General features: G+C 39.6%; 3 protein-coding genes, 1 long non-coding RNA gene and 1 pseudogene across 15 annotated transcripts; 2 read left to right on the top strand and 3 right to left on the bottom strand.

Moving 5' to 3' along the window:
• The first annotated feature begins 1,284 nt into the window (after positions 1 to 1,284).
• APC (APC regulator of WNT signaling pathway) lies at positions 1,285 to 130,551 on the top strand. Of its 12 annotated transcripts, none has more exons than XM_043470609.1 (17): positions 1,532 to 1,664; positions 55,563 to 55,715; positions 63,592 to 63,676; positions 64,839 to 65,040; positions 70,186 to 70,294; positions 72,865 to 72,978; positions 88,522 to 88,605; positions 94,597 to 94,701; positions 103,593 to 103,691; positions 105,645 to 106,023; positions 107,738 to 107,833; positions 109,134 to 109,187; positions 112,680 to 112,819; positions 113,586 to 113,663; positions 114,184 to 114,300; positions 120,518 to 120,732; positions 122,282 to 130,551. In XM_043470609.1, the coding sequence occupies exons 2-17, from the start codon at positions 55,581 to 55,583 to the stop codon at positions 128,874 to 128,876; spliced, it is 8,607 nt and encodes a 2,868-aa protein (XP_043326544.1). In that variant the 5' UTR covers positions 1,532 to 1,664; positions 55,563 to 55,580; the 3' UTR covers positions 128,877 to 130,551. The 12 variants fall into 12 exon arrangements, with proteins under 12 accessions (XP_043326549.1, XP_043326545.1, XP_043326548.1 ...); XM_043470607.1 differs by lacking the exon at positions 1,532 to 1,664 and adding an exon at positions 2,019 to 2,202; XM_043470608.1 differs by lacking the exon at positions 1,532 to 1,664 and adding an exon at positions 32,983 to 33,106.
• Positions 50,647 to 51,662, bottom strand: LOC122442944 (annotated as a pseudogene).
• Positions 130,552 to 136,699: 6,148 nt separating the features above from the next.
• Positions 136,700 to 144,418, top strand: SRP19 (signal recognition particle 19). Its single transcript, XM_043470618.1, has 5 exons — positions 136,700 to 136,864; positions 137,538 to 137,613; positions 139,563 to 139,634; positions 139,722 to 139,833; positions 143,927 to 144,418. Exons 1-5 carry the CDS (start codon positions 136,824 to 136,826, stop codon positions 144,058 to 144,060), a joined length of 435 nt encoding a protein of 144 aa, XP_043326553.1. The 5' UTR covers positions 136,700 to 136,823; the 3' UTR covers positions 144,061 to 144,418.
• A 5,179-nt stretch (positions 144,419 to 149,597) lies between these two features.
• Positions 149,598 to 151,145, bottom strand: LOC122442940. Its single transcript, XR_006269838.1, has 2 exons — positions 150,026 to 151,145; positions 149,598 to 149,965 (listed from the first exon to the last, which is right to left on the bottom strand). It is a non-coding gene; the product is annotated as an uncharacterized LOC122442940 (long non-coding RNA).
• Positions 151,146 to 152,710: 1,565 nt separating this feature from the next.
• On the bottom strand, positions 152,711 to 196,464 carry REEP5 (receptor accessory protein 5). Its single transcript, XM_043470604.1, has 5 exons — positions 196,248 to 196,464; positions 195,511 to 195,604; positions 172,292 to 172,430; positions 157,467 to 157,635; positions 152,711 to 155,100 (listed from the first exon to the last, which is right to left on the bottom strand). The coding sequence occupies exons 1-5, from the start codon at positions 196,363 to 196,365 to the stop codon at positions 155,051 to 155,053; spliced, it is 570 nt and encodes a 189-aa protein (XP_043326539.1). The 5' UTR covers positions 196,366 to 196,464; the 3' UTR covers positions 152,711 to 155,050.
• Between the last annotated feature and the right edge of the window lie 47,329 nt (positions 196,465 to 243,793).

The raw sequence follows: 243,793 nt of genomic DNA, 5'->3' as shown, positions 1-243,793 counted from the left end.
TCAGGAGCTAGAAGTGTTTGAGGAGTAGTTCTGGCAGTGTCAACAAGATAGAGGGGCTACCATGAAGTAAAAATCCAATTCTTACCATGGCCTCAATGTCCTACCTAAACTGCCCCTGTCCCACCCCCCGCCCCCCCTCATATCCTCCCCAGGTGTCCACATCACCTATTCTTTCTGTCCTTTATGTGCTGGTCTCACTCCCACCTCAAGAATGAGAGGTTTGCCGCGTTTGCTGTTCTTCCGTCTAGAACGCTCTGCCTGGATGATTCTCATAACTTCTGGCCCCAGTGGTCAGTCAGGCCTCAGATCAAGTGTCATCTCTGGAGAGAGATCGCTAATTACCACCCCTCACCCAACATTAACTTTTGGTGGTGTTTTTCTCTTCCCATCCCTCATCACTATCAAACGTTATTTCGTTGATTTTTTGAAGTTTGTTTTTTTTTGTTTTATACTCTCCGCTAAAATATAAGTCCCATGAGTTTATTCTCCTAAATGAAACTCAAATATTACTTGTTGAATTTACAATGAATGAAATAAAGCTTAAAGAGGTAAGGCGAGGTATTAGAGAAGAACTGACCAAATTGTGTGAGAGGAAGGACTTCTTGGAAGAGGTATGTTTTCAGTTATTAAAATCGAAGGGGCAAGAGAGCGAAGGTGGCGTGCAGGTGAAAAACAAGAATCGTGGAAATCACTCGTTCATCCCCGTCCTTTTTCACTAGATTAGGAACACCTTTAGCGCTGGACGGAGAAGGCAATGGCACCCCACCCCAGTCCTCTCGTCTGGAAAATCCCATTGACGGAGGAACCTGGTGGGCTGCAGTCCATGGGGTCGCTAAGAGTCGGACACGACTGAGCGACTTCACTTTCACTTTTCACTTTCATGCATCGGAGAAGGAAATGGCAACCCACTCCAGTGTTCTTGCCTGGAGAATCCCAGGGACGGGGGAGCCTGGTGAGCTGCCGTCTATGGGGTGGCACAGAGTCGGACACAACTGAAGCGACTTAGCAGCAGCAGTAGCAGTTAGCGCTGGAGCCGCGTTTTACTAATCTTTCACCAGCGCCTGTCCCGGGACCTGGCACATAGATAGGGTTTTACACAATGAGTGAGGTGCGCAGAAGGGTCTATTAACTCGGCTGCGGTACGGTTTGAGACTGGCCACTAAGCCTGGCAGCACCCGTGCGAGGGAGCAGACGGCTTTGCCTAAGCCGGCCTCGGCGGGTGGGGGTGGGGTGAGCAGCGGCCCCCGCGCCTGCGCGTTACGGCTCCCCGCGGCGCGCGCCTGCGCAGTGCGGTCTTCCCGCCTCCGACAAGATGGCGGCGGCCGAGTAGCGCGGGGGCGGGGTGTGGCCGCCGGAAGCCCGGCCGCTGCCGGGGGGAGCCGCGGGCGCAGGCCCGGGCGCAGCGGGCCGAGGCGGGATGCTGTTCCCAGGGAGCGCCGTTGGCCACCGGTGAGGAAGGTCAAGCACAGAGCTGCCTTCCCGAGCCCCCGGCGCCCCCTATGTACACCCCCGTCTGCTCGAGTGCGGTCGCCGCTTTGCCTACTTCGGTACCGCCCTGTGCTGTCGGGTCCCGGAGCTCCGGCGGCGGCAGGGGCTGTGTCCGGCAGGAGAGGAAGCGCCCGGGCTGCGTCCGTGCTTCTGTCCGCGGGGCGAGCGTCTGGCAGGTGGGTGAAGCTGCAAGCTTCGGTGTCTCCTCTGTGGGCAAAGCTTTCTCGGCTTTGCCCCGCCGTGGCTCAGACCCTGGTGGTGCTCAGCCGGACTCCGCGGCTCCCTTGTCTCCACGTCCCGCCCCCTCTCCGCGCCCCGCTCCAGGCCTCCGGCTGGCCCCTGACTTTGAGTGCCCTCCATTCCCACCCAGGGGCCGGGGGTCGCAGCGCCGGCCGCCCTCCGCAACCTTTCCTGCCTCCTGCTGAAGCGTCAGCCCTTGCAAGCGGTCCCTCCTTCGCGTTAGGTGGGTGGGTCGTCTGCCTGTTTTAGTCACCTCCCCATCTTCCTGGTTTCGACCTTCTTGCTTCCTTGAGAAGTCTTTTAACTGTCTGGAAAGCTTTCCCAGGCTCATAGACTTACAAAGAAAAGCTTGCTATCCAGACGCCAGTGGATTTTGTTCATCTTGTCGGGGGGATCCAGCCCCCAGGAGACTTCGATGGTTTTGGGAATTTGACCATCGAACTCCTGCAAAGTTGAGGAATGGTACCAATGACGGCAAGTGGTTCTTCATCTAAATTAATCCTTTTCTGACTACAGCACGTCTTTGGTCTCTAAACTTTTGGGGGAGGGGGGACGGGGGGACGTATGTATAGTAGATCCAGGGAAAGAATTGAGAAGTGGTCCTGGTTTTAAAAGAAGGCTTTATGAAGGTAAGAAATTTAATAGCCCAAGAAAGGATAAGCGATTTTAGTGATTCTTTTATTCACTGTTAGCCTAAATCGTCCATTGAAGCTTCACAATCTTGTGTTGTCCAAGCCCTTTGTTTTATTTGGAAAGGACTAAAATGGAGAAAGCGCTTTTTAATACTTGAAACTTCTCAAATTTCTTGGGTTCTCAATTGTTATTAGTACTACTTGACAATCCTTCTTGTACTTGATATTTTCTGCAAAATTTAGGTTGTGCCAGTGTCATTTCTTCTTTATTTATTACTAGGGCAAGAGTAGTCAGAATTAATGGTGTAAAAAGTGCAAACTGAAGGAGGGATGTGGTAGTGGAGGTTGCCATGTCTGATTTTTCCCATTTTTTCCCTGTAATTGGATAAAGTGTCAAGAGCAGCAGAATGGTAAAAAATGAAGTTATGAGTATAAATGGTAGCGTGTCCACTGAGATTGCAATGGGTGGACCTTTTAAAATTAAACTGAGTGATATCCTTTTTTTGAAGCCATGCTGGGTGCTCTCCAGAGTTTCTAAAGCACAAACTGTTGTTGCCTTATTGGAATTTTATGCTAAAAATCTTTTAACAGGTGGGTTACAATTGGCCTGACAGATTTAACTTTTCGTTCTCCCTCCTGACACACATCTGCCTTAACCTTTATTGTAGACTTTTATCCTCTTGATGAATTTCTTAAGTTTGGAGATAGAATTGTTCGTTTTAAAAGGAGAGGAGATGCTTTAAATGTTTGATTCCTGTACGGGCAGATTCATTCACTTGTTTGTTGCTGTGCCCTGCCAAGTCGCTTCAGTCACATCCATCTCTTTGCAGTCCTGTGGGCAGCCAGACTCCTCTGTCCATGGGATTCTCCAGGCACAAATACTGGAGTGGGTTGCCATTTCCTCCTCCACAGGACCTTCCCGACCTAGGGATCAGACCCACATCTCATGTCTCCTGCATTGGCAGGTGGGTTCTTTACCACTAGCGCCAGCAGGTAAGCCTGTTTGTTTCCTACACCCGAGGACTGCGTGTTTTTACAGGCAGCTGTCTCTCAATTCTGTGCTTTTAGCTGACGGGGTAGTGCTGAGCCCTAGGCAGTAGCTCATTGCCTGAGGCATTGTGTCAAGACCTGTCTGACCACAAACAAGCACTCTTCCACACTTATGGAACCCGTTTTCTCTCTCTCTCTCTTCCCCTCTTCCTGTCTTTAGGAACCCTCCCGTCTTTGTGTCTCTCTATTCATTCAATTCATTAGCCTACTGCTCTTTTCATTTGCCTCCCCTAGTCACCAGGATCCCATGGTCATCAGTTTTTACCAGCCCGTCATTGATACCTTAGAATGCTTAACTTTATGTCAATTTATCTTTCTAGTGCCCAGTTCTGAACAGGCCTAATCACTATCTTGATCCCTGAAGGATACAAGAGCCAGTTGTGTGAGGATTTTGGATTGTTTTCATACCAGTTAGTGTTCTGTTATCTTCCAGATCGATAATGTCGATTGTGGGTTTTTTTGTCTTACTTCATGAAAGTGTTTATAGCAAATAACTTGATCTTTTCCTTTCCTGAGAAAAATCTCAAACATCTGAGGTATAATCTTTTCTATCCTGATATCATTTCTTTATTTACTCTTACCTGAAAAGAAGGAATTGTCCTTCCTTTTCTTCAGGAGCAACCTTCTCCAGATGTGTCCATGATCATCCCTCTTTATCTTTCTTTCTCAGTAATTATCCATTATCACTCCTTTTTCAGTCTTGCCTTCTTTAGCCTACATGCATGCTTAAATATACCGTTGCCAGGGCTGCGAAACACAGTGCTGTGTGCCGTGCAGCTCACAGAAGCCAGTCTGAATTTTGAGCCTGCTGTGCCACTGTATTTTTATTCTTTAACCCTAGGAGGCTGGTGTAGTTGTTGTTCAGTCGCTCAGTTGTGTCCAACTCTTTGCAACACCATGAACTGCAGCATGGCAGGCTCCTCTGTCCTCGATTACCTCCTGGGGTTTGCTCAAATTTGTGTTCATTGAGTCGGTGACACTACCTAGCCATCTCATCCTCTACCACCTCCTTCTCCTTTTCCCTTCAGTCTTTCCTAGCATCAGGGTCTTTTCCAGCGAGTTGGCTTTTCGCATCCAGTGGCCAAAGTATGGGAGCTTCAGCTTCAGTATCAGTCCTTCCAGTGAATATTCAGGGTTGATTTCCTTTAGGATTGGTTGATCTTCTTGCAGTCCCAGGACTCTTAAGAGCCTTCTCCAGCACCACAACTCTCAATTGTTTGACACTCAGTCTTTATGGTCCAACTCTCACATCCATACGTGACTACTGGAAAGACCATAGCTTTGACTATATGTACGTTTGTCAGCAAAGTGATGTCTCTCCTTTTTAGTATGCTGTTGATGTTTGTCATAGCATTTCTTCCAAGGAGCAAGTATCTTTTAATTCCATAGCTGCAGTCACCATCCACAGTGATTTTGGAGCCCAAAAAAATAAAGTCTGACACTGTTTCCACTGTTTCCCCATCTATTTCCCATGAAGTGAATGGGACCAGATGCCATGATCTTAGTTTTCTGAATGTTGAGTTTCAAGCCAACTTTGTCATGCTCTTCTTTAACCCTTATCAAGAGGCTCGTTAGTTTCTCTTCATTTTCTGCCCTTAGAGTGATATCATCTCTGTATGTGAGGTTATTAATATTTCTCCCAACAGTCTTGATTCCACCTTGTGCTTCATCCAACCCAGCATTTCTCATGATGTACTCTGCATAGAACTTAAATAAGCAGGGTGACAAAATACAGCTTTATTATACTCTTTCCCAGTCAGTTGTTCAATGTCCGATTCTAACTTGCTTCTTGACCTGCATACAGGTTTCTCAGGAGGCAGGTAAGGTGGTCTGGTACTGCTGTTTCTTTAAGAATTTTCCACAGTTTGTTATGATCCACACATTCAAAGGCTTTAGCGCAGTCAATGAAGCAGAAGCAGACGTTTTTTCTGGAATTCTGTTGCTTTCTCTATAATCTAACAAATGTTGGCAGTTTGCTCCCTGGTTCCTCTGCCTTTTCAAAACCTAGCTTGTACATCTGAAAGTTCTAGGTTCACATTCTTTTGAAGCCTAGCTTGAAGGATTTTGAGCGTAACCTTGTTAGCATGTGAAATGAGTGCAGTTGTATGGTAGTTTGAACATTCTTTGACATTACCTTTCTTTGGGATTGGAATGAAAACTGTGACCTTTTCCAGTCTTGTAGCCACCACTGAGTTTTCCAAATTTGTTGACATATTGAGTGCAACACTTTAACAGCATCATCCTTTAGAATTTTAAATAGCTCAACTGGAATTCCGTCACCTCCATTAGCTTTGTTGGTATGTTTCCTAAGGCCCCCTTGACTTCGCACTCCAGGATGTCTGGCTCTGGGTGAGTGACCACAGTGACTGGTGTACTGTTCTCTGTGGATTCCTGCCACCTCTCCTTCTATTAGGTGCTTACCATTTCTGTCCTTTATGGTGTCCATCCTTGCATGAAATGTTCCCTTGATGCCTCCAGTTTTCTTGAAGAGATCTCTAGTCTTTCCCATTGTGTTGTTTTCTTCTTTTTCTTTGCATTGTTCACTTAAGAAGGGTTTCTTATCTCTTCTTGGTATTCTCTGGATCTCTGCACTCAGGTGAGTATATCTTTCCCTTTCTCCCTTGCCTTTCACTTCTCTCCTTTCCTCAGCTCTTTGTAAAGTCTCCTCAGACAATCACTTAACCTTCTTGCATTTCTTTTTCTTGGAGTAGTTTGGTCACTGCTTCCTATACAATGTTATGAACCGCTTTCCAGTGATGAACCTCGTATATAAACTCATATAAAACATATGAATCTTTTTCAATAAACTCATATATGAACCTCTTTCAGTTTTATGAATCTGGTAGACACTTTCTCTACCAGATCTCATCTCTTGAATCCTTTTGTCACCTCCACTGTGTAATCACAAGGGATTTAATTTAGGTCGTATCTAAATGACCTAGTCGTTTTCCCTACGTTCTTCACTTTAAACCTGAATTTTGCTATTAGGAGCTCACGACCTGAGCCACAGTCAGCTCCAGGTCTTGTTTTTGCTATCTGTATAGAGCTTTTCCATCTTCAGCTGCAAAGAACATAATCTGATTTTGGTATTTACCATCTGGTGATGTCCATGTGTATAGTTGTCTCTTGGTTGTTGGAAAAGGGTGTTTGCTATGACCAGCGTGTTCTTTTGACAAAACTCCGTTAGCCTTTGCCCTGCTTTTGCACTCCAAGGCAAAACTTGCCTATTATTCTGGGTGTCTCTTGGCTTCCTATTTTGTATTCCAATCCCCTGTGATGAAAAGGACATCTTTTTTTGGTGTTTGTTCTAGAAGGTGTAGTTCGAGAACTACAGCAGTTCTGCTTCATAGAACTGTTCAACTTCAGCTTCTTTGACATTAGTGGTTGGGGCATAGACTTAAGATAACACTGATATTGAACAGTTTGCCTTGGAAATGAACTGAGATTATTTTGTTGTTGTTTTTTTTTCTGAGGTTGCACCCAAGTACTGCATTTAGAACTCTTGTTGGCTATTATGGGCTACTCCCTTTCTCCTAAGGGATTCTAGCCCACAGTAGTAGATATAACAGTCATCTGAATTAAATTCGCCCATTCCCATCCATATTAGTTCAGTGATTCCTAAGATGTTCATTCTTGCCATCTCCTGCTTCACCACATCCGATTTGCCTTGATTCATGGACCTGACATTCCCAGTTCCCATGCAATATTGCTCTTTACAGCGTCAGACTTGACTTTAACCATCAGACACAGCCACACAACTGAGCGTCATATCCACTTTGGTCCAGCCACTTCATTCTTTCTGGAACTAATGACTGCCCTCCACTCTTCCCCAGGAGCATATTGGACACCTTTTGATTGTGGTGCTCATCTTTGGTGTCTTATTTTTCTGCCTCATGCTGTTGGTGGGGTTCTCGCGGCAGGACTACTGGAGTGGTTTGCCGTTCCCTCCTGCAGTGGACCACGCTTTGTTGGAACTTTTCACCATGACCCGTCTGTCTTGGCTGGCCCTGCACAGCATGGCCCGTGGCTTCACTGAGTTACACAAGCCCCTTCACCACGACGAGTCTGTGATCCATGAAGGGGTATAGTAGGAAGAACATTTACTTTTAAGCTTCAAAGATGTGATTTTGAAGTCTACTGAAACCAGTTACTGTCTGTGTGGCTGTGGGCAACTTACTACTCAGGCTGTATTCTTTGTCTGTAAAGTAGAATGTTGTACGAGGAGGACATGGCAACCCAATGCAGAATTCTTGTTGGAGAATCAGCATGGACAGAGGAGCTTGGTGGGCTATAGTCCATGGGGTCGCAAAGAGTCGGACAAGACTGAGCGACTAAGGACACCACAGAATGTTATACTTACCTCACAGAGTTGTAATAGACGGAGTTTAACACACATTACATGTCTTTCCAAGGGTTTGGTGCATTATGGAGTTCTTAAAAGTGTAAAGTATTCTTTCCTTTGCACTCTGACTTCCCTTACCATTGCAGCACCGAAATTGCTTTTTAAAAAGTCATCTTGATGATCTGATTACCAAAGCTAACGGCCTTATCTCAATTATCCATGGTTTTCTTAGACTGCTTCTGAAATATACTCCGTAGGAATGAAATGATCTGATTTCTTGTTTCTTGGCTTTATAGTTCCGGATTCTCTCATGTCTCTGAAAGTTTCTTTACATTCCCTGCAGTGTCTCGATTTTGCTCTTCCCCTAAACATAGCTGTTTCCTGTATCAGTTAGGATGCAAATAGGATTTAAAAACAGAAGAAGCGTGTTAGCTCAGGTAATTGGCAAGGGCATAGGTAGGATTAGTTTAAAGGGCAGTTTGTGCATAAGCTTGGCTTTGCTTAGTCCTCAGTCAGCACAGAGGTTCTGTGTTTCCGTTTCCTCTAAACTCTGCCCTCCCATTTGCGTTCATGCTCAGACTGGCTTCCCCTCTAGATTGAATCCAAGTGCTTTCCATCTTTATCTGTAGTGTGGCGACCTTTGTGCTCAGGTTTATCCTTTCATAGCTGCATGTTTCTCTTTCTGCTCCAGGCATCACATTCTGACAACCACCAAAGATGGAGGAAGTTTGCCCTCTTATCTCTTGATGAAGCAAGTAAACCTTTCACAGAAAGCCTGTATCAGATTTCATTTTGGCCTTATTACTTATGCCCTAGTTGCAAGGGGACTAGAAAAACCAATATCTAGCATTTCAATCTAGGAAGAAATTAGATGAATGGCTACAGGGAAGATAACCAACATTGTCAGTGACATATATTGATAATACTGTATGGAGAAGTAAGCGTAAATGAATGAGAATTTTCAGATAGTAGTAGCATTCTTAAAGCACTGCTTATCTCGAGAGCGGATATAAGCTGTGCTTAGGACTGAATCAGTCATTTAGATAGTCATGAATGACTAATTAAAATTGATTATAAAATTAGTATATTTGAGTGGTATATCCCAATTCTTTTAAGGTTGTTGTTAAGAACATTTACGCATGCACTGTGAGAAATGGATACAGGTAGCAACTAACAGGGAATAGATCTGTGGTTCTTCTTGAAGATGAGTGGTGTTTGGAAATCTGTGGGTCTGGTAGAGATGAGAATTGTCCCTTCCAGAATACCAATAGTGCCCCTGTACACTGAAAAAACAAATGCTTTGGTTTTTCAAAGAATTCACTGAGATTCATCTGTATACTTATATTGCAAGTGACAGAAAACCAAATTCAGACTGGCTACACAGTAAAGGGCATGATTAGATCTTGTCCTTGAACTTCAGCTGGGGCTTCATCCAGTCTGAAATCATCAAGGACTTGGCTCAGTTTCTCTGCTTCTGCTCTGGCATTCCTCTTGTTTTGGTTTCGCCCTCAAGCGAGCTTATCTCATGGTAGCAAATTACTGTAGCAGTTTCAGACTTAATACTCTCATTTCGTATGTAAAGTAAAATGAAGTATATCTTTTGTTATTTGATTTTGCAAGTATTTGTTGAATGTCATCACTGTTGAAACTTCCCTGAATACCTGCCCCTAAAAGTGGATTACTTCCTCTGTTATGTTACAACTTCACAGAACTCTGTTACATGCCATATTCTATGGTTATTATGTTTATATGTCTCATGCATTAACTTGTCTTAATTGTCTGTGTGTTCTTAATGTGTAGAATACTCTCTGACTTAGTGGTACACACTAACCATTTATGGATGAATGAGAGGAAGGAAGGCTATGGGAAGGGGCAGAGAAACATAAGAAGTCCCCATTCCTTCCTGTTACTGAACCCTGAACTATGAACGTTGGACTCCAACCACCAAAGTATGCGTGTAATGCTCTTGTGATTGAGAATGAATTCATTTGAAAGCTTTACTGAATTCTAGTAGTGTTCCATCATTATTTTCTCAGCAAAACTAAAACCAGTTACCATCTTTTGTTCTTTCAACAAGTATTTTTGAAAGCCTGCTATTGGCAGGTACTGTGACACAATGGTAAACAAAATAGAGCTGTGCTTTCTGAGCTTAAATATCAGCGAGGGGCATAGACATTATTCATGTGTGCACACTCAGTCTCACACACACACATCAGGTAGCTAACAGGTTTTGAAGCAGAGTAAGATAGATTCAGGGGATTAAAAAGTAACAGGATACTGTAATACTTAAGGTAGTTTGGTGAGAAAAGGCTTTTTGAGAAGCCCTTTTCTGAGTGAAGTGGATTAAGCCATGGAACTATCTGGAAGAAAATGTTCGGGTAGAGCAAGCAGCAGTTTCTAACGTGGAAATGTCCTTGGCATGTTGGAAGAGCAGCATGTGGGAGGCCGTGGCTGAAGCGGGGGTGGGGGGTGTGTGTGGCAGGGCAGGTCAGAGGGTAGGTGTGGGCAGGGTAGACCAAGGGGAGTTCTGAAGGTCATTTAAAGACTTGATTTTATTAGCTAGAAAGTCTGGAGAAGGCAATGGCACCCCACTCCAGTACTCTTGCCTGGAAAATCCCATGGACGGAGGAGCTTGGTGGGCTGCAGTCCATGGGGTCGTGAAGAGTAGAACACGACTGAGCGACTTCTCTTTCACTTTTCACTTTTGTGCATTGGAGAAGGAAATGGCAACCCACTCCAGTGTTCTTGCCTGGAGAATCCCAGGGATGGGGGAGCCTGGTGGGCTGCCGTCTAAGGGGTTGCACAGAGCTGGACATGACTGAAGTGACTTAGCAGCAGCAGCAGCTAGCTAGAAAGTCACTCAGTCATTTCTGACCTTTGTGACCCTGTGGACTGTACAGTCCATGGAATTCTCTAGGTCAGAATACTGGAGTAGGTAGCAGCCTTTCTCCAGGGCATCTTCCCCATAAAGGGATTGAACCCAGGTCTCCCACATTGCAGGCGGATTCTTTACCAGCTGAGCCACAAGGGAAGCCTCAAGGGAACTTCCCTGGTGGCTCAGATGGTAAAAGCGTCTTCTTGCAATGCAGGAGACCCGGCTTTGATCCCTGGGGGGGGAAGATCCTCTGGAGAAGGAAACAGCAACTCTCTCCAGTACTCGTGCCTGGAAAATTCCGTGGATGGAGGAGCCTCGTAGGCTACAGTCCATGGGGTCGCAAAGAGCTGGACACAACTGAGTGACTTCACTTTCACTTTTCACTTTCTAGCTAGAAAATTGGAGATGATATATCTTTGGAAATCTAATTATTATTTTTAAGTTATATTATTTTAAATACTAATTATGATTAGAAGTTCTCTCTATGCTAAGTAACTAGCATATGATAGACTTAACACAATTTAAATGTTAAATAATAATTTATCTGAATAAAATGGTACTGAGATAAAAGTTGAAATTTTAAAGTTACCCTTTGAAGGAACTTTTTAAAATATTTAGGATACTTTATTTAAGTTTGTGATTATTTTCTTCAGTTCTTATGTACCCCATTACTAAAGTTTTCTGTAGTCATGAAAGAAAATTCAGGTGACAGGTGACATTCGTAAACTCAACATATGAAGAAAACCAGTTTAGTTTTCGTCTCTCCCAACCCTTCCCTCCCACTTTCATTACCCTCTATCCCTCTCTTCTTCCCTCTGTCTTTCAGTTTCTTCTTTGTGCCTACGACTTTTTTCCCCTGTTACAGTGTAAACATGTGTATATATCTAATTTTTTTTTAATTAGGTTATATTCACTTCTTGGAGTATTTGATAAATCTTATTTTTATTGACTATATAATCCCATTGTAAAAATTATTTTTCTTAATTGTTTCCTGGAGTTGGTTATTTAGTTTAGGTTTTCTATTTTATTATCATGTGGGCAGTGAATGTCTTAACACATGGATTTTTTTCTCTTTGTCTTTTTCCTTAGAATGGAATGATTGGCACTGGAGTTATAAATAAGGTTTCATCTTAGACATTTTTAAGGTTCATGTTACATGTTGCCACACTGTACCATGTCTTGTAAGCCCAATAAATGTTAATTGGTTTGAAAGTAATGGTAACTGGGTGGTGGTGGGGAGGTGAGGACCTACGGAGTTGCCAAGCTTGAGTGATAGGCTAGGTTAGCCTTTTATTGCCAAATATTTCTTTCTTTTTTATCTTTAATATATATTTCAAGGTGTATGTAAAAATACATGTTACTGCAAACACACATGAAGTTACTCCTCAGGTCCAGACGCACACGCTGCGGTCACCCCGGAGCCCCTGCCCTGCTGGCTCCTGGTCTTCAAGAGAAAGCTTTCAGCGCTTCACTCCAAGTCTGTTTGCTGAAAGTTCGTGTCGTTTTGTTTTTGTGAAAACCTTTATCATATTTAAAGAAGTTCCCTTCTGTACCCAGTTTACTAAGAATTTTGTGTTTTGTTCTGTTTGTTTGAATTTAATGCTTTTTTTGTTGTTGTTGCAGCTTTTCATTACCGTATGACTTTTCTCCTTCACTGTGTTAATATATTGAATTATATATTATTTAAAATCTTAAACCTAACCTGATTTCTGAGATAAACCTAATTTGGTTTTACAGTATTACTCTTTTTATGTATTTCTGGATTCAGTTTGATATTCTGTTAATAGTTTTGTATCAGTGAGGTGGCCTATATTGTCCTTGTCAGGATTTGAAATCAGCGGTTATCTTATACTAGCCTTATAAAATGAGTTGACCCTCATTTTCTTTTTTTTTTCTTTTTTTTTTTTGACCCTCATTTTCTATTCTGAAAAAGTTTAAGTAGGACTGAATTGTTCCATTAAATTTCTGTGAGAATCTGGCCGAGAAGCCATCTGGGCTGGTAATTTTCTTTGTAGAAAGATTTTTAATTACTACTTTGATTTTTAATTTTTAAACTTCTTAGATTTTCTGTTGATTATTTTGGTAGTTTTCCCCTTAAGAAGTTGTCTTTTTCATCTAAACTTTTTAATTTACTAGCATAAAATTATTTATAATAAATATTAGTATCCATTTAATGGTTGCAGTAAAGAATTATCTTCTTGTATCTGTTATAGGCTAAAACTACCTTTGTTTTTCCTCATTCAGTCTCCCTGGGAATGTAGTAGTTACTCAAAGGAACCAAATTTTGAATCTTGCTGATTCCTTTTTTTTTATTATATATTTGTCCTCTATTGCATTGATTTCCGCTCTTTATTTCCTTCCTTCTACTTTTTGGGACTTACTTTTTTGTTCTTTTGCTAACTTCTTGTAGATCACTACTTTTCAGCATTTCTCCCTTTTAAATATATGCATTTAAGGCTAAGCATTTCCCTCTAAGTACTGTTTTAGCTAGCTACATTACTCAAATTTTAGTATGTAGTACTTTTATAATTCACTTTAAAATGGTTTCTAATTTTCACTGGTATCTACTTTAACACTTGGATAAGTTGAATGTATTATATTTCTCAATTTCTGAACACATGGAGATTTTCTAGTTGTTTTTGAATGTTTTTTATTTCTAACAACATAAGATATGTCATCAGAGGACTCTAACTATGTAACAATGTCATCAGAGAACAATCTTAGTGTTTCAAAGGTCTGTGATTTCAGACCTTTAAAATTTGAGATCTACACTGTGGCCCCAGTATATTATTTTTTCTCTGTAGCTATTGAATATGGTGTTCTATATATTTACACTGGATTCTGCTTGTTAATCCCGTATTTCAAATCTTCAGGATCATAAGTGACCTTTTGTTTGCTTGTATCAATTACACAAACAAGGGTGTATTAAAATATCCCATTTACCACTGTAGATATTTCCCCTTGTATTCTCTCAGCTTTTGCTTTATTTATTTGAGACAGTGCTAGTAGATGAATATATATATACACTGTGCCTAGTTGCCCAGTCATGTCTGACGCTTTGCAACCCTTTAGACTGTAGCCCTCCGAACTTCCCTGTCCATGGGATTTTTTAGGCAAGAATACTGGAGTGGGTTGCCATTTCCTTCTCCAGGGGATCTTCTCGACCCAGGGACTGAACCCACATCTCCTGTGTCTCATGTGTTGCCAGCAGATTCTTCCCCTGCTGAGCCATCAGGGAAGCCTAGTAGATGGATAGAAATGTGTGATAGTTATATCTGCTTAGTGACTTACTGTTATGAAGTATTCCACTTTTATTCTGAAAGTGCTTTTTGCATGAAGGTCTAGTTTGTCTGGGATTGATATAACAACACCAGTTTTCTTTTTATTGTTTTCTAAGGCTGATCTACATACATGGTTTAAAAAAATCATATTCTGCTTTTATGTTATCAAAGCCAGATTGTTTCTTGTCATATCTTGGCTGTTTTTAGCATTGTAACATGTAACTTGCTTCAGATGTAGGCACTAATAAGATACTGAGATAATGTCTTACTTGGTTGAATTTAAAAAGTAATGAGCATGATTTTGAATAAGTACTGAAGTTGTTTTAGGTTTCTCTTATTTTAAACATTAAAAAATGTAGTTTTGTCAGGAAAAGAGACTTAAAGATTTATATTCTTGAGCAGATATTACTGGCGTGCAGTATATATATCAAAAACTGCAAGAGAAAACGAAATGAAAATAAATATGCTACCCCTGTCTCTTCCCTGGTGGCTTAGACGGAAAAGAACCTGCCTGCAATGCAGGAGACCCTGCTTCAGTCCCTGGGTTGGGAAGACACCCTGGAAGAGGAATGGCAACCCACTCCAGTATTCTTGTCTGGAGAATTTCCTGCACAGAGGAGTCTGGTGGGCTACAGTCCATGGGGTCACAAAGAATCGGACACAACTGAGCGACTCACACCTTGACTTTTCATCCCTGTCTCTTAGTTACACATGTCCCCTCCACAGAGGCGATCACTGTGTGATTAACACAGGTTAACAGTGTAATCACTGTGACCAGTTTCTTGTTTAGCTTTTCAAACTGTAGTCCACAGAAACCCAAATTTCGCAAATACAGCTTGTTAGATGGGCAAATATATATACTACTGTGGTAAACTAATTTGTGTCTTCATCAAAAGGTAGCATTCTAGAACATGCATTTTAAATCGTAATTATAACTCTCATTCAGGCTCCAGAACAGTTTTTTTACTTCAAAAGTTACAAAGCAGATACTGGAAGAGGATAAACAGCTTTCTGCTTCAGTCTGATTAGCCAGTCCTTCAGTTTGGAAATCCTACTGGTTTGGGCTTTAACAGAAGTGGTCCCATGGTTAAGATAATTGGGAAAAATCTGACAAGGATGGCTCATTTGCTAGTTATTCAAGGGGGTGGTTAGGAGGAATTTCTGTTGTGGATTACAGTAAGGTGAAAGAATCTGTGTATTTTGCTTATTCTCTGTCTACATGAGCAACAAATGCCGAGTAGGGCTAGAGGATCTGCTTCCGGGGTCATTCAGTCACTCATCTGGCTGGCAAGTTGGTAATCATTGTCAGGACACTCAGGTAACCTTATGGAAAGGCCATCCTGGGACCCAAATGTGGACCTTTCCATAAGGTTACCTGAGTGGCCTGAGTGTCCTTATAGCCCAGAGGTTGGCTCCACAGTAAGCAATCCAAGAGACCAGGGTAGAAGCCGCAGTGTCTTACAGTGGCGTAGCCGCAGAGGTCACACGCTTCTGCAGTGTGTTATTGGTCACTCGTGTGTGCTTAGTCATGTTCAGTTCTTTGTGACCCTGTGAACAGTAGCCTAGCAGGCTCCTCTGTTCATGGGATTCTCCGGGCAAGAATACTGGAGTGGGTTGCCATGTCCTCTTCCAGGGGATCTTCTGACCCAGGGATCAAATTCGAGTCTCCTGCATCTCCTGCATTGGCAGGTGGATTCGTTACTGCTGAGCCACCTGGGAAGCCATTGGTCACTCAGGTCAGCTGTATTCAGCATAGGAGAACGCTGTGCTAAAGCTTGAATGTCAGAATTTAAAGATTATTAAGGATAGTCTTTGAAAGTGGCTCTCGTACCACTCCCCATTTAAATAAGCATTGGACCAGCAAGCTTATAATTGGTGTTTTTGGTAATCTCAAGGTGAATTTATTCAAAAAGGTAATGCTTTTAGGGTGCTGCATACTTTTCTATTATTTATGCATTGCTCAGGAAAATGCCTGTTTGATTGCCAACATTTTCACAGTGATTTATTTTTTGTTGTATTTGATGCCTGATAAGAACAAAATTCACGTAATCTGGGAATATCTAAAGAATTAGTATTCTGGCTTCCTCTTAGAAATTGTAGAATACATCCTCGAGCTTAATAAGGTGCTGAGATCTTGCCTGCCTTATCTGTTGATGTTACTGCTGTAATCTAGCCATTGGATCCAGGTGTCATTCAGAACCCTCACTGTATATAGGGCGTTTTTATTCAGAAAATAATGAATTCCGACTATACTCTTCACAAACTAAGGTGGTGCGAGTGGTAAAGAACCCACCTGCCAGGGTAGGATATGTAAGATACGTAGGTTCAATCCCTGGGTTGGGAAGGTCCCCTGGAGGAGGACATGGCAACCCACTCCAGTATTCTTGCCTGGAGAATCCAATGGACAGAGAGCCTGGTGGGTTACTGTCCATAGGGTCGAAAGAGTCAGACACGACTGAAGTGACTTAGCACATACATCCTTAGGCTGCTGTAATAGAATGGAAGAGCAAGGCTGCCCCTGTAGGAGAAGAAAAAAAAATTGTCCATGTATTCTTTGTGACAGAAATCTTCAGAGGAGTACGAATTTGAAGATTTAAGTCTCATAGGGAGAGGGCCAGGAAATTTGTGAATCAGGTATCTGTTTAATTTAAATGTATCAGACATCCAAGTGAAAGATAGTTGGATATTCACAGAAGAGGGTTAGGATTTAAATTTGAGATTTAACATCATTCAGTTCAGTTCAGTCACTCAGTCGTGTCCGACTCTTTGTGACCCCATGAACTGCAGCACGCCAGGCCTCCCTGTCCATCGCCAACTCCCGGAGTCCACCCAAACCCATGTCCATCGAGTCGGTGATGCCATCCAACCATCCCATCCTCTGTCGTCCCCTTCTCCTCCTGCCCCCAATCCCTCCCAGTATCAGGGTCTTTTCCAGTGAGTCAGCTCTTCGCATGAGGTGGCCTAAGTATTGGAGTTTCAGCTTCAGCATCAGTCCTTCCAATGAACACCCAGGACTGCTCTCCTTTAAAATGGACTTGTTGGATCTCCTTGCAGTCCAAGGGACTCTCAGGAGTCTTCTCCAACACCACAGTTCAGAAGCATCAATTTTTCGGCACTCAGCTTGCTTTATAGTCCAACTCTCACATCCATACATGACCACTGGAAAAATCGTAGCCTTGACTAGATGGACCTTTGTTGGCAAAATAATGTCTCTTTTTAATAGGCTGTCTAGGTTGGTCATAACTTTCCTTCCAAGGAGTAAGCGTCTTTTAATTTCATGGCTGCAATCACCATCTGCACTGATTTTGGAGCCCCCAAAAATAAAATCAGCCACTGTTTCTACTGTTTCCCCATCAATTTGCCATGAAGTGATGGGACCAGATGCCATGATCTTAGTTTTCTGAATGTTGAGCTTTAAGCCAACTTTTTCACTTTAATCAAGAGGCTCTTTAGTTCTTCCTCACTTTCTGCCATAAGGGTGGTGTCATCTGCATATCTGAGGTTATTGACGTTAAAGCCTTGGGAGTAGGTGAGAAAACAGTGAGGAGAGAAAGCAGTCCTGGTACAAGTCCTCAGGCGCTCATGTTTTAGAAGACACATGAAGAGATAAAACAAATCAATAGAGGAAATCAGAGGGAGGAGGAAAACCAGGAGAACAAGTAGAGGACAAGAGAAGACATCTACTTCAAGTAGAAGAGAGTGGTCTGCTTGGTCTAATGTTCCTAAAGAGGTTACTGTACTAAGATGAGGGCAATGGAATTAGGCCGCTGGGTAGTCATTAGTGACCTTGACAATTGAGTTTCAGGAGATTGTTTAGGATTAGGGTGGGTTAAAGAGTAAATTAAAGGTGAGAAAATAGAGGAAATGAAGGCCACTAGATGAAGAAGTTTTGCTGTGAGTAGAACAAAGAAATGGTCATATCTAATTGGTGGGGCGGGGGAGGTGAAGGGGAGCTGAGGTCAGGAGAGGGATTTCCTGACCCAGGGATCGAACCCAGGTCTCCTGCACTGCAGTCAGATTCTTTACCATCTGAGCTATAGGGAAGTCCTGAGGAATTTCTTAAGATGTGTAATAATAGAGCACATTTGTTCATGATAGTGGTTCAGTAGAAGGGGAGAAACTGACTATACGGGAGAGAGAGAAGTTAGTCAGTGGTTTTCTTGCAAAGACAGGAGTAGTTGGACTCCATGTCCACGTTAGGGTATTGATCTTTGATAGAAGCAGTGCTGCTTTTTCTATTTTAATAGAAGAGAAGCAGTGTAGAAGCACTACAATTCTACCGATCTTACAGGACTTGGCAAAGAAAGTTTTTTTAAAGATTTATGAAGTAAATATAAAGTTTTAGTTTTAAAAACATTTATCTATATTGAAAGAAGGAATTGAATTTGTTAGTTTGCCTTGATTTTCCTTTCTCTCTTTCACTTTCAGACTATAATGTTAAGTGTTCATGTTGAACTCTTACTGTGATTCATTCTCTCAATCTCCAAAATGAATCTGTGTATTGGATCTACTCAGAGTAGTCCAAGTGACCCAGAGGTTTCTGATTTGACTGACACAATCAGTAATGCCAGGTAGATTTTGTTTTGTCATTTTACTTAAGAATAAATTTGGATTGTTTACCCTGTAATAGAAAACATTTATCTTCAGATATTCAGAAATGAAATAATTTTATAGTCTATACATTGCCTTACATGCTAAAATTCAGCATAAAGCAGGAGGGAGGGACGACATTAAAAAAGCAGGAAATGGTAGTATAGAATTAGGCAGTGCTATCTGCAGTCAGTATATCGGGTATTGAAAAAGTCATTGTTTTCTCATCCAGGGTAAGAACTTGAGGATACCGTGTAAGAATAAAAGTCTTGACCCAAGTATTTGGTTTGAGGTTCTAATAAATAAACATCATTATTAGGCCATAAATTTATTCTTGCATATACAGTAGATTTTATTTTTAATGTCAATTTAAAAATTGGACTTTTTCTTATCAAATCAAATGTATTTCGAGGGCTCGTTTGTGTGTTATAAATTGATAAATGATTGGCCAAGTGATCTAAGTATTTTAAATGTTAAGGTGATGGTAGTTTTAATTATGTTTTGGAAAAAAGGCTATTTTTAAAAAACTCATGCCGTGTGCTCCTTTTTCTTGAATTCACAGTGATACCATAGTCATTTGGTGCTGTTTTGGTAATTTAAGTCCCTGAACTCTTTAGTGCTGAAAATCATCTTTATGGAGGAGGGTTTCTAAGTTTGTATTGTAAATTGTACCTTTGGGAGCAGTGTTATAGCTGTTTTAGGTTTTTAGTAAAGATCAAAGCTGAAAACATTAAACAAGACATAATTTTAAAAAGACACATGGGCAGACATAAAATTCTGCTTTAAACATTTAGTTTTTAAAAAATTAATCAGAATTTGATTTTTTTCCCCAGAGGAAAGATAGCTTAAAACATTGGATGACCAGAAAGTGGAATTTTATCAGATTAGAGCACATTAAGAATTTAGAAAAAAAGTTTCCTTGACTAACGAGGAGATGTTTGAATATTTGTTAATTGGATAAAATGATTGTCAAAGGTGATTGTTTAGTTCTTTGTCTTATTAAAAACATAAATTAGTAAGTATGCTGTCAAAATTGTCAAAATAAGACTAATTAAAACAATTAAATTTATTATAGAGTGTAAAATTTTGTGTTTTTTTCCTGTTATTATGTTTTTCAATTGAAAAAGTCTTTGGTCATTAGTTTTAACTATAAATTAGTAGTATATGCATATAATGCCTGGTTATTTCTTCTCTAGAGTAAGAAATATCAACTGGTTCTGTTAATATTTGTAAATCTTGCCATAATCATGTATCCTTCCTTATTTGAAATGTCTGTGTTTTTCATTGCCTATAAGAAGATGTCTAAAATTTTTAACCTACCAGACAAAATGTAAAACTGCCCTAAAATTCCTAAATATCTTTAAAGGCTAGTTCTCTTGCTACTTTCTCTCTGAACTCGTTCTTGATTTCCTAGCCAGAAATTATCAAATTTCTCATCCTTGATACAGATGTTACCTTGTATGAAAACTTTTCTTGTGCACATTTGTAAGTTGCTGTCTTCCTCCTCTTTGTATCATCTACATTCATACATTCAGCAGTGTTACTGGATGTCTGCTGTACACCAAACACTGTTCTAGGTGTGAAGGCAACAGCAGGGCATGAGAATCCAGGTCCCTGTCCTCATGAAATTTATATTCTAGCTTGGAAATGATAATGAGGGAGACAAAAAGTAAATAAGCAGATAGGTGCCTAGAGCCTTTTAGATCTTAAATGTTTTGAGGAGAAAACGGTATATATGATAGAAAGTTTAAGGACAGTACCAGTGTTGATTTGATGGTGATGGAAGATCTCTTTGAAGAGGTGACATTTATGCCAAAGCTGAACGATAACAGTGGAGCAGTCATTTGAAGATTTGGGAGCAGAGTTCTCAAACTGAAAGACAGACAATGCAAAGGCATTAGAGAGAGGAAAGAACGGGGGAGGTGGGGGAAGAGGGTGGGAATGGAAGCAGGAGGTAGGTTATACAGTCTTGTAAGCTGAGGTAAGGGATTTGAAATTTATTCTAATTTAATTTCGAAGCCTGAGAATTGTTTAGTCGATAAGTTGTGTCTGACTTTGCAACCCCATAGACTGTAGCCCAGCAGGCTCCTCTGTCTGTGGTATTTCCCAGGCAAGACTACTAAAGTGGCTTGCCATTTCCTTCTCCAGGGCATCTTCCCCACACAGGGATCAAACCTGCATCTCCTACACTAGCAGGCGAATTCTTTACTACTGAGCCACCAGGGAAGCCCAGCATTTACGGGTTCATGTGATTACACTGGGCCCACCCAGGGTCACCCTCCCCCTCCTTTATTGAGAGTGTACTATACAACCAGCACAGTATTAGGCACTGATGTGTATTGCTGAGCAAGCAAAGATTTTAATCCAAATGCCACATAAAAACAAGATGGAAGTGACCTACATTCTCAAGGAAAGTCCATGTCAAAAGGTCCAGGACCATAGTGCTCTGGAATTGGCCTACTTGAATCACAGGAGTTTGACCGTGATTCTAAGAGTTATTCCATACAAGTTACAAGGTAACTTTCTCATGTCACTCAGTTCAGCTCAGTTCAGTCACTCCGTCGTGTCCGACTCTGTGCGACCCCATGAACTGCAGCACACCAGGCCTCCCTGTCCATCCCCAAATCCCAGAGTCCATTCAAACCCATGTCCATCAAGTTGGTGATGCCATCCAACCATCTCATCCTCCATCGTCCCCTTCTCCTCCTGCCCCCACTCTTTCCCAGCATCAGGGTATTTTCAAATGAGTCAGCTCTTTGCATCAGGTGGCCAAAGTATTGGAGTTTCAGCTTCAACATCAGTCCTTCCAATGAACACCCAGGACTGATCTCCTTTAGGATGGACTGGTTGGATCTCCTTGCAGCCCAAGGGACTCTCAAGAGTCTTCTCCAACACCACAGTTCAAAAGCATCAATTCTTCGGTGCCCAGCTTGCTTTATAGTCCAACTCTCACATCCTTACATGACCACTGGAAAAACCATAGCCTTGACTAGACGGACCTTTGTTGACAAAGTGATGTCTCTGCTTTTTAACATGCTGTCTAGGTTGGTCATAACTTTCCTCCCAAGGAGTGAGCGTCTTTTAATTTCATGGCTGCAATCACCATCTGCAGTGATTTTGGAGCCCCCAAAAATAAAGTCAGCCACTGTTTCCCCATCTGTTTGTCATGAAGTGATGGGACCAGATGCCATGATCTTCGTTTTCTGAATGTTGAGCTTTAAGCCAGCTTTTTCACTCTCCTCTTTCACTTTCATCAAGAGGCTCTTTAGTTCTTCTTCACTTTCTGCCATAAGGGTGGTATCATCTGCATATCTGAGGTTATTGATGTTTCTCCTGGCAATCTTGATTCCAGCTTGTGCTTCATCCAGCCCAGCGTTTCTCATGATGTACTCTGCATATAAGTTAAATAAGCAGGGTGACAATATACAGCCTTGACGTACTCATTTTCCTATTTGGAACCAGTCTGTTGTTCCATGTCCAGTTCTAACTGTTGCTTCCTGACCTGCATACAGGTTTCTCAGGAGGCAGGTGAGGTGGTCTGGTATTCCCGTCTCTTTCAGAATTTTCCTCAGTTTGTTGTGATCCACACAATCAAAGGCTTTGGCAAGTCAATAAAGCAGAAATAGATGTTTTTCTGGAACTCTCTTGCTTTTTCGATGATCCAGCAGATGTTGGCAATTTGATCTCTGGTTCCTCTGTCTTTTCTAAAACCAGCTTGAACATCTGGAAGTTCACGGTTCACGTATTGTTGAAGCCTGGCTTGGAGAATTTGAGCATTACTTCACTAGCGTGTGAGATGAGTGCAGTTGTGCGGTAGTTTGAGCATTCTTTGGCATTGCCTTTCTTAGGGATTGGAATGAAAACTGACCTTTTCCAGTCCTGCAGCCACTGCTGAGTTTTCCAAATTTGCTGGCATACTGAGTGCAGCACTTTGACAGCATCATCTCTTAGGATTTGAAATAGCTCAACTGGAATTCCATCACCTCCACTAGCTTTGTTCATAGTGAGGCTTCCTCAGGCCCATTTGACTTCGGACTCCAGGATGTCTGGCTCTAGGTGAGTGATCACACCATCATGATTATGTGGGTCATGAAGATCTTTTTTCTCATGTCACTACATGGTTCTTTATTGCATCCATACTGGTCTTAACTAAAGCAGATATTTTCAATACCATCATTGGATAAATGTCAGCCAAACAGAGCCAAAACAAATTTTGCCATTGTTCTGAGCTTTAGGGCAAGGGTCACAGTGCTCTGGGGCTCATCTTCCCCATATAAGCTCATTCTTTAGAGTGTGTTCCTTCTTTAGGGTTGCAGGCTACCATATGGCATGTAGAGAAAGTGCCAAACGAGTGACAAGTGAATCTTGTCTCCTTTTTTTAAAGTCTGCTAATTGATAACTTTAGTTACATCTGCCAAGTCCTTCTTACCATGTAATATAGCATATTCACTACCGTAACACCAGGGCATTCGTAGCCTAATACATGTTTAACGTATTTAAAATCATATAAGGGCAGTGAAGCAGAATTAACTCTGACAGAGTTAATTTTTGAGTCATTCCATTTTTTAAATTTCTTTTACCTTTACTTATAGGCCTACCTTCAAGGATTACCTTGATAGTGATGCCTGATAGATTAGCCATACTCCATAAGACAACCCGAAACTGTTTATCTTTAGTTTTAGTTATTTAACTAAATGAACATAAAAATGTGGAAATGCCTCTTGCATTTGGAGAGATTTTGTTCTAGATATCTTCCAGAGAAAGCTGTGGTTACTCATTGATAAAAAGTTGTGGGTCAAGAGAATTTTTTATGGATTCCAAATTGATATTGTCCAAGCTGTTGGAGATTTTTTTATTTTCACTTATTCTGATTATTTAAAAAATGTATTCACTCAATAAATGTTTATTGAGCAGAGCTAGGTGTTAGGATGATAATAACTGAACATGTAACATTTTTTGGTAATTAATTTATTTTAATTGGAAGCTAATTACTTTACACTGTTGTAGTGGGTTTTGCAGTACATTGACATGAATCAGCCACGGGTGTACGTGTGTCCCCCATCCTGAACCCCCCTCGCACCTCCCTCCCCATCCCATCCCTCAGGGTCAGCCCAGGGCACCAGCCCTGAGCACCCTGCCTCATGCATCGAACCTGGACTGGTGATCTGTTTCACATATGATAATATACATGTTTCAATGCTATTCTCTCAAATCATCCCACCCTCGCCTTCTCCCCCAGAGTCCAAAAGTCTGTTCTTCACATATGTGTCTCTTTTGCTGTCTCGCATATAGGGTCATCGTTACCATCTTTCTAAATTCCATGTATATGCATTAGTACACTGTATTGGTGTTTTTCTATCTTCACTCTATAAATAGGCTCCAGTTTCATCCACCTCATTAGAACTGATTCAAATACATTCTTTTTAATGGCTGAGTAATATTCCATGGTGTATATGTACCACAGCTTTCTTATCCATTCGTCTGCAGATGGACATCTAGGTTGCTTCCATGTCCTGGCTGTTGTAAACAGTGCTGCAATGAACATTGGGGTACATGTGTCTCTTTCAATTCTGGTTTCCTTGGTGTGTATGCCTAGCAGTGGGATTGCTGGGGTGTATGGCAGTTCTATTTCCAGTTTTTTAAGGAATCTCCACACTGTTCTCCACGGTGGCTGTACTAGTTTGCATTCCTACCAACAGTGAAAAGACAGCCTTCAGAATGAGAGAAAATAATAGCAAACAAAGCAACTCACAAAGAATTAATCTCAAAAACATACAAGGAACTCCTGCAGCTCAGTTCCAGAAAAATAAATGACCCAATCAAAAAATGGGCCAAAGAACTAAACAGACAGTTCTCCAAAGAAGACATACAGATGGCTAACAAACACATGAAAAGATGCTCAACATCACTCATTATCAGAGAAATGCAAATCAAAACCACAATGAGGTACCATCTCACGCTAGTCAGAATGGCTGCTATCCAAAAGTCTACAGGCAATAAGTGCTGGAGAGAGTGTGGAGAAAAGGGAACCCTCTTACACTGTTGGTGGGAATGCAAACTGAACACGTAACTTTTTAGGAATCATGAGACACTGAAGGAGAAACAAGCTGCTCTGGGAGATAACACAGTCATCGTTTAGTAACTGTGAATGGTTAGTTCTGGGACTTTGGAGGATATCAAAACCCAGAGATGCTCAAGTCCCTTTTATTAATATAAAACAGTATAGTATTTACATATAATCTACATATATCCCTCCCATTATACTTTAAATCGTCTCTAGGTTTGTTATAATACCTTGTAAGTGCTATGTAAGTAGTTGCCAGGCTTCTTGGCAAATGCAAGTTTTGTCTTTTGGAACTTTCCCCAGATCTTTTCTATATATTTTTGATCCGTGGCTGGTTGAATCCACAGTGGTTGAATGTAGAACCCAAGAATATAGAGCACCTACTGTACTTATATCTAGGTAGATGGTCTAACATGAACTGCTCATGAGGAAGAAATAGTTTGACCAACACTGGCTTGCCACTTCACTGTGGGTGGACCTGAATTAATCTTGAAATTTCTTTGAGCCTCAGTTTTCTATGTATGTGAATAGTAATCTTTAATTGGAGTTCCTATGCCCTTTTGCAGTAGCACTAGCAATTTTGAATTAATTTGTGTTTTCCTTAAGAAAGGCTCCCCCACAATTTATATATGTACCTGAATCTGCCTTTGGCTACCTTAATTTTTTTCTCCTTCAAATGTGATGATTTCAAATTGTGTCCAACCTAGAGGTACTTAACTTTTGGAGGAAAAAATACAGAAATAATGTGTGTTAGTTGGTAGAAATTTTATAAAATTAAGAAAAATTAACGATTTTTATAATTTCTACACCCAGGGAAGACCCTTGACATTTTAGTGATCTTTGAGTCTTCTCTGTGCACATACATAGTTCATTAAAAAAAAGACAAGGCTAGTTGACTAGATAGTATCATATTACAAATACAGTATGAATTTAACTTTAATACATAATTATTATAATTTAATAAATTTATATAATTAAATTATATAACTATCATAATTTATATAATTTAATAAAATATTTATAATATATAATATCTAGTTATAAATATTTATGTATTAAAATTTGATAATTCTGCATGAATTATATAGTACAATTGTATCTAATTATCTTCTATGACATAATTTAATTTTTTTCTATGAGATTGACTTTTTATTTAGATTCCTCAGATAAGTGATCCCATGCAGTATTTGTCTTTTCTGCCTGGCATATTTCACTTAGCATAATGCCTTCAAGGTCCATCCGTGTTGTCCCAAATAAGTAGGGTTTCCTTCGTTCTCATGACTGAATAATGTTCCATTGTGTGTGTGTCATCGTTTTTATTTATTCACCCACTGATAGGCACTTTTTTCCATATCTTGGTTATTAACAATATGCTGCAATAAACACGGGAGTGCAGAACTCTCTTCTGCAGCCTGGTTTCATTTTTTGGGGATACATACCCAGAAGTGGGGTTGCAGAATCATATGGTAGTTGAATTTTAATTTCTTGAAGAACCTCCATGCTGTTTTCCATAGTGGCTGCACCAGTTTACATCCCCAGTAACAGTCCACTCGGATTTCCTTTCCTCCACACCCTCCTCAGTATTTGTTATTTCAGACTTTTGGTGATAGCCATTCGAACAGATGTGAGGTGGTACCATTCTGGTTTTGATTTTCAGTTCCCTGATAATGAGTGATGTTGAACATCTTTTTATGTATTTGCTGGCCTTTTGGATGTCTTCTTTGGGAAAATGTTTATTCAGTTCCTCTGCCCACTTTTTAATCCAGTTGTTTGGTTTTTTGGCTATTTAGTTGTGTTTTTTTTAATGTAATCAATATTTTGGAATATTAGTCCATTAGATACATGAGTTAGAAATGTTTTCTTTAATTTGATAGGTTGCTTTTTCACTTCATTGATGGTTTCTGCCTCTTTGTAGAAGCTTTTTAGTTTGATGGTGTTCTATTTGTTTGTTTCTGCTTTTATTGCCTTTGTTTTTTTGGTGTCAAATACAGAAAAATCATTGCTGAGACTGATGTCAAGGAGCTTACACACTATGTTTTAGGAATTTTACAGTTTCAGGTATTAAAGATAAGTTTCTAATCCATTTTTTGTTGATTTTTATGCATGTTGTAAAATAGGGGTCCAGTTCATTCTTTTACATGTGGCTGTCTAGTTTTCCCAATACCATTTATTGAAGAGACTGTCTTGTCACAATTGTATATACTTAGATCCTTTGTTATCAATTAATTTACCATATTTACAGAGGCTTATTTCTGAGCATTATTGTCTTCCTTGATCTGATGTCTGTTTTTATATTAGTGTCTTTTTTGGGGTTGTTTTTTTTTTTTTTTTTTGGAGCATAATTGATTTGAAACTACTATACTGTTTTGATCACTATAGTTTTATAATATAGTTGGAAATCAAGACATGTGATGCCTCCAACTTTTTTTTTCCCCAAGATTCCTTTGGCTATCTTGGGTCTTTTGTGGTTCCATAGACATTTTAGGATTGTTTGTTCTGTTTCTGTAAAAAATGCTGTTGGAGGTTTGAAAGGGACAACATTGACTCTGTAGATCACTTTGGGTAGTATGGACATTTTAACAATGTTTATTTTTCCAGTCAGTGAGCTTGGAATATCTTTCCCTTTATTTATGCCTTCAGTTTCTCTCATCACTGACTTACAATTTTCACTGTACAGATCTTTCACTTCCTTGGTTTAAGTGTGTTCCTATGTATTTTATCCTTTTACATTTGGCATAATTTTAACCATCTTTAACTGTGCCAAAAGGATAATCAATCAAGCTGTTGTTATCAGTCATTAAGTTTGTTTCTGAAATTTCCTTTGTGGAAACGATATTGAGTATCTTTGCATGTTAATATTTGTATCTGATTGTACGATGTTAATATTTGTATCTGATTGTACGTAAGATCATTTCTTCTAACTGGACTTGCTTCAGTATAACCATTTTATTTTTATGTACTCCCTTATGCATTTTTGGTTGTGCTGGGTCTTCAGTGCGGCATTAGACTTTCTCTAGTTGCAGCCCGTTGGGGCTGCTCTTGGTTGTGGTGTGGGCGCTCCTCATCGTGGCCGCTCTTCTTGGGCTCGAGGCACACAGGCTTCAGCAGCTCTGGCTCGTGGACTCTGGGACGTGGGCTCAGTAGTTGTGGCGAACAGGTTTCCTTGCTACGCAGCTTGTGGAATCTTCCCAGACCAGGGATCAAGCCATGTCCCCTGCACTGGCAGGCAGAGTCTTATTCACTCTACCACCAGGAAAGTCCAGTATAAGCATTTTAAGGACTTTCAGAAGCTACTGCTTATTTTTTTTTTAATGTATCCTCATTGACCTGCAATATTATTTTAAAATATCATTGTCTACTTAATAGGTGAAAATTATATTCTTTTGTTTTTATTTCTTTGAATCCTTACTGCAGTGGAACAGTTTCTATATATTAGTCCCTATTGTTTTTCTCATGTTAATTGCTAGTACATGACTAGGAAGCTTTTTGACAGGAAAAAAGAAGCTTGTTTTTTTCCTCTGTAAGCAAATGCATTAGACTGTATAGCACTCTGAATTTAAAAACATTTCAAAATGATTTCTCTACTGTAGTGCAGTAGGAGCTTTGATAGCAGAAGCTAGGGTGATGCATGGTGCTTTGCAGTTCTGATAGTAAACACCTATGCCTGGACCTCATCCTCAGAGATTCTGACTTAATGATGTTTTTAAAACTTCTCAGGCTCCTAAAGTGATTCTGTTGTGCAACTACCTAACCTCAGAAACTTAACCCCAAGGCTGCATCACAGTTTTTTGACCTAGAGGGCCCAGGGTTTTTATTTAAAGTATTCCATTTCATATGTAGATGGTTATATTTTACAGTAATATTCATTATTCAGCATTTGCGCTACTATTATTGCTTGTGGGATCTGCATTGCATGCCCTTTGGAGATTAATTTCAAATCATTCCTTATACTAATAGGACTTAATAAACAGCATATTATGGCATACACCATGAGACGTTCAAGGTACAATCGGGTGTGGCTCTCCCCTAGAATTCCTACAGTCAGGACTAGGAAAGGAGATGTACACAGAGGTACCAATATGTTTGTTCCATAAAAGAGGTAGGAACGATGGAGGGAAGACGAGGGTGGATTGAGTCTAGGTGGAATGGTTGATTATTTCATGGAAATCTATGTTTAAGCTGAACCTTGATTCAGACCAATAGAGCAATTAATAGTCCTTTACTTGTAAAAAGTGTTTCATAGTCTATAAAGTTTGTCCATACTTACTCATTTGATCCTTATAACAGCTCTATGAAATAAGCCAAACAGTTGTTCTCATTTTACAGATGAAAGAGTAGTCAAGTAGAATCAAGTAGCATAGTTGTGACATCTGGAGTCCATAGAGCTATGAAATGAAAGATTCAGAACTTTAAACCTGATTCTTCAGTCTTTGTACTCTGGAGCCTTCTACTGTACCACATTATAGTAAAGGCAGAAAGTTCTGTGTTTAAGGTGAGTTTTAGAATTGGCTAAGTGATTAGTTTGGTGGCTCAGATGATAAAGCATCTGCCCTACAATGTGGGAGACCCGGGTTCAATCCCTGGGTCGGGAAGATCTCCTGGAGAAGGAAATGGCAACCTTGCCTGAAAAATCCCATGGATGGAGGAACCTGGTAGGGCCATAGGGTCACAGAGAGTCGGACACTACTGGGTGACTTCACTTTCACTTTGAAGTGATTAGTTTGATTGGACTGGTATTAGGATGCAAATTTTAGAATAGTTGAAGATAAAACTTTAGTGCAGTTTAGGCAGAATAATGGCTGCCTAAAGATGTCCACTTCCTAATCCCCAGAACCTGTGAATATGTTGGATTATGTTGCAAAAGGGAATTAAGGTTGAAGATAGAATAAAGTTGCTAAGGAGATACCCTGAATTGTCAGATTGTGGAGGTGGGCCAATGTAAGAACAGTCTTTAAAGTAAGTCCTTGAGAATGGAAGCAGGAAGAGAAGAGCGAGAGTCAGAGAAAGAGCTAATGACGGTGGAAGCAAAGTGACGGTGTTTCGAGCTGAGAGGAGCGCCGTCCACACTGCTGGTTTTGAAGGTGGAGGAGAGCGCCCTGGACCGAGACTGGAGTCGGTCTAGAACCAGGAACGGGCAAGAAAACAGATTCTCTCTAGAGCCTCCTGGAAGAAGTAAAGCCCTGCAGACACCTTGATTTTAGCTGTGAGGCCAATTTTGGAACTTGCTTTTTGAAGTAACACAGAACACATATATATTATATGAAGACTGTGTATGTATCTCCCACTTAGTCTATACATCACTAAAAATCCCATTGCCTTTACAACATTTCAGGTCCTTCTCGAGTCCTATAAAAACTAGAAAAGAGAGGAGAATTGGTCTTCAGAACCAGTTGGTCTATGAAATGTGACTGACTTTATTTTCTTCTTATGCTTTTTTGTCATACCTGACCCAGTACAAAGCTAAAGACTGGAAGGTTGTTAAATGAATTTGAGGTTTATTTGATTGCTTAGCCCCTGGAGAACCTACACTAGCACATGCCTTTTCAATACATAATTATTATTTTTAAGGAAAAAAACTTTCACTGATCTCTTTGTAGGCATTAATCTACTCTATTCTATTTGAGGTCTCCAGTAAAGAAAGAGTTGAGTATTAACAAAGTGCAGGAGTCGAAATAGCTGAATTCGGAGCACTGATTTTAACTCATTTTATACTAGCTGATGTTGTTGCCCATATTCTTGTCAGTTTTTGAAATCACAAGTGTTAAAGTGGGCCTAACATGTTCATGTCAAAATGGAATGCAAAGTTTAACATATTACGAATCCTATTATTTCTATTCAGAATAGAATCCTGTTCTTTCTATTCTATTTTTTTTTTAAGTTACAGAAGGTTCAGAGGGGTTTTTTTAATGTGAACTATGTATTTGTATTTATAAAATTTATTTGAAAAGTGAAAGTGTTGGTCACTCAGTTGTATCCAACCCTTTGCAACCCCCTGGCAGATTCTTTACTGTCTGAGCCGCCAGGGAAGCCCTCAACATTTACTTATGAATATTTATTAAAAACAGACAAGCTAATCCTAATGAGCACAGATCATTTGAAGTCAGCAACATGTTTGTCGGTATAGTCTCATGATAGCCTTAATATACAACTTATTTCTGTAGTAAATTTTGATCAGAAAATATTTTTAATGCATACAGATATATGTAGCCTGAATGATGACATTAATATATAAATAGGGACGGCAGGAGCTTTATTCTGAGATACATATAAACCTAGTAGCACAAATTAATGTTTCAGTGACCTCCATTGTTTCCAAATTTGTGCCAATACATTTTGATTGTATATGTTTTTAATTGTAGTTTTAAAAATAACAAAGTATACGGAAACACATACATTACCATATGTAAAATAGATAGCCAGTAGGAATTTGCTGCATGATTCAGGGAGCTGGAGATGGGATGGGATGGGAGGTGGGAGGGAGACTCAAGAGGGAGTATACCTATGTACATATAGGTATACAGATGTATACCTATGGCTGATTCATGTTGATGTGTGGCAGAAACCAACACAATATTGTAAAGCAATTATCCTTCAATTAAAAAAATAAATAAAAATTTAAAATAGCTAAATATATTGTTATACAAAATTTAAATCAAACTTTTGTGGAATTGCTGAGAAAACTGGTTTGTTTACTGAAACTCAGTTGAAAACATATGTAAAGTTTTTAGATTGGCTTGTTTTTTGATTTGAATTATATTGATTGGTGAATGTATAATGGCCATAGCTTTCTGTAAAATTCTGTCATTTGAATCACTAACTTTTATAACACGTGTAATAAAAATTTAGACAAATATTTTGGCTACAAACTGGTGTACTAAATAATAGTTTGAATCATAGTCAGAGTCAGGATTTGTTTCTTAGGGTACTAAGAAGTTATTTTAGAAGCTTTTAAAATGTATTATGTGTTTAGAAGGGTACTTTTTCTTTCCAGAAGCTTTAGGCTTTATGAGGAATTATCTGTCCTGAATTTGTCACAAATAGTTGATGACTAAATAAGTCCTAGTTAATGAATCATGCACTTTCAGTAAGAGAGTCTTGAAAGCCTTTTGTAAAACTTAAGTCATCTTGACAAAAGAGATATTTAGGACAGAACCAAACTGATTAATGTTTCTTTTACTTCAAATATCAAGGGAAAGTGTTTCTAAATATATTTAAACTTTTCATTTATTACATATATTTTTCCTAATTGCTAATAATATGTGATTCATTTGTTCTGACAAATATTTAGGGAGTATTTGCCATATAAGCATTATAATACAGAGACAAAGAAAAGGAAAAAAGTATCCAAAAGCAGAAAGGAAAAGCAGAAATTACTCCATAATCCACCTTCCATGAATAACTGCTGTGAATATCCACTCTGTGTACATCTGTTGGCATTTTGCTATTTGTCCATTACTTTTCTAATTTATACCATTTTTATTAAAATGAAATTGCTCCAAATACGCTGTTTGATAGCTTGCTCGGTGCTTTTCTTGCTATTAATTTGAAAAATTAAGATTATAATAAATATATTTCATTTAAAAACCTAAAGTTAAGTATCCTTTTAAATTTGAACTAGATCGTGAAAACTGATTCTCCCCACCCCCCACATTTTAAACCAGATTTTAAATCCTTGGCAATTTGGATTTTGTCCTTCTAACTAATAAGAAATAATTCAAGCTTTACTTGGTTAAATTTAAGTGAAATGTGGAATTTGCATTGAAATATTTGAGTCACAGATTAGTAGTGACTCATAGCATTTACTGTGTCAGGATGTGTTCTGAATACTGCTTCATATATATTAACTCCACTATTCAACATTTCTATTCCCATTTTGTGGGGGAGATTAAGCACTGAGCCTTTAAGTGACTAAAGTCACACAGCTGGTAAATCACAGGAGCAGAAGATTCAATCCAGACTGTGTGACTCCATGATTTTGGTCTCAACTACTCTTCTGTACTGCCATCATAGCTTTTCTGGAAACTTGTGTTTTTTATTCATAGTTCCAGTGATTTACCTAGCAAATCGGTGATTTGCAATGTAACATTATTTGTTTTGATACATTTAGTAGAATTCTTTTTCTCTGTGCTGCAAGCCGGGAAATCTTAGCAAGTAACGAATGAGATGTGATTTGTTACTCGCTCACCCACCTCTAGTATCTTTCTGCCCCGTGGGCCTCCCCCACCCCCCCGTTTCTGTTGTCAGCTTCCGTGGGCTGCAGTGGGTGGCCCGGAGGCGGCGGCGGTGCGCTAGGTGCCGGCCTGGGCTCGGAGCTTGCGGCGGGGCGGGGCCCTCGCGCTGCTCCTCTCGGTGCAGAGTGCGAGTCGGCGAGAGGCGCGCGGAGCGCTGTGTAATCGCTGGATGCGGACCAGGGCGCTCCCGGTCCGCCGGGGCCCTGCCGATTGGCTGCGCGCGGGCACATGTGACCGACATGTGGCTGTATTGGCGCAGCCCGCCTGGTGTCACTGGAGACGGGATGGAGGTGCCGCTGGGCTCGGAAATGGGGTAGGTGCTGGAGCTGCGCTGGCCGGCTTGCTGCCTGGGCCGAGAGCGGCCGGGGGCGAGGGGGGACAATTTTCTCTTGCACTGTCTAAAGCCGATGGCCTTGCCTTGGCACAGGGTCTGCAGCCACATGCCAAGCGAAAAGGCAGGGGCGTCTCCCCCCACCTCCCCCTACTGCAGCACCCGAGATGGATTTCCTGTGCTTCTGATCCTGGGTTTTTGACAGAAGAGGGAGAAGGGGGAGGGGTACGAGTGTTAAGGGGAGACTGGTGAGAGAGAGCTGTTTTTGAAGCTAGAAAGAGGTTTTGTTTTTATAATGCCTGTTGACAGAGTAGAGTGGAATAACAGTATCTAAGGAAACGGTAGAGGACAACAAAGAATGGAGCATATTCATGGCAGGAGCGAAAGCTCTAGCCCATTGAAAGGCTTCTTTTCCTCCCTGGCCACGGGGACACATGGAGAGGTAGCCAAGAGAGGGGATACAAAGCTGCCGCTGATGGCTGATGTGAACCCGGTGGAAAGGGCAGCCTGGGAGAGGAGGAAGAGGCGGAGGCAGGTACCGCAGAGCTTGAGTGGTGGCTTTGGTTGACTGGTGAAATTTTGGTTACCAAAGAGCCTGCTTTTGCAAACGGTGTGAGTGAACTGCCTGTGAATAGGGTGGCAAACAGATCCCAGTGCCTTTGTTACTTTGAAGTCACAACCCTAGGGCCTTTTTGCAGCTGACTGCAGCAAAGCTTTCTCCCACCCAGGCTGAAATTATAACTGCAGAGGAGTAAGAACCCTTGCAGCAATGCTGTTGGTAGAAGTCTTTTTATAAAAAGCCATAGTTTATAATTACAACCTGTATAGAAGAAATTACTTAGATTTTTAAAACTAGGAAGAATATCTGACTGTGAATGTTTTGACAGTGGAATATATCAGACGCTTTGATTCTGTATCACAGAAGAGATGTTCAAGTTCTTTGCTTCAAATAAATCCTGTAGGAAATCTTAATAAATTATGTATGAAGCAGTGGATCTTTTCCTTTGTTAGCATAGCTTTCTGCCATTAATTAGGTTATTCAAGAGTAAATCACTTTATAATGTAAATTACTTTGGGAAAAATTGTGATAATTTTTTTATAGGCTTAATATTTAAGATCTGTATTAAGTATTTATATTACTCTTTGGTCACTTTTAGATATCTTTGAATAAAGTCTATAGGAAAATATTTCAAATTAAAGCACCATGATTTTTCTTTTAGAAATATTTCTGTCTAATGAATACTCACAAGATATACTCTTGATATCGAGTATTTTCATTGCACTGTTTTTTGTTCCTTTCATTAAATGTCTAAAAACATGTTTTCAGATTGAGTATAGTTTTAAATGCTGCCTTATCTTTATGCATATTTATGGTAGCCAGCTTGTCACACCTCCCTACCCTCTGATCAGGATGGCAGTGGCTTTGTAAAGCACTCCAGGGTCAGTGTATCTTAAGTAGTGTTTATGTGTTAGAAAGTCTTGAAAGAACCTTTAATTTTTGTTTTAGAAATTTTTTTTCAAGATAAGGAATTGAACTTGAATAAAACTAGCAGCCTGGTTTTCACTGATAAATAAGCAATTTTATTCTTTATTTTTAAAACTATTTTTGCTCTAAAAATTATTAATCATGTATATCAGGGTTAATAGTCCTTAGAATCTCTTTTTAAAATCTGATGAAAATCGTACCTAGAATTAAAGATGTTATATTAAATTTTTAAACGAAATTTGTTTGTTTTTTGTAGTATATCTAAATTTTCTAGAAGATCCTTTGAGATATTTTTCCAATAAGTTAAAGAAAATTTTAAGTGAAATTTAATAGCTAATGCCGTTCATATCTTTGAACTCATAGTTTTTGACAGTTTATGATTCTTATTTTTAATAAATTATCTTGTTTTACTATTTATTTATTTTATTTATTTATTTTTTTTATCTTCTTCTTCCCCCAACTCTCCTTGTTTTACTATTTAAACAGCTTGGTGTAGCATTATTTTCATTTTAACTGATAGATTATTGCTACTTACATTAATTACGTATATTGTGACTTTATACAAGGTCATGTGTTGTATATAAGGACATAAAGAATGTAAGTCTTCTGTTTTGTTCTAACTCTAAAACTATAATCTCGCTTGTTGCATAACATATGAAATAGTAGATAACAGAAATTATTTGAAAAGCAATATAAAGCAACAAATCATTCATTGAATGAAAAAGAAATCTCGGTTTTGAGTTTTTAGCTATGGTCTAAGAATGCTTTGTAAAATACGTGGTAGCTAAGCAAGTGGAGATGCAGCAGTTTTCATAATGACATTCATAACATACTTTTTAAAGATCATTTTTTTAATCAAGTTAACATTTGTGCTAAACAGAACAGTATTAGATTGAGATTTTAGAGGGATTAAATAAGAAAGAGCTAAAGTACGAAAAGTTGATTTTTTTTTTCCCTTTATATTTATTATGAAATACCTAATATAAGACTATACTATTGGCTTTAGTGGTCTTTGAAATTATTCATTGTTAATTTATCTGGGTGGCTCAGATGGTAAGGAATCTGCCTGCAATGCAGGAGACCTGGGTTTGATCCCTGGGTTGGAAAAATCCCCTGGAGAAAGAAATGGCTACCCATTCTAGTATTCTTGCCTGAAGAATTCCATGGACAGAGGAGCCTGGCAGGCTACAGTCCATGGGGTTGCAAAGTGTTGGACACAATTGAGCATCTAACACTTTTACAATTGATATGGTCAGAATTGAGCTATTGAGGACTTCAGAAGTTAAATATTCCTAAGTATGTCTGTGAAGTGAATCAAAACTGTTAATTGCAGTCTTTCATGCCTTGCTCTTTAGATTTTTGCCATTTTCTCTACTTTTAAAAGTAATTTCACATAATTTAGCAGTCTTCTTATATTAAATGTTTTCTTTAATTTTGACCTCCCCTGCTTTGTTTTTTTTACTAATCTCTAAGGGTAAGGAAAGTTATGACCAACCTAGATAGCATATTAAAAAGCAGAGACATTACTTTGCCAATAAAGGTCCGTCTAGTCAAGGCTATGGTTTTTCCAGTGGTCATGTATGGATGTGAGAGTTGGACTGTGAAGAAAGCTGAGCGCCAAAGAAGTGATGCTTTTTGAACTGTGGTGTTGGAGAAGACTCTTGAGAGTCCCTTGGACTGCAAGAAGATCCAACCAGTCCATCCTAAAGGAGATCAGTCCTGGGTGTTCATTGGAAGGACTGATGTTGAAGCTGAAACTCCTCCAGTACTGTGGCCACCTCATGCAAAGAGTTGACTCATTGGAAAAGACCCTGATGCTGGGAGGGATTGGGGGCAGGAGGAGAAGGGGATGACAGAGGATGAGATGGCTGGATGGCATCACCGACTCAATAGACATGTATTTGAGTAAACTCCAGGAGTTTTTGATGGACAGGGAGGCCTGGCGTGCTGCGATTCATGGGGTCGTAAAGAGTCGGACACGACTGAGGGACTGAACTGAACTGAAGTGTAATTTCACCTAGTACACAGGATAGGATAGGGTAATATGATGTAGAGAAGATGACTTGAGGAAATACATTCACTACGTAGTTGAGTACCTACTAAATGCCAGACAATATAAAGGTACAAGAGAGTCAAATAAGACATGGAAACTAACCTCCAAGAAACTTACAATAGAACTATGTGAAATATTATTGCTACTGCATTGAAAACACTGCTTTGGCTACTCTGCAATCTTTAAAGATTTATATTATCTAAAATGTCTTCTGACTTCAAGGAATGTAGTAGTTTGCTGTTTGAAACACAATGCCTTGTAAAATCTGCTTGGAATAGCAGATAATCAGAAATTAAATTTCTCTGGACATATTAAGTGCCTTGAATGTAAAAGATGAAGTGATTTCTAGATCTTCTAGCTGTAGTAGTCAATAATTTGTGGTTTTTGGTTTCTGTAAGGTTAGAAGGAAAGTACATAGATCGTTTCTCATTTTGGTATAGGTTGTTAAGTATCACTCACTTGTTAAGTACCAGGTATGTTCTTGAAAATTATTTTTGTAAATCAAATCATGACATCATCAGTCCCACAAGTCAAGCTTTACCCCTTTATTCCCACTCCCCTTATAGGCACTCATTTACAAGTGTTCTTAAATATACATTAATTCTTGTGAAATGTTCAGCATTTTGTGTCTTTTTTTGTAGTTAATGAGGGTTTTTTTTTTTAATTGTGGTAAAGTATACATATAAAATTTACCAGCTCAGCCATTTTTAGGTGTATATATAGTTCTGTGGCATTAACTATTGTTGTGAATGTATCACACAGTTCATCTCTAGTTCTTTTTCATGTTCCCAAGCTGAACCTCCACTGAGTAAGCGCTGATTCTCCATTTCCCCCTCCCCAGTTCCTGGCCACCGCCATCCCATTCTCTTTCCCTATGAATTTGACTTCCCTCAGAACCTCAAATAAGGTAAGTCTTCAGGGTTCATCCATGTTGTTGCGTCTGTCAGAATTTCCACCTTTTTTGAGGCTGAATAATATTCCAGTGTGTGTATACCACATTTGTTTATCCATTCATTTTTTGATGGACACTTGGGTTGTTTTCATCTTTTGGCTTTTATGAATAATGCTGTTCTGAACATGGATATGGAAATACCTATTTGGGTTCCTACTTTTGCTTCTTTGGGGTATTGTACCAAATTTATGTTTTTAATTTGTATAACTTTTTAACACTTTTAACTCAATACTATTTTTTATTTTCTTAATACTATTTTAAAAAATTTGGGGAGGGGAGGCTACCACACGTAACATGGGGCTTCCCCTGGTGGCTCATTGGTAAAGAATCTGCCTGCAATGCAGGAGACGTGGGTTCCATCCCTGAGTTGGGAAGATTCCCTGGAAGAGAGCATGGCAACCCACTCCACTATTCTTGCCTGGGAAATCCCATGGACAGAGGAGCCTGGTGGGCTACAGTCCATAGAATCGCAGAGTCGAACACGACTGAAGTGACTTAGCATACACGCACGCACACAGCATGTGTAGTCTTAGTTTCTCTGCCAGGGAGTGAACATATGCCCCCTGCATTAGAAGTGTGGAGTCTTAACCACTGGACTGCCAGCGAAGTCCCTCCATGCTGTTTTTTGTGTTTTTTTTTCATACTGTTTTTAAGATCTGTTTTACTTTCTGTCCATCTAGTTTGTGGTACTAAGTCTGCTATATAATGTTCTGTAATATCTATCAGATGGGAAGGTCCCTAAGGTTTTTTTTTCCAAATCTCTTTTACCAGAAACTTTGCTGTGGTGTGCACCCTTGTATGGGACTTCTTATCGACTATTTTAGTAACGTATCAGTATATAAGCCGAATCTTAGTGGCTTAATCAAAAAATACTTAATACTTTAGGGTTTCTCTGGGGTAGAAATTCAGGAGTGTCATAATTGGGTATATGGCTCACAGTCTCTCATAAAGTTAGTTAAGATGTTAGTCAGGCCTGCAGTCGTCTGAAGGTTTGACTAGACTGGAGGATTAACTTCCTAGATGGCTCACTCATGCTGTTTCTCCTGAGTGTTGGCAGAAGGCCTCACTTCTTTGCCATGATGAGCTGCTATGAGGGCCGGCTTGAGAGTTTCCATGACACTGCGACTGGCTTCCCCCAGTGATCCCGGAGAGAAAGAGCAGGAAGGAAGCCTTTCATGACATAGTCTTGAAAGTCATACTCCATCACTTCTGCCATAGTCTCTTCATTAGCAGTGAGTCACTTAGTCTAAACAAGGAGATGGATTAAGCTACAGTTTTTGAAGGTATAAGACCAAAGAAATTGTGGATGTATTTCAAGATCACTTCATGTCTGGTGAGATTTCACTGGAATTTATCCTTGGAAGAGGGATCACTGGATTATAGGATGTTTTTCATATTGTTGTTGTAACAAATTAGCACAAACTTAGTGTTTAAAACAGCCCAAATTTATTATCTTACAACCTTGGAGATCAGAAGTCTGAAATGGTTTTCATTGGATGAACATCATGATAGCAGCAGTACTAGGCTTTCTCCAGAGACTGTTTGGTGAATCCATTTACCTGCTTTTTTCAGCTTCTAGAGTCCAGCTGCATTCCTTGGTTCATGGCCTCTTCTCCAGTTTTATGCAAGCAACACAGGAAATCTCTGTCTCTGACCCTGTTTCTGTCTTCGTATCTCCTCTGACTCGGACTTTTCTGTTTGCTTCTTATAAGAACCCTTGTGATTACAGCAGGTCTACCCACATAATTCAGGAAATTTTCCCAATATTAAGAAACTTGACTTGTTCACATCCAGAGAGTCCCCTTAGCCATGCAAGGTAACACATTCACTGCTTTCCAGGATTAGTATGTGCCTACTGTACTATAGGCATACACATCCAGTTCTTTTTCTTTTTTTTTTCAGATGTACACATGCAGTTCTGAAGTGGTTTTTTGTTTTTTTTTTTTAAGTTTTATTTTTGTGAATGAATGTTACTTTTTTGAGTAAATTCACATTTCATTTACCAAATTTGTTTATAGTATGGTATATAATAATGACTAAGATGGTAACCAGATATCCATTGAAGAATATCGAAATACATGTTCCACTAGCTGTGTTTAGAGTCTTGGTTTTGTTATCATTTAATTTATGTCGGTGTATTAGCTACTTGGGAATAGAAGCTGAGAAACGTTAAAGCAGTGTGGCTGTGACTTGTAGTCTTGCTAGACCGTTTCTGTGGGTGCTCTGTCCAAACCTCATCTTCCTCACACTGTGACGTTACCTAGCCACATTATGGTTCCAGTCCACGTTTATGCACTTACCTCCGATTGTTTCAGCAAGGCGTGACTCTCATAAACTCTGTCAGTCTCTTGAACCCAAACTTGCCTTTGAATTGTAGGTAATTTGTATCTTGGGACTTCCCAGGTGGCTCAGTGGTAAAGAATCCACCTGCTAAGCAGGAGACAGATTCGATCCTTGGGTTGGGAAGATCTCCTGGAGAAGGAAATGGCAACCCACTCTAGTATTCTTGCCTGGAAACCCCAGGGACAGAGGAGCCTGGCAGGCTACAGTTCATGGGGTTGCAAAAGAGTTGGACACGACTGAATGACTAAACAACAACAACAACAATTTGTGTGCCGGAGTGTCCTGTAAGTTGGAATCTTAAGACAAGACTTGTGTGAAATACTTGCTTTGGGAAATGATCCAGGAACAAGAGTAGTGGCTTAGGAAATGTTAAATAGTGAAGAGGTACAGCCAGTGTGTGTTCTCAAGTTGGGCACCGCTTCAGACAATTTGGAAAGCCGGGACTTTCAGAGGAGCGGTGTAAAATTGTTTACCTAAGGAAAAGAATTATACATACTAGCTCCCATTCCCCTTTAGTCCCAACCCGTGTGCACTCTCACATAGGTGCACGTGCCCGCGTGTCGGGACCCACAGTGGAGTGGCACAGAGGGGCAGAAAGCGAGGGTGCCTGGCGCACTCAGGGCGCTGTCCGCCTGCATCTTGCCGCGAGCCGTGTGACGCGGCAGTGACTGCGGTCAGAATGAGCCAAGGGAACGGAAGACGGGACAAGAATGTCTGATTCATGTGTATACAGAGCCTGTTTCCCTTTCTACTGGCATGTTATCCATTTGCTAGGTCATAGATATTGAGAATAAGGAACATGTCAGTTATATTTTCAGTATTACAGAGCTGCTGTGACCGAGTTCCACATACTCGTGGATTAGAACCATAGAAACGTATTCTCTCACAGTACTGGGGCTGGAAGTACAAAATCAGTGTCGGCCAAGTTGAAACCTTCTAGAGACTCTGAGACTCCATTCCCTGCCTTTCTCCCTGGCTCGTGGTGGTCACTGGCGTTCTCCGGTGTTCCTTGGGTTGCAGCTGCCTCACTCCAGTCTCTGCCTCCCTTGTCACTTGGCATTTTCCCCGTGTCTCTGGTCATTTCTTCACATGGCCTCCGTTTAAGGATTCCAGTCATTGGGTTTAGGGCCAGTCCTAATCCCATAGGACCTTATCTTTATTCAATTACATCTGCAAAGATCCTGTTTCCAAGTGGGGCCATTTTTCACAACCTCCAGGGATTAGCTACTTGTGACTCAGCATATGTTGGGAAACCTGATTCACCCCATAAAACCTCCCTATAATATTTGCATGGTGTCTTGGGAATAATTAGTTTTCACATGTTTCTTGATTTGAATTGTACAGAAAGAAATCCATCATCTGACTTGTTTAATGGGAAAGTCATCTTGGACAGTCTCTGAATTTGTGCTCTCTTTTTACTCTTCTTTGCTCTCCGTGGCTGTTAATTCTTACACGTATTTATCTTTTTGTGACTTGCACTGAGTATTTCGGGAATCACGAAACTATTAGATACAAACTTTGTCTTAAAGGTGGGAAACAAAACTTGCCAAAGTAAAATGGAATAAAATAATTAGAAAACAGTTAAACCAAGTAGTGTAGTATTTACTGAACAATTAGCAGGAAGACTCATTGGCTTGTGGGAGACAGATTTTTTTCTTGTTGTTGTTTAAAAAAAAACATAGCAATTTAAAGTGACATTTAAACATTAGTAGCTGATGTCATAGTCATAGCCAATATGATTCTTTAAGCATACAATAATTACTGAGTACATTCATTTTTGCCTTTTTTTTTTTTTGCTAGTTTTAAGTAAGATTGTTTTCCCCTATGACTTATGGTACAAATTTAGGAAGGTTTTTGTGTGAGGAAACAGAATTGGGCTTTAAAGTGTACCAAAGCAGAGGGGGAAAAGGCTGGAGCATTCACAAAGGAGATGAATTCTGAGCAGAAGTACAAAATAGTTTGTATGGAAGAATGAAGAGGGAATTAGTTAAACAGAAGGGTTATTTTGGAACTTAATAGAAAATAAGTTTGGAACGAAGACTGGTATTAAGTACACTAGATCATGAAAGCTACATAGAGGCAGGAGCATGGCCTTAGGAGCATGAGCATTGAGAACAAATATGACTTTAAGTTCTGGCTCAGCCACTTGATCTGTGTTTTTAGGAAAGTTACTTGCCATTTTTGAAGTCCCATCTTCCTTAACTCTAAAATAGGAAGTGATACCTACGTCACAATTGGTGAAGATTAACTGCATACACACACACAAATGCACACAGATATGTATATGGCACTTATATGACCTATTGTAAATACACAATAAATGGTAGACTTTCTACATTTCGTCAAGTAGAAAGATTGGCAGATATACAGAGGATTTAAATAATGTGCTACAGGTATTAGCATATTATATACCTGTTTTAGAACTTTGTACACTTTTTCCCTTTTTTTTAATTTCAGTCAAATATTTATGAAAATTAGTCATGTTCTTGATTACAAGGCAAACTTTTAAAAATTCAAAATAATAGCATTTATAGGCAACAGTCTCCAGTCAGACTAATAAACAATAAATGAGTGGCAAGAAAAAGATGACTCACAAGTCATTTTATATAGCTAATAATTGAGAAAAATCTTAAGTACCCCTGAGTCAAAGAAGAAGTCAAGATTGAAATTATAAATTATCAAGAAATAAAGAGGGAAACACTTCATACTAAAAACCTGTGAAATATGGCTAAAGCTATACTGAGAAGAAGCTTAGTATTATACCTTAAATTATTATTATTAAAGAAGAAACTGACAAACAAATGTGGAAATAAAGGCAGTACATGAATTACTGTTCAATTTAAATAACTAAAGAACAAAATAAGCCAATGGAAAATAAGAGGATATAATTAGTAAAGGTAAATTCAGAAATGAATAAAATAGAATACAAAATAGTGGAAAGGATATATAACACTAAAAGTGGATTTGGGGAGGAGTTAAAGATGAGTAAAATAGATGAAACCCTGTAAAGCCAGGTTAAAGGAACAAAAGATAAAAAGAGCATGAATGGGAAAGGAGACAAATTTTTAAAGAGCAGTATACAACGCTTTGCTTATACTTGAAAAGCTAGAGGAAATGGATAATTTATGGGTGAACCGTTAATGAATCAAACTGATACAGCAAGATGAAGAAAGAATGAAAAGGCTTAACAACAGAAGAAAATTTAAAATACTCAAAAATCTTTCTTCTAAACAAGCACCTTGTCATCTGAATTCTAGCTGACTTTGAAAGACTAGATAAGTTAGTTGTTTTTCAGACTATTTATACCATATAAAATTAGCATAAAGTTATTTTAAACCTGTAATTTAAAATACTGTAAAAATTTCAGTCATAATTTATTTCATAAAAATTCCACATGAAATACTGAGCAATGAACAACGTAGTAAAATTAATAAAATATGAACAGATAGGGTTTATTGCAGGAGTGGAGGATGGATCAAAATGAGGAAATATGATAAGTAACAGCATCAGGAAATTAAAAGAAAAACTGTATGGTTATGTTTTATCATAAATAAAGGAAAGCAATAGAATGGGAAAAACTAGATATCTCTTCAAGAAAATCAGAGATACCAAGGGAACATTTCATGCAAAGATGGGCACAATAAAGGACAGAAACAGCATGGAACTAACAGAAGCAGAAGATCTTAAGAAAAGCTGGCAAGAATACACAGAAGAACTATAGAAAAAAGATCTTCATTACCCAGATAACCATGATGGTGTGATTACTCACCGAGAGCCAGACATCCTGGAGTCCGAAGTCAAATGGGCCTGACGGAGCGTCACTACGAACAAAGCTAGTGGAGGTGATGGAATTCCAGTTGAGCTATTTCATATCCTAAAAGATGATGCTGTGAAAGTGCTACAGTCAATATGCCAGCAAATTTGGAAAACTCAGCAATGGCGGCAGGACTAGAAAAGGTCCGTTTTCATTCCAATCCCAAAGAAAGGCAATGCCAAAGAATGCTCAGACTACCACACAATTGCACTCATCTCACATGCCAGCAAAGTAATGCTCAAAATTCTCCAAGCCAGGATTCAACAGTACGTGAACCAAGAACTTCCAGATGTTCAGGCTAGATTTAGAAAAGGCAGAGGAACCAGAGATCAAATTGTCAACATCCTCTGGCTCATTGAAAAAGCTAGAGAGTTCCAGAAAAACATCTGTTTTATTGACTATGCCAAAGCCTTTGACTGTGTGGATCACAACAAACTGGAATATTCTTCAAGAGATGAGAATACCAGACCACCTTATCAGCCTCTTGAGAAACCTGTATGCAGGTCAAGAAGTAACAGAACCGGACATGAAACAACGGACTGATTCCAAATAGGAAAAGGAGTACATCAAGGCTGTATATTGTCACCCTGCTTATTTAACTTATATGCAGAGTGCATCATGTGAAATGCCAGGCTGGATGAAGCACAAGCTGGAATCAAGATTGCCAGGAGAAATATCAATAACCTCAGATAGGCAGATGACACCACCCTTATGGCAGAAAGTGAAGAAGAACTAAAGAACCTCTTGATGAAAGTGAAAGAGGAGAGTGAAAAGTTGGCTTAAAGCTCAATATTCAGAAAATGAAGATCATGGCATCCGGTCCCATCACTTCATGGCAAATAGATGGGGAAACAATGGAAAGAGTGAGAGACTCTATTTTCTTGGGCTCCAGAATCACTGCAAATGGTGATTGCAGCCATGAAATTAAAAGACACTTGCTCTTTGGAAGAAAAGCTATGACCAACCTAGATAGCATATTAAAAAGCAGAGATGTTACTTTGCCAACAAAGGTCCGTCTAGTCAAAGCTGTGGTTTTTCCAGGAGTCATGTATGGATGTGAGAGTTGGACTATAAAGAAAGCTGAGCATCGAAGAATTGATACTTTTGAACTGTGGTGTTGGAGAAGACTTGAGAGTCCCTTGGACTGCAAGGAGATCCAAGGATGCAAGGAGACATCCTAAAGGAAATCGTTCCTGAATATTCATTGGAAGGACTGATGCTGAAGCTGAAGCTTTGGCCACCTGATGTGAAAAACTGACTACTTGGAAAAGACCCTGATTCTGGGAAAGATTGAGGGCAGGAGGAGAAGGATGTGATGGTTGGATATCATCACCGATTCATTGGACATGAGTTTGAGTAAGCTCTGGGAGTTGGTAATGGACAGGGAAGCCTGGCATGCTGCAGTCCGTGGGGTCGCAAAGAGTCAGACACAACTGAGCGACTGAACTGACTGATGTGTTATCAAAACATGCTATAAAATCATTTAGAAGCCACTCCTAAAAATTTTTTTAAATAAAAGGAAAATACCTGAATGTTAAAAATATTTACTGAAATCTAAGAGTAATAGTTTTAAATGGTGAATTATGAAATCATTCCTATTAAAATCAGGAATAAGATCACTGTTGTTAAAATACTATTTTGAAGTTGATTCAAGCTAACAATAAGATAAAAGAAATGAGGTCTAATTATTAGGAAAGAAAAGGCAGAATTATCACACTTATAGATCATATGATTACATACCCGGAAAATCTATAGGAAAAGACTGTTAGAATTCATAGGAAAATTGGTTAAGGTGGTTCCATAAGGGGTATGTATTTTGCAATATTTGGTGTTTCACTCATGGCAAATCAAATAACAAAAAAAGCTGGGAATCAATTTGATACAAAATGCACAGGGCCTTTTCTTGAAAAAAGAAATTGAAAATTTGATCCAATTATTCCTGACTGAGGTAAGATTTTTAATCTATTTCAAATTAATATAAATGTAATACAGTTACACTTCTATGTATATATGAGACTTTAACATAGTTCAGTGAAAAGAAATGTTTTAATTAATCATTCTGTAATTGGTTATTCGTATGAGAGTCAATTCAGTAAACCACTCATAGTATAAAATAAAAATTCTAAATGAATTAAAAATCTTAATGTAAAAAATAATTTCTGATACAAGCTAGTGAGTTAAAAATCACTTGCATTTATCACCTCTTTCTCTTAAGACCTCATTGTGACGTGATACTAACCAAAAACAGTTAAAAGAATATGTGCTGACAGTGTCACACACAGAATGAAAGGGAGCCAGATCAAGATTGTAGCAAATTTATGGAAGAGGAAGAAATCATGGAAATTAAAAATTACTGAAATATAAGGTCCTTAAGACGTCCTAGGTCTCTTTTCAGGTTACTTCTTATTTAAGAAAAAAATATTAGGGAATTTTCTACTAGTGCAGTGATGAGCACTTGGTGCTTTCCCTGCCATGGGCCCATGTTCAATCCCTGGTTTGGGAATTAAGATTCTGCAGACTGCATGGTGCAGACAACAAGTAAATAGTAAAATACTAATTTTGAAATTTCTCAATAGCCTTTGAAATTATGTGGGCTACCTTAAGGGGCTTGCAAACCAGAATTGTGAATTCATGCTCTGGGCCAGGGGTTAGCAAATTGCTCCTGTTTTTGCAAACAATATTGTTGGAACACAGTCATGTGCATTTATTTATGTATTGTCTGTGGCTGCTTTTGTGCTGCAGCAACAAAGTCAAGTAGTTGCGACAGAAATCGTGTAGTTTACAAAGACTTCTTATCCAGCCCTTGTAGAAAATTTTCCAACCTCTGTTCCAGGTAATTTTGGTGGCCATCTTGGAAATTGCCCTCACTTGAAATGGACTTCCACAGAGTCCAGCCAATGAATGTAGCCGTTTACAGAAGGTAAAGGAAAGGAAGGGATGGGGAAAGAATAGAGCAGATAGGAGACTGATTATCGCTGCCTACCTGGCTTTAGTAGGAAAGAGGGAGAGAAGTAGAATGGAGAGTAAGTACCTCCATTGGGTGTTAAATAAAGAGAAAAGAGTTAAAAATAGGTGAGGTACAGAATTACTTTTTATAATCTGACTTGTTAAAGTTTCGTATTTTTTGAGATTTTTGTTTTATTTCTTCATTTTCAATTATTATTTCCTTTTTAAAAATTTCCTGTCCTAATTAGAACTTTCAGGATTATGATGTAATGATAGAGAATCCTTATCATGCTTTTGATTTTAAAAAGAATGCCTCTAGTATTTCAGTATTAAGAATGACATTTAATGTTTTTGGCAACTTCTGTCTGTTTCCAGTTCATTGAGTTTTTATCTTGAGTAGATAATGACTTTTTCCAAATGTTTGTTCTTTATTGAGATGATCATATGGTTTTTCTTCTTTAATGTTTTAATGAAGTAAATGACACATATAAATCATCCATTACTAAACCCTCTTTGCATTCTTAGAGTAAACTCAGCTTGATTCTGCTGTAGTTTCTTTATACTTTTGTGTTCTATTTCCTGATACTTTGTTTAGAATATTTGTGTCAGTATTCATAAGTGATATTAGCCTATGATTATCTTTTCACAGGACCTTTGACTTTTACATCATGACTATATTAGACTCATAGAATGGGTTGGGGAGTATTTCTTTTATTTTTATTCTTGGAAAAGTTTGCATAAGGTTGGAATGATGCATTTCTCAAATGTTTGGTAGAAGGTGTTTATAAAACCATTTGAATCTGGTATTTTTTTTGTGTTGGACAGAGGAAAGGGGAAACATTTAACTCCTCCAGCTTTCAGTAGTTGTAGAACTATTAAGATTATCTATTTCTTTCTTGAGTCAATTCCCCCCACCTTTGAATTTTGTTCACTTTATACATTTGGGATCTTGTCTGTCTCTAATATTCAATCTTTTCAAAAAACTAACCTTTTGCTCTGATCTTCAAACTTTACAGAAACGTATACAATGGAAAGGAAGGCATCTTCTCAGCAGAGTTGAGACCTTTCCAGAGGCAGGCAGTGTACTTTTTTTCAATGACATTTTATCTTTTTACAACCCTTTTATTTTTTACTAAAACAGGATGAACAGTATGAGACATAGTGATCTATACGCTCTTGTTTTCTCTCTTCTTTTTGTTTGTTTTTACATCAACCTCATTTTTATTTATTTATTTATTTATTTTTTGTTGTTTTGTGATTAGATTGAATTTAGATTTTATTTTATTTATTTTTTTTTTGGCAGGATGATTTTTTTTTTTTATTAGTTGGAGGCTAATTACTTCACAATATTTCAGTGGGTTTTGTCATACATTGATATGAATCAGCCGTAGATTTACACGTGTTCCCCATCCCGATCCCCCCTCCCACCTCCCTCTCCACCCGATTCCTCTGGGTCTTCCCAGTGCACCAGGCCCGAGCACTTGTCTCATGCATCCCACCTGGGCTGGTGATCTGTTTCACCATAGATAATATACATGCTGTTCTTTCGAAACATCCCACCCTCACCTTCTCCCACAGAGTTCAAAAGTCTGTTTTGTATTTCTGTGTCTCTTTTTCTGTTTTGCATATAGGGTTATCGTTACCATCTTTCTAAATTCCATATATATGTGTTAGTATGCTGTAATGTTCTTTATTTTTCTGGCTTACTTCACTCTGTATAAGGGGCTCCAGTTTCATCCATCTCATTAGGACTGGTTCAAATGAATTCTTTTTAATGGCTGAGTAATATTCCATGGTGTATATGTACCACAGCTTCCTTATCCATTCATCTGCTGATGGGCATCTAGGTTGCTTCCATGTCCTGGCTATTATAAACAGTGCTGCGATGAACATTGGGGTGCACGTGTCTCTTTCAGATCTGGTTTCCTCAGTGTGTATGCCCAGAAGTGGGATTGCTGGGTCATATGGCAGTTCTATTTCCAGTTTTTTAAGAAATCTCCACACTGTTCTCCATAGTGGCTGTACTAGTTGCATTCCCACCAACAGTGTAAGAGGGCACCAACAGTGTAAGAGGGTTCCCTTTTCTCACAACCTACTCCCAGCATTTATTGCTTGTAGAACTTTTGATAGCAGCCACCTGACTTGGCGTGTAATGGTCCGTGCATTGATGGTTTTGGTTTGCATTTCTCTAAATAATGAGTGATGTTGAGCATCTTTTCTGTGTTTGTTAGCCATCTGTATGTCTTTCCCCTTGGGAAATTGTCTGTTTTGAGAATCTTTGGGCCACATTTTTTGATTGGGGTCCATTTATTATTTACTGGAATTGAGCTGCAAGGAGTTGCTTGTATATTTTTAGAGATTAACCTTTGTCCTGTTTTCTTTCATTGCTAATTATTTTCTCCCAAATCTGAGGGCTGTTCTTTTCCACCTTGCCTTATAGTTTCCTTTGTAGTGCAAAAGCTTTTAAGTTTCATTAGATCCCATTTGTTTAGTTTTGCTTTTTATTTCCAATATTCTGGGAGGTGAGTCATAGAGGATCTTGCTGTGATTTATGTCAGAGAGTGTTTTGCCTATGTTCTCCTCTAGGAGTTTTATAGTTTCTGGTCTTCCATTTAGATCTTTAATCCATTTTGAGTTTATTTTTGTGTATGGTGTTAGAAAGTGTTCTAGTTTCATTCTTTTACAAGTGGTTGACCAGTTTTCCCAGCACCACTTGTTAAAGAGGTTGTCTTTTTTCCATTGTATATCCTTGCCTCCTTTGTCGAAGATAAGGTGTCCATAGATTCGTGGATTTATCTCTGGGCTTTCTATTCTGTTCCATTGATCTATATTTCTGTCTTTGTGCCAGTACCATACTGTCTTGATGACTGTGGCTTTGTAGTAGAGTCTGAAGTCAGGCATCAACCTCATTTTTAATGCCAGTGTAATATTCCACTTCATGGATGTATCCTGTTTAATTAAAAGTAGTTATGCTTTTTTTCCCAGTAAAAACCTGTCCCATTTGTTTGATGTAACCTAAGAACTTGATTTATTAACCCTTTTGTAGTAATAGACATAATCATTTCAGAGGTCCAACAAGCCTTCCAAGTGCCTTACCCTTTCACAGATAAGTTGAAATTAAAATGTCCGTTGCTCTGTAATAGCCTCCTTGGAAGAGGGTATGTTCCATTTAAGTATTTTTAATTACAAACACAGCTCTCTTCTGTAATTTAAATGCCATGTGATGTTGTTAGCACTTGAACCCGTTTCTTCTGTAACTTACCCTAATGTGCAGTTTGAGAGAGAGGTGCCGTCTTAATGCTTCCTCGCGGCTGCCCTGCTGCCCTTGCTGCTTATTTAAAGTTCATCTTCTTACATGTCTTTGAGATGCTACCTTTACTATGACTAACTTTTCATATACTTCTGGAATTTAAAAAAATGTGTTCTCTTGGTTGATCTGCCAGTATCATAGCTTTTTAAAGTCTTTTTATTTTTAAATGACTTTGTACTTATAAAAGAGTTAGAAAAATAAGAGAGTTCCTATGTACCCTTCAGTTAGTTTCTCCTAATGTTAACATCTTATATATCCATAGTATAATGATAAGAGCTAAGAAATTAGCTTACTGATACAGTACAGTTAACTTTGTACTGTTTTACTTATAATGGCTTTGCAGCAATAATTTAATATGTCATAGGAATGCTCTTGCTCTTCCCTTCATATTTTCCCTTTTTTTGCTTGTTTTTTTTTTTTCAGTTGTCTAGCTGTAGCAAACAAAATAAAAAAAAATTTTATATAGTATTTATATTGGGACCATGTAAAATTAACTCAGGGAGAAATGACATCATTATGCTACTGAATCTTTTTTTTTTTTTAAGCACTGAGGAATTCTTTATTTAATACCACCATAACATAAAAGTTCACATAACTGCTTCTTCAAACCATGATACAGAGCTTTATGACAACCTAGAAGTGGGAACCCAAAGAAGGCAAACACGATGCCTCAGAGATCAGGAAACATTTACAAAGTTCAGCTGTTAAAAACAGTTCATTCCAGCAGTGAATCCAGTTTGGATGTTAGTATACACAGTATACACGTTCTTCAGGGAGGTGAGAAGCCTTTCGATTTTTCCAGGTGCCTCCAAATGCTGGGCCTGTGGAACTTCTTTCAGAGGTGGGTTCTCCTCCAACGCAGTTTGGTATTTGACACCCATGGGTTCAGATTGGAAAAGTTTGCATAAGGTTGAAATGATGCATTTCTCAAATGTTTGGTAGAAGGTGTTTATAAAACCATTTGAATCTGGTATTTTTTTGTGTTGGACAGAGGAAAGGGGAAACATTTAACTCCTCCAGCTTTCAGTAGTTGTAGAACTATTAAGATTATCTATTTCTTTCTTGAGTCAATTCCCCCTACCTTTGAATTTTGTTCACTTTATACATTTGGGATCTTGTCTGTCTCTATATTCAATCTTTTCAAAAAACTAACCTTTTGCTCTGATCTTCAAACTTTACAGAAACGTATACAGAAACTTGACTACCTTCCTGTTGAGTCCTTGCTTTTTCTACTCGTCTTAAAATGACACCTTCTGCCAACAAAGCCTTCCCTGCTTCTACAAATAACTTCTCTTCATCTGTTTCTCCAAGTTTCTGTAGCTCAATGTACTTCTCCACGAACCGTTGACAGGTAGACTTGAAGTTTGGGTTGAACAGATCAAAAGCTTTTGGACCAGATCCATAGGCTGAATAAAATTTCGCTCTAATCTGATCCTCGTGGTAAAAGATGTCCTGGGTGGGAGATTTAGCTTTGCCATATCGCAAGTGAGGCCTTCGGAAGACCGGGTCCCGCAGCGGAGGGAAGGCTTATATATGTCAAACCAAAGGGGTTTCTCCTTCAACACCCCAGCCCGAATCAGGTCTCGCGTCCGCGTGAAAACGCTCCCCACGGTTTCCAGCCGACTGCCCGCCATGCCCGGGGCCTTGGATCCCACTCTGTGCCTGTCACTACTGAATCTTTAGTACACAAACAAGATACCTCTTTCCATTTGTTGAAATCTACCTTTGTGTCTCTCAGAAGTGTTCCATAGTTTTCCTCATACATGTTTTGAACTCTTTATTCAGTTTATGCCTGTTTTTTTTAATTATAGATAAGCTCTTTTCTTTCATTTTATCATTTATCTGGTTTCTCTTTGTACATATAAAGGAAAGATTTCTTTATGTTTTGTACTTCACTAAATTACTAGATTATCTTGTAGTAAAATTTAGTTGGTTCTTTTGGATATTCTAGTTATTTAATTGTACCCCTACCAGTAGTATTCCTTTCTAATTTCATTCTCTGTGTTGACTGATAAAATGAGTAAGAGTGGTAAAAATGGGGCTTTCCCTGACTTTAGTAATATAGTGTATCTAGTATTTCCTCATTGGGTGGTGCTGGCTTATTGTGGGTCTGAAATATATTATGTTTAAAAAGTGTGCTTTTATATCCAGTATTTTCAACAAGAATGGGCATTGAATTTTTAAAGTGTCTTTTCATCACCTTCAGCATGATAATATTTTTCTTCTGTGTAGCTCTATTAATGTGTTGGGTGATATCAATTTTACAACAGTGACTTTTGTTGTAAATTTTAGATTTTCCATCTCTTGTGGTTAGTTTTGATAACATACACTTTCTAGTAAATTATCTATTTCATTTAGTTTTCAAGTTTGTTTACATAGACTTGAGCAAAGTAGTCTTCTATGATTCTTTTGGTTTCTTTTTGTATTGATATTTTTTTTTTCATTACCATCTGACAGTACTGACAGATACATCTTTTTTAAAATTCATTAAACCAAAAGAATAAAAGCAGTTTAATTTTTTTAAATCCCAAATTCTTAATTTATAATAAAGAATCTTTCAGATTTAGTTCTAATTGTGTATCCCTTACCTACCTAAACTTTTCTGCCTCCTTGCATTAGTTTCTTAGGCTCCTTGTAGATTTGTTTCTAGTGAACATTTGGATAAAAGTCTAAATAGCAATCCTTTTATAAAACTTTCTTCTCCCCTACCCTACTCTTAAGGGATGAGAATCTCGTTAGTGCACACCCTGTCTCCCTGGTGACTCAGAAAGAATCCACCTGCAGTGCTGGAGACCTGAGTTCCGTCCCTGGATCAGGAATATCCCCTGAAAAAGCGAATGACTCCCTTCTCCAGTATGCTTGCCTAGAGAATTCTGTCGACAGAGGAGCCTGGCGTGCTACAATCCATGGGCTCTCAAAGAGTGGACAGGACTGAGCAGCTAACCCTTTCGCTTACTGAGAAGCATGTTTAGATCTTTGTATGTTCTCAATGATGTGAGATTCAGAGATTTTCCCATTTCATCAGATAAATTTTGAGGTTTGTTTTTTTTTTAATGATGCTGGGTGAGTTGCATTTACGATATATTTGGTATGAAATTCTTGTGATTGTTTTCTAAAACAGATTTATGATTTTTTAAATTTTGCATTAAGCAATTTTGACTTAGGTATGGCGGCAACATATTAAAAGGACATAAGGCAAGGTATTACCTCGAAACATCTTATTTTCTCATAAAATTATATGGAAACATCCTGTTTTCTGAAGCAGAAATGACTTAAATGTTTTGATTCTGGAGGGAGAGAAAAAAAAATAATGGTATGTTTTAATTGTCCACCTAAAGGGTTGAATTCTTTTTTGTTCCAGTAGAGAGCACTTTTAGTAGTCTCTTGCTCATTTTGTCCATCTGGCTCTTTTTGTGATTGTATGTGGTTATAACCTCTGTGTCTAAACATAATTCCAGTAATTTTCTCTTTCCCTGTATTGTTACTTTTTCTCTTATTTATACTATTTTAGTGGAAAATTGCCTGTTAGGATTTTATTTGGAATGAGGAATTTTTAGGGCTTACGTTACTAAATACTGTCAGATTCCCACCTTTGTCACATGATTTTTAATGTGCTGCCTCTTTGTAGGTAGAGCTGCTTCTTAGTGGTACGACGGTATAAAATAGATAGGGCTTCCCAGGTGGCTCAGTAATAGAGAAACCGCTTGCCAGCGTGGGAGACTGGGGTTCAATCCCTGGGTCAGGAAGATACCCTGGAGGAGGAAATGACAACCCACACCAGTATTTTTGCCTGGATCATCCCATGGACAGAGGAGCCTGGTGGGCTTAAGTCCATGGAGTTGCAAAGAGTCAGACCCTACTGAGCATGCATGCACACAAAACAGATAAGTGATCCCACCTATGAATTTCTCCTTTGTTTCTGATACACCTTCTCAGTCCTTTTTCAAAAGAGTGAATTACTTTTTCACCTCTTGTCGATTGGTCAGAGGACTAAGGCTTATAATAGTAGGTTAACTTTAGGTCTTACTAAAGAAGTTACATAGTAAGTGTATTTTCATGATATAACTTACACAGGACTTTTATTTTTAGACCATCCTTTTGGTTCTCAATTCTAACAATATCCCTGTGAATTATATTAGAAAAGGTAGTAAATGTCCATTTTACGAATGGTGAAATGAGTTAAAATTCAGGGGCAAAGGTGAAGGCACGACCAAGACTGAAACTGAGACCCGCATCCCCAAATACAAGTCTAGCGCTCACTCTTTTCAGTCATGAAGGTTTTTGAGGGTGATCCCCACCACCCAGGACTCTGTTTCCTTCCAGATTTATTGTCCCTAGCTGTTGGAGAACAGACGAGACCTGTGTCACTTGATTTCCCTTGTTAGGGTATCCCTTCCAGTTGCTGAACTACAATATTGTCATGACTAGCCAGTGTTGTAATTTGTCTGCCTTATTTCGTATAGTGGATTTTTACTGCAGAAACATTTTTTTATGTCCAGATCTATTTAGTATTGCTTGAGTACAAACTCTGTTATACTTTTTAACTCTTAAGAGATAGGTAGAATTTTATTTATTCCACAGAAATTAAACTACAAAGAGGATCTGGGTCTTTGGAACTTCGATAGTCTGAATATAACTTCTAGCATTCTCTAATTCTTCAGGCCAAGGACCTCTTATTACCTGACTATCATCTATATCTTTCTTTTCTCCCCTCTTCTTTCATGGTAATGTAATTAATAGCAAGGCTCTGCTTCACTTCTCTTTGACAGTCTCTGCTCCTAAAATCATCTGTTTTCTTCAAGTGTCTTTCAGCCTCAATGTGAGCACAGTGGGTCCCGTGATACATGTGCCATAGCATGGCCTATTGTATTCATCCTTTTCGATAAATGTAATAGAATTTATATTAGCAGTTATTATCATCTTTCTTTCCAAAAGAGTTGAAGTCTCAATCCAGTCCTCTCCCTTGCGTCTGTTTTGTTTAATGACCGCCTTTTTAATGAGGCCTTCTTGGAACTTTGTATTTCCCCATGGATAATGTTTAAGACTAGCCTTTTATCAAATGAAAAGTGGTAGACTGCAGTACCTAATCTCATTAATCCATTTGGGCTATAAAATTATGTAACTGTTGGGCAAAATCCAGAAATAAATTAATATGACCAATATAAATATATTTCTTATCAATAACTGCATTTCCCAAATCTTGTCTGTAAGACCATTTAAAATATCTCTGAAACCTCAAAAAAATTCTAACCTGATAGAAATCTTACCCACCTGTGAAAAGGCAGGTGTTTTTCAAACACTACTGACGTTCTCTTCTATTTTAAATCTTATTTGTCTTTAATTAAACCCCGGTATTTCAGCTTCTCAGAAAGGCCCTGCCACTCACATAGTGTTGTTTTGATACTGAAACTGCTACATTAACACAGTTCTTGTTAAATGTCTCTGAGGTTTTATTTCTTTATCCCTTTCTTTGTAACAAGCAGCCACTCTTATTTTTTCAGTAGTGAATTTCAAAATCCTTTTTAACCTTATAGGTCCAGGGGTAGCCAAGGATGGCTGCAGCTTCCTATGATCAGTTGTTAAAGCAAGTTGAGGCCCTGAAGATGGAGAACTCAAATCTTCGACAAGAGCTAGAAGATAATTCCAATCATCTTACAAAACTGGAAACTGAGGCATCTAATATGAAGGTATCAAGACTGTGACTTTAAATTGTAGTTTATCCGTTTTTATTCCGTGTTTCTTCCTGTAAACTTTGGGTTAGACACTTCACTTACTTAGAAGTGTATTTTTATTTAAGTTAAGCAGTAATCTGTAAACTCTTTCTTGCAAAAGTTAACATTGATATTTTCAGTCCAAATGTTTTTAATTCATCCAGCAAATCATATAAAGAAAATGATTATAAAACCACAGTGACTAAGTAGTTAGTCCTTAGTTATTTTTAAGCTTAAAAATGAGAGACCAACTTCACCATCACTATAGTGAGGCTGGGTGTTCTATGTAATTCACAGAAACTAGCCTCACAACTGCCAAATTTATCTTAAGGATTAAAACAAATCATAGTCATCATCCCCAACCCCCTCAGATCTTGTCATCACTTAAGTGCTGCAGTGATAGATCGTCAAGAAATTTGGGGTGACCTAATGAGAAGAGTCCCGAAGTGAAGATTAGTACCTGATTCTATTTCTGGTTTTGCCATAAGCTGAGTTACAGACTGTCAGGTGCCCTTCTGGAATTAAATTGCTTTATTTGAAAAAGTAGTCATTGCACTAACAGATGATGTCCACGACACCGTCAAGCCTTGAAATTGGTTTGCTGTATAGCATTGCAAAGCTGTGATAACCTCCGTGAAAAGTTATAAAATATTCAATGTGCACTGGGAAAATATGTTCTTATTTTAAAATAATTGCAGTCAAAACTTTAACTGTTTTAATTTCCAGTTAGGCAGATTTTCCTCTCACTGAATTTAATAGAACTGGAGGTCATCAACAAAACTGTTACCTCCTTCTCTTTTTAAAAAATCCTTCTTGCTACGTGTTTTTTCTGCGCCTTGGCCATTTTACCATCTGGGTTTCTGACCCTCTTCTTCCTGTCTGCTTACTACTCTTGTTCCTTATTCATTTATTATTCTCTTCTATTTCTTTTTCCATGCATTTTGAGGTCTCTTATTCTTCAAGCTTCTGTGTATTACTGAACTATTGAGCTGCTCCTCTTTTACCTTTTTATTCAATATCATAACAGTTTAGCCTTTTACTCATTTGAACCTTTCTTTCTTTTTCTCTATTTCTCTCTTTCTCTTCTATGCATAAATCTTTTCTACTGTGTTGCCTATTTCTGTGGCAGTAGCAATGACAGATCTCCAAGATACCTATCTCAGATCCTTCATAAAGAAATATTTTTTTCTATAGACTATAAAGAAACATTTTTTTTTCTCACCACAAACCATGAAAACAGCTGAATCAATTACCTACTAGGTTAAAAAAGAGTAGTTTGGTATTTTAACACTGATTAACATAATATATCTAAAATTATTGTACATGACATGTGGTTTTAAAAGTTTAAAGATACAAAATTTAAATTCCCCAGCAGGACTAATGGTTTATCTGCTTCAGAAGTATATTTTGTAGAGAATTCTTCCTAGCACACCTATCTGAATGTCTCTTGTGCAGAATTCTGAGTCCCCTTTTAAAGTTTTTTCTTTTTTTAAACTACTTGAGCAAATTGAAACTTCATTTTGGTGAAACATTTTAACATACCTTTAGATCTATCTCCATGGATGGAAATGCTGAAGTGTGGAATGTCTCTCAGAGTAACAGTATAAGTCAGATCCTTAAATTTCTGCAATAGAATACCAGGTTGACCTCTTAGGAATGAGGTATAATATACATCATGAATATTAGTATTTAAGATATGTCTGAATTCAACCATAAATTGATTACTGCTCAGTGAGTGTTTTTACAGACATCCTTGCAAAGTTATCCACATATTTCTTCAGGATTTAGTGTATGGTATCATAGCAGTTATGCCCTTATACTGAAGTTATTTATGTATCTACTTGCAAGAAGCTTTTTGGAAAAAAAGAAGCAGCAGCAGCTTTATAGTACTAACAGGAAACCATGCTCTGTTTATTTTGTCTTAAAATACCGATGTGTGAATGAAGACACTTGGAAACATTGGAACTTACTACATTGGATTAAAGTTAATCTGAAACAATGGTTATTTCTCAAAAAACTCACTTTTTAGACTTTGTAATACATCATGTGATCTTGTATTATGTTTACTGATCATTCGTATGTAATGTGTCCACCCTGTGGATGGCAAGGTGTGTCTCTTTCAACTACATTATTTTAGGATTTCTGAAATTTATACAGTAGTACCATCTAGTGGCAAAAGAGAATACTGCTTTGTTATTGATTACATGTCATTGATAGTGTAAAAATATTCTGTGTGTGTGTGACAGTCAGGGAAATATGTGTACAGCAATTAAGGAAATTGGAGCATTGACTGTATTTGAGAATATTAAGAAAATGTTTATTTTGTAGGTCTAATGATGGCATTGTGGTTGTGTTTAGAAAGAATCCCTTTTTAAATATATATGTAGAATTATTTTTGGAGAAGAAACAGTATGATGACTGAGATTTGTTTTTCAAATAAATTTGGGTTGAGGGGGAATGGAGGAAGTGGTTATAAGCATAGATGAAAGAAGCCCATGAGTTGATAATTTTTGAACTAACGTGAGGATACATAGGAGTTCGTTACATTATTCTCTACATTTATGTATATACTTGATGCTTCTGTAATTAAAATAAACTACAGATTTTGTGGGATTTAGAATAAGAATGCAGCAATTATAGCTAAACTTAAGGGAAATTATATACTATACTTTTTACTCCAGGGCAGGAAGTCAATGTGATTTACTTTAAAATGCTGAGCATCGCAGCATGATAAATGTGGTGAAAAATTAAGTTAGTTGCATAGTCGTATCCGACCCTCTGCGACTCCATGGACTGCAGCCTGTCCCGCTCCTCTGTCCATGGAATTCTTCAGGCAGGAGGACTGGATTGGTTGCCATTTTCTTCTCCAAAATATGGTGAAGTATGAAGCATTTAAATTGAAAGATGGCATGGTGTAGAAAAATATATCTAGGTGAAATATTAACCAACCGTTTATATCGCTTGTATTTTAGTAAAATGAAGTATTTATAAATTGTTTTAACTATAAAACCATGTATATGGAGAGTATCTTGTATTTTCAGAGTGTAAGAAAAAAATGAGAAGATTCAAATTGGCACAGTTCATAATTTATTTTGAAGATTTAATTACCAAGTATACTTTTATCTAGTAATAAAAAATATCAGTAACTGTGACACAGCGAGAAAAACAGAAGTGGATCAAGTTGAAAACTCCCTTGAAATGACATAGTTACTCATTCATATTTTCTATTCACTTATATGACCACAGTATATTTGTCTGTAATAATTAATTCTCTCATGTTTCTAAAATCTTAACTTTTTTAAAATAATGTTTGATTATATGATTAATTTTTTAAAACCAAACTTCCAGAATTTATAAATACAAATGAATATTCTCTCCTTTAAAATTACATATTAATTCTAAAAGCTGTCATTTCTCAAAACGTTTTTTGAAATATTTTGTTTGGAATTGCTTTGTAGTTGTGCTGCATCTTCTTTTAAAAACCTCTTTGAAATTAAGGACTTCTTTTTAGGCTGTATTCAGTATGCAATCCCAAGCAAGTAATCAGCCCTACCGCAGCAACTAGAAAACACTGGATAAAAACAAAAACCATTCTTTTAAAGACATTGGAGAACTGTGAAATCATCAAGAATTATATTAACTAAAATTCCTAAGAGGAAAGAGCCCTTTCTAGATGAGCTGAGATCACCAGTAATTTTATTCCCCAGGGGTATTTACTGATTCTGGGGACACACTGATAATTAATCATTGGCACAGTCATCAAGACTCCACTGGAGGAAAGAAACTGTTGGGCAAAGACGCAGACATGTGCGAAGCATTGACGTTTAGCAGGGCTCCAAGGGTATGACTAGTGTCTCACATTCTCTCCAAATGCATGGGGTGTTAGCTGAGTCTTGTTGAGGGGAAGATGCTTGGGAGGACTAGGAAGCGGATGGTTAGGAGGCAGTGTCCTGCTAAAGCAGGTCTCAGCCTCAGTGTAAGAGAAGAGATACATTCAGAGAACTCAGCAAACCAAACCAGATGTGAAAATGAAAGTTGTTCAGTCATGTCCAACCCTTTGCAAGCCCATGGACTATACAGTGCATGGAATTCTCCAGGCCAGAATACTGGAGTGGATAGCCTTTCCCTTCTCCAGGGGATCTTCCCAACCCAGGGATCGAATCCAGGTCTCCCACATTGCAGGCAGATTCTTCACCAACTGAGCTATTAGGGAATCCCATATGAATTTCACTTAAACTGCATCTGCAACCCATTTTCAGTTATTGGTTGAAGGAAATCAGACCCCACTGGTGGAAAGGGCAAACTCTGTAAGGGAAACTTTAATCTCAAATCTTTCTTGTTCTTGTATGTATAATGACTGGCATATGGTTAAAAGTTACAAGAAATACAAAGAAATAGAAAAATGACTGATAACCAACAGAGCAAATATGTAATAGAAGCAAATCCCAAGATGATCCACATGTTGTAAGTAAGTAACAGTCAAGGATTTTAACATAATTATTTTAAATGTTTTGAAAAAAAAGATGGATTAAGTGGATAAAGAGTCGGAAAATCTCAACAGAGAATTGGAATCTATAATTAAGAAGACTCAAACTTAAACCTTGCTGGTAGGAGTATAAAATGGCACAAACACTTTGAAAAAACCATTCAGCAGTTTCTTTTAATCACTGTGACTCAGCGTTTAAACCTCCAGATATATACTCAAGAGAAGTGAGTACGTGTGTCCACCTGGAGATAAGTGCAAGAATGTACATAGTAGCATTCTTCATAATAGCCTCCAAACTGGCAACAACCCAAATGCCCATCGAAAGGATAAGGGATGTATCAGTGGAGATCTATTCATACAGTGGACAACTACACAGTATTAAATAACTGATACATGCAATAGCATGGATGAGTGTCATAGAGATTTTGGTGAGCAAAAAACACGAGACACAAAAGACTGTATACTGTATGATTTCATTTATATGCAATTCACCAGCATGCCAACTAACTGATAACAAAAATCAGAGTACTGATTACTTCTGGAGAATGAATATTGATTGGTAAGGGGCAAAAGGGAACCTTCTGAGATACTGGAAATGTTTTCTGTCTTCCCTGGGGGGCAATTACATGAATACTTGGATTATATAAGAAATTTAAGATTGGTGTGCTTTTCATATGTATGTTCCATCTCAGTAAAGCAGAAAAGAAATGAGCCTAATTTTTATTATGGAATAGACACAGACTGTTCACAAGAAAGTAGTAATGTAGTCTTGCTGGTGGTGTCATCTTGAGACAAAGTAACTGGGTCTATAAATTAACTGCATATTTTTGAGATTCATAACTCAGAATTTACAAGAATAATTTAAGAGAACACACTGGAATAAGTAGCTTTTCAAGATAGATGCTTTGAAAATTTAATTTTTTTAACTTTAAATTTCCGTAATTTTATTTACTTTATGGTTATTGCTTTTATCAATAGACTTCTAGCCATATGCACAGAAACTTAAAACCTACAAGTTATGTATATTCACTATTTTTAAAATTTAGGAAATACAGACAAAAAGAGATCAAACTCACCCATTTAAAAAAATTTTTTTAATGTTGGTAACCTTTGATAATGTGTATATTTTTCTCTCTGCATTTTATGCAAGCATGCATTCAATGGGATCATATTTTGCAGCATGCTTTTTAATTTAATATAGCTATCATTTTATGTCATTAAGTATTTTATAGTATTTTCACAGATGTATAATATTCCGTTGTTTGGCTAATGCCATAAATTTATTTAATCCTTTATTGTTGAACATGCAGATTTACATGGCCTTTTCATTTCTGTTGGTGTTATTTTAATTTTTCCTTATTATTTTTAATATGTTTTTTAAAAGCCAATAATGTGCCATTAATTTTCAAAAAAAGTTAAGTATAATGTCCTATGACATATACTATGACATAAATTTTCAAAAATTAAGTATATGTCCTATGACATATTCTTTTAATTGTTGCTTTTGAATTCTTAAATGCTTGTACTTTTTCTGAAAACAGTATTTGTTTTGATAATATCTGTTGTTTTAAAAGGAGGAAACCAAAAACAAAAATTGCTTGTAATCCCAACTTCTATAGAATACTCACTGTTAACACCTTGATGATAGGCTATAGAGAAGGATCATGTATAAAGAAAGACCTGATCAGAGCTGTGCTTTAAAAGCCTTATTAATCTGTTAGTTCTGTGCAAGGTAGGACCATTTAGGAGATTATTTTAGTAGTTTTGGTGGGGTCAATAGGATAATGACAAGAATAGAGAAGAGATGGCTAATAAGAGATATTAAGCCTAGAATACAGAGTTGATAACTGATCAGGGAGATGAAAGAGGCGAGGCTGAAGATTTGAGCCTAAAGGGAGAAGGCTGCTGCCGTTTAGCTGAAAGGATATAAGGCAAGGAACAGGATCTGAGGGCACAGGGCGACAGCTTGAATGTTTACATGCGCCGTGCACGTCATCCAGACGCTGACTGTAAAGCATCTGTCGGTCATACTGGGGAACGAGTCTGAAGTTGTGAGGTTAGGATTAGAGACGTACCACTGGTGGTTCCTTGAGACAGGTAGCTGTTGAATTGTGAGCCTGCGAATTCTAAGAAATAGGATAAGATTAAAAGATCATTGAATTACACGCAGCAGTGGATGGAAGGAGACCCAGGATCCTGAAAACTGCAGGTAGCTTCCGGTGGTAATTCTCAAACTTTGTGGAAGAGACTTGTGTCCTGATGTTTATAGTAATCTACATTCATTCAAGAAAGACATCCCTGTGCAAATTTATTTCCTATCCCACAGTTGTGGTACACTGACACAATTTCTGACTATAAATAACAGTTACCTCCACGATCCCACATCTACTTATCTAAGCCTTTTAATTTCCAACATGGTCTTTATTTGAAGGTCAGATCATTAAGGTCACAGGCTATTTCTTATTGTTAACAAACAAATTCTTTTCTTAATGCTTCTAATGTCACTATCAAGGTAAACCACTGACATAGTCTTTACTATATTTACTCTTTTTGACAGACTTTCTTTTCAATCTATTTATGGATCCTTTTTCACATAGAGGAACACTGCCCATAGCTATAGGATTGTAACTGTTCAAATACATTGTTTTGCATTTGGAATCCTACTTGGCCAGCAAAGATTTTGCTATGAACTAGAATGGGATGCCTCAGAGTATGTAAAATGTAAAAATATGTATAAATTATTGTTAAGGAATATACAGAAAAACTAGTAGAAAGTGAAAGTTTTTGACCTTCTCTGACAAAAATTTGTTAAGAGAAGGCTTTAGATGGGAAAGGAAGCAATGGACCAAAAGTCAGGAGACAGCATACAGTCACTTAACTGCTGAGTATAAATCAATGTAGTAGTAGAATGTATATAAATTTAGTATATAACTGCTTGGTATTTATCGGGGTGTTAAATGTGTTAATTTGCTGTCTTTCATGGCCATGTTGGTACAAGCTTAGTTTTTCTGTCTTCAGCAAATCTTTTGAGTCTCAGTTGGTCTGTCTGAAAAATGAGAGTAATCCACCTTGTTATATGTTATTTCAGAAGCTACAAATAAGATACCTTAACTATTCCGTGTATACTGTATGGAGACTTCTTGTAATCACCATCATCACAAAGTGTCACTGTTGTTGGGCTGTAATTTATTATTTATAATTAGTAATAGGTAATATAGGTAAAGTACTTTGCATTTTATATGTTTTCAGATAGATCTGAAATAACTTTTTCCCCCAGCAGACCTAAATGCCAAGAAAGTTAAAATCATATCTTCAAAAAGTTATTTAGAATTTTGTCATGTTGAGATACTGTGTTCTTTTTTACAGGAAGTACTTAAACAACTACAAGGAAGTATTGAAGATGAAGCTATGGCTTCTTCTGGACAGATTGATTTATTAGAGCGTCTTAAAGGTAAATTTTTAAAAAGTGTTTTAAAGTAATTTTTTTAAGCTCAAGTTGTCAGGTGTATATGTCCAAATACAGCTTCTCTTGATTAGAATGTTGGTGTTGGATTTTCTTAGCCTCATGCATTAGGATGTAGTTTTTAAAGTACAAATACATAAAAAGTCTATTTGCTTGTCATTTTTTCAGTTAAAACATTTAACTGCCTTTAAATAAACTATTTTAGATACCTTTCTTGACAATTTTCAGCTCTTTCTAAAACGCATTGCTCTTCTGCCAGTCATTAAGTAGGCCTTTATTAAGCTTTATGCTATAGACTGGACCCATTGCTTCATTTGAAGGAGTCAGTGCCCTTCTTTGTTCCATTCAGAATAGAAGTGCTTTATCTTTGCACATATATACACACACATATATACACACACACACTGATTTTAAGCCATTTTTAATAGAATTTTAAAAGAATGTCTTTCTTGTTTTATCACTTAAAAATTCAAATGTTAAATCAGTAAGTTTTAATTGTTACTGAAGATGGGCAGAGAAATTACTTTCGGATCCCCAAATATTTTATTACTTAGTAGGAATCTAAGAAAGGACATTCTGTCTAATTTTTCTTTAACATACTTTTTCCCCACCAGACCAACTCAAGCTATCTTGGAGGGAAAGTTTAACTATTCTGTTCATAAATAATTGTTCATTCACTCATATACATTTGTGGCTTTCTCTGATAGAAATCTGTAGCTGCAGGCCTCTAAACCAAAAGGTGAACACTTTTTTTTTTTTTAAATGACCCAGTATTTGTGTATATTGCAAGATGGTCACCACCACAAATGTACCCTTTTATAAGTGCTTTGGCCTGGTGTTTTTTTTTTTTTTTTTCAGGACGTTTCTGTTTTAGAACCAGTAGTCAGTGAATTTCTCTGGGCATCAGCATTTGAGATAAGGATTTCCTCTGTCCCTATATAGATCTGCTGCTCAGTAACTGCAATAATTTAGTACTCCTGCATACTTTATGTGATATATATATAATGTATTTCAATTATAAAATGGTTTAAAATTTGAGGGCTAAATGTGAACCTAAGGTTTCATTATTAAAAGATAATATAATACATTAGCAATATTTTAGATCACTTAAAGCAGTTGTTTTATAAAAACTTGTCTGTATTTTATTTAGAACTTAACTTAGATAGCAGTAATTTCCCTGGAGTGAAACTACGGTCCAAAATGTCCCTCCGTTCTTACGGAAGCCGAGAAGGATCTGTATCTAGTCGCTCAGGAGAGTGCAGTCCTGTTCCTATGGGTTCATTTCCACGAAGAGGGTTTGTAAATGGAAGCAGAGAAAATACCGGTTATTTAGAAGAACTTGAAAAAGAGAGGTAACATTTCTTCATTAAGTAGTAAACTTTTATGCTCCAATTTTTGCTAGATTTTGTCATTTTGTGGCAATACAGAATAGGTGTGGTGGGTGATCACAAGCAGCACTTAGAGAGCATTTTCCATTTATTTTCTCAGAGTGATGAATTACTGAGCGTCCTTACCTTACACTTGAAAACGTGAAGGACGCAGCTTCTTGGGACTCCGATGCTCAAATGCTCTGTACAGTGAATAATGTACGAATAGTATGCATAATCACAGTGGCTAAAATATGTAATGCGTTTTGATTGACTTTTTGGTTATCTTTTCAAATGAATTAAATGACTACCAGGTTCAGTATAAGGTGACTGGTTTCCATTATTAAAGATCTGTTTCAAGGGGTCACAAATGAAACAATTTATCAGTTTCGGTTTCTTAAAAAAATGTTGCCTGATACAGAATCAGTTCTCCTTTCTAAGAGCTAGTGTGTTCATTCTTTTCTTCTTGAAGTTAAAATCATCACACTACAAGTATCAGAATATATAGTTACCAAGCACTTTGTCAAGTATTTTTGTACGTCCTATAAGATTGTAAATTCCTTTTGCATGATTAATACCATATTATATTTATATTCCTAGAAGTTCTATTAGACTTTCAAGAAATACTCAAATGTATAAATGTTAATTTGCATAAATGTACAAATGTATAAATTCTCTGGGACCTTGGTCAAGTCTTTAAATTTTTGTGTCATTTCCTTCTGTAAAATAGGAATATGGTTCTACCTTGTGGAGTTATGAACAATGGATATTAACATATGGAAAATACCCAGCATATCTCATTTAGAGGCAAAAGACCTTTTACTACTTTCTCTCTGGTTTTAGATATGTACATCTCTAAAAATAACAATAATCATGGGCCAGAAATAGTGTTAAGCTTTCTTTAATCTCTTGAGTTTCAGTGAATCTCTGTTTCATATCTTGAACCAGGACTCTTTCTGAGAGTCTAGGAAACAGTGTCCTGAAGAATCAGAAGCTAACTGGAGTGTGCATTCTTCCATCGCTTTGTCCCCTTTGAACTCTGTCAAGAGGCATGTGAGCATGCCAGTTTTCCTAAGAACCTACTTTGCTTTATGTGATAAAGGCCTAATTTTATTCACAAAGAGTGTGTGTGTGTATGTAGCTGTCAGGATCCTGTGTCCTCCTGGCTCCCACCGTTGTTTGAAGGTAGATTTAGCCCTTGTTTATGGGACAGAATCTGTGTTTTGCTCTCGTACTTGAGTGATAGTTTGACTAGGTCTCGGCTCAAACTCATTTTCCTTCTTTATAATCAGCGTTGCTGATGAGAAATTCCGTATCAGTCTAATTCACGTTCCTTTGCAGGAAGCTGTTTTTCTGAAGTTTCTAGACTACCTTGATGTGTGTTTTCTTGGTTCGTCGTACCGAATACCACTCACTGTGCCCTTTTGATCTGGAGATTTCTTTTCTTCAACTTTTGAAAATTCTGTCATTTCTTTGATGATTTTACCCCCTCTGTTTTTCTGTTCTTTCTTTCTAGACATCCCTTAAGTCAGAGAACTATCTCTGTATCTTTTTTTTCTTGTTCTCTGTATTACCTATAGATACAGTAAGTTTAAGTGAGGTAAGTGTTAGAAAACACTCAAGCCAGAACTCAAGCCCAGATGCATACCCTTTTTTTTTCTTAATTTATTTTTGTTTTTTACTTTGTTGGGTATTCCTTTCTGCACAGGCGCTTTCTCTAATTGCAGAGAATGGGGTCTTGTTCTGCCCCACGGGCTGTAGGGAGCACAGGCTTCAGTGGTTGTGACGCGTGGGCTTAGTTACCTTCTGGGCATGTGGGATCTTCCAGCACCAGGGGTCAAATCCGAGTCTCTGCACTGGCAGGAGGATTCTTAACCGCTCTGCCGCCAGGGAAGCTCCATGACCTTTTTGAACCTCAGTTTTCCAGTTAAAGATGTTGTGAGGATGAAATTAGATATTTTTTAAAAACTCCTTAGTCTGATACACCCAAATAGTTATTGTCACATTAGCCAGTAATACTTTTTAACAAATATTTAAATGCCTGATACATGTGTCATGTTCTTCTAGATGATCCTGAGTTAGCTAGAGGACTAAGAAGACATGAAATTTATGTCAGATCAGTTTATTTATCTTCCTTGGTTCTTGTCTCATCGCAGCAAAAATTTGGAGCAGTGGACCAAAAGGTATAGAACATCAGGCAAGCTACAGCTCAGTTCAGCTCAAGCAGACACATCTTTTGTTAGTAAGATGCTCCCACAGGAGCCCTCCTCATCCTTCCTGTGGCTCCCTCTTGGCTCCCCTTTTATATGTCCAGTCCCCTCCTCTTGGATGTGCCTGGTGCAGAGTGGGGCTTGTACCCACCACCAGTCAATGACAGGAATGCAAATGGTCATTCACTCAAGGCCGATTGGCAATTTCAAGTTATATAACACAGGCTGTGTTGTTTATGCCTTCCCATGTGTCTTCCCCTAATTCCATCTTATAATTAGATGTAGAATATTCATGAGCTCTTAATGGTCCTCTAACTGCCTAAAGTTACTTGGGGAAGCCCCTATGGTGGTTTTCTATCCACTGTGTGCCCAGGGCCCCTGTGTTGAAAAGTCTGTGTGGTTATTTTGTAGCATCTGTGAGCTCTCATGGGTGTGTCTGGGATGGAGTTCAGAGATCAGCTTGCATCCCTTTCGGCCAGGCCTCCCCTTGTTTACATCTAACTTCCTAGCTAACATTTACATTTTAAAGAAGACTGTTGACAGTCACTAAATAAGCCTTCACTATGCTAAACAACAAAGACCCACCAGCTTCTGAGTCTATGCCTTTGCAGTTTTGAGCCTTAAATACAGTGATGTGAGTTATAAGATCAACTCCTATCAGTTAACCACTTGTTACCATGTTGGCTCTTGACTTTGGCTTCCCAAGAGCATTTTGCCAGAGTCCAGTCTTAAAACTTGATAGCAACAACTTGGCCCTATTCTCCTTAACATTTTTCTCCCTCCAATACCATCACTAAAATTAGCTTATTCATTTGAGCACTTTTAGCACCCAGATCTTGATTAAATAGGCCAATTTGTTGAAGATTAATCAGAAGAAATAGCATCTCCCTCTGTCCCTTGTTCCCTTGCCTTGGTCCTGGTGGGTCCTGCAGGTGCTCACCAGGGATCATTAAAAAATAGGATCAGATCTCATGTTTTTGCTAGTGGTAATACCCCGCCTGTGGAAGGGGTTCAGGATTTCTGCACTGCTTTCTCCTGCTCCTCTTGTCAAAAATGGAAGGGAGAGGGCGGCTTCTCATTGGTCGGCACCTCTGCCCCAGGTTGGCACATCGTAACCAGGAGCTGGCTTCTTCCCATGAATTCCCCCACTACTGAGGTTGCCACAGCAAAAAGTCAAGGCTTATTCTTATTTTTTAAGCTGCTTCTCAGTAAAGAATGGAAAGTTTAGCAAGAGTAGAACCTTCCACATACATGCATACTTATTCATCAAGAAAATACAATCAAATAGAATTCTAAAGTATTAATAACAGAGTCAGAGTGGGGAATGACTCGGTAAGAGCGAAGCCCAGAAGCTGTAATAAAAAATATCCTCATATTCAAGTGATTCACTGAGAAAATATATTTATAACTGACAGAGTCCTGTCATTCTTAATACAGAAGAGGTCCTGTAAATAAGAAAGAGTCACAGAAAAGGAAGTAAAAATGAGTTTTAAACTTGGAAAAATGCTTACCCTTACCTATACTAAAAGAAGTCAAATTAAAACCATAGTGATAGGGGATTCCCTTTTGGTCCGGTGGTTAGGACTCCGCACTTCTAATGCCATGAGCTGGGGTTCCATCCATGGTCTGGAAACTAAGATCCCACAAGCTGTGCAGTGTGGCCGAAAACAAGGAAGTCCATAATGATATACCATTTTTTAAACCCTAGAAATGTAAAAGAATCTTAAAAGTTTGATGAAGCATTTATATTGTCAAAGGTAGCAAAAGCATAAATTGGTACAATATCTAGTAAGGACAGTAAGTTAAAAATTTACATATCCTAGGAATTTGTCATCTACACATGCTTGCATATTTGTACAATGAAGTTATATATAAGTATATTCAATGAAGCACTGTTTATAATAGCAAAAGATTAGAAAGACCCTAAATGGGAAAAAAAAAAGACCCTAAATGCCATCTAACATAGAACCAGTTATTATTTATTCTTTTATGGATTCATAAATATCTTTGCAGCTAGCAAAAAACCACATAGGACCTTTTTATATTCTGATACAAGAATGATCTCCAAGATAGACTTTTAAGTGGTAAAAAGTTATAAGACAACACAGATAATAATATGCTATTATTTATGTTTTAAAATGTACATGTACATATGCACACATATATTCTTTCATTTTTATAGAATGTCTCTGGAAATATATAAGAATAATAGTGGTCGCTTAGGGAAGGAGTCACAAAAAAGGACATAGATCATATACTTCTTGTACCTACTGATTTTTTCCTCTTAACCCTTTATTTTGCACTTATGTTTATATTGATCAGATACGGAGTATTGATATAGAATATTGATATAGGTTGTTATTGAGGACATCATCAATTGGGTTGTCAGAAATTATGTAACAAGTTCATCTTCAGATTCCAAGCCTAAGAAAATGTTTCTCTCCCTCAGAACAACCTCCTGTTATTACACAGTGATAATATATTTTGACTAATAAGAAGCTGAAAGCTACGTGCAATAGTTCCCTATACTCTAAATTTATTTTTTGTGTAATTACTGCTTTTCTTTGCTCCTTTATTATACTTTTTATTCTTACATCTGAGTTTTATTAAATCTGTACTTTTTACTGTATACCAACATCAAATTCTTAGACTCTAAATGTGAAGAAAACATTTGGTTGAAATGTAAATGTTCTAGTAAGAATGGTTGCCATCTTATTTAGCTGAAAAAGTTTAAAACTTTTAATATTCAAATTTTAATGACTGTAATCTAAGTCCCACCTTCAGAAATCTAAAATTAGTAAAATTCTCACTTATTCATTATATTACTTTAAATAGAAAACATTACAGTTATAGCTTATGAGAGTTGCTGTTATGTGCTCCATATTAGCATTGTGTAAACTTAACTTTTTTTGAAAAACAGATCATTGCTTCTTGCTGACCTTGACAAAGAAGAAAAGGAAAAAGACTGGTATTATGCTCAACTTCAGAATCTCACTAAAAGAATAGATAGCCTTCCTTTAACTGAAAATGTAAGTGACTTGACAAAATAACTTATTTTTATATCTGAAAGTGTATCTAAGTTTATAGCTATATAGTTATCTGTAAAGTGTAATATGTTTTATCCAACTTCAACATAAATATATAGTCAATGAATTTTATATATAAAGATGATAAAACTAAAAGATTCAGAATTCAGCTAGGTGTTTTATTATTAGACGTGTTGAATTACCAAAGATACTCTGTGGAGATGTTTATTACCATCTGTCTGTTTTTTGACCTATATCACAGGACTTGTGCCACATGGGTTTGCAGTGAAAGTATCTTTGAGATAACCTGAGTCCTGTTCTAGTCATTGTAAATGACAGTAGCTGTTGGCACAGATGTTAGGGCTTTTTGCAAGCACTAAAAGTTGTTTGTTTTGCTAATATAACTATGTAAAAAATAACTTAATTCTGTCAGCCTCTCCCTCCCCACCCAAGCTCTCCAAGTCAGCTGTTCTATTCATGGGGTGACACGTATAAGAACATTTCTGAAATACATTAATAATTTTAAATAAGACTGTATTTTAACTGTTACCCATAAATTTTAAAACAATTTTTTAGAAATAGGCCAATTAAAATGAATCTTCCACTCTTAGCTTAGATTTTTCATTTTCTAATAAAGTTTTGAGAGGACATTATAAAAGAAAAAGTAACAACGAAGGAAAAACCTTTTCCAGAACACACAGTTAATCACATTCCTGCGTGGGTGGGCATTGTCTGGCGGGAGCTAGAACTAGAAACTTCAGTGCTCAGCCTCCTGAGCACAAACTTATCCAGGTTTGTGAGAGGGAAAGAATCTCCCTTCCTGACAATGTCGTTAACATCCTTTTGGGAGCTAAGGAGACACCACAAATGAAAGAACAGTTCATAGAGAGTGTTGACGCATGAGGATTAGGAACTCAGGAGGGTTTGGAGGGATCGTTGCTCTTAATATTAAAGCACTGTTTTGCTTAACATTCACTTTGGTAATTAAAATGTACAGTATTTAGAGTCTGGCTGTCTGCATGCAGTTGTGTATGAAACAGTTCACGAGCAATTGGTTAATACCTGAAACAAAGATCAGTTGTCAGCTCATTCCCGTATTAATTTACCATATAGTCAGTCACATTTATTTAAGAGGATATGTAAGACATTATAGACCATTAGGCAACATTAGCAAATGTAAATTGCTTATATTTTATAAATATTTTTAAATTCACAAAATTTTTATTTTATATTGGGAAGGCAGGTTAAGAATGCTTTCATATGGAAATACTTATCAGGTTACTAGGCATTGCTTAAAACATCAGATATAAACCACGTTATTGTAATATAATATGTCATCTTCAGCCTTTTGTGCAAAGGATTTTTGGAAGTGGAGGACAAATAAGTGTAGTTAAAACATGACTCACAGCATGCAGACTATTTCAGCTGTGTTGCAACACATAATGTGGATATGCCTATAGGAACGCATTCTGCATATGTCGTCTGTATATTGCAAGGGAAAAGGGTGAAAGCTCCTCTAACTTACCTGACAACACAGTTTGGGATTCTTAGGCCTACAGAATGCTATTCTGAGTCAGACACATACACATGCAGCTTTTGTCTGTGTGTGTGTGTGTGTGTGTGTGTGTGTGTATGTGTATGTAGGATCTTAGTTTCTGATCAGGGATCAGACCTTCACCCTTGACAGTGAGTGCGTGGAGTCCTAACCCCTGGACCTCCAGGGAATTGTCCACATGCAGCTTTTTATTGGACTTACAGAGCATGAAAAATCTACAGCACTTCCTTATTCCCTTCATGGTCTGTTATAACTGTCACCGATTATTTTGTCCAGCTGTTCTTTTAGCCTTGGAGCATGTCTTTGTAAGTTTCTTTGCCTTCTCCTTTTCTTCATTTTTTATACCTAGCAGTTACCACAGCATCTGGAATTGTAGTTAGAGGGCTAATAAAGTTTTGAATGTACTAACACCCACTCCATGAAGAAGTACTTTTTTTGGTTTGTTTCAGCTTTGGTTCATATTTATATTTTTACCAAAAAGTTTGTGTTATCTTGCAATTTATTATTATATAAAAGCTTTTCTTTATTCTATCTTCTTTATTTTACATGTGGGAAAGTTCTCTCCATTTAGTCTACATGTACATAAGAATCCTGAAGTGAGGTATAAACTTAAGGATGATGGACCTGATTCTTGATTTTTCTGTTTTGTCCACATTAATATTCTAATTTTTAACAATTCAAAGTAGTGCTTCTTCAGGGCAGAAGAATTGTAAGGTAACTGAAAATAGGCTTACCCTAACTAGATAAATATATATATTTTAAAGAGCTAGTACAATTTAATTAAAACTATTTGTGACTGTGGGGCAATAAAAGTGTTTCAACTCTTCGCTTCACATCAGAAAGCCAGGCTGAGCCTAGCACTGATCATCAAGTTTTAGGACTTCTTAGAGTAAAAAATAATTTTCTTATGATAACTTACGTATTTGTTTATTCATTTTCTTTATGGATACTTATATGCTTTTTTATTTTTACTGATAAATACAAGATATTAACATTTCCATCTTATTCGTGGTTTTAGTTTTCCTTACAAACAGATATGACCAGAAGGCAGTTGGAATATGAGGCAAGGCAAATCAGAGTCGCAATGGAAGAACAACTAGGTACTTGCCAGGATATGGAAAAACGAGCACAGGTAACATATTTATTATTAAACTATGAAACAGTAGTAGCTAGATTTCTATGAAGAATCTAATGAATTACAGCTCTGTTAACTTTGGTTAAGTTTTATTCTTAAAGATATTTTAAAGTCTGTCCTTACTTTGGCACTAGTTCAAAACAAGAATAGTTTACTATGGCTGCTGGGAAGCATAACCAGTATTCACATAATTCTGCCTTCATATTTCAATTCTCTGATACTGTTCTGCTATGCCTTGGAATTATAAGAGGGAAGAAGAATTCAATTCTGGTCATCTTATTAGTTGCTAGCTAACTTCAGTTATCCTTTGAGATTTTTACTTCTGTGTTTGTGTAATGAAAAAAGGAAAGTCTCACTCAAGGAGAGAAACATATAAAAAGAACCTTGGGAAGAGAAACAAATTGGATGGAGAACATTCCCATGTTTCTACCCTCAACTATGTAAAGAAAGAATATTGGCATAAGAAAGGATTTCTTAAGACATTAGACTAACTATAAAGACTGGTAAAATTCTACTATTTTAAAATTAAGAATTTATCTTTATTAGGTACCTTAAAGAAAATGAAAAGGGGAAAAAGCATGTTTGGGAATTCCCTGTCTGTCCATTGGTTTGGACTCAGTGCTGTTACTGCCAGGCCCTGAGTTCAGTCTGTGGTCAGAGAACTGAGATCCCACAAGCCAAATGGCACGGCCAAAAGGGGGAAAAAAAGGTGAAAAGATAAGTTACGTGTTGGGAGAAGGTATTTATCACCATATAAGTGTTATGGAATCAAGAATATACAATGAATTTCCAAAGATACTTTAAATTATATGATACAATTAATACAGATTTAGTGTTCGTAACAGTTGGTGTTTAATGAAATTATTTTAAACTACCAGGCAGATTTTCTTTGTTTGTTGATAGAAAAACTATGAGAAATTTTACTCTGGTTTATATGAATTTACGTTTTTAGAATGTGAATATATGGAATACTGTATACATGTTTTTCTATATCTGTTAATGTGTTTGTTTTTAGAGGTTCTTAAGAAATGAGATGTTGATATGAAAATTTCTGTATTAATATATAAATATAAATAAGTATATTCCAGACAGCTTACTGTAGAATAGATTAACTTGAGTTCTTTCTTGGCCATTTTGTCCAGATATGTGCAGATGTATTCATTTTAATTTTGTTTTGGAATACAGTGTTCTTTTGCTAGTTAATATTCTAAGGAATTTTTAGTCCATATTTTATAAATACAGCAAACATTCATTTATTCTGGAAATATATTAAGGTTAGGGCTAAAGAAATATTGTACAGAAAGCAAAAAGGGAAGTATTTGTAGTACATATGAGGAGTTAATATCCCTAATATACAGGGAGCACCTACAAATCAATTGAAAACAAGACAACCAAAGAGGAAAATAATCAGAAGGTATGAGTAGTCCCATCATAAAAGTACAACTGGTTAATCAATCATTGTGAAAATATACTTAAACATCACTAGTCATCAAGGAAAAGTAACATACAATAATGTTGTTTTTTGTTAGTGGTGGTGGTTTCTTGTTTGGTTAGTTAATTTTCTGCCTATCAGACTGGCAAAAGCTTTAAAGTTTAGTGTCATGTAATACTGGTGAGATTTTGAGAGATTGTAATACGAAGTGTTGTCGTCTGCCTGTTGTAAGAATAAACTGGTACAATCCTGAAGGACTCTGTAGCACTACCTGTCAAAGTTAAAATGTTTGTACCCTCTGACATAGCAATTCTGTAAGACTTTCAGAATATGTCCTCCAGGAATGTCGAGTTAAAGCAGGAAGAATATAAGTATAGATTTTATGCTATTCGTCACAACACTGTAAGACACAGAGAGAGACGATTTCAGTGTCCATCATTTGGGTAGTTATTGAATTATTAGTAGTATGCAGCTGTTATGAACATTAATAATTAGATAATGGGAATAATGAAAATAATTGTCCATAGTAATTCTTTCCCTTGTAACTCTGCTTGAGTGACTCAACATGCAAGACTAGAATGGTCAGCTAATGAACATGAGAGTGAATTCCAAGAAGGCCTGAGGCCATGAGAAAAAAGTGTGCTACCTCCTTTGCAAGGAAAAAAGATGGATAAAAATTCCAAGTAAAATAAAAATAGAGTAAAAGTTTTTTTAAAAACAATTATGTACCAGAAACAGAAGCCAACATTATATTAGATTGAGAAAATAGAGAAATAATTAGATTATTACCATTGCAGTCATTAACATGGTTTGCCGCTTGCTCTCATCACTATTACTTAACTTTGTTTGGAGGTTCCACTAATTCAGGTAGAAAGAAAACAAATTGTTTAACTACTGCACTATTTTCCAACTAGAAGGGAAGAGAGCAAATAATTGTCATTTGTAAATTACATTGTTGTCTACCTAGAAAAACCATGGTGAAGAGCCAAAAAGTATTTCAGCTAATGAGAGAACTCAGTAGGGTGGCTGGAGTTAAGATACATTAGGGTTTCTCTATTAGCAATGGCTACCATTTGGAAATGGAAATTGGGTAGAAGGATCTCTTCATAATGACAGGAAACTTTAAAATACCAAAAACAGACCACATGAAGAAAAATATAAAATTGCTAAAGGACACACTATGGGGCCCTAAAAGTAGAAAAGCCTGTGTGGCTGTCTGCATTGTATTTGTGTTATCTGGCTGCAGCGACGCCAGGGATATCGCAGAAGAGGGGCCAACTAGATTGTCAGGGTCCTGCAGGGTATGGAGGAGGGAAGTGAGTAGTCAGACCACTCTTGCTGTCTGTACGTCCTGTGAATGCCTGCTTCCCCTGCACCCTGCATACAAGCCCGACCTTCCCACACACTTGCCCCTGGCCCCAGCTGTTGTCTGCTGATCACTGGGGCAGTGAAGGGCATTCCCCCTCTGCTGCTTTCCCTGCTAACTGATGAGCCAGCCTGACATCACTCTGTAACTGGCACACTCCGCTTCCACCCAAGAGGGAAGCCTGCTGCGAGTCCTGCCTGCCATCGTCACAAGTGGTAGGGTATCACTCCAGGACTTTGTTTCAGGTGTGTAAGATCCCCCTTCCTTTAAACCACTGATGTCTCTGTTGCTAAAAATATAAGATCCCTGGGTGAGAAGATTTTAATATCCTAATAATGTGTCTTTCTTTAAAAAGTTGATATAGAAATATAATATGATTCCAGTCATAATCTTAATTTTTTTAGAGCCCGGAGAAATGATTTTTAAGTTTGTAAAGTAAGAATTTCCAAAAGTATTTAAGAAAATTATAATGAGTGAGGATTTACCTTACCATTTGGTAAAATTTACTGTAAAGGTGTTGGCAGTAATCACAGTATGATATTAATAGCACAGGAATAGACGTAGGCAAATAGAACAGAATAGAGACTAGAAAAAGATATAAGAAAATCTGGACTCTTTTAATGACAGAAGTTGCAAGTTTGGGGCTGGGGGAAATGGTAAATAACTCAGTGAGAACATAGATGATAACTGGGAACCTTTCTGGTGGTGATTGTTTTTTAGTCACTAAGTCATGTCCGATTCTTTCGTGACCCTGTGAACTGTAGGCCGTCAGGCTTCTCTGTCCATGGGATTTCTCAGGCAAGAATACTGGAATGGGTCACCATTTCCTTCTCCAGGGGATCTTCCTGACCCAGGGATTGAACCCACATCTCCTGCATTGACAGGCAGATTCTTTACCACTGAGCCACCAGGGAAGCCCTATCTAGTAGTAGAGAAATTAAATTAGATCCCTACCTCACATCTTGTACATGAACAGTTACAGGTGAGTTAAATATCTAAATGTAAAAAATAAAATTAATAGAAGAAAATATAGGACAAGAGAGATCTTAATTAAGAATGGAAACTCAAAAGCAATAGGAGGGGACAGGATTTATTTTGTAAAATTTTAAAGCATTCATCCTGCAGGGAAAAAAAATACAGGAAACTATTTGTGACACATCAAGGGGGAAAGGTTTAATATCCCTGTATGTAAGAATTCTACAAACTAAGAAGAAAAAGACAACTCTTTTTATATGGGCAGAGGAGGTAATCATTCAGTTTATTGAAAAGAAAATGCAGATGACCAATAAAACACATGCAAATGACTGTTGAACAGTTTTGGGGAAATTGAAACAAAATCCACTCTTGCCCATGCCTATTTGAATTAGCCTCTGCCTGTCTCCATTAACAGTTTGGTTATTTATTTATTTGTTTCTTTATTTGTTCAACACAAATTTGGGCTCATAGTATGGTGCTCCCTACTCTCCTCTATGCATGTAAGAAAAGGTTGGATAAAAGTACATCAGCTTGTTCATAAGAGCTTTTTCTGGGAATTGGGGATTGGTAGGGCAAAAGTTACTTATACTTCTGTGCTCCTGTAATGTTTTATAAATACATGGATGACATAGTTGTGTGTAGCTTTACCTGTTTTCTGCTTGACATATATTTAGGTTGTTTATAATTTCTCCCTGTTAAAACAACTCTGATAAACATACTTATCCATATCCTATAAACGTGCACAAAAGTTTTTCTAGGTCAAGAGTCTTTTTCTTAGAGGGCTGTATGGTAAGTAGTTTAGACTTTGTGAGCCATGTGGTCTGTTGCAACTACTCAACTCTGCCTTTGTAGCAAGAAAGCAACCATAGACACCAGTATATGAGCAAATGAGCTGACTGTGTTTCAGTAAAACGTAATTCATAAACAGATGACTGGCAAGCCTTAACTTGCTGACCTCTGCTCTAGTACACATACCTGAAAGCATAACTGTTGGTCCTAAGGTAGCAGTGTTCTGAATAGTGTTTGCCAGATTGCCCTCAAAATGATTTTATCAGTTTACATTCCTCCCGGTAGTATGTGAGAATTCTGTTTCCTTTGACTGTTGTTTTCTTTTTTTCCTTCAGAAATTGTGAGTCAAACTTTATAATTAACAATCAATGAGCATATGAAACATTATCTTGTCATTTAGTTTATACTTTCATGAGTACTACTGAAGTTGAATATCTTTTCATATATGTGTTAGACTTTTAATATTTTCTTTTTGCTGTTTTTTTCATATTGTTAGATGTCTTATTCATTTATATTTGAGAGATATTTTAATATACTCTTAATACCCATCTGTTATACATGATGTATTTCATAACTGTTCCCTGCCAAATCTGTTACCTACTTTAGCTTAATGATAACAAAAAATTAGTTTTTATTGTAATGCTAAATTAGTTATATTGTTGTATTTGTGCTTTCTTCGACCTATTTTTACATCTTTTCCTATCTTTAAATACAACCTCATTTTTTTTCTAGTAAGTCTAATGTTTTACTTTTCAATTAGATCTTTAATCCATCTCAAATTTGCTATTATATATGTTTTAGAGGTCAGTAAGTCAGTTCAGTTGCTCAGTGATGTCCGACTCTTTGCGACCCCATGAACCGCAGCATGCCAGGCCTCCCTGTCCATCACCAACTCCCGGAGTCCACCCAAACCCATGTCCATTGAGTCAGTGATGCCATCCAGCCATCTCATCCTCTGTCATCCCCTTCTCCTCCCACCCTCAATCTTTCCCAGCATCAGGGTCATTTCAAATGACTCATTTCTTCACATCAGGTGGCCAAAGTATTGGAGTTTCAGCTTCAACATCAGTCCTTCCAATGAATACACAGGACTGATCTCCTTCAGGATGGACTGGTTGGATCTCCTTGCAGTCCAAGGGACTCTCAAGAGTCTTCTCCAACACCACAGTTCAAAAGCATCAATTCTTCAGCACTCAACTTTCTTTATAATCCAACAATCCATACATGACCATTGGAAAAACCATAGCCTTGACTAGACGGATGTTTGTTGGCAAACTAGTATCTCTACGTTTTAATATGCTGTCTAGGTTGGTCATAACTTTCCTTCTAAGGAGTAAGTGTCTTTTAATTTCATGGCTGCAATCACCATCTGCAGTGATTTTGGAGCCCCAAAAAATAAACTCAGCCACTGTTTCCCCAGCTATTTTCCATGAAGTGATGGGACCAGATGCCATGATCTTAGTTTTCTGAATGTTGAGCTTTAAGCCAACTTTTTCACTCCCCTCTTTCACTTTCATCAAGAGGCTCTTTAGTTCTTCACTTTCTGCCATAAGGGTGGTGTCATCTGCATATCTGAGGTTATTGATATTTCTCCCGGCAGTCTTGATTCCAGCTTGTGCTTCATCCAGCCCAGCGTTTCTCATGATGTACTCTGCACATTAGTTAAATAAGCAGGGTGACAATATACAGCCTTGATGTACTCCTTTTCCTATTTGGAACCAGTCTGTTGTTCCATGTTCAGTTCTAACTGTTGTTTACTGACCTGCATATAGGTTTCTCAAGAGGCAGGTCAGGTGGTCTGGTATTCCCATCTCAGAATTTCCACAGTTTGTGGTGATCTACACAGTCAGAGGCTTTGGCATAGTCAATAAAGCAAAAATAAATGTTTTTCTGGAACTCTCTTGCTTTTTCAATGATCCAGCAGATGTTGGCAATTTGATCTCTGGTTCCTCTGCCTTTTCTAAAACCAGCTTGAACATCTGGAAGTTCACAGTTTACTTATTGTTGAAGCCTGGCTTGGAGAATTTTGAGCATTACTTTACCAGCGTGTGAGATGAGTGCAATTGTGCGGTAGTTTGAGCATTCTTTGGCGTTGCCTTTCTTTGGGATTGGAATGAAAACTGACCTTTTCCAGTCCGGTGGCCACTGCTGAGTTTTCCAGATTTGCTGACATATTGAGTGCAGCACTTTCATAGCATCATCTTTTAGTTTTAGAGGTAGGAATCTAATTATATATATATATATATATAAACACTCATGCATATGATTTTTAAATGTGTGTATATATTTAGTATATGTTATATGCAGTACAGTTTCTACTCAATAATTATATAATCAGTGACATACACACACATACAAATACACACAGATAGACATATATTTATGTTGTTAGCTGAATTTCCCACTAACATTTATTGGACGCATCTCTGTTTCCCCATGGATTAGTGATGCTGTTTGTGGCACATGAGAAGTTGTATTTGCTGAATATTTGTGAACTCTGCTCCATTAGTCTGTTTTAGCTTCTCTGGATACCACACTTGTTTTATTTGCTATAATTTTATTAATCTTAAGTCTTGTAGTATGAGTCCTACTTATTTACATTTGTAAAAATGTGTTTATATTCTGTTTCATTACTCTTTTATTTGAAATTTAGTATCAGCTTATTTTATTCAAGGAAAAACCTTATTGACTTTTGATTAGATATACATTGAATTTATAAATTAATTTCAGGAGAATTTATATCTTTACAGTATGAAGATTGGATCTTGGTTGAAAGGTTGGTCTCTGGATTCTAATTCCCTGGCACTTATCAGCACGGTGATCTTGTTTAAACTCTGCCTCAGTTTTCTCATTGGTAAAATGTAGAAAATGATTCCCTGTAAAAAATATAAGGATTAAATGAGTTAATATGCATAAAACCCTTGGAGTTTAGCAAATTCCAAGTAAATATTAGGTATTGTTACTCGTTTTGTATCTCTCCATTCATTTGGGTCTTATTTTATGCCCTTCAGAAAAGTTTTACAACATTCTTCATAAAACTCTTGTTGTTCAATTGTTAAGTCATGTCCAACTCTTTGCAACCTCATGGTCTACAGCATACCAGGCTTCCCTGTCCTTCACTTTCTCCCACAGTTTGCTCAAATTCATGTCCAGTGAGTCTGTGATGCTATCCAAAGGTCTCATCCTCTGTTGCCCATATTCTTCATGAAACTTTTTTTTTTTTCATATTCTTCATGATACTCTTATGCATCTTTTTTTTTTCATTTATTCCTAAATATCTTAGTTTTTGTTGCTACTGTGAATGGGATTTTCTCTAGTTACATTACTAAATTTGATGTGTCCAGGAGTCTTCCTGAACTCTTTTGTTAGATTGTCTCAGTAGTTTAAGATTTCCTTGGATTTTCCATTTCGATGTTAAATTGTCTCCAAGTAATGACAGTTTTGTCTTTTCCAGTCCTTTTTTCCCTCTTTGTATTATATAAGAAATGTAATACATCTTTGAATAAAGCAATGATAATTGGTCTTCTTCATCTTGCCTTGGCTTTAAAGAGAATTCTGAAATTTCACGATTAAGTATGTTGTTTACTTAAGGTTTTTGATACCATTTATCACGTTAAGGAATTTACCTTCTATTCCTAATTTCTTGAGAGCTGTCCTGAATTCATTCTGAACTATTCAGTTCACTTCTGTTCAGTCGCTCAGTTTTGTCGGACTCTGCAACCCCATGGACTGCAGCACACCAGGCCTCCCTGTCCATCACCAGCTCCTGGAGTTTACTCAAGCTCATGTCCATTAAGTCAGTGTTGCCATCCAACCATCTCATCCTCTGTTGTCCCCTTCTCTTCCCGCCTTCAGTCTTTCCAGCATCAGGGTCTTTAAATGAGTCAGTTCTTCACATCAGGTGGCCAAAGTATTGGAGTTGAATCTTCAGTGTCAGTCCTTCCAATGAATATTCAGGACTGATTTCCTTTAGGATGGACTGGTTGGATCTCCTTGCAGTCCAAGGGACTCTCAAGAGTCTTCTCCAACACCACAGTTCAAAAGCATCTATGCTTCGGCACTCAGCTTTCTTTAAGTCCTACTCTCATATCCATGCATGACTACTGGAAAAGCCATAGCTTTGACTAGCCGGGCCTTTGTTGGAAAAGTGATGTTTCTGCTTTTTAATGTGCTGTCTAGGTGGGTCATAAATTTTCTTCCAAGGAGCAACCGTCTTTCCTTTCACGGCTGCAGTCACCATCTGCAGTGATTTTGGAGCCCAAAAAAATAAAGTCTGTCACTGTTTCCATTGTTTCCCCCATCTATTTGCCATGAAGTGATGGGACCAGATGCCATGATCTTAATTTTGATGTTGAGTTTAAAGCCAACTTTCTCACTCTCCTCGTTCACTTTTATTAACAGGCTCTTTAGTTCTTCTTCACTTTGTGCCATAAGGGTGGTGTCATCTGCATATCTGAGGTTATTGATATTTCTCCCAGCAATCTTGATTCCAGTTTGTGCTTCTTCCAGCACAGCGTTTCCCATGATGTACTCTGCATAGAAGTTAAATAAGCAGAGTGACATTATACAGCCTTGATGTACTCATTTTCCTATTTGGAACCAGTCTGTTGTTCCATGTACAGTTTTAACTGTTGCCTCCTGACCTGTATACAGATTTCTCAAGAGGCAGGTCAGGTGGTCTGGTATTCCCATCTCTTTCAGAATTTGCCAGTTTGTTGTGATCCACACAGTCAAAGGCTTTGGCATAGTCAATAAAGCAGAAATAAATGTTTTTTCTGGAACTCTCTTGCTTTCTCGATGAGTCAGCAGGTGTTGGCAATTTGATCTCTGGTTCCTCTGCCTTTTCTAAATCCAGTTTGAACATCTGGAAGTTCATGGTTCACATACTGTTGAAGTCTGGTTTGGAGAATTTTGAGCATTACCTTGCTAGCATGTGAGATGAGTGCAATTGTGTGGTAGTTTGAGCATTCTTCAGCATTGCCTTTCTTTGGGATTGGAATGAAAACTGACCTTTTCCAGTCCTGCAGCCACTGTTGAGTTTTCCAAATTTGCTATCATATTGAGTGCAACACTTGCATAGCATCGTCTTTGAGGATTTGAAATAGCTCAACTGGAATTCCATCACCTCCACTAGCTTTGTTCATAATGATGCTTCCTAGGGCCCACCTGACTTCACATTCCAGGATGTCTGCTCTAGGTGAGTGATCATATCATTTTGATCATCTGGGTTGTGAAGATCTTTTTGTACAGTTCTTCTGTGTATTCTTGCCACCTCTTCTTAAAATATTCTGCTTCTGTTAGGTCCATACCATTTCTGTCCTTTATTGTGCCCATCTTTGCATGAAATATTCCCTTGGTATCTCTAATTTTCTTGACGAAATCTCAAGTCTTTCCCTTTCTGTTGTTTTCCTCTATTTCTTTGCATTGATCACTGAGGAAGGCTTTCTTGTCTCTCCTTGCTATTCATTGGAACTCTGCATTCAAATGAGTGTATCTTTCCTTTTCTCCTTTGCCTTTCACTTCTCTTCACAGCTATTTGTAAGCCCTCCTCAGACAACCATTTTGCCTTTTTGCATTTCTTTTTCTTGGGGATGGTCTTGCTCCCTGTCTCCTGTACAATGTCACAAACCTCCGTCCATAGTTCCTCAGGCTCTCTGTCTATCAGATCTAATCTCTTGAATCTGTTTCTCACTTCCACTGCATAGTCGTAAGGGATTTGATTTAGGTCATATCTGATTGGTCTGGTAGTTCTTCCCTACTTTCTTCAGTTTAAGTCTGAATTTGGCAATAAGGAGTTCATGATCTGAGCCACAGTCAGCTCCCGGTCTTGTTTTAGCAGACTGTATAGAGCTTCTCCATCTTTGGATACAAAGAATATAATCAGTCTGATTTCAGTGTGGACCATCTGGTGAAAACCATGTGTAGAGTCTTCTCTTGTGTTACTGGAAGAGAGAGTTTGCTATGATCAGTGCGTTCTCTTGGCAAAACTCTATTAGCCTTTGTCCTGCTTCATTCTGTACTCCAAGGCCAAGTTTGCCTGTTACTCCAGGTGTTTCTTGACTTCCTACTTTGCATTCCAGTCCCATGTAATGAAAAGAACATCTTTTTTTGGGTGTTAGTTCTAGAAGGTCTTGTAGGTCTTCATAGAACTGTTCAACTTCAGCTTCTTCAGCATTACTGGTCGGGGCATAGACTTGGATTACCATGATACTGAATGGTTTGCCTTGGAAACGAACAGAGATCATTCTGTCGTTTTTGAGACTGCACCCAAGCATTTCAGGTGCTTTTGTTGACTATGACATTTCTTCTAAGGGATTCTTTCACACAGTAGTAGATATAATGGTCATCTGAATTAAATTCACCCATTCCAATCCATTTTAGTTCGCTGATTCCTAAATTGTTGACGTTCACTCTTGCCATCTCCTGTTTGACCACTTCCAGTTTGCCTTGATTCATGGACCTAGCATTCCTATGCAGTATTGCTCTATCAGCATTGGACTTTGCTTCCATCACCATCACATCCACAATGAATGTTGTTTTTGCTTGGCTCCATCTTGTCAGTCTTTGTGGAGTTATTTCCAGGAGCATAGTGGGCACCTACCAACCCAGGGAGTGCATCTTTCAGTGTCCTATCTTTTTGCGTTTTCATGTTGTTATTGGGGTTCTCAAGGCAAGGATAGTGAAGTGGTTTGCCATTCCCTTCTCCAGTGGGCCATGTTTTGTCAGAACTGTCCACCATGACCCATCCGTCTTGGTTGGCCCTACAAGGCATGCTCATAGTTACATTGAGTTAGACAAGGCTGTGGTCCTGTGATCAGTTTGGTTAGTTTTCTGTGATTGTGGTTTTGAGTCTGTTTGCCCTCTGATGGATTAGGATAAGAGGCTTATGAAGCTTCCTGATGGGAGAGACTGACTGAGGGGGAAACTGGGTCTTGTTCTTTTTGGCGGGGGGCCATGCTCTGTGAATCTTTAATCCAGTCCTCTGTTGAAGGGCAGGGCTGTGTTCTCTCCCTGTTACATATCTGAGGCCAAACTATGGTGGAGGAAGTGAAGATAATGGCGACCTCCCTCAAAAGGTCGCATGCATGCACTGCTACACCCAGTGCCCCTGACCCTGCAGCAGGCCACTGCCGACCCCTGCTTCTGCCAGAGACTCCTGGACACTCCCGGGCAAGTCTGGGTCAGTCTCTAGTGGGGTCACTGCTCCTTTCTCCTGGGTCCTGGTGTGCACACGAGGTTCTCTTTGTGCCCTCCCAGAGTCTGTTTCCCCGGTCCTGTGTGAGTTCTGGCAGCTCTATGTTGGGTTAACGGCGACCTCCTCCAAGACGGCTTATGCCGTGCTCAGGTCTGCTGCCCTCAGAGCCCCTGCCCCTGCAGCAGTCCACTGCTGACCCGTAGTTCACAGGAGACACCCAGACACAGTTCTGTCTCCGTCTCTGTGGGGTCTCTGGGTCCTGGTGCACATAAAGTTTGTCTGAGCCCTCTGAGTGTCTCTGGCGAGTATGGGGTTTCATTCTACATGGTATTTCAATATATATATCAAACTATATTACTAAATAATTTTTATATCAGTTTTTCAAAAGTCACACTATGTCTATATGCCTGAAAAATTAAGCATGTTGCACTTTATTTAATTTCATAAATATTCAAGATTGTCATACAGAGAATGGAAAGAAATGCTACTGGCTTCTTCCATTTTATGTTGAGTAACGAAAGCACAAAGGTTATTGTGGAAGCAATCATCAAGGTGTAGACTTGATTACAGGGTCTAGTGACCTAATAGCAATACAGAAATATAGTTCTGTGAAGAGGAATGTTAGATATATTTTCCTGTTTTCATCCTCTAAATATTAAAGTTTTTGACTTGGGACTTTATTGGTGAGGGGGAGCTGGTTATATATAGAGAGGAAACAATGAAATATTATGAAACTAATAAGTGTAGATAGTTTTGTTGTTTCTGTAATGCCAGGATGTATTTAGTGTCTGATGTAGAAGTAATCACTCATCTCTGCAAAATCTTTAGAGAGCTACTAAAAGTATTTCTTCTTCAGCATGTTTTCATGGTGAAAATTGGACATGGTAAAATGTCTTAATTAGAGAATATTATTTACCTTCAGTTCAGTTCAGTCGCTCAGTCGTGTCAGACTCTTTGTGACCCCATGAATCGCAGCACACCAGGCCTCCCTGTCCATCACCAACTCCCGGAGTTCACCCACATTCATGTCCATTGAGTCGGTGATGCCATCCAGCCATCTCATCCTCTGTCGTCCCCTTCTCCTCCTGCCCCCAGTTCCTCCCAGCATCAGGGTCTTTTCCAATGAATCAACTCTTCGCATGAGGCGGCCAAAATATTGGAGTTTCAGCTTCAGCATCAGTCCTTCAATAAATATTCAGGACTGATGTCCTTTAGGACAGACTGGTTGGATCTCCTTGCAGTCCAAGGGACTCTCAAGAGTCTTCTCCAACACCACAGTTCAAAAGCATCAATTCTTCAGTGCTCAGCTTTCTTCACAGTTCAACTCTCACATCCATACACGACCACTGGAAAAACCATAACCTTGACTAGATGGACCTTTGTTGACAAAGTAATGTCTCTGCTTTTTAATATGCTATCTAGGTTGGTCATAACTTTCCTTCCAAGGAGTGAGCATCTTTTAATTTCATGGCTGCAATCACCAACTGCAGTGATTTTGGAGCCCAGAAAAATAAAGTCTGACACTGTTTTCACTGTTTCCCCATCTATTTGCCATGAAGTAATGGGACCAGATGGCATGATCTTAGTTTTCTGAATGTTGAGCTTTAAGCCAACTTTTTCACTCTCCTCTTTCACTTTCATCAAGAGGCTCTTTAGTTCTTCACTTTCTGCCATAAGAGTGGTGTCATCTGCATATCTGAGGTTATTGATATTTTTCCCCGCAATCTGGATTCCAGCTTGTGCTTCATCCAGCCCAGCGTTTCTCATGATGTACTCTTCATATAAGTTAAATAAGCAGAGTAACAATATACAGCCTTGATGTACTCCTTTTCCTATTTGGAACCAATCTGTTGTTCCATGTCCAGTTCTAACTGTTGCTTCCTGACCTGCATATAGGTTTCTCAAGAAGTGGATCAGGTGGTCTGGTGTTCCCATCTCTTTCAGAATTTTCCACAGTTTTTTGTGATCCACACAGTCAAAGGCTTTGGCATAGTCAATAAAGCAGAAATAGATGTTTTTCTGGAACTCTCTTGCTTTTTCGATGTTCCAGCAGATGTTGGCAATTTGATCTCTGGTTCCTCTGCCTTTTCTAAAACCAGCTTGAACGTCTGGAAGTTCACAGTTTACATATTGCTGAAGCCTGGCTTGGAGAATTTTGAGCATTACTTTACTAGCATGTGAGATGAGTGCGATTATTTACCATAAGTTCACTATTTTCAGAATCGTGATAGAGAATTAGCATAGTTGTAGTGTTACAACAGAGGGACTGAGGGAGGAAGTTTTCTTTTTTGGTTAGCACAACTGTTTTGAGCTTTTCCAAAAAACAGCAATAATAATGATTCCTACTATGGCAATAAAATCATAAGGACATTGTATTTAAACAAAACTGTGTATGATCCAAGGGTAAGTTTTGTATGTAAGTTTTTTAGCTGTATATACTTAAAGCTATTTGTTATAATACTTTAATTATCTATTGAAGTATACATGCTCAAAAATCTTTCATTGATGGGTACATAATCATAAAAAGTTTGCAAATCACTCCATCTATTTTCTGACACTTTTTCCTCATTGAAACAATTACTCTTACAATACAGTTTTTTATACCAATGTTATAATGTCAATTATGGAATTCTGGCAGATGATGATATAATATTGGCAGTACTTATTTTTAAAACATATGTACTTGAAAACATTTCCCACATTTTTCATTCCACATTGTTTGATCTGTAGTTACTGCTTTGTGTTCACTTGAAGATCTCAGTATATGGGGGAAGCAATAACTCCTACCATCATTGTGATCTTTAGTGTTGGGAGTAATGTTTAGCTGAAGTATTTGGGAAAGCTAACTCTGAAAGGTACTGCTGACCTGTAATAGGAATAACTTTAGGGAAGATTATTCTTATTGTTTACATATTGGTGCTTCTTAAAAAAAAATCAGATGCTCTTTCTCTTTACAGGATGCCATACTTTATATAAACCCATTATACTGTACTGACATTTGAATTAATATAAAAGTTTAAATTCAGATGTAATTTTCTTTTTGAAAGTTTTTGAGAACAGCTTTTATATACCAATTTCACACTGTTATGTGTCATTTGTTGTTCAGTTGCTCAGTCATGTCCAGGTCTTTGCTGCTCTGTGAACTGCAGCACGCCAGGCCTTCCTGTCCTTCACTGTCTCCCTGAGTTTGCTCAAACTCATGTCCGTTGAAATCCATGATGCCATCCAACCATCTTATCCTCTGTCGTCCCCTTCTCCTTCTGCCTTCAATCTTTCCCAGCATCAGGGTCTTTTCCAGTGAGTTGGCTCTTCGCATCAGGTGGCCAAAGTATTGGAGCTTCAGTTTCAGCATTAGTCCTTCCAGTGAATATCCAGGACTGATCTCCTTCAGGATGGACTGGTTGGATCTCCTTGCAGTCCACGGGACTCTGAAGAGTCTTCTCCAACACCACAGTTCAGAAGCATCAGTTCTTTGGCGCTCACCTTTCTTTATGGTCCAAGTAGATACATAACTTGCATTTGTACAGTTTTCCTAAATTTAGGGATCTGTTTTATAAAGTTAGATATGTTAAAAAGTTGAACTGATGCACTGATGTCCTCAGTATATGAATATGTATATGTATCTAATTCTCACATAAGAATGACTTGGCATAGAAAAAAAGAATGATTTGATATAATCCTACTTTTAAATGGTAACCATAGAATGGTTAATGTTAAATTAATATTAAAAACTAATGTTTTTAAATAAAAATAGATCTAATTTGGTTACTTATTTTATTTTAGCGAAGAATAACCAGAATTCAACAAATAGAAAAGGACATACTTCGTATACGACAGCTTTTACAGTCCCAAGCAACAGAAGCAGAGGTTAGTGAATTGTCTCTTTTGTTTGCAGATATAATGATAGATGGTTGTTCTAAGGAAAGAAAATATGTATAATTAGCATGGTGTCATTGAAATAGATGCTCTAGAGAATTGAGACACTTGATAAGCTTTTTCATTAAATTAAGTATAGATTTAAAAAACCTATACTAGTATGATTTCTTCATAACTTTTATGCAATTAAAGCTTATAGAGCCATAAATAGATACCTTACTTCAGTTATCTGTTTACATATAATTTGGCTACTAACAGTTTGTCAATAAGCTATCTCCTTATGTAATCCATAGTAAAAATTGATCATATACATTTATCTATGCTTACTTTACAAACTTCATTAAAATGACGGTAAAAGGGTAAAATGAAAAAGCACAAATACCAGGGAAGGTGACAACTAATAAAATTTGGAGAACTGCAGAGCAGATAAACAAATCATTTTTCTAGATTATGGTAGAGAGCTGACCCCAGAGTGAGCAGTAGGAGGTCACAAAGCAGCTCATTTTACACTGTGGAGCCCTGAAAGTTTCCAGAATTGGTTACACTAGGTACTTCTGGATATGAGGATTAAAAAGGGGGTTAAAACCGTATTTGTCAGCTCTTCAGCTGAAATTTGGTTTTGATCACTACACAGAAGGATGGGGTATAAAAAACTATCCCTTCAGCTATCTGTTTATAGCCACTGAATTTGGGCACTTGTCACTTTGTTTATGGGTAAGTAAAAAGAAAACCTACATGGAACTTAAATGAACTATTGCTGAATAAGGAAAAGTAGCATGTGGGAGGCTCAGAGAAAATAAAGTATTTCTTCTTAAGTCAACTACAGGATGACTTGTCTCTCTGCAATAAGAGCAAAAAGTGTTGAATAAAAGTCCACATTGAACAATACAGAATTGTTGCTAGGAAAAATTGGCTCAGTATTTGGGGATACATCAATGCAGTTTCTAATGTGCAGCCAGATTGAGACTCACATTCCAGATCATGCAGGGAAAAAAGAAGAGAATGCAAAGAATGAAATATCAACCTAGTGCTTTATTCTAACTATAATTACTAAAAACATGATGAAGTGCTTGTTGATATTTTTAAATGTTTATGAGATACAAAATAGTATGTACACTTTGATCCCATTTTTTAATATGCACAAACAGTCTATCAGAAATAATATGAAAAGGCAGGTAACCATTGTTAATACCTCCTTGTTTTTTTAGTTTGGCCAGTTTTGTAATGTTGTAATAGTAACTGTACAGCTTTTACAGTGAGAGAAAACTTTAGTATGGGAAACAAATCTGACGTGTCCTTTCATCACCAGCATGCTTCCCAGGTAGCTCGATGGTAAAGAATCCGCCTGCCAGCCCAGGAGACGCCAGGTTCTATCACTGGGGCGGGAGATTCCCTGGAGAAGGAAATGGCAACCCACTCCAGTACCCTTCCCTAGGAAATCCAGTAGAAAGAGACACCTGGTGGCCTACCGTCCATGGGGTTGCCAAGGAGCCGGACATGACTGGCAGCTAAACCTTAGCAAACAGCACTTAGGCCAGCCCTGGGAGTCTGACCGGATAATGAACAGTTCTGTTAGGAGGCAGAACTTAGTGCAGGCCCGTTTACACGCAGAGAAGACAGCTAATTCTAGTGTCAAAAAGCATAATTTTGAAAGCAGTGTCTTTTAAGACTCTGGTCATGCATGCCTTGCTTTTTAAATATCTTAGAAGCTTTGGCTTCAGTACATTTGAATCTGAAATATGTAGAGACATGTACTTGCTAAGTAGTCAAGTTCAGTGTGATAGTCATATTGCTAAAAGTAGTTTAACTTGGATGTTTTAAGTCAGTATGAACCAAATATTTGTAATATACAGACTGTGTCCTTTTTGCAATATTAACTCTTCAGTACTGTTTTTTTCCTTCCAAAATAAAACAAAACTATCTCTCTACTCCTTTTTCAGTGTCATTGGCATTGCTGTATGTGGCATTCTGGTTATTATGGCCCCTTTGGGTTTCCAGGGTAGTTTATCTGTGGTGTTTTTTTTTTTCCCCTTGATCAAAATTACTATACTCTATTTTTAAAACTGTTTTTAGAGAGGCAACTTTTGTTTTTTATTGAGCAGCACTGCATTTATATTTTCTTTTTATATATATTTTTTCTGCTTTGAGTGTTTGCTGTTGTTTTTCTAGCTTCTTTAGTTATAGTTAGCTTTTATTCACCATCTTTCTTGTATTATGATTTTTACTGTTTGGCTGCATCAACAGGGTTGTTTTTTTTTTTTTCTAAATCAATATTTACATTTATTTTTTCTACTTGATTGACTCTTTCATGTGTGTTAAATAGCCTTCCTTGCTGTTAGTATTACTGCACGGGGCTTCTTTTGGTCTTCATTTGCCTGGTATAATATACCCACTGTCAGTACATTTCCAAACTTTACCAACATTCTGGCCTCTAGAAATTCCTAAGAAAAATTGTCATTTGTTAATAATAGTTCTCATTGTCAGCACAATTATAAGTTTATTGCAGGTTGGGGGCTTGTTTGTGTTTTTTTATCTGTTCAAGATTTCATTTATATCATTGGATTTGGGACCAACTGTCTACCACCGTAACCTAGTCTGTTCTTGTTTCTTTTTGTTATAAAAATGGCCATATTTTTCATAGCCTTAACTCGTTACATTTATTCAGTGAATATAAACTAAAAGAAGGTATCATGTCTTATTTAAGAAAGAAAGGTTTTTAACTTTGCTGTTTGCTATTTCTTTATTACTATCAGAAGGAGAAGCTAGAAAATGGAGAAAACTGGGGATCAGATACTCATAAGTTAGTTTACATACAGTATTGAGAAGAAAAGATGTCTGCCAAATAATTTCTCCACCATGAAGCATCTTATAACACTATCTTTGCCCTACCTGCTAACAATTCTGGTTTAAGATCTAGATGCAGAATATAACTCAGATGATATAACTATTGCACTGGATTCAAATCTCAGAAGTTCCAAGAGGGTACATGAGGCAACCAGTCCTACCACTTTCTTTTGTATTCTATAGGTTATTTACTGACAAATGTATACATTTGGGGGGGAGGGGCCCCAAAAGATGGGAGCTATAAGGAAAATTGTGGCATGATTTAATAATCTCTAGAAAATAGCCAATGAGAAATAGTTTTTAAAATCCCAAGCAGAGTACTCTTATAACTCATTAATAAAGAGACAACCCAACTTACAAATGGGCTAAAGATTTGAATACACATTTCACCAGAAAAATACATAGGAATGGCTAATAAGCACATGAAAATAGGCTCAACGTCATTGGATGTTAAGGAAGTCAAGTTAAAACCACAATGCTATATCACTATACTCACTAGGATGGCTGTAATCATGAGGAAAACAATAAGCATTGGCAAGGATGTGGATAAATAGAAGCTGTCATATGTTGCTGATGGGAATGTAAAATGGTTCAGCCACTTGGAAAAGTTTGGCAGTTATCTAAAGTATTAAAGGTACAGTTACCATATGACCCAGCAATTCCACTTCTAGCTATCTAAGAGAAATGAGCACATATGTCCACACAGAGAGTTTAATTTGAATATTCATGGAAGTATTATTCACAGTAGCCCAAAAGTAGAAAAATGCAAAAGTGTATCAACTGGTAAATCAATAAATAAAATGTATACTGTTACAATGTAATACTACTTGGCAATTAAAAGGAACAAATTGTTGACACCCACTATAACTGAAGTGAACCTCAAAAACATTATACTGAGTAAAAGTAGCTAGACATGTAAGTCCGTATATTCCATTTACAATAAACGTACAGAAAAGACGAGTTTACAGGGCAGAGTCATAGTTACTTGGAGCTGTGAGTGGGAATGGGGATTACCTATAAATGAGCATGAAGGATCTTTTTAGAATGATGAAAATGGTCTAAAACTGAAATATGGTGATTCTTGGTAAGTTTATTCAAAGCCATTGAGTTGTACACTTAAAGTGGGTGAATTGCTTAAAGGCATTTTAAATCCAACATACCCAAAGCATAATTAATGATGGTCTCCTCCTAAGTCCTCCTTGTGACCCCCACATCCTCCAAATCCTCATTCTCCTTTAGTATTATCTGTCTCCATGAATGGTAGGTACCACCATTATCCAGCTGTGTGAGCTAAGAAACAGAAGAGTAGTTTGTGACCCCAGATCTCTTCTTCCGCTCACTATCCAGTCTGTCGTGCAGTCCTTCAGATTGACCTCTGTCTCCACGGCTCTTATCTGCATCAGTGCTTCCCTGGGTGTAAAGGACTGTCATCTCCCACTTACTTTAATATTTAGTCTGCAAGTTGATCTCTTGTGTTTCCCATCTACTTAGACCATTCAAAATTTGAATTTAAATGATCAGAATACATGCACCTTTTTCCTTTAGAGTATTGGTCATGTGGGGGCATGAGTGCCATATGAGAATCACACTAAAATTCAACAAAATCATTAAGTTCCTTTTTTTAACCATCTCTCTGTTCTACTCTTCACACTGTAATTCTTTGATATCCTAGAGCAAACCATGTTCCTCCCGTCACAGCTCCTTTGCATATGGTCTCTATTTCCCTAAATCTTTGCATGTGGTCTCTGTTTCCTTCATCCTCTGCTGTATCCCGTTTCCTAGAACTCCTGTTTATATTTTAGATCTCAGTCCAAACAGCACTTCCTAAGAGAGCGCTTCCCCGGACTCCCACAATGTCTGATGTCCCTCTGTTATGTATCCTTACAGGCACCTCCTGCTCTTTTTTCAGTGCTTGTCCAAGTGTTAACTTTACTGTCGTTTCTTTCATTGTTTGATAGCACCCCTGACTAGACTAAATCTGGAAGAGTGCGTTGAACGATGTCTGGTTTGTCAGTGCTGTGTTCTCCAGCCCTATTGCAAGTAACTGACATAGCACATACTCAATAATTACTTTTATATTGACATCTTCAGTGATGTCAGTGTCAAATCTTTGTAGATTTAGTGCTCGTTGATTCATTTTTTCTCTTCACTGACTTTGTATTCTCTGCTTTAGATGATTTTGTTGAATTTTATGGTGTCACTTTCCCAAGGTACTGTTTTTTCTTTGTTTCTGAATTATTGGGACTACCTCTCTTTTGCCTATGTATAACTTACACTTGTTTATTGATGAAAATAGTATATGTAAATTATTTTTAAGTCACATTTTAAATGGTCTAGGAAAGCTTTATGTTTAAATAAATTCCAGTGGACGCCATTTTGTAACATAGTTTTCCATTATTATGTCACACTTTTTAATGTGTAATTTTTAATTTTGCCTATAATTTTCCTAGAGGAGGCACACTGGTAATTGTTTCTATAAAAGATACTTGATAGATTATTTTCTTTTTTGATTCTGTGGTGATATTTTTCAAAGTGACTGCTTTGTACTAGATATAATCTGTCTTGAAATTACTGCTTTTACTGGATATAATCTTGCCCTTTCACTTTCCCTAACAGATGGTGGTTACATTAGAAAAGGTTTTGGTTCTATTCATATTAGTATCTAAGAGCTTATCTGTTGGTTTCATATGACTTTTATTAGCAGATGTGTATAAAAATATATGTGTGTGTATAAATATACTTACATAGAAAGTATTTATAAGCTTAGGTAGTAACTGCTATATTTGCAGTTCTGTTAAATACCAGAACCATGTGACCTTGCGGAAAAGACAGTTACTTGCTCAGTTGGGTTGTGTCCCCGATAGTGGTGTGAGCACAGCTGGTGGAGGATGGTGTTTCTGTGGGTCTCAGAAAACCCTTTGTCTTGTGCGGCCCTAGTGCTCGAGGGACGCACTTCACTTTGCTGTGACCGAGACAGGCAGCTGACAGCCTGCTGGAGGCCATGGAGTGCAGCTCCGTGCTTTTGTGAGCCTGTGTCGTTGAGGCCTTCAGAGCTTTAGAGCAAGAAAGAAGGAAAGCTGTGGGCTGAGAGAGCATGCACCGTTTTTGCATGTACTGATGTTAACTCCGTATTAACAGAGGTCATCTCAGAGCAAGCATGAACCTGGCTCACATGAAGCTGAACGGCAGAATGAAGGTCAAGGAGTGGCAGAGATCAACATGGCAACTTCGGGTAGCGGTCAGGTAAATAGATTACTTTATTAATTTTTTCTCCAGTTAACTATTTAAATATTTTAAAAGAAATACTGAGTGAGATGATTCTCACACGACCTATAAATCTTAACTGTTTCCTTAGTCCTAAATGGATACCTCCAGAAGAATTCAGTACTAAAATGCTATGTCATTTTTCTTTATTATATTTAACTATGAAGCTTTCAAATTTCCAAGTATATTTTATAGCTCTAAAGTATGTGTCTCTGTTTTAGCCTAAAATGATTAATGTGAGTAGAGTTTCTTTGAAAAATAAATACTAAGCTGCATTTTGGTCATATGTGATTTGACCTAGTTATTACTGCTTGCATTGAATAGATTTGCTCTTTCTCTGTGGCATTCTTTCTAAGATATTTTTATGTTTTTTAAAAAAAATCATAAGAGTTAATATTTTCATCTTCAGTTGTATTCCAAGATTATAGAAACCTAGCATTTAAATAAACAATTCTAATGCCCATTAAAATAAAAGTAAATAAAGACCCTAGTCATATTTACTATTATCATCTTTAGCAAAATTATGGAAAACAATTTTTTTAAATGTAGAACATTATCTTGTTGTGCTGCCATCAGTTTTCTATTAGAGTTTGATTGGAATGTATCCTAATGAGTATTTTTCTTTGGAGTGTTCTGTATTCTCCACATTTTTTCAAGCAATATTTTATGTTTTAAATGAATGATTTTTTAAAATACAGTTTCAACTAAGTTGATTTTAAGGAAATTTTCTTACTGTTGATATAAAATATTCCTTTAGTGTCTATAGATTACTTTTAATGATACTATTTATTTAGAAAGAACATGGTTCTATTAGTTCATTAAAATTTAAAGCTTAAAATGTCTCATACTTAATTTTTTTTTCATACTTAATTTAAATATTTAAATTTACCACATTTAAACAAAAATATACTTCATTTTAATATTACTGGTCCACATTGTACTGGGTAATACTCTACAGATGGTAAATTAGGGCAAAAGAAGTTATATTCCAATAGTACATTCGGGTTCTTTGTCTACTACTTAGGGAGTTCTCTGGGAATATCATGTGTTCCTACACATATGTAGAAAGAAGTTCTGTCTTCTTGACAAAAACCTTTTTGTTTTTTGCTTTAGGATTAAGACCCACTATTAATACTTTGGGGTCATATTTCAATTATTATATCCTTTAAAGCCTCACCTAGCCAATAAGCTCAATATTTATTTTTTTAATTGAATTCCTATCTCATTTCTTATATCAGAATTTAACTCTGAATATATTAGATTTAATGTCAAAAATGAAAACTTTAAGAAACAGTTTACTTATTTGCCTATGTTGTGTCTTAGTCGTGGCGTGTGAGATCTTCCCTGCGGCATGCGGGATCTTCTGTTGCGCCGTGCAGGCCCAGAAGTCGGGGCCCTCGGGCTTAAGTTGCCTTGCAGCGTGTGGAATCTTAGTTCCCAGACCAGGGGGTCAAACTCGCATCCCCTGCATTAGAAGGCAGATTCTTAATCACTGAATCACCAGGGAAGTCCCCCAAATGAAAACTAATAGAAAGATTAAAAGGTAAGAAAATGAGGATAGAATTTTTATAATCATGAAGTGAGTAGGAAACCATAAAAGAACCATAGGTTTCATCTAAAAATGTAAGACTTTAGTGAGCCATAAAATCATAACAAACTTACGAGACAAAAACCAAGATCACATTAATGACGCTACAGCGACTTCCAGATTTTAATGTAGATAAGTGGTGTGTCTGTGAGACTGTGATCCAGTTATGCCAAAATCCCTTTACCTGTCAGACTCTTGGGGTTTGTTCTTTTGTTATTTGCTCCTGAGACAAAACAGTTGACACTAACAAAACTGAAAATAATCTCTTTGCCTTTCTCAGGATCACGGTAATATGATCCATCAAGCTCCTACCCTAGTGCCCCTATCTCTACCACTGTGAGGAAGGAAGTTCATTGTACCTCACCTGGTTTCCTGCCCACAGCCACTCTGCCAGAATGATCTTGCACGAGTAAATCACCCTCTTGGTAAAATCCTTTGTTGGCGTCCATTGGTTCTCAGAAAAAGACAAGCCTTATTACGACCTGTATAGTCTGGCTCCTGCCTGAACTTGCCAGCTCTCTGTCACCCTTTGCTCTCAGCACTTCTGCCGCGCTGGCCCTTCAGGACTTCCCCTTGACGGCTTCCTCTGCTGCGGCATGCACACCGTCTGCACCCGCTCCCTCTGGCGCCTTCTCATCCCACTTCACTCGGTTAACAGCAGTTTGTGTGTGTCCGAACTTTAGCGTGATTTCTCTCAAGAGGCTTGAACTGTTCACATCCCATTACAGACTGTCCTCGCTTGTTCTTCTCACTTTGAAGACCACATTTGCAGTTTTATATTTATTTATGTGGTTATTTCTCTTCTCCCTACTAAATTGTAAGCTCCAGAAAGACAAAGATTCTTTCTAATTTTATTCATTTTTATATCCCCACAGTCCCTGATGAATAGTAGATAATAGCAAGGAATATATGTAGGTTGGAAAGGATAACTAAAATCCCTTCTAGAAAGAGGGATTTTTGATCTGTGATTAATCTCCCTTGAACGTTAAATGAAAAGAGAAAGCTAGAAATAAATTATATGGGCTAGATCCCTACTTGCTTAGTATATAACTTTGTGTGTAATTCATTTATGAATCGATCTCAGCTTTTCCATTTAATGTTTAGAACCAGATCTCTAGTGAGACAACCAGTAAGTAGTGATGAAGTTCAAACAAGACTGGGAAAGAGATGAAATGGTAGGAGAACCTTTTCCACTGCCAATAATATGTTTTTAAACCTGTTATTATGGAAAATTTCAAATATATACAGAGGCAAACAGAGTAATAGAGTAATCTGCAGGTACCCTATATACTTTGTCCTCTGATTTTATTTTTGAAAAAGATCCCAGACATCATCATTTTTTGCTTACATATTAAATACTTCACTGTGTATTTCCAGAATATAACATTTTTTAAATTGAAATGTAGTTGATTCCTAATATTGTTAGTTTCAGGTATACAGCAGAGTGATTCAGTTATGTTGTATTTTTCCAATTCTTTTCCATTTTAGGTTATTACAAGATATTGAATATAATTCCCTAGGGCTTCCCAGGTGGTGCTAGTGGTAAAGAACTTGCCTGCCAGTGCAGGAGACAAAAGAGATGCGGGTTTGATCCCTGGGTTGGGTAGATCTCCTGGAGGAGGGCGTGGCAACCCACTTCAGTGTTGTTGCCTGGAGAATCCCGCGGACAGAGGAGCCTGGCAGGCTATGGTCCGTAGGGTCACAAAGGGTTGGACGTGACTGAGGCGACTTAGCATGCACACATGCACATACTATAAAGTAAATCCTTGTTTATTTTATATATATCAAAGTGTATATATCTGTTAATCCCATACTCCTAATTTATCCCTCCTCCCATTTCCCCTTTGATAACCATAAGTTTGTTTTCTGTGTCTAAGAATACTTTCTTTTAAATTGAAAATACAATTGATTTACATTATTGTGTTAGTTTTAGGCTCTACAGCAAAGTGATTCAGTAACATATACATATTTTTTGGATTATTTGTATCTGCTGATCCCATACCTTTAATTTGTCCTTCTCTGTCGCCTGTGGTAACCGTAAGTTTGTTTTCTGTGTCTGTGAGTCTATTTCTGTTTTGTATGTAGATATATTTGTATTATTTTTTAGACTCTACGTAAAAGTGATCTCATATAATGTCTGTCTTTGTCTGACTCCCCTCACTTAGTATGGCATTCTCTAGCTCCATCCATGGTGCTGCAAGTGGCAGTATTTCATTCTTTTTTGTGACTTCTTAAACCATTGTATCTTCTTAAAACCATCATCTGTTGATGGGTACTTGGGTTCTTTCCATGTCTTGGTTATTATAAATAGTGTTGCTGTGAACATTTGGGTGCATTTATCTTTTCAGATTAGAGTTTTCATCTTTTTTGGATTTATGCCCAGGAGTGAGATTGCTGGATCATGTGGTAACTCTATTTTTAGTTTTTTAAGAAACCTCCAAACCGTTTTTCATTGTGGCTGTACCAATTTATATTCCCACTAACAGTGTAGGAGGATTTCCTTTTCTCCACATTCTCTCCAGACTTTTTGCTTTGATGGTGGCCATTTTTAATTTGAATTTCTCAGTAATCAGTGATGTTGAGCGTTTCATGATTTGTTGGCTTTTTTGAAGGAATATCTGTTTAGGTCTTCTGTCCGTCCTTTGATTTTGTTGCTTTTATTTTTTATTTTTATTTTTTTGATACTGAGTTGTATGAGCTGTTTGTACATTTTGGATATTGACTGTCAATCACATCACTTGCAAATATTTTCTCCCAGTCTGTAGGCTATGTTTCTGTTTTGTTGATAGTTTTCTTTACCGGGAAAAATCTTTTAAGTTTGACTAGGTCCCATTTGTTTATTTTTGCTTTTATTTGTTTTCCGTTGGGAGACTGATCTAAGAAAATATTGCTATAATTTGAGACTATGAGACTGTTTTGCCTATGTTTTCTTCCAGAAGTTTTATGGTATCATGTCTTATATATATGTCTTTAAAACAATTTGAGGGTTTTTTGGCTTGTTTGTTTATGGTGTGAGGGTGTGTGCTGACTTCACTGACTTGCATGTAGCTGTCCAGCTTTCCTAGTGTCACTGGCTGAAAAGACCGTCTTTTCTCTGTTGTGTGTTCCTACCTCCTTTGCCAAGGATTAATTGACTGTAGGTATGTGGGTTACTTCTGGGCTCTCTATTCTGTTCTTTTGGTCTGTGTGTCTATCTGTCATGTTTTTGTACAAATACCATGCTGTTTTGATTCCTGTGGCTTAGTAGTATTGTCTGAAGTCCCAAAGCACTCTGCAGATTTAATGAAATTCCTGTCAAGATGCCTATGACATTTTTCACAGAACTAGAACAAATAATACTAAAATTTATATGGAACCACAAAAGGCCCAGAATTGCTAAAGCAATCCTGCAGACAGAGGACACCTAGAATACATAACTATTGTGCCATTATTACACTCCCAAAGAAACTAACAGTAGTTCCTCAGTAGCATCAGATAACTAGTCAATATTCAAATTTGCAGTTGTTTCATAAATGTCATAATTTTTAAATTTATTTGACGCAAGGGCCGGATAAAGTTCATGCACAGAGATTGGTTAATGTGTCTTTGAAGTTTCTTTTAATCTATAGATTTCTTCTTTGTCTCTTAGATTTTTGCTGTATATTTATTGAATAACCAAAGTTATTTGTCTTCTCAAGTTTTCCATAGTCTGAATTTTGCTAGGAACATCTGCATGGTGAAGTTTGACCTATCTCTCTGTCTTCTGTATTCCCTGTAAATTGGTATTTGGGCCTAGAAATGTGATCAGATTTGGTCTCAGGCCCTCATTCTATGGCTGAGACTTTCATAGGTAGCATAGTGGTCTTCCACCAGGAAGCACATAACACCTGGTGGGCTCTATTTTTGTGATATTAACAGCATTTATACTTAATGTCTAGCTTTATTAATTCACTGAGGGTTGTAGAATTAGCTGTAGTACTTTAATAAAGAGAAACTTCTCATCTACCGTTGGACCACTTCCATCTACCATCTGTATGAAAAAAGGCAAGGTGAGGAGGGTGCTTGCTTCTTTTGCTTCTTCTCCCTCTTACACAGTTTCACAGAGAGTTGGAGACTGTTGCTACCTTTATGGTGAACTTTTTAGAGTCACTTTGTTTTGTTTTTGAGTCCTTTCCTAAAGTGAGCAAGCAGATAATAGAAGAGGGATTTGTACCCAGCAGGTGTGGTTGAAATTGACTGTGTCCCAGCTGTACTGATTGAACTGCCAGGCACAGTCCTTCTTGGGCCCCTCGGCACACATTTGAGCGCCTCTGATGGCAGTGGATATTGAACGGTGGATAAAGGAGGACCAGAACATAGAGAGGTGCTTGATTCTAATGTGTGTTGAAAAGGAGATGCAGGTCAGAAGCAACAGTTAGAACCAGACATGAAACAACAGACTGGTTCAAAATCTGGAAAGGAGTACATCAAGGCTGTATATTGTCACCCTGCTTATTTAGCTTATATGCAGAGTACATCATGCGAAATGCCAGGCTAGAAGACTCACAAGCTGGAATCAGGATTGTTGGAAGGAATATCAGCAACCTCAGATATGCAGATGATACCACTCTGATGGCAGAAAGTGAAGAGGAACTAAAGAACCGCTTGATGAGGGTGAAAGAGGAGAGTGAAAAAGCTGGCTTAAAATTCAACATTCAAAAAATGAAGATCATGGCATCCTGTCTTATCATTTCATGGCAAATAGATGGGGAAAAGTGGGAACAGTGGCAGATGTTATTTTCTTGGGCTCCAAAATCACTGCGAATGGTGACTGCAGCCATGAAATTAAAAGACACTTGCTCCTTGGGAGAAAAGCTATGACCAACCTAGACAGCATATTAAAAAGCAGAGGCGTCACTTTGCCAACAAAGGTTCATATAGTCAAAGCTATGGTTTTTCTAGTAGTCATATACGGATGAGAGAGTTGGACTGTAAAGAAGGCTGAGCAGTGAAGAATTGATGCTTTTGAACTGTGGTGTTGGAGAGGACTCTTGAGAGTCCCGTGGACTACAGGGAGATCAAACCAGTCAATAGTAAATGAAATCAACCCTGAATATTCATTGGAAGAACTGATCCGGAAGCTCCAATACTTTGGTCACCTGATGCAAAGAGGCAAGTTATTGAAAAAGACCCTGATGCTGGGAAAGATTGAGGGCAAGAGGAGAAGGGGGTGAAGGAGGATGAGATGGTTGGATGGTATCACCAACTCAAAGGACATGAGTTTGAGTAAACTCCAGGAGATAGTGAAGGACAGCTTGGCATGCTGCAGTCCATGGGGTCACAGAGAGTCAGACATGCCTTAGCGACTGAACAACAATAACCATTTCTTACAGGTTACTGCTTCTCTGGTCCCTCTGAAGGATGTTGGTGCAGACTTAATCATAATAAAAAGGCCCAGGAAAGATTCTCAAGACTCAAGTTCTGGCTTGTAGGTAGTATGGGTATGGGAATGTTCTCTTGGAATCTCCTTATAATAAATCCATCTAGGTTTCTAGCTAGAGAGTTTGGGAGAGCAGAGTGGAGAGTGTCCCAAAATCAAGAATCTGTATAGAAAGATACTAAGTCTGAAGCTTAAAGGTGATTTGATGTCTACACTGAAATGAATGTCAGAACATGTTTCATGGTAGACATGGGTTTTTCCTTGCTTTGTAATGTAACCTCTTGTTTCTCTTCTGTTTCAAACAATATGTTAGTTATCTATTGCTGCCTGACAAGTGTAGCAGCTTAAATCAGCAACCATTTATTGTCTCTGTAGGTCAGGAATCCTAGTGCAGCTTAGCTGAGTGCCTCTGGTTCAGGGTCTCTCCTAGGCTGCGGTCGCCATGTTGGCTGGGGCCACAGTCATTTCAAGATTTGATGAGGGGAGGATCTGCTTCTAAACTCACCATGTGACTGTTAGCAGGCCTCAGGTATCCAGGCTGTCGGCCAGTGGTATCATTTCTTGCCACCAAGGCCTCTACAAAGAGCAGTTCATAGTGTAGTATCTGGCATCCCTCAGAGAAGAACAAGAGAGGGTGTCCAGGATGGAAGCCACAGTCTTTGTAAACTTATCTTGAAAGTGACTTCTCATCATATCTACAGCAGTCTGTTTGCTAAAAGCCTTTCACAAAATCTGGCCCACACTTAAACACGGGAGTAGTTCATAAGGTGGTGAATTCTAGAAGACAAGGCTCCTTACGGGTTGTGTTACATCCTCACTACCAGAAACAGTCAAAGTAGTTAGATATCCTTAAAGACAGTATGCTTGCTTCAGCATAAGGAGTCATTCATTTCCTCCTGTAGATCAAAAGCAGTCCTTTGCCAAAATTTCCTTAAAAGTCTCCCACCTGCTCTCTTTATCTTGAGTCTTGTTCCCTCAACTCCATCCTCCTTATTGCAATCAGAAGAAGCTCTTAATCTCCAAGTCAGTCAGTCAGTTTCTCTCTCTCTCTCTCTCTCTCTCTCTCTCATGCACACACACACATACACATTCTTTGTGACCTGCGCTTAGGGCCTCTGCCTCATATGAGTTGCCATGTGGCTAACCCTCCTCTTTTTTAAGGAGACACCTCTTTGTCGTTCAAAATCAGACAGCCCTTTACTCTATAATCCTGAACTGAGTGCCCGCCATTCCTGTCTGTACACCTGGGTTTGTCAAAGCACTGTATGTTTACATGTTGAGCAACCTGTCTAGACTCCACATGCAGTGAGGGTGGGGATGTCTTATTCACTTATGTTCCTACAGACTAGCATTGCACCAAGAAAGGACAGAAATGGTATGGACGTAACAAGCAGAAGATACTAAGAAGGGGTGGCAAGAATACACAGAAGTGCACAAAAAAGACCTTCATGACCCAGATAACCACGATGGTGTGATCACTCACCTAGAGCCAGACATCCTGGAGTGTGAAGTCAAGCGGGCCTTGGGAAGCATTTCATCACTCAGTGGGGCTTGCTTCCAGCCAGTGTATATTTAACTGAATATGGTTTCATGCCTTTTGATTTGGGAAAGAATATTACTCTTAGAATGTCTTCAGTGTTTGGTTTCTTCTAGATTGTACTTTGTCTTTTACAACAGTTTTTTTTTTTTCCTTCAGTGTTTCTCTAAATTCTACTCAAGTTTATAGATAAAAATACTCATTTTGAGCAGTTATAAATGTTCACCCTTTAATGGTATATTTAGCTATTTACTCTGAAGACAGTTCATTTGGAGTATCTTAACATGAAGCTAGCTATGTTTATCTATAATCTAAATTATACTGTCTATAATTTGCTTAATTTCTAGGGTTCAACTACACGAATAGATCATGAAACAGCCAGTGTTTTGAGCTCTAGTAGCACACATTCTGCTCCTCGAAGGCTGACAAGTCATCTGGGAACCAAGGTAACAGATTATAAAGCCTTGTTGCTAGAACTCTGAGTACTCTGTTAGAACATTCTTCATTCTTCTTTTAAATTTAGCTTAAGAATTCTTTTGTTTCCATCATCACAGTCTCTTAAAGAAATGACAGCCAGTTCTCTGCAAGCATCCTGAGGTGCAGCCCACAGCTGGCTCGCTCCCCCAAGCCCTCCCCTCCCTGTGACTTTTTGCCTGGTTGCCCTGTCTGCAGTGGTGCAGCCCTCCACTTCCCACCCCGCTGCACAGTGACCGTCAGGGTCCTCGCAGCCTTCAGAGCTCTTCTTGGGCTTCCCTTCTTTACAGAGCGTTTTCTGACCCAGGGCCCTCTCGCTGCCCATGCAGTCTGTCTGCCTCCTTTGAATCACTACATTTGGAGCACGGGGACTGTTTTTTAAACAGTATATTTTCCGTTACATCTAAATACTTCCTTGTTTTCATAGCATATTCTACATACTCTTTCTTTACTTTAGTAATATAATGGCTCTGAGGAAAGCATTACATAACTAATGTCGATATAAGAAATGAATTTTAGAGTAGCAGTGATATTATTAATATAAAGCTTAATCCTTTTAGTAACTCAACAGTTACTACTTGGGATCACTAAAATGCCAGTAACTGCTAAGAGTTGTACGTAAACTATCTCTGATCTTTTCCAAAACCCTTTGAATGTATTATTCTTGCCCCTCTTTTAAGTGAGAATACTGAAGCCAAAAAGATGGTAATTAAATTAGAATTCCACCCCAGTCCGTCCAACATGAGTAGTTTTTACTATAAAGAAAACCTTTCATATTTAAGAGTACTATTACTTGAAAACTGGCAGCTTGAATACCATTTCCTTTTGGAGTGATTTTCGCATGATAATATTAAGACCTTACTACATTTTTGAATGCCAGTTACTGTCCTGTATACATGTGTGACTTTATTTAATCTTCACAAAGAAAACCCTACTAGGTAAATTACTCGGTTTTGCAGCTGAGACAGCTGGACCTCAGAGAACTCCGGTAACTTGGTTGTGTCACACAGCCCACTTGCAAATAGTGGGGTCACCAAGACATTGCCGGAAGTCTCACGGTGGCTAAAGTTGCCCCTGGTTTGGAACCACTGATTTATAGATACGATGCATTTAGATAATAGCCTCAACTCTCACGCAGTAGCTCTTGCTTTTAAAAAATGCAGTTGATCAAAGGACAGGATGACTGCGTGCTATTTCCTGTTTCTGATCTGCTTCTGAGTAAATTCTTGGAATTTACAGTAAGGGAGTAATGATGCTTACCAGCTGCTTAAAAAAAAAAATTAAGAATATTGACTTTGTATCTCTATATGATCAGGGATCATCCCTATATGATCCCTTTATGACAAAATACTTTTACATGTATAAGGGAGACATCATAATTTTAACAATATTATAATCTGGTGACAGTTAGCAATTGCTTAGAACCAGTACTTAGTCAACAGTAATTGTTAAAAAACATTTTCTCTTTACTGATTATGGTTGTAGATTTTAAAAAGTAAAATTTTTAATTGTGTAAAGAATTTTAGATAAACCACATTTCTTGTTCTGTATGTGTTGGTAGGTGTGTGTGTGTGTGGTGGGTGGGGGAGATGTGAGAAAGAGAAAAATCAGTTGATTGTCTTTCATTATGATAACAGATTATCACCCACCGATCCAGACAATAGCAGTTTAGATATGCAAGAACCTACTGTCTCCTTATGACTATATACTACCACTACTAATATTTACTCATAAAGAAGATGGTGATAATGATTATAGCAATATGGATTTTGAAATAATGCTCATTACTTCATCCTGGAAAGAGATTTTTGTTTTTGTTTCTGTTTTTGTTTGAGTTACAACTAACATCCCATTCATCACTTCATTGGAGTTGGCTTTTGGCTATTAAAGTCATAATTTTGTTTCTAAACTCATTTGGCCCACAGGTGGAAATGGTGTATTCATTGTTGTCAATGCTTGGTACTCATGATAAGGATGATATGTCGCGAACTTTGCTAGCTATGTCTAGCTCCCAAGACAGCTGTATATCCATGCGACAGTCTGGATGTCTTCCTCTCCTCATCCAGCTTTTACATGGCAATGACAAAGACTCTGTGTTGTTGGGAAATTCCCGGGGCAGTAAAGAGGCTCGGGCCAGGGCCAGTGCAGCACTCCACAACATCATTCACTCACAGCCTGATGACAAGAGAGGCAGGCGTGAAATCCGAGTCCTTCATCTTTTGGAACAGATACGAGCTTACTGTGAAACCTGTTGGGAGTGGCAGGAAGCCCATGAACAAGGCATGGACCAGGACAAAAATCCAAGTATGTTCCATATGGTGCATGTGATAAAGCAAATGTAAAAGTTTTTGAAATGAAAAGTTTTTTAATTAGGACGGTGTCTTTATGAATCAGAGTGGGAAATTCATATTAGCCACCTGCACTGCTCACATAGTTTAAAGCTTAATTTCTCTATTTCCCTAGAAAAAAAGTTAGCAAAGGAAAATGTTGTGTGCACTACAGTGCAACCAGAAAATAACAGAAAATCAAAGTAGACTTAAACAGTCATAGCATAGTTGATCTAGAAAGAACTTGAGTGATTATGTTCTCCTTCTCTTGAGATTAAGCTCAGGCAAGTGACTTTACGTAAGTTCCTTCAGCTGTGAGTGACCAAGCCGTTCTCTTATATTTGCACATCGCGTTACTCAGTGGGTGCAGAGCTGTGTTATATCTGTTATTTGATCCTTACAACAACCTTGTGAAGTAGGAAGGGAAGATGTTATCATCTTCACTTTACAGATGAAGAGACTGAGGTTCAGAGAGGCCAAAAGACTTGCCTGTGGCTTCACAGGTCGTGGGTGGGGGATCCAGGACCAGAGGCCAGACCCCCGACCCTCAGCCCAGTGTCCTTCCCACTGCACCGTCTGTCTCCAGGCCTTGGGCCCCAGCTGCTGGGGTGATCAGCCACCCAGCTCTTTTCTCAGGGAGAAACCCTCTCCCCCAGGAGCAGGGATCATGGGAGTTGGGACCCTTGGGGAGATAACTTTACTTCATTCCTATAGCAAGAACCAAAAGCAGTAAGTATATAAGGTAAGACCTCCTTTCACCTGATAAGAACCCACACATAGACATACACACAACAGAGGACTGTCGAGTCAGTATCTTGATTGGGGGAGCAGGAGAAAGACTGATGATGAGAACTTGATCTATAAAGATTTAGTAGATTTCTCTTAGGATTAGGTATAAAGGTGAATTTATTTAAAACTAAAAATTTTTCAACAGTAAGAATAGAGCAGAAATGTCCTTTCTGTTTGTCCTAGGGCTAGGGAGAATTAATAAGTTGCTATACTGGGAGAACATTATCTTTCTGGATTGTTTTCTTTGGCTGTCCACAATTATGTAATGACTTGTATTGTGTGCTCTTAATACCTGTTCTCAGAAAAGTTAAATAGAATAAATACTATTACTTCTGAAAAATAGACTTGGTTTTTAAATTTTTATTTCAAGTAACAGTTTTGAAACTTTATGCATAACACTAAGTGTGCAAGTACATTTTCTTAGACACTTTTCCTTTAAATTTTTATTTACTATTTGGTGTCTATATAATAAACTTTCTCTGCTAGAGTTGCACTAGGTTTCTCTATACATTTCTATACAGCCATGTGCCTTTCAGCTTTGAAAATAGAAATTATAAATAAATAGTTTTATACCAGAATGTTTTTATTATTTCAAATAACCAATATAATTTTTTTAAGTTATTAGTTGAATTATAGCATAAACCTACATGGGAGTTAGTCCAACAGACTTGGTGAAAGGCTGATGAGGGGTAAACATTTTTATAGAACCAAGAAAAGCCCTTTACCTATATTTTCCTTTCCATGTGTATAGTAGTTATTCATCTCTTCAGCAAATACTTGTTGATTCACTAAGCTACCATGCATGAGAAGTATATCTGCAAACTCAGTATTTTTTAGGTATAATAAACATCACTACTTTGAGAAAACAAAGCATTATGGTTTATGTCAATTTTATTTTTCAGTGCCAGCTCCTGTTGAACATCAGATCTGTCCTGCTGTGTGTGTTCTAATGAAACTTTCATTTGATGAAGAGCATAGACATGCAATGAATGAACTTGGTAAGATAAAAATGTTTCTTAATGCCATAGAAGAATCCTGAAGATTTTTCGTCATTGTTGAATTAGGATATAAGGCCACTAATTTCTATTACCATCTGTTTCTTCCTTGTAGCAAGTGACTGGTTTCCAGAGAAGACAATGTCCTAAGTGACAGAAACTGCTCCCGTTTTATAGCCTAACTTGGGTTTTTAAAATCTTAGCCAGAGATGGGCAAAAATAAATAAATAAATGGGCCACTCTTGCCAATATTGTCAAGGTAGACTCTGGGTGACAGTTGGTGGGAGGGTAATTTGAATCGTTTTGAGATGTGATGATGTGGAGCTTTGTAATTATTCTTGAACTCAGTCACTTCTGATGGACACAGGAAGGAATTATTATTAAGATTCTCATTTATCTTCATGGTTATCCGTACTTTACTGGATTTTCATGATAAGCAGTGTGGTTGGTATCTCTGAAACTCGTTAATAATGGAAAAGCATTATTCTCTAATTTATGTTAGAAAACATTCCATTAATTTTGGAAGGATTACTCTTGGTATGTGTTCTCACATACTCTGAACCTTACAGAACCTGCCTCTGTGGCCGCCATTTTTCATGTGATGGTTTCTCTTTGGTTTCTAGGTTCATTTTGCACATGTGGTATTTGTAAGTTGCGTCATGCTGAGCCATCTCATGTGAACCTGGATCGCTGTAGTCGTGCCACAAGCAAGAAGCACGCACTGAGTCTCCATCTTGGTGTAGCCGTGCCCTTGCTTTTTGTGCTGTTTACGTTACCTTTCATTCCAGGCCCCGCTTTGCATCCCTGCCACCCTTAACCATTTTCATCCATCATTTATCTTAAAAGTGACAAAGTTGTGAGTCTCTTAAGACACAGAGAACCTGAACGGCTGAGAATGAGTGCTGTCCCCTCGAGACCGTCATTTTGGGAGGCTGTGTGTACTTGGTCTCCGCCTGCCCCCAGCTGTACGTTTCTCCCCACAGGCCCTAGCCCACTTGATTCTCTTCCCTTATTCCCCAGGTTCCTGTGAAATTGAGTATGCACTTGTGAGTTCTCCCCTCCTCAATACAATCCAGCATTGGTGAAATTTCAAGTTTGGGTGGTTTTTTGTGTTTTTTAACACTCATAATAATGAGAAAAATAATGAACAAACAGGAAAACTAATCCAGTTTTAAGCTCCCACAAATGTTTTCTCTAAATGGCCCTGTGTTCCAATGAACTGTAGACTAGGACTGACCCACATTAATCATCTGAATTTCCAAGTGAAATCTAGACTCAGTATTTGTTCCTCTTCCTTCTTCAGGTAGGAAGGCTACCCGGGGCATTTCATCCCAGGAGCTAGGGCAGGGGCTTTCAGGTGAGGAGCAGGATGGGGCCTCTGGGGGTGTGACTGTGGGGATGTAGCCACAGGGGATTACCTTCTCACTCCTAGCCTCTGACTTTGCGTTGGAGCCAAAGAAGAAACAAGGTGTGTAGACTGTGGATAGATACAGTCAGGTAGCACAAGGGATCTGACAGTGAGGGATAGGAGGAAAGAAGTCCCAAGTAGATGAAGAAAAATTCCTAAGCCCGTCAGCTAGGACTGTCTTTTGTAGATGCAAGAAAATTCTACAACCATTAGGGTCATTTAAGTTTGCAACTATTAGTGTTGCAAGTTTTAGACTATAATACCAGGAATGTACACATTTATTAATTTCCAACTCCGTCCTAGAAACTGTGCTAGGCACTAGGTAACAAAAATGAAATCCAGTAAGTGGCCCAGGTGATTCTTATGATCAGGAAAGTTTGTGAAACTACCAATATATAGAATATTGTTGCTGAACCCTACTTATTTTAGAATGAGGTATTTCATGCTAATGGTGACTGTCTAAACCAAGTAAAAGAAAAGTAATATACTTTTAAAAAATTCTGTCATCTTTCTATTATCTTGTTTTGATAAGTTTAAGAATTTTGGTAAATGTCACCTGAAGACATTGATCATCTACTATCTATAAGGTTATGAGATGCCATACAAGATAATATTTGGTTCATCTGGACCACTATTCTCTAACACATACACGAAGAAAATGTGGAAAGATGTGCTCATGACCTTTACATTACCTTGAAACATTCTAGTATTTCTTAGGGCAACCAATTTTTTTCCTATCTGTCATGAATTCACATCATATTTTTGTGAATCCATTTTTAAAGTGTATAGATCCTTTGCCTTAAAGTTCACTGGAAGTTTTTTTTTGTTAACTCCTGGAAATCATAAAGGGTCTCTCTCTTTTATCTAATACACTAAGTTTTATTGAATGTTCTTTTTTCATTAGCACGTTCTTCATCATTTTATTGGCATTAATCATGTTGTTCCCTAATCATTGTTTTCAGAATCAAGTCCTAATATTTTTGGTTTTTCCGTACAAAAGTAGTCAAGGGCCTTCTTGGGAGGTTCTTGAGATTATTTCACATGTTACTTTCTTAGAACAGTGTCACATATGCTGCTGCGCCAGGCAGGATTTTATGTAGGCATGAAGCAGAGTGTGCTCTGTATGGCTTTGATGGTCCGCTTTGTAATTCTCAACATTTGGTGATCTGATCAGTACACAGGGCCACTGTCTTTGAGTCAACAGTGACTCCCAGGTCTGTTTCCTAGTCAAGACGATAGTTCCTCCTTTACTGAAGGATTAAATAGTGGAATTTTCTGAAGCTCTGTACTAGGCTTTCTTCCACTCTCCCTAGGCTATATACTCTACTACATGGCTTCCCTGACCATGTTTTTCAAATTCACATCTTAATCCACGTTCTCTCTCCTGAGATTTACACACATTTTCTTACTGCTCCTCCAGGATTTTCACCGAGATGATTTTTCAGACATTTCTGACTCAACTGACGGAAACTGAGTCTTGTCTCCTCCATCCCCAAAACTGTCTCTTGACCAGGGTTCCTTTTCTCAGACGGTAGCCTTTCCGTCACCCCACTTGCTGAAGCCAGTCTTAGACTCTTGGACTCTATTCCTGTTTCTTGGACTCTATTCCTGTCCCCTATGTCTGCTAACTGCTTTAATTCTGGCTCTTAAATACATCTTACACCACTGCTATTCTTTTATCCCTGGCACAAGCAAAGCCTCTTTCTTCACTCCTAGTCTCCCATAGTTTGTCTTACCTGGCTCCCCACTTCCAATCGTAATCATTTCTATAGCCTTAATCTGTTTAGAACATACATCTGATTATTCTTTTCTCCTACATTAAATCCTTGGTGAGGTACATTAAGTCTCGTATTACCTGGCATTTTTGTAGCCTCTCCTCGTTGCTGTATGTTAATGTTTCAGGCCCAGCAGCCCTTACACATGCTATTTTATCTGCCTGAAATGCTTCCTTACTGTTTCTCCTCTACCCTTTGTAGATAGTCATTCATCCTTTAAGTCTCAAGTTAAACCTTAGTTCCTCAGCCACTTTCTTGATCCTTCCAGTCTACTTTAGGTTTGCCTGTTATCATGCCCTGTACTTCTTCACAATCATGACATTTAAATTAGTTGTTCGATGGCTGTCTGTGCTAATCTGTAAGCTCCATAGAGACATTGGTTGTTTTGTTCATGGGCTATTTATCTTTCCCATCATCATGGGTGGATGGAGGAAAATCTTCCTATTTGGTTTCGGATTTTCCTTAACCAAAATAATGTTTATTTACCTACATTCAGACTTATCTGTCACTGGTGCCAGTTATAAAGATTTACACAACTGTTCCAAGAGTTAAATCCCTGGCTTGGCATTCTTGACCAAAAATTGAACTTGGTCTGTTTTGCAAACTTGCTGATTGCTCTGCATACTGATCCTTCTAGATCATTTACAAAAATAATGAATGTACAGATCCTCTTTCAGATTAATGACCTGACAGTCTAGACTTATAGTATCCAAGAATTACCTGTTTATATTCATCATCTCTTTTTCTTCCTTAGCTACTTCTCTGACAAAACAATATCTCTGGTTTCATAATGATTAATACTGATGATGAATAATATTTTGAATAACCTTCATATGCATTTTTATTTTTCTTTTTATTCACTCCCTCACCATTTTGCTTCACCTTTTGTCCTGCTGTTTTGTGTTGTCTTTCTACTGCCCCTTCCTTTATGTCTTTTCCTTTCCTTTCCCTTCATTTTTCTCCTTGCCTTCCTACTGTTGACCACTGTGGACATTGTTAAGTATACCCAGTGGTGGGAATCAAGGGGAAAGAAAATACTAAATCCTAGTATTGGTATTTGACACTTTGTGTGTATCAAAGAAAAGTAAGAACTTAAAAAGAAAAAACATAAAAATGGTTCTATACAGCTTAGTAATAAGTTGAACAGGTAATTCTGTTTCATAGAAAAAATATAAGCTTTGCTTCATGCACTATTTCACTTAGAAGTTTTAGGATTCCTAATGATACTAAAAATTATTTTGGAGATAAAAATATATTAAAGTAATTAGGCCACAGTGTGTGTGACAGTGAAGAATGTTTATAAAGTCCTAGTAATAAAGTTATCTTTTTCTGCTTACATTCAAGAGGACCTAATCGTAGAAAATAGTCTTCTTATTCCTTGACAGGATACAGTGTATTGCAGCAAACAGAGTATAATATTCATCTTATTCAGTAAGACAGGGGGCTGGAGGGTGGAGAAACTGGCAGAAAATGAAATAGTTGTCACTTGTACTTGATAAGTATATTACACAAGAGTGCTTCATAATATTTTTTGTAGCTTGTAATTCTGAAGACAGAAACCATATATTCTCATTCTTTGAGATTTTTCTCTAGTAATTTATAAACTTGGTAACCATTTGTGTTATTTTAGATTATTGTCTTTTTCCTCTTGCCCTTTTTAAATTAGGGGGACTACAGGCCATTGCAGAATTATTGCAAGTGGACTGTGAAATGTATGGGCTTACTAATGACCACTACAGTATTACTTTAAGACGATATGCAGGAATGGCTTTGACAAACTTGACTTTCGGAGATGTAGCCAACAAGGTATGTTTTATAAGATCCATTTCTTAAGATAGCAAGATAGCTCTTTTTTTCCATACAGACTACTTTTCACTTTCTTTTTTGTCACTGTCCTCATTAAACACTGACTAATAAAAACCTGTACTTTATATTCCACTGCAATATCCTTACTCATTTGATGTGTAATGCCTAAACAAAGGCAAAAGATGGAACACAGAAGTGAATTTATGTAATCACACTTAAAATTCTGTTCCTGGGCAGACTTCCCTGGTGGTCCTGCAGTTAAGACTCCACTTTTCCACTATAGGGAGCACAGGTTCAATCCCTGATTGGGGAACTAGGATCCCATGTACCGCCTAGTGAGGCCAAAAAGTAATTAAAAAAAAAAAAATACTGTTCGTGGGAATGATAGTAAAAGTCTGGAAATCTTGATGATTGGTGCAAGTGTCAGACACATATTAGTTCCATCCAAATAAAAGACTTTACATTCAAACCCTTTTCTTATCGTTTCTTATCATTTATTCACTTTATTTTTCCAGTTTGCCAAGAAAGGAATGAATATTGCAAAGGATTAGGAGGGTATTTGTCTTTCATTTATGTAATTTATGGTTCTGGTTCTTTTATGGCATTAGGATTAAAATGAGACAGTTGAAACTTGATTTGACGCTTACTGGTCACAAACAGAGCACAGCCCAGGTTGCCTTGTTACTAACCCTATGTAATTCTTGACGTTGCAGGCTACCCTCTGCTCTATGATGTCACTAACCCTGTGTAATCCTTGACGTTGCAGGCTACCCTCTGCTCTATGAAAGGCTGCATGAGAGCACTCGTGGCTCAGCTAAAGTCTGAAAGTGAGGACTTACAGCAGGTACTTCTAAGAATTCCACATGTTCTTCTTGGATGTTAGTGGCTTAATACCCTGATTTAGATTAACTTAAGCTGTGACTCAGTATTTAGCATCTCATGTTTAAATTGTGGCTACATTAACACCGGAATAGAGGAGAAGAATTTTATTGTAGACTTCCTTTTGGCTCTATAGTAGCTTTAAGAAGAAATTTATTTATTAATAGATTTCTACTCTTACTTTTGGGCTTCCCAGGTGGTGCCTGTGGTAAAGAACCCACCTGCCAGTGCAGGAGACATAAGAGACACGGGCTTGATCTCTGGGTCGGGAAGATCCCCGGAGGAGGGCATGGCAGCCCATTCCAGTATTCTTGCCTGGACAGTCCCGTGGACAGAGGAGCCTGCTGGGCCACAGTCCATAGGGTTGCAAAGAGTCAGACACAACTGAAACAACTTAGCACTCTTACTTTTAACATTAAGAGCAAGAAAGCAACCAGTATAAATAATTTTATAAACAAACTCTTCTAAAATTGATCCATTTGCAGGTTATTGCAAGTGTTTTGAGGAACCTGTCTTGGAGAGCAGATGTAAATAGTAAAAAGACTTTGCGTGAAGTTGGAAGTGTGAAAGCACTGATGGAATGTGCTTTGGAAGTGAAAAAGGTACCTTTGAGAACATTTGGTGTTACCATATGCATTTCATCTTTGGATACTTTCTCGCTGCCCTCTCCCACCTCTGAAACTCACTCATTTCTGACCCTCTTAAGAGCTTACCAATCCCTAGACTTAGACTGCTCCAAACTTTGCAAGTATTAAGGCAGACAAGACTGTACAAGGTGACCTAGTGTAAATCAGGGTTTTTCAGACTCAGCTCTGTTGACACCTTGGACAGGTAAGTCTTTGTCTGGGGGTACTGATGTGTGTCTTGTAGGATGCTCAGCAGCATTCCTGGCCTTTGCCCACTAAACGCTGACATGCCCCCCCTCAGTCATAATCATCAGAAGTGTCTCCATTTATTACCAGACGGCCGCGTAAGGGAAACGGGACAGAACCACCCCTAGATGATTCCTTGCTGCCCAAATCCTAATCTCCCAGAGTCCCCAGATTTTGATAGTCACCTTATAGAGGTAATCAGACCCAAAGATGAAAAATCCATCAAATAATAATTTTTTTACAAAAGGAAGTAATATCCAGGTGGGATATCTACTTTAGAAACTAAGCTGATTTTTTTTTTTAATTGAAATTTGCGAAGAACTAAGCTAAGCCAGTCTCTTTAGCTAGGAAGGAATCTGAGCTTCCTTTCACCCAACCAGCCCTCCTTGACCCAGAGCCTACATTTTTTTCTTCAGAATTTCCTTTTCAGTCTGGGGCTTTTTTTTTAATTTATGTATTTTTTTCTAAATTACATCATTTTATACCTGGAAACTCCCAAGAAAATCAACTGGAAAATTATTAGAAGAAAAATATTGTTAAGTAACTGGCTATAAAGATAATGTTCAAAGGTGGTCAGGAGGTACAAACTTCCAGTTATAAGATAAATGCATACTAGAATGTAATATACAATATGATTAATGTTATTAACACTACCATATCATTATATATGAAAATTTTTAAGAGAGTAAGTCCTGAGTGCTCATCACAAGGAAAAAGTTTTCTATTTCTTTCATTGTGTATGTATATATACATATATATATATATGAGATAACAGATGTTCACTGAACTCACTGTGGTAATCATTTCATGATGTATGTAAGTTAAATCATTATGCTGTACCCCTTAAATAGTGTTACATGTCAATTATGTCTCAAAACGGGGAGAGAACAATACTGTTCAGATGTACTCAGGATTTGCACAAAGGTACCGTTAGAACACTGCTGAGTCAGCAGAACACTTGTACTTACACTGTAGGAAAAAAGATGATGAATGGCCAGTAAGCACTTGAAAATATACTCAACATCATTAGTCATCAGGGAAATACAAATTACAACTATGAGATACCATTACACATATTATATTGGTTAAAATTTTTTAAATTGACCATGTGTTGTCAAAGATGTTAAACAGCTGAAATTCTTATGCACTGCTGGCAGCAAAGTTAAATGGTATATACAAGCATACCTCACTTTATTGCAGTTTGCAGATATTGCATTTTTGGTAAATTGAAAGTCTGTGGCAACCCTGCACTAAGCAAGTCTTTTAGTGCCATTTTCCCAACAGCATTATTTTTCAGTTAAGGTATGTACATCTTTATACATAATGCTGTTGGACAGTTAATGCAGTATAATGTAAATGTAACTTTATATGCACTGAGAAACCAAAAAAATGGTATGACTTGCTTTATTGCAATATTTGCTTTATTGGAGTGGTCTGGAACCATGCAATATCTCTGAGGTCTGTCTGTCCCACTTGAGAGCATTTTTGGCAGTGTTTTAAAATTAACATTTACCTGCCATACAGCCTGGCCACCCATGAGGAACAAAAACTTAAATTTACACAAAGACACACAGATATTCACATAAAGATTATTTGTGATGGCCAAAACCTAGGGAAAAAAATCTAATGTCCATTAGTAGGTAAATGGATACATAAATTGTGGAATACTATTTGGCTATATAAAAAAAAGAATGAACTATTGATACCTGCAATAATCTGTTATGTCAGAAATCAGAACAGTAGTTGCCTGGGGTTGGGGGTGGATTACAAGGGGTATGAGGAAATTGGAGGAGGATCAAAGTACAGTTTATTGGTCGCTTTAATACCTTACTAAAATTATACAAAAAATTAGTGCCATGTACACTTTAAGACTCCTTTCTAGTCAACCTTGTGTATTTTCAGAAAGATGTTTTTGTATACATTATTTGTATACATTATTGGAACTTGTATTGCAGCTGAAGAGCTCACATTATCACTCAGGGACCTCAAAGATCTACATACAAACCAATTGCTACATACCAAGAAAGTTAGATTAACAGACAGCCTACTGAAAAGTGTAAAAGATTTTAATAAATGTCGACATAGCCTGTTTTGTAAAGGAAGAGTAGATCATTTCTCTCTCATAGATGAGAGAGAATCATTAAAGATCATTTCTCCCTAAATTCATCTATAAATTTTTTTTTTCTTTTTATTAGTTGGAGGCTAATTACTTCACAACATTGCAGTGGGTTTTGTCATACATTGACATGAATCAGCCATGGAGTTACATGTATTCCCCATCCCGATCCCCCCTCCCACCTCCCTCTCCACCCGATTCCTCTGGGTCTTCCCAGTGCACCAGGCCCGAGCACTTGTCTCATGCATCCAACCTGGGCTGGTGATCTGTTTCACCATAGATAGTATACACGCTGTTCTCTCGAAACATCCCACCCTCGCCTTCTCCCACAGAGTCCAAAAGTCTGTTCTATACATCTGTGTCTCTTTTTCTGTTTTTGCATATAGGGTTATCATTACCATCTTTCTAAATTCCATATATATGTGTTAGTATGCTGTAATGTTCTTTATCTTTCTGGCTTACTTCATTTCTGTATAATGGGCTCCAGTTTCATCCATCTCATTAGAACTGATTCAAATGAATTCTTTTTAACGGCTGAGTAATATTCCATGGTGTATGTACCACAGCTTCCTTATCCATTTGTCTGCTGATGGGCATCTAGGTTGCTTCCATGTCCTGGCTATTATAAACAGTGCTGCAATGAACATTGGGGTGCATGTGTCTCTTTCAGATCTGGTTTCCTCAGTGTGTATGCCCAGAAGTGGTATTGCTGGGTCATATGGCAGTTCTATTTCCAGTTTTTTAAGAAAAATTCATCTATAAATTTTTAATGTAAGCCCACACCGGGGAAACCAGAATTGAAAGAGACACTTGTACCCCAATGTTCATCACAGCACTGTTTATAATAACCAGGACATGGAAGCAACCTAGATGTCCATTGGGAGACGAATGGATAAGAAAGCTGTGGTACATACACACAGTGGAATATTACTCAGCTATTAAAAAGAATGCATTTGAATCAGTTCTAATGAGGTGGATGAAACTGGAGCCTATTATACAGAGTGAAGTAAGTCAGAAAGAAAAACACCAATACAGTATGTTAACTCATATATATGGAATTTAGAAAGATGGTAACGATGACCCTATATGCGAGACAGCCAAAGAGACACATGTGAAGAACAGACTTTTGGAATCTGTGGGAGAAGGCGAGGGTGGGATGATTTGAGAGAATAGCATTGAAACATGTATATTATCATCTGTGAAACAGATTGCCAGTCCAGGCTCGATGCATGAGACAGGGTGCTCAGGGCTGGTGCACTGGGGTGACCCTGAGGGATGGGATGGGGAGGGAGGTCTGAGGGGGGTTCAGGATGGGGAACGCATGTACACCCATGGCTGATTCATGTCAATGTATGGCAGAAACCACTACAATAGTGTAAAGTAATTAGCCTCCAATTAAAATAAATTAATTTAAAAAATTAAATTTGGACTTCCCTAGTGGCTCAGACAGTAAAGTGTCTGTCTACGATGTGGGAGACCCGGGTTCGATCCCTGGGTCAGGAAGATCCTCTGGAGAAGGAAATGGCAACCCACTCCAGTACTCTTGCCTGGAAAATCCTGTGGATGGAGGAGCCTGATAGTGTACAATCCATGGGATTGCAAAGAGTCGGACACGACTGAGCAACTAAACAAAACTAATTTTAAAAAAAAATTTTTTTTTTTTAATGTAAGCCCAATCTTGGAAAAACTAGCCCATCAGAAAGTTATAATATCCAGTTCTGACTTGGTCTTGCTCTGGTTAATGGTATTAGATTTTATTTTTTCCATCTTTTTCTACATTCAGTGCAACAGCCAATATGAACATTCTTTCTCTTTTTAACTTGTCATCTCTTCATTCTCAACTTTATTTACTCCTCACAGCCACAAGAACCAAAGCTACCTTCCATATTCCCCAGGTCCTGCGTCCTTTTCACCCCATGCACTGGCGCTTCCTCTTCCTCCACCTGCGCCCTGTGCTCTGGGCATTGCTGTTTACTCAGAACTGCTCGTCCGTTACTCTGGCCCTACATACTTTCTCTACTGCTTGTAGAGAAGGAGGCTTTTTTAATGTGTCACTTATCTGTAAGAAGCCCGATGTTTTGAAAATAAAAACAAAAATGTTCATTTTCATTGCTACTTCCAACTTCTTCAGAGAGTCTCCTGTAACAACCAAAGCCCTGAACAAGCAGTCTAGTAGTCATTTCCTTCATTTCTTAACTGGCCACATCTTCCTCAGTCCTTTGTAAATTTGCTGCCAACAAAAATCTAGATTTATAGCTTAACTAGGGCATCACTTTTCTACCTGTACCTGTATTTGATACCTTTTGATCGCATACCTTACTGAATCTCCTCCCTTTGTTTTTACCACCTATACTTCCAACATCTAATTGTTTCATCTTGTCTCCTCTAACTATAAAGCTCCTTTGAAACAAAACCCTTGGCCCCTACATGTAGTCCCAAAGAGAGCAACTTCTGTTTTCCTACCTTAAACTCTCATCTCTAGGTCAGTTGTAAGTTTAGCTCACTCCTCTAAACTGTTGCCATTTTTTCTGATCTCAAGATACTTTGTCCCATTTCCTCAATCACATTATAATTAACATTGAGCTATTGTCCTTTTCACATCTTCAGTGGTGAATGCATTTCTTCTCTGCCTCATGGTAAATAGTATCTATTTTATTCATTTAATATCCTGAAGAAGAGAATACAATGGTTCTTGATTGGGCTGAGCCCAAAATGTTTGCCATGACATTCAGGGCCGTCTTTTCCCTGTCTGACCTTACTTCCCATACTGTCCCAACGTGGATTTGACTTCTTCTGTGTCTTCTTTCTGTTATTTACTCTTCCCTTGCTTATTCCCACTTCCATGCCTTTACTCATTCTACTTCCCCTGCCTCCTCTGAAGGTACATGTCTTTTTATCTGCAGAGCTGCTCTCCCCCAAAAATTATTTCATTTATTTGACTTAAGTTTCCATGGCAGTAATCTTTTCATTAGAGCCCTTGATTTTAAGTATAGTGTTACTTTTTTCCCCCAAAGTAAACAGTACCTTCAAAGCAAGTGTCAGTTGCTCTGTTTGTATCATCTAGAGTACCTGTAACTGTGATAGGCACAGAGTAGGTTTCTAATGAATGTTCGTCTGTTCCCTGATTGATTTTTAGTAAGAAGAGTGATGTCAGGAGCATGGCAAGTTTTAACCAAACATCCTTAATTGTATACTCAAAGTGTCTTCTCTGGCAGTTATAAATTGACAGTTTACTGTGATACTGTACATCAGGGAGTTCTCCTTTTTATAATGACTTTGTTTCTTTGAGGATTTTAAGAAATTGGAGTATTTCCAGTATTCTTCCATTTTAATAAATTGTTACTTTTGCATCAACCACACATAAATATGGATGTGTGTTTTTATACAAACAATATTGTACATACATCTCTGCAACGTGCTCTTTTCATTTAATGATAGGTCTGAATATCTTTTCAAATCAGCATAGAGAGGGTTTTTTCTAGTTTATAGTATCCTGAAAATGTTATCTTTTCAGAATGCAGATCAGTTGTTTCATTTTCTAATATGAACTTCCTTGAGATAAGTGTGTACCATCTAAACATTTCACGTTCATTGTTTAGATGAATGTGATGGTCATTGTTTTAATATTGTGTTCTGCTTGTTTCATGGGGATATCACTGTCTTAAGTTCTGTTTGGTATTTTATGAAAGTTTTTTTAAGTGAGGCGTTCCTAGTGCTTTACCAGGGGATGTTTAAAAAAAAGAGAGCTTTCTCTATAGAAGTAAGCATAGAAGTTCTAAGAGTTATAGTTACAGCTCTTAACTAGATGACATATATTCTGTTTCTTGATAGGAATCAACCCTCAAAAGCGTACTGAGTGCCTTATGGAATCTGTCAGCACACTGCACTGAGAATAAAGCTGACATATGTGCTGTAGGTGGTGCGCTTGCCTTTCTGGTTGGCACTCTCACTTATCGCAGCCAGACAAATACTTTAGCCATTATTGAAAGTGGAGGTGGGATATTACGGAATGTATCCAGCTTGATAGCTACAAATGAGGACCACAGGTAAATACAGTTTTATGTTACTTTTAAATGAATTTGTAAGATTCATCTTCAGAAAGACTTAACTGAGCAGTGTTTTGTGTAATTATGCAAGTTCTGAGCCAAATTACATTTATGACAATGAAACTATAACTATTAATACCTGATTTATTCATTAACATTTATGCTAATAAAAGTTCATAGTATCACAAAGATGTCTAAAAATAAACCAGTGATACTTGAGAGATATAACCCATGTGTAGAATAAAAAATGAAAGCCATAAATATTACAGAGAACAAAATCCTTTCCTATATGTAGTGTGGATTAAGGAAATATGAGGTTATAAAAAAAACTTATGGTCATGATCCAGAAAGTACAATGATTCACATTTTTCTTGTGGAGCCATAATATCAGTAATCAAAATGTTTTTCAGCCAGCAGCCGTTCGTCCAATTTATTGTAACTGTGAAACCTAACAGAGCACCTCACATGCAAGGCATACATTTTCAGAACTTGAGCTTTGCCTTATCTCAGCAAAAATATAGTATCTTTCACAGTGTATTTATTTATTTTATCCTGTATTGTTCTTCTCTCATTAAAAAAAAAAAAAAGACTATGGGGTACTTGTAGTAAAAGGGCTTTGTAAACAGTGTAAACATCTTTTCTGTAAGTTTTTGATGCACAAACTACAAGCCTTACAGCCCTATCCTCTTCTCATGGAAGAACTCTTAAACTTAGTAAGCACTCAGGTGTCTGCTGGACTGCAGAGAGAGCGCTGCCATGCTAAAGCTTATTGTACCTTTTTGCCTATCAGTTTTAAAGCCCACTAGAGCTGACTATGCTCTCATTAAACTTCATTCTACCATGCATTAAATAAGCCATAGCTCTTCAGATCCTAATATTCATTATGCTGACTCTCAACTCTTGTTTTTAAATGTTTTTAAAACTTTCACTTTATTTTTAGAAAAACTACACACACCATTTGCCCAAAACCACTTACAAGGGGGAATATCAGTATTACAAATTCAAACCAGAGAGAGATTATCTAAAAGTCATTTTGCTGACCTGAGCTTACAGTGTGCTCCCTGACTTTGTAAAGATCTATCAGTTAATTCTTCTCTCTACCTCTTCTGAGATGTCTCTGTTGTCAACATTGTGGAACCCACCCAGATGTTAAATTACCAGACTCCCTGTTCAGCTAAGATTCCATAATATATTTATACTCAGTAAACTGAGAAACTCTGTCACTATGTAAAGTAGATATATATTTGCTTCAAAAAGTTTTAAAGCTGTTAGGTCAGAATAGGAAATGCAGAATTGATGAAACTGAACATTTTTATCTTTTAGTCTGACAGATGAGTACTATAAAACAATAAACATTAAATGAACTAAGGTAGAACAAAAGGAGATGGGCAGTGCTTGAAATTTATAATATAATTTGGTGTAGTTTTATTATGCCTGTTGTTACAAGTTTTAGCAGTTATCTTTAGACTTAAATTTGTTCTCTTTCCTTTTATTTGTCACTGCAAACAGATTTTTACCTTACTTTTGTAATATCTTATTTTTATTTCAGGCAAATCCTAAGAGAGAATAATTGCTTACAGACCTTATTACAACACTTGAAATCTCACAGTTTGACAATAGTTAGTAATGCGTGCGGAACCTTGTGGAATCTCTCAGCAAGAAACCCTAAAGACCAGGAAGCATTGTGGGACATGGGAGCAGTCAGCATGCTCAAGAACCTCATTCATTCAAAGCACAAGATGATTGCTATGGGAAGTGCTGCAGCTTTAAGGAATCTCATGGCAAATAGACCTGCAAAGTATAAAGATGCCAATATCATGTCTCCTGGTTCAAGTCTGCCTTCTCTTCATGTCAGGAAACAAAAGGCCCTGGAAGCCGAATTAGATGCTCAGCATTTATCAGAAACTTTTGACAATATTGACAATTTAAGTCCCAAGGCATCTCATCGTAGCAAGCAGAGACACAAGCAAAATCTTTATGGTGACTATGTTTTTGACAGCAACCGACATGATGATAACAGGTCAGACAATTTTAATACTGGAAACATGACTGTCCTGTCACCGTATTTAAATACTACAGTATTGCCCAGCTCTTCTTCATCAAGAGGAAGTTTAGATAGCTCTCGTTCTGAGAAAGATAGAAGTTTGGAGAGAGAACGAGGTATTAGCCTAGGCAACTACCACCCAGCAACAGAAAATCCAGGAACCTCTTCAAAACGAGGTTTGCAGATTTCTACCACTGCAGCCCAGATTGCCAAAGTCATGGAAGAAGTATCAGCCATTCACACCTCCCAGGAAGACAGGAGTTCTGGGTCGACCACAGAACTACACTGTGGGACAGATGAGAGGAATGCACTGAGAAGAAGCTCTACCGCCCACACACATGCCAACACTTACAGCTTTACCAAGTCAGAAAACTCAAACAGAACATGTCCAATACCATATGCCAAAGTAGAATATAAGAGGTCTTCAAATGATAGTTTAAATAGTGTCAGCAGTAGTGATGGTTATGGTAAAAGAGGTCAGATGAAACCTTCAATTGAATCCTATTCTGAAGATGATGAAAGTAAATTCTGCAGCTATGGTCAGTATCCAGCTGACCTAGCCCATAAAATACATAGTGCAAATCATATGGATGATAATGATGGAGAACTAGATACACCAATAAATTATAGTCTTAAATATTCCGATGAACAGTTGAACTCTGGGAGGCAGAGCCCTTCACAGAATGAAAGATGGGCAAGACCCAAACATATACTAGAAGATGAAATAAAACCGAATGAGCAGAGACAATCAAGGAGTCAAAGCACAGCTTATCCTGTATATCCTGAGAGCACTGATGATAAACATCTCAAGTTCCAACCACACTTTGGGCAGCAAGAATGTGTTTCCCCGTACAGGTCAAGAGCAGCCAATGGATCTGAACCAAATCGAGTAGGCTCTAATCATGGAATTAGTCAAAATGTGAACCAGTCTTTGTGTCAAGAAGATGACTATGAAGATGATAAACCAACCAACTACAGTGAACGTTACTCTGAGGAAGGGCAGCATGAGGAAGAAGAGAGACCAACCAATTATAGCATAAAATACAGTGAAGAAAAACATCACGTGGATCAGCCCATTGATTATAGTTTAAAATACACCACAGACATTCCTTCTTCACAGAAACCGGCATTTTCATTCTCAAAGAATTCATCTGGACAGAGCACAAAAACTGAACACATCTCTTCAAGCAGCGAGAATACTTCCACACCTTCATCTAATGCCAAAAGGCAGAATCAGCTGCATCCAAGCTCAGCACAAAGCAGAAGTAGTCAGACCCCAAAAGCCACCTCTTCCTCTTGCAAAGTTCCCTCTATCAACCAAGAAACAATACAGACTTACTGTGTAGAAGATACCCCAATATGTTTTTCGAGATGCAGTTCATTATCATCTTTGTCATCTGCTGAAGATGAAATAGGGTGTGACCAGACCACACAGGAAGCAGATCCCGCTAACTCTCTGCAAATAGCCGAAATCAAGGACAACAGCGGACCTAGGCCAAATGAAGATTCTGTGAGTAAAGTTCCAGCAGTGTCACAGCACGTTAGAACCAAATCCAGCAGACTCCAGGCTTCTGGTCTGTCTTCAGAGTCAGCTAGGCACAAAGCTGTTGAATTTTCTTCAGGGGCCAAATCTCCTTCCAAGAGTGGTGCTCAGACACCCAAAAGTCCACCAGAGCACTACGTTCAGGAGACCCCACTCATGTTTAGCAGATGTACTTCAGTCAGTTCACTCGATAGTTTTGAGAGTCGCTCAATTGCCAGCTCCGTTCAGAGTGAACCCTGCAGTGGAATGGTGAGTGGCATTATAAGCCCCAGTGACCTCCCAGATAGCCCTGGACAAACCATGCCACCAAGCAGAAGTAAAACCCCTCCTCCTCCTCCCCCTCCTCCTCAGACAGTTCAGACAAAGCAAGAAGTACCTAAAACTAAAGCACCTAGTGCTGAAAAGAGAGAAAGTGGACCTAAGCAAGCTGCCGTAAATGCTGCAGTACAGAGGGTCCAGGTTCTTCCAGATGCTGATACTTTGTTACATTTTGCCACAGAGAGTACTCCTGATGGTTTTTCTTGTTCATCTAGCCTGAGTGCTCTGAGCCTTGATGAGCCATTTATTCAGAAAGATGTGGAACTAAGAATAATGCCTCCAGTTCAGGAAAATGACAACGGGAATGAAACAGAAAGTGAGCAGCCTGAAGAATCAAATGAAAACCAGGAAAAAGAGGCAGAAAAACCCACTGACTCTGAAAAAGATATTTTAGATGAGTCAGATGATGATGATATTGAAATACTAGAAGAGTGTATAATTTCTGCCATGCCAACAAAATCTTCACGCAAAGCCAAAAAACCAGCCCAGACTACTTCGAAATTACCTCCACCTGTGGCAAGGAAACCAAGTCAGCTGCCTGTATACAAACTTCTGCCGTCACAAAACAGGTTACAGGCACAAAAGCATGTTAGTTTTACACCAGGAGATGATATGCCACGGGTGTATTGTGTAGAAGGGACACCTATAAACTTTTCCACAGCTACATCTCTGAGTGATCTAACGATAGAATCCCCTCCAAATGAGTTAGCTGCTGGAGAAGGGGTTAGAGCAGGGGCACAATCAAGTGAATTTGAAAAACGAGATACCATTCCTACTGAAGGCAGAAGTACAGATGAGGCTCAAAGAGGGAAAGCCTCATCTGTCACTGTACCTGAACTAGATGACAATAAAACAGAAGAAGGTGATATTCTTGCAGAATGCATTAATTCTGCTATGCCCAAAGGAAAAAGTCACAAGCCTTTCCGTGTGAAAAAGATTATGGACCAGGTCCAACAAGCATCTATGTCTTCATCTGGAACTAACAAAAATCAATTAGATGGTAAGACAAAGAAACCTACTTCACCAGTAAAACCTATACCACAAAATACTGAATACAGGACACGTGTAAGAAAAAATACAGACTCAAAAAATAATTTAAATGCTGAAAGAAATTTCTCAGAAAACAAAGATTCAAAGAAACAGCACTTGAAAAATAATTCCAAGGACTTCAATGATAAACTGCCAAATAATGAAGACAGAGTCAGAGGAAGTTTTACTTTTGATTCACCTCATCATTACACACCCATTGAAGGCACTCCATACTGTTTTTCACGAAATGACTCTTTGAGTTCTCTAGATTTTGATGATGATGATGTTGACCTTTCCAGGGAAAAGGCTGAATTAAGAAAGGGGAAGGAAAATAAAGAATCAGAAGCTAAAGTGACCAACCACACAGAACTAACCTCAAACCAACAATCAGCTAATAAGACACCAGCTGTTACAAAGCAGCCAATAAATAGAGGTCAGTCTAAATCCGTGCTGCAGAAGCAGTCCACTTTTCCCCAGTCCTCCAAAGATATACCAGACAGAGGGGCAGCAACAGATGAGAAATTACAGAATTTTGCTATTGAAAATACTCCAGTTTGCTTTTCTCGAAATTCCTCTCTAAGCTCTCTTAGTGACATTGATCAGGAAAACAACAACAACAAGGAAAATGAACCTATCAAAGAGACAGAGCCCCCTGACTCACAGGGAGAAGCAAGTAAACCCCAGGCATCAGGTTATGCTCCTAAATCATTTCACGTTGAAGATACCCCTGTCTGTTTCTCAAGAAACAGTTCTCTCAGTTCTCTTAGTATTGATTCTGAAGATGACCTGCTGCAGGAATGCATAAGTTCTGCAATGCCAAAAAAGAAAAAGCCTTCAAGGCTCAAGGCTGATAATGAAAAGCATAGTCCCAGAAATATGGGTGGCATATTAGCAGAAGATTTGACACTCGATTTGAAAGATATACAGAGACCAGATTCAGAACATGGTTTATCCCCAGATTCAGAAAATTTTGATTGGAAAGCTATTCAGGAAGGTGCAAATTCCATAGTAAGTAGTTTACATCAAGCTGCTGCTGCCGCATGTTTATCTCGACAAGCTTCGTCTGATTCAGATTCCATCCTTTCACTGAAATCGGGCATCTCTCTGGGATCACCATTTCATCTTACACCTGATCAAGAAGAAAAACCCTTTACGAGTAATAAAGGCCCACGAATTCTAAAACCTGGGGAGAAAAGTACATTGGAAACTAAAAAACTAGAATCTGAAAATAAAGGAATAAAAGGAGGCAAAAAGGTTTATAAAAGTTTGATTACTGGGAAAGTTCGGTCTAATTCGGAAATTTCGAGCCAAATGAAACAACCCCTTCAAACAAACATGCCTGCAATCTCTCGAGGTAGGACAATGATTCATATTCCAGGAGTTCGGAATAGCTCTTCAAGTACAAGCCCAGTTTCTAAAAAAGGCCCACCCCTCAAGACTCCAGCCTCCAAAAGCCCTAGCGAAGGTCAGGCGGCTACCACTTCTCCCAGAGGAACCAAGCCATCAGTGAAGTCAGAATTAAGCCCTGTTACAAGGCAGGCATCCCAGACAGCGGGATCAAACAAAGGACCTTCTAGATCAGGATCTAGAGATTCCACTCCTTCAAGACCTGCCCAGCAACCATTAAGTAGACCAATGCAGTCTCCAGGGCGAAACTCAATCTCTCCTGGTAGAAATGGAATAAGTCCCCCTAACAAATTATCTCAACTACCAAGGACGTCATCCCCTAGTACTGCTTCAACTAAGTCCTCAGGTTCTGGGAAAATGTCTTACACATCTCCTGGCAGACAGATGAGCCAGCAGAACCTCACCAAACAAACGGGCTTATCCAAGAATGGCAGTGGTATCCCAAGAAGTGAATCTGCCTCCAAAGGGCTAAATCAAATGAGTAATAGTAATGGATCCAATAAAAAAGTAGAACTTTCTAGAATGTCTTCAACAAAGTCAAGTGGAAGTGAATCCGATAGGTCAGAGAGACCTGTATTAGTACGCCAATCAACTTTCATCAAAGAAGCTCCAAGCCCAACCCTAAGGAGAAAACTGGAGGAATCTGCTTCATTTGAATCTCTTTCTCCGTCTTCTAGACCCGATTCTCCAACACGGTCCCAGGCACATACTCCAGTTTTAAGTCCTTCCCTTCCTGATATGTCTCTATCTACACATTCGTCTGTTCAGTCTGGTGGATGGCGAAAACTCCCACCTAACCTCAGTCCCACCATAGAGTATAATGATGGAAGACCAGTAAAGCGCCATGATATAGCACGCTCTCATTCCGAAAGTCCTTCCAGACTTCCCATCAATAGGTCAGGGACCTGGAAACGTGAGCACAGCAAACACTCGTCATCACTTCCTCGAGTAAGCACTTGGAGAAGAACTGGAAGTTCATCCTCAATTCTTTCTGCTTCATCAGAATCTAGTGAAAAGGCAAAAAGTGAGGACGAGAAACATGTGAACTCTATTTCAGGAAGCAAACAAACTAAAGAAAACCAGGTATCCACAAAAGGAACATGGAGAAAAATAAAAGAAAGTGAAATTTCTCCCACAAGTAGTACTTCTCAGACCACTTCTTCAGGTGCTACAAATGGTGCTGAATCAAAGACTCTGATTTATCAAATGGCACCTGCTGTTTCTAAAACAGAGGATGTTTGGGTAAGAATTGAGGATTGCCCCATTAACAACCCTAGATCTGGAAGATCTCCAACAGGAAATACTCCCCCCGTGATTGACACTGTTTCAGAAAAGGGAAACCCGAACCCTAAAGATTCAAAAGATAATCAGGGAAAACAAAATGTGAGCAATGGTAGCGCCCCCATACGCACCATGGGTCTGGAAAACCGCCTGAATTCCTTTATTCAGGTAGATCCCCCAGACCAAAAAGGAACTGAGGCAAAGCCGGGACAAAGTAATAACCCTGTCCCTGCATCCGAGACTAATGAAAGTTCTATAGCTGAGCGTACCCCGTTTAGTTCTAGCAGCTCAAGCAAGCACAGTTCACCAAGTGGGACTGTCGCGGCCAGGGTGAGCCCTTTTAATTACAACCCGAGCCCAAGGAAAAGCAGCGCAGACGGCACCTCAGCCCGACCGTCTCAGATCCCAACGCCGGTGAGTAACACCACAAAGAAACGCGACTCAAAGCCCGACAGCGCGGAGCCCGGCGGGACTCAGAGTCCTAAGCGCCACTCCGGGTCTTACCTTGTGACGTCTGTGTGAGAAGAGCGGGAAGGAGGAAAGGAAGAATGTGATAGGTGGTAATTACAACTGCTATGTAGAAATTTTGTTTCAAGTGAAACTGTAAAAGACTGAAAAATTTTGTACATAGGTTTGATTCTTGTTAGAGGGTTTTTGTTCTGGAAGCCATATTTGATAGTATACTTTGTCTTCACTGGTCATATTTTGGGAGGCACTCTTGATAGGAAGAAAACGGTAAAGCCAAGTATATTTGTACAGTATGTTTTTCATGTATTTAAGTAGCATCCCATCCCAGCATCCTTTAATTATTGCTTGTCTTAAAATAACACTACAGATAGAAGATATGATATATTGCTGTTATCAATCATTTCTAGATAATAAACTGACTAAACTTACATCAGGGAGAAATTGGTATTTATGCAAAAAACCATTCTGTTTTAGTCCTTGAGAGTCCCATCTAACATCATAATTAATCATGTGGCTGTGAAATTCACAGTAATATGGTTCCCGATGAACAAGTTTACCCAGCCTGCTTTGCTTTACTGCATGAATGAAACTGATGGTTCAATTTCAGAAGTAATGATTAACAGTTCTGTGGTCACATGATGTGCATATAGATAGCTATAGTGTAACAACTTACACTATTTTGTGCGCAAAACAAAAAAATCTGTGTAACTGTAAAACATTGAATGAAACTATTTTCCCTGAACATCTGAAAGTAGGTAGAATTTTTGCTATGCTGTAACTTGTTGTATATTCTGGTATTTGAGGTGAGATGGCTGCTCCTTTATTATTGAGACATGAATCGTGTCTCAACAGAAACTAAATGAACGTTTCAGAATAAATTATTGCTGTATGTAAACTGTTACTGAAATTGGTATTTGTTTGAAGGGTCTTATTTCACATTTGTATTAATAATTGTCAAAAAGGGCCTCTTTTAAAAGCTTATATAAATTTTTTCTTCAAATTCTATGCATTAAGAGTAAAATTCCTCTTACTGTAATAAAAACAATTGAAGCTGATTGTTGGCATTTAACCATTCCATGCATTGGCACTTAACCTTTCCTGAAAGTTTTTTTAATGTGTGATTAGCACTTCCTGTTTAGTATTTTTCTATTCACTTTTTTTTCTTACTCCACTGGAGTTGATTTTTTAAATTCATATAATAGCAATGTGAACTGCCTTGCATATGGGCATTGAACACAACAGGCCCACAAAGAACATTTCTTTTTTCTTAATAGAATTCTGTCCTTGAAAAATTTATTATTCTGAGGTAGAAGTAGTCTCTTCCAAGCCCGTCTTTGAATGATGCTGTCTTGTCCCTCCTGTTGCTCCTGGGTCTGGAATGAACACCTGTCATCACCTTTTGTGTTACAGCAGAATTTCAGCAGCCAAATATAACCAGCACCTGGCCATGTTCAGAAAATGCTGAGACATTCAAGAGACTCTTAAGAAACCATTGTTGTTAACAAAAACTTTGTTTTTGATGAGTAGGGTTGTGGGGTATGTGTTCACATGCCCCCTTCCTCACACAGCAAGGAGAGGATCCTCCTTCATGAAGGAAGACAGACTGATAAGATTTATTTAAAAAGCTAATATATCTTTCCAGAATTTGTTCTAAATGATCAGAGAGTAAGGATGATGATAAATGTTCACTATTTGTTGAATAAATGAAATTTTATTTTTTAATGATAAATTCATGCACTCTGCACTTGGGGAAGGGAAAAGATATTTAGATATGGCAGGACACTGGGGAAAGGTGGTGAGGAGTAAGCATATCTACCTGCTGTCTTTGAAATCACATCATAGAGTTAGTTACCTACCGCTTACCTGTGTATATTACGTAAGGACTTTTTTTTTTTAAGTCATTTACTAAAATGCCAGTAAATAAGTGCTGTGATTTGAAGAAAGGCATGTGACTCCAAAGCCCATACTCTTTCTACTGCTCACCTTTGGGATATACCTACATTTAAACTTTAGTCAAGTTTTATCTGAGTGAAATCATTTGTAAGTCATAAGACTATTCTGTTTTTCTCAAAGGATGCCTTATCCAGCAGGGATATATGAATAGAGGTCATATTTCTTTCCTGTTTAGTGCTGATTTTCTTTTTTTGTTGTTGTTGTTTTAGTTACTACTGCATGCCCATTTTTATAAACCACTTCAAATACTTTTATAGGAAATAACATGGGATATAAGTCAATTAGAATAAAATTACCTTTCTCAAGGAAGGAAAAAGGAAAAAAACAAACAAAACAAAACACCTCAGTGCTGAAAATGAAAAAAGGATGCCCTCCATATCCCAGAAAACTCAGGAATTACAGTAAGCAGCGCCTACTGGGAGAAGGTACAGTATACATTGCCCATTGAGGAAAAAGTTCTGTATGAGACCCTCTAGTTAGAGACAATGGCTCTGAATTAGTAAAGGACAAAATCTCAGTTCTAATTTTAGAAGTTCAGGGAGTGCTCCCATAACTGATAACCACCCAAAGGGTCCCCAGTTTACGCCTCTGTGTGACAAACGGCACCCCGAGCCAGCGTTGGCGGCTGGTTATCTTTGGACTGCAGCAGACAGAACCGAGGCAGTGGTTTCCAAACTTGAGTGCATGCAAATCACCAAAAACGTTTGTTAAAACACATCCCCATCCTTCCTGACTCTGAGTCAGGCCTGGGAACCAGCAGGCGATGCCGATGCTGCTGGTCTGGGACCACTCAGAGTTACTGCCGTGCGCGACCGCAGCAAAGCTCCTCGAGGGACTGCCTTCCGTTCCAGCTGCTCTTCTCAACCACTGGCCTCAGCATCCGAGAAAGTACACCAAACTGCCCTCTCCCTTAGGCATGAAAAGATATGGATATTGAGTTACAATCTGAACAGCCCATCGCAACTCCCAGTAATCCACAAGTTTACCAGACACGAATGAACAGGTAATTCTATATCAGAGGTACTGACTCATGTTCCCTTTGGAACAGTTATCAAAAAGGCAAAATTTCAGCAAATATCTAATTTGGATTTGCAATAATATCAAAAGAGACACCAAGAACAGGGCAAAGAAGAGAACTTTGAAGAGAGAGCAAATGGATTTCAGATGAAAGAAAAATGTGCCCAGTTAGCATACAAACAACAACCAATTAACTATGGCAAATTCATATTTGAGAATAAACTTGACAAGTTACTTTGCACTGACAGGAAAGTTAATGAGAGGGAAATAATGAAATAAAAGATAAGCCCCAAAGAACCCAACTGCATTGTAAGAACAGTCAAAAAACTTTTTTCCCCATAAACCATGGATTGTTCCCACAAGGTTAATGAACTGAAGGGATGAGTCTTGCTGAAGATGGAAGCAAGTTGCACTATATCTGAATTCATGTTTTCACAGAGTTTCCTTCTATCTAAAATAGAAAAAGAACTGAGTGCCAGAAATGCAAAAAGAAAATTGCTAAGAGCTGAAGAATACTTGAGTAGTCAGATCATTCACAGTTAACCAAACAAAAATAATTTTTCAAGAGTCACAAAGGTCGAAATAGAGTATATAAATTATATTTTAGTTTCTAATTCCTTCACATTAATGCTGACTTTGAAATACTACTTCATAGTGTTGAAACCTATGGACTTTGACACCTACAAACTCCAGGTCTTTTTTCTATTCTTCTCCTCTCTTCTGTGGTCTATAAAGCTATTCTGGTTTTTGTTAGACCATTGATCCTTCTTTCAATCTGTATGTTTTGTGTGTGTATAATATTGTTCTTGGTGCTAAATACACTTCTGATATTCAGGATAACTCTCTACAATTGTGACTATTTGCTTATTTTCTTGACATTATGAGACTGTTCCTTTTTTAATTAAAAATACTTAACATTGTGTTAGTGAAGGTGACCACTGAATATAAAGCAACGTTAGTGAATGTTGCAAAAATTAGCTATTGTTAATAGCTATTGTTGCAGACATTACCTGTTCCACCTGCACAACCTTTTGGAATCCTGACATACAGTCTCACTGTTTATCACTGAACCTTGTACTCATTGTTCCCCCCGACCATGGCTGTCTCCACCAGCGGGGGATACCTGACCCAGAGGAGACTCATCATTAACTGACTAGTTAACCAAAGACTTTTATGGCTTGTCTTTAAAAAAAAAAAAAGATTAGGCCAATTTTAAATAAAGAGTCGCAAAATTTCCGGTTGGAGATTGAGTGCTAGATCTGAAAGATCTTGTAGAGTTAAGACTGAAGGTGCTCTGGCATCATGAAGCTAAAATAAGAGAAAGTTGGTCGCTAGAGAGAGAAGGAACAGATACGAGAGGGAGGCACAGAAACCCAAGTGTGGGACATACAAGAAAGGCTAGCTCCTGGCATTACAGTTCTTGCTGATTCTGGGGCTAGTTCGACTTTTCCTTGTGTTTGGAACATTTGTGACCTTTCAAACCCACTTTGTTCCTGAAGTAACTTGAAACAAAACTATTTAAACACAGTTTAGTGAGGTTTTTTTTTAATATAAAGGGAGCTTTCTAAAATCATCTATGGGGAAAGAGGAATAGGCTGCCTACAGAGAAAAAAAAAACAGATTGGCATCAGATTTCTTCTCTGAAATACTGAATACCAAAAAAAAAAAAAAAAGCAATGGGACACTATATGTACCATTTGTAAGCAAATGGAAATATTACCTAAGAATTCTGAAACCTGCCAAACTAGCACTTAACTTAGCTGAAACATACATCATTCGAGATTCTTGTTACAGTTGTTAACAGTAAGATTTTCTCTAAAAGAGGAGACACTCATTTAAGGAATCAGGTAGCTCACAGGAGCTATATGAGGGCCAGAAAATCAGGCTTGGAAACCACTACAGAAACAATACCCAAACCATACTGTGAGACTGCTTCAAAAAGACCCAGTTGTTACCTGTCAACTCTGGAGCCCTCTGACACCACCCTCCCCGTAAGGTAAGAATAGTTTCAGCACTTGCCTTGTCACACCGCTCAATCCCGGACTGGAGTCTTGCTGAACGGACACTGTTGGCAGAAGCTGCGTCACATGCCCGTAGAGCCTGGGAAAGCTCAGTGGTTCGGGTTCTCCATTGAGGAAGCGGGACACCTAGGACATGAATTCTCCAAACCTACAGAGGGCGTCGCAAATGCACCATGACATACCTCCTACCATAGTACTGCTGCTGCCCAAGCAATTAAATGGGAAAGTATTAAGGAGACAGTTTGAGCAATAAAACCTTTGAACTGAATAAATGTGTAAGTAATTGTGGTTAATCTGATAATGAATATCAATGTGAATGTGCACGTAACTCAGAACTGAAAAGATGAAATGCTTAATAATTTTAAATTCCACATTATTCCACCCCAAACTGGGAAATGAGGGAGAGAAGACATAAAAGCATGCTAAATTTCTACTCTTTTAAACAGGCAGTGTCAAAAGATACTATTTTACTTTTAACTTGGAAAAATGCAAGTTCAATTTTTCTATTTAGTCCTAACACCAATGTTAAAAAGAAAGCTTTCCATCCAAATCATTAGTGAAAATAACTATGAATACAGGAACACTTGAACAGGATATCAAAGAATAGGGAAAAGGGGAGAGGGAGAATTAGCCACAATAAAGCATAAAGTGACAGTAATATCAAATAATGAGTGGATTAAGCACATATGGTAAAATAAAGTTGGAGTCAAAAAAAAAAAAATCCTTTACCTATATGCCATTAGTAAAAGAGACACCTAAAATGATCCAGCCTGGACAAAACTAAAAGCACAACTACACACACAGACAAATGCAAAGAAAGCAGTATAGGTAAATTTATGTCCAAGTATAACTCTGGATGAAAAGCATCAAACAAAAGAAGATGAAAAACAGTTATGACTTTCTTTGAACATCAAATGATAAAGCATCAGGTGTATGAAACAAAATTACAAACACAGATTGACAAAAACTGTGGAACCAGTGACAGGGTCAGTGTTTGACAGATGACTTGGTCTACACACAACCAAAGGAGAGTTATTACTTAAAACCACAACTTCCTTCCAGAAAGGGTGACTCTTGTTAAGACAAAATTCTTGAAAAGTCCTTTTCTTTAGCTAAGGACCTTGATGAGTTTGGGATCTGTAAAGCCAAGCCTGAAGTTTAGTGGGAGGAGGGTTAGAGAAAATCTCACAGGTGTGCTTAAGAGAGGCAAGAACTCAGGGTTTGGGGGTTACCCAGGAATGGGGAGTTGAGGAGCAGAGATGTGAGCACAAAAGGAGAGACACAACAGAAAAAATGGCAAGAAGTCAAGGTCCTATGAAAACCCTTGATGCAACAGGTAATGATTTTAGAAATAGAGACATACACTATTTCAGTTGAAATCTAAGTTCTTTATAAAATCTGTGTTCAGTAATAATATATTAACTTGTTTTTAATTTTCAGAATCTTTTTAACAATTGCAGTTATCTTCACCATCACTTTATATAAATTATTAAGTTATCTGAATTTACTTAGATGTAAGTGTTCACTGTTTCCTCTATATTGCGTAGTGGAAACACTTTCTTTATGTTAATATAATTTGGTTTGGCTGGAGTATGTCCTTAAATAGTGTTTGTTTGTTTGTTTTCCAGAAAAGCTAGGTTGGGAATATACTTTCTCAATCCTTGCTTGTTTAAAATTGTCTTTCTTTTGACCTCACACAAAGGATAATTTGAGTCACGACTTTAGTCACAATTCATTTTCTTCAAAACTCTTCTAATGTTTACTGTGGCTAAAAAGTTCAGATATCAGGCTGAGTTCTTTTCCCCTATAGAAAACTTATTTCCTACCTGGTGTTCTTAGGGTTGTTTTTAATCCTTGAAATAAAGCAATTTTACTAGCATAAGCCCAGCTGTGTGTCTTTTTCCACAGCCCTGTCTTTTAATACCGAGTCTTTTCAATCTTGAGTCTTCAGCTCATTCAATGTTCTCACCTTGCTCTTTACAAACCAGCCAGATCTACCAAACACTGCTCTCCATTAGACAGCAGCCAGAAGCTTGGTGGTGCCTAAGTGAGAGGCACCATGCTGGGTGCCATCCTGTCAGTTCTTGGTGTCCAAAAGCTGCACTCTGCCCCTACAGAAGTGGGAAGAACACCAGTCCTCCACTTTGGGATTTAGTATAACACTTCCCCTCAGAGTACCAAAGCAGTACTGCTTGTGTTCAAATGCCTTAAAGGATTTGTAGTGAAACAGTTTCACTAAAGAGAAATTTTACTCAGTCTTAGTCTACCCTCCTACACCAATATAAAGATCTGAAGAATACTGAAGTGGGTTGTTATTTTCTACTCCAGGGGATCAATCATTCTAACCCACAGATCCAACCCATCTCTTGGACTGGCAAGGAGATTCTTTACCACTGAGTTTAATTTTAGGGTAGCGATTTTGAAAAGTGTATAGTCGAATTCCTAACATTTACACGGAACACTGAAACACAGTGCCAGTAATTTTGCTAGTTCCACCACTATAAAAATTGATTTTTGCCAACTTGAAAGCAAGCTGCGGGGCCCAGGAGCGGTTAAAGATTAAACAAACTGGGGATTTCCTTGCCTACTCTAACAACTTTGCTCAGAACTCACAGACAACCCACGGTGTTGAGCCGTACTCTGAGGATGAGAGAAGCATGCACCATCCACACTCAAACTGAAAGTAGCTAAAAAAGGGAGGGGTGGGGGGCGGGGCGTGAAAGCGTAAACCAATTTTAGCCACGGCGCGAGCATTCCAAAGGCTGGTTTCTGCAAGCTCACAGAAAGGAAGGAATTAGTCACGTTCCTGTACCCTCTCGCGAGAGGAAGAGATTTCAACGCCACGTCAGGAACCGGAGAGCCGAGACGAGTAGGCGTTCCGGTGGGCGGGACTTCCGCCGGAAACGGGGTGGTCTGGGAACTCTCAGAGAGGAGCCCCGGCCGGCTTTTTTACCTGCTGGCCCTCCCCGGGTGCTCTCTGGGCGTGGACGCTGTCTGAACCCGGGTGAAGATGGCTTGCGCCGCGGCGCGGTCCCCGGCCGACCAGGACAGGTGAGTCCGGAAAGAGGAAGCGCCTTGGGGCAAGCCCGCCTGTTCTGCGCCTCCTTCCCAAACCCTAAGGAAAGCTCCTTAGAGGGAGCTAGGCCCTGGCCCTGTTCTCGGGCGTCTGTACCTCCCGGAGGCCCGGCTGCACTGGGGTGTTCGCAGGACCCTAGGTTCCAACTTTACGTAGCTCGATGTTTACCTGTACTTGAGACGGAGGATATTTGGAGCTCCGTGGGTGACGGTAAGTAGTCACTAAGTGACAAGTCTTCTTTTGATCATTGGCGGGTAAGAGACCAGGGCCCGCCCTCAGAAGCTTTTGACGGGCTGTTGTATGTAAATGAACCGTTCCGGTATTGGTTTCTTTTCTTTTTAAAAAAAGCTTTGTCTAGCAAGTGATGTTTTTTTTCATCTAAGGTAATAAGTTAAAGTTCGGTTTTTAAATAGAGGGGAGCATCACCGACTCGATGGACAGGAGTTTGAGCAAGCTCCGGGAGTTGGTGATGGACAGGGAAGCCTGGCGTGCTGCGGTCCGTGGGGTCGCAGAGTCGGACACGACTGAGCGACTGAACTGAACTGAATAATAGTATAGGTGCACCGGCAATCTTGATGATGGTGAAAGAATGAATGAATTTGAGGAAATATTGCTCTAATGATACCACCTGGGCTTTTCCTGTGGCAGGTTCATATGTATTTATCCTGCTTATTTAAATAACAAGAAGACCATCGCGGAGGGGCGGCGAATCCCCATAAGTAAGGTAAGCATGCTTTGCCGCCAGGGCCTGGGCAGGTTATCCTGTTAGGCCACAAAGACTTATTTTACACTGCTGCATTGTTTGAGGCCCAAGGAGAACGGGCGGCCAACGACTAGGCTGCTTTTTTAAGTGATTCTTCATGAGCCTTTGTTTGAAAGAGTTTGGGGGTGGGGTGTTGTAGGGTTTGCACTTTTTTTTTTTTTAACCAATGTTATGACAATCTTCTTAATAAAGGAAAGCAAAATTATGGCACTGCACAATATCATGTCCAGAATGTTAGTTGAGTTTTTTATTTTAAACAAGGCTTGCAGAAAATTCAGATGTGTTGAGTTTTACAGTTTTAGACCCCTTATCATCATCGTCATCCTTTTGACTTGGATTAAGTTACTCTGAAATTAACACTTTTTTAAAGTAGGTATTTATAGTCTTAAATGATTTCTCCCTTGTGCTGTTTCAATAGAAAAACCCAAGTTCTTATTTGGCCTTGTGCTTGAGTTTAGAAAGAGCCTAGAGCCAAGTGAAGGGATCTTTGTAGCTTTTTATTTTCACAATTAATGTTATAACCTATTTTTAAGGCTGATTTACATTTTGTAACCTAATGGATTTGAGGAACTCGGCCTGAAAAAAACACATTATTTTTGTGTTATTTCATATCTCCCATTTTGCTGCTTAAATATGTAAAGTCTGCTTCGCTGCTGCAGGGTAAAGGAGAAGATTCAAAAGCGCTGATTCAGAAAAATGCCCAACATCAAGCCTCTGACAGGGGCCTTCAGCAGCAGGCTCTCAGATAATTCGGAGAATGATTGAATTACTTTTAACTTTATTGATACCTTACATACAGAAACATACATAAATCTTAAGTGTTTTTCTTGATTAATTTTCATGAAGTGAGTACACATGGTTAACCAAGTACCCAAATTAATAAAAAACAAAACATTCTAGCATCCCGAAAGATTCCTTTATGTCCCCCACCACCCCCCAGTGTCGCCTGCACATATAGTCATAAAAAAGGATGACCACTGTCCTGACTTCCAATACCATAGATTACTATTTCTTGTTTTTTTTATTTTATTTAAATGGCATCACACACTATGTGCTTTTATGTCAATGAATGTTCAGCTCATGAGCTTTACCTGCACTTTTGAGTATAGTTTGGTAAATCTCATCCCTCTGTCGTAGGGTTTCCCAACAGCAGCACTGTTGACATTTTGAGCCAGATAGTTCATGGTTGTGAGTGCTGTCCTGTGCTGTCTGCGTCGTTTAGCAGCTTCCTTGGCATCTACCCACTGGAAGCCAGTGCCCTACCCCACACTAGTTGTGATGATCAAAAATGTGCCTCCAAGCATTGATAAGTGTCAGGGTGCAAGATTACCTTGCTGAAAACTACTACTCTGTAGTATTGCATTGTGTGAATGTACCACAGTCCATTTTACTATTGACAGATGGTTGGGCAGTTTCTAGTTTGAGGCTGTTATAAGTAGTGCTTCTTGAGATTGTCTATTTTGTATTTTTGGGGGGTATATACCTTGCAGTGGAATTGCATGGCTATAAAGAATGCATTTATTTTACTTCCCATAGATTCTGCCAAACAATTTTCTAAAGTTGTTGTATCTGTAATAGTTGTTTGACCAATATTCTTTGAACACCTACTATGTTCCAAGCATTATGCCAGGTGAATATATTGGTGAACAAAGCAGTCCTTAACCTTGTGAAGGTTATGTTCTCATGGAAGGGAAATGGACACAAAAGTCTGAATATGTGAGTCCCAGGAATTTAAAGATTACAGTTGAAACAACTGTACCTAGGTTTTTTTTGTTGTTTTTTTTTTTAAGGAAACCAAGGGTCTTGGTATGTGTTTTATTCATAGTGTTTGAAATTATTTATACAACAGTGTAGCAGTATCCACATGAAGCTGAGCTATTTAGTGTTTTCATCTTTAATTAATTTTTCAGGCTGTTGAAAATCCTACAGCTACAGAGATTCAAGATGTATGTGCAGCAGTTGGACTTAATGTGTTTCTTGAGGTATGATATAGTTCTTCATTCACTACCATACTCATTTCATTGATGTGATAACTTTCTTAAATCTTGTTTTTCTTTCTTTCTGTTAAGAAAAATAAAATGTACTCTAGAGAATGGAATCGTGATCTTCAGTATAGGGGCAGAGTCCGGGTCCAGCTCAAACAGGAAGATGGCAGCCTCTGTCTTGTACAGTTCCCATCACGTAAGCTTTTTTAATGAATGAATGAAGTTTGGGATAGGTTATTCCTCTACATTGCCAAAAATGTTCTAAAACTGACATTTTGACAAGTCAGAAACATAATTTGCATTCTGTGAATTAATTTAGAAAAAGGACTACTGCTGATGGAGAGAAAGAGTGCTTTTAATTTCTTTTATGTTAAGGACATTTGAGAATTTAATGAAACCTAGTAATCATTTCTCAAAAAAAAAAAAAAAAAATTCTTCCATGAACATTTTAGGAACCTATGGAAGTCCATTGTTGTTCCCAGGTTAAGAGTGAGAAATTATTAAATGGTCAGATATTATTGCTATTTCACATCTAGAAATGCTTGAGGTCTGTTACTAATTTCTAATACTGATAAATCTAAAAAACTGTACTGAGTGAAAAAAAGCAAGAAGTATGCAGTGTGGTGCTACTAAGGTGTAAATTTAAATACAAAATATTACTATTTATTGATAGATGTGGATGCAGTGTTATTTATTGATATCATATATATGTGTGCGTATCAGTCCAGTTGCTCAGTCGTGTCTGACACTTTGCGACCCCATGGACCACAGCCCGCCAGGCCTCCCTGTCCATCACCAACTCCCAGAGTCTACCCAAACCCATGTCCATTGAGTCGGTGATGCCATCCAACCATCTCATCCTCTGTCATCCCCTTCTCCTCCCAGCTTCAATCTTTCCCAGCATCAAGGTCTTTTAAAATGAGTCAGCTCTTCACATCAGGTGGCCAAAGTATTGGAGTTTCAGCTTCAGCATCAGTCCTTCCAATGAATATTCAGGACTGATTTCCTTTAGGATGGACTGGTTGGATCTCCTTCCAGTCCAAGAGACTCTCAAGAGTCTTCTCTAACACCATAGTTCAAAAGCATCAATCTTCGGTGCTCAGCTTTCTTTATACTCCAACTCTCACATCCATACATGACTACTGGAAAAACCATATTCTTGACTAGACGGACCTTTCTTAGCAAAGTAACGTCTCAGCTTTTTAATATGCTGTCTAGGTTGGTCATAACTTTACTCCCAAGGAGTAAACGTCTTTTAATTTCATGGCTGCAGTCACCATCGGCAGTGATTTTGGAGCCCCCAAAAATAGTCTGCCACTGTTTCCACTGTTTCTCCATCTGTTTGCCATAAGTGATGGGACTGGATGCCATGATCTGTGTTTTCTGAATGTTGAGCTTTAAGCCAACTTTTTTACTCTCCTCCTTCACTTTCATCAAGAGGCTTTTTAGTTCTTCTTTACTTTCTGCCATAAGGGTGATATCATCTGCATATCTGGGGTTATTAATACTTCTCCCAGCAATCTTGATTCCAGCTTGTGCTTCATCCAGCCCACTGTTTCTCATAATGTACTCTGCATATAAGTCAAATAAGTAAGGTATCAATATACAGCCTTGACTGTATTTTGTATATACAATGTATATATATATATGTATATATATACACACCGTATATATAATATATACAGTATATATATATTGTACTCCTTTTCCTATTTGGAACCAGTCTGTTGTTCCATATCCAGTTCTAACTGTTGCTTCCTGACCTGCATATAGATTTCTCAAGAAGCAGGTCAGGTGGTCTGGTATTCCCATCTCTTGAAGAATTTTTCACAGTTTGTTGTGATCCACACAGTCAAAGGCTTTGGCATAATCAATAAAGCACAAATAGATGTTTTTCTGGAACTCTCTTGCTTTTTCGATGATCCAAAGGATGTTGGCAATTTGATCACTGGTTCCTCTACCTTTTCTAAATCCAGCTTGAACATCTGGAAATTCATGGTTAACATATTGTTGAATCCTGACTTGGAGAATTTTGAGCATTACTTTACTAGCATGTGAGATGAGTGCAGTTGTATAGTAGTTTGAGCATTCTTTGGCATAGCCTTTCTTAGAGATTGGAATGAAAAGGGACCTTTTCCAGTCCTGCAGCCACTGCTGAGAGTTTTCCAAATTTGCTAGCATACTGAGTGCAGCACTTTCACAGCATCATCTTTTAGGATTTGAAATAGCTCAACAGGAATTGCCTCACCTCCACTAGATTTGTTCGGAGTGATGCTTCCTAAGGCCCACCTGACTTCACATTCCAGGATGTCTGGCTATAGGTGAGTGAGCACACATCGTGATTTTCTGCATTTTGAAGATCTTTTTTGTAGTTTTTCTGTGTATTCTTGCCACCTCTTCTTAATATCTTCTGCTTCTGTTAGGTCCACACCATTTCTGTCCTTTATTGAGCCCATCTTTGCAAGAAATGTTCCCTTGGTATCTCTGGTTTTCTTGAAGAGATCTCTAGTCTTTCCTATTCTATTGTTTTCCTCTGTTTCTTTGCACTGATCACTGAGGAAGGCTTTCTTATCTCTCCTTGCTATTCTTTGGAACTCTGCATTCAAATGGGTATATCTTGCCTTTTCTCCTTTGCTTTTTGCTTCTCTTCTTTTCACAGCTATTTGTAAGCCTCCTCAGACAGCCGTTCTGATTTTTTGCATTTCTTTTTCTTGGGGATGGTCTTGATCGCTGTCTCCTGTACAATGTCACAAACCTCTGTCCATAGTTCATCAGGCACTCGGTCTAGTCCCTTAAACCTATTTCTCTCTTCCACTGTATAACCATTAGGGATTTTATTTAGGTCATACTTGAATGGTCTAGTGGTTTTCCCCACTTTCTTCAATTAAGTCTGAATTTGGCAATAAGAAGTTCATGATCTAAGCCACAGTCAACTCCCAGTCTCGTTTTTGCTGAATGTATAGAGCTTCTCCATCTTTGGATGCAAAGAATATAATCAGTCTAATTTCAGTGTTGACCATCTGTTGATGTCCATGTGTAGAGTCTTCTCTTGCGTTACTGGAAGAGGGAGTTTGCTATGATCAGTGCGTTCTCTTGGCAAAATCTATTAGCCTTTGTCCTGCTTCATTCTGTACTCCAAGGCCAAATTTGCCTGTTACTCCAAATTTGCCTGTTACTCCAAGGCCAAATTTGCCTGTTACTCTTGACTTCCTACTTTTGCATTCCAGTCCCCTATAATGAAAAGGACATCTTTTTTGGGTGATAGTTCTAGAAGGTCTTGTAGGTCTTCATAGAACCGTTCAACTTCAGCTTCTTCAGCATTACTGGTTGGAGCATAGACTTGGATTACCATGTTACTGAATGGTTTGCCTTGGAAACGAACAGAGATCATTCTGTCGTTTTTGAGATTGCATCCAGGTACTGCATTTCGGACTCTCTTGTTGACTATGATGACGACTTCATTTCTTCAAAGGGATTCCTGCCCACAGTAGTAGATATAATGGTCATCTGAGTTAAATGCACCCATTCCAGTCCATTTTAGTTTGCAGATTCCTAGAATGTCGATGTTCACTCTTGCCATCTCCTGTTTGACCACTTCCAATTTGCCTTGATTCATGGACCTAACATTCCAGGTTCCTATGCAGTATGGCTCTTTACACATTGCATCGGACCTTGCTTCCATCACCCGTCACATCCACAACTGGGTGTTGTGTTTGCTTTGGCTCCGTGTGTGTGTGTGTATGTTGGAAGAAAACACCAAGTCTTAAGGTAGTGGTTACCCTAATGCAAGCAGGCAGTGAGGAGTGGTGCCAGGGGTGTGGTGGTCAGAGAACACTGTTGCATTATCTCTAGCATTTTATTCCTTAAAAAAATCTTTTACAGCTTAATGACATTGAATTTTTGTTAGAAGACTCAGAAGCCTTGTGCTTCCTAGCTTAAGATATAATAACAGCCTGATTCCATTGCCAGCTTGTTATGTTTAGATGTTTCCTTTAGTCTTCAAGTCAATTACTAGGATCAAGGTAAAAATTTTTTATTTCAAATAAAGTGTTCAAAATTTTTGTTTCGTTCATTTAAATTTAATTTCTTCATTGCTCTTAATAAATTTTCTCCTGGAAAGGTCCCCATTTTCTGCAAATCATTGTCTTCCTAGTTATTTAATTTTTTCTTTTTAAATTTTTATTTTCTTGATGTGGTGATGACTTCATGAACTTTATGATTTTCAAGTATGATGACCTTTTACATCTTGTTTCTCAGTTTATATACTAAGCCTAACGTCTGGTTCCTAGGTAAGTCAGTAATGTTGTATGCTGCAGAAATGATACCTAAACTGAAAACAAGGACACAAAAAACAGGAGGTGGTGACCAAAGTCTTCAGCAAGGAGAGGGGAGTAAGAAAGGGAAAGGAAAGAAGAAGAAGTGACGCGGTATGGGAATCAAGGATGTGATACTACTGTAAGAGACGTGAATGGAGGCTTCTCATTTGTGTCTGAGAGAAACAGAAGCTTTTTCTTTGCATCATTTAACTGAGCTGTGAACATTTGTGCCTCCCAGCTTCAACATCAGAGTTGATAATGAAATAAGTATACATCAGAAGTTTGCATCCAGCTCTCATGCAGTATAAAAGAAATTTTTTCTTTTTTTTTGCCTCTTAATGCAGTTTTTGTGAAAGAAAGAAGCATATTCTTAAATGGACAGTGGGCTTTACCATAAGTTACTTGAAATCCTATATCTGTTTGTCCTCTATGTAAACATGTTTCAAATAAATGAGTTTAGTAAGATTTGAAAAACATTTTATCTTTTAAATTAGTGAAATAAAATTTCAAACTTGACATTTTGTAGCTTTTGCTATGAACTAATTAATGCCAGCAGAGGAGATAAAGAGAATAAGATGGGGAGTGGAAGCTTAGTGTGAACCTAAAACCGGAAAGTGGTTAAATCCTTTTGGAGGTCTATGAACAGGCAGTCTGTGGATCATATTCTTTTAATCAGTCATTGTAATTGAGTTGTTTCATCAATTACTAGTTTGTTGACATGTGGAAAGTCCTGAAATTTAAGCTTCAGATTTGCTTATTGTATAAATTGGAGTTCTAAAATTATCTATGCTTTAGCACCTTGAGATAAACTTTTTTAAAAGAAACTAAAGTGGATTGATAATTCTGACTTTATTCCAAAGCACTGTTCTGAAAGTGGTGACTTTGTGTAGAATTTAAGAGACTCCTTCTCCAGCCTTATGTTTTTGTCTACTGAGCATCTCCTGGGGCCTTCTCTGACTCAGTGTGCTTCTGAAAGAGCTGTCAGTCACAGGATTGCATCCTGACCACAGGATGTGACCAAGGCCAGGCCAGTGGAGTGTTCCTCTCGATTTTATATCTGGAGCAGAAACACAAGTACAGATGGTGATAGGAGGTAAGATTTGATTCATATCTTCCTGAGGCCTAGTGCAGATCTTCTGTGAATCCTGAGTGAATTCATAGTATTCTTTAAATCCCAATTCCTTTTTTATTGCTAGAGAGCAAACAATTCCAAGTGATTACAGAGTAAACAAAGCCAGAGTTTCAGAACTTTAAGAGATTACACACCCAGGCTGTATGAGATGATCCATCGGTGTGTAAGGGGGAAGTATCAGAATTGCTACTTAGGTTTTCTCTCTAACATTTTCTGTTGTTACTGTGTCTTATAGTGAACATAATTGTATAGTAGTTTATATATCAGACTTACAAATAATTACAGGGGTGCAAAACATGATTCAGAAAAGCCCTCTTTGGGAAAATGTATCACTTGGGAATATGGCTGTATAACAGAAAAGAATGAGGGACTTAAACAGGAATTAAGTTTTCAAATAACATGAAACTCAAAGGTTATTGTAGGTGTTGACTGAGTTGCTCAGTGATGCCCTCATACCTCTGTACTCCACTATCTGTGGCATGTTTCCAACATCCTTACAGCGCTTACAAACGTGTGAAGGGACTGGTGACAGGCCCGACACCACCAGAGCTCCACATCTGTCCCCCTTGACGTCACCGTGTGAAGTTCAGAGAGCCTCAGATTGATCAAGGGTTCATCAGACAGCTTAGGATTGTCGTCATTCACATTTTGCTGGGTCAGGTTTCTGTTCCAACATTGCGTATATTATAAACAGACCTTTATTCTGTAAAATTTTCAAGAAAGAAGCATCACAGAACTTTGACGAATTTTTCAGTGAATCTTAGGTAGATGTTTTCTCTGGCTGAGTGACATACGTATTAATACTGTGTCTCAGAAGATGATAGTTCTTCAGAATATAGTTCTGATTCAGATGATGTAAATGATGAAGTCAGACCAACAAAAAGACAAAAATCCTTAGTGATTGATTCTGCAATGGGAAGTGAAAATGAAACGGTGCTGGAGAATGCTCCTTCGCTTCCAAAGAAGAGTATATTGAATATAGTGTTTCACAAAAATGACTTTACAGGTGTGTTAGGTATAATTGTTGAATGTAATAACCCACAAAGTGTTAGTGAAATAAGTTTTTGGCCAGCCACAGTAAAAATTGCCAGCCACAGGTGTTCAGTCACTCTGTATCTGACTCTTTGCAACCCCATGGACTGCACCAGGCTTCCCTGTCCATCACCAACTCCCGGAGTTTACTCAAACTCATCTCCATTGAGTTGGTGATGCCTTCCAATCCAATCATCTCATCCTCTGTTGTCCCCTTCTCCCACCTTCAATCTTTCCCAGCATCAGGGTCTTTTCCAATGAGTCAGTTCTTCACATCAGTTGGCCAAAGTATTGGACTTTCAGCTTCAGCATCAGTCCTTCCAATGAATATTCAGGACTGATCTCCTTTAGGATGGACTGGTTGGATCTCCTTGTCTTTTCCAACACCACAGTTCAAAAGCATCAATTCTAAAGTGCTCAGCTTTCTTTATAGACCAGCTCTCACATCCATACGTGACCACTGGAAAAACCATAGCTTTGACTAATTGGACCTTTGTCGGCAAAGTAATGTCTCTGCTTTTTAATATGCCATCTAGGTTGGTCATAGCTTTTCTGCCAAGGAGCAAGTGTCTTTTAATTTCATGGCTTCAATCACCATCTGCAGTGATTTTGGAGCCCCAAAAAATAAAGTCTGTTACTGTTTCCACTGTTTCCCCATCTATTTGCCAGGAAGTGATGGGACCGGATGTCATGATCTAAGTTTTCTGAATGTTGAGTTTTAATTGTTAAAAATAACAATTTTTGGTCAATCACAATAAAAACTGCCAGCCACAGGTGTTAGTCTCTGCAAAAATTTCCTGAACAGCGTATTAAAAGGAAAGGCAGCGATTTCTCAAAACCTGTCCTGGCCAACTTTCACTTGTTTCCTTGTCAAGAACTCTGGCACAAAGTGAAATACAGCCTTCTCAGTCCTGATAGAGTGGCAGCCAAGGAAATGAGTAGTTGAGAGTGAATACTGGGCAGTCAATGTAAAAGATTTGTCACAGAAAGATGCCTAGAATCTAAAATTGTTTTAGAGATAGGGCAATAGGATTGTCAGAAAAGGTTTCACAATAATTGCTGTACATGTTGCTGTTTGTTCATGTTGCAGTCAGTGAATAATTATCTACTTCTTTGCCAGCCAAGTGAAAAACAGAGTCATTTCAGTGAATTATGTTCACCTTCTTTGCCCATTTTTTAAGGACTTTATTATTATCAGTTTTATACTTATACATAATTGAAAGAGCTAGCCAGTTTTAATAGTTTCCATTTAGGCATTAACTTCCATCTCTAGAGGAGGATGATTTCTTTTTCCTTTCTTTACTCCCAAGACATGCATGCATCTTTCCCATCTTCCCTCCTACCACTGTATTTCATCATTGTGATCACATCTTACCTGACTCCTGAAAAACTTGTATGCAGGTCAAGAAGCAACAGTTAGAACCAGACCCGGAATAATGGACTGGTTCATAATTAGGAAAGGAGTACGTCAAGGCTGTATAGTGTCACCCTGCTTATTTAACTTACATGCAGAGTATACCATGCAAAATGGTGGGCTGGATGAACAAGCTGGATTAAGAGTGCCGGCAGAAATAGCAATAATTTCAGATATGCAGATGACACCACCCTAATGGCAGAGATCAAAATAACTAAAGAGCCTCTTGATGAAGGTGAAAGAGGAAAGTGAAAAAAACTGGCTTAAAACTCAACATTCAAAAAGCGAAGATCATGACACCTAGCCCCATCACTTCATGTCAAATAGATGGGGAAGCAATGGAAATAGTGAGAGACTTTATTTTCTTGGGCTCCAAAATCATTGCAAATGGTGACTGCAGCCATGAAATCAAAAGATGCTTGCTCCTTGGAAGAAAATCTATGACAAAACTAGAAAGCAAAGACATCACTTTGCCAACAAAGGTCTGTCTAGTCAAAGCTATGGTTTTTCCAGTAGTCATGTATGGATATGAAAGCTGGACCATAAAGAAAGCTGAGCACTGAAGAAATGATGCTTTTGAACTGTGGTGCTGGAGTCAGTCCTAAAGGAAATCAACCCTGAATATTCATTGGAAGGACTGATGCTGAAGCTCCAATACTTTGGCCATGTAATGCGAAGAGCCGACTCGTTGGAAAAGACCCTGATGCTGGGAAAGATTGAAGGTGGGAGGAGAAGATGGTGACAGAGGACGAGTTGGTTGGATGGCATCACTGACTCAATGAGTCTGAGGAAGCTCTGGGAGATAGTGAAGGACAGGGAGGCCTGGAGTGCTGCAGTCCATGGGGTCACAAAGAGTCGGACACAACTTAGCGACTGAACAACAACAATTTAAAGTTTACGTTCTGTATTTCATTCATAGCTGAATCATGCAGTACCTTTGCTGCTCAATAGTGTGATTGGGGTGCAGTGGGACTGGACTCCCCAGGGAGCTTGTGAAAATTTCACACTCTCTGGCCCCAACCTGGAATTCAGATGCGTTTTGAAGATTTAGCTGATCTCTGAAAACACTCTGGAGTATGCTGTGGTTACTTTTGTTTTCCTTGGAGCTAATTTTCTTTCATTTGCTTAGTTGTATGAATACTTGATGAATTATCAGTTGTCAAAATGTCCTTTCAAAAAGCTTGTCCATATCAGGCAGGTGTTTTCTCTAAGGTTGATCTGCTTCCCCAGAGAGAAGTCTGACAAGCTCCCAGGAGGATAAAGATCTGGGAGCCTAGTGGGAGACGGCAGGGTGGGCAAATGGGTCTCGGCATTTGGTCACTCAGTCATGCTTTTAATGCAACTTTCCTCCCTTAACTCTGCCTGTGCCCCCTCTCCAAGGATCCCCCAGTCTTTCCAGAGAATAAACCTCTGGTCTGCATGGTTGTGAATAAGGTAGTTCTTCATTAAATCCTCTTTTTTTAGTTCCCTCCCAAAATTAAGATACTCTTTGCAGTTATTTTGATATTGCAGGTAACGATAATGAAATTTCTATACCCAAAGAGAGAAACTAGGTGGGGTAGGCAGAATATGCTGTTCTCCTGATCATCATCCATCCTCGGGAAAAAAAAACAGTAAATATGTTGCTTTCATGGCAAAAAGCTTTGCATGTGAGATTAAGAATCTTGAGCTGGAGAGAGTATCCTGGGTTATCCAGGTGGGCCCAGTGTAATCACAAACAAGCTTATAAAAGGGAAGCAGGGGTCAGTGTACTAGTGGGCCACAAACGGGGGTACAGGCAGAGTGTGGAAGCTGAAAGCAGCAAGAAAATGGATTCTCCTGTATCTTCAGAAATAATGCAGCCCTGCCCACCTCTTTCGGATGTCTGACCTTCAGAAGTATATAAGCTAATACATTTGTGCTGGTTTAAGCCATTAATAATGTGTGGTAATATGTTACAGCAATAACAGGAAACTAACACACTAGCTGAACTAATTAGCTAAGACAAACTCTCCAGACCTTAGGATTCTTGACCTTAGCAGTAGTCTCTAATAGTAGCTGTCATCGAAAAATTAGTCAACCTAAGAAAAATTTGAAGATTTTATTCGAGCCAAATTTGAAGATTATAGCCTGGGAAGAGCACCTCAGAAAGCTGAGAGAGTTGTTCTGCCCATTAAAAGTCAAGACAATTTATATGTTTTTTGAGATAGAGGGCAGTACGTTAAGTGATGTATTCGTATTTGAGTTTTCATAATCCAGATGTAATCTGGTGGGTCATCATGGTGGGTCATGTGACTTTCTATAAGCTCAAAAAGGAATGTTGTCTTTTAAAGAGTTGTCTTGATGCTGAGAGAATGTTGCTGGTTATGGTGGAGCAGGTATTCCTGCTGACGGGCGAGGTTTGGGTCAATGCATAATGTGGATATACAATGCACAACTGGGGGAGTGCAAGTTGCTCAGTCATGTCCAACTCTTTGCGACCCCATAGACTATGCTGCTGCTGCTGCTAAGTCACTTCAGTCCTGTCTGACTCTGTGCGACCCCATAGATGGCAGCCCACCAGGCTCCGCCATCCCTGGGATTCTCCAGGCAAGAACACTGGAGTGGGTTGCCATTTCCTTCTCCAATGCGTGAAAGTGAAGTCCCTCAGTCGTGTGTGGTTGTGTGTGTGTGTGTGTGTGTGTGTGTGTGAGTGCCTGGGTACGCCCACATCTGTCCTTCTCAATGGCTGCTGTGGGCTGGTCCTCGGGGACCCTGGGAGCAGGCCGTCCCGGGTCAGGTCATCGGTGGCTGAGCAGAGCGAGTAAACGGTTCCCCGTCTCTTCCCTCCCGGCCCCTGCACCCCGGCCCGGCCCGTTTCTCTTACCGATGGCCTCAAGCCCCACCAGGGGTGCAGCTGCCCCTCCCAAAAGCGTGACCCCAAGGAAACCAGAGGCCTCAGCTTCCCTTTCCTTGGGGAAGTCCATGCAGCGGGTCTGAGCTGTGAGCTACCTGCTGCCGCTTGTGAAAGCCAAGGAGGAGGACGCTTCTCCGGGAAGGCCACAGCCCCAGGCTGGCTGCCTCTCTCCATGTCCCACTCCCTGGAGTCCACTGGGCCCATCAACACATGTCCTGTGCGGCCGTGTGAAGGGTCCGCCCTTCCCTGACCAGGGGCCGCTGCTCCCCGCACCTGGGAGGAGGCTGCCCGGCCGAGAGCCTCTGGGCTGATCCTGCCTGTGCCAAGGATTTGTGCTGTGACTTTGGGCAAATCATTCCGAGAGTCACTGGGCACTCACGACCAGAGAACTCAAGGGCAGGCTCAACGCCCTACCCCTGCGACGCAGCCTGTCCTTCTGTGAAGTCCACCCAGATGAGCCTCCCCTTGGCATCCAGGCGATCGGCGGAGGTCCTCTTCCCAGGCTGGACGAGGCTGCCAGTTGTTCCACCCCTCCCCTGTTACCCTCAGCACTGAGCCAGCCAGGGGCGAGCAGGCTGCAGCCCCAGAGGTGAGAAAACGTTCACCTGCTTCTCCCGTCTGAGCCCCCAGTCCCTGATGGCAGGGGACCCTGCCATCTCTTTGGGACCCTGTGGACTGCAGCCCACCAGGCTCCTCCGTCCATGGGGTTTTCAAGGCAAGAGTACTGGAGTGGGTTGCCATTGCCTTCTCCGCACGGACTATGCAGTCCAAGGAATTCTCCAGGCCAGAATACTGGAGTGCCTTTCCCTTCTCCAGGGCATCTTCCCAACCCAGGGATCAAACTCAGGTCTCCCACATTGCAGGCAGATTCTTTACCAGCTGAGCCACAGGGGAAGCCCAAGAATACTGGAGTGGGTAGCCTATCCCTTCTCCAGCGGATCTTTCCAACCCAAGAATCGAACCGGGGTCTCCTGCATTGCTGGTGGATTCTTTACCATCTGAGCTATCACAGAAGCTCAAGTTGGAGGCAGAGGGAAGGCCAAAGGGCAAAGAAGAATTTTTATGTTTAACTTTTTCTTGCCAAAACATGAATTTCATTTCACATTCTTAATCCTGGTTATACATTGGCAGAGTTTTAAAATACTGGCACCTGGGTATATAGTGGATGATTAAAATTTCTGGTAGTGGAGGCAGACACTAGTATTTTCTGAAAGCTGCTCAGAGGATGGTAATGGACAGCCAGGCTTGAAAACCTCTATACTAAGTGTAAAGAAACCATTAACCTAACAGCGATTTCTTGTCAAAGTGTGGTTTCTGATCATTAGCATCACCTGGGATCTTGTTCCAAATACAAATGTTTCAGCCCCACCCCAGACTTCCTCAATCAGGGATGAGACCAGCAATCTTTTACCAATTCCTGCCCTCCTCAAAGAAATCCTGATGCACACTAACATTTGAGAACCTCTGATTTGACCAAAGAACCTCTTTATTGCTCTTAATTCTCTGAGGCGTGTGTGTTACATATTTTATAAGCTAATACTGTAGTAAGCAGCCCAAAAAACTTAAGGTCATTCTCAAATATATTTACTTTCTTCTGCTGTATCATACAGAACTAATACTTGGTTAAGGATGTGAATTGTATCTATTACTCTATAAAACGCCATGATTCTAGACATACAGACATGTAAAGGCAGATGTAGGAGACGATGCTGACCGAAGTGCACTCTCCAAAAGTAGGTATTTTCAATAAAATCCCCAGTTCTTCTTTTCTTAAGTCTAAAAATATAGAGTGATTTTGAGGCATCTGTGTTTACTATATTAAAATATATGAAATAACAGCACCAACTAGCAGCTGCGTGAGACTGTGTGTAATGCGTTATGCCAGCATTAGAGCTGACTCCCTCAGTCAACTGTTCGGGGATAAGTTTGCAGCAGCCGGGTATTCAATCAACCGCAGATTGTGTAGAACTGCAGTACGTGCTTATTGAAAAAAGTCTGTAAGTGAGCCCATGCAGTTCAAACCTGTGTTATTCAAAGGTCAAGAAGAGTTTAGGTTTCCTCTCCATTTATTGCTAATGATTAGTAGAAACTTTTTGACTGGTTTTTTTTCCTGGCTTTTAAAAATCTGTTTATTTTTTTAATTGACGTATAACTGCTTCACAATGTCGTGTCAGTCTCTGCTCTACAGCGGTACAGCAAGAATAGGCCACGTGTAAACACACACCCCTCGCTTGTTTGCAGGGAAAGTCTTTGCTCTGACAGGTAGTTACCACCACAGCCAGGAGAGAAACAGGCTCAATCAACAGCAGTGTTAAAGGTTTATTCATCTGTATTAAGATTTTTCTTACATTTTCTTTTAAGCCCCATAAAAGAAAATGAACTATAAAAGTTCAATGAGATAACAAAATTTTATTTACATCTATTTCCATTTAATATATCACATCTTCAGGATAGGTGGTAACTTATCTAAAGGTTATACTCATATTCTTCAGGCTGTGGGTAGAAGACTCCCCAGGGCAGCAGTAACTGTCTTGTAGGAATTCTTTGCCTTCACATGTCCCCAAAATACCATTCAGGTACAAATAAATACTTGTCTTACAGCTGAACACAGGCTCAATCAGTTTTTCAAACACTCTAGCCACAGCAGTATATTTTTTGGGAAATCTAAACTGAGACAAGAATTGCTCAACTCATAGCTTCTCCTGTCATTAATATGTACATGCTGACTGCCAAAAAGCTAACTAAAACTTCTTACAGAATGTACTGCAAGATAAACCTATAGTAATAAAAAAAAAAAAAAATCTGCATTCAGAAATTTCTGTCTAAACTGATATTAGCCTGTAAGTAGTTATAAGCAATAGTAACTTTCATGCTTCACCATCTTGCCTGATATTTTGTATACTAAAAGTTACATATTCTGTATACTAACAGTCTGATTATATAGTCTGAATGCTAGAAGTTGCTAATTTTCATTCTTTTACCACCAAGAAAAGCATACTTGATTTATAGGGAAAGGGATCTAAATACTCCTAGAGGTACTTCTAAAACTTTTTAACCTAAGGCTTGATTTTCTTCCAATAACAAGTAGCTGTTTGCTTTCTGAAAGTTTTTATGCTTAATAAGGTGCTTTATCATCATCACATTCCTCTCTCCCCAAAAAGGCCCTGATCCATATGGTTATATTGGGGTGATATTGTTCCTTATTTTTGATACCTCTGACATTGTTTTTTTTTTAACATTGTGACACATCATTATGACTTTACCTAATTGTTATCTAAAAGGGAACTAATCATCTTTATTTGCCTTAAAATATTTTATAGGCCTGGTTGTTAGTTTTGTAATGCTTTTGTTTTAGTCAATTTAGTCTAAGAAGGATCCTAGCAGTATGTCAGTGCAAAGTTTAGATTCTCTAGTATGGAGAAGTTGTCAAGGTCCTTATAAGCCACTTGGCTAATCAAACTAGTAACATTAATTTTAGCTTTTTATTTTGTACTTAAACTGCATATAACCTCATAGTTTATCATCAAAACAAAGCACATAGATGAAAGCATGTAAATGGACTACGAACGATTCTGACTTGTGAACTAGGGAAGCCTCTGTTGTTTGACCTTAAAGTCCAGGGCAAGAAGGTAAAGGTGTTTGTCTTAACCACTACCAACTAGACTGTGCAGTATATCGTACTTCTCTGAGAATTGCTCTTAGAGCCTGGTGTCACCATTAGCATGTAGTTGCTAATGATATAAACAAGAATGTACATGTAATTAGAGGTGGGCAAGTCTCTAGAGGTTCCTTAAAGTAGAAGTTTTTAAAAAGACTGGAAAAGAAACAAGACTAAACCAACATGTCACTCAGCTATGAAAGTGAAACTAGGGATGAGTTCCATAACAATGCTTATCAGCCAGTTTTTTTAAAAAGCTACAAGACAATATTACTAGTTCTACAGAATTGGGAACTGTGCTGTGTGTGTACGTTTCCCCATTTATCACTTAGCTGACTGCTTTACAAAGTTGTTCTGGTATTCAGCTGCTACAATGTTAGGAAACCACCAGGCCAACCTCTCTTCTGCCTCATTTATCACTTAACTGTTCCTTTGAAACACTGCTCATTTGTATTAATTTTCTCAAGTATTATTCAGCAGATCACACCAACACTATGGAACCCTCAGCCTTTGGCTGGTGCTCCCCGTGAACAATATGCAGGCTACAGACAGTAATGTTTCCCTACATGTGTGTATGCACAGATACGTTAAAAACATTTAAACATTTACTCTTAAAGAGTATCCTAAAATGTAAGTACAGAGAAAATGCATGCAGAGAGAGCCCACTCAAGTACAAAGCCTGTGGGGTATATAATTTTAAGTTTATATTTCCTACAGTATGGTAACATAGGTCTTTTCCTACCCAGAGGCATAATATATTTTCTGAAAACTTGGACACTGCCGATTGCATTAAATGTAAATGCTCCCTAAGTATATAAACAGTAAAAGTAAGCAAAAAACCTTACAACACATTCCTTTTTTTAATATATCAAAAATGTTTCCAAGGCAACATTATTAAAATGACTATATACCACAGTTCCTAATATAATGTCAAGCTCTAATAGGAAGGTACCGAGAGGCCAGAAAGGTTTCATCCAGTCAGTGGCTTAGGTGCTCTTCTTTTCCTCACCCAGTAAATTCACGGCAGCTTTCTTGGCTGTAAAAAGGAAAGAAAAATATATCACAGCTATTTGTAACCCAGCTTTGTGCCTAATGTAGCTACTATTGTAGCTAACCCCGGGGATGACTCATGCTCAGATGAGAACCACGGAGGTTTGTGGGCTGGGCTAGCAGAGTTTCCAGGGAATGGAGAGGAGAACTCTTCCAACGCAGATCCTGAGCACATGAGCAGTTACTGAAGACCTAACCCCTCGGAGTGGCCGCATTGCCTGCGCCATTGCGCTCTGTCCTCCTTCAAGTATCGCAAGAAGCAGGGGCTCCTTGACTGCACAGTGTCCTCTGTACAGGCGAGAAATTCCAGGCCCTACCTGCCCTTCCTAATTACCACTTGGCTTGGAATGTGCTGTAAGAACTCCTGTGATGTGTCTGATGGGCCGCGGGGAGGGTTCTGGGAGCCTTGAGGCCCCCTGAGATTCCAAACCGCAGCTGTTCTTGGGGGAGCCCTGAGCGGGTGCCAGGCAAGGCTGCCCTCCTTGTGCACCAGCTGCCCGACAGCTGTTCTCCATTCACTTAAAATTGTGGACTAAAGTTTACAAAGACACTGCAGGCTCTCAACTAGCTCTTTGCAAAAATGTACTTCCTGGAGAATCCAGAAACTCAGAGTCTAAAATGTGTCAGCCTCAAAATCCCTCTTATTTTCATTCTTACACCTCAGTTTATGAATGTAACCTATCAAAGTAAAACAGGATTTTAGAGTACTGAGATCTAAGAGAATCAAAGGCCGGAAAATGTGGGTAAACGAGACAGAAATGACATCACCAGAGGTTGCTGGTTTGGTTAAGAGCAGGGAGGAAGAGTTAGGAAATCTCTTCAGAAGGAACTGGCAATCCTAGAGCGGGAGGATGTGCAGAAACGTAGAGGCGTCCTGAAGGAGGCACGAGCCATGTCCGGGAGCAGGGCTTGGGGAGGATGTGGTCTGTGAGGAGGAGGGGGAGGAGAGCACACACTGGCTGGGGCATCAGGGCTGCAGGGGACCATCTGGGGGTCTTCCTCCCCCAGAGGCCAGCTCACCTCTCGTCTCCCACTTCCTTGGGAGCGTAGAACCCTTTTTTTTAAAAATTCCCTAGTTCTATGCCCATTGTCTACAGTCTAAAACCCTTACTGTGCCCTCTGGAACTTCCGACCCATCATCAGGAAGACCTCCATCCTCACCTGTTTCTCCAAATGGCTTCTTCTTCCTGTTGCTCTTACAGAGCCTGCCTGCCCCCAGGACACTGCCTTCTCAAGTGTCCTATGTGTTTCCCTTCCATGACCCTGGTGCTGCTGGGTCTGGAGGTCCAGGAAGCACTGTCTTTGATGCTCATGGCTGTGTTCGGAATCTCATGGCATCAGACGACCTTTCCCAGCTGCCCATCTTTTTTCCAATTCTCTCTGACCCTTGGGCTGTGCTGCCTCACTTCTTTAAGATTTTAGCTCCAAACTTAAAATCACTCTTGAGCACTGCTGTTACCTGAATTATCAGTGATTTCAGTATTCTTCCAACATCCCAGCCGCTTGGGTCCCCTCCAGTAAGGAGGACGCTCCACTCTAGCTGCCCTGCGCCTGGCCTCCTTCAGCCCCCTCCAGGCCATCCCCTGCCAGTCCCGCATTCCCCGCTCCCGGCTTCTGCACGTGCTAGTTCTCCCACTGGGGCTTTCTTACCCATGGTTCCTTCCCTTAACACTTTCAAATGTGACGCAGTGTTGCCTCCTTTGTGAGGATTTCCTATATCACTGTCACCTTCTCTCCAGCCCCATCTTTCGATCTGTTTTATTCTTCTCTGCATCATGTGCTATGCAAGTGTGACTACACCACGTAACTTGCTTTTTCATTGTATTCTATCTCTCTCAACAAGACTGTAAGCTTCATGGCTTCATGCAGTATGGTCTGCTGGTTGGTTTGGTTCCCTGGTTCATGCCCAGTGCTATGAACATGCTTGGCACATAATTAGGTCACCTCAATAAGTAAGTATTTGTTGAAGGAATGGATGAGAAAGGCTGAGAGAGAGGGCATTCTTTCGCACCTCTAACAAAAGCCATTTGAATTGCAGCATAACAAGAGTTCAACCTGAAATGAATCAGAGAGACTAGACTTGTATATAAATACAGATGACCCCTAAAATCTCCACCCATCACAGGAAAGTCCCTTTTCCTAATGTGCTGACTGAATGATGTGTTATACGTGGCGTGGCAGAAGATTGTTGGGAACAGTAAAGGCAACAGGCAAAGCCTTGGTGGAGAAATCCCAGAACAGGCTTGGCACGGGGCTGAGGAAAGCCACAGGAGTGAAGTGAGGAGGCCCGCCCTCTGGGCCAGTGTGACCCCAGCCTCCCGCACACTGAGCCAGGCTGCCCCCTGGCCATACCTTCCTTAGAGATGGCGTCTGCAGTCTCTTTGGCTCTGTCCTTCAGGTCACTCACCACACTGTCCACTTGGGACTCGTGCTTCAGGAAGAAGGGCCGGATGACGCGCTTGTAGAGCAGGTCTGCCCCGTTGGCAGGGCTGGGAGCCATGCACCACAGCAGGAAGCCGCACTGCAGGGAGGAGAAGCCGCAGGGTTACGGGGGCGGCAGACCGCACAGACTGCCGCCTCTGCCCGAGACGGGCCGCCGCCGCCAGCTGCCCCACTGGCATCTCCGGAGTTTCTGCAGGACGTGAGGTGCACTTTTGTTGATGGAGAAAACATGACAAATAATGACCTAGTAAGGAAAGGCTGCCAGGGCTTCCCTGACGGCTCAGCTGGTAAAGACTCTGCCTGCAAGGCAGGAGACCCCACTTGGATTCCTGGGTGGGGAAGATCCCCTGGAGAAGGGATGGGCTACCCACTCCAGTATTCTTGGGCTTCCCTTGTGGCTCAGCTGGTAAAGAATCCACCTGCAATGGGGGAGACTTGGGTTCCATCCCTGAGCTGTGAAGACCCCCTGGAGGAGACCATCGCAACCCACTCCAGTATTCTTGCCTGGAGAACCCCCATGGACAGAGGAGCCTGGTGGGCTATGGTCCGGGGGTCGCAAAGAGTCAGAGATGACTGAGCGACTAAGCGCAGAAGGAAACACTGAGGCTGCCAAAGGCGAAACACAGCCGGTCCGGCAGCTTAGCTCCTGCTGACGGGGGGCACTTCCAGGGGTGAGTCACGAGAGCTGAGAGATGCACACGGGGAAGGGGCCGCCACCAACGGCAGAGAGCGTGAGTTAACACGCACACGGAGCACCGACAAGCGCACTTCCGTGACATCAAAATACAAAGCAAAACGCAGGTTCTGACAGATTATAGGGGGCGAGTTTTGAAAAGGCAGGAGTTACCAGGCTGGATTTAAAAAAAAAAAGAAAAACCCAAACTATGGCTATATAGTTCTTGTAAGAAACACACCTAAGACAAAACCAGTCAGGAACACTGAAAATAAGGAGATAAAAAAAAGATGTATCTGACAAATACCAACTCTCAAATATCTAATATAATAATATCAATAGTACATAAACACAAATAAGTGAACAAAATGATAAGGAGGGAAAACAGCTTGTTAGGAGGTATAACTGGCCTAAACCCATGTATCTTTCAGCTATGTAAATTATACATACTTCTGTTTTTGGCTTCCCTGGTGGCTCAAACGGTCATCTACCTGCAGTACAGGAGACCCAGGTTCAATCCCTGGGTCAGGAAGATCCCCTATACGAAGAAATGGCAACCCACTCCATTATTCTTGCCATGGACAGAGGAGTCTGACAGGCTACAGTCTATGGGGTTGCAAAGAGTTGGACACAAATGAGCGACTTCACTTTCTTTTTGTTTTGATACTTATATAATTTTAATTTTATAATTATGTAATTTATAATTATATATAGCTTCTAAATACATAATAGTTTTGAAATGTATAAACTTGAAAGTCAGAATTATATAGATCAATGGAAAAATTCCACAATCAATTGCTTTTTAACATTTCCATCAGAAACTGATATATTAAAAAACTAGAAATCAGTAAGAATACATTGCAAAATACACAAAATTTAAAATCTTAATCTAAAGATATATACAGATCTCTTTCCCCGACAATCTGAGATCTAAGAGAATTGTATACTACAATACATACAGGTAAAAGAACTGGGCTCAGAGAAACTGGTTCCAGTCTCGGCTCTGCCACTTACTAGCTGGGCAAAGCTTACACAAGTTACATAATTGCTTAAGTCTGTTCTGACTCTATAAAAAAAGTATAAATAGAAAAAATTTTAAATCTATTTCATACAGGTTTTGTAAGAAAATAAGAAACATCTGGAGCATCTAGCTTTGCAGGGGCCCTGTCCCTGTCCCAAGAATACTGTGTCTTCTACCAACATCCATGAGCAGAAGCAGGCTGCCTATTAGAGTTTTAAGTCAGGTGAAATCAGATCTCAGGACCAACAAACACCCTTTTTAAACAATTATTTTGTTCTTACCTCTCCTTTCACTGAAATGAAATTCAAAGTCATGACATGCTTACGCATACAATTATTTAAAAAAAAAAAGGTTTCTAACTTGCAAGAATATGAAGAAAGAATAAAGTAAAAGTGTTTTATTTTAAAAATGTATTTTGGACTTCCCTGGTAATGCAGAGAATAGGAATCTTCCTGCCATTGCAGGGGCCACTGGTTTGATCCCTGGTCCAGGAAAATCCCACCTGCCGTGGAGCAGCTAAGCCCAAGCACCACAACTGCCGAGCCCACACGATAGGGCCCGCGAGCTGCAACTACTGAAGCCCATGTGCCTAGAACCTGTGCTTTTCTGATACCCAAACATTCATATTTTCCATCAGTTGCTTATAAAGATAATGCTAAAATATCCACACACATACCTAAAAGTCAACACAGCAATTTAATCAAAGTGATGTGCAGGAAAAGTTACATTCTTGACAGAACATCAGAATTCTATGTGAACATTTTGAAGAGAATGCAGTGTGGCAGCCAAGGGGATATGCCATATACTACTGCATACAAAGAAAATTTCCTACCAACTATATTAACTATTCGAAGAGAAGAACTATTTGGATTTAGTTTTTAGCATCTAACATCCAATATACTTGTTATTTATATCTGGGCATTTTGCTGTATTTATTATTCAGGAGAAGAAGGGGCGACAGAGGATGAGATGGTTGAATGGCATCATCGACTCAATGCACATGAGTTTGAGCAAGCTCCAGGAGATAGTGAAGGGCAGGGAAGCCTGGTGTGCTGCAGTCCACGGGGTTGCAAAAAGTCAGACACAACTGTGCGACTGAACAATTAATATTTAGGAAATTGGCATGAAGTTTTAAACTGGCATGTGATACATTTTAATTTTTACTATTTAAAATTGTAGAAAATAGTCTCCTGGCTGGTATTTCTATGTAGAATATCTGATTGTCAGGAATATATTATTGATGTAGACATACATCTGCATAGCCTCAAAGTGAAGTGGAAAGGACTCACTGGGTTAAGAATCAGGAGAGTTGGGAAGAAGGAAATGGCAGCCCACTCCAGTATTCTTGCCTAGAGAATCCATTGGATAGAGGAGCCTGGCAGGCTACAGTCCATGGGGTCGCAAGAGTCAGACACAAATTAGCAACTAAACCACCACCCCCAAGGCATGTAAAAGAGCTATTCCAAATATTTAAAAAAAAAAAAAAAGAATCAGAGAAGAGTTGGTATCTATTTCATGACTGTTTAAGTAAATCAAACAACCTCTCAAAGAATCAATTTTCTCTTCAGGATTTTCTAGGAAACTCAGAAATTAAAAAATATACTTGAAGAAAGTACACAAGATACAGCTAATATTACCAAGTCCTACAGTTCTTACTGTTGTTGAAAATCTCTGAAATGTTATCTGCCTATACAGATAACAGCCATAAGCAACCCAGAAAAGTTGACTTGTTCACCTTTTCTGGAAGAATTTAAGCATGGCTACCTGACAGGACCAGAGCCAAGAGCCTGCATTTCTGTACCTCTCCAATGTGATTAACTTTATATGCTAAACTCCAGACTGTTCATTTAGTTCTTCCCAGTTCCCTCTAGCTATTGTCTTGAGACTGTAAAATCATTATTGCTCTTTACCTACATCCTGATCATGTTCCAGTTCTCAAATGAAATAACTTTCTTGTATTAAAAACAAAGTTAATTACAGTTCAACTCTCAAGGGTGATATTCAGCTGCCAGCTTTTACAACTCCCTTTTCTTAACCTATTGTACCTACTCAAGAGCCCAGAAACACATAAATCTGACCATCCTTTTAATCGGGCTATCTCCAAAGTGCCAGCTCACGGTGTTCCCAAGAACAAACACAAGCCCACTCTTACCCACAGTGCAGATAAAGAGTCCGTGCTATTTCAATTTAACTCTCAGCGCTACCAGCACTGACATACTAAATCCTTAAATTACAGCAGGCCAGAGAGTTGTGTCTGTGATTCTAATGCTGCCACTATTCAATTTCCCCGTAGAAATGCTTCCAAGGTAGGGATATATTTAATATGCACAGTTTGGCACTAGCCTGGTGAGACCTGAGAGTTAATGTCTGAAAAAGGTGTATTTCAACACTAGCTTCTGGTATGCTGCAATCAGTTGATCAGAAACAAGTCTCGGGAAGCCTTTGCGACACAGCCACAGGAAGAGTAATACTCAACATGCACAAATAAAAGCTAAAAGCAAGCAAGTGAAGGGGAAGACTTTTCTATCTTCTTTGCCTCCTACAAAGTTAAGAAGAAAAATGTTATGCTCTCTGCCAGTGGGTCAAACAGTACAGGACTTAAACTAGCCAAAGTTTTTTCAATCGTGTTTGAAAAATCTAGAAACTTATTTAAATGAGAATAAAGATGAGGTGCAAAGGTACTCATTGCAGCATTAGTTATAATAGCAAGATAAATGTCCTAAATGTCTATTAACTGAGGAATGAATGAATTCTTATCTATAATGGATTAGACATCTAGGTCAAAGAACATTGAATAACACGCGAAAATACTCATAGTGTTGTATTAATCAAAAAAAAGTGAGGTATAGAATCATATATGATATATATGGTCTCAACCATATATAGTTGAGTAAAGCAATAACATACACAATTCACTGTGTGTATACACTGTATCAAGAAATTTATTTGCACATTAAAAAACAGGAAGACTACCCTAAGATGATAACAGTGGGAGTCTTAAAATACTATTTTATTTTCTACATAAAACATGCCCCAACACACAGGCACACATACACACAACCACAGATGCAAACAGTGTAACAGCAAGGATTAAGTCACCAAAATCCCCTTGACCTAAAACATATTCTGGTACACAGAGGTTCTAAATAAATATCTGCTGAATAAAGAAGATATACTACCTTCACAATCAGAGAAATTATTTTTAAATAAATACATTTATTTTTAAACCTTCCTGCTCCAAGGCAGAGCTCAGATCAAAGCTCTAAACAGGCAGGATCCACTTTTTCTAGCTCAATACATGGAACAATATCTTCTCAACCAACGTTCGATGCCTAATCATTGGTTCCTCTTACATTCCTTCAATCTGACAGGCTACTTTAGAAAAATGGGGGGAACAGGTCAACAATATTAACTCTTCAAAAGATAAAATAGTAAACCTGGCCTTAGGTGCAGGTCTTTTCTTCTTCTTCCCAAACAATCGCCTTGTGATTGTAGCAATAGCACAGGTAAGACCCAACTAGTCCTTAAAATGGAATACTCTCACATACTCTGCAATTCAGAGACCTTTTCTTGGTCAGTTCCCTGAAGCCCTCAGAATACACTACTAACACAGAAAGAAAGCGTTTTATTGACAGCATGATCAATTTTTAACCATCTCAAGTATATGATCTATTTGGAACATATGGGATAAATCCACTTTTCTGGACACCGTGCCATCATACAGCCGGGCACTCACCACTAATGGATGCACACTCATTCACTACTGGGGGAGAACGTGCTGCACAGCAGTTTCTGTAACGCACTTCACATATAAATGACTTGCTGGTTATCTTTTATTTTGGAGCCTTTCTCTCTCAAGGGGCAGCGGTGACCAAGAGCAGGCTGCCGTCAGACGCTCACATCTCGGAAGTTTGAGGGCAGGTGCTGGCGCAGTGGTTCTGCTGACAGGAGACTGCCAGTGGCAAGCAGTGGGGCCCGAGGCAAAAACCCAGTTTCCTGCCGTTAGAGACTGCCGTGTGACATCACTGCATCAGACAGATCTTAAAGGATCCAAAAGTATCTGAAGTCTAAAGTATGAACATCCAAATTAAAGACTATAAAGCTATTTTTATAAATGCTAAATATCTTTGGCTAACAAAAACATGAAAAATCCAGCAGCCTATGAAATCGAAATCTTCCTATAGACCAATTTTTTTCCCATTTCTTTTGAAAGGAAAATTCTTTAGCTGTGTTACAAGGCATTTTGTGGTAACATCATTCAAACTTAAAAGAATATCCAGGGACTTCCCTGGTGGTGCAGGGGCTAAGACTCTGTGCTCTCAATGCAGGGAGCCTGGGTTCAATCCCTGGTTAGGGAACTATATCCCACATGTCGCACCTAAGACCCACTGCAGTCAAATAAACAAATAATTGCTTTTTAAAAAGAATATTCATGTTTTCATTTAAATTTTTAATTATCTAGCTTCTTTTTTTTTTACCATAAATGGTTTAATACTGCATATAATCTATAATTTTTTATAAATAATGAATTATACAAAACTTCTATATCTCTATAAATGAATTATTTCTTTTAACAGTATGGATGTACAATACTATTAATTCATTTAACCATTTACCTGTTGACGGACCCTTCAGGGTTTTTTGTAATTACCAGAATGAGAGAGCTTCTGGTATTTAATTTCCTGTATCTACACTTCTTTAGATAAAAAGTCTAAAAAGAAAGTAAACAGAAATGTAGACATTTTGAATAACTGCCAATTTAATGAGGAAGCTATACTATTTGACTATTTTAACTAACACTTCCCAGACTGCTGACTACTCGTAATTTTTCTCTTATGTGAAACATCTCTATATGACTTGTTTCATTTTTCTCTTTTTCTTCATTGTAAATTTTTCTATATATTCTGGATATTAATTCCATATCCGGTAAGAATGTAAATACATCCTCCTAGTCTGTCATTATTTTTCCTTTGTTTATGCTGCCCACTGTTACATAGAAATTTTTGACTAATTTCTATTCCTCCAAGTTAGAAAACATTCTTCTATACTTTTTTAGAGCAGAGGTTTTGGCACAGAAGTCTTGCCTGGGGAGGGACTGAGTAGCCAGGGCAGTCTCTCCTCAAGCCCCCTGCCCGAGCCCCAGAGCTGTGACTGACCACCTAGGAGCACCTTCGAGCGCCGCTGGGGGAGCCAGAGGGTGATGCCTGCACCCGAGGAGCTATCCTGGGGAGGGAAGGGTGGTTAACTGTGGCTCCTCTGCTGCCTGGGTGGGCAGGCTCCCCACCGGCCCCCCATCCTGAGTTTACCAGAACTAGCATGGATTGGGGTGTGGCCACCTCCATTCCAGCACCCAGTGGAAAAGCTGACATGCCTGGAGAAAAATGAACTTGCAGGCCAAAATAACAAGGTATTTGAAAAGTACAGCCATTTCAAAACAAAGACAGCACAGTCAACTACAGATCTATCAGCAGCAGAAATTTTAGAAGCGACTGACCAAGAATTTTAAATTAACTACACTAAAAGAAATACAGTGACATCAAAGAACAAAAAAACATAGGAAAGAACCAAGCAAAATTACTAGGAATGAAAAATAAAATAGTTGAAATAAACACAATGTATGGCATAAAGAGCAAATGGAACAAAATTGAAACTGGAAGATCAGATTGAGAAAAACTCCCAGGAAGAAGGAAAACACATATAAATATATTTGAAAAATAGGTAAGGCCAGAGGAAAAGAAAAAATATATCCATAATTACAAATCAAGATAATATCAATGTAGTGGTGGTTGCGGGGAGGGAAATCAAAGAAGGACAGAGTTTCTGGTATCTAATTTCCTGTATCTATGTTTCTTTGGATTAAAAAGTCTAAAAAGAGAGAGAGAACAAGATGGTGGAGGAGTAGGTGGACGTGGAGTACACCTCTCTCCACGGATACATCAGGACCTCTCCTTCAGACACAGAAGTGCATGCTGAACACCAGCTGGGAGCAGACAGGAGTACCTGACCAGTGGAAAAGAATAAATAGAACCATGCAAAACTCAGTAGGATGAAGGAACTAGGGGGGAAAACAGGAGTGCTAGTGGGACTGGACCTGCCCTCAGTGGGTGGGGGAACTGAAGCAGGGGTCTGATCCCGACAGTGGGGCAACTGTCTGAGTCAGAGGAGAAACATTTAAGGCTGAGAATGAAACAGCTGATCTGTGGCAGCCTAAATGGAATGAGATTCAGCCAGTCCTTGCCACAGCCATGCGTATGCCGGGCAGGAACGCAGGTCTCCTGGAAGGGGCAGTGGCTAGGAGCTGGAGCTTACGGATTGTGGAGCAATCCCAGGGCAAGGGCTCCTGTTGACTGCGGAGAGACGGACCGAGGGGATGTGAGGGAAGAGACTGTGGAGGCAAATGCCTGTGGAAGAAAGCCAGGCAGCCCTGGAAGCAAGTCGATACTGCTGATACTTCTCTCTCCACAGCCAGCATGGGCAGCTGAACAACAGAGGCTGGCCCATCAAATGCCTGAGGCACTGAACGATAGGCCAGGACCCGCCCAGGGGGGCCCTTTAAGGCCCTGAGGCGGAGAACTACAGAGAAGGCCCCCAGGCAAGGGAGCCGCTAAGTGCCTGAAGGGCGGAGCTTCGGAGAAAGACTGGCCAAAGAGGCCTTCTGAGCACCAGCTACCAGAGGCCGAGAAAAGACTCTGATCGGGCCCTAACTCCTGCCTCGGAGGCCGTCCGTGTCCCTGCACACTTGGCGCCGCCAGGGTCCCCGCAAGCCAAGCAAAAAAAGTCGTGTGTTCACCCGTGCAGGGCCTCCTCAGTCCTGTCCGACTCTGCGCCCCTGTAGACTGTGGCCTGCCAGGCTCCTCTGTCAGAGGGGGGGCTCTCCAGGCAGGAGTACCGGAGCGTAATGGCCAACACTGGCTGCCATGCCCTTCTGGAGCGCTCTATTTCCTGCCGCCCTAGCCGCCACCCCCCCTGAGTCCCTGGTGCTGCCAGAACCCCTGCGACCCAGGCAGCTGCACCACCTCCGCGCCTGGCCCTCAGAGGGGCAGACCCAAGCCCTCCAGGGCAGCCTCAGGAGCAAAGCCCAGTGGGCGACCCACAGGCAGAGGTGGAGACGAAACCACAACTGCAACCCAGGGGCAGTGGGCTAAGGAAGGCGACCCAAACCCTGCCCACCAGCTGGGCAAGGTGCAGACTAAATCCACACGATCAGCTAAGCAGACTGCGTCTGTGGGAGATATAAAAGGCCACCGAGAGCTCCCGCAGAAGAAAACGCACTAGCTCTGATAGCTGCGGACATCGGAGGCAAGAACACGCAGGAGTCGGACCAGATTAGACTCTGAGCTGCCCCCGCAGCAGGTCCAGAGACCAGCACGGTGTCGGAGGGCATCCTAGGGAGGTGAGGAGGACTGGGCTTCCCAGCGATGGAAAGGACTCTGACAGCGGGGACTCAAGAAAAACATTTATTATTCTTATTTTTTGACTTGTTCTGTACCTTCTCTTTGATTTTTTCCTTTCTTCTTTTTTCCTTTTTTCCCCCCTCTGTTGTAGTTCTCGATTTTATTGACACTGAGAAATCCAATTAAGCTTTTGAGTCTTTTTTTATTTCCTCAGTCACATTTTTTATTGTTGTCATAAAAAACTTCTGCCTCTACGTTGGGCTTTTGCAGTTCTGTGGAGTTTTCCTCTTTTATTTCTTTTTTTTTTAATTTTAATTTTTAAACCTATTATTATTTTTTCTACATTTATTCCTTTGTTTGCTTTTCCTACTGTTCTTTCCCCCTTGCAGTTAATCTTTAAGGTATATAAATCTACTTTATCTACCTCTTTCTAACTTGGCATAGCTATTCTTTCTTTCTTTTCTTAATCTCCTTTCCTCTCAACATATTTGTTAGTTTTATTTTCATTGCTTTATTCCCCAATTGGATGACCCACCTCCTAGAGTAATGGAAATAAAAACAAAAGTAAACAAGTGGGACCTGATTAAACTTAAAAGCTTTTGAACAGCAAAGGAAACTATGAAACAACTGACAAAGGATTAATTTCCAAGATATACAAGCAACTCATACAACTCAATGCCAGAAAAACAAACAACCCAATCAAAAAGTGGGAAAATGACCTAGACAGACATTTCTCCAAAGAAGACATACAGATGGCTAACAAACACATGAAAAGATGCTCAACATCACTCATTATTAGTGAAATGTAAATCAAAACTACAACGAGATATTACCTCACACCAGTGAGAATGGCCCTTATCAAAAAGACTACACAAAATAAATGCTGGAGAGGGTGTGGAGAAAAGGGAATGCTCTTGCACTGTTGGTGGGAATGTAAACTGATAGAGCCATTAAGGAAGACGTTATGGAGATTCCCTAAAAAATCAGGAATAAAACCACCATATGACCTAGCAGTTCCACTCCTAGACACATACCTTAAGGAAACCAAAACTAAAAAGACACATGTATCCCATTGTTCATTGCCGCACTCTTTACAATAGCTAGAACATGGAAGTAACCTAGATATCCATCAACAGATGAATGAATAAAGAAGTTGTGGTATATAAACACAATAGAATATTACTCAGCCGTACAAAGGAACGCAATGGAATCAGTCCTAATGAGATGGATGAACCTAGACCCTATTATACATAGTGAAGTAAGTCAGAAAGATAAATACCATATTCTAACACATATATTGCATGAGAACCTGGAATGTTAGGTCCATGAATCAAGGCAAATTGGAAGTGGTCAAACAGGAGATGGCAAGAGTGAACATCGACATTCTAGGAATCTGCAAACTAAAATGGACTGGAATGGGTGAATTTAACTCAGATGACCATTATATCTACTACTGTGGGCAGGAATCCCTTAGAAGAAATGGAGTAGCCATCACTGTCAACAAAAGAGTCCAAAATGCAGTAGTTGGGTGCAATCTCAAAAACGACAGAATGATCTCTGTTCATTTCCAAGGCAAACCATTCAATATCACGGTAATCCAAGTCTATGCCCCAACCAGTAACGCTGAAGAAGCTGAAGTTGAAAGGGTCTATGAAGACCTACAAGAACTAACACCCAAAAAAAGATGTCCTTTTCATTATAGGGACTGGAATGCAAAAGTAGGAAGTCAGAAACACCTGGAGTAACAGGTAAATTTGGCCTTGGAGTACAGAATGAAGCAGGGCAAAGGCTAATAGAGTTTTGACAAGAGAATGCACTGATCATAGCAAACACCCTCTTCCAACAACACAAGAGAAGACTCTACACATGGACATCACCAGATGGTCAACACCGAAATCAGACTGATTATATTCTTTGCATCCAAAGATGGAGAAGCTCTATACAGTCTGTTAAAACAAGACCGGGAACTGACTGTGGCTCAGATCATGAACTCCTTATTGCCAAATTCAGACTTAAATTGAAGAAAGTAGGGAAAACCACTAGACCATTCAGGTATGACCTAAATCAAATCCCTTATGATTATACAGTGGAAGTGAGAAATAGATTTAAGGGACTATATCTGATAGAATGCCTGATGAACTATGAACAGAGGTTTGTGACATTGTACAGGAGACAGGGAACAAGACCATCCCCAAGAAAAAGAAATGCAAAAAAGCAGAATGGCTGTCTGAGGAGGCCTTACAAATAGCTGTGAAAAGCAAAGGAGAAAAGGAAAGATAATCCCATTTGAATGCAGAGTTCCAAAGAATAGCAAGGAGAGATAAGAAAGCCTTCCTCAGCGATCAATGCAAAGAAATAGAGGAAAACAACAGAATAGGAAAGACTAGAGATCTCTTCAAGAAAATTAGAGATACCAAGGGAACATTTCATGCAAAGATGGGCTCATTAAAGGACAGAAATGGTATGGACCTAACAGAAGCAGAAGATATTAAGAAGAGGTGGCAAGAATACACAGAAGAACTGTACAAAAAAAGATCTTCATGACCCAGATAATCATGATGTGATCACTCACCTAGAGCCAGACATCCTGGAATGTGAAGTCAAGTGGGCCTTAGGAAGCATCACTACAAACAAAGCTAGTGGGGGTGATGGAATTCCAGTTGAGCTATTTCAAACCTTCAAAGATTTGAAAGTGTCAAAGTGCTGTCAGAGTGCTGCACTGAATATGCCAGCAAATTTAGAAAACTCAGCAGGGGCCACAGGACTGGAAAAGGTCCCTTTTCATTCCAATCCCAAAGAAAGGCAATGCCAAAGAATGCTCAAACTACTGCATAAAGGCACTCATCTCACACACTAGTAAAGTAATGCTCAAAATTCACCAAGCCAGGCTTCAGTAATACGTGAACTGTTAACTTCCAGATGTTCAAGCTGGTTTTAGAAAAGGCAGAAGAACCAGAGATCAAATTGCCAACATCCACTGGATCATCAAAAAAGCAAGAGAGTTCCAGAAAAACATCTACTTCTGCTTTATTGACTCTGCCAAAGCCTTCGACTGTGTGGATCACAATAAACTGTGGAAAATTCTGAAAGAGATCGGGAATACCAGACCACCTGACCTGCCTCTTGAGAAACCTGTATGCAGGTCAGGAAGCAACAGTTAGAATTGGACATGGAACAACAGACTGGTTCCAAATAGGAAAAGGAGTACATCAAGGCTGTATATTGTCAACCTGCTTAGTTAGTTTATATTCAGAGTACATCATGAGAAACGCTGGGCTGGATGAAGCACAAACTGGAATCAAGACTGCTGGGAGAAACATCAATAACCTCAGATATGCAGATGACACCACCCTTATGGCAGAAAGTGAAGAGGAACTAAAAAGCCTCTTGATGAAAGTGAAGGAGGAGAGTGAAACAGTTGGCTTAAAGCTCAACATTCAGAAAACTAAGATCAGATCATGGCATCCGGTCCCATCACTTCATGGGAAATAGATGGGGAAACAGTGTCAGATTTTATTTTGGGGGGCTCCAAAATCACTGCAGATGGTGATTACAGCCATGAAATTAAAAGACGCTTACTCCTTGGAAGAGAAGCTATGACCAACCTAGACAGCATATTAAAAAGCAGAGACATTACTTTGTCAACAAAGGTCCGTCTAGTCAAGGCTATGGTTTTTCCAGTGGTCATGTATGGATGTAAGAGTTGGACTATAAAGAAAGCTGAGCACTGAAGAATTGATGCTTTTGAACTGTGGTGTTGGAGAAGACTCCTGAGAGTCCCTTGGACTGCAAGGAGATCCAACCGGTCCATCCTAAAGGAGATCAGTCCTGGGTGTTCATTGGAAGGACTGATGCTGAAGCTGAAACTCCAATACTTTGGCCTCCTGATGTGAAGAGCTGACTCATTTGAAAAGACCCTGATGCTGGGAAAGATTGAGGGCAGGAGGACAAGGGGACGAGAGAGGATGAGATGGTTGGATGGCATCACCAACTCAATGGACACGGGTTTGGGTGGACTCCGAGAATTGGTGATAGACAGGGAGGTCTGGCGTGCTGCAGTTCATGGGGTCGCAAAAAGTCGGACACGACCAAACGACTGAACTGATCTGAACTGAACACATATGTATAGAATCTAGAAAAATGGTATTGAATAATTTATTTATAGGGCAACAACAGAGAAACAGACATAGAGAACAGACTATGGACATGGGGAGAGGAGAGGAGAGGGTGAGGTGTATGGAAAAGTAACAGGGAAACTTACAGTACCATATGTGACACAGACAGCCAAGGGGAATTTGCTGTCTGGCTCAGGAAACTGAAACAGGGGCTCTGTATCAACCTAGAGGGGTGGGGTGGGCGGGAGACGGGAAGGAGGGTCAAGAGGGAGGGGACATATGTGTACCTAAGGCTCATTCATGTTGAGGTTTGACAGAAAACAGCAATATTCTATAAAGCAATTATCCTTCAATAAAAATTTAATTAATTAAATATATATATATAAAAGAACAAATTGTAGGAAGAAAAGAAAAGTCTAAAAAGAAAGTAAACAGAAATGTAGATATTTAGGACAAGTTAAAATAACAAGGACACTCAAAACAGGTCTGAATATACAAAGGAAACAATTAGATTTGAGGGAAACTAAAATAACTTTTAAGAGAGGCAATACAGGGGGCAGGAATGCAGAATCTTCAGAATTCTTAGAGAATTACTTGAGTCTCTAAACTATTTCTTGTGGTAACTTCATGTGTACTCTTGAGTCTTTAAACTTTTTCACTTGTAACTCCTACTAAAACAAATACTTAAAGAGTATGAAGGGAAAGAAGCGAACCCATAATTCATAAGAGCTGAACTTCCCTCTCAGCTTGGCAAGTCTGGCTCAGTGAACCTGAGGCACTATTTACATCCTGTGAAGTTAATGGGAAGCAGGGCCTCTTCCACAGAAGACATCCGAGGGAGCAACTAAAGAAAGCTTGTCCCATTTAGAGAAAAAGAACCAACCACTCCATTAAAAGGCATGAACTTCTTCATTGTCATTTGCCTCTGATGCAAGTCCAGAGTTGATACAGGTCCCATTAGGAAAAAGTTCAACTTCCTACTGCTTTTCCTCACGTAGTTGTAACTAAAGTGAGTCCTCTGCCAAGCACAGGTGTGGCAGGGCTGATGCCAGGCTAACGGACCTGTCAGAGTTATTAAAATGACTTCCTCAGCCAATTTCACATCTTCTTTTTCCAAACCTATATAAGAAATGAGTATTTTTTGTCCAGATATAACGACTCCAGCACACAACTGTGAATATTTGATGGACTGATAAAATCTGCAATGTTTATGCACCAAACACAGACAATAGGATTTCAGCAAAGAGCAATGCTTGTGCTACCACAGTATTTCCATGTTTCACTATTATCAAACACATATTACAGACATAATTGCTTTGGCTATTTCCAAGGTAATACACAAAATAGTTAGCTATGTTGAGTTCTTTCTTCCTGTTTACATAATCTGAGGCAGAGCCAGAGCTGTCTAACATTCAAGCATCTGTTCCTATTCCTTGTATATAGGTCCTGAGATCGAGTTTATTTTAGTCGTAGGGAGCAAAGCAAAAACATAGATGAAAGAAAACACGGCAGTTCCGGAAAAGGCAACGTACCTTCAGCATGTAGTAGAAGGGGAACCAGGACAGGAAGAGGTCGGAGAAGAATTCGACAATGCTGAACACACCATATACCACCCAGTAGGTCAGCCACTGGGTATCATCTTCTTTGTTGGGGCTTTCTATGGCTTTAATTCTGAAAGGCAATACAAAAGCAAGTGTATTATGTAGTAAGATCTCAACGAGACAATTTCGATCATTATACTTGCACGCTGCCCTCCAATACCAACTGAAAAACTCAGGCAATATATGTACCATGACAGTAGATGCATAAGTATAACAAGAAAACAGACAGCAAAGTAGAAATACCAAGACAAGCTATTATAACTACCTGTTACCAGTCCTCTGGTCACCAGAGATGCCAGCACCAGTTGACCCATGGGTCTCCACCTTGCCTGAGCCTCCACCACAGCTCCAGGAAATAGCACTCATGGCTGGAAACTAGAGTAATCCCCATTTTCAAGTGGGGTCCTGCCGCTAGGGATGTATCAAGAACTCACTTGTGTACTTCAGTTCTCATGCACTTTAACTGAAGTACATCCTGAGTGAGCAGGCATTTCCATAAACAATATCTTGGGAAACACAGTTCCAGGACGCTTTCCAGAGTTCATAACATACTTCACAACAAACAGGCGAAAACTAACATGGTGTCCAGTTGGTTCTGACTGTCGTCACGTGACGCTCAGGCGGTGAACTTTCCTCCCCATATCAGTTAACACTAGGACTTTCTCAGTATCAACTACTGCTTAAACAAAATTCATTCTGTAAATGAACAGAACTAAATGTAAAATAACCTTCTTTTACTTCTGAATCACAGGAATTTCTTCTAGTCCTAAAAATCTCTTCATTCTAAGACCCAATTCCATAATTTTTCATCCTGTCCTGACATGTCTGGATACTTATCATAACTGAGCTGATCTGCATCAGTAAACTAGAAGAAATCTGAATCTTGTTTAGCTCATGCAGTGAGTTAACTACTGAAAATACATTGGCTACTTGGTAACAGGGGTTCGCCAAAGAAACAGTCTGATGAATCATGCTGAATCATCCCCTAAGAAAGCCTCTGAATTAATCAGAAGCAGCCATGGGTGTATGTGAGCCTGCCTACATGAGTGTTTTAAGAAAATGACCAAGTGGGGAAAAGTTACAGCTGACTGAAATGACTGCTGATGACATGAGGAAAAGGCAAGGAGACAGTGATGGAGTGAATGCTGTTTTGAACATCAAGAGTAAATACAGAACCATAAAATAAATTGAAGAGAGCTAATTATAAAATAATGGTTTGTCCCATGTAGACTGTGTCTGTGTTTTAGCATTCCTCAGGTAGAAACTAGCCGATATAACAGGAAGTCAAAGGAGAAAGTAGGCAAGCATGTGAACCAAAGAGCTAACAAATGTACATCCGTTACATGGAAGGTTTCCGTATTCCTGCTATGCTTTATTTGGTATAGAATAAAGTTTATCTGGGAAGATCCCCTGGAGGAAGGCATGGCAACCCACTCCAGTATTCTTGCCTGGTGGATCCCACGGACAGAGGACCCTGACAGGCTACAATCCATAGGGCTGCACAGAGTCAGGCAGGACCGAAGCGATGCAGCACAAGCACGCATGGCTTATCTACCCACATTTAAGTGGACTTTTCACAATCACTACGTACGATAAAAACCTGTTTCTTAGACATCTCACCCTGGACAAAGGGGCAACAAACATTTATGAAACCACTGCTATTTTTAGTTCCATTCTGCGTCATTATTACTGTTTTTACTGAAGCAGAGTTGGTTTACAATGTCATGTCCTTTCTGGTGTACAACAAAGTGACTCAGTTATATATAATGTGTGTGTGTGTATGTGTGTGTGTGTGTGTGTCTGTGTCTGTGTGTGTGTGCATGTGTGTGTGTGTGTGTGTCTCTGTGCATGTGTGTGTGCGTGTGTGTGTGCGTGTCTGTGTGTGTGTGTACTTTTCTATACATTGATGGATATGATAGATGTTATACTGACAGATTGACAGTCGTGTCCAACTCTTTGCAACCACATGGACTAGACAGTCCACAGAATTCTCCAGGCCAGAATACTGGAGTGGGCAGCCTTTCCCTTCTCCAAGGGATCTTCCCAACCCAGGGATCGAACCCAGGTCTCCCCCATTGCAGGCAGATTCTTTACCAGCTGAGTCACCAGGGAAGCCCAAGAATACTGGAGTGGGTAGCCTATCCCTCCTCCAGGAGATCTTTCTGACCCAGGAATCGGATCTGGGTCTTCTGCATTGCAGGTGGATTCTTTACCAACTGAGTTATGAGGGAAGCCCCATTATACAGACAGTTTATTGTAAGATATTGAATACAGTCCCCTGTGTGATACAGTAGGACCTTGCTGTTTATCTATAACAGTTTGTATTTGCTAATCCCAAATTCCTAATTCAATCTAATTACCCCTACCCCCCACGCCCCACCCTTGGCAACCACAAGTTTGTTCTCTGTGAGTCTGTTTCTAAGTTCATTTGTGTTATATTTTAAATTCCACATAGAGTGTTATTGTATGGTATTTATCTTTCTCTGTCTGACTTCACTTAGTATGATCATCTCTAAGTTCATCTATGTTGCTGCAAAGGGCATCGTTTCATTCTTTTATTTTATGGCTGAGCTGTGTTATATTGCATATATGGATCATATCTTCTTTATCCATTCACCTGTTGATGGACATTTAGGTTGCTTCCATGTCTTGGCTACTGTAAATAATGCTGCTATAAATATTGGACACGTATATCTTTTCCGGTTAGAGTTTTATCTAGACAAATGCCTAAAAGTGGGATTACTGAATCACATGGCAACTCTATTTTTAGTTTTTTAAGGAATCTGCATACTGTTTCAGACAGTGGCTGCACCAATTTCCATTCCCACCAACACTGTAGGACTCTTTCTTTTTATCAGATTTGTATGTTGATTTACTTATTTACTTAGGCTGTGGAGGGTCTTCCTTGCTTTACCCGGGCTTTCTCTAGCTGCAGCCGGCAGGGTCTACTCTTCATTGTGGTGCACAGGCTTCTCATTGCAGCGGTTTCTCTTGTTGCAGAGCAGGTGCTAGGCTTCAGGAATTGCAGCGCATGGGCTCAGCAGCTGCAGCTCATGGGCTCCAGAGCACAGGCTCAGCAGTTGTGGCACATGGGCTTAGGTGCTCTGCGGCATGTGGGGTCTTCCCGGACCAGGAATCAAACCAGTGTCCCTTGCATTGCAAGCAGATTCTTAACTACTGGACTACCAGGCAAGCCCTGTAGACTTTTTAATGATGGCCATTCTGACCAGAGTGAGCTGGTACCTCATTGCAGTTTTGATTTGCATTTCTCTAATATTAGCATGTTGAGCATCTTTTCATGTGCCTATTGGCCATCTGTATGTCTTCTTTGGAGAAATGTCTGTTTAGGTCTTCTGCCGATTTTTTGACTGGGTTACTTGGTTGTTTTGTTACTGAGTTTTATGGGCTATGTGTATATTTTGGAAATTAATTCCTTATCAGTCATATTGTTTGCAAATATTTTCTCCTATTCTGTAGGCTATCTTTTCATTTTGTTGATGTTTTCCTTTGCTGTGCAAAAGCTTATAAGTTTGATTAGGTCCCACTTGTTTATTTTTGCTTTTGCTTCTATTGCCTTGGAAAAACTGTAATTATTTTTAAAACATTAGTCCACAGATTCAGAAACCAAAAAATAAACAATGCCCTATGTGTCTCTCATCTGGCTATTGATTTGTTTCCTTTAATCCTTTTATAGTAGATTGGTCATCTAGTGAGTTCTGTGAGTCATTCTAATTAAACCTAAAGAGGGGACTCGGGAACCACTGGTTGACAGCCAGTTGGTCAGAAGCACAGACTAAGAACCGGGGCTTGCTACATGTGCTTCAAGTGTGAGGAGGTCTTGTTGGACTGAGTCTTTTAGCTTTGTAATTTGATTCTGTCCCTGGGTATACAGTGTCAGAATTGAGTTGAACTCTTGGACTCTCGGGCTTCCCAGGTACAGTGGTAAAGAACCCGCCTGCCAATAGAGGATATGCAAGAGATGCAAGTTGGATCCCTGGGTGAGGAAGATTCCCTGGAGTAGGACATGGCAACCCATTCCAGTACTCTTACCTGGAAAATTTCACGGACAGCGCAGCTTGGCGGGCTACAGTCCATGGGGTCACGAAGAGTCGGACACGACTCAGGACACACACACTTGGATTCTCTGCTATTATCTGAGAATTGCTTGTTGACATGGAAAAGCCTTTGGAACTGGGCCCTTTGCATCTTTGACCACTCTGCTGCCTTTTATTTACATTTGCTAAACAGTATTTTAACTCATATCAGAATGAAGATATATCAACCTTTCAGGCAACATACAGGATTCAAGAAATCCTAAGATGCAACTCTATCCTTAGGCCATTTGTAGTTTTTGGTCTTTAGCCAAAGAGGCAAAGATAAAGAATGGGAAGGATAGGAACTTAATAATTATTTAATTTAACCTTCAGAACAGCCTATGTAACAGGTAATGTTATTCTCATTTTTGAGAGAAAGAAACTGAGGCTTAGGGAAGGAAAATCACATCAGCAGGGGCCCCAGAGATGTGCTACTGCAAAGCCTGTGTCTGCTTCTCTATCCTGAGCTGTTTTCCTAGTTGGGAGAACTACTCACTACCCGCTTGCAACAGCACTTAGCAAAGTGTCTGGTACTAAGTGGGCAGTTAGTAAATGTTTGTTTCATTCATACAGATACAGAAAAGTTCATAATCTGACTTTTGGAAGGGACCAGAGTCCTCTATTGGAGAAAACCAAGGCTTAGAGAGGTCAACTTGGGCACAGAGCAGACTAACAGGGGGAAAGGTCATAGTCTCAACATCCAGATTCCTGAAAGGCCGTTCATCCTGCTTCCTTGAGGTGGAGGACCTTTAGAAGTGAACGGGATGCTGTTCCAAGTTGGTGCCCTAGTCTACCAGTTCTCAGACTTGGATGATGATCCACATTCACCTCAGGAACTGTTAAAAAATATATACACTATATTTTTATAGTGTATAAATATATAAAATACAGTGTATAAATATATAAAAATATATATACACCAGATCCTTCAGACCTGGTGGCTCAAGCTCTCCCGCATACACAGGTGTGTGCTTTTAGAAACTTATGCAGGTGATTCTAACACACAGCTAAGCTTCAGAACCACCAGCTCCAAGATCCAGTTTCAGTACGACTTGGTCATATCATTTCTAAGACAGAAAAGCAAAATGACTGAATCAGTTTCAAAAAGCTATGGCCAGAGGGTAGGCGACCCCTTCCTAGCAATGAGTGAGAAGCCGAGAGAGGAGAAAAGCTCGATCCTAGAGGGACTTGGGGACTGTCGCCCCAGCAGCTGGAAGCAGTTCTCCCGTGCTCTCGGAGCCCTGGGCCATGTCACCGTCGAACGGCAGACGCCAGCAGGGACCGTGGGCTCAGAACTACTCCCAGAGCAGCACAGTCCTGGCCCGCTCTCTGCCCACAGTCACGGCCACCTGAACTCAGAGCTGTGCCTCCCGCTCCAGGGGCCCAGTTCAAGGGCATAGCTTCAGCTCCCTCACACAGGCAGCAGAAGGAAGCACGGCCTGGCTGAGCAGGAGACGGGCCTGCGGAGGGGAAGATGGCTGGCAAGCAGTTCTAAAAATTCACTGAGCAGAGTTAGAAACTGTAGACTGTTGAATGGGAAGATGTCTTCAAGTTCTAGCTGAAGTTCTATATTTTATAGACACAAAATAAAATGAACCTCAGAGAGGAAAGAGTGATATTAAAATGACTTTCAACTCAAAGATTATAGAAGAGATTATAGAAACGTGTGTTTATACATTTTAAGGGCAGGATGGACTGTTTAAATAAATTTGGGTATATTCATACAGTGAAATATTTCTGAAGCCTTTAAAAGGATATTCCTTAACAGAGAGATGTCCAAGATATAGGGCTGAGTGTCAAAAAGAGATTACTAATTTTGTATTTAAAAGAAAAAAGAAAACTATCTGTATGTGTTTATAGACCAAGAATGGCATTTAGAAATATTTTTTCAAGTTGAATACAGTTAGCCCTGAGTATTGGGATTGTAGAATTTTGTTGTTTTAAAATCTTTCAATGAGCATGTACTATCTTTTTTAAATTGAAGCACGATTAGTGTACAAGTTAGAGGGGTACAGTATAATCACAGTTTTTAAAGGTTATATTCCATTTATAGTTATTATAAAATATTGGCTACATTTGGCATTGTACAATATATTCAGGTAGCTTATTTTATACTTAACAGTTGTACCTCTTAATCACCTAGCCCTATAGTGCCTCTACCCCCTCCCCTCTCCTCACTGGTAACAACGAGTTTACTCTCTGTATTTGTGAGCATCTTCTATCATCTACTATTTTTAAAAAATTTTTCTATAACTGACTTACAATGTTGTGTTAGTTTCAGGTGTATAGCAAAGAGCATTAGTTCTACATATACATACACAGCATGTACTATTTTTAATAAGAAAAGTGAGGACAAATATTTCTATATGGGGGGAAAAACACAGGGCACCAGACTTTATATAACTACAGTCTCCTATGAGACTAGGTCTCTTTAGGGCCTTGTTAAAAGAAACACTGACGTGAACAGCAGACACATTCATTTAATTTCTCTCTTGGGAAAACTGCTCATGATTTTCTAACAAACAAACTTCCCTAAAAATGATCAGACACAATCTGTTGTGTTTTAGGGCATTTAAAGTCCTTCAATCAAAAAAAATAAATAAATAAATAAAGTCCTTTAATCCACACAGATGGCTCAGACAGTAAAGAATCTGCCTTCTTGAAGGAGACACAGGCTTGATCCCTGGGTCAGGAAGATCCACTGGAGAAGGGAATGACTACCCACTCCAGTATTCTTGCCTTGAGAATTCCATACACAGAGGAGTCTGGCGGGCTACAGTCCGTGGGGTCACAAAAGAGTTGGACACAACTGAGCGAAAAGACACTTTTTTTCACAATACACAGAATGACACAGAGGGAGAAAAGAAAGTCACACCACCCATCATATGAATTGAATCATTCTAATTTCCTCCTCATTCTAATTTCCTAGAAAAAGAAACGCAAAATGGCAAAATAGTTGTCTGAGGAGGCCTTACAAATAGCTGTGAAAAGAGAAGCCAAAAACAAAGGAGAAAAGGAAAGATATACCCATTTGAATGCAGAGTTTCAAAGAATAACAAGGAGAGATAAGAAAGCCTACCTCAGTGATTAATGCAAAGAAATAGAGGAAAATAATAGAATGGGAAAGACTAGAGATCTCTTCAAGAAAATTAGAGATACCAAGGGAACATTTCATGCAAAGATGGGCTCAACAAAGGACAGAAAGGGTATGGACCTAACAAAAGCAGAAGATATTAAGGAGAGGTGGCAAGAATACACAGAAGAATTATACACTGAAGATCTTCATGACCCAGATAATCACAATGGTGTGATCACTCACCTAGAGCCAGACATCATGGAATGTAAAGTCAATGAATTACAAAGCAGAGACATTGCCGACAAAGGTCTGCATAGTCAAAGCCATGGTTTTTCCAGAAGCCGTGTATGGATGTGAGAGTTGGACCATAAAGAAGGCTGAGCGCCGAAGAATTGATGCTTTTGAACTGTGGTTTTGGAGAAGACTCTTGAGAGTCCCTTGGACTGCAAGGAGATCCAACCAGTCCATCCTAAAGGAAGTCAGTCCTGAATATTCATTGGAAGGACTGATGCTAAAGCTGAAACTCCAATACTTTGGCCACTGATACCAGAACTGACTCATTGGAAAATACCCTGATGCTGGGAAAGATTGAAGGCTGGAGGAGAAGGGGACGACAGAGGATGAGATGGTTGGATGGGATCACTAACTCAATGGAGATGAGTTTGAATAAACTCCGGGAGTTGGTGATGGACAGGGAAGCCTGGCGTGCTGCAGTCGCGAAGACACAACTGAGCAACCAAACTAAACTGAACTGAATTTCCTACTGTACAAAGCAAACTATCAAAAGATGATTAATTACACTGAATTATGCAACAGCCAGGCTTTACCCTTCATTTCTTCCCAATGCTCACCTGGCTTTACATTATTTTACTATTCTTGGGTTATAGCTTTGTATCCTGGTCCTACCACTTACTAGGTACATGACCTTGGGCAAGTTTTTCTGGGCCTTAGTATGCTCATCTGTCAAGTAGGGATGATGAACCTCATTGTGTAGCTATGAAGATTAACTTAGTTAATACATGTTAAGCACTTAAACAGGGTAAGCACTCAGAAATATTACTTTACTAGGTAGTAATTATAATATGGTGATAATTTTATTATTATCATAAGAGGCAAAGGATTAAAAAGAAAAGAGAGCAGTAAGAACACTCCAGTCCTTCTGGCTAAGTAGAGCATAAAGGATTACTAGCATTGTTAATACAGGAAAGAAGAGATTAGAGAATTATTCACGGATTTTAATTGTACTTCACTCTCCAAATCCAAAATGCTACAGAAAGTAAAGGGTTGGGTGAAATCCAAAAGTCCTATTTGCAGGTCACACTTTTCAGGTCTACATGGAGACTGGCCAAAGTCTTGACACTGGTATTCAACTGGCACTGGCAGAGATGTAACCCCTGGCCAGCCCTCACCCAGACTACCCAGCCCCGGCAACCGCACTGGCTGCCTCCACGTTGCTGAATCATCTGTTTCTTTGCTGCTGCTTTCTAAAGGCAAGATCATGAACCAAAACCAGCTGAAGTATAGCATTAAACAGATGTAAAAAAACCAAAGTTCGAGTAGATACAGTCTATCAGCATTTTCTCCCTCCAAATTAAGAGTCAGCATTCAGAGAATTCCCTGACCCACAGACATGAGTAAACTGTAAATTCCCTAAGTACTTCATTAGAAAGAAATCATGTAAACTAAAGACAGTTGATGTGAATTGAAAGTCACTCAGTTGTGCCCAACTCTATGTGACTGCATGGACTGTAGCCCACCAGGCTCCCCTGTCCATGGATTCTCCAGGCAAGAATACTGGAGTGGGCTGCCATGCCCTTCTCCAAGGGATCTTCCCGACCCAGGGGTTGAACCCAGGTCTCCCCCACTGCAGGCAGATCCTTCACTGTTTGAGCTATCCAGGAAGCCCCTGAAAGTTAAGCACTTTTTACACTACAATAACTTTTTCAGACTCAAAGTTTATCCCTGGTTAATGGGTATTTTAATACATTCAAGTCATTAAGTTAAAAATGTCCATTTTCTACAATAGTATGGCGTATAAGCTGTGTATACATTATATTTAGTATTATATACGCATATGTCTACAATGAAGGGGAAGCATAATATAGATGACAAACACAAAAAGCTAGTTAAGCCATTTTGCAATTATTTATTCCTATGTCCTATATTTCAAATGAGCTACTGTAAAGGTAACTTCTAACAAGGAATAAGACTGTCTGGCTTAATCTTCTTTGTTGTAATTTTTCTTAAGATAAAAAGGCAATGAAAAAATACGTAAGATTCTTTACCATCAGTACAAAACAAACCAAACCAGCGTTACTTTCCTCCACTCAATTCTTGGTGGTAAAATGGCCAGAGAGGCCCTGTCTAGGTAATCCACCATGACTATCAGTGACAGACCTGTTCAAATGCAAGCATATGTGGAGCACTGACCACACATGACACTGTACTGAAGCTCTGAGGCCAAAGCAGTGATGCTCCAGGACAGAAAATCAAGAACAGTCAAATGATAGTTCCATTCTTAAATAAGCAGCACAGGTGTGCTTGGGGAAAGATCCAATGAATGAGTTAGGAGAAACTAGAAACCTCAATGGAAGCAAAACAAAGTAAAAAGTAGATTTAATATTTAAAAACTGTTAGTTAAGATTACACCCAGGGCTTAGGAACAAGTATCCTACTGTACCAAAACAGAAGAAAACCCCTAGCCATAACACATATTTATAGTTCGGAAAAACAAAACCTTATTGTATCTTATTGCTCCTTGGAACAATGATGTCTTAAGCTGCTGCTATCTAAGAATAGGAAAAAATAAGAAACAAAAAACAATAAGTAGAAAAAATAAGTTAAAATACTACTTGAGAGGTTTTTCCTTAATCATTTAAGTTCAATGACATGAGTAAGAGAACCATGACTATGATTAAGTCAATTTTCGCCTGTATGTTATTTAAAAGTAACCACACTTAATTGAGCAGTTCCTAAAATGTTGATTTGGTGATGGACAGCGAGGCCTGGCGTGCTGTGATTCATGGGGTCGCAAAGAGTCGGACACGACTGAGCGAGTGAGCTAAACTGAACTGAACTGAAAATGTTGATTCTGTTAATGTTTAACTTAAATTATCCCCTCCTGCTACATAGAGAAAATTGAAATGTTATAAAAGCTAATCTATTCCCAAGGGTTAATTCAACTAGTAATTATCAGGTGCATTATATATGCTTCTGACCACTCACACGAAAGAAACTGCGGCAAACACACTACCCAGACTGCATGTGGTTCACATGTAACTTAGTCACTATAGTTCAAACTAGCCAAATGATGTAAAGTTAAGTATTAATATTAAATGTCTTCAGAGCACTGGCCTTACTACTGAAACCAGTTGTACTCATCAACAGGATTTTAATTTTAATAAGTTGATTATATTTCCAGACTGGCAGGACATTAAAAAAAAAAACCATTCATGAAAAAGGCCTATAACAATAAAAAGCTTTGAGATGTGCTGTTGGTAAGGAACAGAAAGGAATCTACTTCTGGTCCATTTGCTTTGTTCTATTTCAAGTGTGGTAAGTTACATTTAAAAACAAATATTCCAGAGTTTATGGTATATTATCTGAAGCACGAGTAAGAAGAATATGGACCAGAATGTTCATCCTTTCTGACACAGCAGACACACACTGACCACTATGCATGGGGGTGCTTCTGGCACTCCTAAGCCAGAGTTTATCAGAGAATGTGAAGTATGGATTCCTGACAGCTCAATGTTTTTCCTGTTTCCTATTACCTCTCTTTAGGAGTCTGCCGTTTCAAATATCATTTCACACATACAGTGCGTCAAATTAGAAGGAAAGAAACCCACATTTTAAGACATGAACAGTATTTTTTTATTTCCATGCCAGTAAAGAAGAGATTTTTCTTCATGGAAATAAAGATCAGAAGCTATGGACACTCAGAAAAGTACTTGTTTTTTGCTGCAGAGTAGGTGTACTTTCAAAATAAGAGAGAAACACCAACAGAGAAAGCGACAAACAGAGGGAAAAAACTAAAAGTAAAGAAGCAAAGTAAAGGAACTGTTTACATCATACCCAATCCTCTTCCCTACCCAAAAGAAGGATACAGTCACTAGCAGCAAATCTGCTTCTTAAACATGTAGAAACTATCTTCTAAGATGACTATACAAGAACAGCGAAAAAATAAACCATGCTCCTTTAATTTTTAACAGTGTTCCCCTACAGTATAAAATGACCAACTTAATGAAATGCTTAATATAATGTAAGCTAAAGTTGCAGATATATTAAGATGACTCTATAAAGCAACTCTAATGGAAGTTGAAATACAAAAAAGCCAAAAGCAGTCTTTCAGTGGTCAAATATTTTGGTGTTTAATTATGGTGATCGTATCTGCCAACTGTCCGTTATTTTTTCAATGCACAATGGAAGTGCCAGTAATGGCTGAATGTAAAGCATGAGGAATGTTGGCAGTGGGCAGGCCCGGGGATTCAGATACCCTTATCCCTACACCTGACTGCCTCAACAGACTCGTGAACTAAGTCGCAAAACTTGATTTTGTCACCCTGGTTTCCAAATATGTTAAAGGTAGCTACAGTTCCAGCAGCTTGATCTCTAAGACCTCTTCTAGCTAACATTTTATAATTCAGAACAGAAAGTATTAGACTATTCAATAGGCAGTATCAAAAGATGAATGCCCGAAGCAATAAAATAGCAGATGCAAACAACCAGGTCCTACTATACGGCACCGGGAATTATATTCGGTATTTTGTAATAAACCATAAGGGAAAAGAATATATATATGTAAAACTGAATCACCTTCTGTACACCAGAAACTAACACAGCAACGTAAACCAGCTATACTTCAATAAACGAACAGAAAACACCAGCAGATGCAAATTCCACTGGGGCAACCCTCTGGCGAGAAAACTGATGTCTCTGTGAACACAATATCTATGTCAGGCACGTATTGGAAATTTAACTTACCCTCACACACCCTTACAACCTGTGCAGGAACAACCCGAACTGACCTTCACCAGACGAAAGAGGGCCACACCAAGAAGTAGAGAGCAATCTAGAGTTACCTCTGCCATGTAAGTGATCCCTTCACTAGATCACCTGGCCACAGCCAGCAGAAGTTGTAGGATATGTATAGTGGCCGAGTGAGAGTGACAGATGTCAGCTCCACTCCCAGGAACCAGGGAGTGTTCGAATGAAGTCGGCATAGGTTTCTGCAGCCCCTGCTTATATTTCAACTGCCAGAAAAGTAATTTCACTATCAATTTTTGAAACTGTTTTTAAACTTCTGTTGTACTGATTTATTCTCAAAATTGATTACCTGCTAATATTACTGATAGGCATTAAATATCTTAAAGTGTCCCATAAATATTTGTATTTAATTTTATTTTTTAATATTATTTTAATCTATTCGGCTGTCCTGGCTCTTAAGAGTGGCACAGGGGAGCTTCGATTTTTAGTTATAGCATGCAGGATCTTTTAGTCATGGCATGTGGCATCTAGTTCCCTGTCTAGGAAATATATCTGGGCCCCCTGAATTGGGAGTGTGGAGTCTTAGCCTCTTAGCCTCAGCAAAGTCCCTATAATTGTTTTAAATACTATTCAAGGATATTAAGTTGAAAAATGGAGTCCTCATTCAAAGTCCTTAAAAAAGAAAGCTCTGGGACAGGGGGAAGAGGAAGGCAGCTCAGAAGAACAAATAGATCTTATCTCCAGGGCCTCCATGAAGAGAACAAAAAACAGTTCACAGGGAACACTCCAGAACAGAGTCTGGAATGAGGTCTCCCTCCACAACTGCTTCAGAACCCAGAAACTACATTATGAATAAATCATTCAAATCATTAATCTTATTTGCTCCTCAAAACTTTCTTTTCTCTATGACACAGGCGAAAGGAAAAAAACAAAAACATAACCAAAATACTGGCTGTAATTATCTACAAAATATTCACAGGTGGCTATAAGGATAATTTATTAGTGTTACAGTTTTCTCCATAACTCCTTCATCTTAAAATAGTTCAGTATACTAACCGTAATACAAAGTGAAAACAACCAGCAAACAGCTGGCAAGCGTAAATTTTACGACCTCAGTGGTTCTTAAGGCAACATTTACAGGCTGTCAGTTGTATTTTTGGTCCAAGTACCCAGTAGGCCAGAGAAGGAAGGTGTGGGCATGCACCGCCTGCGCTGCGGCTCTCCTAACAAGGAACACACAGTTGCAGAGAGAAAAGCGGGTGTAATGGGGACATACGCAGCTGAGTGGAAAATATGTCTGCTCCCAAGTGCTCATGAATGTAAAAGAAAAAAGATAATTACAAGTTCTATTTAAAAAAAAACAAAAAAAAAAAAACAAGAAAATAAACACATCCCTTACTAATAAGTCTATGAGAAAACCACAAATACACATCCTCCAGCTCCATCAGGGAAGCCTAGCTCTGATTCAGAGACTTGCTCTCCTGAGACAGAAAGTGATTCAGAGCCGTCAGTCACACCAGGGCAGCCTTCCTAAACTCCCCTCCTGCAGTGAACCTCCGTTCAGGAGCCTGCCATTGCAGACTGTAACTAACTAGATTTCAACCCTTTTTAGCCCACCTTTCCTCCTGTTATCCGCTGTGCACTGTCTGTTAAGATGCTACAGATTTCACTTGGGATTGACTGTAGTACAACTCTTGTAGCTATTCTGACTGTGTTTCCTTCAAGTATTCCTCTTCACCATCCCCTTTCCCGATCAGACTTCATACAGTTCAGTTCACTTTCTTTGCACCCCATGGACTGCAGCACGCCAGGCCTCCCTGTCCATCAACAACTCCCAGGTTTACTCAAACTCATGTCCATTGAGTCAGTGATGCTATCCAACCATCTCATCCTCTGTCGTTCCCTTCTACTCCCACTTTGAATCTTTCACAGTATCAGGGTCTTTTCAAATGAGAAAGCTCTTCACATCAGATGCCCAAAGGATTGGAGTTTTAGCTTCAACATCAGTCCTTCCAATGAATATTCAAGACTGATTTCCTTTAGGATGGAATGGTTGGATCTCCTTGCACTCCAAGGGACTTTCAAGAGTCTTCTCCAACACCACAGTTCAAAAGCATCAATTCTTCAGTGCTCAGTTTTCTTTATAGTCCAACTCTCACATCCATACATGACCACTGGAAAAACCATAGCCTTGACTAGACGGACCCTTTGTTGACAAAGTAATGTCTCTGCTTTTTAATATGCTATCTAGGTTGGTCATAACTTTCCTTCCAAGGAGTAAGCGTCTTTTAATTTCATGGCTGCAATCACCATCTGCAGTGATTTTGGAGCCCAAAAAAATAAAGACTGACACTGTTTCCACTGTTTCCCCATTTGCCATGAAGTGATGGGACCGGTTGCCATGATCTTAGTTTTCTGAATGTTGAGCTTTAAGCCAACTTTTTCACTCTCCTCTTTCACATTCATCAAGAGGCTAAAAGCTCTTCTTCACTTTCTGCCATAAGAGTGGTGTCATCTGCATATCTGAGGTTATTGATATTTCTTCAAGCAATCTTGATTCCAGCTTATGCTTCCTCCAGCCCAGCGTTTTTCATGACGTGCTCTGCATATAAGTTAAATAAGCAGGGTGACAATATACAGCCTTGATGTACTTACTCCTTTTCCTATTTGGAACCAGTCTGTTGTTCCATGTCCAGTTCTAACTGTTGCTTCCAGACCTACATATAGATTTCTCAAGAGGCAGGTCAGGTGGTCTGGTATTCCCATCTCTTTCAGAATTTGCCACAGTTTATTGTGATCCACACAGTCGAAGGCTTTGGCATAGTCAATAAAGCAGAAGTAGATGTTTTTCTGGAACTCTCTTGCTTTTTCAATGATCCAGTGGATGTTGGCAATTTGATATCTGGTTCCTCTGCCTTTTCTAAATCCAGATTGAACATCTGGAAGTTCATGGTTCATACGGTTGAAGCCTGGCTTGGAGAATTTCGAGCATTACTTTACTAGCGTGTCAGATGAGTGCAATTATGCTTTACTTTGAGCATTCTTTGGCATTGCCTTTCTCAGGGACTGAAATGAAAATGGACCTTTTCCAGTCCTGTGGCCACTGCTGAATTTTCCAAATGTGTTGGCATATTGAGTGCAGTACTTTCGCAGCATCATCTTTGAGGATTTGAAATAGCTCAACTGGAATTCCATCACCTCCACTAGCTTTGTTTGTAGTGATGCTTCCTAAGGCCCACTTGACTTCACATTCCAGGATGTCTGCTTCTAGATGAGTGATCACACCATCGTGATTATCTGGGTCATGAAGATCTTTTTTGTACAGTTCTTCTGTGTATTCTTGCCACCTCTTCTTAATATCTTCTGCTTCTGTTAGGTCCATACCATTTCTGTCCTTTAATGAGCCCATCTTTGCCTGAAATGTTCCCTTGGTATCTCTAATTTTCTTGAAGAGATCTCTAGTCTTTCCCATTTTATTGTTTTCCTCTGTTTCTTTGCATTGATCGCTGAGGAAGGCTTTCTTATCTCTCCTTGCTATTCTTTGGAACTCTGCATTCAAATGGGTATATCTTTCCTTTTCTCCTTTGCTTTTTGCTTCTCTTCTTTTCACAGCTATTTGTAAGCCTCCTCAGACAGCTATTTTCCTTTTTTGCATTTTTTTTTTCTTGGGGATAGTCTTGATCGCTATCTCCTATACAATGTCACAAACCTCTGTCCATAGTTAATCAGGCACTCTGTCTATCAGATCTGTCCCTTAAATCTATTTCTCACTTCCACTGTGTAATCATAAGGGATTTGATTTAGGTCATACCTGAATGGTCTAGTGGTTTTCCCTACTTTCTTCAATTTAAGTCTGAATTTGGCAATAAGGAGTTCATGTTCTGAGCCACAGTCAGCTCCCGGTCTTGCTTTTGCTGACTGTATAGAGTTTCTCCATCTTTGGATGCAAAGAATATAATCAATCTGATTTCGGTGTTGACCATCTGGTAATGCCCATGTGTAGAGTCTTCGCTTATGTTGTTGAAAGAGGGTGTTTGCTATGATCAGTGCATTCTCTTGTCAAAACTCTATTAGCCTTTGCCCTGCTTCATTCTGTACTCCAAGGCCAAATTTACCTGTTACTCCAGGTATTTCTTCACTTCCTACTTTTGCATTCCAGTCCCCTATAATGAAAAGGACACGTTTTTTGGGTGTTAGTTCTAGAAGGTCTTGTAGGTCTTCTTAGAACCGTTCAGCTTTAGCTTCTTCAGCATTACTGGTTGGGCATAGATTTGGATTACCGTGATATTGAATGGTTTGCCTTGGAAACGAACAGAGATCATTCTGTCATTTTTGAGATTGCATCCAAGTACTCCATTTCGGACTCTTGTTGACCATGATGGTTACTCCATTTCTTCAAAGGGATTCCTGCCCACAGTAGTAGATATAATGGTCATCTGAATTAAATTCACCCATTTCAGTCCATTTTAGTTCACTGATTCCTAAAATGTCAATGTTCACGCTTGCCATCTCCTGTTTGACTACTTCCAATTTGCCTTGATTCTTGGACCTAACATTCCAGGTTCCTATGCAATATTGCTCTTTACAGCATCGGACCTTGCTTTTATCACCAGTCACATCCACAACTGAGTGTTGTTTTTGCTTTGGCTCTATCCCTTCATTCTTTCTGGAGTTATTTCTCCACTGATCTCCAGTAGCATATTGGGCACCTACCAACCTGGGGAGTTTGTCTTTCAGTATCCTTTCATTTTGCCTTTTCATACTGTTCATGGGGTTCTCAAGGCAAGAATACTGAAGTGGTTTGCCATCCCCTTCTCCACTGGACCACATTCTGTCAGACCTCTCCACCATGACCCGACTGTCTCGGGTGGCCCCACAGGGCATGGCTTAGTTTCACTGAGTTAGACAAGACTGTGGTCCATGTGATCAGATTGGCTAGTTTTCTGTGACTGTGGTTTTCAGTTTGTCTGCACTCTGATGGAGAGGGGTAAGACTTCATACAGATCATCCCCAAACATCTCCCCTCCCTGAGATGTGCTGCCTCTGACAAAGAACTGAAGGCAAGCCACATGTGCTCAGGAGAGCTGATGCGGTCTGCCATCTGGGTGTGCAGTTTAAAAAGAGGTCTCTGCAGATAATGACGTGTAGTGCTGCCATCATAAATCAGCGCTACATCACATCGAATAAGAGAAAGAACTTGTCAGTAATATATTCTAATCCACATTTACAAAGCACTGCAAATTACTGCGTGTGCAGATATGATTTGGAACAGTGGTACCTTGAGAACATACTGCATGAAGTTGACGTATTTGCATTGATAGTGTCGAATGGATAAAGAAAAAGTTATATCAACAGTTAATTTTCATCCCTATGGAAAGTTTTGGCATCTGTGGGACACTTAGAGAGCCATATGGGAAGCAATATAACAGAAGTTTAAAACATGGACTCTGGGGCCAGACTCCCTAGGGTAAAATATCAGTTTCACCATCTACTGTAGTGAGACCATAGTCAGATTACTTCTGTTTCTCTGTTTCCCCATCTGTAAAATAGGAATAATCGTAATACTTACATCACAGGGCTGTCATGAAGATTAAATGAGCTATATTTGTAAAGCACTTAAACAGAGATATTTAAGTGTTTATTAAATTAAGTGCCACACAGTTATTCAACAGCCTCACAAAGAGATAAAAGCAGTAACCCTCCTTGTACTGACAGCAAAAGCTTAAAATGGGCTGGTGAGGACACACAGAAGATAAAACGACACATCATCAAAGTGGGTATGAGATTCGAAAAATGCTGCCAAACATTAGATTAAATATAGACATTAAAATGCTGGAGCATCTATCATCTTCTTGAGCACGGTGCTCAAGTATGCCTGAGTCTGCTTTCACATTCCTGTGCAGTTAACTGAGGGCTCCAGACCAAGCCTAGCCTCTGTGTGACGTTGGAAAACCTTCTAAATTCTCCCTGTCCCTGGATCTTTTGAAAAGCGTTGATGATCAGAGTACCCGTTTGATCGCTAAGGCCCAACTCTGATAGTCCTAGGAAGGTCCTTAACAAAAAGATGAAATAAAAAAGAGGAAATGTAATAGATGTTTTAATAGAATTTCAAACAAAAAGGTTGCTGGGTTGGACAGAAAGCAAGCCCTCCTCCTTTCCCTTATCTTCAGGGCAAAGATAAAAACAGAAAACAAAGCCATTAGGTTTTCCCTCCTATTCCACTTGAGTAAAAAAGCAGAGTCAAGAACAGCCACCACATGCCAGGACCACTGGGAGGAGGTTATCTTGGGTATCAGCTCAAACTTTGCGATGCGGCAGCACAGTATACACTCCTGAGAGGTCTCTCAGAAAGACTTGTTAATAAATGCAGGGCCACGCCATAAACAGACAGCCACACAAGATATGATTCAGTTTGTATGAAATGTCCAGAACAGGCAAATCCATACAGACAGAAAGCAGGAGGTGATTTCTGAGGACTGGAGTGTAGAAGAAATGAGGGATGACTGCTAAGAGGTACAGGGTTTCCTTTTGGGGTGATGAACACTTCTAGAAATAGGTAGTGGTGATGGTTGCAAAACTTCATAAATATACTAACTGCTAAATTTGTATACTTTAAAAGGGTTGCATGAGACTTCTATCTCAGCAAAAACTGGAGGGAAGGGCAGGTCCACCGCGGTAATAAAGTTTCCTATGATTATCCAGTAGTCTGCTTTCTCTTATCAGTAATAGAAGGAAGTAGGGAGATTAAAGTCTTTCTGTCAACAGCTCCTGACAATGAGAAGGCTGGGATGACATTTCAAACTACCTATACAGGGTGGCCAAAAAGTCTGGAAACATAGAGGAAGAGGATAAAGGTCCTGCTCTCAAAGAGAAATTATCTGCACAGAAAATAAGAGTAACCAGTAGGAAGGGGCCTCCTGATAACAAGCTGGTTCCACTGCCTGGAGGACTGGCCAGGCCTCCAGCTGTCTGGCTCCAACACACCGCCAGGACACCTCAGCCCCACCCACTGATTTCCCAAGGCAGTGCGTCATGAGAAAAGCTGGGAAGACAGATAAGCTTTTCCAAATTTTATTTCTGCACCCTGCAGCCCCTTGGTCAACCAAGCTTGACCATTGTTGGCCACCCAACAGGGACCATTAAATAGCACAATCTGATGGCCCAAGGAGATGAAGCGGCAGGAGTGAACACGGAAAGGTGAGAAAGAATGGGATTAGCAACAGCTTGGTGGGATCACCAGTTCCTTCCAGAGATCACAGCAGCCAGAGTGACCTTAAGAATGTAAATCTTCACATGTCACCTCTTATTTCAAACCCATCCAAGGCAGTCAGAAAACATGCAAATTCCCCACAACTACCCGAAATAAAGTGCACCCTGGATGTGTCAGCCAGTAGCCGTGCCTGACGACACCCGCCCCCTCTGGCCCTCCTTCGCCCCCTTCCCTCTCAGAGCTCCCAGCCACCAGTGCCTCCAGGGCCCAGTGCACGCTGCTTCCTCCGCCAGAGTCTGCCCTCGGCTGGCACCTTCCCATCCATCCAATGGTACCTTAACTCCAATAGTAGCTCAGATGAGTATCTCCAGGGGTCTCTCCTGTTGACCTCTGGGTGCTCTGTGGAGGACGCACCACACGGTCACTATTTTACTATTTATTGCAGTTTACTCTGTAGTCTATCCGTGCACAGATGGGGAGTATATCCGCCTGAGTCCCTGTGTATCTGAGATGCTGCCATGGCGCATGGATAGCATTTGTTGTTTGCTTATTATTACTAGATGAACCTGTATTTTTAAAAAGAAAACCACTCTGGCCGGCAAGAATTCCAACAGACAAGAACAATTAGAGTGATGCAGATCACATCGTAATTTAGGTGCTACTAATAGCACCATTTTCAAGGACTTTCTTTCTGACAATTATACCGTCACATTGGTTCAGCAATGAATGGACTTGATTAGGCTAATGTAACAGTGATTGCCTGAAATGTTTCCTAACTGGGGGTCTGTATGCTTTACTGTGCATACAATCCCACGTCTCCTTGAATCTCTTTCACAAAGCAGAGGCCAGGTGGGCCTCTAGACCCTCCCCAGGGTCTGCAGGCCAGTCTTCCACTCTTCTATCCCTCTCTTCAAGTATAATAAGCACAAGCTATGCTGCTGCTTTATACCAGGGCTTCTCAGCATGACCTTTAAAAATGAGACCCTTTAAAAATTCCAAAACCCAGGTAGCACCTGAGAGTAATTACAACATAATCTTCGGAGAGAGGGCCCAGGAATCAGTAATTTTTAAGGCTCCTCAGATGCTTCCAGTCAGCAGTGAAGGCTGAGAAGCACTGTTTTAGGGAAAAATCTAAGCACCCACAGAGACCAACCTTCACTTAATGATACAGAATCCTGTCTTCATTTTAAATGAGAGTCCCTTGGACAGCAAGAAGATCAAACCAGTCAATCCTAAAGGAAATCAACCCTGAATACTCATTGGAAGGACTGATGCTGAAGCTGAAACTCCAATATTTGGCCACCTGATGCAAAGAGCTGACTCATTGAAAAAGACCCTGACGCTGGGAAACATTGAGGGCAGGAGGAGAAGGGGATGACAGAGGATGAGATAGTTGGAGGGCATCACCGAATCAATGAACATGACTTTGAGCAAATTCTGCAAGATAGTGAAGGACAGGGAGGCCTGACGTGCTGTAGTCCACGGGGTCACAAACAGTCATACACGATTTAGTGACTGAACAGCAATGTTCATTTTAAAAGTAAGAGTTGGGTCTACCAAAAGGAGACATCCTATGAATAAATACTAACAGACGTAGGTACTCATCAATTATTCCCTGAATTTTTATTTAAGTCATTAAAACCCCTTTATTAGATTTCTAATACTCATCACTCCTGTTAAAATGTACTACGAAAGTCACTTTGCCTCAGAGTACTCAGATAGAAAAGGAAATAAAGTGTCTACTTGATGAATAGAGAAATTCTAAAATATATAAAGCCCACTTACCTCAGAAATATGATCATATCTATCGTTTCAAAGAATTCCTAGCAAAAAACAGGAACATTTAGCTTCTTCTAAATAAAAACAGCCAGTAATACTCAATGGACTATGTAGAAAATGAATAAAAAAATGACTTTAAACAAATGATAAACTGAAATTGACTCACTTGAAATTACTTTAAAATATGACTTTAAAAATGGCTCCTGCTAGAATTAATCCAGCAGGTCAAGGAAAAGCTTGTCCAAGCTGTTTACCTTTAGTCACATCCACTTCCATATACACAGATCTACACACCCTACTCAGAAACAGATTTTTACTTTTCTAAGGCCTATACCAGTGATCTAATCACACCAACAGACAAGGTTATGGTTCTCACAAGATTATGCATCAAATGGCACTGATGTGGAGAAAACATTTTTTAAGCTCTGCGGTATTTTTAAAGAGCCATAGTCTCTGCTAGTTTAAAAATTGTTTTTTTTAAACAGCTTTACAAACCTTACAAAAGGGTTCCCCAGAGACAAGCATTTGGTCCCTGAGTTGGGAAGATCCCCTGGAGGAAGAAACGGAAAACCTTTCCAGTATTCTTGCCTGGAAAAATTCCAGGGATAGAGGAGGCTGGCAGGCTACAGTCCATGGGGTCACAAAGAGCAGGACTCGACTGAGCATGCACAGGAGATAACTTTTTCATTGATCTGAAAGTCAATCCAGTTTTTCTGGTCAGTCTTCAGAATCGTTTGGCATACACAAACAATATGTATGGCACTTTAGCAGATAATGCTGGGGCTGCTGCTGACACTGCTAAGCCACTTCAGTCGTGTCCGACTTTGTGCGACCCCATAGATGGCAGCCCACCAGGCTCCTCTGTCCAGGGGATTCTCCAGGCAAGAACACTGGAGTGGGTTGCCATTTCCTTCTCCAATGCTGGGGAGGATCTCCAAATTCAAATCCAAGTAGTAGGCTATCTGTAGCTAGATTTTCTGGAGCCACTAAGTGTCTGTACCTAACTAGTTCAGTAACTACTACATAGGTAATTTCGATTTAACTGTTCAAGTCAGAACTAGCATTTTCCTAAAACATATTTCCACTTTCTAGTCACATATTAAATTCTAGCCTGGTCTATGATAGACAAAGGTGTAATCATGTATAATTGGTGTCTTAGTCTTCCAGCTGAAATTTTTTTCCTTTATTTTTATCCCTATGGTTGAGGAAAGTTGTAGAGACCACCAACTCAATGAAAGTAAAACCCACCAGACTTCTCAGGAACAGCTGTAGAGTCAAACAAAATTCATTTGAGGGGAAGAATAATTCCTATTTCAATGAATGGGAAAAAAATGTAATTGGACAATATTTTTAAGTTAAACACACTGTAGAGTAAATCTGAATTAAGGAAGCTCTAATGGATGGGGTTTTACTATGTACATAAATATAAGGTGAAATGCACATTTAAATAATTATTAGGGAGAAGGAATCTACTCTCTGTGGGAGTTTCCCTGGAGGCTCAGTGGTAAAGAATTTGCCTGCCAATGCAGGAGAGGTGGGTTCCATCCCTGGTAGGGGAAGAACCCCTGGAGAAGGAAATGGCAACCCACTCCAGTATTCTTGCCTGGAGAACCCCAAAGACAGAACAGGGTGGCGGGCTACAATCCATGGGGTTGCAAAGAACCAGACATGACTTAGCAACTAAAACAACAATAATCCACTCTCTGTACCCGGAGAGATCTCCCCAAAAGTAAAGGTCCACTTTGTTCTACCTTTCATTTGTGGAGCTGTTAGAAGGACACACCCCGCCACTGTAAGCTGATGAAACATACATTTTGGCTAGTCATCAGGAGATCAGAGGTCAAGTTAAGGCTCTGAAATGTGTAACCTTAAGCGGTGAGTTACTCCTCTCTGGTCCTTTGACTACTCTCCCAGGAAAATGGGGATGTGCGGTAACTAGGACAGCTCTGGATGGGGGAAGGGGAGTGAAAGAGAGGAAGAGACAGTTGCAGGGGGAGTCACTTACGAGACGTAGGCTGGGTAACCAAATCCTATCAGGTTGCAGAGGAGAGAGGCTCCATAACCGAACACCAGGTACAAAGCCAGCAGCCCGATAACACCTGGAGACATGAGGGCAGAAGTGGGTCGGGTGGCACACTTCAGCCGCAGCCCCCGCCCACAGCGCAAGGCTTGGCTCGTTCTACGAGAAAAACAAACCGCAGCACGGCGGGCCTGCGCCTTCGCGGGGCTTTGCCCCGGGTCTGAGGGTACCCGGCAGGCCCCCTCCTTGTGCCCTCCTCCCTTCCCCCCTCCTCCCCTCCAGGGCACACCAGCTGGAGGAGCCGTTTCTTTCCTTCCCCGAGGGTCTAGAAAAGTCGGGATTCCCTGGCCGGCCCGCAGCCCCTCCGCTCCCGCGGGAACACCCCTTCCCGGCCCCCAGCCTGGCGGGTACCGGGTGTTCCGCCGCCGGCACCGCGCGCCCTCCCGCAGGGGCCGCGCCGCTCCGCGCCAGCCCTGCGCTCCGCCACTGCGCTTGGCTTTCGGCCGCGGGGCAGACACGTCAGCGCCAGCGGTCCCCGCGCCCCGCGCCCCGGGCGCCCCGTCACCGGCCGGCTCTGGTCTGTCCCGTCCCTGAAGGTGCCCGCCGCTCGCCCCCATCTGTCACCGGCCGCGCGGTCCCCGCGGGCCTGCCCGGCAGCGAATGAGACAGCTGCCCCCGGGCCAGGCGGAGCAGGACCCCGCGGGCACCCGCCCTGCACTCACCGAGCGCGATAAAGCTCCGGTTCACGCCGGTCTTGGCCTCGATCTTGGCCAGGAGATCAGTCATGCAGTTCTTCTGGTGAAGGAACTGGTCGAACCTCTGCCTCATGGCTGCAGACATGGCGGGGACCGTCGCGCGCCCCGCCCGGTGCCGTTCCTGGAGCCGGTGGCCGCAGAGCGGGGTGACTGCGCCCGGGCGGCGGGGCCGGCGCGAGGGGCGGGGCGGGCGACTGACGCGTCGGCGGCGGCTCCGCGCAGCCCCGCCCCGGCCCTCCCGGGCGCCGAGCCCGGCGCCACACCCTGGGCGGCGGCCCGGCGCCCGCGGCTCCCTGCCCTGCGGCCGCCCCTCCGCCCCCACCTCCGTTAACTGGGTGAGCGCCTTTCAGAAACCGTGGAAAGTGGAGGCAGCCGGCCTTGTTGCTGCCACCTACAAAGTAGGGGGACTGGTTTGATGGACCTACACTGCTGTGTTACATCTACTAACACATTTTCCACTTAAACACTGAAATGCACGACCGTAGCCCGCAGACCTGCTTTTTCTTTCATGGCCGGTACTCGGCATAGCTTTTCTTACAGATTTTGAAAAGACCCTTGAAGAAACAAGACACCCTACTCTGGGGACACCGTTTCCAAGAAAAGTACTGCACAGCTGAAACCATTTCATGGTGGGCTGGGCGTTCGCTCGAGCTCTGATACCACGGAAACGTTTCTAGCCGCAGAGACAGTAACGTTTGCTTGCCGTGTGGTTGTCTGGTCGCTCAGTCGTTGTCCGACTCTTTGCGACCCTATGTAGCCCGCCGGACTCCTCTGTCCACAGGAATTTCCCGGGCAAGAATACCGGACGGGAGTTGTGATTTCCTGCTCCAAGCGATCTTCCTGACCCAAGGATTAAACCCACCTCTCCAGAGCCATCAGGGAAGCCCCATTCTTGCCCAGAAGCAAAATTACTCTGGAGAAAGTAGCTCCAAGGTTTAGGGCAGGACTTCACTTTTCTTCCTTCAGAAGGTCCGGCTCTTGCTCTTCATCCACCTAAATGCTCTTTTTATGGCTCGCCCATGTTAATTCAGGAAACTCCCTTTGCAACTTTCTTTCTGACTCCTGTGACTTGTACCCTGCTGCAGACTTTTCCTTGTTGCTTAAGCGTCAAAGGCTCCCCACCCCTTACGGACCAGAGCTGCAATTCCTTAGGATAGCATTCACAGGCCCCCAGCATTTTCTCTTGACCCTCTTTCAAACTGACTTTACAGTACTGCCTTCCACTTCCACGAAAAGCTACCTTGCCCACTCTTAGGCTTTTCCTTTTATGCTAATTCTCCTTCCTCTTTTCTTCCCCAGATCGTAGCTCAGTTCTCTCAGCAGTCCCATCACTACCCAGCCAAATCAGTGACCAAATTAAACAAACAAAAAGTAAATATATAATAGGATTACTGTGATTACCACCTTGCTGAGGGGTCCATTTCTGTCTTTCAACCTACGGACAATTCTCAGTGTGGCAGCTAACTGGGTCTTTCTAAATTGTGGGTCAAGTTGTGCTGTCTTTTTGCTCTTAACTCTCCCAGTAGTCTCCGTCGCTGTAAAGAATGGCCTCAAAGTTACAGGTGGAATGTGTGTGGTTCATCCTTCTCCCTTCTCATCTCTTCTCGTCTTGTGTGCTTCCTAGCTGTGCCTCAAACAAGCTGAGCGCACTCTCGCCCCAGGGCTCTCACTTTCCTTCTACCTCAGTGGTCCTCAGCCAGCAGTGGTTCTGTCCCCCCAGGACATGTGACAATGTCTGAAGACATCTTTGCTTGTAAGACAAGTGGTCACAACTAGGGTGGCAGATGCTATTCAATCGCAAATAGCATCTAGTAGGGATGCCACTAAACATCCTGCAATGCACAGGTCAGGCCCCCCCAAAAAGAAAAATCCAGCCCCAAATGTTAGTAGTGCTGAAGTGGGGAAGCCCTTCTCTATCTAAAACCTCCAGATAAGCACTTAACTGTCTTCTCCCATTCATCAGGTCCTTGCTCAAATGACGAATCTATAAGGTTCCCTCTGATCCAGAATTGCAACCCTAACATGCTCTAACCTGTGTCTTGCTTTTGTTTTTTGGTTCTGTAACACTAACTACTCTCTGACATTCTATGTTCTACTTTTTGTATTTTTTTTTTCTTTCCCCACTAAATTATGAGATCCACAAAAGGGGGTATTTTTGCCTGTTTTGTTTATATCTGTATCTCAGATGCCTGGAATAGTGCCTGATACTTAATAGGTGTTCAGTAACAATTTGTTGAATTAATGAATATCTAACATGCATTGTGCTACTAAGTATTCTAAGTGTTTCATGCACGGATTCACATAATTCTCGTGACAGCATGGGGTAGATAGTATTTTATCCTCATTTAAAGGAGGGAAATGAGGCATATGAAGGTCTCAAAATTGATAAATGTCAGAGCTAGGATTCAGACAGGACTATTACCCCTAAATGTACTGCTGCTGGAGTAGTTCAGTCCCTAAAGCGTGTCTGACTCTGGGATTCCGTGGACTGTAGCACACCAGGCTTCCCTGTCCTTTGCTGTCTCCCAGACTTTGCTCAAACTCATGTCCGTTGAGTCAGTGATGCCACCTAATCATCTCATCCTTTGCTGCCCCTTTCTCCTTTTGCCTTAGATCTTTCCTAACATCAGGGTCTTTTCTAATGAGTCAGCTCTTTGCATCAGGTGGCCAAAGTATTGGAGCTTCAGCATCAGTCCTTCCAATGAATATTCAGAATTGATTTCCTTTAGCATTGCCTGGTTTGATCTCCTTGCAGTGCAAGGGACTCTCAAGAGTCTTCTCCAGCACCCCGATTCTAGAACACCAGTTCTTCAGCCCTCAGCTTTCTTTATGGACCAATTCTCATAACAGTACATGACTACTGGAAAAACCAAAGCTTTGACTATACAGACCTTCGTCAGCAAAGTGATGTCTCTGCTTTTTAAATGCACTGTCTAGGTTTGTCAGTTTTTCTTCCAAGGAACAAGCGCCTTTAATTTCATGGCTTAATTTAATTTTCACTTCACCATCAGAAGTGATTTGGAGCTCAAGAAAATTAAACTCTGTTGCTACTTCCATTTCTTCCCCTTCTATTTGCCGTAAAGTGATGGGACCAGATGCCATAATCTTAGTTTTTTGAGTTTTAAGCCAGCTTTATCACTCTTCTCTTTCACCCTCATTAAGAGACTCTTTAGTTTCTCTTCATTTTCTGCCGTTATTAGAGTGGTATCATCTGCATATCTGAGGTTGTTGATATTTCTCCCTTGATTCCAGCTTGTGATTCATCCAATGTACTGCTCATATGGGTCAGATAGTGTCTTCAAAGAAGATAAACTGGAGTGATAATCTCCTTCTCATTTGGAGGTAGGGTCTTTATAGAAGCAGTAAATTAAGATGAGTTTACCTGGGTGAGCACTAATCCAGTATGACTGGTGTACTTATAAAATGAGGAAATTTGAATGAAACAGAGACAGACATGCCCAGAGGAGAGACAAGGCGAGAAGCCAGCCTTCTATAAGCCACGAAGAAAGACCTGCCCTCATAGCACTGGAAGGAAACCAGCTCTACCAACACCTGATCTTGGCCATCTGGCTTCCAGAACTGTGAGACAATACACATCTTTTATTGAAGACAGGCAGTTTCTGGGACTTTGTTACAGTAGCCCTAACTGATACAACTGGCTACCAGAATAACTGAATTTTGAAGTTTTTAGCCAGTTGTAAATTTAATTTCCTAAGTGAATACAGTAATTACTCATTTGTCTGGAAGTCAAGGTCATGTTTTTGAGAACTTCAAATGATTCACAATTTGATAGTATTATTATTTTTTAAGCCAAGGAGCAATGTCCTTTAAGTGTTCAAATCAACCTATATTTTTATCTCAACTTTTCATATTGTGTCAACATTTGTAGTATATCAGCTATGCATGAAGTATCTAGAAGCATACTTAGAAGCATTCACTTAGAATTCTTTTGTATAAATATTGCTCCCTTCCCAATTGTCTGTGAAGTTAGATTGCAAGTTTTTCTTTCCTCCATCATTCTAACACTGGCAAGATGAGGCAGCATAGTAAGGCATAGTGTGTGTGTGTGTGTGTGTGTGTGTGTGTGTAGCACAGCCTCTGGATGCAGCCTGTATGGGTGAAATCCCAGTGTACCATTTAGCTGTGTGACTTTGGGCAAGTTACATAAGCTTTCAGTGCCTCTAGGAGTGACATTAGAACCTATTTCACAGGGTTGTCATGATGATTGAATGAGTTGTTCTTTCTAGAGTTTTGGGAAGAGTTCCTGATGCAAAATAAGTGTTTCTTAAATATATATAAATATTTTTTGGCTGCACCACATGGCATGCAGGGTCTTTAGTTCCCTGACCAGGGATCGAACCCATACCCCCTGCAGGGGAAGTATGAAGTCTTGACCACTGGACCACTGGTAGTCCCTCTTAAGTAATTTAAGAAAGAAAGAAGAAAAAACATAACCGGATGCTAAAATTGAGATAAAGGAGTACATAGTTCTTGCCTTTAGGAAATTAAAATCAAGTTAGGCAATGTAGGACCCTTAGCTTTTTCAGTCATCACTACAAAGCTTAGACTCTTTCAGAGATAAGAAAAGAGATGCAGAAGATAAGAACTCAGCCTTAGGTCTCAGACCATTCACCTACTCATATTCATGGAGTGTATCCTGGGTGCCCGATGTGGTCAGACCTGAGAATCAGACAGACCAGGTCTCTGTCTGGAAGGCCGTGGAGCAGGTTGGCCTGAAGCAGGCTGACTTTGGCAGCTTCTCAGGAGGAAGTCAGGCTGACCTGGGATGATGCAAATGATGTCCCTCCACCCTTTCCTGAGCTGGAGAACAAAATCCTGCCAGAGACCTGTGATAGGGCACTTTAGTTCTCCACAAGCTGTGTCTTCGGGTTAAGATAACTTCTTAACCGCTTGAAGTTATTGAACATATTTTTGTTCTACCTGTCATATATGTTAAGAAGTTGTAGTCCATAGTTTGCCACGTAATCTCTTTGTTACGCTCCCTCCACCCCAAATATGGAGGGGGAGCCCTGCATGTCACTGGATCCTGCCACCCAGGCAGTGGCTAGCCTTCTCAGTCAGGAGAACCTCAGACCCTGCGGACATAGCCCTGTTGGCGCACAACCCCCATCCCTCTGCTGGAGGAGGCTAGTGCTGACATCATCAAAAGAAAAAGAGCAAAGACAAAGGAAACAAAACCTGAGGCACAGACTTTCCAGATGACAGGAAGAAAATGCAGAGGCTTAAGAGAATTTAAGAAAGATTATTGAAAGAAATAAAATGTGAAAAGTATTGTGCTTCATTGAATACATTTGAATTACATTTTATTTACTTCATTTGTCTTACTCTTCAACATTTCCTACTGAAAGTATGGACAAAGCATTGTATTATGTGTTCCCATTTATCAAACAAGAAATTCAGTCAGTTCAGTCTCTCAGTCGTGTCTGACTCTTTGCAACCCCATGGACTGCAGCACGCCAGGCTTCCCTGTCCATTACCAACTGCCGGAGCTTGCTCAAACTCATGTCCATTGAGTCAGTGATGCTATCCAACCATCTCATCCCCTCTTGTCCCCTTCTCCTCCTGCCTTCAATCTTTCCCAGAATCAGGGTCTTTTTCAATGAGTCGGTTCTTCACGTCAGGTGGCCAAAGTATTGGACTTTCAGCTTCGCATCAGTCCTTCCAATGAATATTCAGGACTGGTTTTCTTTAGGATGGACTGGTTAGATCTCCTTGCAGTCTAAGGGACTCTCAAGAGTCTTCTCCAACACCACAGTTCAAAAGCATCGACTCTTCGGCGCTCAGCTTCCTTTATAGTCTAACTCTCACATCCATACATGACCACTGGAAAAACAATAGCTTTGACTAGACAGACCTTTGCTGGCAAAGTGATGTCTCTGCTTTTTAATATGCTGTCTAGGTTGGTCATAGCTTTTCTTCCAAGGAGCAAGCGTCTTTTCATTTCATGGCTGCATTCACCATCTGCAGTGATTTTGGAGCCCAAAAAGATAAAATCTCTCACTGTTTCCATTGTTTCTCCATCTATTTGCCATGGAATGATGGGACTGGATATCATCATCTTAGTTTTCTGAATGATGAGTTTTAAGCCAACTTTTTCACTCTCCTCTTTCACTTTCATCAAGAGCCTCTTTAGTTCCTCTTCACTTTCTGCCATAAGGGTGGTGTCATCTGCGTATCTGAGGTTATTGATATTTCTCCTGGCAATCTTGGTTCCAGCTTGTGCTTCATCCAGCCTGGCATTTTGCATAATGCACTCTGCATATACATTAAATAAGCAGAGTGACAGTATACAAAAAGTTGAATTCTAGAAAATAACTTCTTACAAGTGAAAATAAGTCAACCTAGGCATATCCTTTTGTTCATCAAAACATTTTTAGTCTGAAATATCATGTGAATATTGAAATCATGTGTCATTGGTATTCCATTTAAATCTAGAGCTTTTCACCAGGTATAAAATGTGCAGTCCATTTCACCCTTCCGGTTCTCTCATAATGCCTGCACAGGAGACAAATAGAAAATAAGTCACTGGTAAGTTGTTTCTCTGTGTTCAAGACCAGTTAGTCCAGTTCTGGACAAACCACGGCATTTGGATTCCATACTGAGATTGTCCACTGACCCTGGGATCTGTTTCCAACCACAGAGAGCAATCCGAATTTACCTCATAGCCTACAGGCTGGTGTTCATTTTTTCACTTTTCTTTCCACATAGAAGAAGGACGAGAAAGAGATGCTTTTGTGCACTTCTCTTAAGTGCATCAAGAAAATGCACTTAACTTGAATAAAGGAAATGAGCAGTCGTATATTTCCTTTGGCTGCCATGACACGTTGCCACGAACATGGTGACTTAGGGCAGCACAGCTTTATTGTCTCACAGTTCTGTGTCGAAATCTGACATAAGCCCCCCTGGGCTAAAATCAACGTGTCCTCAGCAAGGCTACTTTCCTTTCTGTAGGTTCAGAGGAAGATTTGGTTTTTGGTTCATTTTGCAGTTTTGGCAACGTTTAGAGTCTCGTAGGACTGAGGTTGCCACTTCCTTCCTCATCTTCAAAGCCAGCAGCCATCAGTTGAATCCTCTCATACTTCAAATTTCTGTTCCTTTTTCTTCCATCTCATCTCTCAGACACATCTGCCTTCCACTTCATTTTTAGAGACATGTCATTATATTGATCCCACCCATATAATCTAGGATAATCTGCCTATTTTAAGGTCCATAAACTTAATCATGCCTCCAACATCCCTTTTGCCATGTAAGGGGACATAATTACAAGTTCTGGATATTAGAACATGAACATTTTTTTGGGGGGTGGTCATTATTCTGCATACCATAACAACATACACAGAGGGTCCAAAACTAGCAACAAGGTCCCTGGAAAGAATATTAAGCTCAGTGAGCTGGTGTAGCCCTTCCATACACATTGAGGGCCGGCCCAGGATATACCAAAGGCTTAATTAAGGCCCTGGAGTAGATGCCCTGGCTTACTAGCTGCATAATCTTAGGAAACTTCTCAAATTCCAAAAACCCCACTTTCCTCAGTGTATAAAGTGAAGATAATTTAGTATCTACCTGCTATAGGCTGAATGTGTGTGTCCACCTAAAATCCATGTGTTGAAACCTAATTCCCAACGTGATGGTATTTGGAGATGGGATCTTTTGGGAGGTAATAAGGTCACAAGGGTGGAGCTCTCCTGAGTGGGTCTAGCACCCTTGTAAAAGATTCCCCAGAGAGTTCTCTTGCTCTTTCCATCATATGAGGACACAGAGACGAGATGGCAGTCCATGAACCAGGAAGCCAGTTCTCACCAGATATCAAATCTGGCAGCTCCTTGATCTTGGATTTTCTAGCCTCCAGAACTGTGAGAAAGAAATGTTTGTTGTTTAAGTCACCCAGTCGATTTTTTTTATAGCAGCCCAAGTGGACTAATACACTACCTCATAGGGTTGTTGAGATAAATTGCACACTCCATCTCACGCATTTCTTAGAGTGCCTTGCCTCATGAATGCTGATGAAATTTTAGCTAATCTGAGAGATTCATATATACATGAAGTAGCCATAAGAGGTAATGCCAAAAATTCCTCTCTTGCTCATTCTTTCAGTTCCAGTATTTGCTATCTGTGAAAATGAAAATTCTCTAAAAGAAGTAAGAGTACATTTTCATGAGCAATTATGGGAAAGAGGGAGGAAAACAAACGTTTTTATTAGTCACCTATTTTGTGTTAGCAATTTGTGTCCATGAAGGATATAAGAGGTTGTTTTGTTTTGTTTTGTTTTTGCTGCACTGGGTCTTCTTTGCTACGTGAAGCCTTTCTCTAGATGCAGCCAACAGAGGCTACTCCATTGTTGGGGAGCATGGGCTCTAGAGCCTGAGTGTTTCAGGTAGTTTGCATAAACTCAGTCATTGTGGCAAATGGGCTTCTTTGCCCTGTGGCCTGTAGAATCTTCAAAGACCAGGAATTGAACCTGTGTTCCCTGTATTGGCAGGAGAACTCTTAACCACTGGGCCACCAGGGAAGTCCCTGAAAATGTATCTTAATAAGGTGGAGGTACCAGGTGCTTAAGGGATTAGAAAGCAGGTTTTCAGAGGTAGACAACAGTGAAATCAAATTGCTAATTTCCTACTACACTTAGGATCCTTTGACTAGTCAATCGTCAAAGGAAATGAACTCTCCAGGCCTGGACAGATGGGAGCAAGGAACTGACCTAACAACGTACGCCCGGTCAAGTTAAGCTGTCCTCTGACACGTGGCAGGCAAGCTGCTATATGTAGCTCTTAATCACTTAGCATTCCCCACGTGGTTCCTCTCTCTCCTCTGGCTCTGGCAGCCTTTTCTGGATAAGTTTTGGCCCAAGATCCTCCAGCTCTAGGACATCAGTCATACTGTGACCACACTCATTGACTCAAGAGCGTGCCTCTTCCTTAAAATACAAAAATAACTTTTGCTTTATTATGCACTTTGCCATGAACTTAGGAGAGAATGACTTGACCATGTAGCCTTCTGCTTACTGTCCAGCGTGGTCTCTGTAAAACTGACACTGATGTAGATTTATGACTAGCTAGTATTGAGGGATTTGGAATAAGATTTAGGGGTACAGGCTGGATTTTTTTGGTTCCCTTTGTTTCTGATAACTCTTACCTAGCCACCATAGCAAAAACTCTCTGCCGAAAGTGACAGTGTATTAGTATAAAAAAATCATGCTGTGTGTATGAAATGATTATCATCTTAACCAGCTTTACACAATTTACTGAAAGTCAGTGCTGAGACTTTTGATGATCATTCTTATGCAAACAGTTTGAATTTGAAAACATTAATCATTACAGCTATAACTTCTAATTTTATACGATTGTCGCTAAACTTAGGTTTGACAAAGTATACCAAGTCTACATCATATGTATATTTGGTGTGTTTATAACACAGTGGCATAGGAGATAGATTAAAGGAGGAGCTTCCATTTCTGGATTTTGTGGGACTGTGGTTACTTAGAGCATATGTCTTTAACATTTAGAAGGAACTTAGATTGCTTGATAGAAGCTTCACAACTTTAATGTTAAAGGCTGCCATGATTCATCTTAGACACAAATATCTTAAGCTACAGAAGACTGCAAAATTACCTAGAGGATAGACCATTATCTTGATAAGCTAAAACAAGAAAACATTGGCTCAGTTTCAGAGTGCTCTTTTATTTATTTATTTACGGCTGTGCGGGGTCTTTGTTGCTGCCCTGGGCTTTTCTTCATCGCAGTGAGTGGGGCCTGCTGTCTACTTGTGGTGCAAGGACTTCTCATTGCAGCGGCTTCTTCTGTGGCAGAGCACGGGCTTTAGGGTGCAGAGGCTTTGGTAGTTGTGGCACATGGACTTAGTTGTCCATGGCATGTGGAGCCTTCCTGGACCAGGGATCGAACATGTGTCCCCTGCAGTGGCAGGCTGACTGTTAATCACTGGACCACCATGGAGGTCTCTTTAATAAATTAAAATAAAGTCTCTATTTTAAATCATTTTAAAATAATTTTATAGTTACCTCAAATAACTTTCTACAATTTTTATTCAAATATTTATTACAATATTTTATTCAACTTAGCCTGAGGATCTGCATCACTTTATAGAGTATGATTTCATTTTCCTTAGATTACATCCACACTAACAGAGGAATGTAGAGAGTTAAGTGATGCTCTTTGGATTTTACCAGTAAGTACTGTATGAATAATAACTTGGTGTAGACAGTCCCACACTATGACCTTTCAACAGAGAACAATTGGACATGGGTAGATTTTTCAGGATGACTTAGTGTGAAACCAAAAAATGGTGAGTGCTGTTTTTGTCAAGTATAAAAAAGATTCTAGAATAAAGTCCTCTGCCCTTAAAGTCACTTTCCATTAGTATTAGACCTATTTAGATTTAATTTGCTAAAGACTGTAGACTCATTTTCAGAAGGCTACTGAGTCATCCGTACTTAATATCCACTCATTCAACAGTTGTTTACTGAGCCCTTACTGTCTGCTAGGCCCTGAACATACACCAGAAGCCAAGATAGAGGAGGTCCATCCTTTCCGGGTCTCACAATCGTTGCTGTTGTTTTTCAGTCGCCCAGCTGTGTCCAGTTCTTGGAGACCCCATGGACTGCAGCACGCCAGGCCTCCTGTCCCTCACCATCTCCCAGCTTGCCCAAGTTCATGTTCATTGCATCAGTGATGCCATCCAGCCATTTCATCTCTTAATCTTTCCCAGCATCAGGGACTTTTCCAATGACTCATCTGTTCACATCAGATGACCAAATACTGGAGCTTCAGCTTTAGCATCAGTCCTTCCAGTGAGTATTCAGGGTTGATCTCCCTTAAGATTGATTGGTTTGATCTCCTTGCTGTCCAAAGGACCTTCAGGAGTTTTCAGCACCACAGTTCGAAGGCATCAATTCTCTGGCGTTCTGTCTTCTTTATCTGCCTTCTGGTTCTCATAATATTTGAGGTCTATCAGTGAGAATTTGAAACTTTATATCTTAACCCAAAACTTACCTTTTTCATCACTTAAGAGAAAAGCACTGTTTATTTTAAAAACATCTCAACTTGACTATCTTATGGTACCGTTTGTTCACTCTCCAGTAGTCACCTCCTACTCTATTTGTCTCTCCGCTTGCCCCAGGTTCAGGAGGAGTTAGGGGAGCGCTGACTTCATGCTTGCATCAGCGCTGCGTTGCAGGAAGGAGGACCCCTTCCATGACCCAGAATGGGCTCTTGTCTAACACTTGGCAACGAACTGTCTGAGGAGACACAGGTGCTGACAAAGCAAGAGGCTTTATTGGAAGGGGCTCCCAGGCTGAGGAACCCAGGAGAGCTGCTCTGACACATGGCTTGCAATCTACAGTTTTACGGTGATGAGATTAGCCTCTCGTAAGGATTGGCCAATGCTTATGACTCAGGGTCCTTCCTGGTGGTGCCTGCATTGCTCAGTCAACATGGATGCCAGCAAGAAGGACTCTGGGAGGTGGTCGGACACGTGGTGTCTGCTTTTGACCTTGCCTAAATGCTTCTGGTTGGTGGTGGCTTGTTAGTGCTGTGTTCCTTACCGGGACCTCCTGTCATAAAACAACTCTTGCGAATGGTTACTGTGGTTCCTGGCCAGGGTGGGCGGTTTCAGTCAGTGTGCTTCCCCTAACAATTGTGCCACGATATATAATAAATTTATCAGTGCTGACAGTGGGAAAAACTAAGCAATGGGCAAGATCCACTGTTTATCTCTCATCTTCCAGTCTCTAAGTACTTCCCAAGTGGGGTCGGTTGTGAAGTGATCAGACCTCTCAGGAGTGGGAGGGAGAGCTCATCATTGACCTGACCGAGCAGCTGATATTAATAATCTGTTTTTATCCTTTAGGGAGATATTTTCAATTGTATAAACAGATGTATCATTGTTTTACCTTAATGCAAAATGTGTTAGCAATTAGCAATTGTCTGTTATACCAGTGAACCAACATCTGTTAACAATGAGATTCTGGCATCCCATCCCACATGAGTAATTCTGAGGGAAGGAACCCAGAATAGCAGAGTAGCAGTCACCCCAAAATAGCCTGAGACTGCAGCTTTGGGCAGAAGAACCCAAAGTCAAAGCTGAGCTGAGCAGTGTTCTTTATTCACGGACTCATCTGTTTTTACAAGTATCGCTATGGTGGCTGTGATGGGGCTCAGCATTTGCTTAAAGAGGAACAAAATGCATTTCCTGCCCAAAGAGACTTCTAAATTTTATCTTCCTTCTCCTAAATATTATTTTCCTGTCCACCCCCTACCTGTCCAATGTCCTAGTACCTCTTCTTCTTCTCATCTATGAAAAGCTCTTCTAAATTAACTACAAGTTGGGAAGAAATTGACCATTAATTCATGCTACAATGTAAAAGACTATAATGGCTTAATTCATTGTATTCTACTATCTTTCTCAGAGGTGCATGTGTGTTCAGAGAAAGGAATCCTTGAACCTGAAGTAGTGGAATTAATGATAGAGCTGTAGACATTAGTGAAGCAATAACAGAGACTTTTTCTCCCAAATGTATATAATTTCCTAAGGTCCACCAAGTGTGAATAAGGCTACACCTGACTTTAAGTCCTGAATGTTCAGTTCACTTTTCAATGTGAGTCCTAGTAAACCAAGCTGGCTACCATTTTTGGTGTGTTGGTATAATCAAACCAGTATCTTTTAGGTATTAGAGTACATTTCTTCTTTGTAATTAAAATTTTCATGACTTTTAAAAGCAGTTTTCTGTATTATGCACTTTGTCATTTAGTCGTGTCTGACTCTTTTGCAGCCCCATGGACTGTAGCCCACCAGGCTCCTCTGCCCACAGGATTTCCCAGGTAAGAATACTGTAGTGGGTTGCCATTTTCTTCTCCAGGGGATCTTCCTGACCTGGGGATTGATCTCGGATCTCCTGCATTGGTGGGTGGATTCTTTACCACTGAGCCACCTGGGAAGCCATATATATATATATATATAATGTAAAAAACTTAAGCTTCCTCCACTTACCCACCCCTCCACACTTCCATCCTCTTCCCTGCTGTTAAAAGTTTGTTTTGTACCCTGCCAGATCATCTTCTATACAAATAAAATCATATATCTGTAAATCTAGTTTATATATATAAACTAGATATAAGCATATAAAATTTTAAAATAAAATATGTTCAGACTATGACTCCTGAGAAAGCTGTATGCAGATCAAGAAACAACAGTTAGAACCAGACATGGAACAAAGGACTGGTTCCAAATTGTGAAAGGAGTACGTCAAGGCTGTATATTGTCACCCTGCTTATTTAGCTTATATGCAGAGTACATCATGAGAAATGCTGGGCTGGAGGAAGTGCAAGATGGAATCAATATTGCCGGGAGAAATATCAATAACCTCAGATATGCAGATGACACCACCCTTATGGCAGAAAGTGAAGAGTGACTAAAGAGCCTCTTGATGAAAGTGAAAGAGGAGAGTGAAAAAGCTGGCTTAAAACTCAATATTCAAAAAACGAACATCATGGCATCTGGCCCCATCACTTCATGGCAATAGATGGGGAAACAGTGAGAGACTTTATTTTCTTGGTCTCCAAAATCCCTGCAGATGGTGACTGCAGCCATGAAATTAAAAGACACTTGCTCCTTAGAAGAAAAGCTATGACCAGCCCAGACAGCATATTAAACAGCAGAGACATTACTTTGCCCACAAAGGTCCATCTAGTCAAAGCTATGGTTTTTCCAGTGGTCATGTACGGATGTGAGAGTTGTATCGTAAAGAAAACTGCATGCCAAAGAATGTATGGTTTTGAACTGTGGTGTTGGAGAAGGCTCTTGAGAGTCCCTTGGACTGCAAGGGGATCAAACCAGTCAATCCTAAAAGAAATCAGTCTTGAATATTCATTAGAAGGACTGATGCTGAAGCTGAAGATCCAATACTTTGGCTGCCTGGTGGGAAGAACTGACTCATTGTAAAAGACCCTGATGCTGGGAAAGATTGAAGGTGGGAAGAGAAGGGGATGACAGAGGATGAGACAGTTGGATGACATCACCGACTCAATGGACATGAGTCGATGGACATGAGCAAGTTCTGGGAGTTGGTGATGGGCAGGGAAGTCTGGCGTGCTCTAGTCCATGGCATTGCAAAGAGTCGGACACGACTGAGCAACTGAACTGATGAACATATGTGCATTGCTCAGTAATATTTTTTCCTTCTATAACATAGCAAGAATATCTGTTATATACTAAGTTTAAAAGTAAGGTTATAAACAGCATATTTAGAATGATCCTGCTTTTGTAAAGTGTGTATGTGCACCTGCAAGTGTGTTTTTAGGCAAAGAGAAGAGTCTGGGCAGATAGACCTCTTGGTGGAGAGAGTGAAGTAATTTTTAGATTTTTTTTTTTGTCTATATGCTTGTTCCATTGGCTTTTTTAAATAATGAATTTGAAGTACTTTTTAATGTTACTTTTATAGCCAGAATAAAATCTGTTTTCATCACAAAATTTTTAAAAAAGTACACCTGGAAAACATGTGATGTAACATTTCTTTGAGGTCTTATTTTGAAAAGGTGGAGTAGTGCTTTTGTGACCTCCTGTCTTCTCACAATCTGAAAACTAAAATTCATATTCTGTGTCTTAGTAAGTCAAGGTATGATCTATACTATAGTCTATAATTAGTATGTATATAACATAAATTAAACTGCATATTTGAAGTGAGTTGTGACTGAATGTAGGATTCCTGTCTTAAGATCAGACAGATCTTAACTTTTGGGGGGGTTGTTGACTTGAATAGCTATTTCTAATAAAACTAGCAATCACGGGACAAACTGAAGCTGCCATAAGGGGAAGAAATTAAAAACCACAATCATTTTGTTGCCATTTTTGTTAGAATTGTAGATGTTAAGATTGATTTCCTTTTTGCATCCAGTTAAGTGAGCTATAAATGAACCTTCCAAGGTGAACAGAGGAGAACATCTCTCCACGTGGCCTTCTGCATTCTCTGGCATCCATTTCATTGCCCTGAATGGGTGCAAGGAGAAGGGCTTGGTGTATTCTTGTAAAACTGCCTACATCAAGGGGTTTGCTGAGTCACCTCCACAATCCCTTCATGCCCTTTCTGCCCTGGGGTTCGATACTCCTCCACTGTCACCCACATTTTCTTTTTAAAAACTGTTCTCAGAAATTTAGTTTTAAAATGTCACTTCATGTGTGTGTGCTCAGTTGCTCAGTCGTGACTGACATTCCACGATCCCGTGGAGTGCAGCCCACCAGGCTCCTCTGTCCGTAGAGTTTTCCAGGCAAGAATACTGGAGTGGGTTGCCATTTCCAGTCATTTCAGCCTAGAGTATTTGTATCTAGACTGGGAACAAACCTTAAGGCAAAGCAAGAACTAGAATGCCCAAGTCTGAGACAGTCTCCAGACCTTGACTTATCAGCTGAAGGGGAAAATTGCAAAGACTATACTGTCTCCTATTTCTACATAGAGGGGTGAATTTGTAGCAGTAGTAAGATTTTACTCCATTACCTACTGGCCCCATAGATGTGGGTGTTTATGCCTTTTTGGATGTCTCTCTTCTCTATGTATCAGTCTTTGGTTTTGCTATAAGGTATTAAGAAACATTGTGTTACTTATTGACTTTATCAGTTAATTACATTTTCTATATATTTTATGTTAGGAGTGAAACTCAGCTGTTGCTTAATTAGAGGTTTGGGATCAATCATCCTTTATACATCTTCATGGCACTTATCACTGTCATTGTATTGTGCATTATTGATATGTCTCTACCCGCAGAGTACAGTCTCCCTGAGAGCCAGAATTTCATTTTGTTTTCAGCTTTACCCAAATTGGGTCCACATGCCAGGCACCCCAGAGGTGCTTCATGTATCAATCCCAGTCTTTCCCCTTTCACCTAAAAATAACCATATCTTGACTTGTATGGTCATCTCCTTGCTTTCTTTATAAACTGTCACCCAAGATACATCTCTAATCCCTATAATAAAAAAAAATGTACATGTTTTAAGTCTCTTCCAATTCTCCAAGTACATTCCAATCTTCCTTTGTCCCACCTTTTTCCTTCCAACTTAGTTCTGGAGGATCTGGGTTGTTTGATTTGTTTGCAGAATTTCCCACAACTGTATTTTGTTATTAATAACTGCATTTCCTATTACTCTGTCTCTGGTATTTTCTACAAATTTGAAATGAGATTATGAACTTGATCAGATTCAGGTACAAGTTTGTTACAGACTCCATTGTAGGTGGCATGGAAGAGACATGTAATAGCTAATTGTCTTTCTTTGTGTATTGGCAGCAATTAATTAGTTGATTAGGCTTTGCAAAATGGTGATGTTCAAATTTAATCACTCTGTTTAGTTGGAGAAATACTTCCGTAATGAGAAACTTCTCTATTTCTGTAAACATGTGAAATGCAGAAAATAGACATAGAAAAGGAAGAGAATATACTACCCATAGATCTACAGGAAGAGACCTAAAAGACGTATTTCAAAAAGGAGAATAATAAACCCACAGAAGACAAAGTAGATGCAAGAAAAAAACTAGTGAGCACAGAAATTAATTACTTTTTATTGACACAGTTGATTTACAGGATTATACTAGTTTCGGGTGTAAACATGATTAAAATTACAGCTTATACTCCATTTAAAGGTGTTCTGAAATACTGGCTGTGTTCCCTGTGCTGCACGATGTATCCTTGTGGCCTATTTTATACTTAGTAGTCCGTACCTCTTCATTCCCTGCTCGCATCCCTATCTCGCCACTCCCTGCTGCCCTCTCCCATCTGGTAACCACTAGTTTTTTCTCTGTATCTATGAACCTGTTTCTGTTTTGTTCTATTCACTTATGTTTTAGACTCCACAAATAAATGATAACATACAGTGTTTGTCTTTTTTCATCTGAGTTGTTTCACTAAACATAACACCCTCCAGGTAATCAATGAACATTCGGGTGCATTTACGTATTTGAATTTTTATTTTCTTTGCATATATACCTAGGAGCAAAATTGTTGGATCATACAGTAGTTTTAGATTTTTCAGAAACTGCTATCCTCTTTTCTACGGTGTCTGTACCAGTTTACATTTTCACCAACAGTGTACCAGGGTAGCCTTTTCTCTTTGTGGTTCAGTCACTCATTCGTGTCTGACTTGCTAGGCTCCTTTTCCATGGAATCCCAAACCCGTGTCTGCTACATCGGCAGGTGGATTCTTATCCACTGTATCACCAAGGAAGTCCTCTCACTGTGTTTTTTATTTGCATTTCTTTGATAATTAGCAATGATAAGCGTCTTTTAATGTACTTATTGTCCATCTGTGTATCTTCTTTGGAAAAATGTCTATTCAGTTCTTCTGCCCATTTTTTAATTGGGTTATTTGTTTTTCTGATACTGAGTTGTATGAGCTGTTTATATATTTTGGGTATTAATCCCTAATTGGTCATATCATATGCAAATATCTTCTCCCATTCAGTAGGTCATCTTTACATTTTGTTGATGGTTTCTTTCTCAAAATTGAAAGTATCAATACCCAGAAATCTACTTGTAGGCATATACCACAGAGGAGGTCTTCTGTACATGTGTAAGTGGATATGAACCAGAACATTCTTTGCAGCCTTTTTTTGAACCTGGGTAAAACTGGAAGTAGTTTAAATGCACATCAACAAGAAAATGGCTTTACAAAAATAAAATTCTAGATACTTGAATTATTCACAGTTATATTAACATGAGATAAATTACAAACATATATTGTGAAGAGAGAAAGAAGAGGTTGCAGAATAATAAGTAGAATATGATAACACTCAGAATATACATGATGGTAATAGAATATGTTATTTATGGATACATACTAATATGCAAACATTTGCAGGAATGATATTCATAATTTTGAATGTCTTTTTTGTTTTGTTTGTTTATTTTTTGGCCCTGCCACATAGGCTATGGAATCTTAGTTCTCAGCCAGGGATCAGACCCATGGCCCCTTAAGGTGAAGCATGATTAACCACTGGACTGCCTGGGAAGTGTAGAAATGATATTCAGCGACATTTATAGAAAGATTTTCCAAGAAATGGAGAAAGAAGCTTCCAATACTTAAAATAATGGTGTCACAAAAAGTTGGACATGACTGAGCATGCATGCATATGCATAGAATGATTATTTATAGAGTGAATACCATATTTTATAAATCTGCCTATAAAATGTGTGTAAACTTACTTAAGCCAAGTTTATACAAGTCTAAGAAAATAGTTTGTAATCATGTAATCACTAGAAGGTGCATATATAGGCTTTCAGAATTGCTGCAGTTATATCAACAAGGCAGTAATATTTATTCCTTGGGAATCTTGGCAAATGTGAACCACATGTTGATTTTAGCTGAGTTGTCCTTCCTTAATTTGTGGCTTTAAATATACCCATGTTAAGTCTGGTTTTCATGGCTTAGGTAGAATTAATCAGTCAACATAATTATACATTTATTAAGTAGTATATCTATAAGTTTCTGTAGGAAATTTTAAAAATATAAAATATTTTCCCTACACTCAAAGAACTTAAAATCTAATTTGAGAAATAAGACAAACTGAGGACAGTATGAAACCAAATTTAGGCTAACTTGTATGTCATATGTCATAAGAATTTAGAAAAGTTGGAGATCAGATGAGATCTGATAGCACTAGATGAAGCTTCATGAAGTAAGTGAAATGTGAGTTGGGCTTTTAAAAATGAGAAAAATATACTCTGGTGCAGAGATGGAAAAACAAGACTTTTCTTGGACTATGTTCTTTTTCCAGATCTGAGGAAAATTCATTCCATCAACCATTGGCACTGGATTTAAAAACAGGTCAAATCATAAACACGTGTTCAGTGGGGAAGCTTCTGGTTGGATAACTCAGTGCTCATGTCTTTTCCTGTCCCAACTCTTTACTAGGTTGAAAACTGACAAGAGAGTAGGGATTATGCCATGCCTCTTTCTGTCCCCCTTGAAGTCTGGTATAACTTATGGCAAGGAGCAGAAACACATACAAACATGCAAAACTGAAAAACAGGGGCTTACTGAATGCATACTGAGGATTAGTAGACATGAATGCTTGCATTCAAAGGGCCTGTGAATTGGAAAGTTGGGCTTTGAAATCTGCTCTGTCTCTTCCATCTCTTTCTTTCCTTGATTTTCCCGTTTCTGCCTCCTTCATTGTTGTCTGCCTTCTGTTCACTCACGTTGCACATAGCTCAAAATAGCAGACTTGATCTGTCAAAACTTCAGCTGGACGTTCCTTTTGCTTTTGCAAATTCATTTCTAGGAATTTATGCTGTAAATATACTCACACAAGTGCACAAAAATAAATGTATAAAAATCTCTGGGAAAAAAAGCCAGAAGTCATCTAAATGTCCATCAGTAAGAGACTATTTAAATAAAATTATGGTATAACCATTCAGTGATATGTCTGGTAGGTGTACCCAGTGCTCACCAACATTTCTTAGTCTCTTCTCCTGAGTCCAAGAAGGTAATGCACTTCCCTGCCCCTTTGAAGTTGAGCATGCTGATGTGATTTGATTTGGCCCCTGAGATTAGAGAAACATTTTAAGAGCCCATGGCTAATCCTCCATGCTCCCTTCTAGGGTGGTATTTGTAGAAACACACACTGGGAGGGAGAATCACGAGACAGAAGCAGCTAGACTGAGCCTTGACAGCCAAGTCAGCAAACTTCAAATGCACAGGGAATCAGCTTTTGTGTTAGGCCACTGAATTCTGTGTTGTTATCATAGCATAACGTAGATTATCCTGACTGATACTGTCTACTAAGCAGCCAGTAAAGTGAATGAGGCAGATAAAAATGAGTTGAAATGGAAAACGTCCAAGATAGACTAAGTGAAAAAGACAAATGACATAGATTTATACAGAATTAGTCTAACTAAATATTCTAACTATAAAGAAAGCTAAGTGCCGAAGAATTGATGCTTTTGAACTGTGGTGTTGGAGAAGACTCTTGAGAGTCCCTTGGTCTGCAAGGAGATCCAACCAGTCCATCCTAAAAGAAATCAGTCCTGAATATTCATTGGAAAGACTGATGCTGAAGCTGAAACTCCAATACTTTGGCCACCTGATGCGAAAAACTGACTCATTGGAAAAGACCCTGATGCTGGGAAAGATTGAAGGTGGGAGGAGAAGGGGGCGACAGAAGATGAGATGGTTGGATGGCATCAACGACTCGATGGATATGAGTTTGAGCAAGCTCTGGGAGTTGGTGATGGACAGGGAAGCCTGGTGTGCTGCAGTCCATGGGATCGCAAAGAGTCAGACACAGCTGAGCAACGGAACTGAACGGAACTGAACTATGGTTTTATGAAAACATATCTGTAGAAAAAGACAGACTAAGGAACTCTTCCAAATGAAGGGAGATGAAAGAGACATGCCAACTAAATGCAGTGTATGACCTAGTATTGGATCCTGGACCACAGAAAAATACCTTTCTTTTTTTTTTTTTTAATTTGACTTCACCGAGTCTTAGTTGTAGCACTTTGACTCTTAGCTGTGGCTTGTAGGCTCTAGTTCCTTGACAAGGGATCAAATCCAGGTCTCCTGCATTGGGAGCTTGGAGTCTCAACCATAGCATCATTAGTTGGTTTTTCTTTTGCTATAAAAGACATTAGTAATATAATTAGCTATATTTGAATAAGATCTGTAGCTTCAGTTCAGTTCAGTCACTCAGTCGTGCCCAACTCTTTGTGACCCCATGGACTGCAGCATGCCAGGCTTCCCTATCCGTCACCAACTCCTGGAGCTTACTTAAACTCATGTCCATTGAGTCGGTGATACCATCCAACTATCTCATCTTCTGTCTTCCCCTTCTCCTCCCCCCTTCAATCTTTCCCAGCATCAGGGTCTTTTCCAGTGAGTCGGCTCTTTGCATCAGTGGCCAAAGTGTTGGGAGCTTCAACTTCAGCATCAGTCCTTCCAATGAATATTCAGGATTGGTTTCATTTAGGATGGACTGGTTGGATCTCCTTGCAGTCCAAGGGACTCTCAAGAGTCTTCTCCATCAATTCTTTGGTGCTCAGCTTTCTTTATAGTCCAACTTTCACATCCATACATGACCACTGGAAAAACCATAGCTTTGACTAGATGGGCCTCTGTTGGCAAAGTAATGTCTCTGCTTTTTAATGTGCTGTCTAGGTTTGTCATAGCTTTTCTTCCAAGGTGCACATATCTTTTAATCTCATAACTGCAATCACCATCCACAGTGATTTTAGAGCCCAAGAAAATAAGCTCTGTCACTATTTCCATTTTTTCCCCATCTATTTGCCATGAAAGGACTTCCCTGGTTGCTTAGACGGTAAAGCATCTACCTACAATGTGGGAGACCCGGGTTCGACCCCTGGGTCAGGAAGATCCCCTGGAGAAGTGAGAGGGTAACAGTCAAGAACGCCAGGGGTCTCCAAATGGAGGAAATAGGCTGCAAGTGTCAGACATTTTTTAAATCTCTCTCTTAAGCGGCAGGAAGAAACAAACTAGTATTATATTTTTTTCCCCCTTTCTATACAAATTAAAAAAGTGGTTTTTCTTAAAACTCTGTGTTGCCATAATGACACCTGGTTCCACCTGAACTTGTCCCAAAACGAGCTAACCAATGCATTTTTCTTATGGAAATGTTTGTCTTAAGATATGTTAATGTACTATGCATTTACCCCAGACTCTGTCTTCAAGTCAGTTCTGCCTAAAGGCTCAGAACCTACTTGACAAACCAGTATGCCATACTGATACATTGTTCTCCTAATGTATGTTAATGAAGTTACGTATTTGTATGGGAATCTGCCTTTCTTCTAGATTCATGTCAATCATTTTACGGCCTGAGATTACCCACCTGGTGCCAAGATTATCTCAAAATTCATCTTGTGGGTGAGGGGCCTGGTGCCATTCTCTGAGCTTTGAGACATTTCCTTTCTTTAATTAGCAGACTGCTAGTAGCTATATAACAACCAGCTACAGACTAGCAGGGGGGGTCACTCTCTCTGCCCCCTTCTGATGTCTATGTCAGAAGCTTTCTCCATCTCTTTTATACTTTAATAAAACTTTATTACATAAAAGCTCTGAGCTATCAAGCCTTGTCTCTGGCCCTGGATTGAATTCTTCTTTTCCGGAGGCCAAGAATCCTTGAGTCTTTCGTGGTTCAGCAACAACCTTTCAGAAGGAAATGGCAACCCACTCCAATCCTCTTGCCTGGAAAATCCCATGGACAGAGGAGTCTGGTAAGCTACAGTCCATGGGGTTGCAAAAAGTCAGACATGATGAAAGGTCGGGTATGTTGAGACATGCCCCGGAAAAGTGCTGCAAGGCAAATTCCGGAGGCTGGCTAAACTTCCGGAGACCGACCCCCTGCAGCCTGGTCCAATCAGGTACCGACCCGGAGCCCTCGGACACTGACCGCTGCTGTAGCCTGCGTTTTCTTCCTTATATGAAAAGACCTGGCTTGGACGCCGGCCCTGGCTATAAAACCCCTCCCCACCCCCTCATACCTCGCAGACTCCCTTTGTCTCCTCACTCACCCGCCCCCGGGAGTTCTGCCCGAGAGCGACCGCTCAATAAAGGCCTTTACCACCGGTCCTTAGAGGCGGCTTTTTTCCTCCCGTGGCGTTTTCTAACAATGACTGAGCGACTTCACACACTCACTCACTCTCATTTGCCACGAAGTGATGGGACAGAGTGCCATGACCTTATGTTTTTTAACATCAAATTTTATGCCAGCTTTTTCACTCTCCTCTTTTACCTTTATCAAGAGGCTCTTTAGTTCCTCTTCACTTCTTTCTGCCATTAGGGTGGTATCATCTGCATATCTGAGGCTATTGATATTTCTGGCAATCTTGATTCTGTTAGGGGAAGCACACTGACTGAAACCACCCACCCTGGTCAGGCCCTTTTGCAACCATTTGCATGAGTTGTTTTTTGACAGGAGACCTTGGTAAGGAATACAGAACTAATAAGCCACCACCAACTGGAAGAGTTCTGGAAAGGTCGAAAGGAGACACCTCGTGTCCATCCGCTTCCCAGAATCCCTCTCACTAGCATCCATCTTGGCTGAGCAATGTGTGCACCACCAGGAAAGACCCTGAATTAGAATGATTGGCCAAAGACCATCCAGAAACTAATCCCATCACCGTAAAACCCGAGACCACGAGCCATGTGGCAGAGCAGTTCTCCTGGGTTCCCTCACCCTCCTGCTCTACACCCAGGTGCCCTTCCCAATAAAATCTCTTGCTTTGTCAGCACATGTGTCTCCTCAGACAATTCATTTCTGAGTGTTAGACAAGAGTCCAGTTTTGGGCCCTGGAAGGGGCCCCCTTTCCTGCAACAAATGGCAACTCTGGCGAGACTCTTCACTGCAACTGACATCCTGACCACTTGGGATACTCAGGGGCCAGCTTGCCTGCCAATGGACCAGATCCAGCGGGCGATACTGGGAACTTTTTGTCCCTGGTCTCCTCCTGATGTGGACAACTGGCCAGAGTGCCCTGACCAGTAAGGAACAAGAGACTTTATTGACCTCTCTCCCCTTCTCTCTCTTTTTCCTCTCCTTAGCCCTTCCTATCCTCCCCCTTTTTTCTAGTCCCCTGGTCCTGGACGCAGGAATCTAGTCGAAGGGCCTCAGCCTGAGCTGAGGATTGGAGACTGATCACCTCCTCTTGGCAGAGAACTTGAATTCTGGTTCTGTTCTGGTCTGATTTCTGGTAGGGCCGAGTTCCAGTCCTCCCTTCTCTGGAGGCCCAAGGTAAAGTCCCATAATGCCTGGGTATCTGCAGGTGGCAGGAGACGTCTGTAAGGCCACCCCTTTTGCCCCCTCTCCTGCCTCCTCCCCCTTCTTCTTTCAACCTGGCTTCCTTTCCTCCCTTTGAAACCCTTGAAAACCTGAGATATTTTCCTTAAAGTGTTAGTATTTGGATCTGAAGTTCTGTGTCTCTCTAGGAAGGTTTTCTGAGAGACTGTATTCTTGTATTTAAGGGAGTGTCTGATGAGGACTGCCAGATATATAGGTGTGTGTTTTAACTCTGTGTTCTGTGTTGTGATTTTTGATGGCCATTTTGCTTTGTCTGGCCACCATTTGGTTTAGACCTGCCGCCATTTTGTTAGAACTTGATTTTCTTTCCCTCTGCCTTGAGACCAGGGCTCTCAGGAACACTTATCTAGACCATCTCTAACCCCTGACACTGAGGCAAAATGGGAAAAGGCCTTTAAAAGTTTTATTTATTCCAACTGTTTTTTTATCAACTAGTAAAATTTATATTGTAATATCTAATTCATGACTAAACTTTGAAAATGAAGCTCGATCTTGTGTTGTGTCTGTCTAAATATGTCTCAGTATGTCTTTATCTCTGGATAATATTTTGGGGATTAATTTGTAAATGAGCTCTATTTAATTGGCTTAAAGAAAGGTAAGTGCTTACAAATCAAATAATTCTAAATTAAACAATAAATTCCAGGTTCATGTGCACTGGTAAATATTCAGTATTAAATACCTGATATTAATGTTTATTTGTTGACCTATCTAATATAGACATGTCTTAGAGTAATTAACATTAAGTAGAATGTTTTCATTGTACCTAGGTTTAATATAAGTTAAATATTATCATATCTCTTACAAATTTGTCAACAAGGAAATTACCTCGAGTGAAGAAACTTCTAAAAAAAATGTAAATGAGATATGAGCTTTTATATAAACTCTATTAAGAATAATTATTCTTTAGGAATATCTGTCTAAAATAGTCTCTCCAGATTGACATAACTTGAAATTCTAAGGGTTGTGCTAAGTGTTAGAAGTCTATTGAATAGTTAGGCCATTTCCAAATAAAATAAGATTTTGAAACATTTACTACTAAACACTAATTTCCTTTTACAGAGAAACAAAGAGATTTGGGACTATAAGTGAATAATGTTTGGTGCCATCCTAAAATGTTCTAAGAAAGCAAGGGTTTTAGAAATTATCACTGGTATTTATGCTCACCAATCTATAAAATGCTAATATAAAAGTTAGTTCTTGGTTGCTAAAGGAAAGTAGGAAGTGTGTTTTCAGTTAAAAAAAAAAAAGGTATGAAAAAATACTAAAAAGAGCTATGCATGATCAGGATTTTCTAAAATTGGATTACAATTAGTTAGATAAATGGATTTTGTTAGGAATGACAGCCATAAGAAAACTGGTTAGAGACAGCTAGGTCCAAGATGGCGGAGCTGACTTTCACTAGACCTTGAGCCTTGGTATTTATGCCCATTGTGACATATCAACAAGCTAAATGATACATCCGTCAACATTGACTAAATCTGACCAAATGTTCTAAACGATTTTAATTGATCTTTTCCATAAAACTTCCTAAATTGAATTCTCTTGAAGTTCCTTTGACCTCTAGCTAACTTTGGGGTGCTTCAGAGGGCCCCTGAAACATCCCAAAGAGAGATATTAAACTGTGTTTATTTGGTTGGTTAAATTACATGAAAAAGATTATCAAATGAGTAATAAATCACTCATGTTATAATGTATGGTAAAATTACTAATACAGATATCCTAGAAATTATATGGAGTTTTTAACATTTTGATATGTCTTGGTATTCTAATGAGAAACCTGATGACTTCACAAAAGTTAACAAAGGACTGAATGAACCAGCGAATATGCTTATAACTTTTATGGTTTCTATCTGAAAAATTACAGGTTTGAATCTTGTGTTTTCCGGGAGTAGGGAAAACCTTCCTCTCAAACTAATTATGAAAATAATTTGGTAAAATTATATGTTATAAACAAAACAATTATATTTTCTCTCTGACTCCTCCAGAAATTTGAAACTCTTAGGTTTCCAGTAAGTTTATCAAATGAGCTAGGAATGTTATCTCACTAACAGGTACAAAAATCTCAAGGAATTTTTGAGACCTTAAAAAGGGAAGAGTTCACCTAGATTTGTTAGGCAAAATCTGTGATAAGCCTTTGGTGTGAGTTTCCCAGCCCTGTTTTATATTAAAAGTTCAGTCTGAGACTCTATAAATGTTTCAGCAAAATAGAAAGTCTATGATCAATTATGGTTATATAAATCATCAGACCAAAATTAGTGAGAACAGACCTATTTTGCAAACAAACTAGCCTTAATTTGGTTATATTTGATAAAAATGAGGGTAATTTTAGGGAGAAAAATATATTTCAATAAATGTCAAATCCCAGTTTGTTAATGGAGGTCTGCATGTAGTAAAACTCATTTCTTGGATAGTTCTTTGCTGTTATGTGATATTAATGTAAAATTTAATTGAATTCTTAAAGAACACCCTGTTTGTTTTTGAAGCTTATCTCAGTTCTATCTTTGGATGAAGATCAGATGCTTCGTGACCTGCAACCAGGACTGGAAAAAAACATAGTTTAAGGGACTGTCTCCAACCTGGATGGAAAGAATTTTTTTATCAGGTACTCTTAACTAGCTCATGCACAATGAAACTGAAGGGAAATTAACTGTTAGATCAATTCCCACTTCCAAAGGCCCCTACACTGGATTCGTCTATAGAGAAGACAGCTGACCTGATCTCACCTTAAAATGATGCTCAAACAGGAGAAACTACACTACACCAGGATGAGAAGACGACGACATCAGAGGTAGACAGCTTGCCCAAGATGCTGGACCTGATTCGTATGATCATTTATAATGTTTTCTTGACTTCTTAGACCTTTGCATATAAACCAAATGCTTTTCTATCATAGGCCTGATCCTATGCTAGTTTTAGAAATCAATCCAATTGTTGGGTTTGTGGCCAATTACCTGTATCTAGTTCTGGGTTACCTTGGTAAATTTCTCTTCTACAAGACTCTAACTGGTTGGCCCTGAGAAAATTTACTTAAAAAAATTATAGTCATATTCAGGTCACTGTGATACTACCAGACGGGATCCCCTCACTGGGCCAATTAATAATGCCTACTCTGACTCTGGCCATAAATTTGAGCTTTCTTCTATTACTCAAGCTCAATCAGAGCAACAAGCAATGTTTCAGCAAGGAGGAAAAAAATCTCCCACAATTATGGGATGGATTTATATAGATAACACCAGGCTATGGTAATTTGGGTTTAGAGTCTCCTCTATGTTGGAAACAATTAAGTCATATTAAGGATAATCAGTCTAGTAACACTAGAAAACTGGGCTATGTGCCTTATAGATGGTCCAATATATAATTTCCCTGTAAGATAAAGATTCTACAGAGCAGACTAAGTCAGATGACCTGAGATATACTGGGCTACATCTAATGGAAGCTCTTAACTTAAGTCTTACTTGTGACTTTACTAATACTGCTGGCTATGTTCTTTGTATTTCACCTGTTTTGCAAAATTGCTGTTTCTTGCACTGCCAAATGTGTGACTGAGGCCTCTGACAGAATAATATATAGTTCCATATGAGATAGATGATGGTAACAGTGTAACTCTAGATATGGGAAGAAGCAACAAGAGGGAATATTTTCCTGGACCAAGAGGCTAGTAAGACAGGTGGTCCAGAGAATTTTGGATACTGTTTTATGGTCTAGTCCAGTAACAGCACATTGAGTGGCCTATCAACAAAATCTTTGCCAAACCTGAGAATGGACATTCTTGGCACCATGGGATAAAATGGTCATGAAATGCAATCATGGCCACTACAACTGCTGACTTTCAATGCCCCTGAAAGAGTTCAGGGTGAAAATCAGGAATGAGGCACGCTGTGCTCTGGGAAAAACTGGCAGAACAGGCCTTCAGACAGTTAGATCCTTTCAGGAGAAGATTTTATGAGTTCCAATTCTTGCATCTTCTCATACCTAGTGAAACAATGACATCATTAATGGTGATCTCTGCTTTGGCTATTAAGGAAAATTTTACAGCTAAAAAGTCAAAATAGAGTGGCTATGGTTCAGACATCCTGGGAAATAACTAGGTGTTACTATGGGTGTAATTTCAGATTAGACGTTGTATTGCTAACACTTGAGTTTTCTGAGTCACGGCAGGCTTAGATGCCACTATTCTCAAAACAATGTCTGCTGGAAGCTAGTAAGTGCAACCTTACTTTTTATAAAACTAGGCAACCGCTACCTGGCTACAAGTCTCCCCAAAGTGCCAGGTCCAGACTGGGTTTCAGGCCTATTCTTCTAAAAAGAATTGAGATTTATTTTGTCTATTAAAATTCCAGTTATCCCTCTTCCAGCTACTTCTAATTGGGTCTGTTACAACAAAATGGCAGACCAAGGAATTGAGATTTTAATCATACAAGGCTCAGATCTAGGACTTGGAACTCAGGAATACTTCCAATCCAGTGTCTCTTCTCCAAGCTGAGGCAGTCCTATGCCCCATTTTGACAGGAAGTTATCACAGTCATAGTTGCCCAGTTCCCTGAATTAAAACTGAGCAGGATTCTGTGGGGCTCTGGACTGTAGATCTGTCCTGTGTTCTCCATTTCTTGTCTGTAGGATATAGGCTTCACTCAGCCTCCTTGACCTTCCCTGAGTTCCAAAGGGTGGATTCAAACAATTGCTAATCAGGGAAGGGAGGGGATACAGAAACAGAGGAGAAACAATCAAATGGTTGTACAGCCTTGAGACAGGGTCCTGGTTCCTACTCAAAGAAATATGCATAACAGTGTCTTTGAGTTCTTCTACAGAACTGGAGCCCCCACCCAGGTGGAGGATGGTACCTTCAGACTAAACACAAGATTCCTGGAGCACAGCTCTGTTGCCTCACCACCACCAACCAAAAAGGGTCACAAACCCTGCAGCCCTCACCCCAAATGTTGCCTTCTGTTTTCGGGGACCAGAGATGGCCATCCTGTTAGGTCTCCTGTTTGGCCCCTGTCTATTTCATCTCTGAGAGGAGCCAACAGTTTCAAACTAAATTGTTATTACAAGGGTGAATGCTGGTTTCAGGCAAAAAATACCTTGACTTAGATCAGGTAGAGAGAGACTTCTGCTCTGCTAGGCAGGCCTACGCCCAGGCACAGCAGGAAGAAGTTACAGAAGAAAGAGACCTCCACCCCAATTCCCAAGAAGCATCTTGAGTATGAAGTCTCTCAGAGGGGAGCTGTTAGGGGAAGCACACTGACTGAAACGGCCCACCCTGGCCAGGCCCTGTAGTAACCATTCACATGAGTTGTTTTATGACAGGAGATCCTGGTAGGGAATACGGAACTGATAAGCCCCCACCAACCGGAAGAGTTCGGGAAAGATCAAAAGGAGACACCGCGTGTCCGTCCACTTCCCAGAATCCTTCTCGTTAGCATCCATCTTGGCTGAGCGATGCGTGCGCCACCAGGAAAGACTCTGAATTAGAATGATTGGCCAAAGACCACCCGGAAACTAATCCCATCACCGTAAAACCCGAGACCACGAGCCACGCGGCAGAGCAGTTCTCCTGGGTTCCCTCACCCTCCTGCTCCCCACCTGGGTGCCCTTCCCAATAAAGTCTCTTGCTTTGTCAGCACATGTGTCTCCTCAGACAATTCACTTCCGAGTGTTAGACAAGAGCCCAGTATTGGGCCCTGGAAGGGGTCCCACTTCCTGCAACAATTCCAGTTTGTGCTTCACCCAGTTTGGCATTTCACGTGATGTACTCTGCATATAAGTTAAATAAGCAGGGTGACAATATACAGCCTTTACATACTCCTTTCCCAATTTGAAACCAATCTGTTGTTCCCTGTCTGGTTCTAACTGTTGCTTCTTGATCCTCATACAAGTTTCTCAGGAGGGAGGTAAAGTAGCCTGGTATTCCAGTCCCTTTTTAGAATTTTCCACAGCTTGTTGCAATCCACACAGTCAAACCCTCTAGCATAGTTAATGAAGCAGGAGTAGATATTTTTCTGGGATTTCCTTGCTTTTTCTATGATCCAATGGATGTTGGAGATTTGATCTCTGGTTCCTCCGCCTTTTCTGAATCCAGCTGGTATATCTGGAAGTTCTCGGTACACATACTGTTGAAGCCTAGCTTGATGAATTTTGAGCATTACCTTGCCAGCATGTGAAATGAGCACAACTGCGTGGTAGTTTGAACATTCTTTAGCATTGCCCTTCTTTGGGACTGGAATGAAAACTGACCTTTTCCAGTCCCGTGGCCACTGCTGAGTTTTCCAAATTTGCTGGCATATCGAGTGTAGCACTTCAACAGCATGATCTTTTAGGATTTGAAATAACTTGGCTGAAATTCCATCACCTCCACTAGCTTTGTTTGTAGTGATGCTTCCTAAGGCCCACTTGACTTTGCACTCCAGGATGTCTGCTCTAGGTGAGTGATCACACCATCATGGTTATCTGGATCATTAAGAACTTTTTTCTACAGTTCTTCTGTGTATTCTTCCCACTGCTTCTTAATATCTGCTGCTTCTGTTAGATCCATACTGTTTCTGTTGATGCCCATTTTTTAAAATTGAAATATAGTTGATTTACAATGTTCTGTTAATTTCTGCTGTAGAGCAAAATGATTCAGTTATACATATATATTCATCCTTTGTTATATTCTTTTCCATTATGGTTTATCACGGGATACTGAGTATAGTTCCTTATGCTGTAAACTAGGACCTTGTAGTTTTTTCATTCTGTATATAACAATTTACGTCTATTAACCCCAAACTCTTAATCAATCCCTCCTCCTTGGTAACCACAAGTCTGTTCTCTATGGCCCTGATTCTGTTTCTGTCCCATGGATGGATTTATTTGTGTCACATTTTAGACTCCACCTGTAAGTGATGTCGGATGTTTGTCTTTCTGTGTCTGATTTACTTCACTTGATTTGATCATCTCTAGGCCCACCCACGTTGGTTCAAATGGCGTTATTTCATTCTTTTTTATGGATGAGTAGTGTTCCATTGTGTGTGTGTGTGTGTGTGTGTGTATGTGTGTGTGTGTAAAACATCTTCTTTATCCATCCATCTGTCAATGAACATTTAGGTTATTTCCATGTCTTGGCTATAGTGCTGCTATCAACACAGGGGTGTATATATCTTTTTGAATTATAGTTTTGGTTGGATATGTGCCCAGAAGAGGGATTGCAGAATCATATGGCAACTCTATTTTTAGTTTTTTAAGAAATGTCCATACTGTTTTCCCACTGATGCCCATTTCTTGATGTTTATAATTATACTAGAGAGAAAAATGTCTGTGTTCTCAGGAAATACATACTGATGGATTTAGTGGTAAGGGGGCATCATATTTGCAATCCAATTTCAAATTTTTCAGAGAAAGTATATATAGAGGGTAATGAAATAAATTATGGCAAAATGCTAATATTTGAGGAGTCTAGGTGAAGGGTATGTATTTTCTGTGCCATTTTTCAATTTTTCTGTAAGTCTGAAATTATTTCAAAGCAAAAAGCCAAAAATATATCTCTACACATATTTATATCTCTTTTTATATGCTTAGATATGTTTTAAAACTATAAAAAAGTCAATATCTCTGAGTATATGAATGAATAGATGGATGTAAAGTCCTGGGGTAGAAGGAAGGCCTTTCTTTTTTGCAGGAGAGAAAAGTTTGTTGCAGGTCTAAGCAAAGAGGCCAGGTGGTTTTTGCTCAAAAATCTTGAATGGACTTTTGCTTTTCTTGGAGTACTTTGATTCCACTTGTATTCTCCAGAGAAAATACATATTTGCTGTTGTTTTCAGATACAGAGATTTGGGGTAATTTGGCTTGCAGCAAAAGATAGCTAATATATCTGGTGCCGCCTAGCAAAACAGAAATTACTGCAGGAGAATGATAACATGAACCACAACCCCAAAAGCCAGAGAATTTAATGTGATTCAATTATAGAATGAAGGAGAATTTCTGGGAATATTAAGGATAATTTTCTAGATTTAAAATTTATTAGATAAATTTAAATAAAGGATGGTAATGTTGAAACCTGAATTAGTGGTCTGGGAAGGGAAGAAATGGAGTGGGAAATGGCAACCCACTCCAGGATTCTTGCCTGGAAAATTCCATGGACAGAGGAGCCTTGAAGGCTATAGCCCATAGGGTCGAAACAAATCATAAACGACTGAGTGACTGAACACAAAGGGAAGTAAGATTTCAAAACACAGAAGGAAAAAAGCAGTAGAAATGGTAAAATAAATAAATAAAGATGTGGAAGACAGATACCAGAAATGCAGTGTGTAAATAATATTACCAGGGAGGGAGAAAGGAACACATGGACACGAGGCAATAACTGAACTAATAAAGGAAGAAATTTTTTATGAGCGAAAGGACAGTTTGAATCTGAAAATGGAAAGGTCTTCCTGAGTTCCAGTCAGATTGATTAAAACATAATAGCAACAAAAAAACCAAACATATATTTACACACAAGTATGTTCTAGTAAGGAGAAGGCAATGGCATCCCACTCCAGTACTCTTGCCTGGAAAATCCCATGGATGGAGGAGCTCGGTAGGCTGCAGTCCATTGGGTCGCTAAGAGTCGGACACGACTGAGCGACTTCACTTTCACTTTTCACTTTCACGCATTGGAGAGGGAAATGGCAACCCACTCCAGTGTTCTTGCCTGGAGAATCCCAGGGACGGGGGAGCCTGGTGGGCTGTTGTCTATGGGGTCACACAGAGTCGGACAAGACTGAAGCGACTTAGCAGCATGCTCTAGTAAAATTCCTAAGCTTCAAAAGTCAACAGTACTAATCTTTTTTTAATTAATTAATCTATGTATTTTTTATTGCACTGGGTCTCTTTGCTGCACGTGGGCTTTCTCTAGTTGCTGTGTGATTCCTACCCACTGTACCACCAAGGAAGTCCAGCGGTACTCATGTTAGAATCTGCTGGGTAGAAAGAAAAAGTTACTCAAAAAAGAAAACTATCAGCCTGGCACCAGGTTCCGCATTAAAAGTCTTAAGCTAGAGAGGATGAAATAAAATCTACAGAATACTAAAGAAACAAAAACAAATATCCTACCCAAGGACCTTTACCCATCTTAGATAGCATTCATTTAAGATGCAAGAAAGTCTGTATGAATTCACAAGGATTCAGAGAGCATATCACAGAATTTCCCTACTACACAGACAAATAAACCAGAGCAGAGGCAAGGGGACCAGCACCCTGTCTACAATGAGGTATTGAGAAGTCCAGGGTCTTCTCTGGTGGCTCAGACAGTGAAGACTCTGCCTGCAGTGTGAGGTGCCCGGGTTCGATCCCTGAGTTGGGAAGATCACCCACTCCATTATTCTTTCCTGGAGAATCCCATGGAGGGAGGAGCGTTGTGGGCTACACAGTCTATGGGGACACAGAGAGTCAGACAAGACTGAGTGAGAAATCTGATCCAGAACTGCTGTGTGTGCATTCAAGATAAAATTAACAAAAATAAATAAATACTCAACTGTCACTTTTTTCTATTTTTTCAAAATTGAAGTATAGTTAGTTTACATTGTTGTGTTAGTTTTAGGTGTACAACAAAGTGATTCAAAGTATTCAAGTAACCTATATATATGTGTGTGTATATATTTACTTATTTATTCTTTTTCAGATTCTTTTCTATTATAGATTGTTACAAGATATGAATATAATTCCCTGTGCTATACAGCAGGTCCTTGCTGTTTATCTATTCCATATATAGATAATGTATATGGAATATAGATATACATTAATCTCCAATTTATTCTTCCTCTCCTTTTCCCCTTTGGTAACCATAACTTTATTTTCTGTCTATGAGTCTATTTCTGTTTTGTAAATAAGTGTCTTTGTATATCACTTTTTCTTTTTTTCTTTCTTCTCTCTTTTTCTTTTTACAAACCCTTGTGTGCTGACTTTCAATAGATCTCAGCAAGAGTGTATAATTTTTTTAAAATTCCACCTATAAGTGATATCATGTGATATTTGTCTTTGTCTGACCTGCTTCACTTGATATGCTGATCTATGGGTCCATTCATGTTGCTGCAAATGGCATTATTTTATTGTTGTTTTTAAAGAATATTTTTATTTCTTCCTTTCCAGTTTTTATTCCTTTTATTTCATTTTCTTTCCTTACTGCACTGATTATGGGCCTGCAGTATAGTGTTGAATAGGAAAAGTGAGAGGGAACATCCTCCTTTGTTCCTTATCCTAGTGAGAAAACATTCAGACGTTCACCATTAAGTATGATCTTTTAAAACATGTATTTATTTAATACATATTTCAGACCTTCATCAGGTCTTAATCGTAGCCCTCAGGCTCTCTGTTGTGTTGCATGGGCTCAGTTGGTGCTACATGTGGGCTTAGTTGCCTCAAAGCACGTGGGATCTTAGTCCCCGGACCAGGGATCAGACTTGCATCTTCTGCATTTGAAGACTGATTCTTAACCATTGAAGCACCATGGAAGTCCCAATTTCATTCTTTTTTATGACTGAGTGATATTCCATTGTATATATTAATATATACTACATCTTCTTTATCCATTCTTCTGTTGATGAATACTTCAATTGCTTCCAAGTCTTGGCTATTGTAATTAATGTTGCTATGAACATTGAGGTGAAAGTATCTTTCTGGATTATAGTTTTCTCCAGATATATGCCCAGGAGTGAGACTACAGGATCAAATGATAACTTTGTTTTTGGTTTTTGAAGAACTGTTTCATACTGTTCTCCATAGTGGCTGCACTATGATTTGCATTTCCACCAACTGTGTAGGAGGGTTCCCTTTTCTCCAGCATTTATTGTTTGTAGACCTTTAAAATAATGGCCCTTCTGGGGACTTCTGTGATAGTCCAGTGGTTAAGACTCTGTGCTCCCAATGCAAGGGGCCTGGCTTTGATCCCTGTTTGGGGAACTAAGATCCTGCATGCCGCATGGTGAGGCCAGAAAAAAAAAAGGCCATTCTGACGGGTATGAGATGGTACCCCATTGTGGTTTCAATTAGCATTTCTCTAATAATTAACATCCAGATGTTCAGGCTGGTTTTAGAAAAGGCAGAGGAGCTGAGATCAAATTGCCAACATCTGCTGGATCATTGAAAAAGCAAGAGAGTTTCAGAAAAACACCTATTTCTGCTTTACTGACTATGCCAAAGCCTTTGACTGTGTGGATCACAACAAACTGTGGCAAATTCTGAAAGAGATGGGAATACCAGACCACCTGACCTGCCTCTTGAGAAACCTATATGCAGGTCAGGAATCAACAGTTAGAACTGGACATGGAACAACAGACTGGTTCAAAATAGGAAAAGGAGTACGTCAAGGCTGTATATTGTTACCCTGCTTATTTAACTTTATATGCAGAGTACATCATGAGAAACGCTGGGCTGGAAGAAGCACAAGCTGGAATCAAGATTGCCGGGAGAAATATCAATAATACCAGATATGCAGATGACACCACCCTTACTGCAGAAAGTGAAGAGGAACTAAAAAGCCTCTTGAATAAAGTGAAGGAGGAGAGTGAAAAAGTTGGCTTAAAGCTCAACATTCAGAAAACTAAGACCATGGCATCCGATCCCATCACTTCATGGCAAATAGATGGGGAAACAGTGGCTGACTTTATTTTCCTGGGCTCCAAAATCACTGCAGACGATGATTGCAGTCATGAAATTAAAAGACACTTACTCCTTGGAAGGAAAGTTATGACCAACCTAGACAGCATATTAAAAAGCAGAGACATCACTTTGCCAACAAAGGTCCGTCTAGTCAAGGCTATGGTTTTTCCAGTGGTCATGTATGGATGTGAGAGTTGGACTATAAAGAACGCTGAGCGCCGACGAATTGATGCTTTTGAACTGTGGTGTTGGAGAAGACTCTTGAGAGTCCCTTGGACTGCAAGGCGATCCAACCAGTCCATCCTAAAGGAGATCAGTCCTGGGTGTTCATTGGAAGGACTGATGCTGAAGCTGAAACTCCAATACTTTGGCCACCTCATGGGAAGAGTTGACTCATTGGAAAAGACCCTGATGCTGGGAGGGATTAGGGGCAGGAGGAGAAGCGGGTGACAGAGGATGAGATGGCTGGATGGCATCACCGACTCGATGGACATGAGTTTGAGTAACCTCCGGGAGTTGGTGATAGACAGGGAGGCCTGGCGTGCTGCAATTCATGGGGTCGCAAAGAGTCAGACACGACTGAGCAACTGAATTGAACTGAATAATTAACAATGTTGAACATCTTTTCAGGTACCTGTTGGCCATTGGTATATTTTCATGAAGAAATGCCTATTTAGGTTTTCTGCCCATTTTCTTTTTTTTAACTCCTTTTTAAAGTTTACTTGGGTGTACCAGGTCTCAGTTGCAGCATATGGGCTCTTTTACTTGTGGTATGTGTGATCTAGTTTCCTGACCAGAGTTTGAGCCTGGAAGCCCTGCATTAAGACTGCAGAGTCTTAGCACTAGACCACCAGGGAAGCCCTTCTACCGATTTTTCAATCAGGTTGTTTGTTTTTGGATATTCAGCTGTATGAGCTGTTTGTATATTTTGGAAATTAATCTCATCAGTAGAATTATTTGAAAATATTTTCTCCCAGTCCATAGGTTGTCTTCTCATTTTGTTTATGGTTTGCTTTGCTGTGAAAAAGTATTTTAGTTCAATTAGGTCTCTTTTGCTTATTTTTGTTTTTATTTCCATTACTCTAAGAGATGGATCTAAAGAAACATTGCTGCAATTTATGTCAAAGAGTGTATTATCTGTGTTTTCCTCTAGGAACGTTTTATAGTATTTGGTCTTATTTTTTGATCTTTAATCCATTTAAGATTATATATGTATATGGTGTTAGAGAACAGTCTAATTTCATTCTTTTACACATAGATGTCTAGTTTCCCCAGCACCACTTATTGAAGAGACTGTCTTTTCTCCATTGTGTATTCTTGCCTCCTTTGTGGTAGATTGATTGACCATAAGTGTGGGGGTTTATTTCTGGGTTTCCTATTCTGTTCCATTAATCTACATTTCTGTTTTTGTGCCTGTACCATACTATTTTGATTACTGTAGCTTTGTACTATAGTCTGGAGTCAGAGAGCATGCCAACGCCTTTTATCAAGATGCAATAATTGAAAAGAATAGTAGTGCCTGCGACTGGTGGCAATGGAGGTGAGTGCAGGGGAAGGCACACTCATATATTACATTTAAAACTGTGAATTCAATACTGTGCATTGGGAAAGCAATCTGGGAATACCTATTAAAATTTAAAATATGCATACCCTTGACCAAGTTATCTCACTTCTGCTAGAAATAAAGGCACCTGTACTTAAAGATTTGCCTAAAGGACTTTTATTGCAGAACTTTTTGCAAGGACAAAAGAGAGAAAACAATGTGTATGATATCAGTGGGGAAACAACTGACTAAACTGTGGTATAGCCCCATCATATAATATTAAGAAAAACAATATTATAAATTAAAAGAATGAGTGGATTCTCTATCAATTGACCTGGAGAGATTTCCACATACTTTTACTAAAGAAAGAAAATTTAAAAAATTTTATAACCATCCTTTATTTTGTAAGACAATGTGTAGGAAATCCTCATGTATATATGTTTGTCTAATTAAAAGAGTAGGGAGGAAATTCCCTGGCAGTCCAGTGGTTAGGAATCTGCACCACCATATAGTGTGGCCAAAAGAAAGAAAAAAAAAAGAGTAGGGAGAAGGCATGCAAGGACATGCAAAGGTTGTTAACTTGCTCAGAGTAGGGAAAATGGATTTGGGGGGGAAGGGGAGAGAGGAGGTAAGCCAGACTAGGGATAAAAGCGGGACAGGGGAAGTGAGCAATAATTCATTCAATAATTCAGGCTACTAGTAGCACCTGTATCAAGTGGGCTGATGGTTTGCAAATAAAACTTTAAATTTGTAAAAACTAACATATGCTTTTGTATAGCTTTTATGGTTGTTTTCTAATTATGGAGTTCTGGCAGAATGGGTGTTTTACCTAAATTAGAGATGCATGCTGTACACGCCGAGTTTAGCAATGCAAATCCTCTTCTGCAGAAAATTCAACAAACAGACTTTAACCGTAGGTACTGATGCAAGGGCAAGCCAGTTCTTTGAAACCTGGCAGTCTACCTGCTGGGCGTTATTTGCCATTCTTTCCTAAACAAATACTTCTGAAGAAATGGCACTCAAAGCTGGAGTAGTTAAACTTTAAAACATGAAATTCTGGAAACTATAAGTTTATGGTTTGCATACTCCACTGTCATGAAAATAACAATATGTATGGGCAAATGTACAGAAATTAACAATCTATTTTTGTATATTAATAATATCACCGTTTGTACTTTTTCAGCATAAAAATTGCACATATTATTTAATCCCAGAGTGAGTTCTCCATTGATTTGCATGAATTTTTCATATTCAAAGTTAGGAAAATTAACTTTCAGAAAGTTGCTTGCTGGTAAAAACAATAAAGCTCTTTTAAGAAGTAAAATGGAAAGCACTTAATTTCTGCTTAAAAAAAGAAAATTCTCACTAATAGTGTCTATATGTAATGAAGTTTAGTGTATTATTGTTCTTTGTGGACATTTGCATTTTTAGAGGGGAAAAAGTGTTAGGACAAAGGTCCAAGTTTCTAAAATGGCATTTCCAACACTAATGAAAATGTGAATCTGGCCCTTCCCATGCAAAATTAGGACCAAGTGCCGTGGGCCCGTCCTTCAACCAGCCCCACCCCTCAGAGCCCAAGACAACAAAGGCCATAGGCAGATACCACAGTTTGATTAGAACAATTACCAAAATCTCTTTGTTCATTTCCAACCTTATCTTTTATTACTGTGTCTGACTCAGAAACTGTAGCACCCTCACCCTTCCAATTCCATACCCCGTTCCCAAACTCTGGTTCTGTTTAGGACCTCCAGACCTGGCTTTGGGACCTGGCTTCCTGACAGTTTGACATCGCCTGCTCTCAAATGGTTTTAATCTGAACTTGCTCCCTCTCCTTTGCAGGGCCTTGCATCAGCCTTGACAGCGCTGATGGAAGGCTACAAGCGACATAAAATTGTAATCTTAAGTTGCTGGAAGAATGTTGAATTGAAATAGCACCTAAGTTGAGTAATTTTTTGAGGTTGAAGGTCCCATCACAGCCATTACGTGGAAGTACTGCCAAGCAGATGGTCAAATTGGCTACTCAGCATGTATCCAATCTATGGGACTTGGAGAGGCAGTGCCAAATTCTGCATCTCAGATTTCTTTCAGGCTTTCCTCTCTATGCCTTTTGTTGACTCACTGTTTTTTGGAGATGTGAATAATATTAGCCAGCCATCTGATTCAGCTCTTCCCACTTGGACATATGAGACAGTTTGCTGCATATATCATATTTCATTTAGGATATATTGACTTTACTGGTGTAATCAGAGTACTCTCAAGTTCCGCAGATTTCAGAGGTCATTCTTGTTGAGTGTCAAAGTAGAGGGTTTAAGGTCTCATCTTCATCCCCACAGTTGCCCTCTTGCTTTTGGATTGCTGCTCATTCCTGCCAATCTTCTCTTGCTCTCATAAGCTTCTTTTTACACTGCTCTGCTCCCCTAATAAACGTACACTCCAAATGTAGGCACACACTTCTTTTTTGATTCCCCCAAATACAGGAAGACCAGGCTTGCTGTGTGTGTCAGCAGGACTCAGGGTTGGAAGAGACAGACACTCCAACTGAGAGGGTAACAGGCAGGAAGGCTAGGGATCTCCAAATGGAGGAAATAGGCTGTAAGTGTCAGATGTTTTCTCTCTCTGTTAAGCGGTAGGAGGAAACAAACTACAAGTGTCAGGTTTTTTTTCCCCTTCTCTATACAAATTAAAAAGGAAGTTTGTCTTAAAATTCTGTGCTGCCATGATAACACCTGTCTCTACCTGAACTTGTCTTTTCTCAAACCTTGAGCTAATCAATGTGTTTTTCTTATGGAGGACAACTCCCCTGGTGCCACCGTTACCTCAAAATGCATGCTGTGCTGTGGGTGAGGGGCCTGCTGCCAGTCTCTGAGTTTTGAGACATTTTCTTTCTCCAATTGGCAGCCTGCTAGTAGCTGTATAACATCCGGCTAAAGACTAGCAGGGGGGCACTTCCTTCTGATGTCTATGTCAGAAGCTTTCTCTATCTCTTTTATACTTTAATAAAACTTAACCACACAAAAGCTCTGAGTGATCAAGCCTCATCACTGGCCCTGGATTGATTTCCTGTCCTCCGGAGGCCAAGGATCCCAGTGGTTTTCATGGTTCAGCAACAACCTTTCAATCTCAAACTGGTTTTAAAGAGTAACAGCACCTCCATAAATATAGGAGAACGTATTAGCTAAGGCAATGAAAAATCCAGAGGCTACATGTATTTCAAGGCTCGGTGGGATTCCAGGGTTCAAACAAAGTGACCAGAAATTTGTTGGTTTTGGTCTCATATCCTTGTTTCCTCTGTTTTGGCTTCATTCTCTGGCAGGCCCTCCTGAGTGATAGCAGAGAAGGCACTGAGTTTCCAGGCTTATGTTCTGAGCTCTTTAGCAAGCAGAGCAGAAAAAAGGCACTCCTTTCCCACAAAGTCCCCCAAATGTCATAGCATTGGGTCTACTGAGCATGACTGGGTTCCTAGCTTAACCCTTGAGTAATCACTGTGACAGATGCTCTTGGATACTGGGGACGAGGATGAAGGGGTTGGGGTAAGGAACCAACCCCTCCTAAAACACAAGGGTGAAGGTGGGGGAGGAGGTGCTCCTGAAGAAAACATCGCTTCATGTTACCAGATAGAAAATGGATTCTGAAAAGAAAAAAAAGGAAAAAAGATAAGACAGATGCTCACTACACTTGGATATCAGCAGAGAATTCTCCGCAGGGAATAAAAAAAAGAAATCTACCCTAAAATTAGTGCATACTGATATCCTGGCTCCCAGATCCATCTCTGTAGGAGGCTGTCCCACCAGCTGTCACTCTCCTCAGGCCCCTGGGTGGCGGAAGCATCTTTGAGAGAATAGATGATAGATTTGGGAATCTTGAACTTAAACTCGACCCAGGGTCAGGCCCTCAACTATACATTTTTTCCCCCACCTCTTCTAAAATGAGAAGAAATCTTTCTTTTTTGCTCCTTATTCTTTCCACAAACTTTGTAACCCTCTTTCTGTAGAGCCTCAATTCTGCTCAAAGGAAGAGAAAGGTTTGCATCATTCCAGAGCTGGTTACCTCCCAACTATTTCAAACTTTTCAGTCTATAGTCATTTCAGGCCTGTAATTTTATATGATCAAAAGTTTATTAAAGTATTTTTTTTTCCAAATCAAAACAGCAGTCTCCAGACTCAAATGAGAACAACCTTTGCCTCTAGATAAGGAGGAGATTGCTTATGTCAGTTTGGATTACTGTCTGCATGTAAGAGAATAAAGTCCAATATCATGGCTTAACAAGATAAGTTCACCTCTTCTCTCTCTCTCCTCGCTCTGTCTCTCAGTAAAGTACTACAGAGAGGTACTCCAGGTCTGATTTGGTGGCTTCAATCTATCAGAGTCCATAGCATCTTCTATTTGACTTCTCTGACCACAGGGTAAGTTGTTGGCCACAGGAAGGTGTAAAGAAGAGTTTGCCACTTTTTTTAGAAAATTTATTGAAGTCCTAGACTACCCTATGCATACATCTTCTTGGCCAAATGTAGTTGCTCTATCAAATCACATATAGTTGTGAGAGGAGCCAGGAAATGTCAGTTCTTAAAGGTGTCCTTAATTTTTTTTATTTAACTTTTAAAACCAAAGTATAGTTGATTTACAATGTTGTGTTAATTTCTGCTGTACAGCAAAATGGTTCAATTCGCTACTCCTGTGAGTCCATTTCTGTTTTGTAGATAAGTTCATTTGTGTCATATTTTAGACCCCACGTATAAGTGATATCTTGTGATATTTGTCTTCCTCTTCCTTACTTCACTTATTATAATAATCTCGAGGCCCATCCTTGTTGCTGCAAATGGCATTATCTCATTCTTTTTTTTTTTTTTTTTGTGACCCTGTGGACTGTAGCCTACCAGGCTCCTCCATTCATGGAATTTTCCAGGCAAGAGTACTGGAGTGGGTTGCCATTTCCTTCTCCATATCTCATTCTTTTTTATGGCTATTCCGTTGTATATATGTACTAAATCTTCCTTGTCCTTTCATCTGTCATTGAGCATTTAGGTTGCATCCATGTCTTGTCTATTGTGAATAGGGCCACTACGAACATAGGGGTGGCATGTATCTTTTTGAATTATAGTTTTGTCCAGATACATACCCTGGAGTGGGATTGCTGGATCACACGGCAACTTTGTTTTTAGTTTTTGAGGAACCGCCATACTGTTCTTCCTAGTGGCTGCACCAACACACATTCCTTAGTGAGTGCTTTAACTGGAGGGAAAGGGGAGCCGGGCTGCAGGCGGAGGCTGCCGGCAGGAGCAGCGCTTAGCGCTCAGCTCTGCCTCCTGGCCATGCGGGTGGTGACCCCACGCTCTGCAGCCCACCGCGCTGCGCTGGTGCTGGAGTCCCGGGGCGCCTCCCCCCTGTGCTGTGCGCTGCTCTCAAGCCCTTATTTGAGCTCATATTTTGCTATCTGCTTATGCTTCCTAAAATTTAGCCAGTTCGATTTTAAGGTTATACCAGGCAGCATGTTTAACAGTTCTGAAAACTAGGTTTTGGTAATTTTAAGCAACTGCCAGTTAAGTTCCTAAGCAAAGTTGAGAGGAAGGTGAGTAAAGTTGATCAGACGGTCTTCATTTGTAATACACAGTAAACACCTGTCACCTGCATAGAAAATACTGACTGTAAAAGGGCATCATGAAGGATCCTTAAGGTTATGAAAACATGTGCCTTGACTGTTGATTCAGTCTCCTGGGTGTGACATCCTGGTATAGTTTTATAAGATGTTACCGTTGACAGAAACTGGGTAACGGGCATATCAGAGGTCTCTTCTTAAAATTACATATGTGTCTCCAGTTTCCTCAAAATAAAAGGTTTAATTTTACAAAAGTCTGCTGCATCTCGTAAATAATATCTCAATAAAAATTTAAGTTAGTTGCATTTCCAATTAGTGCACTAAAAAGGACATGTTTAGTATGCAGTTTAAAAAAATACTGATTGATTGATTGATGTGGCCGTGCCAGTCTCAGTTGCAGCATGGGGGCCTTTGTTATTTGCAGTTTGTCTAATATTTTTTAGCTGCAGCATGTGAACTCTTAGTTGCAGCATGTGGGATCTAATTCCCTGACTAGGGACTGAACTTGGGCCCCCTGCCTTGGGAATGTGGAATCTTAGCTACTGGACCACCAGAGAAGTCCCTAGTATGCAGTTTGGGCTATTCTGATCAATTTTTTCCACACAAATATTAAAAAAAAAAATCAGGAGGTCAACTGAACTCAAATGTTCAATTTTTAAATTATGAACATTTGAAAGTATATACAAAAGAAAAGAATATAAAGAAACTCCATGTACTTACCACCCAACTTCAAGAATTATCACCCTTTTGCTTACCATATTTTACCTGTTTGCCTTGCAACTTTTTCCCCTGGTGGGTTATTTTAAAGCAAATCCCAGACATTATTTTACCCTTAAATAACAACTGTTTTAAAGCCAGGTGATCCCATGCACAATGAATCAGTTCAGTTCAGTCACTCAGTCGTGTCCAACTCTTTGTGACTCCATGGACTGCAGCATGCCAGGCTTCCCTATCTATCACCAACTCCTGGAGCTTACTCAAATTCATGTCCATTGAGTCAGTGATGTCACCCAATCATTTCATCCTCTGTCGTCCCCTTCTCTTCCTGCCTTCAATCTTTCTCAGCATCAGGGTCTTTCCAAATGAGTCCCTTCTTTGCATCCGGTGGTCAAAGTATTGGAGTTTTAGCTTCAGCATCAGCCCTTCCAATGAACACCCAGGACTGATTTCCTTTAGGATGGACTGGTTGGATCACCTTGCAGTCCAAGGGACTCTCAAGAGTCTTCTCCAACACCACAGTTCAAAAGCATCGATTCTTCAGTGCTCAGCTTTCTTTATGGTTCAACTCTCACATTCATACATGACTACTGGAAAAACCAAAGAATAAAGGAGCTAAAGCTCCATAATTTCAATTCACTAAAACTAGCAATTTTCAGGCACCATGACATTTGTCAATGGTTCCTAGAAATAGAAGTAAGGGGGTTGGTAGCCATGGAGAAAAGCTATAAAGCAAGGATACCTATAGAGTGTGACAAGCAGAATAATGCTCCCAAAGATGTCCATTTTAATCCCTGGAATCTGTGACTCTGTTGTTAATGGAAAGGGGCGATTAAGATTGCTAATCAGCTGGTTTTAATTTAGGGAGAGTGTCCTAGATTATCTGGGTGAGCGCATTGCAATCACTGGGCTCTTTAAAAATGGAGGAGGAAGTAGAAGGAGTGAGTCACTGGGAAATAGGACTGTGAAAGAAGGTCAGAGTAACGTGATGTGAGAAGGAATTGACTAAACATTGCTGGCATGAGAGGGGAGGAAGAGAAGCATGAACCAAAGATAGCAGGTGGTCTCTAGAGGCTGGAAAAGGCAAGGAAACTTACTCTCCTTTAGGACTGCCAGTAGGGAACACAGCCTTGTCAACACCTTGATTTTAGCCCGGTGGGATCTGTGTTGGGCTTCTAATCTACAGAACTATAAGATAATAATATGGGCTTCACTGATAACTCAGTTGGTAAAGAATCCACCCGCAATGCAGGAGACCCGGGTTTGACTCCTCATTCAGGAAGATCCCCTGGAGAAGAGATGGGCTACCCACTCCAGTATTCTTGGACTTCCCTTGTGGCTCAGCTGGTAAAGAATCTGCCTGCCATGTGAGAGACCTGGGTTCGATCCCTGGGTTGGGAGGGTCCCAGTATTCTGGCCTGGAGAATTCCGTGGACTGTATAGTCCAGAGGGTCGCAAAGTGTCAGACATGACTTAGGGACTTGCACTTCATAAGATAATAAATTTGTATTGTTTAAGCCAAGTCTTGTAATTTGTTAGGGCAGCAAAATAATATCAAACTACAGCAGAGAGTGAGATTATATCACCCTTTAGCAGTGCTGCAATGACTATAGAATGGAGAAGAGAAGACTAACTTTAAGAGAGGAGTTTTATTATGTGGGAAAGGGCTTTTTTAGAGATCTGAATCATTTAACCAGATAATAATATAATTATCTGAAGTTGTTAGAATGGAGGTTCAGTTTGCAAGTCCGGCTCTTGTGCTAAAAAGATGAGAAGGCTGTATGATATCAACTTTAGAAATGGGAAAAAGGAATGGACACCCTCTGGTGGTAGAGATAAAACAGACTTCTGGTGTTTTGGATTCTGCTTTCCTTGTGTTTTCTGGGAACTGTTAGGGCTTCCCAGGCTTATCCCAGATGGGGTCTCTGTCTGGGGAGATTAATGGACCAACTCTGGACCATGAGCTCCATGTTGACCATATGGAACAGAGATGGGTCCCAACTGAGCTGATTATTTTGATAATGAGTGATTGGAGGAGTACTTAGGACTTGCATGCTGTTGTTTCAACAAAAATTTCTTTTAAATTCAATGTGAGATGTTTTGAGACTAACAGTTTTCCCCAATTAAGATGCTTACAAGGTAAGTTAAAGAAAGAAAAACAAAAGAGACTCCAGCCCGCTTACTCAACAACAAAATTTATTCAAAGAATCAACACCATAATTAGGGTCTATTAGTAATTTAGTTTCTGAAATTTTAGTAAAAAAAACAGCCCTTCATCAGTGACAGGGAATTAATAAGAAAATTCTTAAGAACTCTTACAGAGATTACATTTCTGATTTTAAAAAATTAAGAAACCATTTCTAAAACTGGAAAATCCTGGAACAGTTTTCTTTTTCCTGAGCAATCCTCATACAAAAGAAGGTTGTTTGCCACCAGAGTAGAGTTTTTTGATTTGAATCTGGTAAGTTTACTTTCTCCTTTTGAACTGCCTCCTACAATTCTGGGCAAACTTATTAGGGCATGGAAGTTAGACATGACAGAGGAGCAGGAAGGGGAGGGTAAAAGTAAAGGGAGATATGTTAGCGTTCTAGCATCAAGAGTTGTTTTATATATGTATTTATACATATATTTATGTTTAACACACAGAGGTATGTATTATATATTGTGTTGTATAGTTCATATCTACTACATATATTTATATTATATATAATATATACATATATATATAATATGGATATACACATACATAGAGGAAGAGAGAGCAAGTGAACTCTGCATTGATTAGAACTCTTTGGTACAAGTATCCCTTCTGAGCTAGAATGAGTTCATCTGTTCCAACAGATTTCTAGGCAGAGATGCACTTTTTTAAGGAGATTCACATTTACTCATGTTAAGATTTCGCATCGCATCACTTCTTCAGTAATCTCAACACATATTTGGTGATAACTTACTCACTTGCCTATTCTTGACTAGCAAATGTTTATAGAGTGCCTGCCATGTAATGAAAGCATTCTAAGCACTGGGGATTCAATGAATAACATGGAGAAGATCCCTGCTTTCCTGTAACTTATGATATAGTTGGGGGAGGGGAAAAACGAGTTGAAAAAATTCACAGTACATAATTCATAGTACAAAAGGAAAGAAAAGAAGGCGGCTGATAATAGCAGTAGAGACTAGTTACGATGGGCAGGGAAGGGTTTCTGAAGAGGCGACAGTTAAGCTGTACATAAAGAATGAAAAGGAGGGAATTATAGACGGGTGGGCAACATTCCAGGTAGAGGGAATGGTATGCAGAAAGTTTCGAGTCTTGTTTTTTTTTGACCGCATAGCTTGTGAGATCTTAACTCCTTGACCAGAGATTGAACCTACACCCTCAGCAGTGAGAGCATGACATCCTAACCACTGCACTGCCAGGGAATGCCCAAGAGCTTGGAGTTTTTTATGAATTGGAAGAAGACTAGGGCGACTGGAGTGTAGTGAGATGAAAATGTGAGATACGACGAAGTGAGAGAGATAGGCAGGTGCCCCACCTTATAAAGTCTCTTAGACTTTGCCATGAAAATTTGATTTTCCTCTGAGCGTCAAGCAGGAGAGCGATGTGATCAAATTTGTATTTTAAGAGGATCACTCTTGCTGCTACATGGAGGCCGAATTAAAAAAGACAGCAGGAGAGGAAGACAGGAGAGCAGTTAGGAACCCATCAAAGTTGTCCAAGTGAGAGATGAGGTGGCTTGGACTGAGGTGGGGAAAGCTGAGGTTGGAGAGAAGGGGATGGCTTTTATTTATTTATAATTTGTATTGAAATATAGTTGCCTTACAATGTTGTGTTAGTGTCAAGAGTGCAGCAAAGTGGTTCAGTTATATGTCTACAAAGAGGGTGGGTTTGAGATGGGTTTAGGAGGTAGATTGGACAGGACTCACTGATAGACCGGAAATGGTGAGAAAGACAGGAATCAAGATTCACTCTTGGATTTTTGGTCTGAGCCTCTGGCTGGCTAGTGGAACGTATCAGTTGAAATGATTTGGGTCCGTGTAACAGAAAGCCTTGGCTGAAATAAAAAGAAATGTGTGGGTTCATGTAGGTTCAGAGGTAGCACAGGCTTCAGGGTTCACGGAATTTCGCAGTTCTTGAGGAGTCTGGCTCACAGTTGAAGACCCCCGTGGGATTTTTCAGGTCTATTGCCTGGCCTGGCAGGCCTCGTGGGGATTATCCACTTTCCCTC

This window comes from Cervus canadensis, chromosome 6, assembly GCF_019320065.1.
Source record: "Cervus canadensis isolate Bull #8, Minnesota chromosome 6, ASM1932006v1, whole genome shotgun sequence".
Lineage (NCBI taxonomy): Eukaryota > Metazoa > Chordata > Mammalia > Artiodactyla > Cervidae > Cervus > Cervus canadensis.
The sequence above is the reverse complement of the archived record's forward strand: the minus strand, read 5'-3'. Positions and strand labels throughout refer to the sequence as shown.

Coding starts and splice junctions, on each gene's coding strand:
- APC (XM_043470606.1), top strand. CDS start 1,500: ATGTACACCCCCGTCTGCTCGAGTGCGGTCGCCGCTTTGCCTACTTCG. Junction 103,692..105,644: donor CAAGTCATCTGGGAACCAAG/GTAACAGATTAT, acceptor TTTGGCCCACAG/GTGGAAATGGTGTATTCATT. Junction 120,733..122,281: donor GCTACAAATGAGGACCACAG/GTAAATACAGTT, acceptor TTTTTATTTCAG/GCAAATCCTAAGAGAGAATA.
- SRP19 (XM_043470618.1), top strand. CDS start 136,824: ATGGCTTGCGCCGCGGCGCGGTCCCCGGCCGACCAGGACAG. Junction 136,865..137,537: donor TCCCCGGCCGACCAGGACAG/GTGAGTCCGGAA, acceptor TTCCTGTGGCAG/GTTCATATGTATTTATCCTG. Junction 139,834..143,926: donor TCTTGTACAGTTCCCATCAC/GTAAGCTTTTTT, acceptor TCTGGTTCCTAG/GTAAGTCAGTAATGTTGTAT.
- REEP5 (XM_043470604.1), bottom strand. CDS start 196,365: ATGTCTGCAGCCATGAGGCAGAGGTTCGACCAGTTCCTTCACCAGAAG. Junction 172,431..195,510: donor GGTTACCCAGCCTACGTCTC/GTAAGTGACTCC, acceptor ATTGCCTTTCAG/AATTAAAGCCATAGAAAGCC. Junction 155,101..157,466: donor AGACGCCATCTCTAAGGAAG/GTATGGCCAGGG, acceptor TCCTTTTTACAG/CCAAGAAAGCTGCCGTGAAT.